The 278,067-nt window shown below is 48.0% G+C and overlaps 8 protein-coding genes, 2 long non-coding RNA genes and 2 pseudogenes across 16 annotated transcripts; 6 read left to right on the top strand and 6 right to left on the bottom strand.

Annotated features, from left to right (window-relative positions):
* Window positions 1-5,604: 5,604 nt before the first annotated feature.
* MRPS5 (mitochondrial ribosomal protein S5) lies at window positions 5,605-31,660 on the bottom strand. The gene is made up of 12 exons (XM_069494331.1): window positions 31,441-31,660; window positions 27,892-27,972; window positions 23,466-23,603; window positions 19,631-19,756; window positions 17,702-17,935; window positions 15,955-15,989; window positions 14,198-14,288; window positions 11,797-11,843; window positions 11,268-11,325; window positions 10,905-10,967; window positions 7,360-7,496; window positions 5,605-5,991 (listed from the first exon to the last, which is right to left on the bottom strand). The coding sequence occupies exons 1-12, from the start codon at window positions 31,496-31,498 to the stop codon at window positions 5,767-5,769; spliced, it is 1,293 nt and encodes a 430-aa protein (XP_069350432.1). The 5' UTR covers window positions 31,499-31,660; the 3' UTR covers window positions 5,605-5,766.
* Window positions 31,661-51,212: 19,552 nt separating this feature from the next.
* On the bottom strand, window positions 51,213-62,876 carry ZNF514 (zinc finger protein 514). The gene is given in 7 exon segments (XM_069494438.1): window positions 51,213-52,245; window positions 54,678-54,773; window positions 55,445-55,571; window positions 60,732-60,820; window positions 61,254-61,255; window positions 62,226-62,287; window positions 62,289-62,876. Coding segments are annotated over 7 exon segments (1,425 nt in total). The 5' UTR covers window positions 62,355-62,876; the 3' UTR covers window positions 51,213-51,262.
* A 7,287-nt stretch (window positions 62,877-70,163) lies between these two features.
* Window positions 70,164-79,094, top strand: ZNF2 (zinc finger protein 2). The gene is made up of 5 exons (XM_069494325.1): window positions 70,164-70,194; window positions 73,338-73,409; window positions 74,589-74,715; window positions 76,703-76,816; window positions 77,345-79,094. Exons 1-5 carry the CDS (start codon window positions 70,186-70,188, stop codon window positions 78,349-78,351), a joined length of 1,329 nt encoding a protein of 442 aa, XP_069350426.1. The 5' UTR covers window positions 70,164-70,185; the 3' UTR covers window positions 78,352-79,094.
* An 11,330-nt stretch (window positions 79,095-90,424) lies between these two features.
* Window positions 90,425-98,559, top strand: ZNF892 (zinc finger protein 892). Its single transcript, XM_069494725.1, has 5 exons — window positions 90,425-90,443; window positions 91,229-91,317; window positions 94,586-94,688; window positions 95,174-95,260; window positions 97,289-98,559. The coding sequence occupies exons 1-5, from the start codon at window positions 90,425-90,427 to the stop codon at window positions 98,557-98,559; spliced, it is 1,569 nt and encodes a 522-aa protein (XP_069350826.1).
* Window positions 98,560-106,916: 8,357 nt separating this feature from the next.
* Window positions 106,917-110,970, top strand: LOC138399446 (SNRPN upstream reading frame protein-like; annotated as a pseudogene).
* Window positions 110,971-127,393: 16,423 nt separating this feature from the next.
* PROM2 (prominin 2) lies at window positions 127,394-140,344 on the top strand. Its single transcript, XM_069494749.1, has 23 exons — window positions 127,394-127,637; window positions 128,318-128,367; window positions 128,720-128,922; window positions 129,020-129,140; window positions 129,370-129,433; window positions 129,716-129,805; window positions 130,113-130,315; window positions 130,716-130,790; window positions 131,474-131,537; window positions 131,769-131,928; window positions 132,272-132,424; window positions 133,403-133,526; window positions 134,036-134,127; window positions 134,269-134,353; window positions 136,441-136,587; window positions 137,111-137,182; window positions 137,950-138,042; window positions 138,181-138,234; window positions 138,495-138,575; window positions 138,748-138,816; window positions 139,584-139,673; window positions 139,820-139,926; window positions 140,281-140,344. Exons 1-23 carry the CDS (start codon window positions 127,394-127,396, stop codon window positions 140,342-140,344), a joined length of 2,505 nt encoding a protein of 834 aa, XP_069350850.1.
* Window positions 140,345-160,324: 19,980 nt separating this feature from the next.
* On the top strand, window positions 160,325-232,175 carry KCNIP3 (potassium voltage-gated channel interacting protein 3). 2 transcript variants are annotated; one of them, XM_069494205.1, is made up of 8 exons: window positions 160,325-160,499; window positions 224,820-224,944; window positions 225,399-225,468; window positions 225,683-225,753; window positions 229,819-229,926; window positions 230,454-230,558; window positions 231,281-231,343; window positions 232,089-232,175. In XM_069494205.1, the coding sequence occupies exons 1-8, from the start codon at window positions 160,340-160,342 to the stop codon at window positions 232,134-232,136; spliced, it is 750 nt and encodes a 249-aa protein (XP_069350306.1). In that variant the 5' UTR covers window positions 160,325-160,339; the 3' UTR covers window positions 232,137-232,175. The 2 variants fall into 2 exon arrangements, with proteins under 2 accessions (XP_069350306.1, XP_069350305.1); XM_069494204.1 differs by lacking the exon at window positions 160,325-160,499 and adding an exon at window positions 198,117-198,219.
* LOC138400090 (fatty acid-binding protein, brain pseudogene) lies at window positions 217,634-218,032 on the bottom strand (annotated as a pseudogene).
* LOC138399657 (uncharacterized) lies at window positions 227,906-230,468 on the bottom strand. Its single transcript, XR_011236174.1, has 3 exons — window positions 229,972-230,468; window positions 229,705-229,889; window positions 227,906-228,230 (listed from the first exon to the last, which is right to left on the bottom strand). It is a non-coding gene; the product is annotated as an uncharacterized lncRNA (long non-coding RNA).
* LOC138399656 (uncharacterized) lies at window positions 230,509-240,265 on the bottom strand. The gene is made up of 4 exons (XR_011236172.1): window positions 240,188-240,265; window positions 239,239-239,378; window positions 231,258-231,333; window positions 230,509-230,852 (listed from the first exon to the last, which is right to left on the bottom strand). It is a non-coding gene; the product is annotated as an uncharacterized lncRNA (long non-coding RNA).
* A 10,927-nt stretch (window positions 240,266-251,192) lies between these two features.
* Window positions 251,193-259,992, top strand: LOC138399596 (oxaloacetate tautomerase FAHD2A, mitochondrial). 2 transcript variants are annotated; one of them, XM_069494083.1, is made up of 8 exons: window positions 251,193-251,340; window positions 253,168-253,418; window positions 254,588-254,804; window positions 257,677-257,736; window positions 258,016-258,178; window positions 259,293-259,401; window positions 259,536-259,623; window positions 259,751-259,992. In XM_069494083.1, the coding sequence occupies exons 2-8, from the start codon at window positions 253,174-253,176 to the stop codon at window positions 259,811-259,813; spliced, it is 945 nt and encodes a 314-aa protein (XP_069350184.1). In that variant the 5' UTR covers window positions 251,193-251,340; window positions 253,168-253,173; the 3' UTR covers window positions 259,814-259,992. The 2 variants fall into 2 exon arrangements, with proteins under 2 accessions (XP_069350184.1, XP_069350185.1); XM_069494084.1 differs by lacking the exon at window positions 251,193-251,340 and adding an exon at window positions 251,351-251,475.
* Window positions 259,993-260,094: 102 nt separating this feature from the next.
* Window positions 260,095-270,041, bottom strand: LOC138399626 (glycerol-3-phosphate acyltransferase 2, mitochondrial). 5 transcript variants are annotated; one of them, XM_069494152.1, is made up of 21 exons: window positions 269,920-270,041; window positions 269,670-269,783; window positions 268,907-268,980; window positions 268,392-268,496; window positions 268,031-268,159; window positions 265,963-266,062; window positions 265,439-265,572; window positions 265,057-265,156; window positions 264,746-264,958; window positions 264,221-264,343; window positions 263,978-264,060; window positions 263,536-263,654; window positions 262,852-262,922; window positions 262,520-262,778; window positions 262,281-262,429; window positions 262,027-262,104; window positions 261,456-261,587; window positions 261,252-261,372; window positions 261,103-261,168; window positions 260,817-260,872; window positions 260,095-260,416 (listed from the first exon to the last, which is right to left on the bottom strand). In XM_069494152.1, exons 1-21 carry the CDS (start codon window positions 269,971-269,973, stop codon window positions 260,300-260,302), a joined length of 2,397 nt encoding a protein of 798 aa, XP_069350253.1. In that variant the 5' UTR covers window positions 269,974-270,041; the 3' UTR covers window positions 260,095-260,299. The 5 variants fall into 5 exon arrangements, with proteins under 5 accessions (XP_069350253.1, XP_069350254.1, XP_069350255.1 ...); XM_069494153.1 differs by having other exon boundaries at window positions 261,466-261,587; window positions 269,920-270,028; XM_069494157.1 differs by having other exon boundaries at window positions 260,300-260,416; window positions 262,520-262,760; window positions 269,920-269,976.
* Between the last annotated feature and the right edge of the window lie 8,026 nt (window positions 270,042-278,067).

Genomic DNA, 278,067 nt, shown 5'->3' with positions numbered 1-278,067 from the left:
CAATTTGTCTATCCATTCACCTGTTGATATACATTTGTATTGTTCTCAGTTTTTGCTATTACAAATACAGCCTCTATGAACATTTATATACAAGTCGTGGTATAGGGCAGATGCTTTTGTTTCCCTTGGATCCATACCTAGGAAGGGAAAGACCAGATTATATGGTAAGTGTATCTTTAACATTTTAAGAAACTGCCAAAGTATTTTCCAAAGTGGCTGTACCATTTTACATTCCCACTAGCAATCTATGGGTTTTGGTTGTTCCATATCTTCATCAGCATTTGTTATTAGGATTTTTAATTTTAGACATTTTAATAGGTGTGTAGTGGTATCTCTTAGTGGTTTTAATTGCATTTCCCTAATGATTGATAAGCATCTTCTCACGTGCTTCTATGCCATCTCTACATCTTCTTTGGGGAAGTGTCCAAATCTTTTTCCCATTTTTATTGGGTTGTTTATTTTCTAATTACAAGTTTTGAGAATTCTGCATGTATTCTGAATACAAGTCCTTTATTAGATACATGTTTTGCAGATATTTTCTCCAGTGTGTGACTTATCTAGTTTCTGGAAAAGACTTTTTCACACACTTAACAGTCTTTTGAAAAGAAGAAATTCTTAATTTTGATAAAGTCCAATTTATCAACATTTTATGGATTGTGCCTTTGATATTGTAGCTATGAAATCTTTGCCTAACCAAAGATCACAAAGATCACTTCTGTTTTCTTTTAGAAATTTAGTTTTGCGTTTTATATGTAGGCCTAGAAGACATCATCAGTTAGTATTTGTATATGGTGTGACAAATGGTTCAAAGCTCATTTCTGCATGTGGATATCCATCTATTCCAGCACCATTTCTTCTATCTTGTCTTCATTGAATTTCCTTTGCATCTTTGTTGAAACTGAGTTGACCATATCCTTCCCTTTCATTGATCTGTGTCTTTCTATCTTGCTGCCAGCACCACCAGGTCAGTCACTGTAGCTTTAAAGTCTGTTCAGAGCAAAACAGTTTTTAACTCCCTTTTGCTCTTTATCATGGTTACTTAGAAGTATGTCATTTTGTTTCCAAATATTTGGATTTTCCAGATGCTATTGATTTCTAATTTAAACCCATGATGATCAGGAAATATACTCTATATGACTTGAATCCTTTTAAATTTTTCGAGACTTGTTTTATGGCCCAAAAACACAGCCCATCTTGGCAAATGTCCTGTATGCCCTTGAAAACAATATTTATTTTGCTGTCAGTGGTGGAGTGTTCTATAAAAGTCAATGAGGTCAAGTCAGTTGATACTATTTTTTGTGGCTTCTATATTCTTAACAATTTTCTGTTAATTTGCACCAATTATTGAGAGAGGTGTTAAAAATCTCTATTAATTGTGGCTCTATTTTTCATTGCATTCCTGTAAGATTTTGCTTCATATATTTGAAGCTCTATTTTTAGATACCTAAATGTTTAGGACTGCTATGCTGTCTCAATAAATTAACCCTTTATTATTGTAAAATGGCCCTTCATCCCTAGTAATATTCCTTGCTCTGAAACCTACATTGCCTAAAATTAACATGCCATCAGCTTTCTATAGATGGTTAGCATGTTTTTTTTTCTATCCTCTTACTTTTAACCTACTAGTCTTTATATCTAAAGTTGGTTTCTTGTAGGCAGCATATGGTTGGGTTTTTCTTTTTGAAAAATGAAATCTGGCGATCTCTACCATTTAAGTGATTTGTTTAGACTTCTGGTTTCTGGCCCAGTGTGTAAGGAGCTTGGAGGTCATCCCACCAAGTAAAAAGTTAAGCTGAAAAACCAACTCTTCTTAGATCCATCAAAGAAGTAAGGTCACAGGGCAAACTGCTGCCCCCCAAATTGACAGACAGGCTAAATACAGAGAATCACAATTTATCAGAGCAGAAACCTGCTGAGGCAAAAACTGATAAAACTTCAAGGAGAAATAAATGAATCCACTATTGTAGTTGGAGACATCAACACTCCTCTCAGAGATGGATATATGCAGCACTTCGGAAGAAAATCAGTAAGGACACAGTTGAAAGCAACAGTACCATTAATCAGCTGGGTATAATAGACACATTTAAACCATTTATACTTGAGGTGATTATGAATATGGTTGGGTTTAAATACCATCTTGTGTCTTGTTTTCTATTTGGCCCATCTATTCATTGTTCCCCTTTTCCTCTTTTTCTGCCTTATTTTGGACTGAGTTCTTTTTAAGATTGCATTTTATCCCCATTGGCTCAATAATTACAACTCTTCCGTTACTTTCCTTTACAGTGGGTTTTTAGTGCACAACTTTAACTTAACCAATCTACCTTCAAATAATACTATATTACTTCATATATATATAAGAACCATATAACAGCAAGTTTCCATTTCTCCTCTCCCGGACTTTATGCTATTGTTATCACGTATTTTACTTCTGTGTTAAAAACCACACAATACATTGTTAGTATTTTTGCTTTAAATCATCAATTATGTTTTAGAGATATTTAAGTAAGAAAAAAGGATATATGCAGTCCTTTATGCATGTAATGGTAACCTACCCACTTACCATTTCCAGTGTTCATCTTTGTGTGTAGATCCAGGTTTGCATCTGTTAACAGCTTTCCTCTGCTTGAAGAACTTCCTGTAACAATTCTCATAGAGGTCTGCTGATTAATTCTTTCAGATTTTGTTATGTCTAGAAAACCCCTCCTTTTGGCTTCACTTTGGAAACATTTTCATTAGGAAAAGAATTCTAGGTTGGCAATTTCTTTCTTTCAGTACTTTAAAGACATTGGTCCCCTTTTTGCTTGCACTGTTTCTAACAAGAAAGTTGTTGTCATCTTTATCTTTGCTCCGCTATACCCAGTTTGTCTTTTTCTCTTGCTTTTAAGATTTCTTCTTTATCACTGGTTTCAAGAAATTTGATTGATATAGTTCATTGTACTTTTTGAGTCTGTGAGTTTATAGTTGTCAATTTGGCAAAGAATTCAGCCATTATTTCTTCAAATATTTTGTTATACCTCCCTCAACTAGAGACTGTAATTATACTCGTATTTGGCTCTTGACGTTGTCCCATAGTTCTCTAAGGCCCAATTCCTCCCCCACCTCCTTTCTTCAGTCTTTTCCTCTGTTTATTATTTTTTTACTGCTGTCTTCAAGTTCACTCATCTCTTCTTCAGCAATGTCCAATGTGCTGTTAACCCCAGCCAGTGTGTTTTTCATCTCAGATATTATAGTTTTCATCTCTAGAAGTTCAATTTGCCTGTTTTATATCTTTCTTGCCTCTACTTAACATGTAACTTTTCTCTCTAGCTTTTTGAACATATAGAATACAGTCACAATATCTGTTTTAATGTCCTGATTCTTTCATTGCACCATTTCTGGGTCAGTTTTGATCAATTTTTCCATTCATTGTGAGCTTTATTTTCATGCTTCTTTGCATGTCTAGTGATTTATTAGATGCCAGGTATTGTGAATTTTACCTTATTGGGTATTAGTTATTTTTTGTATTTCTATATTCTAGGGCTTTGTTTTGGAACACAGTTAAGTTTTTTGGAAACAGTTGTGTTCCATTTTGGTCTTTTTATGCTTTGGGAGGTGGGACCAGAGAGAGATTTATTACAGAATTAATTTTTCCACTACTGAGGCAAAAATTCTTATTAGTACTCTTCCAATGACACTTGGATTACAAAGTTTTCCACAGTGGCTGTTGAAAACAAGCACTATTTTCAGCTCCACACCTGTTCCCTCTAATCATTTTGGGTGGGTCTTTCTTTGGTCTTGAGTAGTTTCCTCACAGGAATGCACTGTTTAGTGTGAAACTGAATATTTGATGGAAACCCTCTGTAGATCTGTTCTCTCGTTGTGCAGCTCTCTCCTCTGAGGCATTCTCTCCTGTGAACTCTAGCCACCTTGACTGCCCTCAATTCCCAACTCTACCACCTCAACTCAAGGAGGCCACCAGGTCCTGAAGCCATGGACTTTCTCCATAGATAAGTAGGCAAAATTTTGTTTCCCATCTTTAAAGGATAATTGTCCTCTGTTGCCTAAAGTTCAATGTCTTGATATGTTAGATAAATTTATGGACAGAGGGTTAACTAGCAAGACAAAAAACCTTTAGACAATAACTGCCTTGCTGGAGCCAAATATCACCAGAAAAAAAAAAATGCAGCCCCACCGTCATCTGCTGACATCACGGGCTTAGAATCTTCACCATCATCTAGCCTAATATGGCCTTCTCCCTATCGTGGTGTCACTGGGGGTGTCCTGTTATTTCTAGACAGAGTGGTATCAGCAAAGGTCTAGAGGAGAGCCACAGTAGGGGACCTGGCCTTCTACCTGCACGTGGCAGTAATGAGGCAGCGCGCCCCTTCCACCACCACTGCAGTCAAAGGCCTAAAAGAGATTTACATAATGCCTAGAGTTTCATAACATGATAATGAAGCTGTCCAGGATGCAGCCAAAATCACTCATCATACCTATCATACCTAAAACAAAGAAATTTTAAACTTGAATGAGATAAATCAATCAAAGGGTGTCAACACTAAGATGACACAAATGTTGAAACTTTATGACAAGGATTTTAAAGCAGCCATCATAAAAATGCTTCAGCAAGCAATTACATACATACTCTTGAAACATAAAAAAATATAAAATCTCAGCAAACAAACAGAAAACCTCACCAAAGAAACAGAAGGTCTAAAGAACAATCAAATAGAAATTTTAGAACTGAAATATACAAATAGTCAAAATAAAAATACTGCATGGATGGCTTACAAGTAGAATGGAGAAGAAAGAGGAAATAATCAGTGAACCTAAAGATAAAACAATAGAAATTATCCAAACTGAACAACAGAGAGAAAACAGACTAGAGAAAACAGAGCCTCAGGGACTTGTGGGACTATAATATAAAAGATTTAACATTTGTGTCATCAGTGTTCCAGAAGGAGAATGTGGGTGGAGCTGAAAAGCTATTCAAAGAAATAAGAAAATAATAATGTATTTCACGGAATGGGAGAAAACTTTTACAAATCATGTATCTGATAGGGGGCTTGTATCTAGAACATATAAACAACTACCTCAATACAAATAACCCAATTTTTAAAATGTGCAAAGAATCTGAGTAGACATTTTTCCAGAAAACATATACAAATGGCCAATAAGCGCATGAAAAGATGTTTAACATCATTAGCCAGTAGGGAAATGCTAGTCAAAACCACAATGAAGTACTACTTCATACTTTCATACCCACTAGGATGGCTATAATCAAAAGACAGAACAAGTACTGGCAAGCACGTGGAGAAACCTTGTGCACTACTAATGGGAATGTAAAATGGTGCAGCCACTGTGGAAAATGGTTTGGCAGTTCCTCAGTGTAGTCAAGTTACTTAACTGCTCTGTAAAATGAAGTTAATAATGTTCATTTTGGATGAATGAGTAAATACGTATTAGCTATAATTATTATAGCAATTATTATTATGCATGTTATTTTTGACTGGGTCAGACTATTAGCTGTACTTTTGCTAGTTTAAATGAATATTTAAAGTAGTCTTGAACTGAGATATGTATGTAAAGTTCTTATCATATTGACTGGCATATACCATGTGCGCAATAAATGAAAGCTATAATTATTTATTTGTAAACAGAGGAGATAAGGTTTTATACCCCACCCCCACCCTCCCAAAAAAGGGCAACATCCCAAGGTGTGAGGGGTTGAGTCTCTCTCCTAGGTGCTGAAGCGCACCAGGGACTGGCTGTACAAAGCCAGAGAGGTTACGTGGCGGCTCTCTTTAAACCTGCCCACACAGAGTGCTTCATGCCCTGTGCAGCCTTCACTTCTTCCCAGTCCAGTTTGACGTCTGGAACCTCATCCTCCGGCTCTGGATCCTTTCTCAAGGCTCCCTGGGGGGAGGCAACCACAATGGGCAGAGGACCACATTCCTCCCGGAATTCTACAACATGGAGACCCTTCTTATCAGCCAGCTGTTGATGGGTTTCCTGGGCAAGATCAAATTGAGAAGAACAGGTTAGGTCTATGAAGTACATCTGAACTTAAAGAGCAGGAACTTCTATAAGCCAGAGGGAAGTCATGTAAAAACATGTACAGCAGCGTGAGGGAACTGAAATACCATTTCAGTTGATCCTGGGTAATGTGTTTTATGGCTAAACTACGGTGACCTGTCATTGGTGGAGCCATCTCAGCCCATCTCCCCACCCCAAACTGGGATGGAGGGAAGGGCCCTGGCCTCTTGCTTTCCAAACCCTCCTAATTACTTGCCAAACTATGCCAAAAATTGAACTAGAATCTCATCAAGCCCTTAGATCTAACTGCCAATTCACAGGAAATACAGGGGATAGAAGACATTAAGGACCCCACAGGTTTTAAGTTAGGACCAGACTGGGAAACAATGTAAGATAAACAAACTGGTTTCTTAAACAAAAAAATCACAAGAAAACAAAAAAAGAAAGAGGGGAACCTACAGATTAAGAGACTTAAAAGACACAAAAACTTACAATGTATTGACCTTTTTTGCAACCTGATTCAAATTGTGTAAAAAAATAATTTTTAAAAAATCTGACAGATACATTTGTATGAACACTGGATATCTGATAATATGAGTTACTAATTTTTTAGTTATGATAATAGTATTATAGGGTATTTTTTAGTCCTTATCTTTTAGAACTACATACTGAAAGATTTATGGATGAAACAAATAAAGTCTGAGATTTGGTTTAAAACAACTGGGGCTGGGTGGGGGTGATACTGACAAGACTGGTCATGAGCTAGGGAGAGGGCTGTGGGGATTGATGATAGAGGGTGGCCATGGAGGTCTACAAACAGGCAAATAAATTTAGTAGATGGTTTATTTATAGTGTATTAAAATACCTGGAATGTCCAACCCCATGATCCCAGACTTCATGGCTGCCTTGTACTATTGTAATTCTATATATGTTTGGAATTAGAAAAGAGATGAGCTGTTTCATAAACAAAGAAAATAATTTAAATAGGTTTATCTTATAATCAAAGCTGTGTCACTTAAATTGGTGATTTTTTTTCTTTTTGAGTGGCACACTAAATAATGTATTCTTTTCATAATAAAACATGGGCTGTAATTACTGGCTTATTAAAATACTGAATTTTGAAACTTAAAAAAATCCATGAAGTACTTTTTTAAAAGGTAATTTTCATTAACTAACTCTTCAGTGGATTTGACTAACCTGATGCAGCCAGAGATAGCAAAGAATGCCCGAGTCCTCGGGTGGCCCCGGGAGAGCATCTCCAGCAGGCCCCATGGCATCGTGGTGTCAATGCACACAACGAAATACAAACTAGAACTTCTGTTGCAGACCCTGGGGAAGGGTTACCTGCTGGGAGAGCCCACGGAAGAGGCCCTTGGTGAGGTTGACCATGTTGACGGACCCAGAGACCTTGGCATACATGTCTTTGATGCCAATGAGCCGGCAGATGGTGATGATGGCCCTGTGGCAGTGGAGGCCATAACCTAGAAAAGGGGGAAAACCAAGTGAAACAAGCCTGCTGCAGCCACCCTGCCGGCTTTCCCATGGCTTTGGCATGGGTTTGGGGGAACTGGTTGGCTTCTGGCTTCACCACTTCCCAGTCGGGTGACCCTTGACAACTTAACTTCCATGATGACACTTATTTAAATGGGATGCTATAAGGGATTAAAGAGATTTATATGTATATAAATCTCTTAAACGCAGTGGAGGAAAAAACCCAGGGCTGCTATGAAGATTAACAGAGATGCCTGAAAATTCTTGGCACCCCCACACCCTTGTTAACTAGGGCCAAGGGACACATCTGTTTTCACCCTCCTTGGAGCAGAGGGTCCACTCCCTCCTCCTGGGAAAACTCTTCTCTGGCTTTGGTCCTGGATTTCCCTCTGGCTACTGGCCCGTCCATCTCTCTCCTTGCTGGCCTCTAAATCTTGGATGGTGTCCCCTTCAGCCACTTGCCCTACTCTTGTCCACCTGTAATCCATTCTCCAGAAGAGTTTTAAAAACATAAACCAAACACATCGCTCCCCATTTAAAGCCCTTCATTTCCCACTGTTCTCTGAATTAAAATAAAATAAATAATAAACACCTCCACACCCTACAAAGCCCCTCATGCCTGAACCCTGCCCTCATCTGGAGATGCACCCTCCTCGCGTTGGCTTTCCCACCTCAAGGACTTTGCATGTGGGGTTTCCCTCAGCTTGGAATGTTCTCCCAGCTCTGTCCCCTTGTCTCCTTCTCATCTTCAGAGTCCTTCTTTGACCACACTATTCAAGGTGGCATTGTCCCTTCCACCTCCTCCCCGACTCTAATGCAGCCTCCTGATTATGGCACTCGGGCAATCGATGAAACCTGTTTATTCTATGTTTCCCCTCAGTAGAATATGGGCTCCATGAAAGGCAGGATACTGTTTGTTCACTACTATGTTCCCAGAACCTAGATCAGTACCTGGCAAATGCTAGTGGGCACGAGGGAGAGTTAAAGGCCCCTAGTTTACATTCTAACATTTTTATTTGCCAGACATGAAATTCCACACACACCTCTTCTGCTTTAAGGCAGAAGATCTACTCAATAAGGTGGACATTACTGGCTTTCTAGCTTCTGATTTCTCATGGTAAAGAACTATCCCTTCTACCTGAAAGAACCAATTAACTGTAGACTCCATAACTATGCCAGATCATGCAAGAAGCACAGACTTGAGAGGGTAGCTAACAACAGGTAACAATGGGGTTCTTTGCTTTTCTGTGTGGACTTATCCACACATAGAACTTGTGTTCATGTGTGAACATAAAGCATCCACGTATAGATGTGTCCAGATGCATATACACCTAGACAGGTACACACGAAAGGGGGTGGAAGGCAGATTTTGGAAGGACCTGGGGGGTAGACTCTAGTGTGCCAATGCTCACTGGATGACCCTCGGCAAGACTCTCTCCCTACAGTACCTACTTAGTAGTGCTGTTGGTGAGCACCAGGGGAAGGTGCATATAAGACACAGCACTTGGACCACAGGAAACACTCCATGAATGGCAGTCATTGTTTTGCACATACATAAAAATCTATATACTAGCAGTCACAGTTCTATGGTAATTATTAATATTTAACAGTACTTTGCTTGTGAACACTTCCAGGCAGAGAATATGTCAAAAAACACTTGTCTGATAAAAGTTAAATTAACGTGTGTATATTTTGGGGGGAAACCCTTTGCAGCAGTGTCTATGGAACTGACTACTAGCCTGCAGCCCAAGTAGAAGTGTGCCACGGTTAAATGAGTTTGGGAACGTTGCATTCTCTATTTCCCTTGGGAGATTCATATTGCATAGCAGTAAATTAAAGACCACAACATTCATAAAGATGCACTTTTTTTTTGCCTTTCCCTAATCCAGTTCTGCCACTTGGCATCCTTTCTGGAGTAACACCTATTACTACCTCCTATGCATTACTATCATAGAAAGAGTAATACATAGGAACATAGTTTAAGAAATGCCTATTTGTACATGTATTTAGGAAATAGCTATAGAGTATCACACTGTTTTAACTTCAAAATCAGAGTATTTAACTCCAATACACAGGTAATGGTCTAGACTACACAGAAGCCTGAAAAATGCAGCTTTGATTGGAAGACAGGGAAGATTTAAAAAAAAAAAGGTAACTTCTGAAATTAAATTAAAATTATAGCAGTCATTCAAAAATCATTCAGATATCAATGTGTCTAAACCAACACTATCCAATGTAAATATGCAAGCCACGAATGGAAACCATACATGTAATTTTAAATGTTCTCATAGATGCATTTTTACAAGTTGGAAAAAAGTTAATTTTAGTAATATATTTTATTAAGCCAGTATGTCCAAACATTATCATTTCAAAATATAATCAGTACAATAATATTTTTGAGACAGTTTACATTCTTTTTGTTTTCGTGCTAAGTCTTTGAAATCTGGTGTGTATCTGACACTTGGAGCAGATCTCAATACCCACATTTTAAGTGCTCCATAGCTAGGCTGGCTAGTAGCTACCACATGGGACAGCACAGGTCTAAACCTTGATGTCCAAGTGTTCAACTCTTTTTCAAATGACAAAATACGTGTTTTTTTATCAGGCATATGAATGATTAGTTATGGCTTTAAAGCAGAAGGTATGTTCTGGTGCATTAACACAATTAGTACTGCATTTGATTTCTTTTTCTTATTTCCAAGCCATAGGTCTTGCAGAGTGGCATGAGTATTTTGATACAAAATTTTAAATATAATGTTTTGTCTCTTATGACCCAAAGGTTTTGAGATTTATTTACCTAGAGTCATAGAAAACCATTTTTTACTGTAGAACTATAGGCAAAATGCAAATTAGAATGTTTAAGAATCCTACACCCAGAGTCCACCAGGCATGACTGCCATAGCCTACGACCCTGAACCCGCCTTCCTGCCTGCTTGTCCACGAGACAGGAAGGGCCACCACTGCATCCCTAGTGCTTAGCATAGCATCTGGCTCACAGAAGATAGTCCCTCGATACTTGATAACAAGTAATAAATGACTAGAACTAAATAAGCTATAAGAATAGAAACATTTAACAGCATCAGTGAATTTTGTAGAAGGATCTAATGTTCTTACTCATACAAACCCTATTACTCACTCAATTGCTATTTCCTATTCACAATGTATTCTCTGCACCTAAAATTACTCCTAGAACATGCCTGTGCTCCCAGGAACCTGTGTGGCTTGATTATTTCTTTATTTCCCCAGGAGCCTCATCCTTCTTAAGTCTAACTGAGGCCTTTCCATTTTGGTGCTTTCAAGATGAGTTCAAATAAAGATGGGCAAAAATAGATGAGAGAATGGAATTGTTATAATTTCTCTGCTTTATCCTCTACAAATTTTAAGAGTATTTTAGTTACCTCTGGGTTGTTTCTTCATCTTGATAAATGTCCTTTTATATCTTAAAGAAATATCATGGAATACTGGAGGGTAAAAACATAAACACAAGAATTAGATGTGTGGCTTTAATGTGACCTTGCAAATATCACAAAGCCACCCATACTACCCTAAACAGGCAGCATACGTTGACCAAGAATGAATGACAAACTCTGATTTCAATCATTTTACTAACCTTCTCAGGAGATTAGGTTTGTTTTCATATTTTATATATTTGTAAGAATGTAGTAACACACAGAAACATAAAAATACTCATGGAGATATATTGCCACACATATTTTAAGTAGTGTAATACTGCAAATTTTAAAAGAAAGATTAATACTCACTCGTATGGTCTTCATATCGTTCTATGTAATGCAAATAGTGAATTGCTTTATTCTTTGCCTAAAAGAAAGAAAAATATTTCTCTCAAATTTATTATTGAAATTTACATTTTCTCAAGGATTTCAAAAATACTTTTTATAAAATGATTTATTATAAAAAATTTCATTTATGCAAAAATTTTAGTATATGCTTCTAAAAAATAAGGACTTATTAAAAAAAACCCACAACCACAACAACACTATCACATCTAAAAAGAGATTAACAATAATTTCTTACTATCGTCAAACATTCTATCAGTGTTCAAACTTCTACAGCTGTCTGATAATTTTGGTAAGCAATCATAAATCTGATAAAAATGATGAAGAACACAAGTACTTCTGAAACTGCTTTTTATGATATAAGTAACCTTTGACAACAGAACTCAGGGGAAGATTCTGGAACAAATTATTATTGTTTTATGGTTCCCACAGTGTCTAACACAAAGCTTATTGATCTTTTACTGAGTGTCAACAAAGAAAAAACTGTACGTACTTTTCTGAAAGCATCTATCCGTTCAGTGGCTTTCCCAAGGGCAAAACCTTTAAATAAAAAAGCAAAAATATGAAAAGGGATATAAATTTGGCACATAATGTGGCTTTTACCACATTTCAAGTTTCATCTCCTACTATTTCATAGTACTTCATCTTTCTACCACCCACAAAAAACCTGCTATCCAAAATTAATGACAAAGCATGAAGCTACAGAGATTTGCTTATCTGTTCTGAGGCATTCCAGAAATACTACATGTGGACATATTTATGAAATCTAAGGTTAGATGTATAACGTTACCTTTTATAAATCTCTAGATAAAACTAAATATCCTGAGTTTTTTTAAAAAAACTATGCTGTAAATTAATATGGCAAATGATTTGGGATGTTTTTGAAAACAGGCAAAAATGACCAAAAAGGGTAAAAAAAACTATACATTGCTATAAACAAAAACCATGATTTCACTGGAACCTCAAATGGAATTCAGATTTCAATTAATCAGGAAATAAAATGAATGATGCTTTGGTTTGTGAATGCTTAACCCCATCAAATGAGGTTTATCACAAGTTACAGAAATGCTCCCCTCATTTGTTGCCACTATTAATTATTTAGCCTGAGGAATGTATTTTGTTTTTAAATTATACACAGGGAAGTAATATAAGACAATACTGCTCCATGAGCTACATAAGACTTCTGAGACCTGAGACAAAAGGAGCTATAGATTCTAATTCCTACTTTAAACAAACAAATTACACCATGGAAGTCCTAGAGGAAAATATGGATTAATTTATTAATAATCTTCAAATGAAGGCTTTCTAAGAAGACACAAAACCGTGAGAAAAGACTGATAAATTTGCTATAGAAAGGTTTAAAACGTCTGTCAATTTATAACTGTGTGGAAAAAAATTAAAAACGAAGTCAAAATATCCGATAGACAAAGGGCTTATGTCCTTAACTTATAAAGAGCTTGTACCAATCAATAAAGAAAGGAATAATTACCCAGTTGAAAAATGGGCAAAGCACATGAACTGACAGATCTCAAAAAGGAAATAACAATTGCCAATAAATGTAAAATGGCACCCAAAATCTCATAATTAAAGAAATGCAAACCAAAATTGAAAAATATGTTTCATACTGACAATCAACAAAGTTTGATAATAACCAGGGCTGGCTGGCAAACATGATGGTACAGATGAACATAAACTGATGCAATCTTTTGGCAGCACAATCTGGTAATACTTATCAACATTTAAAAATGCATGTCACTTTAAGGTAGCAATTTCTCCTTTTTATATACTTGTAAAAAATTTCCCCTATTTATTTATATACTTAAAAAAGTACAACAAATTACATGCAAAAGAAGCTCATTGTTTTTTATAAATAGCAAAAAATTGGAAACAACATAAATATTCAGCAATAGGCAAAAGGTTACAAAAATCATCCATACAATGGAACACTATGCAACCAGCACAGACAATGAGGGGGAATCTGCTTATTTTAATAGAAGATCTTTGCTTATAATACTAAGCAAGAAAAGGAAGGTGTAAAATTATGGCTGTAATATGATCCCTTTGTGTAGACATTTTTAAAGATTTATGGTGATAATATGAATACAGAATTTCTGGAAAGATACAAAAGTAATATTAAATATGATTTCCTTTGACAACATACTATTCATATGGATTACTTTGGTTTTGAAAGTGTCAGTATGGGCTAACTAGGCAGTTTTCCAGTTTTCTTTTCCTTCAGCATGCATGTATACATTTCAAAACCAGAGGTCCACTCTTGAAACTTTAAAGAAAAGTATGAGGAAAAAAATTTAAATAATCAGCAAACCTACTAATTAGAGTAAACACTATTAACGTTTTCAGTGTATAGTCTTCCAGTCTTTTGTTTGCATATAAACGTATTTTTTTAAAAAATCATAATGGATTAGAGCCTATTGGGAAAAAAACTCAAAAATGAATATATTATACAGTCTTATATGCAGTTTTTTTTAAAAACTTAGCATTATTTTCTAAGTAATTTTCCATAATTCTTTAATGGCTACAGAATATTACCATTGTATGGCTACATTGTTTTTATAACCATGGCCCTGCTGAACCAGTGTTTTTGTTACTACTGCTGAACTACTAATGTTTTTTCCTCTTAATTTTTCTCTATTATATATAATACAATAATGTCTTAAGTCTTTCAAAATATCCTGAGGAAAAAGTAGATGCAGAAAAATCTATCTTTCTTTTTTCTCTAAGGGCTTTCATGGGTTTACAGAGTTTATGAGCCCACATCACTTAAAGTTTTAATGAGCAGAAAAGGTCTGGCCAGCAGCGTGAACTCCTGGCCTCCACGGCACAGCCTGGCCTCCGCCACCACCCCCCTGCAGGCATCCCTGTGTCCCATTCACCTGCCGCTCCTTTTCCATTCCCCACAGCAACCAGGACACGGACTGATTTCTTTCTTCCCTCTTTTGCTGTCATATTGAAAACATTTCTTACCTAAAAGGCAAAATGTCTCATAAATATTACACCTTAAGAAAACTCTGACGTAGGGAACTGGAGGGACCTGCCTTCCTTAAACATGCACATGTGGTGAAAAAGGCACATTATCCTCCAACTCTGTGAGCACAAGCAACAAATTTCAAATGAAACCTCCCTCTGGACTGTTTCTTCAGGAATAAAATGGAAGTAAGATTTTCTCTTCCTATTCACAGGGTTATTAGAAGGTTCAACTGATAACCTTTAAAGGAATTTGAAACTATACAACTCAATATATCTTATCTTTATTTTGTTTATTTATTTTGTTTTTTTAGAGACAGGGTCTTGCCCTGTTTCCCAGGCTGGAGTACAGTGGCCCAATCATAGCTCGCTGTAATCTAGAATTCCTGGGCTTAAACGATCCTCCCATCTCAGCCTCCTGAGTAGCTGAGACTATCAGCGCACCATGCCTGGCTAATTTTTTTATTATTTTTTGTAGAGACGGGATCTAACTATGTTGCCCAGGCTGGTCTTGAACTCCTGGCCTCAATCCTCCTGCCTTGGCCTCCCAAAGTGCTGGGATTACCAGTGTGAGCCACTGCACCCAACCACAATATACTCTATCTTAATGAATGTACCACAGAAAGAAAAAAAGAGATGTTAAAATAGGAAAAAATGTGCACCTTAGAAATGATGAAATGCATAGAAATAATTAGCATAGGGCTCAATCTCTATGCCAAGGATTAGGCTCAGGTAAGAACAGACAATTTGGAAATAGCTACTTACTCTGAACTATAGGAAAATCTATTTTTTTTTTTGGTGGGGGCATAATTAAAAGGCCAGGAACTATGTACTGTTGACACAACTCCTTATGTGGCAGCTGGCTCTGTGGTTCATAGTGGCCCCTTTCCCATAAAATGGGGTTAAAATAAAAGCGAGCTTGAGTCCACTCCCATGGATAATCTTACAGAAAATCACCCACATGTATAAGAATTCAAAGGGATTAAATTTCAAAAGCTATAAGCTGGTATACCAAAGACATAATACTTATAAACAAATTCTAAGTTCTATTAATGCAATTGATATTGAAGAAACAATATACATATTCAGAGAGGCTCAATCACAAACTCAATAAATGATTATTCCATACGGTGCTTAACACTGATTAAGTATGCAGTGCAAGCTCAAAAGCAAGTTGACTATTTTAGAGAATGCTCTGGAAAGTGACTGCAGTTTACTTGATACGGGCTTCAGTTTTAAGAACAGGATATTCACTGCACCTCTAAGCTTTCTACCCCTGCCCCATGGCTCCTCCCAATCTCAGCTTCCTGAAATGAGTGCTATATACAGCTCATTTATAATTTAAGGATAGATTGCTAGCACTACTTTAGTTTTAGAAAGGAGGAAATTTAAACCTAATCTCCAAATTCTGTAATTAACAATACTACCGAAGTTGCCTCGTCATGAGATCTCGATCTGGTACCCCCCGAAAAGGGCAGCAGTCAGGAGACCCAACAAGAAGTAACTGAAATTAAAGCTGCACTATTTCCTTACCCAAATCAGCTCTGCGTCTCAGAAACAGCCGTGCATCAAAGGCTTTTCCTCACAGTTCTGCTTGCCCTATCCCTGCCCCACCCACCCCAACCTATCCAAAGGCTTAATTGAGTATTTAATTCAGCGAGCCTACCTCAAGTATCCTGGTATCAAAATCCTCATATGTTTCTGTAGGGAGAAAATAACAGATGTACAGATTAAATGTGTCTATATAATCAACACATGAAAACATTTTTCAACACAAGCACCATCACAGACTTTTAAGTGAGAAAGAATCTCGGATCTTTTGGTGCCACTCTCAAGGCCACACCCCAGCCCCCCATCACTAGAGACTGCTCTGCCCCTGATTCATAAACTCGGTCACTTATCTCCTCAACTGCATCCTCCGCCCCCTCCAGCGCTCTCACTTACTGGCTCCTTAGCACCTCCAGACCCTCAGTCACTGCTGTCCCTTCCAGTCCCCTCCAATCTTCACGGCCCCTCCCACTCCATCAAGACACCACAGTCCATCATTTCCACCAGATCTTTTCAATGTCCCCAACTTCCTCACCCTTTTCTTGCTCTGCCCCCCTATCCTGGCCTGAATCAACGCAGCAATGCAGCCGCACTTGGCCTGCTGGATGTAGCTGGAGAGAAGCCCAAGCAAAGCACACACAGAAGCCACTAAAAAGTCATGGTTTCCAATTCAATCAAGTTCTACCTCCGCCTGTCGGCCTTTTATGTTTTTTTAGTTAGGTCTCTCTCCGCTCACTAAGCAGCCAATTCAAAGTCTTTATGTTCTTTTATTCTTTTTAAACCTTAAATATAAAAATTTTCAATCATATAAAAATATTATAGCACAGCAGAATGAAAGCTTATGTATTCATCAGTCAGCTTTAGTAACTCATAGCCAATCTTATTTCCTCTAAATTCTGCCCAATTCCCACTCCACTGGGTAATTTTGAAGCCAGTCCCAGATATGCTACCATTTCATAAAGAAATATTCTGGTGGCCAATGCTCATCAATGCCCTCATCTCATTTTCAGATGACTCCACCTCTTCCTTACACATGAACTGCAGCCACCAGACACCATACAACACCCTCACCTGTCCACTACCAACAATATAGGCTCACCTGAATCTATACCCTGCCCTTCCTTCTGTCAGCAAGTTAGCCCATTTATCTAGACTCTGGATCTGGGCCCTCATTAGGGACTTGAATTTTGTTCTCTCCATCCCATACCTGCATCCCTCAACTAAAGCATTTTGCTCAGTTCTAAGCATGTTTGCCTGAATCGCTCCATCTCAACCTCTCCCCTCCTCTTTAAGTCAAAATTCTTAAGAAAGCAACCAAACTTTTGCCTATTTCCTCTTCTCCCAGTCATTGGCAAGAACAAGTTTTTCCGATGATTTTTACTTCTTTACATGTTCAGGAGAGGGGGAAAAATTTTGTTTTCTAATTTGGCCTAAGTATTATTAACTTTTGTTTCGTGTGTGCTTTTATGAGGTTTAATGACAACTATTTGATTTGTTGACTTCTACTGTTGAAACAGCATCCCCAAGCCGTAATGCTCTATACGTACTCCTGCAGCCAACTGTGTTTGGGAAACACTGCATCCTATAAGCAGATCCTATAGATTCACAATGCACATCACATTTAAGGCTTTGAGAAGCCACCTAATAAAGACACTAGGAACCCAGTGCTTTCCAGCCTATTGGAATACTTCTTCATTATTATGGACCTCTAACATTCCATAAAATACAGTTGGGATAATAATGTGATGCTCAACCTTTTGTGGAAAAAGGCAGTCTAAACAAAGAAATAAATATCCTTTTAAGGAAATTCTAAACTACAAGTATTCTCTCTGTCACAAAGGTAAGCAAAACTAGGACTCTGCTACCTCCGTTGGGACCAGGGTCAGGAGGGCCAAGACTGATGCCGCCCCACGAATTCCCGCTCCATCCTCGCTCCCGTTTAACCTTCATCTTCCTCTTCCGGTCCCACTCTTCTCTCTGCTGGATCAAGTCAGCCTCTATCTTCTCCTGCTCTTCCTTGCTTCTTTGGGCAATGGTCTGCACTGCTCCATTTTTCATAAGAGGGACATTCAGACCAGGCCACAGGAAACCAGAACGCCCTGAAGGTTTAACAATATAAACAAGTAAGAATTTTAAGAAAGCATTCATTTTTCAAGTGTTAAAATGCCAGGCAATGTGTGTACAGGTGACGACACACTGTTAGTGGGAATTTAAGCTAATATCATCACTTGGGCAGGTCACTTGCCACTATCAAAATCTTAAATGTACTTACATACCCGGATAGCTAGTAATTCCACTTCATGGTATTGCCTAGAGAAACACTCACAGACAGGTACAAAGCACATGTGTGCTTGGATAAGGATGTCCACTGAAATGTTATTTGTAAAGGCAAAAACTGCAAGTAATCCAAATGTCCAGCAGTAGTGGAATGGTTAAATGCACTATGGCACATCCAACATATAAAACATTCTGCACTAAACTGAAAGAACAAGGTAGCTCTCTAGCTTCTGATATAGAATGATTTCCAAGATCTATTACTGAGTGACAAAAGCAAATTATAAGACAGCATGGACCCTATGATATGAGACTAGTAGTTTCCTCAGGAAGACAATGGCACTAGGGGAGACAGAAGGGGGGCATCAAGGGGGACTTTAGGTTTCTCTAGAATCTTTGCATTTTTTTACTGAGAAGGTATTCATTCATATGTGATTCTTATTTAAAAAGTGTTAAAAAATAAACTAAGATACAAGGTAAGTTTAAAGAAAAACATGCAAGTACACATATGATGCTAGAAGTGCGGTGCAAGGTGTTTTCTTTATTCCTGAAAGGTTATTACTATCAAAAATGATCTGTCAGCAACCACAGTACAAAATGGACTAATTTAAGTACACTGCACTATTTATATTCTTCAAAAAGCATGAGTATAGGCCGGGCGCGGTGGCTCACGCCTGTAATCCTAGCACTCTGGGAGGCCGAGGTGGGCGGATCCTTTGAGCTCAGGAGTTCGAGACCAGCCTGAGCAAGAGCGAGACCCCACCTCTACTAAAAATAGAAAGAAATTATATGGACAGCTAAAAATATATATAGAAAAAATTAGCCGGGCATGGTAGCGCATGCCTGTAGTCCCAGCTACTCGGGAGGCTGAGACAGGAGGATCGCTTGAGCTCAGGAGTTTGAGGTTGCTGTGAGCTAGGCTGATGCCACGGCACTCACTCTAGCCTGGCCAACAGAGTGAGACTCTGTCTCAAAAAAAAAAAAAAAAAAAAAGCATGAGTATAAACAATCATGTGTTCTAGGGGTCAGCAAACTAAGGCCCACAGGCCAAATCTAGCCCACCAATGTTTTTGTAAATAAGGTTTTACTGGAACACAATTATGCCCATTCAATTATGTATTGTCTATGGCTGTTTTTGTGCTACAACGTTAGAGTTGATTAGCTGCAAAACAGACCACTTAACTTGCAAAGCTGAAAATATTTACTATCTTCCCTTTGCAAAGAAAATTTGCCAACTCTCCATTTATTTTATCTTCTTTCACTGAATTGTAAGCTCTTTGAGGGCAGGGACTGTTATAAGAGATGCCACACAGGGATATTCAGTGATTGTTGAATGAATAACTGAATGAACGAATCCCTTTCTATGGGATTTTCCTCCCCTTGAATTCTGGAGCAATGAGGAAGTTACTTGGTTAAATTCTAAAACCATATGTTTTGATCCTTCCAGTTTGTAAAATACCTATAAAACCTGGGGGGAAAAGTTTAAAAAGCATTTTAGCTGTTTTTTTAAATAAGTTTACCTTCACCAATGATCTGACCCCTGTTCAAATCCTTTCTTCTCCTTTTCTTAGTTCTTTTGCCTCTTCCTTTTCTTGCTCCAGCACCACTCTCTGCTAGAGCACCTTTCCATAGCTCATCTGCTGTCACTGTAATGAAACAGGGTTTTTATTTTTTTAACTCTGTAGTTTTCAAGTAATGATCTACGGTCTCCTATTGAATAAGAAGTCCAGAAGCAGCCAGGTTTACTCATATCACTATGGTAATAAAAGCAAAATTAAATCATTCTTTGTATATATCACATAGGTACATTTAGAAAGCCAAAAAGGAGACAATTCTGTTACTTTCCCCCACAAAAGACAGCCAACATTTAAATCCCAGTTATTTACTAGGAGGTTTTTTCCCTTGACATTTATCAATTATGACATAGATCTCTTCCCTGTCCTCTTGCCTCCACTATAACCAGTAAGATAATCAACTATCCTTCCTAAATGCAAGTTTCTTAGTCCAAATAAGAATCAACACTTCAGTCCAGGTGCGATGGCTCACACCTGTAATCCTAGCACTCTGGGAGGCCGAAGCGGGTGGATCGTTTGAGCTCAGGAGTTCGAGACCAGCCTGAGCAAGAGCGAGATCCCGTCTCTACTAAAAAAATATAGAAAGAAATTAGCTGGACAACTAAAAATATATATAGAAAAAATTAGCCGAGCATGGTGGCGCATGCCTGTAGTTCCAGCTACTCGGGAGGCTGAGGTAGGTGGATTGCTTGAGCCCAGGAGTTTGAGGTTGCTGTGAGCTAGGCTGACGCCACGGCACTCACTCTAGCCTGGGCAACAGAGCGAGACTCTGTCTCAAAAAAAAAAAAAAAAAATCAACACTTCAATCTGAACCCATATATCTGGAACAGAATCTATGGTTATAAAATCAATTGTTCCTTATAAATTTATTTAATAAAGAATCAGAGTGACACAAATACTGTATTAGTCAAAAATCTAAGATACATATATATCTACATGCCTGAATTACTAAACATATTTAAGAAGACAAATGAGTACCTTCATTCTCTTCTTATGAACCTTAAGGGGTTAAAAATTCTACATTGTTGCTTCCTAAAAGACCTTACCTTGATCCTCCAGGTAGATAAAATAAAAAGGGAAAATTTTTAGATTTATAGTATTTTTAAATGCTTTATATTCACTTTTTCAAAACACACATATTACAGCTGGTCTTCATAAGTGGAGCTCAGAAAAGTAAGATTCTACATCACATGCTGCTTTGTACAGCCCTGATCAGAACAAAGGATTAAGTTCAAATTTTAGGCCAACATCAATTCACTTAAAAGGACCACAGTTTCAAAATAAAAGTAACAACCTCAAACTACACTCTCATTAAAGATTTGATTGCCTCAAAACTGCTTTGGTACGTATAAATGCCACTGAAAACTTGAAAGTTCACTTGTAATGGAGGCATACTAAAAGGTCATCAATTACTGTTTCCTTCACTTAGGATCAGAAGTAAATTACTCATTAAGACTAAAAGGGATCCTAGACCAAGGCAGGAGGATCGCTTGAGGTTGGGAGTTTGAGACCAGCCTGAGCAAGAGCAAGACCTTGTCTCTACTAAAAATAGAAGAAATCAGCCAGGCATGGTAGTGCAAACCTACTAGCTGGTGGTCCCAGCTACTCAGGAGGCTGAGGCAGGAGGATCATTTGAGCCCAGGAGTTTGAGGTTGCTGTAAGCTAGGTTGACACCATGGCACTCTAGCCTAGGTGACAGAACAAGACCCTATCTCAAAAAAAAAAAAAAAAAAAAAACTAAGAGACTCAATTTTAAAAAGAACCTGACATTGAGACAAAACTGTAAAAGACTGAATTAAGAGTTTAGCTCTTTTTTTTTTTTTACATATTATAAGAGGAAAATAAAATTTCTAACTACATTTGAAAAAGACAGCAAGTTATTGGCCAACTTTTGAATACCATTATGCAATTTAAAATGTTTTAATCCATTTTCAGATTATAAAAGTTATCTTTAAAAATCTGGGAAATAGAATATAATTATACTCCCATTACCACTATTAGATCAGAACGTATATTCTGCCTTTTTCCTTATACATGCATGCATACAGGAGTACATATGTTTGTTTTAAACTGTTTCACTGAAATTATATAAATGTACAATATTGTATCTTATCTTTTTATTTAATATTACATTGTGAGCCTTTTCCCATATTCTTAAATGTTATTCATGAACGTGATTTCTGAATGACGGCAAGTTGAATTAAGTTTTTAACAGAGATTTTACTATTTTTACATCAGGTCTAAGATTCTAATAAACCAAAAAAGGCTAGTTAGAATAGATTTACTGTTTCAACTCTTTCTGTTATTTTCTGGAAGAGTGTAAGTAACAGGTAGGCTAATATATACACCTGTCAACTATCATAGTTTTAAAAAATAAGGTTCATCTTTTACATATATGCACACAACATACACATAAAATCCATAGTGTCCAGTTTGGTGTACTGAGTTATTACCACTCTCTTAATCATGCTAAGGAACACTAAATTTGAATAGAAGGGATTTAAATGGTAGACCCTCTATAGCAAAGAGATAAGTTTACAAGTACAATGTTAAATATTCTCAGGAAATCTTAATGAGTTTTGAAAAATTGTGTCTTTTTATTTCTTAGAGATTTAGAAAATAAAAGACTATTTCCTACTAAAGCAGCAAAAACTAGCCCCAGTCTAGTTTCAACTGAGTTCGCCCCATTGGAGCTAATCTCAATATGACTTGGGAGCAATAAACTCACAAGGGAACTGAGTCATATAATTGAAGATGAACATAGGCTAATGGAGAGAGTCAGAGGCAGGTGTGGGACATCCATGAAGGGAGGGGTCTCAGAGGATAAGGGGCACCTCTAGAACAAGAAAAGTTAGAGGAAAGGCTTTTTAGAACAGGGAAAGAACTGTTAAAAAATAAAAATCCCCAAGACCTGTAAATTTAGTATGGCCTCTAAAATATATTTTATATTTTTGGAATACAAAACTCTTAGAAAAAATTGGGGCTATGGGCACTGAGGGAAGAGACTCTTCAGGCCCCAACTCTATCCACCTCTCTTTTCACTGCACCTAAATCTGCAGGCATAACTAAGCCTACGTTACTTAATCCCCCATCACCTGATCCTCTTTTCTGCATTGCTACACAAATGGCCTAGTTACTCCAAATTCAAGTGATTTGTCTCCACGCAAAGAAGTACTCTAGGGTCATAACCTTGCACTGGAGAAGCCTAGGGGAAAATGTGCAATATACTGTTGCATGAAAAAGTCAGCAAACCTAGTTTTTCATAGTAGGAGGAATGCAGGTGATTTTCTCCTTTTTGAGTTTCCTATATTTACTTAATATTCTAAACTAATCATTAATTACCTTTATAATCCTAATTTCTTTTAATCTGCCTAATGCTGAATTGTGAATTCAATTGCCATTTATCATCTGAGGAGCTAATTTCAGTTCAGATTAAACTCTTCCAAACACCATGACAAATAAGAATAGCACTGGAGAATAATAATTCCTTAAAATTAACTTTTCCTGATTAGATATTCTAAATCCTCAACTGAGGCACAACTGAAAACGTGTGTATTCTTGGTATAAACCTAGAATACAGCAGGGGATCTAAGCCATGAATCAACACCCTTTAGGCCTTAGATGCCCTAAATGAGGGGATTAAAGTAAAGTAGTGCTCCCTAAAGTATAAGTACAACTGGTACCATGTGAGATAATTCTAGGAGACACATTAAGGAACATTTTTATTTTAATATACATCATAACTCATCACTAAAGTGTTAACTGTGGTCATTCAACGTACATTTAGTGAAGAAACTATACAGTCTATACTGCTGGCCCACGAAGTTACTGGGAGAAGAAACACAGCACTGTGTCTGCAGCGCGTGGCTCAAGCTGGTGTACCGACGGTTGTCTCTGGTTGCCAACGATGACAAAGGGCCTGTAGGCAGATAGGTAGGAATAAAAGTTTGAGTTAGATGCTTCCTGGCTGTGGACAAACACTGCCACCGCCAAATAATCGTTACTAATAAAAATGTCACTTTTAAGAATCAGACTTTGAAAAGAGTCTTTCTTTAGAAAATGAAACAAAATTTTTGATCGATAACAACTTAAATGCCCGCCCTAGTTGGAGAAGTTATAGTTGATCCACACAATGGACACAGCTGTCTAAAGAAGTAGATCTGTCCAAACCAGGGTTTCTGTGCTGCATCTTCCAGCCTGAGTTCAGCAGTCTACTCTGGGCAAATGGTGCCCTCTGCTGTACGCAGCCAGGCAATGGACTGATCTAGAAAGACCTGTAACTAACCCAGTCAGAGCAGGTACGGGACAGCATGTAGATTAGCCTACTCTTCATGTTTCAAAAACAAGGAGGGGGCTGTGAATATATTTATTGTATAGACTAACTCCAGAAGTATATGCAAGAAACTGCTAATAACGGCGTCTTTAGGAAGAAAACTGACACATTGAATATTGGATACGAGGGATTTACTTTTCTATATTTTTTGGAATTTTTTTCACCATATGAAAACGTTTTTAAACAGACATGTCTTAGAGGCAGCCATTTGATCAATCCCACGGGATGGTGGTGTCTGGGAGAGGGCAGGGTGAGAAGAATCAGCGGATGAGAGGAAATGGGAATACTGCTGACAAAAACAGGGCAAACACTCTTGAGCTTTGCATTTCAATCGAGAGGCTAATGACTACAGGACAAGTGATGAAGGGAATTAATTAAAACAGCCTTTGAAAGAAAAAAGGTTATTTAAGGGCATTGGGCTTGAAAAATGGAAAACCAAAGAGTGAAAACAGCCATTTTCAAGTCTATGCAAAGTTATGAAGACAATAGTAACAGCTGCTTCATCACCACACAGGGCCACACACTAGAAATGACCCCAAATGGCAATAAGAATTTGGTTAAGCACAAGTGAGAAAAGCAATATTAAATGGTTGCAGTAACCTATTAAAGTATCTCCACTGCACACAGACACTAAAAAATAAAGGAGTAATCTCCTTTTAATCACTAAAGATCACTTAATCCAAACTTTTCATTTTACAAAATAAGAAACTTAGGCCTACGAGGTTCGGGACTTGCCAAAAGTCACAAGACTAGTTAGAAGATGGGATTTAAACACCAATTCCAATTCCATATTAATTACTCAACTGCATGGAGGCCAACCTCAGGTGACAAACTGAGGCTACTCTAGACCCATGAGCTCACATAAAGAATCAGTCAATAAAAAGTAGATAGAAAATACTGGCTTTTCATTTTAAATATATTCAGGACTTCCACTGTCATTCCAAATCCCCTTATCTAGGACACATTTTAGCTTTTCTTGTATGCTCCTTAATTTTGAACAAAATATCTTATTTGATACTAATTTAATCTTGCATTGTTTAACATTATAATCTTTGATATACTTCAAGAAGTATAAAAATCACTATCAGATTTAGAATTCTTTAATCTTTTTCAAAAGACTGAAATACTATTCACAGATAATACTGTACTTAACCTAAAAAGGTCCAATTATCAAAAGTAGAAAGAAACTGACTTCAGAGTTTAGAAATAGTTACTTTTAATACACTGTTGCTACAACTGACTTTAAAATGTGATTTTTAAAAGAGGAGATGGCAGCAGCTTGTGTTAAATCACTCAGTTACAGATTATCACCCATCCATGAACAACTATCATTTTTGCTCTGAGCCTTTGAATTATTAATGTCAGACCATGAAGTCTCTGGCTCCTTGAGTTCAAATCGGGCTAAGCCCAGGAAGACCCCTCATGTGGGTTTCTTCAAAGACACAAAGTCTGCCCTCAAGGGTTTCATTTCAGGTTTTAACAGTTTTCACCATGAACTTCTTCCTTCTAATTTAAGTTTCTTCTATTAAATCAAACCAGTAACCAGTGATGTGTATGAGAGGTTTTATAACAATTATTGCTATGTTTCTAACCAACCTGTTGCAGCATTTAGAAAAATATAGTAATAGGTACTAAGGAAACTAAGCAGTATTTTAAAAACAAGGCAATTATTAATTCTGGGAAAAAGAAAATATTGTAGGAAAATGTAATGATAGAATACTACCTAACTCAGCTGTGAATATATATATAACCTTAATAATGAAAACACTGCCCAGAGATTCAAACAAAATTGTGCTTGTAACTGTATCAGGAGAACATAGGGACAACGGAGTAAGAGTTAACTTTTTAATTAGATAACAATGCTAATAAAAGAAAATATATACAACATATTTGGAAATACAACCAGAAGAAAACTGAAAGAATTGAAAGTGTCACTGGATGATGGGGAGGGGCAGGAAAGAGAATTGGTTTTAAGATATAAACCTTTTTTTTAGGCCAGGCGCAGTGGCTCACACCTGTAATCCTAGCACTCTGGGAGGCCGAGGCGGGCAGATCGTTTGAGCTCAGGAGTCTGAGACCAGCCTGAGCCTGAGCAAGAGCGAGACTCTGTCTCTACTATAAATAGAAAGAAATGAGCCAAACAACTAAAAATAGAAAAAATTAGCCGGGCATGGTGGCACATGCCTGTAGTCCCAGCTACCCGGGAGGCTGAGGCAGGAGGATCGCTTGAGCCCAGGAGTTTGAGGTTGCTGTGAGCTAGGCTGATGCCACGGCACTCTAGCCCGGGCAACAGAGCAAGACACTGTCTCAAAAAAAAAAAAAAAAGATATAAACCATTTTGTATTCTTCAGAAGTTCAATATTTTAAAAAACAATACAACAATTCAAAGTAAAGACTACTATCCCTAATCTATAGATGAGGAAACCAAGGCTCCAAGGAGTGATGTTTGTACCTGGCTGCAAAGACAGGAAGTGGCAGAGCAGAGAATTCTGCTGTCATTCCAGCAGTCCGCTCTGTGCTCTCCCCACCCAGGGCCTTCTCCGGGGCTACTCCCTCAGCCAAGAGTGCTCCTCTCTGGCTTTCCTCACAGAAGCCTTCTCCAGGCCCCACATCAGCTCAGGTAAGGGACACTGCCTGGCTCACAGGTAAGGGCAAAGGAAGTAGTTTATGAATGAATGAATCAACCAATCAACAAGCGAACAGATAAGTAAAGGGAAGAGCCCAGGTCTGCCAGATTCCTCTGCAGGACCTCTCAACCAAGGTGGAAAGTATCTCATAGGTGCAGTTAAGACAAGGAAAGGGAATAAGACTAAAAGTAAAGCCTCGCACTCAATACGAGATTTCAATTCTGTCCTAACCATAGTCCCTGTGGGAAAAGCAAGATTCAACAGATCACAAGTACAACATGGGCTCAGCCTGGATTGGCTTCCTTCCTAGACAGTGACTAAAGAGATGGCCTGTCCTATGGCAGTGAAAGGCCTGTGTTACATACAAGAAGACACCGCGGTATCCAGACAGCTCAGGTCCCAGCCCTGCCATTTACAGGCTGTGTGATCTTGAACAAGTCACTTAGCCTCTCAGAGACTCTCTCTACCATGTATAAAATAGAAATAATAACTCCTTCATAAAAACTGGTGTGAAGAGCCAGGTGTGGTGGCTCACACTTGTAATCCCAACACTTTGGGAGGGCGATGCAGCAGGATCACTTGAGGCCAGGAGTTCAAGACCTGTCTGGGCAACACAGTGAAACCCTGTCTATACCAAAAAAAAATTAGCTGGGTGTGGTGGAACATACCCAGGAGCTCAAGACTGCAGTGAGGTATGATCACGCCACTGTACTCCAGCCTAGGTGACAGAAAGAGAACCTGTCTCCAAAAAAAAAAAAAACCAAAAACTGGTATGAGGATTAACCACTATAATATGCTTGAAGCCTAATTAATACACAGTAATCACTCAATAATAATTATTTAGCTATTACTTTTTAAAGTCTTGAGCTATAACAATTGCAATCATAAAAAATTCAAAAAATACTCTTGAGACCTTATGAATTTCCATTATAAAGAATGTGCTTCATTCATTTACATTGTTAAAAACTACAGAAACTAGTCAGGCATGGTGGCACATGCCTATAACCCAGCTACTTGGGAGGCTAAGGCAGGAGGATCCCTAGCCCAGGATCCCTGGGCTAAAACCCAGGAGTTCAAAGCTGTAGAGGCTTGTAGTGAGCTATGATCGTGCCACCACACCCCAGCCTGGGTGACAGAGGGAGACCCCCTCTCTAAAAAAATAAAAAATTAAAAAAAAAAAAAAAACTACAGAAACTACTCTAACATTAAATCTTATGAGAAAAGGTAGTTAGATAAATGAATCTTACCATTACTGAGAGCAGTCTTCAATGCCAAAATGGAAGCTGCTGGAAAGGCATTTAGGGAAAGCTGCCTGGACCATAAATGAACTGCAAAAAAAAAAAAAAAAAGATACATTTCTACATGAAAAGGAACATTTTAAACAGGAACACCTACAGAATATTTACATCTATAGAATAAAAGAACTAAGACAAGTGAATGAGTAATTTCTGGGCTCCATGACCACTTGCCACGTAGATGACATCACATCACACCTCACCTCCCTTCACCCTCACATCCAACCAGTTAGCAGGCCCTACAGAGTCTCCTCAAAAATTGATCCACTATCAGCTGTACCCTCTCCTATGGCCTCACTGCCCCTTCTCTGTTCAGGCCTTATTGTCACTCAGCCCCAGGTAACAAGTCTCCAAATAGGTCCCCACGTTCAATCTCTCCCCCTCTAATTCACCTCCTTTCTAAAATAACAGGTCTGGTCACTTCGCAGTCCTGATGTATTATTCTTTGCCTCCCTATTGCCTGCAGAACAAAGTCAAAACTACTCAGCACAGCCTACAGGGCTGCCCCAAGGTTCCACACCGGCCTCATGCCCACCTCTCTCTCTCCTGTCCACCCTCCCTCTGGCCATGCCAGACCTACAGTTGGTCTTGAACCCACTCTGCTCTTGCACACTTCGGTGTCCCTACCAGGCTCTCCTGGTTTGTCTGAAACATTAACTCTCAGTGAAGCCTCTCTGATTTCACAGTGCTCCCCCTTTCCTCTGGAGCCCTCACAGCACCAGGCTCTGCCTGTACTGTGTACCCCTTCACACAATGAACAGGTTCTGACAGCATTTATGGGCAAGTGATTTTTGACAGGGGCACCAAGACCACTCAATGGGGAAGTAATAACATTGTCAATAAATGGTGCTAGGATGGTACTGGACAACTGGATATCAACACACAAAAGAAAGAAGTTGGAGCCCTACCTCACACTATATATAAAAATTAATGTGAAATGGAACAAAGATATAAAGGTAAGAGCTAAAACTATAAAACTCTTAGAAGAAAACATAGGGGTAAATCATCCTGACCTTGGATTTAGCAATGGTTTCTTAGATAAGGTACCAAAATCCACAGAAACAAAAAGAAAAAACATTAAGTCAGACTTCATCAAAATTTAAAACTTGTGCACTTCAAAAAACACCATCAAGAAAGTGAAAAGAGGGCCGGGCGTGGTGGCTCACGCCTGTAATCCTAGCACTCTGGGAGGCCGAGGTGGGCGGATCGTTTGAGCTCAGGAGTTCGAGACCAGCCTGAGCAAGAGCGAGACCCCATCTCTACTAAAAATAGAAACAAATTATATGGACAGCTAAAAATATATATAGAAAAAATTAGCCTGGCATGGTGGTGCATGCCTGTAGTCCCAGCTACTCGGGAGGCTGAGACAGGAGGATCGCTTGAGCTCAGGAGTTTGAGGTTGCTGTGAGCTAGGCTGACGCCACGGCACTCACTCTAGCCTGGGCAACAGAGTGAGACTCTGTCTCAAAAAAAAAAAAAGAAAGTGAAAAGATAACACATAGGACAAAACAAAATTTTTGCAAATCATGTATCTGATAAGGGACTTGTATTTTGAAAATATAAAGAATGCTTACAATTCAACAGTAAGGACAACCCAACTTAAAAATGGGCAAAAGATTTGAATACACATTTCTCCAAAGAACATAGATAAATAAATGGCCAATAAGCATGTGAGAACACGCTTATTATCTATAAGGGAAATGCAAATCAAAACCACAAATTGATACCATTTCACATCCACTAGGATGGCTATAATCAAAAGGACAGATAATAACAACCGTTAGCAAGGATATGTAGAAATCAGAGCCCTCATACACTGTTGGTAGCAATGTAAAATGTTACTTTAGGAAACAGTTCAAAAGTTAAACGTGGAGTTCCACTTGATCCAGTAATTCCATTCCCAGGTATATACACAGAGAAAAGAAAATGTATGTACACCCAAAAACACTGCATACAAATGTTTATGGCAACATTAAACATAAGAGCCGAAAGGTGGAAGCAAGCCAAACCATGAATGGATAAACAAAATGTGGTGTAGTCATTCAATTGAATATTATTCAGCCATAAGGAAAGAAGTACTGATACAGACTACAACATAGATGAACTCTGACAACATTATGCTAAGTAAAAGAAGCCAGTCACAAAAGACAACATATTACATTATTCTATTTCACCAGAATGTCCATAACAGGCAAGCTATAGTGATAGGAAGTAGAGGAGTGGTTGCCTAGGGCTGGGGGCTCAGGGGGAGCATGGAGGGTGGGGTCAGGTGGTGATAGCTTAAAGGTACAGGTTTGCTTTTTGGAGTGAAGAAAATGTTCTAAAATTCATTGTGGTGATGTATGCACAGCTCTGTGAATATACTAAAAACCACTGAACTGTACACTTAAAATGGGTGAACTGTATGGTATGTGAATTATATCTCAATAATGCTGTTTACAAACAAACAAAAAGCAGGCTTTGGAGCCAGGCAGAATGAGTGAAAAATACGAAAAGTCCTGCTAGTCTAACCTTGAGCAAGTTTCTCAATCTGTGTGCCTTCGTTCCCTCATCTATAAAATGGGAATAACAACATCTACCTCATAGAGGCATTGTTAATGAACGGACGAAAATACTTTAAAAAGGCCCTAGATATAGTAAGAGCTCATGAAGGAAAGCTACAACAGCTAGGTGCTATTTGAGTGGGGCCTTGAAGAAGGAGGAGATGGTCACAAACCTGGACAAAAGACTGTTCACATCAGATTTTCCGCCAAATGATTTCAGGTCAAATTTTGCAGCAAAATGAGTTACAAAACAGAAAATTTCGGTTTTTAGGGGGTCTTTGGACTTCGGAATTACAAATGCCAGATTGTGGACTTAACAGCAAAATACTGCAAATAGAAAAGGCAAAGGCAAAGGAACGAAGCGGTTCCTAAAGGCAAACGTTAGGCTAGAGGACAGCCGGTAAGCCATTTCTCGGGTTGCACACAACCAACAAGGGGAGAGAGGAAGGGCCATAACAGCAAAAGTAGACAGTCCAGCCCTCCGTCTTTTTAAATAAGGCCACCGATTTGCCGGGAATCTAAAATGATCGTGGCTGATCCTATTGGTCTCAAACAGGAGGGCCGCTCTTTCCTTTTCCAGCTTCTCGCTGGCGGCCCTCTCCCTTGAACCCCATGCCGACATCACTAATGAACCTGTGGGTCGCTCTCCTCGGTTAAGCGATGCCAGCCAATTCCCGCCCCTCTTAGCCGAGCACGTAGGAGCGGTTTCGCAAGCTGAAAGGAACCTTGGTAAATGGTGTACAGTTCACCCTCACTTTACAGACAAGAGCTCCCTAACCCAGAGAGGGAGAGGACGCGCGCAAGGTCACACAGCAGGCTCGGGCAGGACAGGAGCCCGGCGTGCTGAGCCAGTGGCTGCGGCTCCTCGCTTCCCTCCGTCCGGGCAGCTGCAGACCCCGGGCGAGCCCCCCGCTGCCGCCCGGCTCAGAGCCCCAGCTCCCGGCATCCTGGCTCTCACCCGCCGGCCCGCCGCACAACGCAGGGAAGCGGCCCGCAGCTCGCACTGCCGCCGCCATGCTGGAGCGCGAGCAGTGTCTCGGCAATCTGACCGGGGCCGCCTTCCCCACCGCCTACCGCGACTGCTTCTGGTCAAACTGCGGGCATGGGCCTGCGGTTGAATTCTCGAGACCCGAGGGCCACACCGCACGCCAGGCCGGGGTAGGGGTTGCCGGAACAGGCCACAAGGTAGGTTGAGTCCGGCGCAGCTGCGGACAGCCCCGCGGGGGTCCTCGCGTTAGGACCCGGGGGCGGGGCTAGCTCCCGAGGTTTTCGCCCGAGAGCGGAGCGGGGAACCGGCCATATCAACCTGGAGGCTGGCGTGGGGCATCGAGGAGGTCCTTGGGAGGGGTGACCTCGGAGTTACCTGAGCTGACGCTGCGGACCCTTGCGACGTGCAGACGTGCGCGGAAAGGGACCCAGTGCAATGAGGATCCAAGGGGTGAATAAGACAGACAAGGAGGGTAGAGGAGTTTCTTGTACCCAACTCCAGTAAAGCTCTGAGGTTTATTAGATAAAGCACTTAAATTATCTTGGATTTCACACGCATTTGTGGGTTCATTCAGATTCTGTCGTTTGGTCACACATGCGTATCTCAGGCCTAGGCCATGGTTTTTTATTCATTTATTTTTTTTAACTCACCTCGGGCTTGGGTTCATACCATCTCTGCCTGTCCAGATGAACCATATACCTGCAACAGAGAAGGAGGAACAACAGGGCTGTCTTGTAAGAGGATATGGAGCTTGCTAAAGCAGGTGTCCAGTTTTTAAGTTTAGTAAAAAAATTTTCAAGCATACAGAAGAATAAAAATAGTTGACAACCTAGAGTCAAAGATGCCTCTTTTTCCCTATTTCACTCCTACCTATTTTTGATGCATCTGGTTTTCAATAGACTTTTTACATCTCAAATTGGCTAAATTAAGAGGAAAGTGATTGAGTACACCCACATGTCAAGCCGGATGATTGGGAACATGGTAAGACCAGTTAATGCCATGAGCAGGGGCCCACCCATTGCCACACTCCATTTCCTGTGGAGTGAGTTCCTAAGTCAGAAGCAATGTGTTAGATCCGGTTCCCCTTGGCCCCAGGAACAGAGAAGCAGAGTCACTGAGGCTGCAAAAAGGCAAAGGAGTTTATTAACTAGCCCCGGGCCAGGGTCCAAATTCCAGAGCACCAACGCAGTGGCCTCTCCAGGAACTAGGACCCCGCCCTGGGGTAAAGATTAGGCTTTTATACTTTTCTGTATGCTAGTTTTCACACGACACGTTATTCTGCACATAACACGTTAGTCTGCACATGCCATACTGGTCTACACGACACACTAGTCTGCACTTTATGCCCCTTCAGTTTATTTGTTCTTTTTTTAGAAGTGGCTGATCGCATTGGCTTCAGGTTTGTTGACTCTAAGTTTTGGGCTTTTTGCACTGGCGCCAGTTGTAGTTAACATCATCCAGGGGAAGAGGAGGGTCTCCGATGGGGGAGGGGGGGCTGTTGTTGCATACCTTCTAGTTTTTGGTTACAAGTGATACTGGGAACACACGCCCTGCACAAGCCGTTCATGCGCTGATCATGTCTTGCCCTTCTTATCTACTTAGTTGGTTGGAAGGCACCTGGACTCTCCAGCCCTTTATCAGGAAGTAATTTGCAGTTACCTCCCCGGGGCTTTGTTTTCCTTTACTTTAGTGAAGCCTGCCATGGCTCCACTTACGCTAAGCACCAAGCCAGCAAGCCATATGTACAGAAGTAGAACTAGGCTTCTCACATCCAGGAAGCCTAGCCTATCATGGAGTTACCTTTGTTCTTATCTCTGTTTTTCATTCTGATTAACTATATTTATTAAACAACTAAAAGCAAGCATAGTCACAGAAGCAAATAGCATCAGTTAGAATCAAAGAGAGCACACATTTTCCTACTATCAATTCCTGTTCTTCAAATGCTGTAAGAAATACTGTAGCAGTGAATAAAGCACTCTGTAAGTCCATGGATAGTTGTTTTGGCAGAAGTGGGTAAATCCATATGCAAAGTATCTATTCCAGCAAGGACAAAGTGCTGCACCTTCCATAATAGAACTGGTCCAGTGTAATCAACCTACAACCAGATGGCTGGCTGAGCCTCCTGGAGTGGTGCCATATCAGGGGCTCAATGTTGGTCTCTGCTGTTGGAATATGGGGCACTCAGCAGTGACTGTAGCCAGATTGGCCTGGTCAGTGAAAGTCCACGTTGAGCCCCTACATAACCTTCATCCCTGACTTTATTCAGGAGTCCATTTGGCCGGGGGAAGGAGGCTGACTGGCATCTACAGAATGGGTTATTCTACCCACTTCATTAAAATCCTCCTTTGTGGAGGTCATCCTTTTGAGAAGCACTCATATGGGAGACAATAATCTTCATGTTCTGTGCCCAGTCATTGAAGTCTGTCCACGAACCTCTTCTCCAGATTTCCTGGTCACCAACTTTCTAATTATGTTCCTTTCAAGTATCTGACCACTCAGCCAAGCCATTAGACACAGCCTATGAAAAAGTATAGATTTGTACTTCTGACTAGGCAAAATGAACAACTGGGTGTGCTGCTCTAACTTCTTCCCACTGGGAGGATTTCCCTGCACCACTGTCCTTCAGAGTCATCCCAGCATGGGAGTATAGTACTGCAGCTGTCCACTTTCATATCATGCAGAACCATGTGTAAACCAAGCCCAAGAGTTTTCTTCTTCTGGAATCTGATGAGTCAATTGCTCATGAAGCTATGGGTAGGGGTTGAGAGAGAGAAGATAATGTAGCAGAAGTTGGGGCCATGGGCATGGGAAATCCCACAATTAATTACTTGTTCCTTCAGGACCTGCGCAAGTCCAGTTTTGTATTCATGTCCACTTCCATTTGATGGTGGAGTATTGCTGTGCATCCTCAACTTTATTGCTTTATAGATCGGACAACAGCCAGATCATGATGGGCAGCTCAGATCACATGGTAACTTGCTGGCCAGTGGTTTCAAACATTCAGACTCTATTAAGGTCCACAGCAATTTTAATTTTTGTTTGGTTAGTTTGTTGTTTGTTTCTGACTTTTAACTTTGAAATAATTATAGATTTGTAGGAAGTTGTAAAAATAGCACTGAGAGGTCACACACACCCTTTGTGCAGTTTCCCCCAATCATAACATCTTACATAACTATAGCACAAAATCAAAACCAGGAAATCGATATTGGTACAATCCATGGAGCATATCAGATTTTTTCAGTTTCACATGCACTCACTTGTGTGTGTGTGTGTGTGTGTGTGTCTGTGTGTTCTGTTCAATTATGTCCCATGTGTAGTGTCATAAAACCACTACCACGTTCAAGATACAGAACTGTTCTAACTCCACAAAGATCCCTTGTGCTTCTCCCTTAGTGTCACACCCATACCTCTTCTCTCCTCTCCCCAACCATCCGTAATCCTTAGCAACCACTAATCTGTTTCCCATCTCTATAATTTTATAATTTTGAGAACATTATATCAGTGGAATTATACAGTATGTAAACCTTTGAGGTTGGCTTTTTTCACTCAACATGATACCCTTGATGTCTACCCAAGTTGTTGCACGTACCAATAATTTCTTCCTTTTAACTGCTGAATAACATTCCATGATACCACCATTTGTTTAACCATTCACCCGTTGTAGGATATTTAATTTGTCTCTAATTTTTGGCTCTTTCAAACAAAGCTGCCATCCACATTTGTGTACATGTTTTTTAATATTTAAAAATTTTTGAATTGTGGTAAAATACACATATCATCTTAATCATTTTTAAGTGTACAATTCAGTGGCATTACGTACATTCATATTGTTGTGTACTGTCATTACCATCCATCCACAGAATTCTTTTCATCTTGCAAAACTGAAACTCCATACCTATTAAACAATAACTCTCCATACCCATCTTCCCCAACCCCTGGCAACCACAATTCAACCTTCTGTCTCTATGAGTTTGACTACTTTGGGTACCTCATATAAGTGCATTCATATAGCATTGTTCTTTTGTGACTGGCTCATTTCACTTAGCATAATGTCCTCAAGGTTCTTTCATGTGTATCATTTGTCAGAATTTCCTTCCTTTTTAAGTCTGAGAAATAGTCCATTGTATGTCTATACCACATTTTGTTTATCCACTCAGATGGACACTTGGATTACTTCCACCTTTTGGCTATTGTGAATAATGCTGCTATGAACATGGGTGTACAAATATTTCTTTCAGTCCTTGCTTCCAATTCTTTTGGGTATATGCCCATTGTGTACATGATTTTATGTGAGAATAAGTTTTAATTTGGGGGGGATAAATTTCAAGCATTGAGATTGCTAGATTGTATGGTAAGTACAGTATATGTTTGGTTTTGTAAGAAACTGACAAACTGTTTTCCAAACTGGCCATACCATTTTATATTCCACCAAAAATATGTGAGAGATCTAGTTTTTCTGCATCCTCACTAGCATTTGTATTGTCAACATTTTTTTGCTGTTCTAATAAGTATGTTCTAATAAGTATGTAATGTAATTTAAAACCGAGATAATCGGTTTTAAATTACATTTCCCTAATAGCTATGATGTTGAACTTCTTTTCATGTGCTTCTTTGCCATCTGTATGTCCTACTTGGTGAAATGTCTGTTGCTCATTTTCTAGTTGGATTGACTGGTTTCTTTTACTGTTGATCTTTGAGAGTTCTTTATATATTCTAGATGTGAGTCCATTTTCAAATAGGTTGTTTGAAAATATTTTCTCCCAGTCTATCGCTTGGCTTTTCATTCTTTGAACAGGGCCTTTCACCAAGAAAAAGTTTTACATTTTTATGAAGTACAATTTATCACCTTGATGAAGGCTCCGTTCTAGGCAGGTGTGATGAAGGTACGGTTCGAATTGGTTTACATGTATTAAGTCATATATTCATCCCAATAATCTTATGAGATGGAACTATTGCTAACACTATTATACACTTTAAAAAAAATTGAGGCCGAGTGGTACCAACTAAGAGGCCGTTGTAGCACTGCAGCCTTGAGATGCTGATGTCTTTGGGGAGTGTTGAGCAAGGTAAAATGGTCTAAGCTATGTTTTGTAGAACAGCAAATCAAACCTGAAGGATTAGATGTGGGGGGAGGTTAAGGAAAGCCAGCATGTAGTTAATGTAGGCTGACAGCTATAACAAATGGATAAATGGACCTCAAAATACATAATGTGTCAAATGCACAGAGGGTTTAATGTGCGGTGGCACCTTCTTCCTATTTCATCTACTGAGTCTAAGTCTCCTGTAGGAACAGAGATCACACGCAGGAAAACCACTTGCAAAGAAGCCCTGACATCTACATTGCTGAAACTGGACATGTGAGCACACGATTCCTCCCAATTTAGGAAGACTATCTAATATCGCAGTTATCTAAAAGGAGCAAAATTGAACAATGAAGATGCATTTTCCTTGAAGAAATTAGGTTGGACAATCTAGGCACAAAGCAAAGCTGTGGAATGTGAAGATGAAAACCTGTGAAAGAACATTTTTGGGGGACAACACAACATAGTTTGCTGGGTGGGACTTGAGTGTGCGTGGAAGAAATGTCTTGAAAGGGGTCAATAGAGGCCAGGTGGCTGGGCTTCCCCGTGACACAGAACTGTTCAGGCTGACCCGGAGTGAGGAGGTGGCCAGGGACCCACAGTGGACACTGAGCAAGGGAGGAAGGGCAGGGTTTTAACGCTCCCCATTGGAGAGGGAGAACTGATGGGAAGGAGATGGGTATGAAGAGACGCTGCACTCCAGGACACAAGTTCTGAGCAGCTGCACTGGGGCCACGGCAGCGGATCAGATGGAGGAGGGGACAGTCTGCAAGGCGGGATGCTGGCTGTGCAGCGTGAACAGGAGAGGAAGGAGGGCCAAGGATGAAAGGGTGCTTTTCATTTGGAAAACTACACAAAAAGTAGTGTGTTAATAAAAACAGGGCAGCAAGAGGAGCAGGGTTTGGAAAGAAGATGATCAGGTATGATGAAGAAAACAGGGCTCCCTGTCCCTTCAGCAAATCAAGGTGAGCTGGGAAGGAGGGTGCTGAGGGAGGGAGTAGATTGTGGCTCAAGTGCCACAGACTCTTTTGTTCTTATTGAGATTTAGTAGCTCTTCTTGAATAAATGTTTCTCCATTTGCTGTATGTCCTAGGACAACTTCAAGAGATTTTAAGTGTTTTGTTTTGTTTTGTTTTGTTTTGTTTTTTACAGTTACAAGCAATTATGCTTATTTTGCTGGCGAATAGGTCTGCATAGCTCCTCACCATACCATCCTGGAAGGAAAACTCCTCCCTAAGCAAAACATGTGGAGTCAGTGTTTCCCGGTATCTCACTGGGAAGGGCGGGCTATAGCATTTCTTATCTCCTCCCACTCCTAATTGAAGGGGCTAAATTCATGCTATGTGCTATGTGAAGCTGAGAGGTCGGAGGCTTCCTTCTTCCATATGGCTCCCACTTATAGGATGAAGGCTGGACCCCTGATGCAGCAGGTTCAGGATATGGAGGTTCTAACTGCCCTCACCTCAGCTCATTCGTAAGACAGGGGTTCCACACCAGGAGATTCAAACCAAGAAGACCAGAGGCTACCACCCCCACCTAGCACTCAGGAGTGGTGAGTCAGAGGTTTCTCCCAGTGGGAGAGACAGTCCACAAGAATAGAGAGCTCCAAAGCTATCTAAAGAAATGAACTTTATCTGAAGCATAGTTTGGGGAAGTTCAAACCTAAGGGCACTCTCAAAAACAGTGGAGATTTTTGTAGGTCAGCAAATATGAGAAGTCTGCCAACACTATTAAATTAAGCACAAAAAACTAAACCATAGGTCAGCTGGTTCACTAAGGCCAATCATGGAAAGAGCTAAGAAGAGTCCTCCAGGGGTCGGATAATAGCTACAGTGATCAAGAATATGTGGTTTTGGAGGAGCAATAGACAAAATAAATTGATGGAACAGATTAGAGAACCCAGAAATAGATATACACAAATATGCCTGTTGTGTAAGGCCTAAAATTAAGGCCCAATAGTATGTACCCCTGCCTTGACATCTGGTGAAATCAGGAAGGCTTCTAATGGCCTAACTGTGAGATCTAGTCCCCACTCTTCCTCATGAATAAGGGCCAAACTATGCTCTTCAACAAGGGGATCAGGCCCAGTTCCTGCTTATTTCAGAGTAACAGGGTTCAGTTCCCTGCCAGCTCACAGAATTATTCAAACAGGCCAGTCACATCCTCTCATGGGAAACGGGTCACCTCATCCTCTTGTTACCACAAAGCCTGCCTCCCACAGCCCCTGCTGGTTCACCCTGTTTCCAAATGCAACCCCCCTGTGTTGCTCAGTGTGGCATGTGGCGTCCTCCTCTCAGTGTATGTGACTCATAGACTGCTGTTGGGCTCATCTGTCCAGTATCAAATGTCGAGTGTTCAGCCATCCTCAAACCCCAGAGAGGAATCCTTCCCTCAGAGTGGATGGGAGGGGATTAAAACAATGCCCAGCTGATTTTTTACAAAGATGCAAAAGCAATTCAATGGAGCAATTCAATGCAATCCAATTCAATAGTTTTTTTCAACAAATGGTGCAGGAAGAATTGAACAACCACAGGCAAAAATAAATACATAAGCCACAATTTGAAACTTACACCTTGTTTTAAAAAATTAGACTTCAGGCCGGGCGCGGTGGCTCACGCCTGTAATCCTAGCACTCTGGGAGGCCGAGGTGGGCGGATCGTTTGAGCTCAGGAGTTCGAGACCAGCCTGAGCAAGAGCGAGACCCCATCTCTACTAAAAATAGAAAGAAATTATATGGACAGCTAAAAATATATATAGAAAAAATTAGCCGGGCATGGTGGTGCATGCCTGTAGTCCCAGCTACTCGGGAGGCTGAGACAGGAGGATCGCTTGAGCTCAGGAGTTTGAGGTTGCTGTGAGCTAGGCTAACGCCACGGCACTCACTCTAGCCTGGGCAACAGAGTGAGACTCTGTCTCAAAAAAAAAAAAAAAAAAAAAAATTAGACTTCAAAATAAAAATAAAACGTTTGCTCAATGAAAAACTCTGCTAAGAGAATGAAAAGACAAGCTATAAACTGGGAGAAAATACCTGTGAGCCATATATCTGATAAAGGACTAGTATTTAGAATTTATAAAGAATTCTCAAAACTCAACAGTAAAAAAGCAAGCAAAACCAAACAATACAGTAGAAAATGAAGAAAAGATATTTCACCAAAAACGTTATACAGAAGGCAAAGACACACATGAAAAGATGCCCAACATCATTAACCATTAGAGGAATGCATATCAGAACCACAGTGAGGTATCACTACACACCTATCAAAATGGCTAAAGCAAAAATAATTGCAACACCATAAGCTGATGAGGATATGAGAAATCGGATCACTCATATATTGCTGGTGGGAATGTAAAATGGTACCACTTTTCTGGAAAAGAGTTTGGCAGTTTCTTAAAAAGCTAAACATGCAATGCAATTGCCCTACTTACTCCCTAGCAATTGCATTCCTGGAAATTTATCTCAGAGAATTGAAAACTTCTGTTTACACAAAAACCCGTTTATGAATGTTTATGGCAGCTTTATTTGTAATACCCTCCAAACTGGGAACATCCCAGATGTCCTTCAGTGCGTGACTGGTTAAACACACGCTGGTAAATCCATACATAGAACACTACTCAGCAATAAAATGGAACAAGTCATTGATACTTGGATGACTCTCCAGAGAATTATGCTGAATGAAAAAAGCCAATCTCAAAAGGCCACATACTGTATGATTCCATTTATACAATAGACTTGAAATGACAAAGTTATAGAAATGGAGAGTGGATGAGTGGTTGTCCAGAATTAGGAAGGGAGTGGGGGCAGGAGGGCAGTGATGTGGCTATAAAAGGGCAACACGAGGGCTCCTCAGGGTGATGGAAGCACAGTCAGCCCTCCACGTCCATGGGTTCCCTGTCTATGGATTCAACTAATTACAAATCAAAAATATTTGGGGGGAAAAATGGAGGGTTGTGTCTGTACTGAACATGTACAGACTTCTTTCTTGTCATTATTCCCTAAACAATACACAATAACAACTAGTACATAGCATTTACATTGTATCAGGTATTATAAGCCATCTGGAGATGATTTAAAGCATACAGGAGGATGTGCATAGGTTATATACAAATAATATGCCATTTTATATCAGGGACTTGAGTATTCTCAGATTCTGGTATCCACCAGGGGTCCTGGAATCAATCCCCCCAGACACAAAGGGAAGATTGTATTCTGTATCTTGACTGTATCAATGGCAATATGCTGGTTGTTATATTGTTATTGTTTTGCAAGGTGTTACCACTGTGGAAACTGGATATGGGTACATGGGATTTCTCTGTATTATTTCTCATAACTGCATGAGAATATACATTTATCTCCAAGTAAAAATTTTAATTTAATAAATATATGAATTCAAGGCTGGGCCCGGTGGCTCACGCCTGTAATCCTAGCACTCTGGGAGGCCGAGGTGGGCGGATCGTTTGAGCTCAGCAGTTCGAGACCAGCCTGAGCAAGAGCGAGACCCCATCTCTACTAAAAATAGAAAGAAATTAGCTGGACAACTAAAAATATATAGAAAAAATTAGCTGGGCATGGTAGCACATGCCTGTAGTCCCAGCTACTCGGGAGGCTGAACCAGAAGGATTGCTTGAGCCCAGGAGTTTGAGGTTGCTGTGAGCTAGGCTGACGCCACGGCACTCTAGCCCAGGCAACAGAGTGAGACTCTGTCTCAAAAAATAAATAAATAAATAAATATATGAACTTAAAAAAATTCAGCTGACCATGAGAATGCATATCGTATACCAAGGACTAAAGGAATCTTTTCCCATACCAAGAATCTTGGCCAAATTTTTACATTAGGAGTTTATACCTTCTCCAACATCACAAACTTTGTGATTTTTACAAAGGTTCTTTCTGGTTGTCCCTGGCTGTCCAAGCCATATCTCATCACCCTTACTCATTTGCTGAAACCAGGTCAGCAAATTAGGCCTCAGTCTTGGAGATCACCCCATTTCTGGGCCCAGGTTATTTGAGCCACTTGTTAAGGCCTCCCTCCCAGGCATTTCCCTGAAGGACTAATAACCATGCTCGGGAGAACTAGATTCAAGCAGTTCCCCCATTTAAAGTGTACAACTCAGTGGTTTTTAGTATATTCACAGAGCTGTGCAACCATCACCACAGTTTTAGAACATTTATTATTACATCAAAAAGAAACCTCATACCCTTCAGCTGTTACTCCACCATACTCCCATCTGCCACCCTAGCCTTAAGCAGCCACTAATCTACTTTCTGGCTCTACAGATTTGCCTATTCTGGGAATTTCATATAAATGGAATCATATAATATTATATGTGTTCCTTTTTGACTGACTTCTTTCACTAAGCATAATGTTGTCAATGTTCATCCATGTTGTAGCATGTATTGTAGCTTCATTACATTTTAGGGCTGCATAATATTACATTGCATAGATATACTATATTTTAGTTATCCATTCGTCAGTTATGGAAATTTGGGTTGTTTACACCTTTTGGCTATTATGAATAATGCTGCTATGAACATTCACGTACAAGTTTTTGTGTGAATATGTTTTTGTTTCTTTTAGATATATACCCAACAGCAAAATGCTGGGTTGTACGATAACTCTATGTTTAACCATGTGAAGAACTGCCAGAGTGTTTTCAAAAGTGGCTACAAAATTTTACAATCCTATGAGCAGTGTTAAAAGGTTCTGATTTCTCACTAACATTTATTATCTGTCCTTTTGATTCTAGCCATCCTAGTAGCTGTGAAGTACTATCTCATTGTGGTTTTGATTTGCATGTTCTGATAGCAAATGCTATTAAACATCTTTTCAAGTGCTTATTGGCCATTTGTATATATCTTCTTCTTCTTTTTTCAGAGACAGGGTCTCTCTGCTGGCCAGGCTGAAGAGCAGTAGTATGATCATAGCTCACTGCAGCCTCCAACTCCTGGGCTCAGGCAATCCTTCTGCCTTAGCCTCCTGCATAGCTAGGACTACAGGTGCATGCCACCATGCCCAGCTAATTTTTAAATATTTTTTGGTCTTGCTATGTTGCCCAGGCTGGTCTCAAACTCCTGGCCTCAAGTGATCCTTCTGCCTTGGCCTCCCAAAATGCTGGGATTACAGGTGTATACCAGCACACCTGACTTGCATATCTTCTTTGAAAAAGTGCCTATGTAGATCTTTTGCCCATTTTAAAATTTGAGGTTTTTTTTTAAATTATTTAGTTTTATGAGTTCTTTGAATATTCTAGTTACAACTCCCTTACCAGATATGTAATTTGCAATCATTTGCTCCCATTCTACAGGCTGCATTTTTACTTCCTTAATAGTGTCCTTTGAAGCATAAAAGATTTAAATTTTGATGACATTTATCTGTTTATTCCTAAGTATTTTATCTTTCTGATGCCATTATACATGAAATTGTTTTTTAATTTCATTTTGGGATTGTTCATTGCACATGTATAGAACTATTGATTTTTGTAGATTGATCTTGTATCCAGCAACGCTGCTAAATTCATTTATTCAAATTGGTTTTTAGTGGATTCCTTAGGATTTTCTCTATACAAGATCATGTCACCTGTGAATATATTCAGCCAGTTAATTAACCTCTTATGATATTCTATTATTCTCTCCATATTAAATTTCTGTTCACCACTACAGCACTCTCAATCTTGCCATTTTCCTGCTCCTAACAGAATAAAGATCACCTCACAATTGTCTTACCTCAGGGAACTTTCTGTACCTCACTCAGATTTATTAGAGACTCCAATTGAGAACATCGGACTAATATTTTTTGTTGATGGATCATACCTCAAACCTGAAACTGGAAGTTAATGGGAAGGATAAGCAGTCACTAATTTATGTTTTCTTTGTTATAGTCCTCTACCTGAGGTAAAATCAGCCCAGATGGCAGAATTTATTTCACTTACCATATAAAGCTTGTCAACTAGCCAAATACCGGAAAGTAAACATATATACAGATAGCAGGCATGCTTAGGAGCACTACATGGCTTTAGGATGCTTTGAAAACCAAGAGGGTTTCCTAACCTCTGCTATAACTCCCTTCAAAAATGGACAAGTTAAGGAACTTAAAGATGTACTCCTACTTCTTAGAGAGGTACCTATTATAAAAGCTAAGGCCCATGCAAAGATAGTATGAGAAGTGATAATATGGAAAAAATAACGTGGAAGTGAAAGGAAATGCTCTAGCAGCTTATTACACCAAACAAGAAGGCTTAACCAAGGTTATGTTCCTAACTGAGCCCTCAAAGGATAAATCTCTGGAGGAATTCAAAGAAATCATTACAAAATGTCAACATTAAGCCCCTGATTCTAAAAAAAAAAAAAAAGGAATGTTAAAAATTATAACCTTCACTCAGATAATCCCTATGCTCCCAAAATGGCCACTTGGTTGTGCCAGATTATTTCAAATGGAGATTCATTAGCTAAATTTCTCCATGAAATTACCCATTGTGGTACAGACAAATTGGTTACTACCTTAAATGACCATTGGTGAAGAAACTTTTAAAGGATAGCTTTATAACAGGTCATATTCAGGTCATACGTCACTTGTCAACATACTCCTGGAAAAACTGTAAAAGTCGGACAAGGCCAGGAACCAAAGCCTCAAGGGCCCTCTGGACTCCTTCAGATGGATTTTATCCAGCTTTTGCCCTTCCTGAGATCTGAATATGTTTTAGTTATTGTACGTCTGTTTACAGGATGGGTTGAAGCATTTCTTTGCTGAAAATTTACAGTCCTTACAATCATTAAAACTTGCTTGATTTTGTGTTTCCAATCTGGGGCATCCCAACTTTTATATCAAGAGATCAAAGTACACACTTTAGGGGAAACATTATATAATAATAAGGCATTACCCCTGCTCAAAACCTGCACTGCCCTTACCATCCACAATCCTGGAAAGCTTGAAAGAACAAATGGCATCCTTAAATTAAAATTAGCAGAACTTTCAGAAACCCTTGAGCTCCCTAGCCAAAGGTATTCCCTGAATCCCTTATAACCGTATGATTCACTCCCGTAGGGACACATCAGTTCTCCCCCTAAGAACTGGTAACTGGAAGGCCCACTGACATAGGGATTTCACTTCCAATACTAGAATCTACCCAGCTTTATGCAGGCATGGTGAAATATTGTGAAGAACTCTTGTGCTATCCCCAGTCTTATCACCAACAAGTTAAGGCCACCTTCCCACAATATCTTCCTAAACATCCTTTTTATTATGTTAAACCATGAGATTTTTGTCAACTGGAAGAGACATCAAAGAAAAATTCTTCTTGAATCTCATTGCAAGGGACTTTATCAGGCACCCTTAGCAATAAATACAGCAGTGAAACTCCAGGGAGTCAATCCTTGGCTATACATTTCACAACTGAAGGAGCAATTAAGAATTGATGCAACTGGAAGGCAACTCCAATAGAAAACCACAAACTGGGGATTCTCCAGGATATTATGTATGCAGCTGATCCCAGAACTATACTGGGGACCCAAGTCTTCAGAACAAATGAACTTGGATAGTGGATAGCATCTGCCCAAGATGTCAGGCAAAGACCTCTGTAGAAATCCTGTTTTGTTTTTCATCTGCTTGCTTATAGCCATTTGTATTCTCATTTTCTATTGACCCCTCAGTGTCATCCACCCACAATGGCCCTTTTTCTCTTTTCTTTCATCTTCATTATAATTGTTAGGTCAGAACATATTCATTCTAATGCCATTCTTGGGTTATCCCTAACAGTAGCCACTACCCTCAATCTTAGCAATATTGAATATGCTATCCAGCACCGGACCACCATGATAAATACATCTGAGTAATTCTGGTCTCATTAGATGAAACTATAGGGAATTATAGCTAATGGCTTTTCCACTTGCACCTACAGGGACAAATGACCTCAAACAAATTAACCTGTGACTTTACTAGTGTCCCTGTCTCCTACAAAAAGGACCAATTATTGCAATCTGTTTATCAGACTCCAGGAAATTCCAAATTTGAATTCAGCAGCCTTTATGGGATGATGGGTTAGTTACTTGTCACCTGGAAGAAACTAATAGAGATCCAAATATGTAACACAGCTAATATAAGGCCTTGGTTCCAATCTTGACTTAAGAGCAGTTCCTTTTTTTTTAACGGATCTCTATCCTCCTACTGAGGATCTACCCTCCTACTGAGTTCACTTCCTTTGCAGCCAGGACACTTGATTTTGTTTTCTTCAGACTAAAACCTCACACATTTTAGGAAGAGTATTCCAAGACTTGCCTGTGTACAGAAATGCTAACTCTGTAAGTCAACAGTGTTGGAAATTCCAGTTCAGGCATGAGCTTGAAAATGAGGTTACCCTTGATTGTTCAGGCACTCTACCTTGGAGGAATTGATGACTCATTGTTTGTGTGAACAATCAGAGCAGTATTCCAATGGTGGGAAATAAAAAGACTGTAAGAAACCTATCACTAACTCTGGCCAAAGTAATTAATGACACCGCCTCTACCCTAGATGGAATACAGATCTGTCTCAATTCATTGGCACAAGTGGTGATGGGCAAATGCATTGCTCTGGATTTCTTGTTGGCTAATCATGGTAGCGTCTGTGCCATTGCTATTACTTCTTTCTGTACTCGGATCACTGAAACAGGCTTGATAAAATAGACTATACACCACCTTAAGAAAAACACTTCTCTGCTCAATGCTTCTGCATAGCTTCTCTCTCATCAGGTGATGCCATGACAATACAATAAAAAGATCAAGAAGATTTTGTGATACAGTTTACTATGGAAACAACTGGACAATCCCCAAGTAATGAAGATCTGGCTTCCTAGCCTTCCCTAAATTGATCAACCTCTCTCAAGCAAGAGAATGACCAAAAGGGGAACCTGAAGGACTAAATATACAAATACACCATATATGACAATAGAATTCTGACCCATACTTCTGCAGCAACCATCCTGGAAGCCAAACCACAACCTCTACAGCAATTGGCTCAGAACAGTCTGAGTGTGGTCAATAATGTTGCCCCCATTTCCAACTCAGAACCAACTGTAGAAAACCAAATATGCTCCCCAAACCAATCACATAAGATGTCCTGCTTCTTTTTATTCCACCTCCAGCTTTTCCATGCCAGTAACCTCCAGTCAGGGAATAATTGAAGCTTCCCCCTGCCCAATATAAAGCTTTCTCACTCTCTGCAAGGATTTGAGTCACTGCCAAATGCATGTGATTGTGGGTAACAACTTTGTTATAGAACTCTCTGAATAAACAGCCTCTGATTGTACTCATTTGGATGGACTCCATTTATTTCCACAAGTGCAAAGCCTTCATCTTATAGAGGAGAAAACTGAGACCCAAAGAGTGTCATAGATGTGCCTTCATTCCCACATGGCCTTGGAGTATTTAGGTCTTGTGGCACAGATTCCTGGTCTCCAGCAATATCCATCTTCTTCTTCTTCCTTAGTAATAGAATCCCCAGATTTCAGGTGGGCCTATTGCTGCCCAGGAAAAAGACAATTTCCAGCCTGCCTTGCCATTAGCAATGGCCCTGAAACTAAGTTTTTGCCAGTGGTCTATAAGCACAAGTGATGTATTGCAATTGTTTGTTGAGGAATATCTAAAGTAGAGTTTTAATGTTTGTGGCTTGTTTATTTGAATAATGATTGAATCATTTTTATATTGATTTGAGGGTATGTGCTTGTATAATAAAGAACTTGAACTTCTTGATGGATAGGAGTGCCTTTGTTATTCATGGTGGGCCTCTTGCACACCTGATAGTTTATGCTAATTAGGTGACTCATAGTTGGCTTCTAGTTTATGCTAATGAATACAAGATGGTAGCTGGCTGTGCCAGAAATACCAACAATATGTAGTTGGTACCATGTACTGTGCGCTCATTTCTGAGAGGAAGTATGAGATGTGACTTGAAGCTGATAGTCTGGTTTAGGAGACAATTTAGGAGAAGATTGGGGCTTTGAACCATGTGGTATCAGCTCAACTTCTAGGGAAGGGAGAGGGAGCTGATCATTGAGTTCAGCTGTGTGGTCAATGATTCAATCATTCATGCCTATGTAAAGAAACCCCCATAAAAACTCTGAACACCAAAGCTCAAATGACCTTCTCTGGTGGACATCACTCTGTGTACTGTCACACACAATGTGCTAGGAGGGTAACGTGTTTCTTGGAATAACAGGAGCTTTGTGCTTGGGACACTCCCAGACTTTGCCCTATGCATGTCTTCCTTAGGCTGGTTCTGATGTGTATCTTTTTACTGTAATAAAATTGTCATCATAAATACAGCACTTTCCTGAGTTCTGAGAATCATTCTAGTGAGTTATCCAACTACGGGGTTAGTGGGAACCCCTGAATTAGTAGCCAGCTGGTCAGAAGTGAAGGTGGCCTAGGAATATCTGAATTTGTGACTCAAGTCTGAAGTGAGGGCAGTCTTGTGGGCCACTATGTCCTTACCCTGTGAAGTTTGGCCTACCTCTGTGTAGTTGGTACCAGAAGTCATTATAGTTCTACAAAATAAAATAGCACTGAATTCCTATGTAAACACACACATACACCTCAACTCACCCCTAAAAGATGGAACAATGCTAATCTATATAAGAAATTTGAAAAATAACTATAGGAAGCAACATCACATTTTTCTAAGGAAACATTTAATTGATAGATGTCTAAAGGAAAAGCTCTGTATCTAATATAAAAAAATGTGAAGTCAGTTGGAAGCACTGAGAAAACCTGGGCAATACAAGTTATTTTTCAAATTAACACATGGCTACTGACCATCTACTGTGTGCTCATTTCTGAGAGGAAATATGAGACGTGACTTGAAGCAGCTGATAGTCTGGTTTAGGAAGCAAGAAAGTGGTGAGATAATAAACAAAAAATTATTTAAATAGACCAAGACAGTGATAAGAGTTATCATAAATCCAGATAGCCTATGCAAACAAAAAGTGCCTTTACAATTGCAAATGAGTAAGATATGACTTCACATCAGTGTTCAACAGAACAATTCCCCAAGGAGGGGGCATCTGCACAGGGTTCTGACTCATTATGTAGGCTGAGTGGAGAAGGTAGGTGGAGAAGGCATCTCAGACTAGTGGAACAGCTAAGGTAAAGGCATGCAGACTGGGAAGCATAGATAGAGGTGTGGCTGAGGATGTCAACAGAGCTAGTTCATCTGTAATAGAGGCTCTTATCCAGAGCAGCAGGAGGTTGGGGTAGACTGAAGATGGCATTAAACGCCAAACGGAGGCATGGGGATTTCTCTTGTAGGCAGTGCAAAGGATTTTGGGAGGGGGGCAATGGGTTCAAACGGATGAGAATGGTTAACGTGGCAGTGATACACAAGAGGAAGAAACAGATTTGGGGCAAGGACCAGTTACAAAATTATGGCAAGCATCCAGGTATAAAGTGACTTGGATGGGTGTTAGAGAAAAGTGCCAGGGGAGAAAAGGAGAGATGGAGCAAACCAAGCTATTACTAGTGTAAAATATTTGCAATTTCTGCTCCTGTGAACTTTGGCTCTCTGGGAAGAAATTCCTGTATGATTTTTGGGCTCTAAGACTGGCATCCTGACCTCAGCTGTGTAGGTGCCTCCAGTTTGAGCTGGAGCTCAACCACTTTGAGCTGGTTCCCTGAATTCCAGGCTCAGCTTGCTCCTCTGAACTTTGAATGTTTGAAGGACTGTCCCACTATGAGCTAATCCTCATTAGGCAAGACTCCTCTGGTCTATACCAACTCTTGGTCTTGGCTTCTCCACTTAAGATGTACAGCCAAGATAGTATGGACTTAAAGAAGAGCCTGACAAGGTTCTGAGACCTAGTAAATTTGGGGGTAACTATTTAATATTACAGAAAATAAAAAGTAATACCAAAGATGCACAGATGGCTTGAAGTAACAAACAAGATAATTAGTTTTGCAAACGTTGGTATAGCTGTATATTTGATGTTTTAAATGATTTTATTGAGGTATAATTTACATACCATCAAATTCACCATTTTAAGTGTACAATTCAATGATTTTTAGTGAATTTACCAAACTGTTCACCCATCACCACCATCCAGTTTTAGAACATTTCCATCATCCCAAAGATTCCTCATAACATTTGCAGTTGCTCCCAGTTGCCACTCCCAGGCCACCACTAATCTACTTTGTCTCTGAAGATCTGCCTTTTTGGACACTTCCGATAGTGGAATCATGTAATATGTGGTCTCTGGCACCTGCCTTCTTTCACTTATAATGTTTTTGAGGTTTTGATTTTTTTTTAATAATACCAATATTTTAGTGATTTTTATGTATAAACAAACACTGTTTTCATTTCCTTTCAAGAAATTCTAAACCCAGCCAGGTATGGTGGTGCACACCTGTAGTCCCAACTAATAAGGAGGCTGAGGTGGGAAGATCACTTGAGCCCACAAGTTCCAATCCAACCTGGGCAACATAGAAAGACCTCATCTCTAAAAAAAAAATATTTAAAAAATTTTCCAAATCCAGCAGCATAAATACATATGGAAAATTGCTTTCTGTTCAAACATAGACTACTCCATTGCCTCACAGAGAAAAGTAACATGTGTTAAAGAGAAGCAAGTACAGGTGGGTATTGTACAGGGAAGGCCTTCAGTGTCTCAATCCCCAAACTGCAACTGTCTATAGGCAAGGACATGGCACTTCCTGAACATCAGCTTCCTTAGCTCTAAAACATGGCTGGGCTAGATCACTGATTGCTCTCTACCTTTCTCAGCCTCCATCCTCCTCACCCAGGCAGTAACACTGTGTCCTATCAGTAACAGGATGGGAGTCACTGCACAAGTGCACTTATACAAATGCCTCCCACCAGGTAGAACATCACCAGATAAGGTGATTTCTCAGCTTCCTATCAGCTCTAGTTTTATGAATCTCAAGTCTGAAAGGAAGTTTCATTAATCTCCCAGAGTTTCTCTTGGAGGTTAAGACTTAATGTATGCTGAGGCCTGACTATACTAGTGGGTTTTTCGAGTTTCACTAAATTCAAAGAGTTGCTGTAGCACAACTTCTCTGGTGTGCAAAAGCGTGGAACATCCACAGAGGCTTTCCCACTGCATCACATTACCAGTTTTCTACCTAGTAGGGAGAGTTCTCTGAGGTTTATAAAGCAATGAGATTTGCCTGAAGGCATTCTCACATTCACCACTTTATAGGGTTTTTCTTAAGTATGAATTTTCTGAACCTTAATAAGGGATGAGCTCTGACTAAAGACCTTCCCCCATTTCCTGTTTTCATAGAGCTTCTCTCTAATATGTGTTCTTGACTTACCACACTTGTAGAATTTCTCTCCAGTATGAGCTATCTGATTTTTTAAAGGAACAGTATGTGACTGAAGGCTTGCCATACTCACATTGATAAGTCTCTTCCCAAGTATAAATTGTCTGATGTTGAATGACATACATCCTCTGACTGAAGCTTTCCACATTCATTACATTCACATGGTTTCTCATTAGTATGGATTCTCCAGTGTTTGGTGAGAGAGGGGGTGTGTCTGAAATCCCACCTTCTCTCTTGAAATCAATAGGGCTTCTCTTTAGTATGTACTGTCTGATGTGGAACAAGACATGCGCTCTGACCAAAGGCATTCCCACATACATTACACTTTTAGCATCTCTGGCCAATATGAATTCTCTGAGGTTTGGTAATGTGTCTACTCCAGCTGAAAGCCCTTCTACATTCACTGAATTCATAGGAGTTTTTTTCCAGCATGACTTTTCTGATGCTTAATAAGGGATGCAGTGTGAGCAAAGGCCCTTCCACATTCATTACATTTATAGGGTTTCTCTCCAGTATGAAATCTGTAATGTTGGGTGAGAGATGAACTCTGACTGAAGGCTCTCCCACATTTATTACATTTGTAAGGTTTCTCTCCAGTATGAAATCTATAATGCACAATGAGAGAAGAGCTCTGGCTAAAGGTTCTCCCACATTCCTTACATTCATACGGCTTTTCTCCAGTATGAGTCCTCTGATGTTTAATAAGGGATGAAGTATGACCAAAGGCTCGTCCACATTCATTACATTTGTAGGGTTTCTCTCCAGTGTGAAATCTATAATGTAGAACAAGAGATGAACTCTGACTGAAGGCTCTCCCACATTCACTGCATTCATAGGGCTTTTCTCCAGTATGAGTTCTCTGATGTTTAATAAGGGATGAAATATGACCAAAAGCTCTTCCACATTCACTGCATTCATAGGGCTTTTCTCCAGTGTGACATCGCTGATGGCGCCGAAGTTCTGATTGGAAATGGAAGGACTTCCCACATTCATTACATTTACAAGATTTCTTCTCTGGATGGGTTCTCTCAGAGTTATTACCCCCTGAAGTCTGTATGAATTCTGTATCACATTTATAGGATCCTTCTCCCATGGGAACACTGTGTTGCTTAACAAAGATGGATCTTAAGCCTAAACTTCTCCCAAATTCACTCCACTCATTTCTCCTAAGATTAGTAGAAGATTTGTGAGTGGTTAACATTTTTTTCAGGGGTCTTTCCTGTTTTATCTGCTGCATCTCTAACTGGGCGTCACAACCACACATTGCTTTCAGTTTGGAGGACCAGAGCTCATCTTGAGTGTGTTTTTCGACTGATGCTACCTGATATAATTCTTCTTTGGAAACTCCCTGATTTGGAATTGATTCTTTGGCTTTAGGCCTCCTCTTTAAGTCTGTTAAAAAAAAAAAAAAAAAAAAAAAGACATTCTAGTATTACCTGTTCTATGTGCCAAGAGGAAATTAAACTCTTATAATGGATGTAAGATAATTAAGCTTAAAAATAATATCTAAAAGAGGTATACAGATTCTTTCAAGAATGGTTTATGTCTGAAGAAGATTTTGGAACTGTCAAGAACAAGTGATGAAGGAGTGACTGAAGATTAGGAAAACCTGAGAGAACTGTGTTTGGACTCCAGTACACAAGGTAAGTCCAAGGACTATAATGATGAGAGGAGGGAAGGAAGGGTGACAAGGGAAAGACTAAATTTAAGGGATAGGGATAAAAAGAAATAGACAAAGTGTGGGATTGTAAGTCACCTTGTGATCTCCTCAGGCCTAGATTATTGTAGCAGACTTCTATCCAGTCCTCCTACCTTCAGTATTTCCTGAAACCCCTCATCATGTTCTTCTTCCCAAAATTCTTCTTTCCTTGTGTTTTTTTTCCCAGTCTTAATCCTCCAAAGGCTCTCCTGTGCCTACAGGATAAACTCTGACTTTCTCACTCCAGCCCTACAATACTTAACCAAGATCCCGCCCTTTTCTTCGGCAGGTGCCTTCAGCACAGAAGCTGGCTGGGTCCCTGTTTCCCATATATCCACATCCACTCTCACCACCCTCTTTCTTTAATGCTTTGCACACCTTTCAGGGACAAGCTGATGTCCTCCACAAAGTCTTCCCTCAACATCTCAGTCTGTATGCCATATATCATTATGCATTATGTACATATACATATGTGTCATATTACTGTATTATATAATTGTGAGAGGTGAATAATTCTCCCCCAAAGATGTCCATGCCCTAAATCCCAAGAACGTGTGAATAGGTAGGTTATCTTACATGGCAAAAGGGACTTTGCAGATGTCATTAAGGGCACAGACCTTGAGATGGGGAGATTATCTGGGATTATTTAAGTAGGCCCAATCTAATCACATGAGTCCTTAAAATTGGAGAACATTTCCTGGCTGGGCAGAGATGCAGTGCAAGGAAGACTCCACCCAACAATGCTGGCTTTGAAGGTGGAGGAAGGACATCAGAGCCAAGGCACGTGACAGTCTCTAGAAGCTGGGAACACCCCTTGGTTTACAGCCAGCAAGAAAATGAAAACTTCAGTTTTACAAATGCAAGGAATTGGTACTGCCAATGATCCAGATGAACAGGAAACAGGTTCTCCCCTAGATACTCCAGAAAGGGACGCAACCCTGTGGACACCTTGGCTCTAACCATGTGAGACCCATGCCAGACTTCTGATCTATAAACTGTGAGATAATAAGTTTGTGTTGCTTAAAGCTACAAAGTTTGTGGTAATAGAAATAACAGAAGACTAATACAATAATAACAAAGACACTTCTGAAGAGAGAAATGGCTAGCCACACATAACCAGTAGTCTCAGAGGTCAGACTTCAGAGAGATTCTGAGTCAATAGGTCTTATGTGCCTCTGGAGAGTCTGAATGTTTAACAAGCTCCTTGGGACATTCTGAAACACAGCCACGCTGTGGACCACTGTAAATAAACAGATATTGATCATGAGACTAGATCTGGATGTCAGACCCTTGATCTCATTCAGGAAGGAAGTAAGAGCAAGTACCAACACAGAGAAGTTCTGCATCTTCCCTCTCGGTCTTATACTCTAGGCTCCTATGATGAGGCCCAGCCTATCCTCTCAGGATTTAAGCACCTCTTTTCTAAGCTTCAGCCCTAGCCTGAGCCTATGATTCTGCCTCAGAGATGAACACTGACTGGCACAGACTGTCACCTGCCTCTGGTATTCCTGGGCTACACACAGCAGTCAGGAGAGCTTTGAGTCCAAAATTCTGCTCCAAGGAATTGAGCCTTCCAGGTACTCTCAAATCACCTTTAGATGACTTGAGATACCATCAACAGCTGGCAAGGAGTAGTCCTTGTTCCTGGAACCACTTCTGTTGAGGTTCAGCCTAATCAAGCTTGAAGTATTCTCATCTTGATCTTCCTGATATCCTCTGTCTGTCCCTGCCCATAACCCTTTTGTTTCTGGGCTGCTCAACTGTTCTGCTTGACTCCTTGCTAACTCCCTTAACCCTGCTGATATGGTAATTACCTGGCCATATATTACTTTTGATCCATCTAACATAGACTGTAAGACATCTAGTGATGCCGTATGGCACCAATAACCCAGAAGGCATAGGCAGAAATGGATACCAAAGGAAGGGTAAACACTAGAAAAGAAAATGAACGTCTCCTCTTCTGACACCAGAAATAATTACAAAATTTAAAATACTGGAGTTGAGGACTCAAGCCAAGTGGCCTCACCTACTGAAAAGACAGCTCCCTGACCAAGGGTTCAGGAAAACTTTACACCCTGAGAGGGGCCTTATAATGTACAATGCTGTTTAGCTCTCACTCACTCACCTGACTGGGCACCTACTGAGATTTCTCTCTCCAATATGCAGGGCTCTTCCCCTTCCTCCAGCTGGCAGATCACATATGGTTTGGACATTGGAAGCCCTGATGGTAAAGAAAGAAAAGTCACTCTGGGAGGCCGAGGTGGGCGGATCGTTTGAGCTCAGGAGTTCGAGACCAGCCTGAGCAAGAGCGAGACCCCATCTCTACTAAAAATAGAAAGAAATTATATGGACAGCTAAAAATATATATAGAAAAAATTAGCCGGGCATGGTGGTGCATGCCTGTAGTCCCAGCTACTCGGGAGGCTGAGACAGGAGGATCGCTTGAGCTCAGGAGTTTGAGGTTGCTGTGAGCTAGGCTGATGCCACGGCACTCACTCTAGCCTGGGCAACAAAGTGAGACTCTGTCTCAAAAAAAAAAAAAAAAGAAAGAAAAGGATTGTGGCTATGTGTGCTGGCAGCCAAGTCCTTGAACTTCGATCATCATGGTGGAAAAATACTGTAGGTGTTGAAAGCCTCCAGAGAATAGGCATTGTGAAATGTCAGGAGCAGAGTCAGGAAATTTGCTATTTCAACTCTGCAAGAAACAGGACTTTTCCTAGAACTAGGAGCAGAAATACTGTATCTCTGGGCCCCACAGAGAATATAAATGTCTGATTCCAGAACCCCAGGGCAAAACTCAGCAATAGGCCTACACGCCCTTAACATTTAAACACCAAGGAAATCAAGAAGGCCTGCTGGGAAGGCTTTGGGCTTTGGAGGTACAGCGCTCACCCAGGGAGGCCAGGTTCCTGAAGTTCTCCAGCATCACCTCCCTGTATAGGTCCTTCTGAGCAGGGTCCAGCTGCCCCCACTCCCACTGGGTAAATTCCACAGTCACATCCTCGAATGTCATCAGGTCCTGAAACAGAAGACACTCCTGTACCCTCAAGGAGCACACTCATGGCCCTGGGCAGAAGAGTGGATAGGCATCTGAGGAGAACCTCAGGATGTGTAAGAAGTGATTTCAAGAGTTCCTAGCTACCCCAGTGCCCACAGAGTTGTAGGTTTCATCATCACAAAAATATTTTCAACTGCTCCAGGGATTGTATCATCCTAACTACTTGGTATCCCACCCATTGCCCACTTACATACCTATCCACATCAAGCCACCAGGAAATATCATCAGGATCTCAGGAGAATCAGGCCTACAGAGACATTCTGCTTAGGTAGGGGAGGTGAATATAATATGTTTCCTCATTTGTCAAGAGGTTTTATTCTCAATTTAGTTGCATTTAATTGGAATCAATTAGAATTAACAGACTAATATGCTTTGCATTCTAAAATGCATAAGTATCAGTAGTCTTCGAATAAGATATTTTTGAAACTTATGACCTATAATTTTAAGGACAATTTTTACTAAAGCCCAATCAAATAATTTGGGGCTTATAATAATTGATCCCCCTACCTGCCTGTCAGCACACATTTATATTGAATCAATAGGTTTGTACGGGCCACAAGTGGTGGCTTATGCCTGTAATCCTAGCACGTTGGGAGGCTGAGGCAGGAGCACTGCTTGAGGCTAGGAGTTCAAAACCAGCCTAGGCAATAGCAAGACCCCGTCTCTACAGAAAATTAAAAAAAAAAAAAATTAGCAGGGCATGGTGGCGTGCCTGTCGTCCCAGCTACTAGGAAAGCTGAGGTAGGAGGATCATTTGAACCTATTGGGGTAGCTTAGAAATGTTGGGGTGACCTAGGGAGATTGCTGGTGTAGAAACCTCTGTGGATATGACAGTCTGCATAGGTGTGGCTGCATAGGTGTTTTCCAAATGATAAGGACATTCCAAGGGCAGGAGGAACTGAAAACAGTTCCTCTCCCGGGGCAGAAAACTCTCCAGGACTGCTATCAGGAACATCCAACTGCTGTAAAACTGGCCTGGCCACAATCCCAAGATTTTTGTTCTTATTTTGTTTTATGCTAGAAATAGCTTTGCTGAGGTTAATGTGCACCTGGATATCTTAATCTTTATCAGTGATCTTTAAAGCTTACCTGAATGACGTTTACCTGTTATTGTAATCTTTTTGGAAATCTTTAGAATTTGTTTGCCTGTGGGATAGCTATAGAGAATTGTTTGCTTGTATGATTTAGGATGATCTTTTTTCTTAGAATGAATAAATACAAGTGAGGAATTACTCTCAGGACTCTTGGTCCGGAAAGCCTTGAGTCCCCTGACCCCACTCTTTCTCTTCTATTGTCTCATTTCTTATTCCTGCGTGATGCCCTGTTTTCAACCCTGTTGGCTGGGGAATCTCCTGGCATGAACCCAAGAGTTGGAGGTTGCAGTGAGCTATGATGATGCCACTGCCTTCATACCCAGGCAACAGAGACTTTGTCTCAGGAAAAAAAAAAAACAAAAAGTTTTGTAAGTTTGATCACCCTGAATCCTTTCCCCCAAAACCTAATCATTATTCAGTCTCTGAGTCTACAAAGGTGAGCATGAGACCCAGGACCCCAGGTCACCACTATAGGGTATAACCATTCTATAGGTCCTAGCCAGAACTACCCTGTCGCCCTCAATCTCATCGATTAGAATACTTACCATTTGACTTATATTGTATGGTAATCCATATATGAACTAAAAAGCAGAATAAGTGACAGTACTGTAAACTCCTATCATTACTCCAGAGTATTTAAAAATCAAATCTCATTTAGACACTGATTCCACAGAATGATAAGCTGAAATAATCTTACATTAGCATAAAAGTCAGCCAAAATAATCAAATGTGGAAAACTCACTACTACAGTAACCTCTTGTGATAGATTATAGTATTTGTCCAAAATATACACTGGCCCTCCGGACATGATTGAGCTGCCTGCCCCCTGACCCAGGTATAGCCATGTAATCAGCTTTCTCAAATGAAATGTGAAGGCAGAGACATGAGCTACAGGTGAGCAAAAGATTTCAGAGCCAGTGGGCGTTCTGCAGTTGCTCTTTTCCCTCTGCCTTGAGAATGGCACATGATCTGAGTGAAGATGTGGGCAAAGCCACAGCAGGCATGTAATAATAAACCTTTTTTGGTGTATGTCTCTGAGGGTTTGCTGTTGTTATCATGGTATAAATAACCTAAACTGACTCATTAAAAAACTGGTACTCAAAGTGAGATTCTACCGTAACTAAACAGCCAAAAATAACTTTCTTTTTTGAAAGGACATCAGCTTCAAGGGCAGGCAATGAGGAAATTTATTGGCAAGGTGACAACCTATGTAATTTGGTGGTGAACTGTTTGGTAAAACTATTGCCTTCAGTAAGTTGAAATATGAACAATGTAAGCATGAGCTTCTGATGTAACGAGAAGAGGCTAGAAACATAACATTAATAGTGTGAGTTGGTTGTTATTGGCTGCATTAGACAAAGTATTACACGAAGAAAAATATGCTCAAGAGTTTGCTGATTTGCAAAACAAAAGGCAATAGGAAGCATCCAGAAATGCCAGGACTTCCAGGGTTGGAGACTTAACCAATTCTCACTTCCAACTGGAAAAGACAATATACATAAGGCTTTTGTATGACAAAAGATGATTTAAAGCCAGACTATTATCAAGGACTAAATCATGAATCTGGTTTTCAAATGGCTCCCAGTAAATCCTTTCAGTGGGACCAAACTGTTCGGAGTGGAAAAAAAGTATGGCCATCCCAAGGATGGCCAAAAAGCTACAGAAAGCTCCACAATTAAGTCTAAAGAGAAGGGTACATTTCAAAAAGAACTATGGGGTACAGCTATTGACACATGGAGCCAGCTGGAAGCAAATACATAAAAAACTGATATAGTTTTTGAGAGTTACACATAAAACAATCTTAGGCCATCAACCTGCTCTGGCAGGATGAGAAAGCTGCTTTGCCCCTGAGAGAGCTTATTCTTCAATACCATCTTTATATGTGACCAAGAAGGATACTGTGAAAGGAAGGAACTTCCCGAGGGCAGAGCCAACAGCCCAGAACACTAAGCTGGGGAGCTCCACCCAGGGAGCACAACCAAGGCATAGCCCAGGATTTTCTGACTCCCAAGATCAAGGGTCCTCACAGTATCTGCCCAGTGGAATTTCATAACTGTTATGGACCTGGGAGTGCTGGGCTCCTCCCATGCTTTCCCTTTCTGAATAGGAGTTTTTATTGTGGTCATCCTGTCCCTACTGTTCACTGTATGTTGGATATTTGGATTCAGGTTAACTGCCCTTTTAGTTCATAAGTCTCCAGATCCCAAGGATCTACATCCAGGCCCAATGTAGATATTATCATACCATCCGAGACTTTGATCATGATGCTCTGACTGAATGGGGGTTATCTCTATCGGGAAGGCATTTTGTGTGCAGGAGAGAGGGAAGTGAACATCTATGAGTAAGAAAATACACAGTGGTAAACTAATTTTTTCTTTAAAATAATCACGATCCCTCTCTTTGGGCCCCTCATTCTAGGAGGCTTATACTTCCCACTTTATTGACATTAAGCTTGGCCACGTGACCTGCTTCATCCAGTGGGTTGTGAGCAGAAGCAACACCTGCCACTTCTGAGCAGGAGCTTGAGGAGCCAAAGTGCTGACATTGCTCTTTCCCTCTGCCATGAGAACAGCATATCCCAGAGCAGGGTTGATCCTTCAGCCTGAATCCCAGAGTGAAGAGGGTGTGCAGGAGAGTTACAGTCAGCCTGCTACTGATAAACGCAGCAGGAAGAAGACATACACCTTTGTGACTGGGAAGCTTTGAGATCTGGGGGCTGTACCACACAGAAGTAGCCTAAGCTCTTGGCTATACCCTGAATGACATACATCAAGGCCAAAGAGGTTTAAACTCTATTTATGACTCTACTATTAATAATTACCTGGAAGAACTCCTTATTGATGGGGGTTTCCCTTTTTGGCTTGAAAATGAAATGTCGATGTCTATCATCAAGCCAGAATCCCACTAAAATACCATCTTTGATACTGGGAAACTCACAGGCTGGCATCACAGCCCTCCACCTGGTTCTTCCTCCACATCCAGCTCACTACAGCCAAACCTGAATCCACCACTGGAATCAGTCACCATGATCCCCAAAGCAGACAAGGATCAAACAATTGCCATTTGCAAGAAGACTCCAACATATGAGATTGAGGTTTTATCACTAAGTGGTTAAGATCTTGGACCCAGAGAGCCTGTGTTTGAAACTGGGCTCCCTTTCTTACCACCTAGATAGCCATGATGAACAAGTTACTTTATCTCTCTGTTCTTTGATTTCCTCAGTTTACTTTTCTGTGCTTTGGTTGCTATTCTTCAAAATGGTAACCATTTTATGGGAATGTTCTAAAGATGAAATGAGTTAATATATGTAAATTGTGTAGAATATTTCCTGATACATATTTGGTTTTCAGTAAATAATAACCATTATTGTTTTCATCATAATTAACACTATCATCCTCATTTTACAGGTAGCAAACCAATGCATAGCAAGGTTACATGATTCATCCAAGGTCACACAGCCTGCATACAGTGAAGTTAAGTCTGTCTCCTCACTAATCCAGGAAGACAACATCTGAACAGGGATCCAGTCACAAATGGTCTCCCCACCTGTCCATATCCTCAGAACCTTCTTGTCCCCCCTTCTCCATGAGTGTTCACAGTCTTTCCAATGCAGGCCGATTCTCCTGTTCCCGAACATCAATGGAAAGGCCTATCTGTGCCCGTTTGCCATCAAACTATACACATCCTAGCCTGCTGCATCCTGGATGTCAGAATCCTCTCCCCACTGTGGCTGTGACACTCCTTCAAGGCAAGGGCTCTGGCATATTACCTAGTAGTCACCACAGTGCCCATTACAGAAATAAGCCAAAATGAGCCCAAATAATCCCAGTGAGTGAGTGCACACCAAGAAGAGAAGAGAGGGCCCTATGCAAGGGCAGAGTGGCCATAATCCACCTTGACAGGCTCAGCTCCTGCACAGCAGGGACAGGGGTCTTTGTTCTCTAGAACAAAAAAGTTCTAGAGAAAAGGAGGCAGAGCTATTCATAGTTCAGGCATTTGAGGAAAAATTAAGAAAACCTCAACTCACCTGGGGCCTGGCTTTCAGGAATAAACTGGTTGTTCCCTTTTCTCCTGGGAATCTCTCTGGAGGAAGAGCAGGGTCCTGAGAAGGGAGAGCTGGGAAGGTAAAAGGAGCCATAAGGGAGGCTAACCCTTACAGCATGTGCAGCTCCCAAACTGGAGACCCCTATACAGCTCTGCGTGTCACCTCCATGGTTATGGAGACACAGGTGGGTCAAAGGGAGCTAGGAGACAGCTTCTAGCCTGCCCATATAAGAGAAAAGTGCTCCTGCACACAGCAATGTGAGGCTCCTACCTGTCCTCAGGCCCACAGCAGGCTACAGGTATGTGAAGTGTGACCACAGTCTGGCCCTACCACTGGAGAATAATTTACTGGGCCTACTAAATGCAGGTCCTCTCTTGGGCATTTTGGAAATACAAACATGGAGACCTTCAAGGAATTTTAAATCTAGCCTGCAGGTTAACAACTACACAAGGCCCAAGACAAGGCCATGGAAGGATATGAGGCTTAAAGGGGAAGAAATCAGACCTCTCTCCTGATTCTTGGGAACCCAGCTCGGATGCTAGCTCTTCCTGAGAAGCTGCCCTTGGTGTTTCCAAGCACTGTTGGGTCTCTGCAGCACACTTTGAGAGCCCCTCTATTAAACAGCTTTGCATCATACTGTTTGTAAAGTCTTAAAACAAACAAACCCAAATCATGCCAGTGAAGTGGAAAGGCTTACAGTAGAAACACTGAAGTAGGCAAGCAGCCTAGCATAGTACAGGTCAGCACTTCTCAAACTTCACGTGCATATGGATCCCCGAGGATCTTGTTAAACTCTGATTCAAGACTTGTTAAGACCCTGGCTCCAGTGAGTGTGGGCTAGGGCCCAAGAATCTGCATTTCTAGAGAGCTTCCAGGTGATGCCTCTGCTGGTCTATGGGTCACACTGGGTAGTAAGGACATAAAGGAAAAAAAGAGGTGGTAGTAGGCCCAGGGATTTGGTCCAGTTTTTCCACTGGTCAGTTTTGTTTCCTTGAGCATGTGCGCTGAAAAATAAACAAATTCAAATGCTCACCTGGTGAAGGATGGGACATTATAAACTTAGAAAGTAATGGCTTAAAACCTCCTGAGTCTCCTGGATTGCATTACCCGCCCCGGCCCCATTGTTGGGGGAAGAGGCTCACAGGAGGCACCCACCATGTACACTGCTGACCTTGTACACAGCTGAGCTAGAAGAGCTGGAAAAACTCTATTAATGAAGTGATTAAGCAGATGAGAGACAAAGCTCAGATGGCCCTACTGTCCTCTCATTCCTGGCCAACGGCCACTCCTTCTCGGGTTTGTTTGCCCTCTCCCTGCCACAGCAGGAAAACATCAGATCCTCTCCTGTGCTGCTTGCTCTCCTTGTGCAGTTCGGCTCCCCCCCTCTCCTCTGGCCATTGGGACAAGTCATCCGTGGCCATCCCCTCCACCTTGCCAGTCATCCAGAGACCCATTCTGGACCTAGGAAGCTGGGACTTCAGTGGGATTCCCCAGCCTCTTCCTAGGGTCCTCCTCCTACTGGGCCTGGTACTATTAAATAACTCCGCAGGAGGGTTTGGGGCCCTCTGCACGCTTGAGAGCCAAACCTGATGCTGTGGAATCCATAGCTAGGGCAAAGGGGCGGCGTCCTTTCACTAGGTCCAAATCACAGTCTTTCGGCCACAGCCCTGCGGTCCTCCCGAGGGTTCAGGGAGCGGGGAGCAGGCTAGGGCAGCCTGGCTGACGCGGGGCATTCCCACTCAGCACAGCGAGACCCAGGAGACCTGCAGGGCCCAGAGCGGGGCTGTCAAACCTGGAAAGACGCCCAGGCGCGCAGCGCTGCTGCCCAGGGCCGTGCTCTTCTCCCGCCCTGGGACACACTCTCAGACCCCTCAGAAGCCCGGCCTCCTACTGGCTCCGCTCCGCCGCCCTTCTCAAGACCAGGCCCTGGGACCTAGTTCCCACGCGGATCCACACCCGCAGTGGCTCACACCACCAGGAGACGCGGCCGCCGCCACACCTACGACCCAGGTGCCCAGCGCTCCTCAGCTGTCCGGAGACAGAAGAGATTCCGGTAAGAGCCGCTCTGCCAAGTCTACCCCTACTCCTCAGTCCTTCCTGCCCAGCTCCACTCTCCACAGTCCCTCGCAGGCGGGCACACGGAGGGTCACCGCCAGCTCTGTCATCTGCTCTAGACGCGGTGCTCGCCGCGGCCCGCGCGCGGGGAACCGCAGAGCCCACAAAAGGCAAGGCCACGCCCCCACGCCGGCCCCGCCTCCTAAGACCATCCTGAGCCTGCGCAGACGCGGCCACCACAAAACCCATCCGAGCAAGCCCGCGGAGCGGTACGAAAGGCGCCTGCGCCCTGGCCTCCGAGAGCGGGCGTGGGCGGGGTTTGCAGAGCCCGGATGCCCCTGGGAGGGGTCGTGCGCGCCAGCTAACCGAGGACTTTTTCCCATCCCTCCCTTGGGCTGGGAACTGGGAGCATTGACCATCTTGCAAGTGCTTTTGGTAGCTGTGCTTCATAGGCTGATTTAGGGCTGCCCAGCAGAAGCCACTGGAAATTTGTTAAAAAGACAGAAATCCGGGTTCCACAGTGAATCTGCCGAATGAGGATTTCCAGGAGGCACTTCTGGTGTATCTGTTTCTAACAAGGTGCCCAGGAGATACTGGTGGCTCAAAACTAGATACTACTGGTCTATAGGTCTTTCCATGCCTCTTTGCCTTTCTCCCACTGCCCCTTGAGTTCAGCAGAGTGATAGAGAAGGGAGGACTTTGGGCTCTCTCCTGCTCCAGAAACGAGTATCACTTAAGACACAAAATATATGGGGAAACGGTCTGCTGTGGTGTGAATGTATGTGTCGTCTCCCCCCTTGCCAATTCATGTTGAAAACTAACCCCTAGAGTCATATTAGGAAATGGGGCCTTTAGGTGGTGAGCCCTTATGACCTAAGAGGCCTGAGGGAGCTTGTCAGCCCCTTTGCCCCTTCTGCCACGTGAGAACACAGAAGGCACCATCTATGAGGAACCGGCCCTTACCAGCCCTTGAATCTGATGGCACCTTGATCTTGGATTTCCCAACCTCCAGAACTGAGCAACGAATTTCTATTTTTTATAAATTAACCAGTCTAAGGTATTTTGTTATAGCAGCACCAACAGCCTAAGACACAGTCTGAGTATTAAAACAGTGGTTTTCTGGGGGCAGTCTTCAGAGAGGGGAGACTTGTGAGGACTGAGAGGTTGGTTTATCAACCTTAGTTAGGGGGTTAGGAACAAGTAATTCGAAATCAAGGCAAAAAGTCCATTCTCCTTTCTTGCTTTTTCAGGTTCTGTTTCAGTTTTCTGTCAGTACTTCCAGTGGTACAGATGGCCAGAATGGCACAGCAAGTTCCTAGCAAGCAAGCAAGCAGGCCCTATTCCTCCCAAGCAGGAGACACTGCCTGGGAACCAGGGTTGGCACAGGAGTTTGCATTCCCATCTTCCGTGCTCTCAACCAAAAAGGTGAAGGGATGGACAAATGAGAAAAGATTTTCATTTCATTGATGGCTGAATATTACTAGAGATGGAACTGTTTCAGACAAACTTGAGAGGCACTGCCTGTCCATGATACCTTTCCCGTTGGCCTGCTGCAATGTCTGAATTCTCCACTCTTAAATTCCATCCTTTGGGACTGATCTTGACCTAGAGGCCCTTGTTACAATGCACATTTTACCCAGAAGTTAATCAATAGCTTAACAGGAATGTTCCCTCTCCTGCTTAGTGCTCAAGTGTGCCATTTGATCTCTAAGTACTGTCAGGGGAGCTCCAGTCCTATAGGCTTCCCCATTACCCCCAGAATTCCTTTTGCTGCTTTTTTTGTTTTTTTTCGAGACAGAGTCTCACTCTGTTGCCCAGGCTAGAGTGCCATGGCGTCAGCCTAGCTCACAGCAACCTCAAACTCCTGGGCTCAAGCGATCCTCCTGCCTCAGCCTCCCTAGTAGCTGGGACTACAGGCATGCGCCACCGTGCCTGGCTAATTTTTCTATATATAGTTTTAGCTGTCCATATAATTTCTTTCTATTTTTAGTAGAGATGGGGTCTCGCTCTTGCTCAGGCTGGTCTCAAACTCCTGAGCTCAAACAATCTGCCCGCCTCGGCCTCCCACAGTGCTAGGATTACAGGCTTGAGCCACTGCGCCTGGCCTGCTGCTCCTTTTAGTCAAACATTTCTATACCCCCCAACCCCTTGTGACCACTGCCCTTTTATCTATCTGTATAATTTTGCCTTGCCCAGAACATCATATAAATGAAATTATACAGTATGTAACCTTTTGAGACTGGCTTCTTTCATTCAGCATAAAGCCTTTGAGATCCATCTAAAAATATGTTGTCATGTGTATGAATAGTTCGTTCCTTTTTATTCTGAGTCCAGCTGTCTTTTAAGGAAGGTTGTTAGAAGGTGCTGTACAATGCATCCACTTATAACCTATTTACCAGAACACATGGCCACATCTAGCTGCAAGGAAATGTAGTGTTTACTCTTGTGCCCAGCTAAAAATTCTATTACCATGGAAGATGGAGAGAAAGAATAATGAGAGACATCAGATTTTAAGAACAATATTGATAAACTAGTTTATTGAAAGGAAGAGCAGATAGCAAGAGCATCTCTCTAAATCAAACTAGCCTGGGCTGGGTATGGTGGCTCACACCTGTAATTCCAGCACTTTGCAAGGGCAAGGCAGGAGGATCACTTGAGGCCAGGGGTTCCAGACCAGCCCAGCCTAGCAAGACCCTGTCCCTATTAAAAAAAAAAAAAAAATTAGCCTGAAGAAGATGGCTTATTCTAAAAAGCTAAAGGAACTTTAAGAACTAATTACAAGATACAAAAATTTGAATGTTCAGCTGGTCTTTTTGTAAGGCAGAACTGAAGTACAGAAACTCCTAGACATCCTGTGTGTGCTGTGGCAGACTGAACCTCCTTAACTAATGTGGGATATTAGGGCACCACCACTCTAACTTATCTGAGTAAAGTGCCCCATGGTAAAAGTAGGAATCTATACACAATTAGGGCTTAGGCATCCACAGTCATTTTTTTTTTTTTTTGGACTAAAGATGCCCAGTGGTAGCCATTTTGCAAAAAGATATTAAACAAACAAAAACATAGAAGTAAAGAGTCAGTATGGAGGAAGAGATGGAGCAAGATGGCCAAATAGAACCCTCCAGCAATCATTCCCCCATGCAGAAACACGAAATTGAAGACTCTCCATGCAAGAAAGCACCTTCATAAGAATAAAAAATCAGGTGAGTGATCACAGTGCCTGGTTCTAACATTATAGCAAGGAAAGAGGCACTGAAGAGATAGAAAAGACAGTCTTACATTTCCTATGCCACCCCTCTGCCATCCCCTCTGCAGCACTGTGCCAGTGAGTGGAGAGAGAATTGGTGTGCTTGAGGGAGAGGGCAAGACTGTATTGGCTTCAGGTGTGATATAGTTAGTTTGATAGAATGAACAATATTTGATAGCACAACAAAGCGACTGTAGTCTATAATCAGTTATGGTATACTTTAAAATAACTAAAAGAGTAAAATTGGAATGTTCCTAACACAAAGAAATGATAAATGCTTGAGGCAATGTGTACCCCAATTACCCTGATTTGATTATTATACATTGTATGCCTGTATCAAATAATCACATGTACCCTATAAATATATACCACTACTATGTACCAACAATAATTAAAAATTAAAAAAATTTTAAAGAGTCTGTCTGACCTGGAATCAGACCTAGACGCCAGAAGAAGCAATGTTTTTTAGGTATAGTGTGAAATTGTGCCTGAATATTTCCCTTCCACCCCTCCCACCAGCTTCCAGATGATACACATGTACCTCAGGAAGGAAAGTTGGTAGTATAAAATAACAAATATTACCACTAAGTACCCAAACACCTTTGCCATCACCTCCCTCATAGACCAAGCAGTAAAACTGAAAATATTTATCACTAAGGGCTCAGGCCATTCTGCTAAGATACCACCTCTAAAAAGGCCACCTGCTGTAAAATGAAGACACTTTCATCAGAGAGAGAGAAAGAGAAAGGGAGAGAGAGAGATTGGAGAGAGATTGGGTAGCAGCAGCAAAGAGAAAGATGCTCTGATGAAAACTAACCTTCTTGTTAGAAACAGGAAAAAAAAGAGAGAGAGAAAGATGCTCTGAGAGACAAAGTGAAGGGGTACCCAAGAAGATGGTCCTGGAACTGCAAGAAGCATCCAGGAAGCAGCAAAGATTGCTGGAAGAAGCAACCTGTAGCAATTCAGGTAGCAGTTCGGGAGGCGACACACAGGCAAGGAGAACAACATCAAGGCACAGCATATGTTATCAGTTGAAATACAGACACACCGCAAAGCTACCAGCAGACCCTCTAATGAGGCTGGGTGTGGTGGCTCACGCCTGTAATCTTAGCACTCTGGGAGGCCGAGGCAGGAGGATCGCTTGAGGTCAGCAGTTCAAGATCAGCCTCAGCAAGAGCGAGACCCCATCTCTACTAAAGATAGAAAGAAATTAGCCAGACAACTAAATAAAAATTAGCTGGGTGTGGCATCTCATGCTTGTAGACCCAGCTATTTGGGAGGCTGAGGCAGGAGGATCGCTTGAGCCCGGGAGTTTGAGGTTGCTATGAGCTAGGCTGATGCTATGGCACTCTAGCCCAGGCAACAGAGCAAGACTCTGTCTCAAAAAAAGGAAGAAAACCCCTCTAATTACAATTGACGCTTTCTTCTTTTGTACTCCACCTCTCTTATAAAGAAGCACTCATAAAGGGGAAGGTTGAAATGCTATGGGGCAATCCTTTTTTTTTAATGGCCACGTATAGTCAGCTCTCCATATCCACAGGTTCTGCATCCAAGGACTCAGCCAACTGTGGATCACAAAATTAAAAAGTAACACAAGGACAAAAAATAAAAAACAATAAAACATAACTATTTACCTGGCATTTACATTGCATTATATAAATAATCTAGAAATGATTTAAAACATATGGGAATATGTGCATAGGTTATATGCAAATACTGTGCCATTTTATATCAGGGACTTGAGCATTCATGGATTTTGCTATTTGCAAAGGGTCCTGGGACCAATCTACTGAGGACACCAAGTGAGATGTGGGCTCTAAGTTCCCTCCCCTTGGACTTGGGCAAGCTGGTAACTACTTTAACCAATAGAGTACAGCAGAAGTGACACTATTGATTTTTGAAGTTAGGTCATAAAAGGCTATACAGCTTCTGTCTTGTTCACAGGACACTCTCGGAGCCCTGAGCTGCCTTGTAAGAAGCCTGATTGCCCTGAGGTCACCATGTTGTGAGGAAGTCCAAGCACGACTAGAGTCTACATGTCAGGACTCTGGCCAACAGTCCCAGCTGAGCCCAGTTACAGGTGCCAGTCCAGACACGATCCTCCCAACTGAGGGTCCAGAAATCGTGAAGCAGAAACAAGCCATCTTTGTTGTGCCCCGTCCAAGTTCCTGACCCACACAATCCCCTGGCCTGATAAAATTGTTGTTTTAACCAACTAAGTTTTGAGTGGTTTGTTAACATTGCTGCAGATAGCCATAACATCCTGTAGTTTGGCAGAGCCCATAAGCTGGGGGACCTAGGAGACATCTGTTTTACTCTATACAAGATAATTGTCTGTTACTTCTTGGCTGCTTAGCTTCCGTATGCTCTTCCTAACTTTTTGAGAAAATTAGCTAAGATTCTCTTAATCTTCCTACTAACATGTCAGATCAGACAGCCTGAACAACCCTGCTAACTAAAAAAAAAAGTGCCAAATGATTACAAACATCTTTATAAATACACTGGCAAGCAGGCATGAAAGTGAAAACTTTGCAGAAATTTTTAAAAATAAAGTGAGAGCTAGAATCCAGAGCAGCAAGCCTAACTTTTACACTGCTAAAACCTGGAGAACATAAAATTTCATACTGACAGTTACCTGGGGCATTAAAGATAAGGCCTAGGATCTGCCAATGGGTGGGGAATTCTAGAAGGAAACCCAGTTAGGATCCCAAAGTATAAGACTAACTGAATAATAAAAACTACCACACAGAAGGAACAGCAAGAAAATATTAGTCTTGGATGTCATGACTTTAATCAAGTTCTAATCTTCTAGGATGGTCCAAACCCCTCAGAATAGCAGTCTGCCACAACCTCGCCTCAAGATATTGCTATTAGTCCCCAAATCTTATCCACCAGCCATTCATCTTGCTACTAATTCTTCCCACTTTTATCCTCTAGTCTATACCTTTGCATGTGCTATTCTCTCTTAATTGCACTTTCCTTTATTCTTAGGAAAGTAATTACTCATTCAAATGTACTAGTTATAGGAAGCCTTTTCCACCTTTCCCAGCCACAGTTAATAGTCTCCTCCGTTGTACTCTTAGTATGTTGAACATGACACAATTATATAGTGCATTGTATTATAATTTTACATTCTGATTTTCCATTGGACCATGAGTTTGTTTGGGGCAGTGACTGTATCGTGTTCATATTTTTAACAGTGCCTTGCTTATAGTAGGCAATTTGGGGTATTTTAAAAACTAAAGTGTAGACTTGTTTCTGAAATACGATTTTATCCTATTCTTAGTGTACTTTTCAGTCTTACCTGAGCTCTAGCTCAGTGGTTCTTAGCTTTAGCTGCACATTTGCATCACTTGCTGATCTTTTCAAACTCTTGTTTAAAAGTTTAAAACTCTCCAAGTAATTCCAGCCTGCAGCCAGGGTTGAGAATTCCTGCGATGTCTCCAGCTTGGGCCCTTCCAGCAGCTCCAAGGCAGGCGGGCTGTTGTGCGCTCAAACTGTCAGGAGACGGACCGGCTGCACAGTTAAATAATACATACGTATTCTGGGCTCGTCTCTTCTTTCGACACAGATATGCGTACAGACCCTGCTGCCTAGAGCCGCAGCCCCATCCTCAAAACCAAGCTCTTCACCTCTCCTTACAAAATTTCAGAATCAAATTCCTGAAAGTGGACCTGCAGAAGCAGAAACAAGCCCCTTCCAAAAGCCAGAAGACTCGATGTCGTCCTGGTTTTCCCCAGTGGCTAAGAGCGGGGCACAAAGAGCAAAGAGAAACATTTCCTTCGGACGGCCCTCCCATAGGGGGACTGGAGGGACGCAACCTCAGACGTAGGCCGTACTTCAGGGTGACTCTAAGTCTCCCAGGAACGCACAACGGCACCCTCTCCTCGATAAGGTAATCGCACCGCTAAGTGGGATCCCGTGCAGCACCACCAGTCCCATTCTCAGGAGCATGCGCTTACACAGCTTTAGCAGACGTCATATTAAAGCGCTCCGGCCGCGGAGAGCTCTGGGAGATGGAGTCCATGCGAAGGCAGCTCATTGATTGGGAATTGCGGACACCAGGACCGTTTGCGCAGGCGCGTCACTTTCCTGCCCTAGAGAGACGCCGTCTTCCCTGATCCCGAGCGTTCTATGCGGGAGGTGAGCGTTGCGTGTGTGTGTCTTCCAGGAGGGGAGTGAGCGCAGCGGCCAAGAGAAAGGGACACTGAGAACTTGGGGAAGGTGCTGTTGGAGCAGAACTGGGTGACGCGGGCGGAGCCAACGTGCAGAGTGTGTGTGTGGCGACGTTCCGGCCCCGAGGTGCGGACGGAAAGTTGTCCCCCGTGTCCCCTTGTGTGCGTTTGCTTCGTGGGGTGTGGGTACCCACTCTATGTCAGATCTTCCTCTGCCCCACCCATTCCTTCTTCCCATAATGAGTGCTTAATGAACGTGGGTAGAACTGACTCTAAGTCTGGGGTGTCGCCCGCTCCAGTCCCTACCTCTTTCCCAGGAAGCGCCTCAAATCGCCTCATTTAGCTCCCTTCCTTGGGCCTCTGCGCAAGTACTGGGGGTGCTTCATGGAGGGGGTAGGATTTGATGTGAAAAAAACACGAAAATACCAAAACATTAGGCAGATTTGGTAGTTTTTACTGCAGTGCAGAAACAGTGGGAGACTGATGAAGAAAAGTACTCTGGGGCCTAAAGGTCACATTCAGGACTAGAGAGAGGAAAGGAATAGTGGCAGGGAGCCAGTTAGGAATGTGTGATAATTCTGAGCAAGCTGTTTTGGACCTGAGTTAGGATGGTTTTAGTGGCTGGAAAACATACAAATGACATTGGAAAAGAAAAGTCAAAAGAACCTGGTGACTAGGTTTGGGAGGAAAGAGAGTGAGGTGTAAGAGTTTGAATTTGGGATACCTAGGAGAATAATGGAACATCTGATGGGAATGTAAAGCCAGGGAGAGGAGTTGATTTGGGAGTTTCCTAGAGGAAAAGGGTTTTCAGGTGATGGCAGAATGACTAATTCAAAATTTGTAGTCACTTGGAAATGCAAGATGAGTTTGAAGAAGATTTGGGACTGGACTTGGAAACCATCTCTGTAGAGGTGGAAAATGGAGACCTCAGTGTAGATGGGCTTTCTGAGGGATAGCAAATAAAAATAATCATAGAAAGACTAAGCTATGGGCAGCTCCATGTTTCCAGGGTCAAAGTAAGAAAGAGTCACAGGGAGACAACAGTTTTATTGGTTGGAGGAATTCGGCCTAGTGCAGTATCATAGCAGCTACAATAAGGAAAAAAACGACTGTTGAAATCAAATTAGAAATGGATTGTTAATTTTCAAGTATGCAGTTTCAGGTGTGTGAGGAGCAAGAGGAGAGTAACAGGGATCCAAAAAGAGTAAGTGGTGACAGTGTGGAAAAAGGAAAGCTTCGAAGAGAACTGTTTTGCTAGAGGTAGGTCATGGGGTTCAGTGAAGATAGCAGAGATATTGGATGATGCAGGGAGCAAATTGAGAGAAAACAATAGTGGAAGAAAGTAGGACACAGGATGTAGGACACAAAGGTAAAGTCCTGGAGACAGACATTTCTGTCTTGTTAATCTCACACATCTTGCTGCCTCACACATAATAGGTATGCAGCAAATATTTGTTGAATAGTGGGATGAATGAATGGGTGAATGGGTTGGCATTGGGCAATAGGAAGGAAGGAAACTTTCATTTGTTGAACAAACTGTATGATAAATGCTTTATGTTAATTGCCTCACTGTTTATAACTGCTCTGTGAGGTCAGGTATTAAACATCTTTTGTTGTTGTTTTTAGAGACAGGGTCTCATTCTGTTGCCTAGTCTAGAGTGCAGTGGCCCAATCATAGCTCACTGCAGCCTAAAACTTCTGGGCTCAAGTGATCCTCCTGCCTCAGCCTCCTGAGTAGCTGAGCACATGCTACCACACCCAGCTAATTTTTAAATTTTTTGTAGAGATGGGGTCTTGCTATGTTGCCCAGGCTGGTATTGTACTCCTGGCCTCAAGCAATCCTCTTGCTTCAGCCTCCCAGAGTGCTTAGGATTACAGGCATGAGCCACTGTGCCTGGCCTAAACAACTGTTTAACACTGTTTTATACAACTGTTGGCCTATGTAAGTCACCTGAGGCTTCATAGTTAGTAATTCCGTGCCTGTGGAATGCTTTCTACCACACAGTCCTGTCCCCCTTGAAACTCACTTCTCCCTGCCCGCCCCCAAATCCCAGAAATGCTGGATTTCACTATGTTGTTTTAATTAGACTCTTGATTGTAAGGAACTGAGACATTACTCAGCTGACTCAAGTAAAGGGAGTTAATGATAAGGATTTGCACAGAGCCCAGGAGGATTAGAGTCTTCTGGAAATCCCAGAATAAATAAGGCTTGTCTGCATGGAAATTGGAGCCCACGGGTGGTACTAGCTGAGGTGAGGGACTTCAGGGACAGGAATTCTTAGGTCTTTGCTCCAGCCTTCCCCACTAATGTGATAGAGCTGTTCCTCCCTCTGCCTGCTTATTGTCCCACCGTCTGTTTTGACCTTTTCTCTACATCAAACCTCCCATTTGCCCAGAGGTTCTGCTTCCTGATAACGTTGGTTCCCCTTATCCTGTGGCTACTTCAGCACCTCTGATATCCCTTCAGCTCCTCACTCACTTGTCCTGACTTTTCTTAGTTCCCATTCCTGAGGAAAGATGTCACCTTTTAAAGCCAAATCATATCTGAGTATACTGGTCACCTATGTATTGCCCACCTGTGGCCTAATCACTGTGGCTCCAGGAGTGACACACACTGTCACGTGGTACAAAACTTGGCTGCCCAAGGGATGGTCCTTTAGCAGGGGCTATGAATGGGGTACTTTTCCTTTGAAGAGGCTACAGGTTTTCCTTGACATGTCTCATTCATATAGTCATTTACAAAATTGCTTATAGTTTCTGTCCAGTAATCATTCAGGACAATACTGAATGTGAATTTATAAATACTGTATAAACCTTAATATGTGCTGACTCCCAGGAATAGAACTCTCTCTCTAGGATCATGGTAAAACAAGCACTGCATTGTGTTCTAACTCACAGTATCCAGAGCCATTAGCTCTAATTCTGGCGTGGGCTGGGGTTGCTCTGGGCCTTGCTTTATTTTGCCCCCCTTTTTGTAGGGTATTGGGAGTGAGAGTGGGGACATATCTCACTGGTGTATGGAGAGTTCTGGCTTCATGAGTCAGAAGACTACAAAACAGGACTGGTCTTTCTCATGCCTTCTTACTCATCCCACGCCTCTGCCTCATTTAGGACTCTGCACTTTTCTACAAAGAGAGCACACAGGAGGGAATGGCTGCTGTGTCTCCGACAGCCAGATGCCAGGTGAGGTGGAGTTTGGGTTTCTGAAATACTCCAGAATGTAACCACTTCTCCTTCTCTGTCCTGGAACTGCTTTGATCAGACCCAGCCAGGCAGATGAATAAGTCCATAGGGAGCACTTCCTTTCCATTTGACTTGAAGTGTCCTTCATGACCTTCGCTTGCCTTGAGCATGTGCCCAATAGCCTGTCACCAGGCAGACAACCCCTGGAGCTTTTGCTCTGGGTGATTTTGCCTAAAAGTCGATGGTATGGGTCTGATTGGAAGGTCTGGGGGACAGTGGGCTGGTTCTGGTCCTGACTGGCCCTTCAGTATGTCCAGTATGGACTGAAAGTAGGCCCCAGTGTTCCAGCGAGTGTTGGATTAGGTGAGGGAGTGTGATAACACATTGTAGAGCAGCTCAGTGAGGTTGGAAGACTCTTGTGTGGGTAGAGACATGTGGCTTGCTCCTTTCCTGCCCAAGGGCAGTCTTAAATTTTGTGCTCTGGCCTAGAAATTCTGCAGACACATGGAGACTCATCTGAGGTTTTAGAATTAGGGGTAAAGATGCAATCTTGTAGAATCACAGAGCATCAGAGTGAACTGAGAAGGATCCTAAAGATCTCATCAACACCATTATTCTAAGGATTTGTAAAAAAAAATTGGCAAAATTTCAATAGGTTGTAGATTAAATAATAATATAATATCAATGCTATTTTCTCCATTTTTATTATTATACTGTGATTATAACAATAACATGTCCTTGTTTTTACAAAATATACTTGAAATATGTAGGAATAAAGGCACACGATGTTTGCAAGAGGTTCAGGAAAAAGGAGAATGTATATATCCAGAAAGACAGGAAGATAAAGCAAATGTGCAGAATGTTAACATTTGGAGAAGCTAGGTGAAGGGTACATGGGAATTTTTTGTTCTATTCTTGCAAGTTTTCTGTAAATCTGAAAAAGAGTCTCTGATATTTAGAGGCTCAGCTATGAGTATAGTGGTATAGGAGTATGACCAAGAACTTTGTGTCTTGGGTGATTATGCCACTTTCCCCAGATGCTTCAAAGCCCTACTTGGTTAGAACCATTTCCCTTCTACCACTTCCATGTCCTCAAGGGTTATCATCTTTATGACATTTTGATCTGGTCCAAGTAAAGAGAAGGGTTAAGAGTAAGGGAGAATGTGATTGTGTTTTCAGGAATTGGTGACATTTGAGGACGTGGCTGTGGTTTTCACAGATGAAGAGTGGCAGCATTTGGTCCCTGTTCAGAGGGACCTCTATGAGGAGGTGATGCTGGAGAACTATAAGAGTGTCGTCTCACTGGGTAAGGAGAGTTCAAATCTGTACTGTGCTAATGTGGGGTAGAGGGGCTGAGAAATTGATACCTCTTTTCCACCCACCTGGGTTCTGAGCCACCCAAGAGACAAGGTAAAAGAGTCGAAAGACATGGTATAAAGGTATAGCAATAGTTGGCTCCTTCATACTGAACCCCAGCATTGGACAGACATGCTCCCCCAGCTGTGAGCAGTGCTGGGCAACCAGAGAGTCTCTTGCTCAGCAGCCTGCCCCTGCAGAATGGAGGGAGAACCAGGGAGGGCTGAGGGATAAAGTGGAATGTATGCCTGAGGCAGGGAGCTTCAGGCAAACAGAAGAGGCTGAGTTCCCTATACCCAGTGTTCCTCCCAGCTCACCAGTCATGTAACTTACTCAGCTCCATCCGGAGGACTGAGCTCTGAGCCGAGGGGCTATAGTGTTGATAGGGAAATTTCTCATGGAAGCCAGAGGAGGGGGAAAGAAGTGTTTTCCTGTAAAAAGAGGAAGGTGTGGGGGTAGGAATACAGGGTTGTGTCTCTGAGTAGATTGCCAGAGATGTGCTTGATTTTGAATATTTGTCTTATGTACAGCCTTAGATGCTCACAGAGACACTTTGCAACTATAGAGACTTGTGTGACAAAAGAGAAAGTTAAGAGCTACTGCTGATGTCAGGTATTAGTGAGAAGTGAAGCTGGGCTCCTGTAGGTAATAAGAACCTCTCTCAGGAGCTTCAAGTACTAGGCTGATAGAGTCCACAGATTGAGAAGCAGGCTTAAAATGACCAGCAGATGGCAGTAAAACGAGTCACACTGCAGATTTCATACAAGGCAGGTCAAAAAAGCAAGTGTTAGCACCCCCAGATTAAGCTAATCAGGCCACATAGTTTCCCAAACAGAGTAGAATGTTTGGGAGGCATCAAGGGAGACTGCTGAGCCTTTGTCACTGGCTTTGGCCAGGATGAAATATTGAGGAAAATGGAATTCTAAGCTCAGAGACAGGAAGCCCCAGGGAGGCGATGGGTATGGTCTTCTGTCAGCAGAGAATCAGCATACAACCCGAGAGATGATCCTTGGGCCCAGTAAGAATGTGCCTCTCTTTCCCAAGCCGGGGCCCCAGTGCAAGGGAAGTTTAGAGCTCAAGTCTGTTTCCAGGAGGGAATCTGTTTTTTTATATAACCAAAATGGATAGGTTCATTTCTAGTAATTTATCCTAAGGAAATAATAGGATTAGCAGTCCATGGTATATGAGAATGTTCATCATGCCATTGTTTGTTAATAGCAAAACATTAAAAACTTATTAGCAGAGAATTCATTAAATAATGTTATTCGATATAATGTAATATCATATGACCTTTAAACGATGAGGTAGATCTGTGTTAATTGAAATAAAATAATATTTTAAATTTATTATGTTAAAAAAATCAATTTTACAAATCAGTATTATTTTATTAGCCAGTTTTTAACAGACTGTATCTATAGGTATTTTTTGGTACCAAAATGAATAGAGAAAAAAAATGAATACAAAGTATGAAAGGTGATTTTTCTTTTTACTTGTACATACCTCTAATTTTCCTACAATGAACACGATTGACTTGTCCCAATAAAAGGACAATGCTTAAGGTAAACAAACAAACAAAAATGAGTACCTTTGTTATACTTTTTTAGTCAAAGTGATCTTTTTTCATTCTTACCTCTCCTGAGCCAAGGCCCTCATCCTACCATAGCTTCCCATTCACTTCATGGGGAAGAATTAACACATTAATTCAAATGGATTTTGCCAGTCTTCTGACCAAGTGCCACTTGTTCCTTTTTATTAATAGAACCTCAGGCCTGGCCTCCATTCAGAGGTTCCTCTGCCTCGTATTCTAAATTCTTGGCCTGACCATTCTGCCTTTTGTAATTTCTCTCTGAAAGATCAGAGGCTAGGACTAAGGTTTAGAATAGTGATGTATTTTCATCACATACTGCCACCTGGCTTCTTTCTTTCTTCCTGAGCAGGACTTCCAGTTCCTCGACCTGATGTGATTTTTCGGTTGAAGAGAGAGGACTGGCCATGGATAGTAGATCTTCATGAATCTGAGGAGAGAGAATGTCTCAAAAGTGTCTCTCTAGGTAACTGAGTATGAACAGGGTGGGGAAGAGTTGTTTTGTCTTTGTTTTGTCTTTGTTTTTTGGCTGTGTGCAGGGCAGTATTGGGTGTCATCTTTTTCTCAAATGCAGGTCTTCTTTATTATTAATTTTATATCACCCACTAGCTTTCATTTTTTTCATCTATACCTCAAAGTAGTATTCATCTATATTCACCAAATGTTTATTTTCTCGGATCTTTCATGTTGCCCACTCACACTTTGATATTCCTATTGATTGCCATCCTCTCCACTCAGCATACTCTCCTAATTGTCCTGGCCATGTTCCCAATGGACATTCTCCTGTTTTCTGAGAAGTCCACCATCAATTCTGTTCCCTGCCGCCTTCTTCCTTCCTAAGTCTGTCTCTCCCTAGAATGTAAGACTATTTGTAGAAGCAAGCAATGCAGTGACCATGCATTACTTTCAAATTCATCATAGTATCTCTTCTTTCTGCTGTGCTATTTTCCTAGCACTGGAAAAAAACTACATCTGTGTTTTCTATTTGTTCCAGACAGGGAGACTAAGCCTGAGATTCAGGATGCTTCAGAAGAAAAATCAGAAGGAGCATTGAGGGAAAGCCTAGGAAGGCAAGGTCTTCTGTGTCCTAAATTTGAAGATTATGCACCAGAGGGTGGGTTGGAAACAGAGAAGGAAAGCCCTGCAGTAGAGACTTGTAAGAAATCCCTTTCCCAGGAGAAAAGCTTTTTACAGCAAGGGTCAGCCTCACCCAAGAAAATTCTCACTAAAGAGAAAGACCAGGAATGCAGTGACTGTGGGAAGACCTTTTTTGACCATTCATCCCTTATCCGCCATCAGAGGGCTCACACCGGAGAGAAGCCCTATGACTGTCATGAGTGTGGGAAAGCGTTCAGTCACAAGAGCAGTCTCAGCAGACATCTGATGTGTCACACTGGGGAAAGCCCCTACGAATGCAGCGCATGTGGGAAGGCCTTCTTTGACCGTTCGTCCCTAACTGTGCATCAGCGAATTCATACTGGAGAGAAGCCCTTTAAATGCAATGAGTGTGGAAAAGCCTTCTTTGACCGTTCATCCCTTACTCGACATGAGAGAATTCACACTGGAGAAAGTCCTTATGAATGCCATCAATGCGGGAAAGCCTTTAGCCAGAAAAGTATTCTTACTCGCCATCAGCTAATTCATACCGGCAGGAAGCCCTATGAATGTAAGGAGTGCGGGAAAGCCTTCTATGGCGTCTCCTCACTGAACAGACATCAGAAAGCTCATGCTGGGGAGCCTCGCTACCGGTGCATTGTGTGCGGGAAAGCTTTCTTTGACCGCTCGTCCCTCACACAACATCAGAAGATCCATAGTGGAGAGAAGCCATATGAATGCAGCGAATGTGGAAAAGCCTTTAGCCAGAGATGCCGGCTTACACGGCATCAGAGAGTTCATACAGGAGAGAAGCCCTTTCAGTGCAGTGTGTGTGAGAAAGTTTTCAGTTCCAAATCATCAATTATCCAACATCAACGGCGCTATGCCAAACAAGGAATAGACTGAGTTGGGTGAAAACTTCAGTCAGACAAAAGACCTCCATAAAAATTTGAGATAGGTCTCCCTATATTAAACAAACTCACCATTTGCTCATTCTACCCATTCTGGCTACTGTTCTCTCGTCCTGCCTTTGCTCCAGAGTGTTTAATAAGCTCTCTATTCCTACTGTGTTATAGAACTGATGGGAGTGGGCGGAAACTAAGAAATAACTAAAGATTCAAAATTTCGGAAAGGTGTGTCAGACAGTAGGGTAGATGTTTGGAGGAGATCCAGAGATACACCTCTTGTCTGAGAACGTAGGCCCCAGGTATCACCGCACTTTAAATAATCAGAGGCTGAAACAGGAAGGAAAAGCCAAAATTATATCAGAGCAGCACTGGTGTTTTAAGAACAGTTGTTTAGATAGCTAGTAGTCCCTCTCTCTTGGAGCTTTTTGGGCATGAACCTTGTTCTCTTGTGTCCCAGCTTTTAGATCTCTTACTACCATACTGCTAATAGCACTTAAAGAGTGCTTATTATGGGGTAAACATTCAGCTAAGAGTTTTACAGGGAATAGATTCATTGATCCTCTCACTAACCTTGTGAAGTAGGTACTGTTACTGTCCACATTTTACAGATGAGCACACTGAAGTTTAGAGAGATTAAATCACTTGCCCAAGGTGACACAGCTGGTGAAAGGTGATGCCAGGTCTTGAATGCAGGTCTACCTTCAAAGTCTATTCTCTTTACCATTATGCTTTAAGGTTGGTTTGTGTTATAATTTATGTACATATATTGTCTCAACTAGATTGTAAGCACTTGGAGATGTGACTTAGACGTTTTTGTATCTCACACAGTGCCTTACAGATGATAAGTGCTCAGTTAATATTTATCTGACTGAATGACTTTTCTACTTACCAGGTTCTCTCCATTCAAAACACATCTTGGATTCACATCCTTTGAATTTTCACAGCCCAGCTTGTACCTTTATCATCCCCGCTCCCGTTACTACGGTAGTCACTTCTTAATTCCAGTTCTTTCCTCCTTCCTTCATTACTGAAGAGGGATATGCTAAGCTATGGTACAGTAACAAGCCCCCAAATAAACAAAGCTTTATGTCTCACATAAAACCTGACGTGAGCAATTCTGTGTTACTTCATCTTCTTCAATAACATTTGGTGTCCAAAATCACCATGAAGGAGGAAGAGGTAGCTAGAGGGATTTGTGGGATATTTTTAAGGGCCAGGCTTACATCCCTTCTGTCTACATCCAATAAGCCAGAGCCCAGCACCTGGAGGCTAGGAAAGCAAACAAGCACTAAGAGCCTCTGCCATAGTGACATTTTGCATATTACTGTTAGGCCAGTCTTTCCATATGACCCCTTGCTGCCCATCATTGCCTTCCTCAAGCCCTAAAACAGCTCCCTATTTAATGAAAACTCTGAATATTTAAGGTCTGCCTTAATGTAATCCCCATTGCTGAACTTAACATCCTGACTCCCAAAACTCTTATTACCTGGACCCTGGCCTATATTTGTATTAAAAAACAGGCACTAGGTGACTGTGACTGCAGGCATCTGCATTCCTTTTCTATTTGCTTAAGTTGAAGTCCAGAAAAGGATTTGGTTCTTAGTTCTGAAAGGCTGTCTGAAATTAGATTACCCTATGTGAATCCCATTGGGTCAAGATGAATTTCCCTCAGAAGCTAAAAGTCAAATTTGAGAAGCTGAATTGCCAAACAGACCCCTCCCCAACATACTAACAACCCATTATTCTTGGTCCACCTTAGAGCAGATAAGCAGCAGGGAAGACTTTATGTGTGGACTTTTGAAGCTGCTTGAGGGAAAACATGGCACAGAATCCATGGGTGTGGATAATATATGATATTGTTTAATAATGTGAATTAGAAAATAAAAGGAACTATTGACAAACTGTTGGCTATGGCTGTCTCAGAGTTCTGAGTCTTTAATTTACTGCCTTGTTAAAAATAGAGAGTCAAGTATTTCCTTAAGACATTCACAATTGTCAGCAAGATGAGATTGGAACAAATTCAGAATTCTAATCATTTTTTAAATCTATTATCCTTAGAAAAGATAATAATGGACTTTTTGAGTACAGTGATAATTGAAACAGTGAGGATGTAAATTTGATAGTTTTCCCTTTGTTCCCATTTTAAATTTGGTGATCTGCAGAGCATTTTTTAAAATGTGGAATACTATTCCATTTCCCGCTAAAAACTCTGAAGAAAGGGCCATTTTACCTTTTAATTGATATGTCCCAATATGGCATGCAGCAGTGGAGGCCTTAAATTTTGAGGTTGTAGCTTCACCTAATGACCATTAGTAGGATCAAATCTAAGGTATAAGGCAAAAAAGACTGGGTAGTGCTTCTAAGGTTTGAGCCTAAGACTTTAAAAGAGGTTTCAAAGGGGGTGCTGTGGCTTGCACCTGTAATCCCAGTTACTGGGGAGGCTGAGGCAGAAGGATTGCTTCAGCCCAGGTGTTCCAGGCTGTAGTGAGCTATGACTGCACCACTGGACTCCAACCTGGGTGACAGAGCAAGACCCCATCTCTAAAATTATTAATTAAAAAAAGGAGTTCCAAAGGAATGAAATAATCTCTGTGGTCCCAAATAAGTCCAATCTAAATTTTAAGAGAGAGTTGAGTACTTATACAAATGAACAGAAGCACTTCATGAGTCAGCTCTTTAAAGTGACAGGTCAGCAATGCTAGAGAACCTTCTGGTGAAGAGAATGTGGCAGATGGAGGCAATCTGGACACTGCAGCTTGGCACAGATGGTTGGCAGGACCACCAATCACAGAAATGTATCTGGGATGTCAGGATGCCAGGGTGGCCAGCAGGAGGGTTGGCCAGCTTTGGAGCTCAGCTCCACCCACTCCCTCACTTCTCCCCAGGCCTGCGCTTCCAAGAATAACCCCCTCTGCAAGTCTTACATGATAAATAGCACAGAGCTGAAGAAGGGGGCCTCAGGAACAAGGATAACAAGTTAGACAACATCAATATGTTCATTTTCAATAAAAAGCCAGAACCATGATTCCTCAGGAAGTCTAAGAAAATGACTGCAATGGATGTCCAGTTATGAAGTAGTCTACTGTGTAGTCCCCAACCCCTGGGCCATGGACTGGTACTAGTCCGTGGCCTGTTAGGAACCAGGGCACATCAGGAGGCTCTCAGATCACTGCCTGAGCTCTGCCCCCCACCCCCATAGAAAAATTGTCTTCCATGAAACTGCACAGCAGGAGGTGAGCAGCAGGTCAAGTCAGCTAAGCTTCATCTATATTTATAGCCGCTCCCCATTGCTGGTATCACCACCTGAGCTCCACCACTCCCCATCCTCCCTCGCACCCTGTTTTCGGAAAAATTGTCTTCCATGAAACCAGTCCCTGGTACCAAAAAGGTTGGGGACTGCTGGTGAGGCAAGGCTCCTGTGGTAAAAAGGTAAAAAAGAAGTCAATGGGCCATGTTGAGTTAGAGTGATAGGAATCCTGGTGAGGGTGTCCCTGAAATGCATTTACAAGAGTTTGAATGTACTGGGGAAATGTATATACTAGATTGCATTGATGGTAGAAGCATGGAGATCATGAAACACCAACGTGAGGACTATATAGATACAGTCCTGGCCCTGGAAAACTGTGGCACCTTTTCCCTCCAGCACTACGAAACACCAGACCAGTTTAAAGAGACCCTAATACTTATGCCTGAGTGCAGGTATTTTAAATCAGTGCTATCCAATAGGTACATAACGTTAGGCCATGTTTTAAAAAGTGAAAATAGTTGAAATTATTTTTAATGTTTCAAATATTTCAAAAGTTTCATTTAAATATCATTCTAACATGTAGTCAATATGAAAATTATTGAGATATCCTACATTTTTTTTTTAAAGAAACCTAAGTCTTCAAAATCTGGTGAGTATTTTACACTTACAGCGCATCTCAAATTTGGGCTAGCCACATTTCAACTGCTCAATAGCCACATGTGGCTAGTGGCAACTATACTAGATGGCACAGTGTTGCACTCATTCTCCTTTCAGACATCTGAAACCATGTGAATGGAGAGAAATTGCTCAAGAAAAGGGATAGTGTAGGAAGAGAAAAGGGTTTAGAACAGGTCCTTGAGGAACATCGTGATTTAAATGGCTGAAGAGCCATCAGAGGAGAATGAGTAGGAGATACAGAGGTAAGAGAAATACTAGGTGAGAGCAGTGTCACAAAATCAAGAGAAAAGACATTCAAGAAAGAGGGAATGGTCAAAAAGCACTCAAAGTTGCCAAGTAGTCCAGGGAGACAAAGCCTGAGAACTGTCCACTGGGGTTTATCAGTGACATGGATGGTGCAACCAAAGTCATACTGGAATGAATTTAATTAATACAAGTGAGAAGTAGAGGGTAGAAATGGTGAGTGCGTACCATGCTGTGCAGTTTGGCTTTGATGGGAAGGAGAGGGAGATAGATGGAGGGGGATGTGAGGGAGTTTAAAAATGTTTAAATTTCTTTAAAAATGGAAGAGATATGTAGACCAAAGGGAATAGAATAGAAAGCCCAGAAATAAATTCTCCTTATATGGTCAAATTAATTTTGACAAGGGTGCCAAGACCATTCAAAGGGGAAAGGACAGTCTTTGTAATAAATGATGTTGGGACAACTGGATATCTAATGCAAAAGTATGAAATTGGACCCTTACCTTATATCATATGCAAAAATGAACTCAAAATGGATCAAAGACCTAAATGTAAAAGATAAAACTAGAAAGGTCTTAGAAGAAGACATAGGTGAAAAGTTTCATGACATTGCATTTGGCAATGATTTCTTGAATATGACACCAAAAGCACAGTCAATAAGAAAAATAAATAAATTGAACTACATCAAAATTAAAACTTCTGTTCATCAAAGGACACTTGCCAGAGTGAAAAGGCAACCCATGGAATGGGAGAAAATATCTGCAAATCATATATACAATAAAGGGTTAATATATGGAATACAGAAAGAATGCTTACAACTCAATAACAAAATAACCTAATTGGAAAATATGCAAAGGACTTGAATAGACATTTCTCCAAAAAGATATACAAATGGCCAAGAAGCACATGAAAAGATGCCCAACACCACTAATCATTTAGAGAATGCAAATCAAACCCACCGTGAGATGCTATTTCACATCCATAAGGATGACTATTATAAAAAACAAAAATAAAATAACTGGTGTTAATGAGGATGTGGAGAAATTGAAACTCTTGTACACTGTTGGTGGGAATGTAAAATGGAGCCATCAATATGGAAAACAGTATGGTGGTACTTCAGAAAATTAAAAATGGAATTACCACATGATCCAGCAATTCCACTTCTAGGTTTATGCCCAAAAGACGTGAAAGCAGGGACTGAACAGATATTTCACAGAAGCATTATTCACAAGAGCCAAAAGGTGGAAGCAACATAAGTGCCCACTGTTGGATGAATGGATAAAGAAAATATAGCACAGACGTATAATGGAATAGTACTTGGCCTTAAAAAGGAAAGAAATTCTAACACATGCTACAACATGCATGAAACTCAATATTATTTTCAGTGAAATAAGCCAGTCACAAAAGAATAAATGCTGTATATATGAGGTACCAAGAATAGTCAAATTCATAGAGAGAAAGTAGAATGGCGATTTTCAGCATCTGGAGAAAAGGGGGAATGGGGAGGTATTATTATTTAATGGGTACAGAGTTTCAGTTTTGCAAGATGAAAAGATGGAGGTGGATGGTGGATGGTTGCAAAACAATATAAATGTACTTAGTGCCACTAAATCATACACTTTAAGATGGTTAAAATAGTAAATTTTATGTATATTTTACCACAATAAAAAAAGATATTAACATTTGTATTAGGACACTTTCATGTGCAGAAGATAGAAAATGCCATCTTAACTTGCTTAAGCCTAAAGGGACCTACTGACTCATATAATTGCAAAGCCCAAGTAAGCGGGGAGTGAGATAAAAGAAGTAGGAGGTGTATAAGACCAGAGAAAGTTTTAAAATATCCTCCCAGAGAACTGGATCGAAAGCTGCCTAGGAAACGGAGGCATCCAAGGTAGGGTGGCGGATCCAGCTGGGCCAGGTGAGCATGGCTGTGAGTCAGCTTCGGTTCTTCACTTGTGGGCTTTCCACCACTTTTATCTAAATGTGGCCATTATCTAAATGTAGGGGAGTGAGGGGGTGACAGGGGTGGGTGGGAAGAGAGGGTTGAGACATACCTTTATTTCAACTCTGATAACACTTTCTCATCTTTCCTGCTTATCCTTTACCATTATCTCCTTTCTCTTCCTTCTAGATCCATTCAGTAGTCAGTGATAGTTCACTTTTTCAAGTGCTAGCCTGTCTCCCTACTTATTCCCTGCTGCATATGATCCTAGACATGTAACAAACTGCCTTCATCATTCCCATGCTTCTAATGTATGTCTCCTATTTTTCTGCATATATCTCTCCTTAAAATGCTCTTCTTTTGGCTATTCACAGGGCTAACTACTTTCCCTCAGATCTCAGCTTACATGTCACTTCTAGATGACCACTCTTAATGATCCCTCCAAGGAAGCTCCCACTCATTATTTCCTTCACTATACTCATCACTATCTGTTATATTTTATTTAATTATTCATTGTCATCTGCCTAGTACTAACAGACTATAAGCATCACGAGGGCAGGGATTGTGGCTGTCTTGTTCATTAGCATCCCAATGGCTTACTATGCCTAGCACTTAATAGGCACCTTAGATGATAAAGATGTAATGTATGAAAAACTGAAACTTATTTAGTGCGCTAAATCCCCACCTTCCACTTCTAATCTCTTTTGTTCTGCCATTTTTCATGCTCTCCCTGTTGTTTTTCTTTTTAAGGAGCTACCAATAAATCAGGTAATATTTTGTATTCATTTTTTTCTTAACATATACAATGTTTTATTTTTTGTTAGCACTAAAAGCCAGCTATATTTATTTTCTATTTGTTTTAGACCAGAAGGCTAGACCGGAGAGCCAGGACTCAACATGAAGGCAGGATGTTTCTAAAAAAGCAAAGTCACAAATAACATTAATGGAAAAACCCAGAAAAGAAGGTCCTCTAGGTCCTGCACTTGAATCTGAAAAACCTGAGGGCAGAAAGAAGGAAAATCCTTCAGGGGAAACTCTGAAGAAATCTTCCCCCAAGGAGAAATACTCAAGGCAAGGATCCAGTCCTGCCAAGAAAACCAATAGTAAAGGGAGAAATTTTGAGCGCAGCATATGTGGGAAGACTTATATAACCACATATCCCTCACCTGCCAGCAGAGGACTCATACTGGAGAGAAACCTTATGACTGTCAATAATGTGGGAAAGCCTTCTGCTAGAGGAGTAGCCTTAAGAAATACCTGATGTCTAATATTGGGAAGAGCCCCTTTGAATGCAATGAATGAACTTCTGTGATCAATTAACCCTCATTGAACATCAGCAAACTCATACTGGAGAGAAGCCCTTTCAATGTAATGAATGTGGCAAGGCCTTCTTTGTCCCTTCATTGTTTACTCAACATCAGGGAATTCATACTGGAGAAAGTCCTCATGAATGTACAGAATGTGGGAAATCCTTTCACCAGAAAGTATTTTTGCTCACCATCAGCTCACTCACACTGGAAAGCATCCCTATGAATGCAAAGGGTATGGCAAAGCTCTGTCTGATTGTTCACCCCTCATTTGCCACAGGAGAGTGCATACTGGACAGACATCTTTTGAATGTAGTAAGTGTGGGCAGGTTTTCTTTGACCACTCATCCCTTAATCAGCATCACAGAATTCACAATGGAGACAAGCCCTATAAATGCATGGAATTGGGGAAAGCCTTCCTCCAGAAGACAGCTTGTTGAACATCAGAGAATGCACACTGGAGAGAAGCCCTACAAATGCAGCATGTGGAAAAGTTTTCAGTTGCAAGTCCTGTATTATCCAATATCAGTGAGGTTATGCCAAACAGGACTCAGAATAGCAGGGAGGTGCTTCAGCAAGACAAGTGATCCCCATAAAGACTTAAGATGCTTTTGCTCAAGATAATGAGGATTTATGTTTGAGCACCTTCTAACTACTACTTATTCTTATGCCTCCATTTGGTACCACAATCTCAATAAAAAGTCTCAATGGGCCATGCTGTGGACTTCCCCTGGGATGCCTCAAATTTGAGATAATACTCTGAGGTCCCCAAACTGGTCAGAAGCTCTCTCCAATCAACATGCTTTGTAGGTGTTTGAAGGGGACTCTATTGCTAGACTGAATGCTCCATGAGAACAGGAATTATTTCTTATAGGTGCATTGTATCCTCAGTGTGGTGCCTGGAACTTATCACATATGTTCTGAATGAATGAATACCTGTCTAGTCATGAGAACTTGAGTCCCAAATCAAGTGCACTTTGTAGAACTAGAAACTTCAGTAAGAAAATAAACATATAGCTTATATCTATTTAGGACTTCAAATGCCTTCACTATAGTTATGCTATTAGCTCTTAATCCGCTCCTCTTATAGTTTCCTGGAGCTTTGATTTTGGTGACATGTTCTTGTTCTTCACTTCAGAACTCAGGATCCTTAGTTTCCCTGAACTTTGGCTCTTCTGTCCCATAACCTGACTTCTGGGCCCTGGCAGACTAGCCCATCACCAGATATTCTTGTTTCTAGGGTAGTTGTTGTTTTTTATCTTTGTTTAATCTCATTGATGACCAAGATTCCTTGGTCTGGCTCTGCCAGTCCATAGACACCCTGGACACACCACCTTCCCTTTCTAATCCTGTATTTACTTGTAGCTGCTGAAGGAGAAAATATTAGTACCAAAAAGTTCAAAGTCCAAGCAACAACAAAATAAATAAGTGGGACTTGATTAAAAATTAAATTTAAAAAACTTCTTCACAGGTAAGGAAATAATCAACAGAGCAAATAGACAACCTACAGAATGGGAGAAAATATTTGCAATCTACACATCAGATAAAGGACTAATATCCGGAATCTACAAAGAACTCAAACAAATCAACAAGGAAAAAAACAAACAACCCCATTCAAAAGTGGACAAAAGGCATGAACAGAAATTTTTCAAAAGAAGATAGACAAATAGCCAATAAACATATGAAAAAATGCTCAACATCACTAATCATCAGGGAATTGCAAATTAAAACCACAATGAGATATCACCTTACTCTTGTTAGAATGGCTTTTTTAAAAAGTACAAAAACAATAGATGCTGGCATGGATACAGAGAGAAAGGAACGCCTATACACTGTTGGTGGGACTGCAAATTAGTACAACCCCTGTGGAAAACAGCATGGATATTTCTTAAAGAAGTAAAAGTATGCTTACAATTTGATGAGCAATCCCACTACTGGGTTCCTACCCAAAGGAAAATAAGTCCTTGGGCCACACTGGCACTCTTGTGGATGAAGGAGGCCAGTGTGGCTGTAGCAGAACAAATTAGGGGAAAGTCCTAGATGTTGAGATCAGAGGGCTGTTGGGGGTGGATGGTGCAGATTATGAAGGACCTGTGGGCCATTCTAAGGACTTTGGCTCTTATTCAGAGATGAGGGAGGCACCGTGCTGGGAACAGAGTGTGCAGGACAGGAGTAGAGGCAGTGGGACTAATAAGCAAGCATTTGCAGTGATTTAGGCAAAACACGATGGAGACTTGGATCAGGGTGGTAGTGGCCTGGTGTTGATAAGTGGTCAGATTCTGCATATATTCTGAGAGTATAGCCAACAGGATTTCCTGAGAAACTGTATGAGGGTGTGAGATAAAGAGAAAAATGATGACTCTAAGGTGTCTGAACTGAGCACTAGAAGGATGGAGTTGCCATTTATTGAGGTGGGGAAAACAGCAGGGGGAAGAGGTGTGGCAGTGGTGGGGCGCCGGGCAGCAGAGGTTCAGTTTTGAACATGCTACATTAGAGACATTTATTACACATAAAGAAAAGAGGTAGAGGAGACAGCTCAAGGTCAGGGGAAAAGCCCAGGCTGGAGATATACAATGGGGGCTGACCATATTTTGAGGGCATTTTGAGCATCTAGCCTGAACAAGATTGCCTGAGGAGTGCTGATAGAAAATAAAGAGAGGCCCAAGGTTTGAGCTCTGGGCATTCCAACATTTAGTTGATTCCCAGATGAACAGCTTCACCGTCACCTGGGAACTTGTTACAAATGCAAATTCTCAGGTGCCACCCCAGAATGCCTGAATGGGGGTGGAGCCCAGCACTGTTTTAACAAGGCTTTCAGATGATTCTGATCCCAATATAGTCATGTGCCACACAACAATGTTTCAGTCAACAATGGACCACTGGTTTAGAGACAGGGGAGAAGAAGAAGAAATAACCACCAAGACTGAGAAGGAATGACCTGAAAGGAAGAAGAAAACCAGAGAGTGTTTCCAGGAGCAGGGAGTAGTCAAGTTTTATCAAGTGCTGTCCATAGGTAAAGTGAGATGAAGACTAATAACTGATGATTGCTTTGGTAACAAAAGAAGGGATTTCTGTGGTGGGGATGGTTAGCAACAAGAAGAAAGGTATTCTCTGGTGCTTCAGACACATCAGCTGGTGGTGCCTTTCATGCACACCATCTTCTAAAGGAAACTGCACATCCCATATTTCCTGCTGATGGAAAGATAGGGAGACTCCCTCCGACTGTTGTTGGAGCTGGCAGGGCTGTGTCTCTACATGTCCCTTTATCCCTCCAGCCCCAACTGACTGAACCCCAAACAGCCAATCGATAGGCCAGTTGGAGATAAGTGTGGCTATCTGTGTAGAAGAAATAATAGTGGCTTATACAAAATAGAAGTTTACATCTCTCACGTTAAAGTCCAAGCTCTGTCCCAACAAATTGTCAGGGGCTCAGTTCCTTCTATCTCATTGGTTTGCCCTTCCTAGGGTGTTTTAACCTAGTCCATGATGACTTGTTGTCTGTGTTCCAGCCAGCACGGCGGGGGATAGGAGGGTGGGGGGAAGTTTGGGGGTTGTGTGCAAAAGGCAGGAATGATGAGAAATGGAATCTTTACTCTGGGAAGCCTTAGGCATAGCTAAAAGTTGGGGATTCTATCAGAGAAAGGACAATTGGACATTGTGGTTTGTATCCAAACAGGAACAGTTAAGCTAATTTGATTTTCTCTTGGAAGTCTGAACTGGATAGACACTGGCACTTTACTGTGGAAAGATAAGTGAAAACACTCACTAGCCTGAAGATTCACCAACTCCTAGGGCCCGTGGGGAATCTGAAAAACTTTCAGGATCCAGTCACCTTGGGTTAGTAGTACCAGTTACCGGTTCTTCTTAGGGACCTGGCTATTTCTAGGCTGAGGTGATTGAAATTCCACTTTTCTTTCTTGGAGGTGCAGTCTGGAACACAAAGATCCCTGGTTCCTTGAGGTAAACTGAGATAATCTCTGTGCTGGCCACGTGGAGGCGCAGCAGGGAGAAAATGATGAGGGTGGAGGAAGCACCCTTCGGAAGGCCAGCGCGTCCGCTCTGAGGGAGCACACGCAGCCAAGGGGGGAATCCTGGGTGGGTCAGGGGCGCCGCCCTCTGCGGTTACAGTTGCAGGGATGCGAAAGTCCCACGCCCACGCGAGGCAGGGTTTGGCGTGACTGGCGCCCAGAGTCAGAACCTAGGGACCGGTCCGCCGGAGGCAGCAAGCTGGGCGCTTGCGCGAGCCGTCGCAAATTAGGCTGACAGACTGCCCCGGGCGCGGAAGGCCTGGCGCCGCTGGGTCCTCTGGGAAGCTGCGCGCGGAGGATTCTGGGAGTTGTAGTTCGGCCTCTTAGTTGACCGGCGCGGCTCGGCCCGGCTGGCTCTTAGATACCTTCCTTTGTCGCCTGGCTCAAGCTTCCTCCGTGTCCCGCGTGAGGTCAGGCCTCGGGTGGAGGCGGCCTGAGCGCATGCCCTTCTAAATCTGAGAGCTCGGAAGGAGGACGACGGGAGGGCCCCGGGGTAGGGGGCGCTGGGCCGCTGGCGAGGGTCGCGCGTGCTTTCCCCGGGCGCCTGGGTGGACCGGAGTGGCGGACCCTCAGGCCCTTCCCCCGAGGCGGTCGTCTCCGGCACGGGCGGAGGAGGTAGTAGCCATGGAGCCTGGGGGCAGAGGTGAGAATTTGGGAGTGAAGCGACCGCGGTGCCCGCTGGAGAGAAAGGAAAGGAGAGAAGCTGCCCTCTAGCTGGGGCAGGCTCAGGAAGGAGGAGCATCACGTCCGCTGTGTGAGAGAGTCCCGTCCTACTAGTTGATTTCACATTGGGGTTTTGAGGGAGAGCCCGCCGGCCACCTTCATTGCGCTCCTGGTCTGTAGGGTGATGGTTGCCTTCCTTGTCCCAAAAGTGAACATACCTGACAGTTTGGCTTTTGATAACGACTTCCTTTTGTCCTTAGAGGAACCATTTGATCCATTTGGCAGATGGGGAAGGCTGGGTCACAGGATTTGTTTACAATACAGCTGTTTTTTGTTTGTTTGTTTTTCCACAAGACCCATCGCTTTTCTGAGACAGCCAGTATTGTATCTGAAAAGCCAATGTTCAAAAAGAATTTCACTACTCTTCCTTCATCCTGTGAGCCTGGAATACGACAGAGATGAATCATTAAGTGAGGCATGGATTGACACACAGAGACTTTGAGTATTATTTTGACTAATCAGCAGACGAGAGGTAGAAATATGTATTTAATTTATGTGTGCAGAGTTTCAAACCAGATTTCTACTGGAGTTTAAGGGCAGAGGAGGACAGGAGGAACCTGAGGCAGCAATGATTAAAGGATATTGTGGGATTGTCCTTTGGTTCCCTGTGTTGACTCCTCTTAGACATGTAGCTAATAGGTGGCTGTTTCTGTGAGTTTACTGCAAGGACAGAGTAATCATCCTGGCTCCTGGCTTCACTTCTAGGATCACTTTCTGAGGACTCACACTTTCTCTGTGCTGGAAACCCAAAAGAAAATGGCATGACTGCTATGCTGCTAACCTCTGGGTCGCAGGTAAGTTTAGAATTTTTTTTCCTTCTGTTCTCAGAGCATGGGTATGTTTTCTTTCCTTATTATGGAATTGCTCAGCACTGATTCCTAGACCACTAGGTTCATTTTGATAAACTGATGACTGATGAACTTCACAGGACATGCTTCTCACTTATGCAGAACTTTCCTTCCCACCATTGCTTTTTCTTTACCCACTAAGTGCTTTCTGCACGCTTTCCAGCCATTCAGTACTATAATTGGCCTCGTGGTGAGATGCAAAGTAATAAAAGCCACTTGCCCTTGCCTCATGGAGTTTACTGAGACAGTAGGATATCGGTGAATAAAATAGTTAAACAGCATGATGAAATATATATATTTTTTAAATAGAGAAATGACTGGTACAGGCAAGTCATAAAAGGCCTTGGAAGAGGTTTTCTGTCATCTACTTGGGAGAGGCTTGGGATAAAAGCTGCACTTTGAAAAACAAGAGAAAGTGGGTAGTTGGAGAGTAGAATACAGGAATATTACAAGAGAGAGACAACAACTTTGGCAAAAAAAAAAAAAAGTCTTCAAGTGATGAGGTAGTTGTAGATCTTCAGTGGGTGTGTGAGTCACTGTGGGGTGGGCTGGAGTGTGGTGAGGGAGGTTTGGGTGTCTTGTAGCCAGATCACTGGATAGTCTACAACTAGGTAGACAAGTGTTCAAAGGTAAGAGGACCAGCAACGTGAAACATGCCATAACTGATTGAAGAGAGATGATTAGAAAGGATGCTTCTATAAGATCTGGCTAGGACAATAGGAAATTGTCAGGTCCTTTGGTTCAGGTTCTGGGACTACTGGTCTGTGTCACACCAAGCCTCACCGCATATGGGTGCCGATGATCCTTATGAAACATGGGAGAAAATGCCAGTATTGATTTTGATCTGTGAATTTGTAGATCACTTTCAGAGAGAAAGAGCAGAAAGTAGCACCTGCTGGACAGTGTCTGATTGGCCTGCCGGTATCTTCCAGCCCCAGTACATGCACACTTAAATGAATTGGATTGCTGAGGTTTTCTCAGGGAACTTAAGTCCAAAAGAAACTGCCAATTAGTCTGTTAGTGTTAGCATTGTTTATAAAGAAAGAAGACTGTACAAATTATATTACTTGTGTTGATCGCTCCTGAGGCCTATGGCCTTAAGGGACCATAAACTTAGATAAAAAGTGTAATGATTTCATACTTCAAGCCTTACAATGAATAGTTTATTTTGAGCAGGAGATTTTCAAAGCAGGTAGCTCTTTTAATTTTATTTTGTTATGTGCATTGTTTTTGGAGAACTGTGTAATATGCATTAGAATGCTGAACATAAACAAAATTAACTATTATATTCATATATATGTGCAGGGGGCTGTAGCAAAAGTGGTAGTTCAAAGATGGGTAAGACTGATTCATTTGCTGGCAACCCAGGACTGGTCTATTTTAATGTGTTTCAATTATAGTTGTATAGCAATTTTTTTAAAAATAGAATTAGAGGGCCGGGCACGGTGGCTCACGCCTGTAATCCTAGCACTCTGGGAGGCTGAGGTGGGAGGATCATTTGAGCTCAGGAGATAAGAGACCAGCCTGAGCAAAAGCGAGACCCCATCTCTACTAAAAATAGAAAGAAACTAGCTGGACAACTAAAAATATATAGAAAAAATTAGCTGGGTATGTTGGCGCATGCCTGTAGTCCCAGCTACTTGAGAGGCTAAGGCAGGAGGATTGCTTGAGCCCAGGAGTTTGAGATTGCTGTGAGCTAGGCTGACACCACGGCACTCTAGCCCGGGCAACAGAGTGAGACTCTGTCTCAAAAAAAAAAAAAAAATAGAATTAGAAAAATTATTAGACATTTGTCTTATAAGCAGTAAATAGATTCAAAGGAGCATTACCTGCCCTTCTCCCTCCCTCTACATTTTAGTAGACAAACTAAACTTTGTGCCTGTCATCTAGATTAGAGTTAGGCTAAAGCAAACACTCCTACAATGTTTTCAATATTTGATCCACTTCTGTTCCCCTCCCAACTCTGTTCTCTGCACATTTTTGTAGAATACCCTGTTTAAACTTGTTTTTACTAATTCTTGTTCATTCCTTCCTTCATTCAACTATTCAACTAAATATTTACAGAGTTCCTATTCTGTGCCAGGTACTAGGGCTGCTTCAGTGAGCAGAAACAGACCTGGCTTCTGCTCTCATGGAGCTTACAGTCCAATGGGACAGACAGTTGTTAATCACAACATCCCCTCAATGTATGTAACCCAAGAGAAGTAAAAGGACATGGTGTCACAAAAGGCTTTCCTTGAGGAAGTAACACCTGAGCTGAGATCTGAAGTGTGAATAGGATTCAAATAGCTGAGAGGGGCCAGGGGAGAGAACATTCAGGAACAGGAAACAGCATGTATAAAGGGGCAAAAGGGAATGGAGCATACATTTTAAGCACCTGAAACACAGCCACCAACCAGTGCTCAGGGAGAGCGGGAGTAATAATATATGATGGGGAAGAAAGTATAATAGATTGGGGACCAGACAGACCAGGGCCATTGTGAGAAATGACAAGAACACTTTGAGAACATTCGTAAATTTGGGCTTGAGATACTGTTTTATAAATACATCTATATTCTGTGACAAATGTAGGAAACATCTTGTTTTTCTCCATGAGATACTATTTTATAAATAAATCTATATTCTGTGACAAATGTAGGAAATGTCTTTTTTTTCTCTTTGAGATACTGTTTTACAAATAAGTCTATATTCTATGACAAATGTAGGAAACATCTTTTTTTCTCTAAAGTGGTAGAAAACATAAATTTTTAATATATCTTATTAGGACTGATTTTATTGTGAAAGGAAAACTAGAGAGAAAAATACTTCATATTTCTTGGACCCCTTAATTTTTAAAAGCCATACCATAGAGAAAATATTTAATTTATAACTATATTTTCTCACTTTTTCCATGTATAAATAGTAAGGAATTCTATAGTTCTATAATATAATTTATTGATATATAAATTAAGAACTTTATACCTTCAGTTGTACATTGAAGGTACTTTCCTTCCTGCTTGCAAGTAATATGCAATTCTGATGTGTTGAGGCAAAGAGTGAGTCTGTGAACTACAAATTTGCCAGAGAATCTTAGTGTTGGAAACGATGTTAGAGGTCATTTTTCTGACCTTCCTATCCTTCCTGTCTTCCTTCTTCCATGCTGTCAGTTTTAATCCTTTTCAAGGGCCTCTGGAAGGAGGCCTGTTGGTGAGCACCACTGTGTTTGGTTTTTCAGGAATCGATGATCAGGGATATGGCTGAGGCTCTTACCCAGTGGGGGCAGCTGAACTCTCCTCAGGGAGATGTGCCTGAGAAGCGTAGGAATCTGGTCTTGCTGGGTAAGGATGGCTCCCCTGACCCCTGTGAATTTACCCAGTATGGTGTCTTTGCTTCCTCAGTTCCTAGGGGCTCTGAGGTCCTTAAGATGCAAAGATTTTTAATTCCTGTAAGGCCCGAGACAGGAAATTTTGCTTTTTGCTTCTGGATATAGTTTTAACGCTTCTGGAGTTAGAAATGAACACCTTTGTTATATGGACCTGTAGCATCCTCCTTTTTTACTCCTTGACCAAGGATGTCAAGACAAAGTGCCAGTGAAAGCAACTATTAAGAAAATAGATGCTTATTCTTTTAACAGATAGAGGTAAAAAACAGTGACTTAATTGTTCTAAACTCAAGCCCTTATCAGTCTTCCTACCCTCTGAGCATTGTTGAGAAGGAAATCCAGAACTGACCTCATTCTCTCACTCTCATACTGTCTTCCCTAACGACTAAGGAACTAACACTGAACTCTTTACCAGACTCCTTTTTCTTTCCCTATGACCAGGGCTTCCAATTTCCAAGCCTAATGTAATCTCTCAGTTGGAGCATGGGGACGAGCTGGAGAGAGATAGCTCAAAAGCAGCCAGTGCAGGTGAGTGACTTAGAAACAGTGAAAATAAAACCCAGATGGTCGATAGAAATGCTTGTAGAGGAGCCTTTCCAGATTTTGCTAGAACCATGGAAAGGTTGAAGTGAAGTCCCTATCTCCCCTGTGCCATACTCCAGCTCTGTGGATGATGATCTATAAAGTTTATAAAGTTATAATTTCATTTTTTAGAAGGTAAATACTTTCCACTCTTTTAAACCTATGCTTTTTCCCAGATAAGGTGAAATGAAGCCAATACTTTAATATTGTTAATAACTTGCTTGGGTTCAGGGCCCTAAACCAGGCTTTTTCACATATGCTATTTTCTCTCTGCAGGGTAATGCCATTTTTTGAGTCTCAGACCAATGACTATAAATTGATCTCTGGGTTTTCCCTTGCCTTCCTCTGTATCTAAGCAGAGGCAGCATAGCACAGTGGTTAAAAGTGCAGACTTTGGAACCAGTCTTCTGGATTCAAAGTTGATGTCAGCTATTCATTAGCTTTGTGAACTTTAACAAGTGACTTATCCTTTCTGTGACTCAAAGTCCCCTCCTGTAGAATGGGGATAATGATAGCACTTAGCTCATAAGTGGTGAGGATCAAATGAAATAATATGAGAGAAATGTTTAGAACAGTACCTGACTATATGCTAAGCAAATGATAACTATTCATTAAGTCCTAGTAAGTTTTTTTGAAGGATATCATGGATTTGACCCTGTTACTTCTGTCACTAGATTACTGCAACAGACTACCATCTAATTATACTTTCTTTAGATCTTATCCTTGTAAAATTAAGGCAGCATAATACTGCTAGATTACAGTGAGTCAGTTACTCTGCCAGTTCTGTATTCCTCTACCTGCTTTAGAGGCCTTTTTTTTGTCTATCTACCTAAGCTTTTTGCCTTCTTTGTTTTTCTACTTGAAACTTTAACACCAAGCAAACAAGTCCCTTATTATCCTCCAGTAACCATGTCTTCTCCATGAACATTTGGAGCTTTGATTTTTCCACTCCCCTTAGCTGGAAGTTCATTTGCCTTTTTCTACATATTTATCCTTTAAAACCCCAGGCACTTCCCTGAGTATGATATGTAGTTGAGCACATAGTATTGTATTTATTTATCTCATGTAGAGGCATGATTGGAATGGATATTAAAGACCATCTAAGCTTGAAAGTATTTAAACATTTTTAGCAATGAAGCTCCCCACTCCCCACCTCCCAAAATCTCACTAGGAAGCCTAGGAACTTGGGGCAGATGTCCTGACAGGTTGGGGACCAAACTTAGCACATGAAGCTTTGAACTTCCCCTCCGCACACTGTTCTTTTTTTTTTAACTTGGTTCTATCTTACTATTTCCAGTTTATTTGGTATGGATTGATGGTAAGCAATCAGAGATAATCACTTGCTTCCTAGTTACTAAGCTTTGTGAAAATTTGAGTTTGTGGATCCTGGACCACATTGAATGCTAGCTTGTAGAATTTGTGTCTCATCTTGAATCTGTGGAACCAACAGAGATTTTTGTTTAAGAGTGATGTTTTTGAAAGCTTTGTCTTTTAGCAGTAATTAGGACATATTGGAGTGGGAAAAGATTTGTGGCAAGGAGATCGTCTAAAGATGATCATTCTCCAGGCATGAAATGATGAGGCTCTAGTGAGATGAGTACAGTGAGTCATTTCTGGGAGACCATCTTTCTCTGATCCCAGCCCTGTCTCCTGCAGGTCTTGTTTTTTTGTCTGCCATTTCCCCACATCACCTCTGCTTAATATTGTTCTGTTATTCTTTCCCATTTCCTACCCTGCTGCATAGAGGAATAGTGGGTACCTGTGCACCTCTCCTTCAATGCAAATATACTTATTTGCCCAGTCATCTTCCTTTTCTTGCATTCTCTCAAGATTGTAAGACTATTTTTGAGAGCTTTCAAGTTCATGTATTCCCTGAAAGCATTTTTTATTTGTTTGTTTCATTATTTTCCTACTACAGCAGTTATTTTTCTCTCAGTGTAGGAAATGATACATGTGTATTTTTGCTTCTTTCAGACTGGGAGACAGTACCAGAAAGCAAGGCGTTAACTCCAGAGAAGGACACTTCTGAAGAGGAATCAGCCCCTGGGGTGTTAATAGAAAGATTTCCAGAGGAAGATTCTAGTGAATGTGAGAATTCTTTAGAGAGTCAGCAAGAAAATCATGAGAAACATTTAATGCAAGAGGTCATCACTCAGAAGAAATCATCTGGAGAGAGAAGTTACCACTGTGATGAATTTAGAAGAAATTTTAGTCGGAGGTCATTACTTGTTCAACAACAAGGAGAGAGACTACATCCCTGTGATTCATTTAAAAAGAACTTAAAACAAAATTCACATATAATTAGGCATGAGAAAATTTGTGCAGGAAAAAAACCTTGGAAGTGTAATGAGTGTGAGAAAGCCTTCAGTTACTATTCAGCTTTTGTCTTGCATCAGAGAATTCACACAGGAGAAAAACCCTATGAATGTATTGAATGTGGTAAAGCCTTTAGCCAGAGCATACACCTTACTCTACACCAGAGGATTCATACTGGAGAGAAACCCTACGAATGTCATGAATGTGGGAAAGCCTTCAGTCACCGCTCAGCCCTTATTCGGCATCATATAATTCATACTGGAGAAAAACCCTATGAATGCAATGAATGTGGGAAGGCCTTTAATCAAAGTTCATACCTCACTCAGCATCAGCGAATTCATACTGGAGAGAAACCTTACGAGTGTAATGAATGTGGGAAGGCCTTCAGCCAAAGCACATTTCTTACCCAACATCAGGTCATTCACACTGGAGAGAAACCTTATAAGTGTAATGAATGTGGCAAAGCCTTTAGTGATCGGTCAGGCCTTATTCAGCACCAGAGAACTCATACAGGGGAGCGGCCTTATGAGTGTAATGAATGTGGGAAAGCCTTTGGCTACTGCTCAGCCCTGACTCAGCACCAGAGAACTCACACTGGGGAGAAACCTTATAAATGCAATGATTGCACCAAAGCCTTCAGTGACCGCTCAGCCCTTATTCGTCATCAGAGAACGCACACTGGAGAAAAACCTTACAAGTGTAAGGATTGTGGAAAGGCATTCAGTCAGAGCTCATCTCTTACAAAACATCAGAAAACTCACACTGGAGAAAAGCCCTATAAGTGTAAGGAATGTGGGAAAGCCTTCAGCCAGAGTTCATCCCTTTCTCAACACCAGAAAACTCATGCTGTAGGGAAATCCAAGGAATATGTACAAGCCTTTAGTGAACATATAGCCTTTGGCCAACAAAAGAGAATTCATACTGGATAAAGACTATGTAAATGTGGTACATTCAGAACATATGTATTGAGCATTCACCATACCTACTGTGGGGGCTACAAAGAAATTTAAGACTCTGTTACAAAAAAGTTACTGAGAAGTCATTGCTGATGGGGAATATAGCTTACTTAGACTGTGAAAGAGCAGTTTTACATTTTTAAAATGTCCTAGTGGAGGACACTCTGAATTTTCTTGGGGAAAGAGGAAAATTATTTCTAAAACCCTAATATGTATATAAGCTACCAAATCCTTGAGAGAGAAATAGGGTGTGCCATGGCAGAAAGAGGACATCTTAACTGGGGCAGGTAGTTTCATAATGCTAAGGACATAAGTTTTAAAGAGAAAAGTAATCCTCTTAGGGAAATTGCAGGCATAGAAATAAGAGATTGAGAATTCAGTGAGTTTGTCTAGGATCAGGAATGGTGGTTAGAAGAGAAGTTGTCCTTAATTCTTAAGTACAAAGGAGGTAGATGGGAAAGGTAGAAAAAAAGAGCTGAGGAAATGAACCCAAGAAATGTTGATTGAAATAACTACTCAACTGAATATTCACAATCAGGAAAAGTATTAGACTTGTTAGTTGGTCAATTACAAAGTTTCTGTGAGGGCAGCTTTACCCTGAGGCTAAGGAATGTTGGCCTGGGAGTCTGCTTTTGTCGCCTACTAAGAATCATGTTAATTCTGAGAGTCAAGACCTACAACTTAGAAAGGGAAAGTATAGAAGAGACCTTTGATGTGTTCAGCATGTTTTAAGCTGACTGAGTTACCTGAGAATATGCTTATTTATAAAAATTTACCTCAGTTGTGTCTAGTTTTACCTTAAATTTTTTCATGCCATACAGTGAAATTTAGTTGTGGACCTGCACTGACACTGCATATTAGATTGTGAAAAACTTGAAAAAACTTTGAAATACTTACCTTTCACCATTTTGCTCTTAGGTAGAGGCAGATGACATCTTTGTGTGTGTGTGTGTGTGTGTGTATATATATATATATATATATGTATATATATATTTTTCATTGAAACCTTGAAGGTTACTACTAGAAACATTTTGAGTGCAGTGTTTTTAATTTTCAGAAGTTTCACTATGATGTGTCTTGGTGTGGATTTCTTTTAGTTTATCCTTTGGGGGGTTTGCTGAGCTGCTTCAATATGTAGGTTTTAGCAAATATGGGAACATTTCAGCCATCATTTCTTCAAATACATTTTTAGCCCCCACTGTCCACCCTTTCTCTCCTTCTAGACTCTAATGACAGAAATACTAGATCTTTGGTTGTGGTCCCAGAAGTTCCTAAGGCTCTGTTCATTTTTCTATTTTTGTCTTAGGCTGCTTAATCTGCCATAGACTTGGTGACTCAAAAAAATTATTTCTCACAGTTCTGGAGGCTAGGAAGACCAAGATCAATGTGCCAGCTGACTCTCCTGCTACTGAGGGTTCTCTTCCTGGCTTACAGATGGCTACCTTCTCACTGTCTTCCCACCCTTTCCTTAGGGAGGGACAGAGAGAGAAAGAAAAGGAGCAGGGGAGAGAGATCTCCTTCTTACAGGGCCACCAATTCTGTCAGATTAGGCCCCTACCTATATTACCTCATTTATCCTTAATTACCTCCTAAAAACCCTGTCTTCAAATACAGTCACATTAGAGGTTAGTGTTTCAACATAATGAATTGGGGGTGGGAGGGACACATTTTGTCCATAGCATTCCACCCCTGGACCTGCACTAAATTTGTGTCCTTGTATGCACAGTACATTCATTCCATTCTGACAACCCCCAAAGTCTTAACTCATTCTAGCATCAACTCTAAAGTCCAAAGTTTCATCTAAATATCGCCTAAATTAAATAGAGATGAGATTGAAGGTATGACTCATCCTGAGGCAGAATTCTTCTCCAGCTATGAACCTGTGAAACCAAACAAAATTTTGTGTTTCCAAAATACAATTATGGGACAGACATAATGTAGATATTTCCTTCCAAAGGGGAGAAATAGGAAAGAAGGAAGGAGTGATGGGTCCCAAGCAAGTCTGAAACCTAACGTAGTGGTCCTGCCTCTCTGGTTGTGCCAAGGCTCTGTAGGGCAGTCTGCCCTAAGGCTTCAGTTGGAGGCTGTCTGGCCTGTAGAAGCCAACGTGATGGCTCCACCTTTTGAAACAGGAAGCAATCTTGACAGTCTCTAATTGCTTTCAAGGTCATTCTTCCCTTTTCTTGAAGAATAGCACATGTTCACAGCCAGATAGCTTTATTGTCTGGTCCTATAGGATCTAAGAAATCCTATGGCCTTCATTTTGTTTTGTTATTTGTTGTTTTGTTTTGTTTTTTTGGTTGTTTTTTTTTTTTGTTTGTTTGTTTGTTTGTTTTTCCTGACCCCTTTAGTCCCATCTGACTGTTTCTCCCATTTCTATTCCTGGCTTGTGCTGAGAGGGCTGATGAAGTTCATTAGTCACATCCGTGATCTCTTTTATCAAATGGTTGTTCAGCCACACTCTTTGTGTTTTCTTCATAACAAACTCTCTCATATTTTTGTGACATAGATAGACAGAGTGTTCCAAATCTCTTAAATTCTGGTTCCTTTTTTGCTTAACAATTCCTTCTTCAATTCATGTCTCCTCTCACAATTTACTATAAGCAGTAAGGAGGAACCAAGCTGTATCTTCAATACTTTCTTTAGAAATCTCCTCTGCTAAATATTCAATTTCATCACTCCCAAGTTCTACCTTCCACAAAATACTAGAACAGTTCAGACAAGTTCTTTGCCACTTTATAACAAGGATCATCTTTCCTTCAGTTCCAGTAATAGGTAGCTCATTGCCATCTGAGACCTTGTCAGAGTGGCCTTTACTATCTGTATTTCTAACAATGCACCTCAAAACTCTTCCAGCCTCTACCCGTTACCCAGTTTCAAAGTTGCTTCTGCATTTTTAGGTGTTTGTTACAGCAGCATCCCTCTTCTTGGTACGAAAATCTTAGTCTACTTGATCTGTCATAAAACAAATACCATATATTGGGTGGCTCAAACAACAGACATTTCTCACAGTCTTAGAGGCTGGAAATCTAAAATCAAGGTCCAGCAGGGTTCAGTTCCTAGCTCTTAGATGGTTGCCTTCTCACTGTGTCCTCACATGGCCTTTCCCCAATGCATGTGTGCAGAGGGAGAGCTCTCTCTTCCTCTCATAGGGCCACCAGTCCTATCAGATTAGGATCCCACTTTTGTGACCTCTTTTAGTCTTAATTACTTCTTAAGAGCCTATCTCCAAATACAGTCACAATGGGGGTTAGGATCTCAACATAATGAATTTTGGGGGACACAATTCAGTCCATAGCAATTTTCTCTATGTTCAGATTATCTTCTATTGTTCTATCTTCAAGTTCACTAGTTCTTCCTTCTATCCCTTTGATTCTACTGTTGAGCTTGTAATTGAGTTTTATTCCAGGTATTGTATTTTTCAGTTCTGTTTGGTTCTTTATTATTATCATTATTATTATTATTTTTTGCTGAGACTTTTATTGTTGTCAAGCATGTTTGTAATTATTCACTGAGGCATTTTTATGATGGCTGCTTTAAAGTCTTTTGTCAGTTTAGGTTATTTTAACATCTGTGTTGTCTCAGTGTTGGTATCTGTGGATTATCTTCTCACTTAAATTGATTTTTTTTTTTTTTTGGCTCCTGGTTTGATGACTGATTTTCAATTGAATCTGAACATTTTAAGTATTATGAGACTTAGTATCCTGTGTAAATCATATGTTTTGGCAGGCCTCCTCTGACACCACTCTAGTGTAGAAAGGGTTGGGGGGTGCTGTGTCATTAAGTTGGTATTAAAAATCGAGGTTCATCATTGGCCTGTGATGACAACTGGGGCAGAGGTCCTCAATACTGTTGGGCAGGGGTGGGACTTACAGTTCCCCACTGGTCCTCCACTGGTGACACACTGGCTGGAAGGGCCACGAATGTCTCATTACTGCTTCTCACATGGCCTCTACTGTCCTCATGGGGTGGGGTGGGGTGAAGTGACCTCATTACTATTGGGCATTGATAAAAGTCCTGACCCTCCACTAGGCCTCCATTGACACCACAGCATTAAGGAATGGGATGTCTTGTCTCTGGGTAGGGTTGGATGCTTAGTCTCCCCACATGGTCTTCACTGACACTGCCAGGGTGATGTGGGGGAAGCGGTGGGTTTGGGAAATCTGTTGATCCACTTGGCCTTCTCTGATACTACACCAGGGAGAAGATGGAGGGTTGAGGAGCCTTGTTACAGCCTGGTGAGGGTGGAATTGTAGGCTCCTCATGCAGCCTTTGTTGCTGGGGATAGGTCTGCAGCTTTCTTCTGTGGTGTCTGGCTGGAATAGGATGATTATGATTATTGTCTTAAAAAGTGTTCTGTCTTGCTAGGTTGCTCCATTCGCAGTCTTTTGGCTAGAAGACCAGACTTTGGGGGGGCCTTTTTCAGTCTGGGCCCATACTGAAAAAAGCTTGGTTGCCAGCTTCTCCAAAGTCCAATCTGGGACAGATGAGGCAAAAAGAAACTCAAGAAACTCACTGTTGTGTTGTTCCTACAGGTTCTGAGGTCCCTAACTAGTCCATTCTCTATCCACGTTATAGAACTATCTTATGTTTGTTTTATACATAGTATCCAGGATTTTTAGCTGTACTCAGTGATAGGAATAGGGGAAAGTAGTATTCCATCCTTCCCATGACATCCTTGCATTTGACACATCAAGTTGTGTCAAGTACAACCCAAAGGTTCATGGCATATATAGGTCATTTGTAACCAGTTAGGACTAAGTACCAAAAGGAATGTTCACAGGTTTCCCAAAGATAAGTTGCCAACTCTCAACCCTTCTATTCACCTCAATTCTAGGCAACCACTGATATATTAATACTTGCTATGTCTATAGATTTGCCTATACTGGACATTTCATATAAATGGAATCATACAATATATGGTCTGATATGGTTTGAATGTGTCCCCCAAAATTCATGTGTTGGAAACTTTTTTTACATTGAGGAGACACCATTGTTTAATTATAGATTGCAAAGATGAGAAGGAGATAGATATGACTAACAATATAAACTATAGGGTTAAAATTTTTTATTTGTATCTTTATTCCAAGAGCATATGAGAACCCCTGGAAAAATGGATTCAGAATTTTGGATTTTTTTCCAATTATGTATTATCTGTATGTGGCTATCTATTCATTTTAATTTAATAACATATAGAGAAACAACAAAATACAGAATAAAAATAATTGGTATTTTGGACAAGTTATTTCATCTTTTTAAATCAGTTTCCATATTTTTTTTTATTAATGTAATACCCACTTGGGAATAATTAGAATTAGGTAGAAACTGGACACTGTGATTTGTAAGCTATCAAGTGCTACATAACTATTATGTATCATTGATGTGGTCATTTATATGACCTGTCCATCATGTATGCTTAATGATGGTGTAGCCCAATAAAAATGACTGGGAATGTAAAGAAGTGAGGCTTTTTATCTTTTAAAATAAGTTTTCTTGAACAGTACTAATATATGCATCTTTTGAGATGATCATATGTTTTCTTTATTAATGTGGTAAATTACATTGACAAATTTTCTAAAGTTAAAAAATCCCTGCATTGCTTGGATTTACCAAATTCAGTGATTTTCCTTCTTTCTGGAAGAGTTTGTGTCCCTTGAATGTTAAGTTGCATACACCTGTTAAACTAGGATTATTGTATTTGTAGTGTGTGGTTTGATTGGTTTTAAGGGCTATTCAAATCTTCTGTTCAAAAACTTCTTGTAAGTTTTTGTTAGGTTTTTCTAAAAATTTATATTTTTTGGTCAATAATTTCAAAATATTTTTATTTTAAGTTCCTGTTTTCTTTTCTTTTTTTTTTCTTTAGCACTCTTATATACACTACCTGTATGCTATACTTAAGTCCCTGTTTTATCTGTGCTTATGTCTCCTTTTTCTTTCGTAATATTGCTTATTTGTATCCCCTTTTTTTCTCTTGATTGTGTTTCTGAAGATTTTTCAATTTTACTAGTCTTAAAATAACTGACTTCTGGAATTTTATAAAATCAACTTTATTGAAGTATACTTTACATATAATAAAGTTTACATACTTAACATATTTGATAAATTTGACAAAGGTATCACCCTTGTAACTACCACTGTAATTGTGTGTGTGGTTATAATAGTTCCTTCTCCTCCTCCCACACTCCTCCCTCCTTCCCTCTCCCTCTCCCTCCTTTCTTCCTTCCACAGTTCTGTGAGTTTTAAGACCTCTGTAGACTCATGTAATCATCATGAGAATCAGGGTACAGAACAGTGCTATTATAACAAAAAATTCCCCTTTTCTTCTTTTTAGACTGGCTTTTTTCCTTCTCACTGAATATAATGTCTTTGAGATTCATTTATGTTGTGTGTATTATTTATTCCATTTTATTGCTGAGTACTTTTCTATTTTATGTACCACAATATTTTTATACATTCACCCATTGAAGGATATTTGAATTGTTTCTAATTTTTGGTGATTACAAATAAAACTACTATAAACATTAATTATATATGGGTTTTTGTATGAGCATAACTTTTCATTTTGCTAGGGTAAATATCTGGAGTGAAATGGCTGGGCCATATGGTGAGTATATGTTTACCTTTGTAAGACAGGGCCAAACTGTTTTCCAGAGTGACTGTATAATTTTGTATTCCCATCCGCAATGTATGAGACATATGGTTGCTCCATATCTTTGCTAGCACATGGTCTTGTCAACTTTTTTGTTTTGCCCATTCTAATAGATGTATAGTGGTATCTCATCGTGACTTTGCTTTGCATTTACTTGATGTTTAGCATCTTTTCATATGCTTATTATCCATGTGTATATCTGTTTTGATGAAGTGTCTGTTCAAATCTTTTGCCATATTTAAAGAATTCTATAGTTTGTTTTTCTAGGTTAGTTTTGTAGTTTGTGGCTTGTCTTTTTATAATTTTTTATTTCCTTTCTCTTTCAGTGTCTTTGGTAGAGCAAAGGTTTTAACTTTTAATGAAGTCCCAGTTTGTCAGGTTTTCCTTTTATGGACCATACTTTTGGTGTCATATCTAAGAATTATATCACTAACTAAAGTTTAGGAAGTTTTTCTTTTACTGGCTTAATAATATGTTTTACATTTACATCTATGAGTCATTTTTAGCTAATTTTTTTATGAGGTATGAAATATAGGCCTAGGTTCATTGGGACAGGGTGCTTAACCAATTGTTCCAGCATCATTTGTGGAAAAATGTCCTTTCTCTATTGAATTACTTCTGCCCCTTTGTCAACAATCAATTGATCGTATTTGACTGGGTCTATTTCTGGGTTTTTTATTCTGTTCCATGGATTTATGTGTCCATACCTTTGCCAAAACCACACATTGTCTTGATTACTGTAGCTTTATAGTAAATACTAAACTCAAGTAATGTAAGTCTTCCAAATTTATTCTTGTTCTGATTTATATGCTTTCCCTATCATTATATATTTATATGTCATGTCAAGTTTTACTTTATATATTTTGACACAGTTGTTATCTGAATACAAGTTAAGAATTGTCATCTCTCTGGTGACTTGAATATTTTATCATCATATAGTGACTTCCTTTAAACATAAGAATACTTTGTAACAGATTTATTGAGATTATAATTTACATACCATAAAATCTACCCATTTAAAATGTACAATTCAGTGATTTTTGTGTATTCACAGACTTGTGCAAGCATCACCACTTATTTAAAACATCTTTATCACCTCCAAGAGAAATCTTTTAGCTATGACCTCTGCTGTGGTGTGAATGTTTATGTACCACTAAAATTCATATGTTGAAATCCTAATCCCCAAGGTGATGGTATTAGCAGGTGGGGCATTTGGGAGGTGATTAGGTCATAAGGGCATAGCCCTCATAAATGAGATCAGTGCTCTTATGAAAGAAGCTCCAGAGAAATCTCTCACCACTTCCATCATGTGAGGGCACAGTGAAAAGACATCTATTACTAGAAGTGAGCTCCCAACAGAATCCAACCATTCTGGTGCCTTGGTCTTGGACTTCCCAGCTCCAGAAATAAATTTTTGTTGTTTGTAAGCTACTCAGTCTATGGTCTTTTTGTTCTGGCAACTATAACAGACTAAGACAACCTCTCAGTGCTTCTATTCACCTCAACACGAGGCAACCACTAATATGTTAATACTTACTATGTCTATAGATTTGCCTATACTGGACATTTCATATAAATGGAATCATACAATATATGGTCTGATATGGTTTGAATGTGTCCCCCAAAGTTCATGTGTTGGAAACTTGATCCCCAATGAGGTGGTGTTGTGAGGTGGGGCCTAATGGGAGGTGAGTAGGTCATAGGGGCATTGCCCTCATGAATTGATTAATGCTGTTGTCATGGGAGTGGGTTTGTTATTATAGGAGTGGGTTCCGTACAAAAGGAAATCCTCTCTTGCTCTGTCTTTCTTTCTCTTTCTCTCTCTTGCCCTTCTACCATAGAATGATACGGCAATAAAGCCTTTACCAGTTGCTGGCCCCTTGATCTTGGACTTCCCAGCCTCCAGAACCATGACAAAATAAGTTTCTGTTCATCATAAATTACCCAGACTGTAGTATTCTGCCAAACCAGCACATAACAGGTTAAGGCATGGTCTCTGTGATTGGCTTCTTTCACTTAGCAAAATGTTTTCATAATGTTCATCTGTGTTATAGAATATATCAGTATTTTCTTTTTTAAAAATCTATCTTTTCTTTTTATTGTGGTAAAAACACATAACATAAAATTTACCATCTTAACCATCATCTTAGTCTGTTTTGTGCTCCTATAACAGAATATCACAGATGGCAATTTATAATGAAGAGAAATGTATTGGCTCACAGTTCTGGAGGCCAGGAAGTGAGGGCCTTCTTGCAGTGCCATCCCATGGTGGAAGGCAGAAAGGTAAGAGAGAGCAAGAGAGGGCCAAAGGCACCCTTTCATAATGGCACTAATACCACCCATGAGGGTTGGAGCCCTCATGGTTTAATCACTTCTTAAAGATCCCATCTCTTTAAACTGTTAAACTGGCAAATTAAATTTCAACATGAGTTTTGGAGGGAGTAAACCTTCAAACCATAGCATTCTACCCCTGGGCCCCCCAAATTCGTGTTCTTATAAAAAATACATTCATACCATCCCAATATCTCCCAAATCTTAACTCATTCCAGTATCAACTCCAAAGTCCAGATCCTAAGCGAGTAACAGATCCTCACCAACAGGGTGGGCAATACTAAATCTTTAGAATAATCCTCTTTGACTTCATTCTTGTGATTTAGATGCTTCCATATAAATGGTCTAGGATTGCCCCTAACTAGGATGGCTCTGCCGTCCTTCCTCCCATTTATCTAGCAGGCTAGCTCAGACATGCTTTTCTGGTGGCAGGGGTGCAAGAGACTGGAAACATGCAAGCCCTTTTGAGGCTTCAGCTCAAAACTAGCACACTGCAACTTTTATCAAATTCTATTACCCAAAGCAAGTCACAAGGCCAGCCTAGATGGGGAGAAAATAGACTCAGCTCCTGATTAAAGGAGCTGTAAAATCACATTGCAAAGGGTGTGGATACAGGCAGGGATGAAGAATTGGGCCAGTCTTTGCAAGCAATATACCACAATCACCCTCCCATCTTAAGTATTAATTTTATTTTATTGACATTGTCATTGTTTTATATAGTTAACATTTGTTTAGATTTGCCCATATGTTTTTCACTGCTCCTTCTTACACTCCAGAAGGCTTTCCTGAAGGAATATTTTTAAAAGTTACTCTGGTTAGGATCTGTTGATGGTAAATTGTCAGTTTTTGTTGACTGATTTTTAAATGTTTGCCCCAGTTCTTTATGTGTATTTTCACTGAATGTGGAGTTCTAGGCTGACTGTTATTTTTCTCTCGTTTCTTTAAAGATGGCATTCTACTTTGGTCTGGCATAGTTTCTCATATTTTCAGAATCATGAACTGTGAGCTTACATTCTACTGGTCTTAATATGTAGGGATTCTGGGAGATTTGTGTTGTGGGTGTTTCTCCAGAGAAAAATTACATAAATCTATTTTTTGAATTGAGATTTCCTGGACCAAGCAGGAGGAAACATTATCTCAAATGCAAACCCTCCTGGGGACAGGTCTGTAATTGTGATTTACCAGGGGAAGATCACCCCATTTCCAACACCCATCACCAAGAGTGAGGGGTTCTTAGACAGTCAAGTGTCCCTGTGGATTCCCACTTTTAGTGGTGTTGGTAGAAATATATCTATGTTTTCTACCACCTGTTTCACTGAGCATCTCAATCCTACAAAGTGTCCTAACTCACTACCCTGCTCAGGCCCAAGTCCTGATCTCCTGGCTCAAGCAGCTCTTAAATCCCGAAGTTCCAGGTTGTTAATATTGGCATACGAGGCAGGAAATTTCTGGTTTCTTTTGTCCTTAGAAATGTAGTATTTTATTAACCTAATTGTTTTTACAGACAATGAAACTGTTAATGGTAAAACCAAACTCTGAAAAATATTTAGAGGTTTATCCTGAGCCAGACTGAGTGACCAAGGCCTGAGGAAATACAATCTCAAGGAGTCCTGAGAATGTGTAATCCAAGGCAGCTGGATTACAGCTTGGTTTTATACCTTTCAGGGAGGTAGGAGGTATGGACATAAATCAATGCATGGAAAGTATACATTGGTTTGGCCCAAAAGGTGGGCTATCTTAAAGTGGTTCTTTAAAGTCATAGGTGGATTGAGATTCTTTAATTTGTAACTTGGAATTTGGAATAAAGCATTGTCTAAAAGCTTGGAGTCAGAAGAAAGGAATATTCAAGTTAAGATAAGGAAGTCTGCTAATCATAGAGCAAGCCACACTATACTGGGTCCAAGTGACCTGTTAAGCAAATTCATGGCCAGCAGGTGTGACTTAACCCTCGTCTTGCATGGCCTTAGGTCTTGTTTTTAATTTGATATCTTATTGCCACAAAGAGTCTGTTTTGTCAGTTCTATAATCTCTGTTTTAAAATTAATGCTGGTTAGCTATCAGCGCCTAAACTCCAAAAGAGAGGTGGTATAACAAGGCATGTCCAACCTCCTGTCCTGTCATGGCCAGGAACTCAGTTTTTAAGATTTCTCCAGGGTCCTCTTGGCCAAAATGTGGTCCATTCAGTTAGTGGTGGTGGGGCTTGGGGCTTAGGATTTTATTTTTAGTTTACAGAACAATTGCTGCCACAATTTTTTGATATGGCCTAAGGAGGAAGGGAGCTGAGGCTCCTCTCTCCTCTTTCCCTCCCCCCTTCATACCTCCCTCTCTCCCTTCCTCCCTTCCTTTTCCTTGTTTTTCTTTTCTGTCCACCACTTTTGCTTTACCTTTGTCTATGTATGGTTTTCTTTGCTGAACTATTTGAAACAGAATTGCTGACATCATGACATTTTACCCCAATGTCTTGTGTCTTATAAGAGCATGTACCAGCATGTGTCTTTTTGAGCAAGTACATTCTCCGACATAATCACAAGACTGTTATTCAACCCAAGCAACCTAAGAGTGATACGAGAATACTATCTAACACACAGCCAGTTTAGTTTACCCACAGTATCCCAAAATGTCATTTACAGTTTTCCATCCAGTTCCCAATCAATGACGACACTGAAGTTTATTTATCCTGCTTCTTTAGTTTCCTTCAGTTTAGAATGATCTTTCTATCTCTTTTTGTCTTTCATGACATTAATATTTTGAGAAATCCATGTCAGTTATTTTCTAGAATGTCTCACCACCTATATTTTCTCATGATTAGATATAGCTTAAGCATTTTTGGCAAGAAATCTACATAGATGTGTGATTCTCACTAAATCACATCAAGAAACTCAAGATGTCAATTTATCCTATTCCTAATGCAAAATTTGATTACTTTGTTCACATGTCCAAATTCTCTCATTGTAATTAATAACTTCTTCCTTTGTACTTAGTAAGTAATCTCTGAATATCTTGGTTCCCAACAACTTTTCTCTTAGGATTTTTGGTCTCCATAGATGATCCTTGCCTAGATCAATTATGACAGTGCTTACTAAACGGCGGTGTTGGTGCGGCTGGCGCACATGCGCCGGTGGGGACAAGGGCTAACTCTGCCTCCGCGACAGTGAGTCCTGCGCTGACCGGGGTGGCTGCTGGAGATGACGCGACGGAGCGAGCAAGGGATCGCTCACACCAGAGACGGGCTGCAGAACAGCGCGTGCCAGAGGTGGAAGTCCCAGTCAAACGCAGGAGGACACCCTCGAGAGCAAGCGAGAGTGTCAGTTGTACCCGAGGCGTTCTCAGCAGCAGCAAGCCCCTGTGGCGGATTCCAGGCTGAATTGAGACAGGCGTTCTTAGCTGAGACAAGAGGTGGTTAAAGCAGTGTTGGAACAGCGAGGCAAAAACCCGCAACGTAATAAAGATACTATCCAAAATAAAGCAAAAACAAAAGCAAAAAAACCAAAAATGGTTTTGTTAAAATTCTGTTCTTCCTTCTACATTTAGTAGCTGGCATTCTTTCGAAAAGAAGAGCTTCCCCACTCCACTTCCTGCCAGGTTTTTTCGGTATTTCTACGGGTTCATGGATTCCTTTTTGAAAAAACTTTTTAATTGGGGTTTGACTTTCCTAACATGTACAGTTCTTCAGTATACAGCTTGATGAATTTTTAGATGTGTATAAACCCGTGTAATGACCAACCAGCTTAAGGTCAAGATACAGACCCTGTCCATTCTGCTGGAAGCCTCCTCCATGCCATTCCCAGTCGGTCTACCCCACCCACCTCATCGTCCCAGCCCCTCACCTCCCTGCCTCGCTAGGTAACCATGTTCTGGTTTCTATCTTCTCTACTAGTTTTACCTGTTCTTGAACATCATTTAAATAAAATCACATAGTAGGTACTCCTTTGTATCTGGCTTCCTCACTCCACATTTTGTGTGATTCAAGTCGTTCTGCACGTATCAGTTATTTGTTCTTTTTCACTGATGGTGTGGTATTATTCTATTGTATGATTATACTACAGTTTGTTTATCCACTTTACTGTTGATGAATGTATTAGTTTATTTTGCACTGCTATAAAGGAATACCTGAGGCTGGGTAATTAATGAAGAAAAGAGGTTTATTTGGCTCACAGTTCTGCAGACTGTACAAGCATAATGCCAGCATCTGCTTCTGGTGAGGGATTCAGGGAGGTTCCAGTCAAGGCAGGTGAAGGAGGAGCAGGCATGCCACATGGCGAAAGAAGGAGCAAGATAGAGAGGAGGAGGTGCCTGGATCTTTTAAACAACCAGCTCTCAAGTGAACTAATAAAGTGAGAATTCACTTATTATCACGGGAGGACACCAAACCATTCCTGAGGGATCTGCCCCCATGACCCAAACGTCTCCCACTCAGCCCCACCTCCAACACTGGGGATCACATTTCAACATGAGATTTGGAGGGGCCAAACATCCAAACCATATCAATGGATAATTTAGTTACTTCCAGTTTGGGGTTCTTATGAATATAACTGCTATAAACATTCCTAGTAAACATATGTATTTCTCTTGAGTATATCTACCTAGAAATACAATTCCTGGGTCATAGAGCAGACATATGTTTAGCTTCGGAAGATAATGTCAAACAGTTTTGACTTTACCAATTGACAACATCTCCATTAGCAAAGCATGAGAGTTCCAGTTTGCCAACACTTTGCAGTTTTAGTCTTTTATATTTTAACCATCTTGTTCATGTGCAATGATCTCTCATGATGGTTTTAATTTTCATTTTTCTGATAACTATTAATATCAGTCACTTTTTTTAATGTTGATTGGACATTTGTATATCTTCTTTTTAAAAGTGATTGAGTCTTTTGTCTATTTTTAAAAATTCTGTTTTTTAAATTCATTTGGGGAAGTTCTTTATATATATTTTTAATACAAATCCTTTGGTAGATATCTGTATTGGCAATATGATCTCCCATCATTCCGTTATAAGATACAGAAAGTAGGAGTCCTTCAGGCTGGCTCCTCCATTGTTTTCTTGGAGAACCTCCTTGTTTTCTGATACAGCGGTGGTTCCAGGCTCACTTTGTTCTTTCCTTGCACCAAATCTGGAATCGTCCATTCTCCAAGGACACTGGTTCCTTTCAGTGAGGAATGACTTTTTATTTTAAACTTCTGGGGTAGCTCTTATGTTTTCATGAGCTGATTTATTATGTTTTAACCCAGCGTTTCCATTTTAAAGTGTGGGGAGTTTTAGAGAATATCTGCTTCCCTAATGCTGACACAATGGTTTATGTGAATGCTTATTTTGCTACTTATGTAGACTTGGACTCCTCTCAACTTTAAAAATGAAAGGCAAGTCTCGCACACTACTGGTGAGAAGATAAAAATGCTACTGCCACTTTGGAAAATGGCTTGGTAGTTTCTTATAAAGATATCTATTGACCCAGCAATCTGACACTTGGCTGTTTGCCCAAGAGAAATGAAAACATATGGTCACAAAAAGACTTACTCAAGCATGTTCCTAGTAGTGCAATTCATAGTAGCCCAAACTGGAAACAGTCCAAATGTCCATCAGCAGTACAATAGAAAAACAGATTATGGTATATTCACACAATGAACTACTACTCAACAATAAAAAGATACTTGGATGAATTTCAAAACATCATGTTGACTGAAAGAAGTACAATATTATATGATTCCATTTATGTGACGCTCCAAAAAGACAAAACTATAGTGACAGAAAGTAGAAGTGTCACTGCTTCTTAGAGGAAAACTGGGAAGGGGCAGAAGGAACTTTCTAGAGCAATGACAATGTTATCCTGATGGGGGTATGGATACAAGTGTGTATCTGTTTGGCAAAATTGTACAATTAAGATTTATTATGTAGGCAGTGTATATACAATTTTCCTAAAATGTGTATAAATATACATGAGTGTGTGGGTACAACTTCTGTCTTTGAGTTTTAAAAAAAATTGAAAAGAAAGGATGGAAATGTTAACTGCCTAGCAGAAGCTTGAAGTTAGCTGAGCGGATCAAATTAACTTAACTTCAGGAGAACATTTTGGTGAAAGGGGGAAGCAGGAGCTCTCTGCAGTGTTAACTGGATTTCAGGGTTGCCATCAGGGGTTCAGCTTTGATTTTGCTTTTTCTAGGGGTTTATTTGCCCTGGAAGAACTGTCCTGTGCTTCCCTTCCGCCTCGCCAGGTGGCAGTGTCGTATCAGTCAGTAGGGGGCCTGCGAGGCGTCAGCTCGCAGATCCTCCTGCTCTCCGGAGCCGCTAAAGAGAACGGGTTTCATTATGTCATCATCAGTCACTTTCCAGCAGACAGTATTACTCATCTCGATTACCTATTTAATTCACCAGGCTTAGCTGGAAACGACTTTTATCTGTTTCCAAAAATTCTATCTAGGGCGCAAATGTGTCGCCATTGCAGGTATTCGGGAGACTGTGCTGAAGGTCCTTTGGCAGACAGCTGGGCGGAAGAAGAGTCCCAAATACTGAACTGCAATCTCCTCCCAAAACGGTCTCCTGTGGAGCGTTTGGCAAAGTGGAGATGACTTCCCTTCATGGTTCCTTCTCCACAGGGACACACCTCTGTCACTTCCCCCTTCAATCTTACTGGCGAGCCCAGGCTTCCCTGATAATAACTAACTTGTGTGGAGGGTTTGCCACGCGACAGGCACTGTTTTACTTGTTGAACATACGTGGTGCCATTTGTGCTTTAGGAGGTCGGGTCTATGAATATCCCAATTTTTCAGGCGAAGAAAGACAAGAGGCTCTTGATGACCTAGTGCTGGCAGAAGGCAGTTGGCCCGACCTGGTAGGGGACCCCAGGCTGCAATCCAGGCAGGAGCACCAGGGACTTTCCTAGTCCAGTGACTGACCAAAACAATAGGCTAGAGATTTTGGCAAACATTTCCATTACAGTATTTTGCTTTGCATGCCTTGTGTGGGTTCGTCAGTTCCCTGTTTGTCTTTCTCTGTCGGTCTCATGTCCTTGCTGACGTTTGAGCTAGGACTTCCTGCCTGCCTGCTTCAAGAGCCATCAGGTGGTTGGTCTCTTTCAAAGCCTTGTCTACAAAATCGTTTTCTTGTCATTACTTGGCACGTCTTTTTACCCTGATCCCGTTACTGGCTCCTGCTAATTTAGGCTGCTTTAAAATATGCATAAATATATATGTGTGTGTGTATATATATGTATTTTTTTAAGGGAATACAGTTCCAGAAATATTTCTCCATTCATCCATGCTTGTAGCATGGTGGTGGATATATAATGGGTACTAAATGCAGGTTTGTGAACTTAATGGCCTGTTGAATTCTTGGCTCAACACACCTGGAATTATTTTTAGTTCTCTAATTCTAGTTTGCCTCATTATGTGGGATGTCCTGTTCTCTGTTGGACTAATTGATTTTGAAAGACACACTTTCCTGAGGAATGATTTCAAGTCACATTCTTGAAGTACACTGCAGGACTGATGCTTGCTTATTGGTGGGGAACCCCCCACTCCCCACATTTGGTTACAGAAGTCTTCTGTGATTGTTGTTGTGTGAGAGAATAGGAAAAAGTGCTTCAAGGGTTTTTTTTTTCCACATTCATGTAAAGGTTAACAGTTGGACTCGGGTTTTATTTTTTGGAAGCACACCTTTGTCCAGGGTTTCTTCTAAGGACTCCAAATTGTAGCTCTTTATTTTCACTTTACACACACACATACACGCACACCATGCATACACACACAGAAGACTTAAATATTTCTTTTCTTTCTCAATACACACATTTGCTCGTCTCAGGGCAGGCTGTTCCTGGCTGGCGGCGGCTGCACCCCTTAGCCTGAGCCTGGGCAGGACCAGCGGCCTGAACGCCTGCTCAGCACCCAGTTTCCCATTGCGTCAAGTATGTAAAAATGTTGGGAGGCAGATCAGGGCCTGCGGTGGGGAGATGGTATCTGCGGTTGCTGCTTATCAGACAGGAAGAAGGAACACCTCATGGAAGGAGCCCTGGGGAAGGGGCTGAAGGAGTCCTTGGGCCCCCCAAAGTGAGAGGCTTTTGAGTTGAAGCTCCTTAGGTTGGACAAAGAGAGGCAATTGTGGAAAAGTAACTAAATTAGGTAGGTAGGCTAAAGGAAGGTAAGAATTATTTTAACAAGGCATCTTTTTAGAGAATTCTCTCAGCTATGACTCTCCATCAAAGAATGTTCCTTTTCTCCCAGTACAGGGAGGGCATCTTTCACATGGGAGTTTTTATCTCCTGTTTTCAGGGAGAAAGGGGGAGATAAGAGTGCGCTTCTTGCATCTGCTGGTTTTCAAGGCGCCTTTAGCTGGAGGTAATCCTTATGTCACCCTTCATTTTCCCCCATTTAAAACTTCCCCAAGAAGTTTCATTGCCCAGAAGCTGAGTTGGTATACCCTTTCACACCTCATTGGACCAGTTTCTCAGTCCTGAGAATAGGTGGGTTTCATGAAACAGCTGTGCCTTGCTCCAGGAGGCAGGGGTGCAGGAGGGAGCAGTGTCCACTGAAATTAGTTCTCTCTACGGTGCCAGCAGTCCGGCATTCAAGGAGGAGAATTTCTGTGGAAACAAAAGAGAAACCAAAGTGGATATTATGACACATATATTAACATATATGTTTTTGTCCATGCTTCCTGGCCCATAACTCCCTTGTTACTGTCTTTGTTAAAATATTGGGGTGACTTAGCCCTCAGGAGCAGGCCTCAGGAAACAGAATCTCTCTCTCTGACCTTTTCCTATCTTTCTTTCACCTGCCCGAGGCAGGATTCTAATCTGATTGTGGGTCATAAGACTCTCATGTCAGAGAGGATCCTGCCCACTGCCTGGAGGAAGGAATGCTGCACGGAGAGACCACGAAGAATCTGAACAGAGGGGCCTTGCTGGGTTCCCCAACTCAGGCAATTAGTGTGAGATCAAACCCTTTTGGTCCAATTACATCTCCAGTCACATGATTGTTCATACTTCAATCCTGTCTAGCCAATGAAGTCTCCATAAAAGTCTCCATAGCTGAATATGTGGAGGCTTCCAGGAAAGAGGAGAAGAACTAACACACGTGATGGGAGGGTGGCGCACCCGTACTCCATGGGGACAGAAGCTCCTGTGCGTGGAAGACTTCCAGACCTCGCCCTATATATCTCTTCATCTGGCTGTTTATTTGTACCCTTTAAAGTATCCTTTATAACAAATCGGTAAACATAAGTGTTTCCCTGAGTTCTGTGAGCCACCCTAGCAAATTAATTGGCCCCAAAGAGTAGGTCGTAGAAACCCCAACTTGAAGCCAGTTGGTCAAACAGTTCAGAGGCCTGGACTTGGGACCAGTGGAAAGGAGGGGGCAGCCCTGCAGGACTGAGCTCTCACCCTGCGGTTTCTGAGGCGGTCTCCAGGTAGACAGTGTCAGAATTGAACTGAATTGGAGGACACCTCACTGGTGTCCACTGCAGGACTGATTGCTTGCTCATTGGTGGGGAACCCCTCCCCCGACATTTGGTTACAGAAGTCATCTGTGTTGATTGTTGTTGTGTGGGAGAATAGGAAAAAGCACATTGAAAGTTGTTTCTTCCAGATTCACGTAAAGATTAATAGTTGGAAACCTAGTTTCTGAGTCCAAAGGACAAAATTACCTTCTTTTCCCTTCATAAAGGCATACCCTTTGTACCTCATACTTTTTTAAAAATCAAAAATACATCCTATTTTCTTGACATACTTCTATTTATGTATTTATTTATTTATTTATTTTGACATAGGATCCTGCTATGTTGCCCAGGCTGGATTTGAACTCCTGGGCTCAAGTGATCCTCCCACTTCAGCCTCCTGAGTAGCTGAGACTACAGGAGTGTGCCACTGCAACCAACTGCACACTTTTTATATAAAAACACATCCCAATTTTCTCCCATACTTTGCACACAAAATTTTTAACCTTCACCTTTTCAGTTTCTGGTAGTTTCATTTACATACATTGACTATAATTTTAAATCATTGATAGCCTTTCTTTTACAGAGAAAACTAAGAAGTGGACAATATTTGAATTGTCTCAAATATTAACATCCTGTAACATATTGGCAAATTTTATGAATATGCCATCTCATAATTTTACAGATATGTTCTTTTTCATGATAAAATTTTCAATGTGACAAAAAGAACATGTTTATTAATAGACTGAAATATCCTTTGTCTCTCTACAAAAATTAAGAAGCCAAAAAGCAAATAAACATAAACTCATATTAAATAATTGTTTCAGTATTTTATCTTATTAGAAAATGTTCTAGACATTCAATGAATATCCATCTTTTAACTTCGTATAACCTTAAGATTTCAAGTTTCCAAGATTTTGGAACTTATTTTTGCGTATACATATAAAACATAACTATTGTTGAAAAGTTCATTTATAAGTTTTTATCTTACTTTATTTAATGTGCTTGGTTTTAACAATTGTTTTGAATTGTTTGTGAAAATTTCATGAGACATTAAGCAAAGCTAGTAATCATCATAAATTATTTTTCTTGTTGATAAATCAGGCAAGTACCAAAAAAATCACAGAAGCAAATAATCTAAAAGTTAAAACATATGGCTCTTTCCAACTTTTTCTTATTTTCATCTTTTTATGTAGTGTTTGACATACACCAAGAAATTTATTTTTATAGTATATTTTGTTCTAGGTTGAATTTGTAATTTTATTATCTTAAACATTTAGTAGAGATAACATAAACTTATTTGACTAGCAAACCCATGTAGGAGAAGTTGTATACAACTTTCAAGACATGCCTGCTTTATAACCCAACAAACTTAAACTAGCTTTTATTTACAGAACGTTATTCCAGATCATGTCAACTTTAAAACACTTAGATTAGACTCTATATTTCTGAGAGTTTTAAGAATACTTAATTTAGGCCGGGCGCGGTGGCTCACGCCTGTAATCCTAGCACTCTGGGAGGCCGAGGCGGGTGGATCGCTCAAGGTCAGGAGTTCGAGACCAGCCTGAGCAAGAGCGAGACCCCGTCTCTACTAAAAATAGAAAGACATTATATGGACAACTAAAATATATAGAAAAAATTAGCCGGGCATGGTGGCGCGTGCCTGTAGTCCCAGCTACTCGGGAGGCTGAGGCAGTAGGATCGCTTGAGCTCAGGAGTTTGAGGTTGCTGTGAGCTAGGCTGATGCCACGGCACTCACTCTAGCCTGGGCAACGAAGTGAGACTCTGTCTCAAAAAAAAAAAAAAAAAAAAAGAATACTTAATTTATATGAGTGCTTAAGCCAATTAAGTAGAGCTCTTTTATAAATTAATTTTAGTAATATCATTTGGAGGTAGACAAATATCACCTATACATGACATACATACATATATAAGAACATACAAATACAAACAGGTATCTTATCATTTTCATTTTAAATCTTAGCCATGAGTTAGGTATGAATACAGGAACACAGACTTACTAATTTATACAAGCATTGATTCTCATCATTGCCTTATTAATTTTTTCTTTTCAATCTGATCTTCCCATAGGTAGTTATAGGACATTTGTTTAGGATGAGAGCTCTTTAAAACAATCCTTTCAGATATAAAGTTCCAAATCTTCAAAGGTACACCCATTTTAATTGTGGCTCAAAGCCAATAAGTCTTTTTATGACTTCAAATCAGTTAGCCTTTTGTGACTTAACCACAGGGACAAGAGGCATCCCCGAAGAGGGTGTGAGGACTGAACCCTGATCTTTTTCTTTGCCCCAAAAAATTTCTTTCTAAGGGAGCCTGGTGAGTAACACCTACAAAAATGATAAAATCTCAGTAAACAGATTTTTATGATGCGGTTTACTTCCCAACCTGATTCTAATATAGCATCACATAAAGGATAGAAGACCCTTATCTTAGCTCAAGCATTCCTTTCCTCTAATTCCTGGTCTTTTGGACAAAACCTAACTCTTTCAGCCAATTGTCAACTAAAGAATCCCTAGACCCACCTATGACCTGTAAGCCCCCGCTTTGAGATGTCCCACCTTTGGGGCCAAACCAATGTACGTCTTCCATGTATTGATTTACGACTTTACCTGTAATTCCTGTCTCTCAGAAACATATAAAACCAAACTGTAACCCAGCCACAGCAAGTCCACTTGCTCAAGCCTTCTTGGGTGTGGCTTCAGGCCATGGTCCTCAAATTTGGCTCAGAATAAACCTGCTTAAATTATTTTACAGAGTTTGTCTTCTTTTCCATTGATAGGTGCAAAGGATGTGGTTCCCCTCAAGATCCAAAGCCTCTCCCGATGATAGCCTAGTAACAAGGCAATGAAGGTCGAGACAGCAATGGCCCCCAGGGATTGGGACTCCTTAGTAAGACAAGTTTCCCTGAGAGCTGGCATGGTTGGACAAGAAGACGCTTCATGTTTTGGACTCCTAGCCAGCTGGCTAGCTGCCTGGTGGAAGTCTGACCACTTGGGCCCCCATCTGGCAGGGACCAGAGAGAATATCTTCACTGGTCACAAAGCCAAGCTCTCAGGACAGGAAACAAGATGAAAGGAGAATCTCATCATATAATTTTCCTCCTTATGACCACACGAAAGACAGAGACAAGGAAAACAAGGACTATTCCTGGGAGGCTGTGGGTCAATATGCAGTGGGTACCCAGGCCAAATTTACAAGAGTCACAATTCAGAGAACTAATTCTTCCAAAAGTTTTTCTCCCGCCAATCCAAATTTGGAAGGGATGGGACAAGGAAAAATCTCTGTATCAACCCCTTAACGAGGCACCTCAAACAGAAATCTGGACCTGACTTTGGTCAGAATTCCTACCTTCCATGCTTCTGTCATTCTCCTGGGATCCCGTCCACAGGCTCTGGAGCAGGTGGGGCTGCCCAGCCCGGTAGGGTCCCATCCTCGTCACCAGAAACTGTAGGGAAGTCAAAACTTCCTCTCTCCCCTCTTAGGATCCTGACTGGGCCTGGGAATGAGATTGACATAAGGCAGATTAGCAGGAGAAATGCACACACTTTGACATAAGCTTTACATGACACAGATTCCTCACAAGGAAACAAAGGCCTAAAGAAGAGGCAAAACCTACATGCATTTGTACTGTGTTGAACAGAGGCAATTGCAGAAAAGTAACTAAATTGTGTGGGGAAGCTAAAGGAAGATAAGAATTATTTTAACCAGGTCTGTTTGTAGAGAATTCTCTTGACTATGACTCCCTGTCCAAGAATGTTCCTTTCTCCTGGTCCAGGGAGGCATCTTCCCCATGGGAGTTTTTATCTCCTGTTTTCAGGAAGAAAGGGGGAGCTTAGAGTGCCTTTCTTGCATCTGCTGGTTTTCGAAGTGCTTTTATCTCGAGGCAATCTTTACGTCAAAGTGGCATATTTTGGGGTGGCATGTTTTGCCAACCTTCACTGGGATTGTGTGTGTGTGTGTGTGTGTGTGTGTGTATGTGTTGGGGCAGGGAAGGTATTGAGTTTGGCAGCTCTGCCAAGACCCAGGGATCCAGGCTGATGGAGGTGCCATCATGTAATGTCACCATCCCAGCATGCAGCTTCAGGGTCTCCCCCACCGGGAAGGGAAGCCAGGGGACCTCACACCTGCTTTGGTGTGCTTTAGCCAGGAAGTAACACACTGTCCTTTTACTTATAGCCTGTTCGTCAGAATTAGTCACATGGCCCCAACTCAACCACAGAGGAGGCTGAGCAGTCTTCCCCCGTATCCAGAAGGGGAAAAGGAACGTGGAGTGTTGTCTTGGTCATAGCAGTCAACGAACATTTGGGACAAAACTTTACTGTGGGGGCACTGAGTCACCCTGGCATATTTTCAGTAGGGGAGTGTTATCATCAGATGGCTTCACCTGTGTGCCACTCTTCGTGATGATGTGGGCAAAGCTCGGACACTGAGCTGGGACACGCAGTCCCCGGCCTTTGGCCAACTTGGAAGTGCAGAGGCCCAGGGCTGCTGAATCTCCAGCTTTTCCACCAGAGAGGGTCATGAGAGGGAGGCCAGCTGTGCCCCCCCCCCCAGGCAAAGGCCATTTCTCTCGGAAAGGGGTGCCCCTGGGGAGCCTGACATCCACCAGGAGGAGCCACCTTTGACCCTGGGGCTTAGGTTTGGTAGAACCTGGAATCCTTGAGCTGACTTGGGGAGCTTCTGTCTCTGAGGTTTATGCCCAGACCCTGCTGTTGCTGGCCTCCCAACACGCCGCAGGGCTGAGGCCTCCTTCTCCCCGCTGCCTGTTGAGTGTGTCATTCCTTCCTTTGCTCCTGGTGCTTCCTGCAGCCTGCTGCCTGCTGCAACTTGCGTCCACTTGCCTGTGCTTCCCCGGCATCCGCACTCACCTGCTCACCCAGTTGCTGCTGTGCTCAGACCACTGCAGCCCTTTCGTGCCAGATTTCTGTCCCTCCGTGGGTCCTGCAGGGGATTCCAGGGCGCCAGGTGGAGGCCCCGCCCTCCCTGGGCGGTGTGGGAAGCCTGCTCTGCTCTGCCCTGTCCTAACCACTGGCTGAGCAGCAAGGTTCCTGCTCAGGCGACAGCTCCCTTACAGCCCCACAAAACACCAGTCCTCTGAGCCACAGACATGGGGGACTTGCATGTCATCAGGGAGGGAAGGTGTCTGGGGAATGAAGGTTACCATTGGCCCAGTTTCTCAACAGCCGGTATTTCTGTGGGGAAGGGGATGTGGTTTGCAGCTTTATGTTGCTCCCCTACTTTTTGGGGACACAGATTGTTGTGCAATTCTCATCCCTACATTGTCACTCACAGAGAAACATGCCCGTTTTGTGTTTTGTGATACATGGGTTTCTATGAGGCATACTTATGTGTCAGATAAGTGCACAGCATGGCAGCTGTCACAATGAGACCCTCCCTGTTGAGTTGGCCTTCTCTAATGAAACTGGGAGGAGAGGGGAGCTCTCTTTGCAGCTCCCCTGGAAAGCAAAGGCCTTCCCTTTCAAAGAAGCTCTGAAAAGCAACTGTCTAATTCCTTCCTCCAAAGAGTGTCCTGCCTCCTGGGGGATGCCACTGTGGATAAACTTCTGAGGGATCGGCTGCGGTGGCTGCAGGAGCACCTGGGACCTCTTGGGTGTCAGGGGTCCTGTGTCCTCTCCCACGGCCTGCGAAGCACCTAACACAGCCAGCCCCATCCCCGGCCTGCAGAGAGCACCAGGTGCACAGAAAAGGGAGAGCTGCTGGGAGGGGCGGACTAGGCCATCTTCATCCTTCCATGGCCAAGAACCAGGCGTAGATGGCAGGGTCTGTAACAGGACAGAGAACGTAGGTGAGAAGTGGCTGGGAGGAGGCAGGGTGGGCTCAGATCTCTTGGCTCCTTCCAGCATGAAAGACCAGAAGCCAATGCCGTCTTTTCCCTGACTGTCCTGTGACTCACTGACCCTTGGGGTAGCTCCTGTCCTCAGCACAGGTGGCCTCTCATGGCTCGGTGCCCCCAGCCCTGCCTCATCTAGCCGTGGCTGCCTCTAGAGAGAGGCCAAGCTGTAGAGCAGGGCTGAGCAGCACAGGACGATGGCACCAGGCCCTGGCTGGCAGACCTGTGACCTCTCAGGCCATCTAGCATTATGAAGCCATCTTGAGTGTCTCACCACATTATTGACTCATGCTAACTTGTGGTCAGCTAATCCATTATTTTTTGTTTCCACACACAGTTCTGCATCCAGGAATCTGTGAATTGGCCAGTACATTTCTCCCGCCTCCTTGCCTGCTGCGAGTTTGAACCCCCACCCCCCATTCCAGTCTGTTGAGATTCCTTAGAGGCCCGTGCACCTTTCCTCCAGGGCCTGTGTGGTCAGCGGTTTTGATAAGACTGATTTCTAGGTGCGGAGGAGAGATGTGCTCTGGTCCCAGAGCAGGTGACGTCACATTAGAAACTTCCCTTCAATTTTGGGTCTCATTGCTCAACCTGTGTGGCATCACCCACCTCAGTCTCCTGGCTGTGGTCGGGTGGGCTCTTCTGCAGGCCCAACCCCCTTTCCAGGCCCCCACAGGAGAGGAGCCTCTGAGCCTACATCCTGTGTCTTCCCAGAACTGGCTCAAGGGACAAAGGGTGGGGCCCCTTTTGCCTAGCTGCTGTATAGTCTGAGAAGTGGTGAGAGGAGGCAGCGTGGGTTCAGATCTCTTGGCTCCTTTCAGTGTGGAAAGACCCAGAAGCCGTTAGCTGCAGTCTGCAATAGTCTGTCTGTTTAAGACTGTTGGTGTGGTGCCCCTGAGCATCTGGGCAGGACACGCCTGGGAGGGGACTTGGGGTCAGACAGAACTCCTGAGAGTCTGACAGATGGTGCTGCTGTGAGCCCCCAAGAGGAAGAAACAGATCCATGGCACCTCCAAACAGGGAACATCAACAACCTTTCCTCCCACTTCCTGTGGTGGGAAGAGACTGGATCGGAGAAGGTGTCAGAATAGGGCTGGGTATCCCTGGGGAGATGCGGTTCAGGCTGGAAGATGCTGTCCTCCCCCTTGACACAGAGACCAGCAAGTCTCGAGGACATGCTGGCCCAGGGGACTCACCTGGCCATGTCGAGGGTGCAGAGCCTACCCAGTGGGCCTGGGCTGCAGGGACTGAAATTTTTATTTGACCCAAAGGAGTCTACAGCAAGTCTTTCTGGAGGATCTATTCAGTGCTGGGCTGCTGCTTCTAGAAGCTCACCCTGCCACAGGAAACCCGAGCGCAGCCATCTCTGCCTGCCTGGGCCCCTGCCCTCCCAACTCTGACCACTTCTGAAGTCCCAACATGCCTGTGGCTTTCCTGTCCATGCCCAGGTAGCCACGTTGAAGCCTCACCTGGCCTGTAGTCATTGTCACTGGAACTCTCCAGCACTTTGCTAAAACCCTCACATGCTTCCAAGCTCGGGTGGCCTGTCTTTGGGCTGCACCCCGTCCTTTCTACCTGGTAAGGCCCATGAGGATGTTCCCAGGGACATGCTGCTCCCCAAAGGGCCCCCTCCCTCTCCCAGCCCCCCACCCCACACCTTCCTCGCTGGGTTCTCTCGCCACAGCACGCACAGAAGTTTAGTTTGGGGACTCTCCCTCCTGTTCAGGACTCATATTCACTTTCAGACCCTCTGGCATTGAGAAAATGTCTTATCTTTAAATGTACTGAAATGTGCTTTCCCAAAGTCTAGGGAAACATTTCTGGGGAACATGCCATGTTCCAGGTTCCATGCTCAGGGCTGAGGAGGGTGTTTTCTAGGGGACAGGGTCCCTCCCCTTGCTCAGGTCTCTGTCTTTACCCCATCCTCCCCCACCACAGGGCTGTGGGGTTCAGGGAACATCAACCTTCTGGGGCTGTGTGAGTCGGGGTGAGAACATGGCCCCAGGAGGTGCTCCTAGGGGACCAGGGGCTGCTTATCCCAGGTCATCCAAAGAACTCCCCGTGGAGGGCAGAGGGCCCCAGAGGCTCACCTGGAGGAAGGGAAGTGCAAGTGTGCCCAGAAAGGTGTGCACCCCCTTCCCCACTTCCAGAAGCCCACCAGCCCTGCTGCCTCCCTGCTCCCCAGGGCATCCCTGCTGGTGAGCTGGCCCCACACCGCCTGGTTTGTCGCCCCCTCCGAGGAGTTCAATTATAGCAGCAGCTTCATGGCCTCCTCTGCCCGGTGCCCAGGGCTGGGCCCTGAACCCCACCTGCTCTCCTGGGTGGGCTGGGGTGGGAGGAGGTGGTGGCTGAGCAGTCGGTCTGATGACAGATTGTTCCACCAGGAGCCTGCTGGGGAAAGAGACCTGTGGTAGTGACTCCTGGCTTGGCCGCTGACTCGGGCAAGTCCCTTCTTCCAAGCTTCAGTTTCCACACCTGTCAAATTGGTGGCTTCAGTACCTTCGTCAACTCTCCTGGCCCAGGCTGTGAAAGAGGCTTTGGTATGTTTTTGTTTTCTCTTGGGGGAAAAATCTTACCTTCAAAGTACAGTGTTGTTAAAGGCACTTTACGAAAACAATAGCAGTGGCCAATGATTGACTTGATTACAGTAACTGAGCGGAGAGAGTGGTAGGACGATTATTTCCCAAGACTCCAAGGTTTCTAGTCCTCCTCGTGTCAGAAAATACAAAAACACCTAAATGGCCCTTGCTAATTGCACGCTAGGGGGATTATCTCAAGCCGGGCTAAGGCTATGTGGTCCTGCTGGTGATGGGGCTGCTTAGAAAGTGATCACAGCAGGAGTCACTCTGACAGTTTGAACTGGAGAAGGAGTAGGGAGGCCCTGGAGTGACCAGCCCTTCCTGATGGCAGCTTCCAGGGGCCAGGAGCTCCCAGCCCAGGTGCCCGGCTCAGGTGAGTCAGGTGGAAGGGCCATGGGTCAGGGGGCGGGGCACAGCCTGAATTTAGCTTCCAGCACAGCCATGGGCAGAGTGGGCAGGGGCCTCCCTTCTCACAGAGGGGGTGGCCCTTCAGGGGAAGAGGCCACAGCCTGCTCCCACTGGACCTGTCTGCCATGGCACCCCCCAGCCCTGATCCTCACTGCAGCCCTGATCCTCATCTGAGTCACCCTTTGATGAGGTGCCGTTTCCTGTCTGCACCCCGTTATTAACTGGACTGTGCCTTCTCCCACTGCGTATGCCCCTGCCTGGCTCTGAGAAAACTGCAGGGGCAGCAATGGGGAGCGTAAGAACTCTGCTGCCAGCCCAGCCCTCACTCCAACTTAGGTCCGTTCTTCACTGCTAACCCCACCACGGGCAGCGGAACATCCCGTGGCCTCTCACCCACCCCACAGACCAGTCCTGAGCTCTTGCCCTGGGCTGAGCTTGAGGTCCCAAGAGCCACACACCCAGCCCCTCCCTCCAGGGCTCCCAACCAGGGGGCGGGGGCTGCCGTGGACTCTCACAAACTTACTACTTCTTTAAACAAGAGTCACGCATGTTTGATGCATGGAAATTAGGAAGTGCAGGTGAACAAAAGGGAATTAAAACTTGCTGAGGATTCTCCTGGAGATGATCACTGTCTTACACCTTCAATCCGAGTACTGTCTGCTGTCTGCACTTAGTAATGCATCATGAGCACCTTTCAGGTCAAAAGAGACATTTCCACATCATTTTCTTCGATGACTGCCCAGTGTGGCATGGGTGATGCTCATGTCACCAACTCCTCAAGGGTGGACTTCAGGACAGTTTCTGGTACTATGACTAATGCTGCCAGGACACCCTCCAATACTTCCTGATGACCCGCTTGGCTACAGGCAACTTTCTGGGCATACCCCTGATCACTTCTCTCAGCTGAGGACCGGACGGGGTATGGCTAGGCCAAAGGGCGAAACTCCGCAGGGATCTGCCCTCCCAAAGGACTGAGCCTGTCAGACAGTGCCTGTGTGCCAGGTCAGCCAGGCCGTGGGTGCTAGGTGTGGCCCGTGGAGACAGAGCAGCTCCAGAGGGAAAGAACCTAGTTCCTGGGCCTGTGGGTCTTATGACCCCTTGGGCCAGGGCTTCACAAGGTGACTGTGTTTTCCCATGCCCCGGATTGGGCTGTTGGGGCTGGGCATGGGGTATAATCTTTGACATTGGGCCCTCCTAGGTAATCCAGAGCCCCTGAGCTGCCTGCCTCCTGGACCCAGCTTGGGGGAGGCAGCTCTTGCCTGGGAGGATCTGGGGAGGGAAGAGGGAGCCCAGGCTTCCACCCCAGGCCACCAAGGGCGGTCCAGCCTGGCCCTGCCCCCCTACCCCAGGCCTCCGCCCCTGCCCTTCCTACGCTATGGGCCGGCGCCCAGGTAGCTCTGGAGCCCAAACCTGTCAGGCCGGTTTCAGAGCTGTGGAGTGGAGACGCAGGGAAAAGGCTGGTGAAGGATGCACGGCCTGCCCCGCGCTTGCCCGCTCCCTCCTGAGCCCGAGCTTGTCCTGCTGCCTACTCGTCGGACACCATGAGGCACGCACCTGGCCTCCTGGCACCCCTGCTGGGCCTGGGCCTGGGGCTGGCCCTGAGTCTGCCAGGGGCAGCAGCTGCAGACTGCGGGCCCATCGGACCGGCTGAGCACCTGGCGTTCACCCCGGTGGCCAGAGCCCGGTGGCTGGCCCCTCGTGTCCGTGCCCCAGGGCCCCTGGACCCTCTCTATGGCACCGTGCGCCGCTTCCTCTCTGTCGTGCAGCCCAATCCCTTCCCTTCAGGTGAGTGTGCCCCTCGCCCCAGGTGGGCCTCGGCTGGTGTTGGGTCCTTAGCCAGCTCCCTGTCCCCCTTCCACCATGAGTGGAAGGTGAGTGTGCCCACCCTGTCAACAGACACTTGGGGAGGGCAGGGGCCCAGCATTCCCCACCACCATCTTCCTTTGCAGTAGTCTTGGGGCACAAGGGGCAGCATCTGGAGAGGGCTCCAAAACCTTCCCGTGTGACCTTGGGCAGGTCCCTTTCCCTCTCTGAGCCTCAGTTGCTCTGTCTATAAAGTAGAGGAGTTTGCATTAGAACTACGTCACATTAGACATTCTGAGTCCAGTGGTGTTAGGGGTTGGAGGGCCAGGAGGGGCTGAAGGACCCCTCCCAGGCCTGTCCCTTGCCACTTGAGGGGAAGGACTGCTAGGCTAGGCCCCTCTTCTGCCTCTGCCCAGGCTGCAGAGGGTCCTGTAGGGTCCAGGACGGGAGTCTGCCGGCCTCCCCTCGGCTGCTCCCTCCTGCAGCAGCACTGAGGCCTGGGCAGGTGGCACAGGGTGCAGTGACACTACTTTCTCCAAGGGTGTCATGTTGGTGGGAGTGCCCTATCCCAGAGCCCACCTTGGCCTGGCATTGGGGAGAGGGTGGACACAGGGGCAGGGTGGTGGCTGCCTCCAAAACCCCCACTTGGCTCTTCCCGGTAGAGCTGGTGAAGGCCCTGCTGAATGAGCCGGCCTCCGTGAAGGTGGATGAGGTGAGAACTGAGGAGGGGCTGGGAGGGAGTTCAGCAGGGGGTGGGGGTGCAGAAAAACCTCCACTCAGGGCCCACAGGGTGTGGGGCTCGGGCATCCTTCCCTCTCTTCCATGGGCACTGCAGTCCCCAGACCTGTGTGCAAACCATGGCTCTGCCGTTTCCTGGCAGTGGGGTTTGCTGTGAGCTCGAACCTCCTTGAACTTCAGTTTCCTCCTTTATAAGATGGTAATTGACAGTGGGGACAGGGCCTACCACCTTTGCACTCCCCCCCTTTGGGTTTCCCTCTGGACTCGGGTGGGAGCCGTGGCTGGGATGGAGGGGACAGCCCCTCATGCCCGGCTGCTCTGCCCAGGTGGTGCGGTACGAGGCGGGCTACGTGCTGTGTGCTGTGATCGCAGGCTTCTACCTCCTGGCAGTGCCCACCGCCGGGCTCTGTTTCTGTTGTTGCTGCTGCCGCCGGCGCTGCGGGGGCCGCGTGAAGACAGAGCACAAGGCGATGGCCTGTGAGCGCGGCACCCTCATGGCCTTCCTGCTGCTGACCACCCTCGTGCTGCTGTGAGGGGCTGCCCAGGGCAGGCGGGAGGGCTGGGCCGTGGCCCGAGGCTCCCATGGGTACCCAACAAGCCCCTTTCTCCCCACTCCATGCCTGCAGGGTTGGCGTCGTCTGTGCCTTTGTCACCAACCAGCGCATACATGAGCAGACGGGCCCCAGTGTCCAGGCTGTGCCTGAGACCCTGCTCAGCCTCCGGGGCCTGGTCTCCGATGTCCCACAGGTGAGCACTGAGTAGCCCCCTCACGCCTGTGTGCCCCTGTGAGCACCAGGCTCGGGCAGGACAGAGCAGAGGGGGTCCTCTATGGCCATAACCTGCAGCTGGCTGCCCCCTGCTGGGGCACCCATGGTGTCCCCAGGTTGGATGCCCAGTCCTGGGGTCAGGGAAGGGATGGGAGTCGGGACTGTCGGGTGACAGGGAAGGGCAACCTCATGCCCCCATGTTTGCCCAGGAGCTGCAAGGCGTGGCACGGCAGTTCTCCCTGCCCCAGGAGCGAGTCTCGGAGGAGCTGGACGGTGAGGATCACAGCTGGCTGGCAGGGCCCCTACTCAGGCCAGCTGGTGATGGGAGTGCGGGAGGCTGTCACTGCCTTATCCCACTCTCCACCTGGGACCACCCTGGCAGGGGTGGGAATTGAGCGCAGCTAGAAAGCAGGCACAGTAGCCTCTGCACAGAGGGCGGAGAAGCCAGTGCCCACTCTGCGGAGCCCAGTGCCTGGGCCCGGGGAGGCGGCATGGAGGGGTGGGAGGCCCTCCAACCTTGGGGGCCATCCCTGCAGACTGCCCTGTGCTCTGCAGGTTTCGGCATGATTATCGGGAGCACGATCCACACCCAGCTCAAGAGCACCGTGTACCCATTGCTGGCCTCAGTGCACAGCCTGGGCCAGGGTGAGCTGGACCAGCGGGCTGTGTGGGTGTGGGGCCAGCAGGCGTCCTGGGGCAAGCCCACCCTCACCCAGCCTTGGATTTCTTGTGCTGCCTCAGCTCCACCCATGATTTCCCCTTCATATTATCCCAGGATCCACTGTCCTGGCTTAATGTGCCTTAATAGCTTAATGTGCCTGGGGCGATTTCCATTGTAACCACAGAGGTCAAGGACTGCAGGTCCTTTAGCTGGGGGGCAGGGGGTGGTCTGCCTCCCGCAAAGCCTCTGAGGATGCATAGGTGGTGCTCAGCCCACTTGTGGGTCTGTCAGCCCTGCAGGTCTCCGTGGACCACCTCCGAGCCCTCAACGACACCACTGCAGAGCTGCGGGCGGTGCAGGAGGACCTGGAGCCGGCTGTCCATGAGCGCAGGGAACGCCTCCTCGCCCTGCTGCAGGAGCCCGAGTGCCAGGGGGACTGCTCAGGGGCCCTGAGCCATGTCCGCGCCCTAGAGCTGGGTGCTGACTTCAGCCAGGTGCAGGCCCAGGGCAGAGGCCCCTTAGAGCTAAGCAGGGCAGCTCTGCCCCTGCCCTCAGATCCCTGGGCATCTGATGGCCCAAGGGCTTCCAGAGGCAGATTCCTGATCCCCTCCGAGGGCTGCCTCTCCCTTTCTCCATGCACCCAGGGCTAGTGACGGTCATCCTGGCCGTGTGTCACCAGCTCTCCTTGAGCCATGCTCTGTGCCATAAGCTGCGCCTGTATTAGCTCCTTTGAGTTCTTGCTGCCCCCACCCCAGGGTGATAGGGGCTGTGGTGGTCCTGATTTTATACTTGAGGACATGAAGGGTTCAAAGGCTTCTGTCCCCCTGTCCTCCTCCAGGGGTCTGCCTGAGGCCTTTCCATGAACTTTGTCATAATCCCCCACTCCCATTTCAGGTGCCCTCTGTGGACGATGTCCTGCATCGGCTGAAGGGTGTCCCAGAGGCCAACTTCTCCAGCATGGTCCAGGAGGTGAGTGCCCACCTGACTCCTCCCCCACCTGGGGACTCACAGATGAGGGCCTCAGCCTCCCCCTTTTGGGGCAGGAACCCAGTTGAACCTTAGACTTGGGGCCTCACATCCCATATGGCACCTGGGGTGGAGGCATGTGCACAGTCTGGTCTCAGAAGGAAGAGCTAGGACCCTCAGAGTGGTGGGGGCTGGGGTGGCAAAAGAGTGAGTGCTGGGAGGGCAGGCAGGCTCTCCCAGGTGGAGATGGCCGTGGGGGAGGGTGCAGTGTGAGTCAGTGCCTGTGACCTGGGACCTGGAACTAGGGAAATGGTGAGTCAGCCACGCTGGGTGGCTGGAGCGGAAGGTTCTGGGAGGAAGGAAGCAGGAGCTGGGGCTGGAAGGGTAGGTTGGAGCTGGGCTTTTGGGAGATAGACTCGGCAGTTGTGTGCCGGGTGGCTGAGGATTGACTGCAGTAGTCTAGGAAGAGGGGTGGGGTTAGGAAGGAGGGGTCTGCAAGGAGAACGTTTGGCTGGGCAGAGGGAGCGGGGAGGAAGACAGTCACCAAGAGAGCAAAGGGAAGCCTGTTTCCTGAGCTGGGAGCTCTAAGGAGGGATGCCCTCCCTCTGGGCCTGGTGACTTCAGGGTCCCCCAAGAGGAGACACTGGGCAGAGTGTGGAAGGCACAGCCCTACTTGGTTCCCACAGGAGAACAGCACCTTCAATGCCCTCCCGGTCCTGGCTGCCATGCAGATGGCCAACATGGTCACAGGTGAGGCCCAACCAGGGGCCAGGACAGCTGCCTAGGTGCCACCCCTACCAAGGGTGCTTGTTGGGAGAGGAGTTGGGTGGGGGGCAGGGAAAGCCATCATTCTTGGCTGGGCCCCGGCAGAGAGTAGCCCCTCTGTGTGTCCCAGATGTTCTTCCTGCCTGGGCCCTGCCATCTTGTCCCTGGGCCCCTGTGTGCCCTCCTCATCCCACAAGTCCTTGCTGCTTTGAGCAGAGCTGAAGAAGGCAGTGGCGCAGCAGCCCAAAGGGTTGAGGACACTGGCTGAAGGGTTCCCAGGCTCGGAGGCAGCTTCCCGCTGGAGCCAGGCACTGGAGGAGCTGGAACAGAGCAGCCGCCCCTACCTGCAGGAGGTGCAGAGATATGAGACATACAGGTGCCCGAGATCCCGTGGCTGGGGGTGAGATGGGCAGCCCAGCCTCTCCTCTGCCCTGAGCGCATCCCTAGCCCGCATCAACCCCCGGCCGTACTGAGCCTCTGCCTCCTTTAAGTCAAGACCCCTGACTCCCCAGGCCTCCATGTCCTGGCCTGGCTGTTTGCCCTGGGGACCTGAGCCTGGGGACCCCATAGGAGCAGCGTCCACTCCTGCACACCTCAGGAAGTGTCCACTCCTGCACTTCTAAAACCTCAGCCTTGGGGTTAGCGGCCCCCCAGCCACTAGGTCCAATTGGTGCCAGCTGCCTCCCTCTTCAGTGACACCCGCACCCTCTCTGCGGCAGGTGGATCGTGGGCTGCGTGCTGTGCTCTGTAGTCCTGCTTGTGGTGGTCTGTAACCTGCTGGGCCTCAACCTGGGCATCTGGGGGCTGTCTGCCAGGAAGGACCCCAGCCACTCGGAAGCCAAGGGCGAGGCTGGAGCACGCTTCCTCATGGCGTAAGCAAGGGCTGGGGAGAGGGGAAGGGTCTCTTCCCACTGGCTGGCCAGATTCCTGCCACACCCCAGCTCCTGGTGTGGGCATAGGAGCCGAGGCCTAGGCATCTGGAGACTGAGCTTTAATGCTGCCTCTAGCGCTGATGTACTGGGTGACCCTCAGTGTCCTCATCTGTACAAAGGGGTTGGACCGGAGCAGGAATGACAAATAAGAAGCACTTCCCCCTCCCCCACCAGTGGCAACTGTGGCACTCAGTGGGCACTCTTTCCCACTGAGTCTAGACACAGCCTCGGGATCCTTCTTAACCCTGCTCCCAGGCAGCCACCACCACTAATAGGAGGCAGCACCAGAGGTAGAATCTGTTTGCCATCCTAGGATAGATGGTCTTTAAGACCAGGGCTGCCACATACAGCTGTGCAGGCTGTTCACTACACAAGGGTACCTGGCCAAAGTGAGTAGGTGAGTAGGGGCTGAAATCCACCCCATGTTTCATTCTCCAAGCTTTGCAGCCTGGCATGGGGCTGTGGCCACCTCACAAAGAAGCCCTGCAAGTCAGTGGCACCATGGACTTCAGTGGTCTAGGAGCTTTACCACTCAGACCCACTGGGGTGCTACCCCAGCTGATGGGTCATGCCTGCCCATGCCAGGTGACCCTTTTGAGGGCTGGATTCTGGAGCAGGTCACCTCCATGGGCCCTAGACCCAGAAGTGAGCAGTCCTGGCTCTTCAAACAAAACAGCTGTTCTCTCCTCTAGGCTGCCAGGGATCACCACGGTACCAGCGACAGAATGGGGTGGGGCAGGGAGGAAGGGACAGTCAGGACTTCTGCGAGCACCCTCCTGCCTCTGAGCTCCTCTTCCCTAAAGGCTCCTCCTGGGGCCACCTGGCTGACCATGCAGGCCTGGGATGCGGGTGGGGCAGAGGTAGTGGTCCAGGACAGCCGGTCTCCACCCTCCCTCAGCCTGTCTCTCTCTCCCCCAGAGGTGTGGGCTTCAGCTTCCTCTTTGCTCCCCCACTCATCCTGCTCGTCTTCGCCACCTTCTTGGTGGGTGGCAACATGCAGACGCTGGTGTGCCGGAGCTGGCAGAGCGGAGAGCTCTATGAGGTGGGCCTGTCCCCGCTCCAGGGAGGCGTGGGCAGAGCAAGAGGGCTGGGAGAATGTGCGAGTCAGAGGGGGTTGGGGGGAGAGGGGGCCTGAAAATCACCAGTGGATAGTGGGGAGAGAGAGAGAATCCTTGAGTCCCGGGGATGCTGCCCAGGCCCCAGGTCAGAGACCCTGAGGGATTACACCCAGACTGAGCCCCTCTCCTCTCCTGACACTGAGTCTGGGAACGGCGAACCTTGGTGCCAGGTATGCTTCCAGCAGGTGAGCCAGAGTTGCTGGCCCAGGTTCTCTGCCGGCCACCCTTCCTGGAGACCCACGGGAGAGTCCCTGTAAGGAGTTAGGGCCCAGGGGTAATTGGAGTTAGAGGTCAGGTTTGGGCTGGAGTCGTGGGGTGTTTCCCATCCCTGGTCTCTGCTGTGCCAGTGTGGCAGGGGGCTAGGCCCTGGGGGACCTGGGGGGCCTTGCACCTGCCCCACTCTGAGCCCCATTTCTCTCTGCCCCATCCCCAGTTTGCAGATACCCCGGGGAACTTGCCCCCGTCCATGAACCTGTCTCACCTTCTTGGTCTGAAGAAAAACATCAGCATCCACCTGGCCTATCAGTGAGTGGGTATTCCGGGCTGGGGCTGGGAAGTGAGGAGGGGCCGAGGGAGGGCACAGGTGGTGTCCCTGCCATTAGGGTGATGCTGACCCCACCTGCCATCCCTCGTTGCCCATCCTTGATGCCCATCATGCCTCCGCAGGCAGTGCAAGGAAGGGGCTGCGCTCTGGAGAGTCCTGCAGCTCAATGATTCCTACGACCTGGAGAAGCACCTGGACATCAGCCAGGTAAGAGAATCTTCCAGAAGGCAGTGAGGAGCCCTCCTGCACACTCCTCTCCTTTGCTCTTGCCTCTGCAGAGGCACCATCTCTTTGAACCCAAGAAGTCCGCATGAGCAATTAAGGTGCCTCAGGGCAGAGGCCCAGCTACCAGCCCAGGGGAAGTTGTGGGCATGGGTGTGTGAGTACCTGGAGGCTACGGCCAGCTCTGAGCACAGCTGAGGTGGTGGCAGGACAGGATGGTGGCAGTGAGCAAGTAGACTCGGGAGTGCATGTTCTCTGAGGACAGGCATTGGTTGGGATGCCCCAGTTGGGAGGGGCAGGCTGGGGAGGGGGCTGCAATGGAAGGTCGTGATGAGGCTGGGTGACCCTGCTGGAGGGGTCACCACAGGCCTTTTGCCCAGCTCACACAGCAGTAGGTGGCAGGAGCCCACCCCAAGCCCCACTCCTGAGCCTCTTCTTGTAACCACTGGGCTTTCCTGGAACTAGGTGTGTAGAACAGGAGACACTTGCTGATGCTGGCAAGAGACAGTTCTAGAACATAAGAAAGGAAGGGCTACTTCACCACAGGGACATACTTTGAGAATGTGGTTCTCCTAGAGGTGTACAGAAGCTGTAAAACATGCCCTCCTTTCCTCTCCCCACGCAGAAGTGAGGTGGGACGAGAGGTGCCTTGAGGGAGCCATTGCTAAGCACATCCTGGGGAAACCCATCACCCACACTCCCTGACACACACAGAGCATGCCCGCTCCTGATTCTGCCCTGTCCCCCAAGCCCCTCCAACTCCTCTGGGATCCACGACCCAGTCTCAGCCCACAGAGTAGCACAGCCAAGTGGGCCAGTTCCCAATCCCAGCCTTAAACTGCGAACCCTGGGGCAGCTGGCTTAATGCCTCAGCTCACTCCTCCCTCAGTGTCTTCAACCAGACGGGAAGTCCAGGGAGCTGGCGATATCTCAGTGCTAGGCCAGAGACACCACCCCTGGATGAAGCTGGCCAGGGAGGGCTGCAGCAGAGGCCCAGGCAGAGCACCCCATGTCCCACTGGCTGGAAGTCCCAGCTCGCAGGTGAAGGGGTCTCTGCCCTGGTCCTGGGAGGGGTTCAGATGGACTGGGCAGTCCTCAGGGCCATCTGGCAGCATACCAAATGTGACCTTAAGGATTTTCATCCTCATTCCTAGGAATTCCTTAGAATGTGTTGTTAAAAAAAAAAAAAAAAAAAGGAACCAAAAAAAATAATAAGAAAGAATCTTCATTCTCAAGGGAGACAGTAATGAGCAGATTATGCAGAGATAAACAAGACAAGGTGCGCTTCCCGGGGCACCACGAGGGCACTGCCCCCTTCACACATCTCCCATACCTGTCTGTCGCTGATGCCTGAAATGCGGTGCTAAGACCCCGCCCCTGAGAGGGTTAGGCCTTTCTCCCCCTGGGGAAGGCGGCCTGCCGGGAAGGGGAGAAGTGGACAGAGCGGGGCTCTGGTCTCTACTTGCCGTATAACCTCAGGCAAGTGGACACTCCTCTGTGACCTCAGTTTCTCAGCTGTGAAACGCTGGGGCTTAATTTTGTGGCTCCAAATCTCTTCCAGCAATGGTAGGAAAATGCCAAGGGTCTTTCCTTGCGTCCATTCATGCATTCATTCACACAACCAAATGTGTACCTCCCCCACCATGTGAGCCTCTGCTCCAAGCTGGGGACTTGGGGCAGAGTAGGCAGACAAGGCCTGCTCTCATGGAGCTGACGGCCATGAGCAAGCACCCAAACAGATAAGGCAATGCCAGAGCAGCAGGTGCTATGAAGGCCTTGACGCAGGTGACACGATAAAGAGGGCCCGGGAAAGCTGTTCTGTGTCAGGTGGCCAGGGAAGGTCTGTGTAGCAGCCCAGAAGCCAGATAGGTGCTGGAGGAAGGCTGGGTCTTGGCGGTTTGGGGTGGGGGGAGACGGGCCTTCTGGGGGCCTGTCTGGGCCTGGGGCTGTGTCCAGGTTAGGAGCCTGGATATCCAGGAGGAGGGCCCTGCGGACCCGGTGACCCCTCCCTAGGGGAGTGTCTCTGGGGTCTGGGCTCAGCACTGGGTGTGACCCCACCCCTACCCTCCCAGTACACCAACAAGCAGCGGCAGGAGCTGCGGAGCCTCAAAATGGACATGCAGAACCTGGACCTGCTGAGCCCAGCCGCCCACCAGGACCTGGAGGCCCTGCAGAGCAGTGGGCTGGAGCACGTCCGCTACCCCGACTTCCTCGCTCAGGTCAGCAGCAGCGCACCTCAGGTGCCCCAGACAGATGGTGACAGAACAGGGCCCACAGAGGGGCTGGGCAGGTGTCTCGCCTTGTCCCAGCTCTTGACCTTCCCTCATCTCCTCCACATGTGCCCTGGGGCCCCTTCCTGTGGGGAGTGTTCCCAGACCGTGTGTCCATCCTGGTGCCACCACCCCAGGCCACACGGGAATGAATGCCCTTTCCCTTGCCCCATCGGCGTGTGTCGCTGTTCATGGTCCTGAACCCACTGCTGTGAACGCTGGTGGGAAGTCGCCTCTTGCTTGGGTTACAGCAGAGGGCACCTCATTTGTTGTTGTCAGTTCTATGTCATTGGGAAAATGTCTGAAATACTTCACAGTTCCAGGTCAAGCCCACTATGACTGGTGTGTCACAGTAGACTTCGTTAGTGCAGGTTACCTTTGACAAGACTGGGAATCTGGAGGCTGCAGGCAGGCAGCGGGGGTGCCGGGTGGGCGCGGGGTCAGCTCTCTCCGCCTCTCCTGTCTGCCGCAGATCCAGAAGCCGGTGGTGAAGACCGACTTGGAGCAGCTGGCTCAGGAACTGGAAGGGCTGGCCAAGGCCCAAGTGAGAAGGGAGAGAAACCCCCTGGGCAGTGGGAGTCAGAGGGACGCCCGGGAGGTAGGAGAGGGTGGCAGTGCTTGGATTGGGGAGGAGGTCAGAGCAAAGGCAGGGGCTTGAGGACCCCACCAGTGAAGGCTTAGTCTCCTAACCCCCTGGCTGGGCCTGAGGGTTGTGCAGCATTAGTTCTGACTCGAGCCCGGCCACCAGTTGGCTGTGTGGCCTTGGGCAAGTCTCTTCATCTGCAAAGGGAACTGTTCTCTGCGTCAATCAGATGAATAACTGGCCTGACCTCACGCAGTTGGGCAAGGGTTTCTAAGTACATGCCGCCGGCAGAATTTGCTGGGACAAGTGCTGTGAAGACATTGCGATCAATCAGATTTCATGACAATTGCCCTCCAAGGGAAAAAATAGCATTTTGTATCTATAAATATTTAGAGTTTCAGAAGTTCTTTTGGAGACATCTCAGATCTACAACCCCGCCTGGTGGGTGGAGCAAGGAACATTCTTCCGCTTCAGCAGATGCCACTGTGGCTCAGACGGGCTCTGCGGTTGACTTAGGGGCACCCAGCAAACTAGGACAGACTGAGAACTTGGGCTTGGGCCCCTCAAACCCAGGGCAGGCCCTGGAGCTTAAGGAGCCTCGGTTTTCTGCCTCTGAGGCCAGCTTGCCACCTCCTCCCGCTGTGTCAGGTTGAAAGGCTGGGTGAAGGGTACGCTGCCCAGCCCGTCGTGTCCTGGGCACGGGCCATTCTGATCCCTGTCTCCCCCAGGGCAATCCTGCGCTGGGGCAGCAGCTGCAGGAGGAGGCCCACAGGCTCAGAAACCTCCACCAGGAGAAGGTCGTCCCCCAGCAGAGCCTCGTGGTAAGTTGAGAAGTGCAGGGGGCCTGGGGTCTGGGAGAAGCGGGGGTTGGGGAGAGGGCAGTGAAAGAAGAGGGGGGCGTTGGGAGCCACTCCCCACCCCACCCCTTTCCTCCACCAGCCGTGATCTCTTCTCCACAGGCGAAGCTCAACCTCAGTGTCAGGGCCCTGGAGTCCTCTGCCCCAGCTCTCCAGGTGGCTGCCGGGGGTGGAGCGGGTGGGCCCAGAGGGAGGGAGGAAGTGCCCGGGACCTCACCATCTCTGCCCGGTCCCAGTGGAGTTTGAGGGCGGGATGGGTGGGCAGAGCCTTGAGGACCACCACCTTTGGCCTACCCCTCTGCCCCACGAAGGTGAGTGTGTTGTGTGTTCTATGCTGAATTAATGAATGGATGAATGAATGAGTGGCCATTCCCCAGCTCAGCAGGGCCTTGAGTTGAGGCTCTCCTCCCCTGCAGCTAGAGACGTCAGATATCCTAGGCAATGTCACTTACCTAAAAGGAGAGCTGCCTGCCTGGGCCACCCGGATCCTGAGGAATGTGAGTGGGGGCAGGGGCAGGGGGCTTCCACCCCAGGCTTCTCCTCAGCCCCATCCCCTCACTGTGGCTCCTTGGGAAGATTGGCCTGTCCTCATGTTGCCAAGAATGGTGAGGGGCAGGGGGCTGCCGGCTCGTGGTACCCCTGCAGCCCAGGCTCCCCTCTTTCCTGCAGGTGAGTGACTGTTTCCTGACCCGGGAGATGGGCTACTTCTCCCAGTACGTGGCCTGGGTGAGAGAGGAGGTGAGTGGGGCCTCAGAGCATGACCCATCACCACCCCCATGGACCAGCTGTTCACCCCGCCCTGCCCACAGAGTCCCCTGGAGGTGTCCCAGGCCTTCAGGATTGAACCCAAACTCCCAAACCTGGTGTCTGTGCCCCTGCTTGCTGGCTGGGCTCTGCCGGCCCCACCCCTGCCGTAGCCCTTCCTGAGGCCTGAGTACGAGCAAGGCTGGTGTGGCTCTCCAGAACGTGCCACCACACCTGGCCTCCATGCCTCCCTGCCCAGCTTGTCAACGGCCAGCCCGCAAAGCCCACCTCCTGCTGTGGACCCGTGCTGACCACAGCCTGTGCCAGCTGTCTGGACCCCACACTGGGTCAGCAGAGGGTCTGGCTTAACCCGGAGTGTGTCTGTGAGTGCGTGTGTACGTGTGTGCATGTGCACGTGTATGCATATGAGCATGTGAGGACACGCACACGTGTCACCTCCCCAGTGACAGTGTGACTTAAAGCACAGCACTGGGCACACAGTACAGCTTTAGTCCAGGATGGCACGTAGATGCAAAGGGAAGGCACTGAGCAAGGAGCCCACATGAGTGTCCCCAACTCTCTGTGACCTGCATCCATGTGTGTGTATATGTAGCTGCCTGTCTGTGTCTATGTACAAGTGTGTGGTGGGCCCAGCTGGGCCCTGGGCCTGTCTGTGTCCCTGTTAATCTCTCTCTCTGAACATGGGTGCACACCTGTGGGTCTGGGTGTTTCCACGTGCACCTCCTCATGTTGGCCCACAGGTCACCCAGCACATCGCCACCTGCCAGCCCCTCTCCGGAGCCCTGGACAATGGCCGTGTGATCCTGTGTGACATGATGGCTGACCCCTGGGTGAGTGTCCCCTGCTCATCAGGGCCCGTGGACGTTGGGACCCATGGGAGGACCCTGCTGACACAGCGTGAGGCATGGCCCCCGCCCAGGCCTGCGCTCGGCCCTTCCCCTCAGCTGGGCGTGAGCTGGCCTCTCACCCACTCCAGAATGCCTTCTGGTTCTGCCTGGCGTGGTGCACCTTCTTCCTGATCCCCAGCATCATCTTTGCTGTCAAGACCGCCAAATACTTTCGTCCCATCCGGAAACGCCTCAGGTGAGGGGCTGCCAGGACTTCAGGGGGCATCAGAGGCCCAGAAAGGCGTCCTCTCTGCTGCTCGGCCCTAGCCGCCTGTCACACACACCACCTCCTGTGTCCTCCCAGGCAGAGGAGGCTCATGGCCTAGCCCTGGAGAGCCACACACTCTGAGGAGCTCCAAGGCTGGAAGTTCTCCCATATGTCTGCCCCATATCCTGCTTGCTGCAATACATCCACCCAGGCTCAGCTTCTTGAGACTCTTCCCATCCCCTGGAGGGCTCCTGAGGAAGGAACATCAGGGCTCTGGGTTTGTCCCTGTGTCAGGGCTGAGGGTCTATGCTGGGGGCTCACTCTCTTTCTGCAACGCTGCAGCTCCACCAGCTCTGAGGAGACTCAGCTCTTCCACATCCCCCGGGTCACCTCCCTGAAGCTGTAGGACCCAGTGGGTGAGTTTCCCCACCCCCCTTTCATTCCTCAGTGCCGGGGGCTGAAGGGGTGAGGAAGGGAGGGGCTGGGATCTGGGGTCTCCAGGGCCTAGGAGGGCAGGAAGGTTTGGGGACTTGGCGGGGTCTAGGTATTGAGTGTGGCCCATCCAGCAGCAGCACTGACAGCTCTGCTCTCCTTCCCTCCCCCTCACCTGTTTCCTTCTTAATCCATAACAGGGCGAGGTGATCCCTGGGGCTGCCTGTCCCCCTCTGACTTGGGGGGGGACCAGAGGACTTCTGCAGCGCTTGCCCCAGCCCCAGGCATCCAGACCTGGACCGTCCCCAACTCCAGCTTACCTGGCCCCTTCTTGCCTGTTCCTTTCCTGCCCCCTTTCTGCTTGTGACCCTCCTTCCTTCATTCTCAAAATCACACTTGACTTCTGTTGAGCTACAGAGCCAGCAGGTTCTTCCAGGTGTCCACCCCTTACCCTCCTTGCTGAGATATGTCATTGCCAGAAAGAGCCTGCCCTTCACCTATTGGAACCCCTTCCTCCCATTGTGCCCCCTCCCCCACCGCATGCCTCCCTTGGCCCCTCTCTAGCTCCCTGCCCCTGTTCCTCATCTGGCCTCCCCACTGCCCCGACTGCCCTCCTATGCCCTCCCCAGCCCTTGCTTCCTACTTCCAGGGAAGTCCTTTCCCCACTCTGTCCCCACTTTACCTTATCCCCACTACTGCCTGCTAGTCCCAGGGACCCCTCCTGCCTAACCAAACTAATCAATTGAAACTACCAAGCAGGCAGGGGCCACTATGGTGAAGTCTGGGCTGGCTGCAGGCTGCGTCTCATGGCCAGCCAAGCCTTCCGCTGCCCCAGGGCCTTGGACCCTCTGCAGGGCCCAGCCTGGATTTGTTGGCCTCCAGTGAGGCTTGTCTGAAGGCTAAGCTTCCCTGCCTGCACTCCAGGTTAAAAATGGTAGTCCTGGCACTTAGCTTCTCTCTGAGCACTGGCCCCCAAGGAAGGGACCTGGGACCTGAGCCAGAGTGAGGGTTTCTGCTTATTTCCCCAGAAGGTAGCATTTTCCCTGCCCACACCCAGCTTTCCCAGGAGGGATCTGGTGGCCAGAGGAGGATTTTTCACTGTCCCTTCTATTGTGTGCATGTGGCCTGGGGTCAACCCTAGCCCATCCCCAGGTCATCCCTGCACGCTGGACCCTGAATTCCAGCAATGAGGAAGAGGAAGAGGAGAGAGAAAAGGAGATGGACAGATGTCAGATCCATTGACGTATTCTTACCTACCTAAGCCTTGGTTTTGGGTCCTTAAAACCAGGTCTCCCAGGCTGGGTGCCTGTACAAGGCCTCCTCTGACTATAGGCATCCAGGGAATATTCTAGCAATCAACAGATGGGGAGTGGCGCCTAGACTAGCAGCACACTGTCAGGAGCAGACAGATCTGGATTCACAACCTGGCTCTGATGCCTGTTAGCTGGGACATCTTGAACGTGTTACAAAGGTCCCCTAAACCATTTATAAGATAGGAGAATAGTCACAGCCTTCTCACAGGGCTGTGAAAATTAAACGTGATAATGCATGGAAAGCCATCATAAGGGGCCTGGCACAAAACAAATGCTCAGTACATGGGAGCTGCTTTTTTTTTTTTTTTTTTTTTTTTTTCCTCACCATGACTGCTTTGGGCCAGAGCAGAGATAGGGTTTGGGAAGATACCAGGGAAGAGGGAGACAGGTTCCTGTTCAAAGGCAAAAAGCCCTTTAAGATTGTGGTCTGCTGGGTTTCAGGGAGTGTCTATGTTTAATTGCATCTTATAAACCAACAACAAATTTTCTACTAGAAATTAGGATGGTGTATACATAATGAATTGTCACTACTGCAAGGACATTCTCAAACAACCATCCTTGCATGTGCCACAGTTGCCTCTTTTTGGCCTTTCCCAGAGGTTTTTTGCTTGTTACTCATCTGTTGACCTGTGTGGGGGAAGTAGCACTCTGTATTTTGAAAAATGCAATTGATGAGATTAAAACAAATGAAATAGGAACAATTAAAAATTAATTTCCAGTTCTCTATCAAAATTAATTGCCTTATCTTTTATATATTTGAGCATGTTAAGCATAATTATTTTAAAGTTCAATTATTCCCTTATATCGAGCCTCCATGAGTCTGTTTCTAGTGTCTCTTGTTTCTCTTGGTTTTTTTTAGTTTTGTTTTGTCTCCTCACATACTTGGTGATTTTTGATTGAGTACAGCACATTGTATCTGAAAATCTATAGTTCAGGCCTAGGATGAAGTTATCTTCCTCCATGAGGATTATGTTAATATCTGACAAGTGACTTGGGATCTAGCATACTAAGATTACTTTAATCCACTTGCAGGGATGAGATGATTTGCAGTCACTTGGAGAGTTGATCGACTTTCAATTCATTTCATTCATATTCCAACGGTAAAGCCCTCTGGGGACCCAACCCAAAGCATGAAAGATTTACCAGGCATGGCTTCCTCTTGGCGGGCTCTGCTCAGCATCTTTGCAGTGTCTTCTGGAACCAGCAGACCCCCTAGGGAGAAAGTAGCCCCAGATGCCAGACATATATCTTTGGGTTTCTTTCTTTTCCCAGACATTGGCCCTGTGATTCTTCACTGCCTTGTTTGCTCCCCGATACCCTCAATCAGACTTAAATATATATACATATACATGTATCAAATATATGTATAGCTTTAAGAGCTGCTCAAAATGGTACACAGACACAGACATAGATTTTGAAAAGATTTTAAGTAGTCCTCAGCTGGAAATTTGGTCCAAATTATCTAATCCACTGATATCAGAAATTATGGTCCTAAAAAACTGACTTTGATGTTCCCCCTGTAAATTAGGACAAGGCTGCCACTATTTGAATTTTTTGTCCAGAAACCATCAAGCTAATTGAACATTGGCTTTTGCAAAGGAGCTTTGTTTAGAGAGCATCACCATAGACACTGGTCACCTAGGGGTGGGGGTGGCACTCGGTAGTTGGGAGAGATAGACATAGCCACAGAGAAAAATAGATTGCCTATTTTCCTGGGTTTTAAAATGCTAGGATCCTAAGGTGCTAATGCCACTTTATATGTGAAATGAGGCCCCTTCAAGGCCACAATCTCATCTGTCATGACGACAGTCTCTGAAGAGGGCGAATCATCATCTGTGGTTGAGTAGATGAGGCTCCAGGAAGTTACATGGCTGGTTCAAGGGCTCTTAAGTTGAAGCCCAGCCAGGCTTTGGATTCATGTCCTCTGGTCCTGGTGGCCTTGGAGGTTTCTTCCTGGATGTGCTGCCAGTCCCCATTCCCTGTGGGCATGTGGGAAGGAGGCCCTGTCTCCAAGGAGATTTGAACCAAATGTCCTTGTGTCCCTGTGGCAGGAGGGATGACAGATTGGGGGCCCTGGGAGTTCTGCCAGACACTCCAGTCTGGCCACCCAGCAAAAGGCCCCATGGCAGATTCTGCCAAAGGAATGCCAGATGGGCCCGGGCGTCTGAGGTCCCAGGTGACTGGTCAGGGCAGCTCCAGCTGGCTCGAGGTATGCAAAGGGAAGGCCACGTGGCTGGGGCAAGAGCCTGCCCAGGCTACCTAAAGGGACAAACAATGTGAGTTAACATTTATTTACTGAGCTTTGAGCATAAACCAGGAAGTGTGCTCAGCACTCTACATGAATCAGCTAAGAGGCAGGCATTGTTATTTACCTGTTTGATGGTTGACAAAACTAAGGCAGAGAATGGATGTGGGCTGAGGAGAAACGGTGACACTTACCCAAAGAACCAACTGATAATAGTGGAATTCAGGCCGTATCCCGAATTCTCTAGAATCAGCCTGAAGCCCTGCTCTGGGCGGTTGTGGACAGGGTCCCTCTTCCCCATCCCCCCCCCCCCCCCAGAGCCAGGGCTTCCACGTCTCACCTCCTAGGGCCCTGTCTGTCCAAGCCTGAATGCCAGAGGCAGAGCCTGGAGGCTGGTGGCCAGCCTGGTCCATACACCGCATGCTTCTGGAACGAAGCCCCTTCTTGGTGGTCCCCGACTGTTCCTTGCACATGCTAGGTGTGCCACTCCTGGAGCAGGTCACATTCACCCGTCAAAGAAACATTGACTGAGGACTGCAGCACCAGGGGAGAAGGGAGGCAGGGTGTGTACAGGGTAGGACGACCCACCGCAGCCCCAGAGCTCTGTCCACGAGTGATGCAGAATCGAGGAAGAGGTGGCCGGAACCCTCAGCCACCCTGAGGGAACCAGGGAGTCAGGTGTTGGGGTCAGAGGAGGGGGATTTTGCGGAGGTGAGCTGAGCCCAAGGGGTGAGGTGAGGTGCCCTGCCTTCACTTTAAGCCAGAAGGAATGGGGCTTTAGAGAGAGCCCCCAGAGAGCTTCAGGGTGTCCCCTGCAGTTAGAGAAATCCAGTGGACGGATGCCTCGCCTCCTATGAAGTTTAGAGGGGAAGAGACAGGCCGGCTGCTTTGATGGCAGAGCTAAGAAGAGAACTGATAGTCAGATCACAGTCAGCATGGGGTCTCCCGGGCCCAGTCCCAAGAGGCCACCTGGAGAGCGTACAGACCTCAGCCAAGGGAAGGTAGAGCTGCCACTAGGTGTCGGGGGCTCCTTGGTCTCCTGAGGCCCACGTGAAATACCCTAGTCAGGGGGACTGTGGGGGGTTCCCACCAACGGCCAAGCTCTGAGGGCCCTTGGCGGTGGCCACAAAGAGGGATAGCTTTAACCCCTGCTGAACCCAGAGCCCAGTTCAGCTGGAGGCTGATCACTTGCACCGCCCAACCCCGGCCCCCACCCCACCAGGCCTGAGCCCGGCCAGGGGTGGTCTTGACTTCAGAGCAGGCGTATTGACGATGACACAGGCCCTGAGGAATAGACACAAGGGCTGGAGGCTCCACAGAGCTGGGGCCTGGGGAGGAGGGCTTTGAACTTGGGCCTGGAGCAGAGAGATCATGAATAACAATTGAGGAAAGTCCAGAAGACCCCAAGACTTGTGGCAGGTGGGGGGGCAGCCTGAGCCCTCACCTGGATAGGCTGAGAGTAAGGGCCCCTAGTTGGCTGAAACAGCTCCCACTGCCACCTCAGACATTGTGACATGAGGAGACTCAACCGCATCCAGGCCTGGAGTCATCCCTTCCTTTTCCACTCCCAAACTCCCCACCCCCCAGTGTGGGGAAAACCACAGTAGAGTGTCCCTTGCTGATAAGACAGGGTCCTCCTGCAGACTCCCTTAGCCTTTCATGGTCCGATGGATGGCCAAAGGGTCTTGGGAAACGCCAAGACTCCCTGGGAGAAAGTCTGTGGATGCCACGTGCCCACAGCAGGGAGGCCCACAGGAGGAGCCCCGGGCAGCGTCCTGGCCTCCCCTCCCCCTGCCCTTTCCCCACAGGCCCCATGGAGGGACCCAGCTGGAGGTACCTGAGGGTGCCCGGGGAGGCAGGGGGATGGCATGGCGCAAGGACCACGGCAGGGCACACGCCTACATCTGTGTTTATGAGGGGCACCCACCTGGGTGGCAGCTGCAGAGGGAGGCTCCCAAGGCCCGAGGGCCTGGGGAGCCCAGCAGGGCAGGGCAGCTGTCCAAGGCCTGCTTTGTCGAAGCCTGTTAATTCCGGAGAAAGCATCTCTGAGTAATGGAATGTCCTCGGAGTGTGCCAAGCAGATAGGGGCTGGCTCTCCAGAGGGTGGCACTGGTTTGGGGGTGGCTTCTCTGGTCCTGCCTCTTCAGGCCTTGCCACACGGAAGACCAGGCTCATCCTGGGCAGTGTGATCGGAAGGTTTAAAGCTGATGTATGGAACCTGGGCACATAACCAGTTGGTTGGGGTCTTAGCCACAGTTCTCACTGCAGGATGAAAGCAACAGGCTTTATCACTTTCCAGCCTACAACTTGGGCAAATCCTTTATCTTTCCTGGGTCTGACCGTTATCATCTGTAGAGTGAGACAATGACACTTTCCTCCCAAGGCCACTGTGAAGACTCAACACACTCAAGTGTCCCTGCTTGTGAATGCTGGCTTGGAGCCAGAGGAGCGAGGCTGTCCCGGGTGGTGAAAAGCCCAGGGGCTCCCAGGGAGCTCGGCCCTGAGCTGACAGCCACCAAGGAGCTTGCCCTCCCTTCCTCCCCAGGGTGCGGCCATGGGCTGCGAGTCTAGGCTCTGCTGAGCCGCTTGCCCAGAGTGAGGCCCAGCCTGTCCTGACGTCCCTCAGGGACAGAGACCGGGGCTGCCGCCTTCCCTCTGGAAAGGTCCTTCTTGCCTCAATGGGGCAGCTCCGGGCTCTTTCCTTCCCCCAGGATCTGAAAGTTGCAGCTAATTGGATGGCAGGGAAGGGTGTGCAAGTGCTGGGTGCGTGCTGCAAAGGAGGGGAAGAGGGGGTGGCTCCGGGCTCCGTTTCCATGGGAACCACTGGCACAGGCTGGCTCCTCAGGGCGCCAAAAAGGGAAACTTGGCGAAGGTTTCAGCACCTGGCTCCTGGTTGGTTTCCCTGGGGGCTGAGCAAATGCCCAGGAGCCTGCAGGAGCCCCCCTCTCCCAGAGAGGCCAGGAGCCCTCATCCCCTTCCTCCAACCCTCACCTCCCTGGAGATCCGGTGAGGTCCTTCAGCCACCCTGAATGCTGTCCCAACCTCGGACCCAGGTGGGGACTGAGGATACTTGGGGAGTATAAGGAGCTTATGCTCTGGGGAAGACTCTCATACTGCAAGGCCTTGTGAGGTGTCAAAGGGAGATAATGGGGCAGGGGACAGATGAATGAGGCAGGAGGACCCCTGAATGTCACCCTGCTGAAGCTGCCCTGGTGGCTGTCACTCTCTCTGGGTGGTGAGCCCGTATCTGCAAGGCCCCTGCAGACCAGCACCTCCAGTGAGGTCCCTGAGGGGAGGATGCTTCAGATGCAGGGGCTGGCACCTCTATGGCGGTGGGGCAGCAGCTCCAGCTGTCCTGGGGCCCTTCAGGATGAGCTCACCACAAGGGTCCCACCACCTTGTGTCTGTGAGGGGTGGGCAGGACAGGGGAGGGGCTGGCTTGCTCTGGAATATGTCTGGGGAGGCTCTCTGGGCTCCATGGCTGCCCCTCCTCCCCCCTTGGGGCAGGAGCTCCCCTCCCCCCAGCGCCTGCCCTCCCCCACCCCGCCCCCTCCCTTCTCTGAGCCCAAGAAGAGTGGGGAGCAGAAAGAGAGTGTTAGAGAAAGAGACAGATGCTTGCCGGTGACAGGGGTAGGGGAGAGGCCAGGATTAGGGACCATGTGTAGAGATGAGAGAGAGAGAGAGAGAGAGAGAGAGAGAGGGAAGGCAGGGGGTGGAGCGGTAGAAGCCGGCAGGCAGGAAGGGAGGGAGGGAGGGGTGGGCAGGGGGCGGGCGAGAAGCCGCCGGTGACAATTATGTGTGGGTCCAAGCAAACATGAGGCAGCTGCCAGCCGGCTGGGGCAGAGTCCCGTCTGCCGGGGCTGGGAGGTGGCGAGGCCGGCAACAGTTTCCTCCCTCCCGCGCCCAGCATGCAGCAGGCTAAGGTAGGCGCTGGCGGCTGCGGGCTTGCCCTGGGGTGGGGAGCGGGGGCTTCTGGGGCTTGCTCTGCACCGGGGAGCCTTGTTGTGCCTCCTTCTTTCACTTTCACTCTTTCTTTCATCCCCGGCTGTCCCCTATAAGGTCGCTTTTGGGCAAGTGAGTGTTGGGGTGTCCTGGCTGGGAGGCTGGAGTCCTGGGGCCGCTTTTGGATGGGAGACGCTTTAGAGTTTGTGGAAGAGAAGCTGGACAGAGGAGGAGCGTGCGACAGGGCCTGTTGAAAAGGTGCTTTCCTTTCTGTCTCCTCTCAGGTCAGCCCACGGCTGGTCCTGCTCAGATAGGTCCCTGGGGCAGGTGCCAGGACAGCGACCCTGCGCCTGGCCCCACAGCACTTAGGGCTGGGGGAGGGGTGCCTACGGGGAGGGGGCCGCTTGTGCTTGGAGGCCAGCCAGTGAATGCATCTTTTAATTAATCATTCAGGCAATTAATGAGTGCCTTCTTCTTCTAAAAGTGCTATGAGACCCCTAACGGGGACACTTGCTAATAGTTCTCTCTCAGTGGGGCTGGCGGGAGGTTGGAGAAAGAGAACACGAGGAAAATGCCTGGCATAGGGTTCAAGAAACAGTGGTGAGGAGCAGGGAAAAACGAAGAAAGGTTAAATGAGGAAGAAAGGAAAATAAGCTGGCTCCTCCCAGCCCCCAGGAGACAGTTTACCCTCAGAAAGTCTGGCCTGATGCCCTGTGCTCACATGCTGGGGACAGTCTTGCTTGGGAAGAAGGAAGAAGCACCGGCATTAGGTCTCACAACAGAACTCCCCAAATGACAGTGGTTGGGGCAGGGCTGGCTGTATTTCTCTCTCATGCAGAAGTCATCCGGGGCAGGCAATAGAGGGCTGGCAGGGGGCCCCCTGGTCAGCAGGAACCCAGGCTCTATCTGTCTCATCCTTGAGGTTACCTTAAGGTCCAACATGGCTGCTGGAGCTCCGGCCAGCAAATGCAGGTGGCAGGAAGGAGAAAGATGGACGGGCAAAAGGACCCAAACAAAATCTGGGTCCTGTGAGCAGGAAAGAATGAATATTGAGTTGACATCCCACAGTCTCTCCCCCAGAAAAGATGGCTTCTTGCCTCTCTTTCACCAGTGAGGACAAGCAGCCCTGAGCAGATTTGTGGCTGGCTTCAGGCCACACTGTCTGCAAACCCCAGGTGCCCCTGCCCCCGGTTCATCTCTGGTTCATCTCCCAGGAATGCCAAGAGGATCGGCAGAGGTGATGACATGAAGCCTTTTGCGCACGGCGACACGGCTCATTGGAAAGGTGCTTTCTCTCCCATCACCTCATCTCCCTAGCAACTGCCAGGCAAGGCAGGGCAGAGCAGAGAGACTTCATGCCTTGTCCCAGGCTCACACATATGTGCTCGCTGCACATACATGCCACATGCAGCACAGGTCTTGTGCATCCCCAGGGATCAGTATGAGCATGTGCATGCACCCCCATGTGCCCTGCGACCCTGCTCACAGGCAGAGACAAGTCGTGTGACCCTGCATGTCCACAGAGACAGGGATTTCTACAGAGTCAGGCTGCACACAGATGTGCACACGGCCAACTCTGTCCACCAGCAGAGGACAAGCCCCTTCCCTTGCTTTTCCTCTGCTGGCCCTGACTGCCAGCAGTCACTCTGGGAGCTTGGCCACCCCTGCCCCTGCTAGACAGGCAGAGCGAGGGGTCCAAGTCCTGCAGGGGCATCTGGCCCTCCCCTGGGCCATTGTGCCCCCACACTGCCCTCTGTCCTCCCCACAGCCTGCTCCTGGATGCAGTGGATCTCTCTGGCCTTCCTGTGGCTGGCTTGGCCTGAGACAGGAGCAGGTCCCTTCTGGGGCTGGGCCAGGCAGGCTAGGGGAAGCCGCCATTGGGTCCCTCACCAAGGTCAGCAGAAGATTATGAAAAATAACCTTCCTCTCTAGTGGCAGCAGGGACAATCAGAGCACAGGCCGGGAGCTGGCCTGACTCGTCACTGTCGTGGTCAGTGGCTGCCCCCAGTAACACCCCATGACTGTCTGTCCCCTCAGCCTTCTCCCTGCACTCCCAAGCCATCCGCTAATCCTCACCTCATCCCCGGGGGGCAGGCACTGCTGCTCCCATTCTACAGACACTGAGAGTCAGAGAGGGGAACCAGCTAGTCACAGCCTCAGGGCTCCATGAGCTGGAATCCATGGGCTCTTAGGAAAGAGGAGCCGGCAGAACCGCAGGCTCCACTGTGGTGGACATGGCTGCCGTCCTGGGTCTCCGGGGTGTGATCTCCTTGTAGCCCAGCGCATGCACCGGGAACCTCCTGCCTGGCTTTCAGCCTTCTTGCAGGGCACCCGTGGGAGATGGACCTGAATTTGCTCCCCCATTTCCAAAGACAATAACTGAGGCCCCAGGTTGCACTGGGGGAGGAAGATGGCTCTGCCTCTGCTCTCCAGGTGGAGTCTAAAAGGTCCGGGCTGAGGGGCAGGAGCCCTGAAGTGGCCTCCCCTTGCTCCAGGCCATTGTCTCCTGCATTATCTCCCTGCACCCTCATGCAGCCCATGAAGCAGCCCTTGGTACTGTCCCCACTTTACAGATGAGGAAACAGAGGCCTGCCCTAGACTGCAAGCTACAAAGTGTTATAGTTGGGATTTGAACTTTGTCTGTCTTATTCCAAAGCTCAGGTCCCTACAGCTAGGGGGTCACGGGGAAGACCACATGGGGGAAGGGGCACGCCTTTAACCAGGCAGCTGAGGAGGTGCCCCATCCAGCCATGGGCCTGGCTCCCTGGACTGTGGCCCATTTCACCCTCTGAACCCCCTAGTGAGTGCTGCAAGGGAGACCTCACCCTGGCCACGTCCCCTGTGACCTTGAACCAGCTACCCTGCCCCCTTTTGGGGACTGTGGATCCAGCTGTGAAGGAAAGGACCCCAACGTTTTAAATTCAGGTTCTCTTTTTTCATCAGAATCCTCTGCAAAGGTAGAGAGCTGCTTTGCTGATTCAGGGGCTGGGGCTTAGAGCCCACCTGCTCCCTGCAGCCTGCCTCTTGGCATCTCTGGTGACTTCTGGGAGCAGCTGCAGGGACCCAAATGTGGCCTCTGAGAGGGAGAAGACACTCTTGGCTCCCAACACAAAGAAAGAAGAGGGGAGAGAAGTTGGCACACCTTCCTTAGCTGGGGCCCCAGCCCCGGGGCAGGAAAGAGACAGAGCAGGAGGGAGGGCGCAGGGTGGGGCGAGTCACTGTGCTGCTCCCTGCCTGCGGCTCCCCAGCCCCAGCTGGCTGATGGTCCCCTCGAACAGGTGCATCTGTCAGCTGTGATCAGCCCATGTCCTAGAAGGCCACAGAGCGGCCATGTGACAGGGAGAAAGCCAAGGGGACCTGCAGGCCCCAGAGTTGGAGCAGCTGAGCTGAGGCAGGAGGGCCTGTCCCGTGCCTCAGTTGGCCCAGCCTCCCCCTCTGATCTGCTGCCTCAGCTCCCTGCCCAGCCGGCCCCCGCAGCAGGCCAACCTGTGCCTGAGCCGTGCTCAGCGGGGCAAAGCAGCTGCTGGTCTTCGCTGGCCTGTCTCCTGCTCTGCCCGCTGCTGTCTACCCTCCCCCACCTCGGGGCAGGCAAGGGGCAGATCCTGGGCCCCCTGCTGCTGGCGCCACCTGCCCCTGTGCCCAGCCCTGTTTTAAGATCCTCTCTCAAGATGAGCACTCTGGGAAGTGGCCCCAGAAAATGAAATTCTAATCCCAACTTGGCCCATTGACTCTGGGCAGTGCCTGTCTCCTCTCTGGGTCTTCCCGTCTGGGCCTGAGATACACTCCTAGTCTCTGCCAGGCCTCACCAAGGCTTGGGGCCCTGTGTGGACCAGTGAGGGGCTGGGAGGACACAGGCCTGGTGGACTCAGCCACCAAAAAAGTACCATGGCGCAGTTCTCTCCCAAGCCTCATGAGCACACACAAGTGCCACAGGCCTATCACAGAGCCCCGATCATCACCTTTTGGTGTTGAAGGGCCCTGGCCAGCAGAGGGAGGTGGCTTGGAGAGGTGTCACAGCTGTACTTTGTCAGCTGGTGGCCTTGGCTTCACATCAGACAGACCTGGGCCCAGTCCCAGTCCCTTCCCACATTGGCTGTGTGTCCTCAGACAAGTTGTTTAGCCCCTATGCCATCGTCTCCTCATTTTCCTGGGGAATCATGTCTGACCTCCGGACAAATGAGAGCCTATACCAACTAGGTTGGCCAGGCCCTGGGCACAGGGTGAAAGCTGCATAAGTGACAGGAATGTCAATGTCATTATTTTCTGGCTGCTGAGTAGAGCCTGGGAAGGCACCCCAACAGCAAACATTGCCATGAGCAGCTCAAGTCAACCCCTGTGTTAATGAGACACCCTCATTGCTGGGCAGTGGGTGGAGCTTGTGTCAAGCTGGCAGCCATCAGAGGCAGGGCCGGGACAACCCAGTGCTCCAGTGCTCTGAGAGGGGCAGGGCCCAGGGCCCTGTGTGTGTGTGCGTGTGTGCACACATGCCTGTAGGGGTGTGTGTATGCAGGTGTGCCTGTAGGCATGTGTATGTGTATGTGTGCATGCATACACATAGGTATGTGTGCAGGTGTGTATGTGTATGTGTGTGTGAGTGTGTGCATGCATCTGCGGGGACTCAAGACAATCTTGGCTGCTCCCTCACAAGATGAGCTGCTTGGCCCACATCTGCCTGTGCCCAGGGGTGGGTGGAGAATCCAGGCTTCCAAAAGCCTCCTCATTCCAAATCCTGGGGGCCCGCACGACACAACACCCACCACTGCTTCCTGCCATCTGTCCCAAGTGATGGAAATAGAGCTAGCGACGACACGCGGCTGCTGGGTGGGCCCATCCGCGCTGCAGCAGCCCTGTGCACGGGGGAGGGCAAGGCAGCCCCATGCCCAGCAGTCCTGTGTCCCCTGCTGGCCCAGCCCTGGCCTTAGGGCAGCCCTCCTGGGAGGGAAGGGGGTTGAAAATCTGGAGACCTCTGCCTGCCTCAGACAAGGCCCAGAATTTTCTGTCTGGTAGGACACTCTAAGCCTTAGCTTCATTTTCAAGTCTACTGAGGAGCTTTATAAAAACAGCAGCCCAGGCCACTGTGAATCAAATAACCCTGCCCTGGGCGGGCGGACTGCAGTGACGTTGCTGGGCGTGGGCTGGGTGGAGCATTGTGGTATTCACCTGAAGGAGCTTTGCTCCATCACCTCACGTGACCTTCCCCGCAGCCCTGGGAGGGCAGGTGGGGAAACTGAGGCCCAGAACAGTCAAGTGCTTTGTCCAGGTTTGCCCAGCTAGGGAGTGAGGGCCAGGATTCGAGTCCCTGTCTGCTGACCGCAGACCTCTTCCCTCTGTGCTCAGCTGCCTGAGATCTCCCCCCTCCCACCCCCAGCTACCTGTGTCCTCTGGACTGGGGTCCAGGGGGTCCTGGTGGCTCTTTTGAAGCCATTGGTTGCTGTCTCCCATCCTTAAGTCTGTAAACGTTTCACATACGCATTCACTCACAGACCATTGCCTCTGGAGAATGTGGCTGGGTATCCTGGGTCTGCCAGGGCTCTCCCCGGCCTCCAGTCATGCACCCCCATCCCCCAACAGGCTGCCATGTGTCCATGGGTCACCTTTGCTGAGCCTTCTCTGGGTTGCTTTCTGGGGGTTCTCTGGAGCCCAGCTGACAAGAACCGCAGAGACTAAACTAGCTGCTTAGGGTTTTGCCTTGGTGCCCCCCTAATGGTCTGCCTCCATCTTCTCAGCCAGATGGGCCCCCACAGGACAAAGTTGTGTCCTGTTTCATGGGGCAGTGAGCAGGGCAGCTGCCCCAAGGGCCACTTGGCCTTCTGGGGCACCTGCAGGTGTGGGTGGGGAGCCACAAGGTGGAATGTCCTGGTCCAGGTCCTGGTGGTTTGTTTCAAGTGATCCCGCCTCTCTCCATGGTGTGGTGAGTGCTCAGGGGACGGCGCTGCTGCCGGAAGAGTCCAGCTATGCTCAGGGGAAGGTGGGAGGCAGGGGGACAGTTCTGCTCCCTACATCTCCGTGGAGACAGTTTTCTCAGTAGCTGAGGAGTCACTCCGACCCCTCCATCACTGCCCGCATCTGAAATGGATCCTGAATACCCGCCACAGTAGCATCCCCACCGCCCATCCCACCACCTCCGCCTGGCTCTCCCTCCCTCCCTCTCCTGGACTTGCTCGCAGCGCCCCCCCCTCCCCGGCCTCCTGCCTCATTGTACCCTAGCCTGTCCTCCACGCTCCACAGGGCCACCTTTCTGAGACAGCTGACACTGAGCTAGCACTAGGCAGGGAGAGAACAACTGGGGGCAGGTGTGGCCCGCCAGGAGGAGCAGGTCTGAGAACCATCTAGAACAGTGCTGTCCAATGGAGACATGACATGAGTCACAGATGTCATTTAAAATATTCCAGAAAGCACATCCGAGAAAGTAAAAAAAAAAGTGAAATTATTTTAATACTATTTTATTAAACCCAGTGTAAATTATTATTTCAATGTGTAATCAATATAAAAATTATTAATGAGCAATTTTACACTCTAGTAAGTAATGATTTGAAACCCAGTGTATTTTTACATGGATGGCACAGCCCAGTTTGGACCAGCCACACGTCAAGCCCTCAGCGCCACATGTGGCGAGTGGTCGCGACACTCGGGCCTGGAGAGGTGGGACTGGCTGAGTGGAGCAGGTCCCCAGCCATAGCCAGAGGGGAGGCAGGCTTCCTAGGCTCTCTGCGCCCCGCCGTTACTGGTGTCGCCTTGTCTGTCGTGAGCAGTGCTATTGTTTCTTATTTTTTCTTTACGTTAACTCCCATTTTAAGTTTTAATAAACTCATTTAAAGGAGAATCTTTAAATCGATATTGCGAATGGAAAGCCGGTAGCAGAGAAGGTAACCACAGCAGCGCCACGAAACCAAACCAGAGGCTGCCTGCTGAGGCGCTGACGGAGGCCACGCCCTCTCTCTGTAAAAGAGGACACTTACCGGCCTTAGAGGGGCACCGTGGATCTCAATGACCTCCCAGACTGTGTAGCAGCATCTTCTCAGGGTCAGCGACCACAGACCAAAGCCCCCCGGGACACGGCTGCTGTTGAGCAAGGGAGAACTTCACGCACTGCGGAGACCCTGGCGGGCTCCATAAGACGTGAGAGGGAATCTATTACAGGATGTGGCTTTGGCTGGGTGGTTTGGGTAATTTTGGGGTTTTAGGGAACCTCCAAAGGTTGGTGCGAGCATTAAATAAGATAACCTTTCCGACACCTAACCCAGCACCTGCATCGCCGATGCCATCCCTTTTCTGTCCCTCCCCACCTCCCCAGGCCAGGCGGGCTTGGAAGGAAGTTGAGGCCTGCCCTTGGCCCACCTGGCCTGGCAGGAGCTGCAAGTCTTGGCCCCCAGGTGACTGGCAGTGATTGGCCCGGCCCACCAGCAGCCTCTGGCCTTGAGGGAACTGTGAGCCTCAGAGGAGGCTGTAGTTCCCAGGGCCTGCCCAGGGCCATTTCTGGGACATGGCCCCAAACGCCCACACTGCCAGGTGTGCCACCCAGGCCTCTGTGTGACCCCAGGGCCCAGAGCTTGTGGCTTCACTGGTCTCTGCCACTCAACCCTGGCCATCCCCTGGGGCCGGTGAATGACGATTGGTTCTGTCACCCGTTAAAATAAGGCCAGCATGAAGCAGGAGCAGGAGCAGAGAAATTCTCAGGTGAATTGTGGACAGCATCAGGCACTTTCACCCGATCATGCATGAATATTTATTGAGGCCCTTGTGTGTTTGTATTTTTTAATACTTCTTTGTGTGTGTGAGAGTATGTTGGATTAAAATTTTTATTGAGCCAGTTGTAGATTCACATGCATTTGTAAGAACTAACACGGAGAGATCCCATGTACTTTTACTCGGTTTCCCCAATGGTGGCATCTTACAAAACTACAGTGCAATATCACAGCTGGGATGCAGTGATGCAATCCACCAATCTGATCCAGATTTCCCCAGCTTTACAGGCACTCATCGGCGTGTGTGTGTGTGTGTGTGTGTGTGCATTTAGTGCTATTCAATTTTATAACATATGTCGGCTCCTGTACCCAGCACAGTCAAGATGCAGAACAGCTCTGGCCTTTTAATCTGGTCTCCAGTCCTAAAACTCTGTCATTTCCAAATGTTATATAAATAGAATCACACAGTCTGTGACCTTTGGAGATTGGCTTTTTTTTCATCCAGCATGATTCTCTAGAGACTCATCCAGGTTGTTGTGTGTGTCAATAATTTGTTTCTTTTCACTGTTTAGAATTCCATGGTAGGTATATACCACAGTTTGTTTAATCATTCACCCATTAAAGGATATCTGGGATGTTTCCATTTTGGGGCTATTAAAAATAAAGCTGCTCTGAGCATCTGTGTACAGTTTTGTTTGAACATAAATTTTCATTTATCTAGGATAAATGCCCAAGAGTGCAATTGCCGGGTTGTGTGGCAATTGCATGTTTAGTTTTATAAGAAGCTGCCAGACTGTTCTCCAGAGCAGCTTAAGCATTTTCCTTTTCCACCAGCAATGTAGGAGTTTCTCCACATGCTCCCCAGCATTTGGTGTTGTCACTATTTTTTATTTTAGCAGTTTGGATAGGCACATAGTGGCATCCGACGGAGGTTTGCCTTTCCCTGATGGCCAATGACGTTGAGCATCTTTTCACGTGCTTATTTGCCACCCATATGTCCTCTCTGGTGGAATGTCTGTGCATGTCTTTTGCCCACTGTCTAACTGGTTGGTTTGCTCTTTTACTGTTGGGTTTAGGAGTGGGGTCTCTCGGGTGCTGGGCTCTGTGATGGGGAGGAGCAGTTTACCTGCCGGCCAGGGCCGCTCTCACAGAGGGAGGAGACGGAAGATGTATCAGAAAACAAAATAATAGGATCGGTTGTGAGGAGGTGCTGGGAAGTGCTGAGATGTAGACGCAGAGGGGAGGGTGGCCCTGGGGCCTGACACCCAGGGAGCCTTGAGTGTCGAGGGGGAGCAGCGTTGGGTGCAGGGGCAGTGGGGAGCGGCAGGGGACAGGGCAGCCATGTGGGAGCAAGTGAGGCTGGTGTGAGGGGCAGAGAGCCCAGGCTGGCAGATGAGCTGAGGCACAGGGGCTCCCGGAAGGAGTGAGAGGGCATTTAATTCCTGTTCCAGGCTCATCAGGGCCCCAGCCCTCCTGGCGCACTCACACAGAGGCACTGCAGGGTGAGGGCCAAGGGGGCCGCCTCTCAGGGCTCCCTCCTTCCGTGTCCAACAGCCTCCCAAAGTGACTATTTAACATTCCCTGACAGCTCAGTCAGACCCTCTCCCAGACAGACAAGTGTCAAATATTCATTAGGATGACCCAGCGGTCACTCTTCCCTCCCCCACGGTGTGATGGGCCCAGTCCACAGGCCTCGGCTCCGGGTGGTTGTGAGCTTGGTTGCTGGACCCCCTCCCCTCCCCTCCCCGAGGCCCCTTCCCACCACCCACCCCATAAAGGGAGGCTGTCCCAGGCAGGATCCTGGCCCATCAACCAGATGGGGGACCTGGCCCCAGGCTCCCACCACCACCCTACCCTGGCTCTCCACCAGGGAAAAAACACACTGGGACTCCTTAGCCTGGGAGGGCGACACGACATTTCTAAATAGTTACTCTTGGAAGCCTGCCGATGCAGCTGGGGGCTTGGGAAGCACACTCCCAACTTCTGAGCTCTCTCCAGGGACCTGGCACTAGGAGCAGCCACGGAGGAGAAGCCTCTGGCCAAGACCACCTGAAATGTGGAGTCAGAACCCTACACATAGAGTGTGGCTCCGGCAGCCCCAAGACTTCTCAGGGACTTAGTTTCCTCATCTGTAAAATGGGGGTGGTGTTGGCAACCTCATGCAGTTGTCACGGCAATGCCATGACTTGGGGCTCAGATAGACATGCACTATGGGGACTCTCAGCCTGTACCAGGAGGACAGGGCCACTGTCAGATGGAACCCAGGGACACCCAGGGGGTCTCCCACAGCAGCCCCAGCCCAGGGCTGTGAGACAGAATCCCCGTGACTAACCGACAATGTCCTGAGGTGGGTGGTGATGCGAGGCTCCCAAAGATAGGTGGGCCCACCTCAGCTTCTCCTGGTGTTCTCTGCTCGCCCCACGTGCAGAGCCGTCAGCAGAGAATTCATGAAATAATGAAGCACCCGCACCAGCTGCCCATCTCTCCCCCACTCACCTCCTGACTGAAATAAAGACCTCATTCATTGAGGCCATTTCTCTCTTGAATAAGATTTTTAATAATGAAAAAGATCCTCTGTGACCCAGCCTGAGCAGGACATATGTGTGTGCGTGTGCGTGTATGTGCACCTGTGCACATGTGTGCATATGAGCGTGTGTGCATAGTGTGTGCGTGTAGGGAACCTCTGTTGGCATCCCAGGCCTCCCCGCCCACCCCCCGCTGTCCCCCTCTTTCTGCCCCATTGAGACTGCCAGTGTCCCCGCTTGCTGCAGCTCTGGCACCACTGACCCCCTCATTGCCAGGCGAGCCTTGGAGAAGGGGATGATGTGGGGGGCGTTGCCTAGGGTATTGGGGGCACACAAGGGTGACATCTGCAAGCCAGGGGATTGGCAGCTGGGACCTGGCTAGGGAAGGCCTGGAAGCCAGCAGAAGGGGTCTGGGCATCGCCCTGACTAGGTGGCCACTTCACCAAAAGCTGACCAGGAGACCCACTGCCTGGCCCAGCTGTGGACGGGCCTCACGGGGCCACAAGCCAATGAAGCCCCTGGAGGTGTGTCCCCCCTGACTGGAGCCTGCAAGATGCAGCAGACCAGTGGGGTCCCAGGCCCTGGGCCCTGGGATGGGGTCAGTGTTTTCAGCAGCAGCAAGGTGCTCTCACTGGTCTCTGTCGTGGCTGACGTGGCTGAGGTCTGGCTGCCTGGCCCTGCCCTTTGATCTGGTCTGTCTTCCGGGCCCGGCTCCCTGTCCTTCCTGGGAGGCTGTGGCTGGCCTGGATCCCTGCACCAAATCTTGTGGTGAGAATCAGCCTGGGTCGGTCTCTGTCCCTTGCCCCTGAGAGCAGGGCCAGTGCAGGGGCTACCTTGGGGGCCACGTCCACAGAACCCACCGATGACACTTCTGTCTGTTTCACTTTGAACAACCAAATACTTTTCAGCACTGTGCAAAGGTAACACACAGGAGACCCCATGACCCTGGAAGGGCATTGCTACTCCACCACCCCAGTAGCCTCTTTGCCAGGCAAACAACCCCACCTCTCAGAGCCGGGATCCACGCGGGGTGCAACCCCTCTCTCAACTGGAACTCGGGCAGCACGTCACAGGCAGAATGAGCATGAGGGCCACCCCACCGGTGGGCCATGACCCAATTGCTAAGCCTCACCTGTACTCCCGCTGTCCCAAGGCAGCAGCCAGACCCGACAGATGCCCCGAGGGGCCACTGTGGCCGACTGCAGCCTGCTATGCCCAATCCCCGCCCTGAGCCTCACTGGCCACTCTGCTGCCAGCGTGGGAACTGAGGGTGGTGGGCAGTTTGGGAGCCAGGATTGAGGGGCTCAAAATACATAGTAGGAAAACATATCTTGCTGCTCTGGGGACAAGCTCACGTCCCACTGTCTTTTTTTTTTGAGATAAGTTTTTACTTTACTGGCCAGGCTGCAGTGCAGTGGTGTGATCATAGCTCACAGCAGCCTCAGATTCCTGGGCTCAAGCGAGCCTCCTGCCTCAGCCTCCCAAGTAGGTAGAACTACACGCATGCGCCACCCCACCCAGCTTGCTTATTTATTTATTTATTTATTTATATTTTTTTAAGATGGGGTCTTGCTATGTTGCCTGGACTGGCCTCAAACTCCTGGCTTCAAATAGTCCTCCCGCCTCAGCCTCCCAAAATGCTGGGATTACAGGCATGAACCACCATCTCTTAATAACCCACCATGGCTCCCTCTCTCCTCCAAGACACCCCCAGTCAGTAGCTTGAGCTGTTTCTTCAGTTCATTGCACAGCCTAGGCGGTGGGTCCCCTCCACGTGCCCCTCCTGGAGTGGTCCCCCTGCGTTTCACTCATTCTCAGCTTGCCTCAAGGTGAAACTGAGGCAGCAAAGGGCCCCGGAGGGGACTGAGGGAGCCCAGCTTCACTGTGTGACCCTGTGCAGACCTGCTCCCCGCTCTGGGCTTCAGTCAAGTGAGGGATCTGGACTGTGGTCTCTAAGGGCCCATCCAGCCAGGGTAGGGGGTTCGATGAGCAAGTCCGGGCTCACTGCTGACATCCCCTCTCTGGACTCCTCACAGGGGCCCATCAGGCAGGGTGCAGAGTGGAGGAGACCCGTAGAGGCCTGGCAGGAATAGGGGCAATAGGCGGGTGCTCGGGGAATGGGCTCCTGGCCTGTCAAGCCCCTGGGTGGGGTGAAGGCTGGCCTCCCCTAGGACAGCAGGGTGGCCTGGGGGTGATCTGGAAGTCCCCTCGGTGAGCAAGGGCTCAGGGCTGCTCTGTCTGTTCCTGCTGCAGGAAGGGATGAAGGCATCGGACGGCAGCCTCCTGGGGGACCCTGGGCACACACCGCTCAGCAAGAAGGAGGACATCAAATGGCAGAGGCCACGGTTCACCCGCCAGGCCCTGATGAGATGCTGCCTGGTCAAGTGGATCCTGTCAAGTGCTGCCCCGCAGGGCTCAGGTAGGGCTGGGTGGGGTGGGGCGAGGGTGGCAGTGGGGACTCTGTTTTGAACTCTGTCCTTTCTGAGGGCTCAGAGACCACCCTGGCACCCCACCCTGGGCCACATCACCTCTGCCTCTGTTGGGAGGTATTTCCATTCATTTGTATCCTTCCCCATTCGAGGAGTGTCTGCTCCACGCAGGGCACTGGCTCCAGGCAGGACCCATGGAGGGCAGGGACAGAGGGCTGGGACTGTACTGGGGGTTCCAGCTGGGTAGCTGGGAGGACAGAGCCAGGCCACAGCCTAACAGGCCAGGCTCCAACCCAGCCTCAACTAATCTGCTGGGTCACCTTGGACATCTCACTCATCCTCTGTAAGAAAGGGACCGACACCCACCCACAGGGCACTTGGAAGAGGGAGATAAGGAGGTTCTGCCCCCAGCTCCTCCTGGGTGCTGCCCCAGGCACCCCAGGGCTGGGGCTGGCTCTTCGCCCCAGGCTGCATCTGGGGTGTTTGTGGGGGAACCGGCAGAAATGGCTGCCTGTGCGTGCTGTTGGTGATGTCTGGTGTTAGCTGAGTATGACAGAGCAGGAGAGGCAGAAGTGGCCTCATGTAGCACCCACGGTCTCGTGCACCTGTGCACACATCTCACACTCACACCTGTGCATCTATCACACACAAACTTGCACACCCACCCTCCATGCACATGCAGGTACGCACAGGTGGGTACACACGCCACGCGTGCTTACACACACCATGCACACTTACGTGCTCACATGAACACTCACCACATGCAGGCACACGCACATGCACGGGGTCACACACAGGGCGTTTCTGAGAGCCTTCCTCCTTGGCTTCGGGGAGCTGCGTCTTGCTTGCTGTCTGGGACGCTCTCTAGCTGTGTGATTTCCAGGGAGCCTCAGTCCCCCCACCTGGAGAAGGGGCATAATAGCCTCCCAGGCTGGATGGGTGTCGTGCACGGAGGGGATGGCCTGAGGGGCCCAGGGCAGACAGTAGACACAGTGGCTGGTGGCCATCCCCAGCTGTCCATGAGCGTGCTAGAGGGGACAGGGCTGCTACATACTGGGGCCCCATCTCTCATCAGCAAACCCACTCCAGGACATTCCCGGCACAGCTCCCACATCCTCCCTTCCACCTCTGTCACCTCCACTTCCCCATGGAACCCATCCGTGATGCTCGGTCACCCTTGGCATTTGTCCCCGACCCTCTCCCACAGAAGCACCAGCACTTGTGAATACCTGTGTGAGGTCCACATGCACCTCCAAGTTCTCAGGGGGTGTTGGGTTTTGCAGGTGGCAGAAACATGATGAGGTCACTAAAAACTCCACTAAAAGCTCATGCAAATAGTTCAACTGGGAAGGAGGCATCTTCACAGCGCTGCTTGTTCTGCATCAGGGTAAAAAAAGTCCCTTCTCCATCAGGGTGGGAACCGAGACAGTGCTGAGCCGTGGGGCTCTGGCGTGGCTGCCACAGGTGCCCAGGGAATTCAGGTCCACTCTGACTGGCACAGCCTCACATTGCTCAAGGGTCAGATTCCTTCCTGGCCTCAGTCCTCCAGGGTTTTCTTGGTGGCAGCCAGTACTGGAGGTGTGGCTGCTGCAGAACCCTCCTTTTCATCCCCTAGATCCTGCAGATGCTCGACTGTACCTCCCGTCACTGCCACGTCTCTCTGGCAGGCAGAGGTGGCTTGGGAGGGGCTGGGGCTGCTGTGCCTCCCTTGCCAAGGTTTTCTCACACCCGTGACAGCAGCAGCCATGCTGAGTGGCAGTGACAGGGAGAAAAGCCGGCCAGGGAGCAGGCATGGCAAGTTCAAGGTCACAAGAAGACAGGCTGAGGGGTCCCCACCCCAGCTCAGGGCCTTTTCACATTCAGCTCCTACACCCAACTGTCAAGACACGTTTGCTGACCGACCTGTCAAAGGCACACAGTAGAAGGGGCCAGGGCGGGGCCAGGGCACCGTGGAAGGGTGCGTTCCCCAAGTGGACGTGTTTACCAGCCCCTGTGCTGGGCGCTGAGAGCAAGTGTCAAGGACAAAACTGAGGTCCGATTTGATGGTGTGAGGTAGGCAGAGTGGCTGTCATCGCCCTGTTTTGCTGAGGCGTCCGCTGGAGCACAGGGAGGTCATGCGACTCAGCAGGTGGCACAAGGGGTGGGGTGGGCATGGGGGAGGGCTCGGACCTGCAGCTCCCTCCATAAGCTCCAGGCGGGGCGTCCACCCTGATGTGTGTCTTCCGTGGGAGCTGAAGGGAGGAACAGCAGGGGACCTCGCAGACGGAGGAGCCAAGACCCCGACGGGCCCTTCGTGTCCCTTGGGCACAGCTCCTGGGCCTCCTCTCCTCAGTCCCAACATGTCCCTTGCATGTCCCTCTAGGAGGATTCGCCTGGTGTGGCCACACTGAGGGCTTTGTGTGCGTGTGAAATGCTACCCAGTGCACGGATGCGTTGCCTCGGCTCCCTGGGTGCCTGCAAGGCTCTGGGTACAGAGAACAATGGGTGCCATTCAGCGCAGTCCCATTGCGTGCCCCGCAAGGCCCAGCGCACAGTCCTGAGTCCTCGGGAGCCTGTGGGAGTCAGTCAGCCCAGACACTGTGCCCTTGTCCTTGGGGTTTTTCCATTCAGTAGGAGTGAGGCCAGAGAGACACGTCTGGGACGGCTGGGAGCGGAAGTCACAGTCCAGCATGGGTGTCCCTGAGGCTTGGGCAACGTGGAACTTCGGCAAGGAATGGGCAGGACTCAGGGGCCCGGGACCAGCTGCGGCTGTGCCCCGGGTGCTCACTCCTGGGCTGTGAAGGCCCGAGATGGAGTCAGGAGGTGGGCGGGCCCAGGAGATGGGGAGTGCAGGGCAAGTGGCATGGCCGCACCTGACCCAGGACGAACACCCCATCCTCAGCCTAGAAGCTCAGGGACCCCTCCTCATTGACCCAGAGCTGTGACTCTGACCTGCCCAGCACGTCTCCCCCAGCATCTAAAGTCCCTCCTGGCAGGACGCCTCTCCAGGGGTGTGGCTGATGCCACAACACGACAGACCTGCTTCTCAAGTCTGGCTCCCCACTAGGGCCGTGGGACTTGGGTTTCTTCAACTGTTGGACTGGAATAATATTAATAATACCACCCACAAAATGGCCTGGGGTCTTGGCTGCAGACAATTCTATCCAGGCTGGCTGGATTAAGCAGAGAGACATCTGCTCCAGGCCTAGGGAAGTCCAGAGAATGAGGCCTGGACGTGACAAAGCCAGGGGCCTGCCTGCCACTAGGGGAAATGCCTCACATCGTGGGCAGCTCCGGCAGGAACACTGGAGCAGTGGCCACATGCTTCTGTGTGACACAGCCCAACCATTCCTCAGGCAAAAAGACACACTCCTACCCCTCCCCCAAAGGGGAGACCCACATCCTCTGCCCACCACATCCGTCTCTGGGAGATGCTCACTCCTCCCTGGGATCCATCACAACCCATGTAAAATCATAAAGTCACCACGCCAGGGCTCCTGACAGAAAGCACTAGCAGAAAGGTACGGGGACAAAAAGTTGAATTAACTTGTCTCTAATATTTTGGGTCATTAAATATGAAATGTCCAATTTCTAATCAAAAGTTTAGTTTATTATATCTCATACAAGAAGCAGTACAATCAATCGAAGTATTCGCCTTTGACACAGTTTTGCCATCATAATGGTAGCCTGTTTAGGCTAGCAGCGAAGAAGCCTGGAGAGACAATGGTGATGAAATCGCCAAAGGCATTTTCCACAGCTTGTTGAGAATTCAATATTTTTTCTTGCAAGAAGTGGTCCAAAGCCTGGAAGAAGTGGTAGTCAGTTGGTACAAGGTCTGGTGATTACGGTGGATGACAGAAAGTGTCCAAGTCCAGCCTCTGTAGTTTGAGCAATGTTGTTTGTGCGACACGTGGTCAAGCGTTGTCTTGCAACAGGATTGGCCTGTCTCTGTTGACAAATCTTGGCTGCTTAATCACAAACATCCTCATTATTTCATCCAATTGGTTGCAGTAGACATCCGCTGTAATCAATTGACCAGGTTTCATGAAGCTGTAGTGGATAATACCAGCGCTGGACCACCAAACAGACACCATTAGCTTTTTGTGATGAATATTTTGTTTTGAACTGTGTTTCAGCACTTCATCTTTATCCAACCATTGTGCTGAACACTTGCGATTGTCAAAAAGAATCCATTTTTCATCACACATAATAATACAATGTAAAAATGGTTCACCTTTATGTCATGACAGCAAAGAAAGACAAGCTTTGAGATGATTTCTCTTCTGACGATCATTGAATTCATGCAGTACCCAGGTTGAGGGAGGGTTGCTTTCGTTACCTTTTGTTACCTAACAAAATACCCCAATATGTAGTGTCTTAAAATAACAATTATTTTGTTTGCTCTCAGTTTTGTGGGTCAGGAATTTGGGCAGGCCTCACCTGGCTCATTCTTCTATTCTGCATGGCATCAGTTATGATCATTCATTTGCCCTCATTTAGCTGGTGGCTGGGCTGGGTTGAGAGACCCAAGAAGGTTCTACTCACATGTTTGCTGCCTCAGTGCCTGTCTCCCTCCACATGTCTGCTTGGGCTTCCTCACAGCATGGTAGTCTCAGGGTACTCAGACTTCTTACATGATGGCTGGCTTCCAAAAGGAAAATTAAGGGAGTAGTCGCAAGGGCTCTTGAGGCCTGGGCTCCGGAACTAGTACAACATCATTTCTACTGCATTCCGTTGGTCAAACAAGTCATCAGGGCCAGGCTGGTGGTTCATGCCTGCAATCCTACCACTTTGGGAGGCCAAGGGGAGAGAATTGCTTGAGGCCAGGAGTTCAAGACCTGCTTGGATAACACAGTGAGACCCCATCTCTACAAAAAAAAAAAAAAATTAGCTGAGCATGGATGGCGGTGCACGCCTGTAGTCCTGGCTACATGAGAGGCTAAGGCAGGAGGATTCCTTGAGCCCAGTTCAAGATTACTGTGAGCTATGATGATGCCACTGCACTCCAGCCTGGGTGACAGAGCAAAACTCTGTCTCAAAGAAAAAAATCAAATCATCAGGTCAGATAAGGGGAAGTGAAATGGACTGTGTATTTCCCAGAGTTGTGGTATAAAATTTGTGGCCATCTTTAATCCATCACAAGGGCCTTGGCTGGATCCGTGGTGGAGTGATACAAACCCTCCCTCCTGAGGGATCCGAGTCCTGGCTGGTCCTGCCTCAGTGAGGTCGCTATAATCCCTGACTGACTTTCATCCCTGTATTCGGCAGTGTCACTCAGCTCCCTGGAGAACTCACTGGATTTGAGATACATCCTCCCTGCCGCCCACCGTGTGGCTGCAATGCCTTCTCCCCACGGTAACCAGGATCCTGCACGCGGCCGACACCCTCTCATGCCAGTTGCTCTGAGTGGTCTGAGGAGCCCAAAATGGCCAGGCGCTGTCTCAGCTTCCAGTTCAGTAGTCACTGGTGTCTCCCCTTGGGGTTGTGTTCTTCCTTTGGGATCTGACCCTCTAATCCAGAGCCCAGAGCACTGGAGAGAGGAGGCAAAGATGCCAGGAGAGGGTGCCGGGGGCAGGGGACAGGGGGCTCTGCCGCCACCTCAGTTCCTGGACCCTCTCCTGGCCAAGGAGAAGCAGCATATTCGTGGTGGATCCGGCATCTGACTGGACAGCCCCTGAATCTGGCAGCTGGCACCAGAACCAGCCTTCGGCAGGCCTGGCCACTGCTCTGTAGGGACAGGGCAAGGACAGCAGGGCTTGTAAGCACTGACTGTTGGCCAGACTTCTTTGTTGTGAAGTGAGTCCCTTGGTCAGCCGGGCGGGCAGGCAGGAAGGTCCTGAGCAGACTGAGTGTCAATTCCAGTGAGGACACATGGTGGCCCCCTCGGTGAAGGAAAGGATACAGTGTGGCTGACCTGCCACCTGGTGGCTGGCTGGGCACCCTGCCGGCAGGCTGGGCACTACAACAGCTGTGGCCCGATCAGCCCAGTGAAGGGAAGTTCTTTCATTGAACCCTTGGCATTTTGTTCCTGAGCAAGCGCCACTCAGAGTTGGTGCCAACATTTCTTGCAGTTCTGTCTATAAACCAAACGTGAATGTTGTTCTTCCTCAGATGGCCTGAGGGACTCCCCGCGGGGCCGCAGGGGTGGGCTGAGGGAAGGTGGCCATGCAGCAGGTGCCGTGGGGCCTGTGCCTGCTTACACACCCCAGCCCCGCCGTGCTGCCAGTCTCGCCCCCGACTCTGACTTCACGGGCAGCACCTGCGAGTGGTGACAGAGCTCTGCGCACACACTCGCCTGAAGGGCTGGGGTGAGAGGCTGATACCTAGTTCCCGGTGGGCAGCTCGGCCCTGGTGGCCGCGTGGCATCCCATGGTCATTCCACCTCGATGACAGCCCAGTGTTGAGCAACTAGCTGTATGTCAAGAGGAGAAAAGATCTTTGCTGAAGTAACATGGCTTTGCTCAAAACCCAAGAGATCACAGAATTCTCCTGTTGGGCCTGCCGTGGGCCCCACAGAGTGTCCCAACTTGCCTTAGACACACTGTGTGCCACTGAATGTGCTGGGTCGAGCCCAAGGGGCAGAGCTGCCTGTCCTGGGCCTGGACCTGCCGTGCAGCCTTTGCCGGGCCTCCGTGGACAGCATAGGGCTGCACGCAAACTGTGGCACACAGAAGGCCCACCAAGCCCCACACCGTCCTTTGCTGGCCGAGGCTGCAAGGTGCGGCCGTTCATCCTCCCCTTGCCTGCACTTGCATGTAACAGAAGCCCCAGGTAACAGTGGCTAAATGAAGACAGCGGTATGCTTGTGCTTGTCTCCTATCAGAGAAATTGGGGCTACGCAGCGGTGGGCACTGATTTGGCAGCCTGGGGACGTCAGAGTCAAGGTCTTGGTTCTTTTGCCCTTTCCCTCACAGGGTGGTTGCTTTGGCTCCAGCCATTATAGCTGGTTTCAGGCAAGGGGAAGAAGAAATCAGGTGGAAGGGGCAAGTAGTGATACCTATGTCAGGAAAGCTACACTCACAGAAATCTCTGGAAGACTGGTGCTTATGTTTCATTGGCCGGAACGAAGCCACCCTGACTGCAAGGAAAGGAGGGGAATGGGAGTGCGAGTGTTTTCAGCGGACACATTTCCACCTCCAACAGAATCTGAATTCTTTTGGTGAAAGAGCAGGGAAGATGAACACAGAATTGGCGTTCTCAGCCACGTGTGGGCGGCAGGGTTGTGCTGATGACTGAAGGCACTCGCTGGCGCCCAGTGGACCTTTGCAAGCTGCCTGGCTCGACTGCTTTTATTCACTGCTAGGTGCTCAGAAACTGGGGGACAGCGGGTGGTCAGCAGGTCACCTATTTGGCTTTCCATTATCCTCCTCACCGGAGGGACCCCTTCCCGCCTCCCCTTCTCCCCTCTAGAGAGGTGCCAGAAGGGCTGTGGGATGGGGCCAGTGAGGAGAGGTCAGGGGTCAAGAGACAGCCCAAGGCTCTGTCCAGGCAGGGGGCTGGGTGGGAGCAGGCTGCCCCCTTTCTGGCTGCAGAGAAGCCCTGGGGCCTGGGTGAGTCCCCTCTGCAGTGAGATCACACCCATAGCTGAAAATCACACCAGTGGCACCTCCTCGGTTGGTGCTGGGAGCTCAGGAGCAATGCCCACCCCCATCCCCACCCCTCCCAGCCCAGGAAGCTGAAGGAGCCCTTCCGCCTCCGGGAACAGTGAGCTCCGGGGTCCTGGAGGCTAAAGAGCCAGGTGCAAGGTGCAGGGGCCGGCCATGGGGCAGGCGTAGGGGCCACCTGAGGAGGCAGACCTGGGCAGGGGGACTACAGGGCTCTAGCTGCCACTGGGGCCTGGACAGGGGGCCGAGGGGCAGGCAGTCCCTGGAAAGGCCGAGAGAGCAGGAGGCAGGGACAGAGAACAGAGGAGAGAAGGCTAGGCCCTAAGAGGCCAAGACACTGACGGGCAGGCTGGGGCCAAGAGGAGAGACACTGGGTTTGAGAGACAGAGAGACAGACCTGAAGGGTGGGGAGAGTTCTAGAAAAAGAAAGGCGCTGAGTGTCAGGTTGGGGAGAGGCAGGCAGAGGGGGTGAGGAGCAGGGAGGGGGCGGCCTGCACTGTAGCAGGCGGGGCAGGGCTGAGGGCAGGAGCTGGCGGGATCGGCGTGGCCCTGGGATGGCAAGGCGCTGGGAGGCCGGGGCCCCGAGGCTGCAGAAGTGCCAGCATGGCTGCAAGAGGCACCTGGGCGACATCATTAGCTTCTTCTTCCGTTTCATCTCTGGGAACCTGGCTCGAGGTGAGGGCTGCTTTGGTGGGACCGGGGATGGGGGTGAAGAAGAGGCAGCTTTGGGGCTGAGGACCGTGCCTGCCTCGTCTGGGGCAGGGATGAGCAGGGGGCAGTGGCCCTGGGAGCAGGACTGGAAAGGACCCCAGTCTCTGCACCACCACCTCCTGTTGGGACCTGTGGGCGGTAAGTGCCGGAGCAGGGCTCCCCCAGCTCATGGGCCTGGCTGGGGAGGGGGGGGCGGGTGGAGGCATCTCTACAGTGTGCACAGACTCCGGGGGGCTCCCAGTCCAGCCCTCCCACCCTGCACACACTGACTCCATGTCCCTGGCCCTTCCCAGTCTCCCTCTCTCACTGCAGACCCCTCTCCTCTTCCATCAAAGACAGATGTGGCATCTGTGACAAGGATTAAAGCAAATGATCAAGTGTAAGTTAAGAACTGTATATAGAAAGTAGTCAATTAACAGTCTCCACCTTTCAAATCTACAAAACCCACCAGCCTGGCGTGTGTGGCAGGGATATCAGGGGCTCCCCGAGTCTGTGCTCACAGCCTGGAATGGGGTGACTCCGAGCAGGCCAGCTCCACTCCCCACTAGCTTCCTCTGCCCCTTGCCCGGGGCCGAGCTCTGCCATGGGGCCACGAGGCTGGCACAGAGAGGAGTCCTGGAGTACTGCGCGTGGGGACCTGGCATTTCCTGGGCGGGACACCTGGGGACAGGTGGTGTCAGGAGCTTCAGACCCTGAAAGGGGTGACCACCAGCAGCTTGGAGCACTGAGCAAGGGATGCTGGGCTCTTCTGTCCTATCCTGTTACTGGAGGGATGCGGAGGGAAGTAGGCTAAAGAAGTCACATGATTCTCTAAACAGATATAAAATTAAATCCCTAAAACAAAGATGAGTCAGCGTAGACATGTGACATGTAAATCCCAAAAGCCAGAGCTACAAGCTGCTTATGCTGCCTGGAGATGCTCACTGATGCTGAGAGGCGATCTGACCTTCATCCCCTCTCTGCGGGCGGGGGCCTTGTCCCCCCTTCCCCAACTTGTTCCCCACCCTTTCCTGAGCACCTACCACAGGGTCTGGCACATTAAGTACTTGTCAAGTTAATGAATAACATTTTAAGAAGAATAAAAACTTAACAATTGTGCATAGAATCAATCTTTCAAATCCAGTTTAAAACACTGGAATGCAACACGCAGTCTCTGGAGTAGGAAGACAGGATCTGCTGTAACGAGAGTGGGCACAGGGACGTTTGCAGAGGGGGTCTGAGTCCAGCCCCGCGAGGCAGCTCAGGTGGCTCTCGGTGGGGACTCAGGAGCCCGGGATGCCCAGGCCTTCCAGTTTGTCAGATGCAAGGACAACGCTGTGGCTACTCATGGTGTCGCTTAGCCCTGCCTCCAGCTGCTGAGCCGTCCCCTCCAGGAGGGCTTTCTGGGGAGGACGGAACTTTGCAGGTGGTGTGTGACAGCCCAGGCCCTTGGGCTCTCTAGGCAGTGGAAACTATGAATAACAAGGTGCTGAGCAGGAGTCACAGCTGGCTTTACGGGGCAGTTGGATCCGGATGGGTCTGGTTCTCTGGCAGCCAGGTGCCGTACCGGCCTGTGTCAGTGTCTTGCTTCGGTAGCCCTGAAGGTCGTCACTCACAAGGTTGTGCTGTCCCGTGTTGTCTCCTTTGGTCAGAGGGGAGGCCGAGTCCTGTCCCTATGCTGTCTCAGTGGGCCCTGGGCTGCTTCTCTGTGAGGAGGACACTGGGGGGCCAGGCCCAGTGGCAGAGGGATGTGCCCGGGATCGGGTCACTGAGCCACTGGCCATGGCCCTACTAGCTGGGCCCACTTGCTGCTACTAGCTAGTGACCTTGAGCATCTCTCCCGACCACACTTGGCCGGCTCCTCCTTTGTGGGATGGGATATAGGTGTTAGCGACTCCTCCAAAGGGTGGCTGGGAGGGTCAGTTTATTGCCGTGGTGTCGCAATGAACAGGAGTCCCTATCATACCTCCTACCCGCCTGAGATGCATGCAGGTCACAGCGCTCTCCCGTTCCCTCTGGACGGCTGTCTCAGTCTCTCTCTCCCTTCCTTAGGGGACGGAGACAAAGCTCGTACCTGATTAAGAGGCCAGTAGGGCTGTTCCCGAGGTGGACACTGAGCACCTGCTCAAAACAAGGGAAGGAGGGTAACAATGGCAGGTTTGCGTCACCTGAGTGCAGCCTGCTGCCCCAGGCCTCCGTCCCTCGCCTGAAGCCTGGAGGCTTGGCTTGTGGGGCTACCTGCAGGCTCCTTCCAGTCCTGGGATTCCCAGCAGGTGGGGAGGAGCCATCTGGGACCGGGGAGGACGAGGCTGAGAGCAGGAGGGTGTGGCCCCCTAAGGCGCAGCTGAGAATGAGGAGGGCGCCCGCCAAACACACCAATGCCCATCACCAATGTATGGAACCACATGCGGGAAACCGGGTGCACTGCCGCCTCCTTCAGTCCACTCTAGGGGGCTGCTCTTCCCTGCTGGTGGATGGAATTCTGTGCAGACCCTGTGGTTGTTTTTTAGGAGCTAGCAGGTATTCAGGGAATCCGTTCCAGCTCCATACCAGAAGTCCAGACTCTCGTTCACTTCGGGACCCCCTCCTGGCCATCCGTCTCAGGCCTGGTAGGGTGGGAAGGAGGAGGGGGGCAGGGTGTGGGTGGGGGCCTGGGCATCTCCACACGCTCTTCATGCGGGTCTCATGCATGCAGGGCCAAGGCGGGCCCCTGCCAACCACCAGAGGCTGCTAGTGATGCCCATAGCCCCGTCTCCCAGGTGCTGAGTGACCCCTCTCCGGGTGGTTTTTCGGGGGGAGGATGGAACTGTGAAGATGGGCTCCCCTGCTCTCTTCCCCAGGGTCCACAGGGAGCTCTGCAGGAACGCCCCCGCTAGCTCCATGCTGGCTGCTGGGTGGGTGTCCAGTTCACTCCTTACCCTGGCTGCTCCGGGCCAGGGTAGCCACGGCCGCCACCTTGACCTCCTCCAAGGGTGGGTCAGACCCTCCAGGCCCTGCATCCCCCAAACTCCAGGGACACATTCAGATCACTATAGACTTCTCAGAAGTCCCTCAGTTGGATGCAAGTGGGGACTGAAGCCCCGCTGGGTGGGAGAAGGAGGGAAAACACCCAACATACCTACCAGACTTTCCAAAGACGTTCTCTTCCTCCGCCTCACTGGCCTTCCCCTACGCCGCCTTCTGGAGGTGAGAAAGGGCGAGTCACAGACCGGTTTCCCAGTCCCTTGCTTGGTGTGACCTGCATAACTGGTCTGGCATCTCTTGTGCTGTTCTTGGCTGTTGAGACTTCTGCCCAGACTCAACAGGAAAAGTCACGTTTGGCACCCAGATATGAGACGTGGGGCGCACATCAAGAGAGGGGAGCCCTGTGCTCTGGGCAGCTCCCCCCACCACAGAGCAGGTGCTCAGCCCTCGGCTCTGAAGGACTAAGCAGGTGTGGGGCAGAGGCAGGAAGGGGTCCAGGTGGGGCTGGGTGGAGAACTGAGGAAGCAGAAACCAGAGGGTACCAACAAAGCTGGGCACATCTGGCTTGAGTTGCAGATGTGCAACGTGTTAAAAATATCATTCTCCTACAGATAGACACTAAGCCTGTGTCAAGGTTCTATCGAACCTACGGAGGCGACTGCAGAGTGACAAAGCTGATTCAAAAGAGAAACACAGGGATTTTTAGAGAGGGAGGAAGAAAAGGAACACAGAGACAGGACTGCTCAGTTAAACAAACATGGAACAAGACGGAAAAAGATCCAGAGGGTGAAGCCACTGCCACGAGGTTATCCTCCCTGCCAGGGAGAAGAGGAAATCTTATCTGTGTCATGGCTTGTAAAACATCTGGGCCCTAATCCATTGTACCGCTTAGTTCTGTCCCCTGGACGGTCAATGCCCTGACAGTCATGCTAGACAGCGCCCTGGTAGGACTTCAAAGGTCCTCAAAGCTCTTTAGGCTTCATTTCCACAATTTTTAAACAGAATCTTATCCATGCCATTCACAGGTCTGTGTAAAGCGAATTGCTTCTAACCTCTCTGAGCCTCAATTTCTCCATCTGTAAAATGGCCATAAGAATGATGAGGTCATTGCAAAGGTCGTTGTCAGATGCACGTGAAGAGCCCTGCCCTGTGGGGAGGCCTCTGGGCTTCTCCTCCTTGCTGCTGTGGAGGGCTCCTGTGTCGGCTCTGCTCCGTGGCTGGTGTGTGGCCTGGGCGAGTTACTCGGTCTCCCTGAGTCTCAGTTTCTTCGTCCATCAAATGGGCACAATAGAAGGTGTTTTACAGGATTCTACCATAATGTGTAAAGGGCTAGAGCAGTGGCAGGGCCGGTGATAATGGGGACTGGGTTTGTGGCCCTGAGCTGGGGTTTCTCCCTTTCTGGGCCTCGATTTCCTTGTTTGTAAAATGAAGCCTGGAGAGGAGAATTTTCAAGGTCAAGGACCAGCTGTGTAGCCTGTGATTCCTCCCCACCCCGCTTACCCAGGCGCAAGGGCCAGGGAGCGCGGAGATTGTCTATGGCTTCACAGCCGCTGTCTCTTGGTAGCCCTCTCCCTAGCTGCTCCTTCCCCCCCAGCCCTTCCCTGCTCACAGGCCTCCCAGACTTCTCCCCAGGGCCTTGCTAATGAGGCAGAGCTCATTAAAAGCCAATTGTGAGCAGCTTGATGCTGTTCCTTAGCCAGGAGGTTGGGCTTCTCCAGACAGAATGGGCTGCTGTGGTCCCAGCCCCTGCTCCGGCCTCCACCCACCCAGCCTCTCCCATTGCCTGCCTCCACGTGGCCAGATAGAGTGGGAGGAGAGGGGTGGATGGGGACACAGTGGGAGGGTCAGCAGGAAGGACGCTGGGCACTGACTGGCCAGATGGGCAGGAGCTGCCTGATCAGACGGGGCCCCTCAGCCCCGGGGCCACCATCCCCTCCCCCAGCATGGTGTGCTTGTGGGTGGTGAACCGAGGAAGCAGAGACCAGAGGGTACCAACAAAGCTGGGCACATCTGGCTTGAGTTGCAGATGTGCAACGGGCAGGTCCCTGCTGCCTTAGAGTCCACGTCCCTACCCTCTGGGGTGGAAGGGGTTGGGGGTTCTTTGGGAAGCTGGGGAAAGGAGAGAGGAACATCTTCCAGATGCTCCGGGGTGGGAGGAAACCTCTGTGCGCTTGGGGCTGCTCAAGGGAAAGGCAGAACTGTGGTGGGAGAGGGGGCACTGAATGCTTGGGGCTGCCAGGAATATGCTCCTAGGCCGAGGAGCTTGGTGCCCACAGGCCTGGCCACCGGGTCCCAGAAAGGGACCTCCCTCCCTCCCTGCCAAGAGCTCTCTTGACTGGCATTCCCCCATCTGCCCACCAGGGGGCAGCAGGCGCCAAGGCGGCTACCCCACCATGCTCATCTTTCAAGTCACCGGCCCAGCGTTTCCTAGCCCCGCCTTTCCACACCTTTGAGGGTAAGGACTCCAGGGTCCAGCGTTCCTGGGCTGCCCCTGTCTTCCAGGACGCATCCTGGCTCCCGACACCCTGAGTTAATCCCAGGACAGGCTGGGAGCCTCTCCCTAGCAGGTGCCCTTCCCTCCCCTCTGCTGCTGCCCATCAAGTCCCTGACCAGTCACTAGGGCTCCTGTGCCTTGGGAGTGGGTGGCAGTGGCCTCTCCCTCTGTCACCCCCAGAGGCCTCAAGAGGGCGGTGAGTCCTGGGGTGTCACCTAGGAAGGACTTATTTTGCTGTTGTCCTCGCGTATGGATGAGGGAACAGGCTCAGGTGGGGAAGGGAGGCTGCCCAGGGCCACACTGCCAGCACCTCCGGACTGTGTGGGGCCACCTAGCGTCTACGCCCTGCGCCTGCCGCTGACAGGCCGGGGGTCAGACGGGAGCCCGTCATTATCTCGTACAAATACTCCGGGGACAGATAGGCCGGGGCTCCCGACCTCCGTCCATGGGCCGGAGTGGGTCTCCAAGGAGAAATGAGGAAAGACTGGCAATGAACTGGCGTGGTCGGTAAAATAAACGTATTTCCTGTCAAAGGTTCGGATCTTCATTCTCCTTTGAAATAATGTTGAAGATAGTGAGTAGTTAGGGTTTTTTTTAAATTTTGGTTTTAATGCCCTTCCATAGCAAAATAAAAGATGATGGTTTTATGGCCTGTTTCAATTTGGGAGGGAAATATGAGGGCCCAATAAAAGCCTGAGGACCACAGTGGCAGACCCTGCCTGGCTGAGGCCGGGCTTGAAGGTCAAAGGGGGCTCTGGTCACTTGCTGGCTAAGTGATGGGTGGAGGCCAGGGACAGCACAGAGGGACAGGTGTCCTGGCTGGGCCCCGGCCTCCCTTCAGAGTGGGGTGCAGCCACACTGGTGGGGTCCACAGGCCTGGGCCCCCACCCAGGTGGCTGAGAGCTGGCCCTCCCGGAGAGGCTTGGGCCCCAGCAGTGCTCAGAACCCTGGGAGCCGAGTGCGGAGTGGCAGGGACGGCACAGCAGCTCACGCAGGAGCAGAGGAGCGAGCGAGTGAGCGAAAGGAAGACAGGAGCAACGAGGAGGCTGTCATCAGGAGTGCTGACCACGGCTCAGTCCGGCAGGAGGGGAAAGCGCGTGGTACCTGTGCACCGCCTCAAAGTCTTAAGAGAGAAAACAAGAAGAAAGCAGCGAGAGGAAGTGTTCACAGAAACTCAGGAGCCAAAGGCATCCTGGGGTCTTGCTGAGAGCCAGGGATTGCATGTGGGGGGTCCCCCCGGCCAGGTGGGAGGCTCAGGGGGCCAAGGCAGCCATTGTCCCCTACTCCCCCAAGCAAAGGGTTTGCCCCGGAGCAGAGCGAGAAGCCCGGGTAGGGCTCGGGTCAGTGGAGCAGAGGGGAGGGCCTCGTGCACCAGGCTCTGGGAGGGTGATGCCCGGCCTGCCAGCTCTGCCCATCAGCGGGGACCCTGGCAGGTCACCTCACCATTGAGCCCCGCCAGCCTCACGTGTAAATGGTGGCGGGAAGGCACCAGAGGGTAGTTGCTCTTCCTCGCTTCATTTTTCTATTTCTTTTTTCATGTGCTCCTCTCCTGTCCGAGGGCTCCCCCTGGCCAGGGAGGGACCTCCTCCTGCCACGCTAGCCATTCCCCGCCTGCCGGGGGAAGCTTTGAAAACATAAATTGGAGCCTGCCACTCTCCTGCCAAAAAACGCTTCAGTGGTTTCCCGTTGAACCTTGAATAAATTCCAAACGCCCCACCATGGCTTTCCGGGCCCTGTGGGATCTGGCCCTGCCCACACGGCCGAGCCCCTCCACCCCACTAGGCCGCCACTCAGAGCTCCCTTCGCCCTGCCTTTCCTGGGCAGGACATTATGCACGTGGACCTTCCTGCTCCAAGCACCTGCACCACTGGGTCCTTCTCCCTTGCCGGGCCCCTGTTTAAACGTCACCTCCTCAGAGGACTTGCCCCGTCATATCACTGCAGCGCCCGGCACATGTTAGGTGCCTGGTCAACTGCACTTGACAAATCACTCTCTTTCAGGGATTCAAGGCAAACTCTTTTCACTATTCCTAGACCATTCTACAGCTGCAGAGCAAGTAGGACTTTAGTAGGCCACCCACCTGGTTCCGTGCTAGGGGCCCCTGGCCAGTCAGCCAACGCCCAAGGTCTCTGCAAGTCAGGCTGCCCTGATGGCGGTGCCTTACGCTAACCATGCCCACCTCGTCTTTAGTAAGTGCTACCCCGTGGCCCCCGCCTCCCCAGAGTCTCATGGTCCCCACTGCGCTTCGGGATCCCAGTCCATTGGCTCTGAGGCCACATACAGGGCTCCTGCCTGCTTTTCAAGGACATCACAGGTGCACCTGGAAGCAGTGGGCATTGTTTTCATTTACAGCCTCAGTTTATGTGGCTTCTGAGCACCTCCTGTGGTCGGAGCAAGGGTGAGGAGGGACCTGGAGCGAGCAGAGTGCGTTCCCTGTCTCAGGCAGGTGCGTGCCACACCTCTGCCCCAGCTAGTCCTCATGCTAATTCTGCAAGGTGGGTGTCACTACCATCCCCACCCTCCAGGGGGAGAAGTTGAGGCTTAGAGAAGGAGTGGTTTGTCTGTCCATCTGTCTGTCCATCCATCCATCCATCCTATACACACTATGAAGCACCTACTGAGCCTGGCACAGGGCAGGACTTGAGTCCAGTGGGGATGGAAGGAGGAGCAGAGGGAGCTTCCCCCTCTGTCTCCCCCACCTTGCAGGGCCCCTTCTGACCCCCTCACCCCCAACACACCTGAGAACCAGCTGTGGTTGGGCTGTCAGGGCCAGGCCTGAGCTGGGGATACTTGCAGACCTGCTGCCAGACTGTACAGGACAGGCCTGGGGCTCTACAGCCCCTGTACCCTCTCAGGGGAGGGGAGCAGAGGCAGGGCCTGGGCGCGGCTTCTCCCCGTCCCACACCCCACGGGGATCTCACACACACATGCCCCTCCGCTTTCCTGGGGCTGGGAAAATGGGCCAAATGTAATGGCAGACCCCAAGCCTCCCCTGCCCTCTCTAGCCTTAATCTTAGACCTGCTGAGTTCTCACGGCACAGCTGGGGAAACTGAGGCCTGGAAAGAGAATGTGAGCTGTCCGAGGTCATATAAGTCTGGGAACTCCTAGGACAGTGCTCCTGCTGCTGCTCCACAGCTGTCTGAGCCTCAGGACCCCAGCCTGGGAAATAGGAGGGCCCAGACAGAGAGGCTGGGGGCTCGGTCTCAGCGTGCAGAGGAAGGTGGTGGGAGACGCAGTGGGCGGCTGAGCTGTTTCCAAGCACGGATCTCACCAGGGAAGTGTTTGAGGCGAGTCTGTGGGGGGGGGCTGGACACCACTGTGTGTGAGCTTAGCTGTGTGAGTGCATGTGTGTATGCACCGCGTGTGTGTGTATGCGTGGGAGCATGTGCATACCACCCATATGTGTGTGCATACATGTGTGCATGCATGTGTGTGTGTCCTCTATGACCAATATGCCTGTGTTTGGGGGAGGAGACCAGGTGCTGTTCTCAGTCCCCAGTCAAAGCGTCCTTAGTGATCTGCCCACTGACCACTGGGGCAGCCAGGGCTGTGCAGGCTCCTCCCCACATACCAGAATCTCCGGGTGGAGCGGCTGCTGGGCAGAGGGTGCCCTGGCCTTTGCCAGCCTTAGATACACCCTTGGGTATGTGGCTGCTGGCCGGGGCCAGGGGCACCTCTGAGTGGCCCCATGGAGGGAAGAGGGGAGCTACGGAGGGCAGAGGATAGGAGGGCCTCAGTGTAGCCCTGGGGTTTCTAGAAAGGGTGGGAGGGGCCTGGACTTCAGTCCTGCCTCTGCCACTTGACCACCGTGTGACGTCTGCACTTCTCTGAACCTCAGTTTCCTAATCCTTAAAATGGGGCGCGATGATAGAAGAAATTATTTCTCTGGGCTGCTGTCAAAATTAAACAGGACACAGCAATTGGCTCAGCCGTTCTCGGCACACAGTGAGTGCCTAGTAAATGCTGTGGCTCCCAGTGCAGGGCTGAGCCTCAGAGCGGCCCCACACCAGCCATAGCATACTTCAGGGCTCCTGCAGAGAGTGCTCTGCCCCTGAGACTCCAGCTGAACCTGTATTTCAACTAAGCCAAGGGGCGGGGTAAGAGCAGAGCCCAGGAGTCTGCCTCTACCTGCGACCCTCTGGACCCACCGGCCCAGGCCGCTGCGCATTGACCTCCCTGGACACTGCACCGGGCCTGCTCACGTGCGCTGCGGCGGCATCGCCAGCCCATTTCACAGGGAGGGTAAGCAGCGCGCCTGGTGTGACCAAGCTGGTAGGGCCCAGCGGAGTCTGACTCCAGGGCTCCCTCACCGCTGGTCTCACTCAGTGCCAGCCTGGCTGCAGGGAGCAGGGGGACACAGGGAGGGGCTGAACCACGCCCCTCTGGTTGTCCTGACCGGGCACTGGGCATGGACCCCGTGTCAAGTGCGTGGCTGGCGCACACATTCACAATTAAGCCGGGTAAATATTTACGGCCATTATGGCGATTGATCGCCTTCGATCCTGCGCGCGGCTGTGAGGTAGCCCTGCTTACTCATGCTTTCTTAAAAACAGCCTCTTCCCTCCAGCGTCTTTAATAATTCAGCTCCTAATTGTCTCCAAACACAAACCTGAAAATGCCAACTCAGGGCGATCGTCCCCAAGCTGGTCCTCCTCTTGCCCTCCCTGCTGGGGGCCCCTCTCCCCTCTTCTGCTGCAGACCCTGCTTCCCTGCCCCACCTGTGACTACTGGTGGGGGGGCCAGGACGTCCCTCACCTCTGGCCGCAGCCACTGCTGGCTGCTGTGGCCGAGGAGGACAGTCTGGTGATGGAGTTGCAGGGCTGAGGCCGAGGAGGCAGGAGCAGGAAGGTCCAGCCGCCGCTCCCCAGGGCACCCTGAGGTGCTACCGGGGAGGCAGGGAAGGACCTGGGGACATCTCCAGGTGACAGGGAAGGCCCGTCCTGAATGGGTCCCAGGACGGGCCTCAGGCCAGAGACCGCCCCTGCCACAGCTGGGAGTGGAGGTGAAGCCAGAGCAGTGTGCGCAGTGTCCCCTGGGCGCCAGGTCTCCCGTGCCCGCTCTCATGGCTGGTGACGCTCCCTAGTGCCCTCTGAGGCCCTCCCTGTGTGGGGTGGAGTTGGGGGGACTGTGTTGGGTCCTGGCCTTGGCCTCATGGCCATATGACCAGGACTACTAATAGCTCCACTTTGGGCTCCCATCCTTCTCCCTTGAGGCCCAGCCAGGGTGACACGGGAGGTGCAGGGCAGAATCAACTCTCTCCCCCAACCCCTCGCCCTGCAGAGCACCTGCCCAGTGTGAAATCCAAAATCCTCACAGCATGGGGTCAGCAAGGATGGGGCCAGCACACAGCGCTGGAACCCGAGCCCATCCTGAGCCAGTGGCCACCAGTGCACAGGGACCTCTGGGCAGGACACGGGGTCGTGGTTCCCAGGCCCAGTGGGACTGGGGGGCACTAGGCCCTCCTCCACCCTCCCACCTGAGCGTATCCAGCTGTGCACTCACTCAACAAGTGGTGGGCTCCTCGTCTGTCGGCAGGTGCTGTCCTGGGCCCTGGGGACACAGCAGCTAGCCAGACAGATTAACATCCCTCTGGAGTTTATAGGCTGTACAATGAAATTGATAAATAAATGATATATTAGAAGGGGATAAGGCCACAGAAATTACACAGGACAGGGAAGAAGGCAGGCGTGCCCAGGGAAGGGAACAAGACATTTGAATAGAGACCTGAGGGGGCGAGAGAAGAGCAAGGGGGACAGCAAGGGGCAAAGGGACAGCAAGGGGCAAACCCCAGGGGGTGCCGGGAGAGAGTGAGGAGAAGCCCCTCCCGCTGCTATGAGATGGGAGGGGCATCTCGGGCGAGGGGGTGGCAGGGTTCTGCCCAGTGCAGGGCAGGTGGCAAGAAGCAGGTGGGTTTGGAGGTATTTTGAGGATGGGACTGAAAGGGTTTGCTGATGCGCAGGGTGCAGGCTGTGCGAGAAAGAGAGGAGGCAGGCCCAGGTTTTGTCCTGAGCAGCGGAAGAACCGAGCTGCTGTTTACCGTGGTGGGCAAAACAGGGCAGGCCCGGCATGGGGGGCGGGAGCTCAGCATCAGCTTGCTAAGTCTGAGACATCTTAAGACATTCTAGTGGAGGTTTCGAGGTGGCAGGAGGGTTAAGTGAGAGGTTGGGACAGGAGTGATAAAATTGGGAGTGGTCAGCACATAGCGGGATTTGAACTGAAAGACGGGACAGAGGTGGCCCGGGGCCAAGCACACAATGCTTAAAGGCCTCCCCCATCCCACTGCCTGCACCCGTCCCTGGGCTTGGCCTGGATGTCCATAGAAGGCTTCTATTGTTCATTCTATCCAGGAAAGCACGTACGCATGGTCCCAAAAGTGACCCTCATCCAATGGTAAATCAGTAGCCACGAGGGCTCCCAGCTTCTCGCCTGACCAGCTGGGCCAACTGTGACAGAAATGCTCACTGCCCAGGTAGGTACCTGGGCCAGGCTGGGCCAATGAGATCCTTTCCCAGATCTTTGACGGAGAGTAGCCCTTTGTCTGGGACAGGGAGGCTGTGACATGCAGGCCTGGAGACTTCCCTTAGCTAAGCATCAAGCCACATGGAAGAAGCGTTTGGGAAGGGTGAAGCTGACGTGCAGAGTCGGCAGGTAAGAGGTGGAGCGCACAGCGTGGGCCTGCCTTTATGGCCAGCCCGGCCCCCTTCTCCTCCTGTGGTTTGGTTTCCGGGCTAATAAGTCCCTTTGCCTGAGCAAGTTCAATCAAGGGAGCCCTAACACAGCGGCTCAGCATTTGATGGAGAGAGGAGGCCCAGAGCCAGGCCTGGGGTGGCCACCTGACACACAGAGGTCCCTGCATCCAGGGCCAGATGCGCAACTGACTGGAGAACATGTTGGTGATCTGATTCTGTTGTGAGTCCATTATTTAAAATATACGTATAAGGCCTATTTTGATTCCTTTGGGTTCCCGATGGAGGTTTCCCTGTTTGTTTCCTTGTTCATTGATTTCCTCACCGAGAACCTCAGATTTGGTCCATGCTTCAGGGGAACCATGAATGTATGGGTTAGGTTCATGCCGCAGCCAGGGGCGGGTTTGGGGGTGGCGCAGGGTCTCTCCCTTCCCATTCTATTCTGGGCTCAGGCCTCTATGAGGTCCCTTGGCCGGTGCTGAGTAGCATCGCCACCACCGGTGGGTAAACGAGACTGCATGTGCCTGCGGGCATCTCAGCTCAGGGACCCCCACGGGGCTCGCCACATGTCACCTGCATGAGTATTTACTGGACACCTACTGAGAGAGGGGAACTAGCGAGACTGGGCTCCTCCTGGGACGTGTGTTAGGTAAAGGGGATTGGTCCAGACAGAGCAGCGCACCTGCTTCCACCTCTCCCAGGAAGGATGGAAAAGATAACTAGAAAAGAATGAAGAAGGGGTGCCCACAGCGGGATGGAAATTATGAGCAACCCCCAAAAGGCAGTGGCAGACGGGATCCCATTGAAAGAAGAAACTAAGGAAACCGCAGTGCAAAGGCGCAGAGAGAGCCACAGCCTATGGACTCGGGCGGGTGACAACAAAACACAGAGGGAAACAGGGAAAAGGAAGTAGAAGCACGTGGGCAAGAGGCCTCCCTGCCTCTGTCTTTGCCAGTCCCGGGAGAACCATGGGTGCACCCCTGCATCACCCATCCCGCCCGCCTCATCCCTCCGCCAGGATAGATCCACACAGCACTGCCCATGTAGACACTGACACATGCCCGAGAGCCACCCAGCACTTAAAGAAGACCAACACTGAGAGGCATTACACTGGAAAAAATGAAGAAATAACACACAGAGTTACTAAGACAAACAAAAGGATAAGAATAGAATAGATATAATTAATATTCTCAGAGATCTGAGAGGACATTACAGGCATATAAAAGAGTCAAAATCTTGGAAGTGAAACTATAATTGTTGAAGTGTAGAAAATTTCACAGATGGGTTGAATTACAGAATGATCACCCTAAAAGGCAAATTAATGAGCTTGACTATGTAGCCAAAAAATTCTATCAGATTCTATACTAAAAGATAGAGATGAAAATATGAAAAAGAATTTGAGAGCCATAGAGGAGAGTTCAGCAGTTTCAACTTTCATCTAAAAAGAGTTCCAGAAAACAAGAGAGGGAACAGAGAGCAGGAGATACTCATTAATAGAAAAAAAATATGTCATTTCCTGTAGACCTCCCAGAAATGCAGTGAGGAAGCCACGCTTTATAGAGAAGAAAAATCAAGGTGGAAAAACAAATGGGATTTTCCAGGGCCCCACAGCTAGGAGGAGCATCTGCTCTGCCCGACACCAGAGCTTGGGTTGTTTTCATGGGGTCACTCTAAGATGTGCTGTATGTTCCCTAAAAACATACACAGTAGAGCAGTGTTTCTCCGAGCGGGCCATGGGATATTAATATATGTCATATGAAAAGGGATTCTATGGGCAAACACATTTAGGGAGTGCTTGTCAAATGAGGTTACACAAATTCTCTTACTGCAGGACTTCTCAGAGCCTTTAATAGGAACCCTTTGTACTTTTAAGACAATGTGGTGGTTAAGAACCCTGGCTTTGGAATCGTTCAGACCTGGGTTCTCAAGCCGTCTCTGCCTCTTTTGTCTTTGTGACTTTTGGGAACACTTCTTGCCCTTCTGGGCCTGAATTTTCTAGTCTGTTAAATAGGAATCATAATTACATCCTTGGCTGTCTTCTAGGCTCAGGGACAAAAGGATAAGATAGATGTGCAAATACTGTGTCAGGTGTAAGAGTGTATGACTATGAAATGCCCTGTCTGGTGTGGATTCTGTCACTAGGTCCTCTGTCTACCTGCTGCTTCATGCTACAGTGGGCAGCTGTACAGGCTCAACTTTTTGTACATGATTTACAAATTTAGATTCCGGAGGCTGTTCCTTTGGTGTATATGTGAGTGGTGAGAAGAGACGAGGAGGCTCACACCAGGAAAAGCCCTGGGCGTCGCCGTGTGCCTGTCCTTGTGCCCTCGGTCTGGTATAGCATATGGCAGCCAGAAGCCCCCTGCCTCCTGCCGCGGGGCTAGGCGGGGCTCTGTGCGCTCCTCCCACCGCCTTGGGCCGCTGCCAGGTGAGCTTTAGGTGTTCAAGTCAGGGCAAGGTGAGGGCTGAGGAAAGTGTCCTGCCAACGTGTCAGGAGGACTGGGCTCCTGTCCCCGCCATGTGACTTAGCCTCTGGCTTGGCCTCACTTGTCTCATCTGTGAAATGGGAATTGGGAGAAAGTCATGCAGCCTTCCCCACCCCTCCTCTGGCCATGCTGCAGGTAGAGTGGTTGTTATAAAAAAAACAAAAACAGGGATGGGTAAATTCACACCTAAGGGTACAATGCACCCTATCTGGGTGATGGGCACCCTTGTAACTTTGACTCAAACAGTACAAATGCAATTTATGTAACCAAAATGTTTGTACCCCTATAATATTCTGAAATTAAAAAAAAAGATACCTGCAGAAAAATTTCAAAAAAAATAAAGGAAAAGAAAACAAAAACAAAACGAATGCTCCATTGCCCCCGGGGACCTCTATGGACCTCTTGACTTGGTGTCCTGGTCCGGCCTGGCCTGACTCCCCTTTGTTCCCAGTGGCCAGCCGTACTGGCACCTCCAGTCCCCCACCCCACCCCACCTGCCTGCTCACACCCTTCTCGACCTCCAGGTCTTGGCATGGAAACATCCAGGCTCTCTCTGGTAAACTTTCTCTGGCCCCCAAGTTTGGGATGGGAGCTCCTCTGGTGTATTTCTCTTATCACAGGGTGCCGCGCCCTATGACAACTGTTTGTCGGCCTCCCCTCTAGAACTCGAGCCCCTCCAGGCCGGGCCACACCCGGTATGTGTGATATTATCTCCGGCAAGCACAGAGTAGACTCAGTAAAGATATGTTGAATGAGTAAATGCATGCTTAGGCCTCCTCTAACTCTGAAATCTTACGTCTCTCTGGATTGAGAGAAGAATCAAAACCCATTTCCCCCGAGCCTAGCTAACAGACTCTGGGCCTCACCCCTCCTCCATGATGGCCTCACCAGGACCCGCCCTCAGCCAATCTGGCCCCAGAGGAGAGGACGTGAGGGTGTCTCCAAGGGGCTTCTGAGAGCACGTGCTTAGGTTGGAGTCAGATGCTGCCGGAGGCTGTATGGGCAAGTCCTGTCACCTCCGTTACCTGCAATTGTGATACCTCACAGGAGTGCTGTGAGGATAAAATGATATCAAGTATGTGAGTGCCCAGGACAGTGCCTGGTACATAGTAAGCGCTCACTAAATGAAGCCACTGTTGTTATTACTACCCAATTCGCTGGATTTACTGAGCCCAGAGGGAACGATGGGCAGCCTGAGGTCTCAGCTTCCCCAAGGCAAAGGTGGGACTTGCACCCAAGTCTTCCCACCCCTAGCCCAGGCTCCAGCTGCTCCCCTGCTGTTTTCCGTCTCAGACCCCGAGGGCTTGATTCCCAAGTCACTCATCTGCATTCAGCTGACGCAGGGCATCTGCAATACACACAACTCTCTGAGCTGTCGGAGGACTCCGCAGAAGCCGAGATACTGGCACTGAGCATCCCAGATGGAAATTCCCCAGGACACCCTGGGGCCCTCGGCTCGAGTTCAAACAAAGAAATGCTTATGTCCAGACATCTTCACAGATCAGCAGCAAGGATGTGACTTGAGAGCACTTTGCGTCAGTGTCATAAAACATGAGGATTGATGACCCGGTGTGACTGGGGCGAATGCCAGGGGAGTGAGCAGACTCGGAGTTGGCCAAGGAGGCTTCCTGTGTACACTTTGTGCGCAGGGCTCCAGCCTGGATTCAGTGGGGGTCAGAATAACACTGCACTGGTTAGCATGTGCACGGACCCCTTGGTTTGCGACACACTCACACAGACTTGGGTGTGCCTGGCTCTCGTGACCACAATACAAGGGGGCAGGGGGAGGTTAAGGAAAGCTTCCCCTACTTTGGAGATGAGGAAACTGAGGCTCAAGGAAGTGTGAAGTAGTACGGCTTAGGTCACATAGCCTTGGGTCTCCTGACTCATCATTACCCTGTCCTCTTGTCAAGAGTGGTAGGAAAGCCAAGTTCAGCCAAGAAACAGAAATTTATCCAGAGAAACTCACAAACCGACATGATGGGCATTGTAAAAACTCTAAGGCTCTGAAGTGAAGCTGCTGAGAAGAGCTACAGTTGGTCTTATCCAGTCTTGTTACGCTGAGGCTGGTTAGCTCCCCTGAACTGGACCTGAGCAGGGGCGAGAAGACACCAGGTGGGGTGAGAAGTCCTCCAACTGAGAGAGGGAATGGGAATCTTCCATCACAGGGGACCAGGGGCAGGACGAGGGGCTCAGAAGGCAAGCAGCCCTCAAGTATCTCTTCTTCCATTGCCTGTTCAGCGTTACTGGACTCTTACAAACTCCCGGGAGAATAGAAGGGGATTTGGATATGCCTTGTACGAGGATGGGGGTATGAACAGAGATCCTCTCCTCCTGACCAAGGGGGAATCAAACAGGTCACAGGGCAATCAAAGGAGAATTTTCTCATAGGTAGGCCGTGAGGGGCTTACTACCACAGTGACACTTGGGGATGTGCCCACATGGCCAAGTAGCTTGGTCCTCTCATGCCCTCCATGTCTTTTCTGACTGTGAGAATCATGGGAACCAGAACCACTCAATTAAGGAGCATGAAGTTTCTTTCCTTTCAGACCACGGGCCCTGATTCCAGCCCAGGGTGCTGAGAGATCCCACAACTCCTGTGACGGGCAAAGACTTATTCCCAGAATCTGATTCCCACATGGGAAATTTCTTCTTTTTATTGCTTCTTGTGGAATGTGTCTTCTGATGATATAGTCTCTTGTTTTATTTGTTTAACTCAGAGTGTCTTAATTTGCCCTTCATTTTTGAAAGACATTTTTGCTGGGTATAGAATTCTAGGTTAGCCAGTTATTTTTCTTTGAACACTTTGAAAAATGTTAATCTCTTGAATTCTGGCTTCTGTGATTTTTGTTGCAACGTCTACCATTATTTGTATTGTTATTTCCCTGAATGTAATGTGCCCTTTTTCCTCTGGATACTTTTAAGGTTTTCTCTTTACCTCTGGTTTCTATTTAATAGCAGTTTGACTATAACATGCCTAGCTATGGTTTTCTTTGTTATATGTACCCTGCCTGGGATTTGCTGAGCTTATTGAATCTGTAGTTTGATATATTGGAAAATTCTTCAAATTCTATTATTATTTCTTCAAATTATTTTTCTAATTTTTATCAGAATTTGTTCAATTTTAATTATTTCTTTAAATTCTAATTCTATCCTTTTCTCTCTCCTCTTCTGGGACTCCAATTACATATTTTTTAGGTTTTTTTACTTTGTCCCACATCTTCCTTATATTATTTTCTGTTTTTTCTTCCATTCACTTTTACTCCATTGACATTTAATATAATTATTGATACAGGTGGATTTGTGTCTGCCATTTTGCTATTTGTTTTCTTTTTGTCTCACATCTTTTTGTTCTTCCATTCTTTCTTTACTGCCATCTGTTGTGTTTGCACTTTCTTGTTTCTTGGCATGTCTTATAATTTTTTTATTGAATACTAGGTCAGGCACATGTACAGCTCTTTGGCAGATGGTGTCAGCTTCCTCTGCAGGCCACCTGTGTTGTCAGGGTTGGAGGCAGTGAGAGACAGATGTGGATTCCAGATTGTCCTTCTGAGCTCTAGTTTGTTCTCACTTTCTCTTACTTCATGTCCAGCCTTTCTTCTCATCTTCTGGTCCTGCTGACCTATAATAACTTCAGGCAGATGCAGAGACAACAGCCTTTAATAGATTTTTTCCCCAGTTTCCACAATTATATAAGATCTCGTTCTTATAATAAAGCCCAGATCCGGTATCTTTCATAGTGGTTCTACTTCCCTGATCAAATATTATCTGCTACAAGATCCCAATTCTCTGTTAAAATTTAAACTCCATCTTTTCATTCATTTTGTCAATTTATTTTTCTATTTTTAAAAACATATTAATTATAGTCATTTTGAACTATGTCCTAACTTCAACATCTGACTCATCTCTGGATTTTATTTCTATTGACTTCATGATCAACCACTTTTTCCTTTTTCTCATGCCTAACAATTTTTTGGTGCATGCAGGAAATTGTGAATGATACATTGTAGAGGCTCTGGATTAGCTTATTTCCCTGTAAAGAGTGTTGAGTTTTCTTTTGGCAGGCAGTTAAATTCCTGGAAAATCACACTAATCCTGTCAACGTTTGCTTTTAGCCTTTGTTAAGGCAGGTCTGTTTCAGCTTTTTCCTTTATTCATAGAGCGTAGCTCTTCTCTTACGTCATGATCTTAATCCTAACAAATGGCCTGTCTGGAGTCTCAGCAGAAATCCCAGGTGTGCTCTGTTTTGGCTGGGCCTGCACCTCAACATTCTCTCAGAGCCAGAGCTTTTGGCCTTTGAAATCTATGCTCAAATCTTAGCTCCTAGCAGCTACTCCCAGAGGCTCTCCCTGCTCATGCACAGCTTGGGAATTGACCAAGGACCCAAACTTCTTTTCTGTGGTCCTCTCCTTTCCAGACCCCTGACCCCTCATATCATAGCCCCCTTAGCAGGCCTGACCTCTGATCTCTATTTCCTCCATCCATTATGACCACTTGTGCTAGGAGGTTTTGATGCCCAGCATTCTGGAAAATATGCTCAGGGGTAAAGACAAAATGAGTGTGGGTTCATGTAGTGTGACTCCCTTCTCTCAGGGAGCACTGCCCTATGTTAACTGCTGTCCAGTGCCCTCCTATAGTTGCCTCACATACTCTGTCCAGGTTTTATAGTTGTTTTCAATGGTAAGATAAGTCTGATGCCAGCTACTCTATCAGGACTGGAACCTTCCTTTCCTGGATTCAAGGGGATGGTGGAGGGAATGGTGTTTGTATGGTTAAAAATACAGATTTATTCAAACTCATCCATAGTCCTGCTTGGTCTGTAAGTGTGTCATTAGGATGCACAATGAATCCTTTCTCTTTAGCAACGATAGAGGCCACGACCTTATTGAGTACTTCAGATGTGTCAACGTGCTTTACATAAACTAATTTATTTCAGCTTCATACTCACTTTGTGACATAGGCACTAGTATCATTCCCATTTTACAGTTGCAGAAACTGAGTCATGGGAAGGCAAAGTTACTTGCCCAAGGTCACATGGCTAATAAGTGGAAAAGCCAACAGTTGAACCCAGGTGTTCCAACTGCCAAGCCTGCTCTACAAACAACAACACTACATTGCCATTTTAAAAGATCTCAGTCTTTTTACAATTTTGTTATAAGTTATGAGAAAATCACTGTGTCAGCAGAGCCTGGAAAGCTGCAGCTCTTCTTCCCAGGCTGCATTTGGGAAGCTCAGGATCTGTCGGCTTCATTAACTGGCCTTGATGACGTCCCCACCTCTCCAGTCCTTCTGCCTCCACTGCAGTCCAGGCCACCCCATCTTTCATCCACACTCTTCCCTGGCCTCATCGTGGGCTTTGCTGCCTCCAGACTTCTCTGAGCAGCAGGGCCAGAGAGGAAAGCCAGGCAGCCGGGCTGGGGGTGCGGATGAGGACAAGGCCAAGAAAGCCCAGCCCAACCTTTGGGCTGCAGCACGGGGAGCTTGGGGGTGGTGAGGACAGCAGCAAGGCGATGGCTGGAGCCCTCAGCTGGGGACTGAACCTGTGCAAGGATGCTCCCCGCCCCAAGACTGGTGACTGGCAAGGAACAGACAGACATCGAGCAAGACAGAGGCCCTAAGGAGTCAACCAGTGCAGGAGGTGGACAGGAGACAGGGGCCATGGGCCACACTAGCTGGCTGTCTCTCTGTGGCACTGCCTCCAGGGTGAATTCACACCCGCTCTGCCTCCAGCTGTGGGCACTTGGGCACATCTCTTAAGCCTCAGTTTCTCTACCTTTGTGCCATTTGAGAGTGACTTCAGCTTCACGGAATAGAAAACCTAAGTAATGGGGACTTAAACAAGACAGGGGTTTAGCTTTCTCAAGCAGTGAGAAACCCAGAGGTGGGTAGCTGTTGGGTTTAGCTTGGCAGCCCAAGTCGTCAGAGCCCAGGAACCTGTGTCTTTCACAGCACCAGGTGCAGCCACCATAACCCCATCCCAGCAAGGAGAAGGGACAATGGTAAACGGTGTATGCGGCTGAGTCTGCCCCCCTCCCTTAAAGACGGTTTCCTAGAAGCCCCACCCCGTGGCTTTTGTTTATGTCCCATTGGCCCAAACTACACGACATGGCCATCTCTAGCCACAAAGGACACTTGGAAATGTAGTTTTATGGCGGAGCACAGTGTTGCCCTCAACAAAATAAGGATTCTGTTAGGGAGAAAGAAGGGAAGAAGAGATACTAAGTCTAAGCAACCAGAAGCCTCGCCACAGAGTAAATGGTGTCATTTTTGTCACCGTTAGCGTTGGCATGAGAATGAAGTCAGGTGATTCTTGTAAAGCAGCTAGCAGATACCTAGTTCAGTAAATGGCAGCAAGTACTGTCAAATTTGAGGAACTTTTCTAATGATCCATCTAAACCATGCTTTAGGAGAGGCCGACTGCTCTGTGGGGTGCTCACCAGGACCCCCGCTGGAGTAGGGGCTTCGTAAGTACCTGCAGCGTTGGCTTGTCCAGGACACAGCCAAGGAGAGACCCCTCAGCAGAGGCGGATGGGACACAGCCTGAAGACTTTCAAAGCCCTGCCTTGGAGGGAGCTGACTCTCCCTGGTATCTGTGCCCTGTGGGTAGAGGAATGAGGCTCTGGGCTTGCGCCTCGACCCCATAAGGAGCAAGGTATTGGTGCAGACATTGTTGCTTGTCTACCCCAGTTGTTTTCTCTCTTTAGAGAGCTCCAGTTTCAAGTGTCTCCCTTCCTCCTTCAGCCACAAGAGGAGCCAGCCCTGCCTAATCTGACCATCATGCTTGCATTAATTAGGCTAAACCAGGAGCTGTCGCAATGAGACCCTCAAAACCAGGTGGCTTAAGGGCAGAGAGGTTTATTTCTCTTTTCTACGACCATCTTGAGGAGAGTGTTCAGGCAGGTGGGCAGCTCTGCCACACGCAGACGTTCAGGGTCCAGGTGCCTTCCCCTGGTGGCTCTGCCAACCTCCAGGGCTGTGTCACTGTGGCTACACAATTAAGGCTGGTCACCACCATGCCTGGGCATGGGCAGCAGCTGTGGGGATGGGGGGCGAGGCCATGCCCCATGCCTAAGGGCTCCGCCTGGAAGTGCCACACGTGGCCTCGCTCACATTCTGCTGGAGGCAACTTAGTCACATTCCCAGGCCACGGGGCTTTTGGAAATGTGGTTCTGGGCTACATGTATTCAGGAACAACTCTGTCACCACAAAAGGCTAGAATGGATTTTCATGGACAACTGGTGGTTTCTATCACTGGCCACCAGCAAACACCTGTGCACATTGTTCTTCCATGTACATGAGACACTTCCTCCCTCCTGAAGGGAGATAAGGTAAGAATGGAAACACACAGGAGACAGCGGCCCAGAGCAGTTACTAAATCCTGCTGGGCAGAAATTGCAAATACACATATAGTTGCTATCAGAACTCTCCCTGGCCAAACTCAGGAACTGAGCGGATTCAGATAACTTTTTGAGATACCTTTCCTTCATGAACTCTCACTGCTTGCTATCTAAAACTCAGAAATCCATAGATTTGAGTAATGTATTACACTACTCATGACCCAAGCTCACTAAAATAACTCCAACAGTCTGGATTCAGGAAATGCATGGATTTGGATAGTGAGGATTCTTTAGACACCTGGCGGTGGTATGGGACAGCTCGGCAGCCACCTCTGTTCTGCTCTCTCGAAGCACCCCCTTGTCCCCTGCCCTCCACCGTCCCAGCCTTGCCCTCGGGAGGTCCACCCTCATCCCCTACCCACTTGGCCACATTTGAAGCAGGTGTTGAGAAGCATGTCCTCCTTTGGGGCTGCAGAGCTCTCTCAGTTTTCTGTAAGTGCAAGTTTGGAGGTCGAAGTGTTATTTTAAGTCTTGAATAGCCACAGGCTTTTTTATGCCAGGCTTCTGGTTTCTACCACAACGGGACTCCCTCAAAGACTTGGCTGGTTTCTGGTCTATTTGCTTCCAGTCAGTTCCGTGTCCTGTAACCACTAACAAAGTCCTTTTCTAGATATAAAAGTCCTGCTTTATTTCTTGGTTTCTTTGTTCTATCCATCACTCTCTCTCACTTGAGGCCAACCTTGGTTTGATTTAATGTTTGGTTGAGAAATCTTAAAGGATCTTTGCAAAATGCTTTTTACAACAGTTTTATCTCTTCTGGTTGGTCTAAAAGCAATTTGTTTTTCCAACAGTGGAAAGAAGCCTTCGATATCTGGTATCTCCATCTCCTCTTCTACCTCTATTTTCAAAATAGATAGTTCTCACCTGATCTCATCTCTTTCCTTAAGGCATAAAAATTCAGTATTTCTTTCTCCTTTAACAGCTCAAGGTGAATGTTCCAGGTTGGTGGGAGGCCATTCAGGGACCCTGTGGTTCCATTTTCTCCCCGCCCCCAGGATCTGCATGGCCGAGGCTGGTCATTAATAGTCTGGGTTCCAGCCAGTGAGAAAGGAGAAGAGAGAGCAAGGGGAAGACTCGCCCACTGTCTTAAGGACTCTGTCCCCAAAGCAGCACACATCGCTGCCATTGGCAACAACACAGGGCCACACTCAATTACAAGGAGGTCTGGGAAATGCAGCCCCCACCGGGCAGCCGCGTGCCCAGCTAAGACCTCTTTCCTGTAGAAGAGAGCAGAATGGGCATTGGTGGAGAGGTAGCAGTCTCTGCCACAGTGGTGGCCTCATGTCCCTCGCCAGCAATTGGTTTAACTATGGCATATGGCACAATTCTAGCCAATGAAACATGAGGGGATTTGTGTGTGAGAGAGAGAGAGAAGCTTAATGGGAAAGTATTTCTCACAGAAAGAAGCACAAGAAGAGATTCTTCTTTCCCTGGACATGGGCATGTGAGGATGTGATGTCTGGAATTCGGCTCCACCTTGTGGTCACGAGGGAGCAGGCCGTGGATAAGGCGGCCGATCTGAGGCTGGCGGTGTAGGCAGGCGCAAGAATCCAGGTCCTCGATGACACCACTGCACCTAAGCTGGCTGCCCCTGGAGCCGCCCTCCTGCTGGACGTCTTGTGTGTGCCATAGTACATTTCCTCCTGGTTTAAGCCAAGGAGAGGGGGTTTTCTGTTACCTGTAGCCATAAGCCTCCTGGATTTCACCTGAAGTTGGGCCAGAGCAGAGATTTCTGTGGGCTGGTCTGTGTGGCCCCTGGGGCCTGTTTGATTGGAGGGCCCAGGCAATACCACAAGGTCAAGAAGGCTGGACTCCACTGGTGCTGCTTCCTAGGTGGTCCTGGCTCTGAGGAAACAGGCTTCTCCAGGAACAAGGTCCCTCGTGTGTGTCTTGAGACACTTTCATATCCGTAACCCACTGTGCAACAGGCAGGTGAATGTCACTGAGTGACTCCATTTTACAAGAAGGAAAGGAAGGCTCAGAGAGGTGGTGTCCCGTGGCCAAGTCCACCAGCAGGTAAGGGTTGGGACTAGAGAATCAGCTCTGTTTCTCCCGGCCCCCCAGCCCCATGCTGTTACGAGTGACATCATGGCAGCCTCTGCAGAAACAACTGTGGAAAAGGCATCATCTGACACCCCATCAATTATAATAAATATTTATACAAGGCAGGCAATGCCCATCCGTTCAGGAAGCTTACAGTCTAGCGGGAGAGCAGAAATAAACGCACACACAGCAAAGATCTAAGTTCCCACCATGCTGACTGCACAGAGAAAAGGAGGAGGGCGTGGCGGAGACTGATAAGGGGAGGAGGTCCGGGAAGGCACCTCTGCACAAGTGACAGGGAAGCAGATACCCAAGGGACTAGCAGGCATAAGCTGGGTGAAAGGAGGGGGAGGAGAAGCGTGCACGGCTCAGGGAAAATCTGAGTTGGGAGAGTGCCGGGCTCACTCAGGCAGCTGCAAGGAGAGGAGAAGGGCCCAGACCACGCAGGGCACTGCTGAATTGAAATCACAGGCTCGGAGCTAGACTGCCTGGGTTCAAAACCCCGCTCTGTGGTTTATCCGCTGTGTGCCCTTAAGCAAAGCATGAACCACTCTGTGCTTCCTCTTATCCAGTGCCTATCTTATCAGGAGCTGTGAGGAATGAATGAGATGTGTCGAAATGCCTGGTACACAGTAAGTGCTTACTAGATGTCAGCTGCTCTTACTAGGAATCTTTTTAGGATATTGGTCTTTGTTCTATGAGTAACAGAGAATGCATTAATTAGGACTCTCCTGGTTCAAGAGACAGCAACCCGACTCACATTGGCTTAAGCAATAATAAGGGTATTTATTGGCTCATATAACTGAAAGGTGGAGGTTTAGACGTGTCATCAGGCACACAGGGCTGCCAGCTGGACTCCGTCTCTTTCTCTCTACTGTTTGCTGTTTTCTCTTGAGGTGACTACATTCTCAGGCTTGCTCACTGTTTCCACCTGGCGGCAGGGTGGCCACTTAGCTACCGTAGTCTCCTGCTGGTCCCAGGGCCAGGCTCACGGAGAGCTCTCATTGTCCCCGCTCCCACCCAGTGCCTATCCCTGAGCCAGCAGGGCGGTGCTATGAAGTGGAAGGAGGAACTGATACTGATTGACCAGTTATAGTCCCAAACCTCCAAAATCACTGCCCTGAGGCTGGCAGGGCTAGGGGCCTCTACAGAGGAAATCAGGGTGTGGTCACTGAATCAGGGACGGGGACTGCTGAGCAGGCAAACACAGCCAATGGCGAGGCAGAGAGCCACCAGAGGTTTCACAGGGAGGGACGGCATCTGATGTTTGTCTTGAGATGATCACTCTGGTGGCTGGACAAAGAGGGGGGGGGTAACAGCGGAGGTGGGGAGAGGTGTTGGGGATGGACGGCAGAATTCCCGGAGAGAGAAACAATGGCATGGCTTGGCTGGTGGCAGTGGGGCAGAGATGGAGGAGGAGGCACAGTGCCAGAGCATGGTGGCAGACTGGGCAGGGGTGGGGACAGACGAATTCCAGGGTAAGAGCCAGGGTTTTGGCCTGAGCAGCTGAGGTGGGAAGCCTGGGGGAGGGACAGGTTGGGAGAGATGAGAGGTGCTGAGTCTGAAGAGCCTTGGGACATGAGGGGGGAGGGGTCCTAGGGACATTTCTTTGGGGTGTGGAATTCCACTCCTGAGCATTCTTGTCTGGTTTCTATAAAATATGAGAAGGATAAATAAATTGAATAATGCTGGCTTTGCCCAGTGGAACACACTAGAACTAAGAGAAACTCCCCTCCCCGCCTCCCGGAGAGTTAGGATTGGACCAGCTTACTGAGCTGTTTTCAGGGAGTGAGTCCCTCAAACTGCACCTGTCCACGCAATCCCTCCCTTAGGAGTCAGAGCCTCTCGAAATCCTCAGGCAGCTAGGTGGTCGGGAACCGTGGCATCCGGCCCGGCAGGAACGGTAGCATGGGGGCATCCGGTGAATGTCCGTCAGACCGACAGGGTCCCAGCCTCCGGGAACTCACAGTAGCTGTGCTGAGAAGTAAGAGGAGTGTGGGATGACATGGAAGACGCCGGGACAGCCAGCCAAAATGCAGGGAGGAATAGTGTGGCCCAGGCAGAGGCCATGGGAGTTCAGAGGAGAAGGCAGCCAAGACTGGGCTGCTGTAATCTGGGTTGGCTTCCTGGAGGCAGAACTGGAGTGGCCGCTTCAATATTCCAGGCGAAAACGAGACCATGAAATCAGGTGTGGGGTGCCAGCCTAGGTGTGGAGTGCTGGCCCACCCCAAAGCAGTTTCCTCTGAAAATTTTCTAAACTAGACCAGGATACAAGGCATGTCTGGGTCTCCCAGGCTCCCAGCCCCAGCCTTTGCGGTTCCCCCTACATTGCCCCTCAACTTGTCCCCACCTCTGTGGCAGCCCTTAACACCCTTCCCTGAAGAGATTTCTCTGTATTCATTCACCCCACCCCCCAGACTGTCCCTTCCTCCAAGGCAATGAGTGCCACCAACACTGCCACACATGCACACCGGGGGATGATGGGGAGGGGGTGAACGCATACCAGGGAGGGGGGCGCACGGGGCTTGTCTGCCAGCTTCCCTCTCCAGGTCCTGGGGAAGGGGAGTGTGACAAGACCATCAGCCCAGCCTCAGTGGACCCGGGTTGGCCCAGAGCTGACAGGCCCCAGGCTAGTGCGTGAGCGGGGAGTCAGCTTCCCATCCATTAGGCCCGTGGCCTGGGCTGCTAATGCCGAGCGGACTTTCTGCTCTCAGGCCTGGTATCCACTTAGGCATCGTTAATATTTTACGCCGCACAGCCAGGGGATCGATGTCTTGTTTATAGCTCAGTGTTTATGGGCAGTCATTGAAGTTTTCACTGGGAACTGGGATGATGCTCAGGAGCGCTGGGGGAAACTGAGGCAGGGAGCAGGGGTAGGTGCCAGCCTCTGGAGGACTCCTGAGATGACTTCCTCTGCTTGCTCAGTTCTCCGACTCACCAGGCACATCTGTCACCCTGTACAACTGGGCACACTCAGCTTTGAGGGTACACCATACGTGCCATCAGAGCCCCTGTCTGATGCCAGTCCTTTGTCTCATTACATCCTTTACAAGCCCCTAGAGAGGTCGGATTATCTCCCCATTTTATGGATGAGGAGACTGAGGCTTAAAGAGGTTATGTCCTAGTAGGCTTTCAACCAAGCCATTGATTTGGGGGTCAGTGGTAACTAGCTGGGACACAGGCTAGATTTCCCACAGCACTAAGTGTGTCAATTAGAGGCTCTTTAGCCTTTCTAGACTTTTAAACTCTTATCAACTCCAGTCCTCCAACAGAGCCCTTTTCTCTGGGGATTATTAGCCTCTCTGCTTAAAACTCTTGCCTTTGGTCAGTGCAGACTCACCGCATCCCAATCAACTAGAATTGAAAGCTGTGAATTTATAGTTCTTTAAAAATATCACCAACGACTCAGACTTTTAACTAGGAGTGTGAAACTGTGAGGGTGGACTGCGCAGCCCCTCTGCCGTGACCGCAAACAGTCTGGTGTCCCAGGAAAGCACCCGCTCCAGAGCCCCTCGCGTACTTCACGCTCTGGGTCTCGGGGTCCTCACCTGTAAAGTGGGGGAAGAGGAACGCCCACTGGGGGAGCCCTGCAAGAACTACACGTCGGCCCGAATGCTTGGCCCGCGCATGCGAGCTCCGGGAGAGCCACACACTGCGGCTCCCGCCCCACCCGGGCACCGAGCTCTGTGCCTGGCACGGAGTACTGTGCCTGCTCCCTGTTTGCCGAATGAATGGCAGACTGGGTCACAGGCTGCGTAAGCGGAAGCTGCAACTGTCCAGGCCGTAGGTGACAGGGCTCACGCTCACGAGCGTGGAGCGCACCGGATTTCTCCCTGTGCTACAACCGCGGGAAGGCTTTGGTGCTCTCAACATCCCGCGCCGGCCGCCCTCGAACTCCGCCCCGCGGGGACACCCGCGGCGCGCGGCGCCCACTGGAGGGCAGCAGAGAGTCACGGTTCCCACCCTCGAGTCCCCAAGACTCGCGGCCAGGAGGACCCGGGCTCCGCCCTGCCACGCCTCGTCCTCTGCTCCCTTCTCCTTCCCTTCGGCGGCTTCCCTTCCTCCACCCAGTGCGGCGGGCGGGCAGGGGGTCGTCCACAAACTGTCAGCATGCCCTTGCGCTGCCGGTGCGCGGCACCCGCATCCGCTTAGCTCCTTCCCCCCCGCCGGAAAGCAGGCTGCGGCCTCTTTACCGGGAAGGAGGCTGCGAGTCCGCGACTCGACCAAGGTCACGCAGCAAAGTCAGCACTTAACTCAGTTCGCAGACGCTACTGCCCACGCTCACACTTCCCCCTAAAGCGTCGAGCGCACGCAAGTTTCCAGAACTGGAGAACTTGGGTACCAACTTCTCCTTTTACAACGGGGCCAGACCAGGGCCGAGTTTAATCTCCCGCCTGAGGGCTGAGGGTTGCGGGAAATATCCCGGGACGAGAGAGATTCCCGGATCCTGCGCCCGCCAACTCCGCGCGGGCCGGCGGTGCCAGGCTCCGCACCCCTCCCGCAGGAGAGTGGAGCCCCGACTCCCTGCCGAGAGCGTCGCTGCGGCTCCCTCTTCTCGGGCGCCCGGCCCCTCCCCAGCCACTCGGCCTCTACCCTGAGCGGGCCGCACGGTGAAACCGCCGACCGCGCGGCCTCCCCGGGGCTGGCGGGGCGGCGGTGGCGACGCGCCAAGTTCCGTCCGGGGCTGGACCGTGCGGGGCGGGGCCGGCTCCCTCCGCCCCTTCCCGGGCTCGCGCGGGGGCGGGGGGGCGCAGGGACGCCTCCCCGAGTGGTCGCCGCGCCCAGGCCAATGAGCGCGCGGGGAGCCGCGATGGAGGCTGGGGAAGCCGGGAGCGCCCGGGACCCCCGCCGCCGCCGCGCCCCCGCGCCCCGGCGCCCGCGGGGCTGGAGAGGGGGCGACAGAGGCGCGGCGGCCGCGCCGGGCATGGGGGCGCCGCTGGCCCGCGCTGGCTGCCCGAGCTGCGTTCCGCGCCGCCGCCGCCGGCACCGCGCCTCGAAGTTTGCCGGCTGACTCGGAAAGTTGCGCGCCGGCTCGGCCGCCGCAGCGCGTCCAGCCTCCTTGCCTGCCCCGCTCGCCGCCGCCGCCCTCCGCGGTGCCCCGGCCCCGCCAACACCCGCAGCCCCCGGCCCCGCCTGCCGGGGGCATGTGAGCCGTGGCCGCCCCGAGAGGCCGTGCGGGCTGCACGGCCCCGGCGCCTCCCCGAGGCAGCGCGCGGGCGAGGGGCGCGTCCCGGCCCCAGGGCCCCAGGCAGCCTGGGTCGCCATGGGCTTCCAGGGCATGGAGCTGTGCGCCATGGCCGTGGTGGTGCTGCTGTTCATCGCGGTCCTCAAGCAGTTCGGCATCCTGGAGCCCATGTCCATGGAAGGTAACGTGTGGCCACCCGCCCCTCCTTGCCCTCCGCCAGGGGCCGGCGGTGTGTAGGGAGGGAGCAGCACCCGCACACTCTGGTGCGCTGGGCTGGGAAGGAGCGGGCGGCCCTCGGGCACGCTGCGGTTGGAGGCCCTGGCCGCCCTCTCCCGGCTCCGGAGGGTTGGACCTGGGTCTAAGGGGGCAGAGACAGCCCCAGAGAGGACCGAGCCTGGGCTCTTGGGGTGTGAGCGAGGTGCACGGTGACACCTTGAACAGGCATCTCTGGCCGTCCTAGGCCTGCAGTCCAGCTGCCCCTGGTGAGCACAGCCAGCTCGGGCTGCCTGGTGGCGGGAGGTGGCGCAGATTGAAGATGACAGGAAGGACCTTCAGCTCAGGGCACCTGGTGGTGGCAAGTGATTTGAAGCCTCTGCTGCGTGGTGGAACTGTCCCTTTTGCCCCCTACCCTGCAACCAGTTTCACCTCCCCAAGCAAGGCTCAGGCCCATGGCATCAGTAACCAAATCCGCAGGCCGCACATTTTGTCCTAATAAAATATTAACTGAGGAGACAGACCTACACTTAAATCAGACACTGATGGCCTCACTGGGACCCCTGACGGACGCCTGTGGAGGCGCTTCCCAAGCGGTTGGTACAGCCCCACAGCTTCACCTTGGGCAGGTTAGGAGGAGGGGCCCCTCCAGGGCACACCTGCTTCTGTAGGGGACCCCAACCACCGGGCGGGCGATGTAACTTCCCCTTCCCCCCTTTGCAAAGAGGCAGCTATAGTCCTGCACCTCTGGGCCCTGGGGAAGGGGCCAGCTTGTCCTGTTCCTGTCGCTTGCTGCCCTCTCAGAGGATAATGGGCATGCCACGGACCTAAGAACTTGGCTGACCTTGCCAGGCTGCAGCTCTTGGGACTGAAACCCAGAGGCCTTGGGAGGGGAGAGAGGGAGAACCTGCCCCTGCCTCTGAGCTGCCCAGCATCCCCTTGGGCATGAGGATGTGCCCCAAACCCCTGCAAAGGGCAGGAAGGGCCAGGGGCCAGGAAGGAAGGCCTCCCTCCATTCTGCCTTCAGAGCCCAGGGCTGGCGCTTTACCTGAAGTTCGTGGCCACATGCCCCTCAGAAGCCACTGGGCTCCATCACACCTTTTCTCTAGGAGAGTTCACGAGGCCCAGAGAGAAGAGACTTGTTCCAGGTGGTTCAGAAAGATGCCAGCTTGAGTTTTAGAGTTTAGCTGGGGAGGAAAATTGCACAAGCTGGGCCTGCACTTGGCTGGATACTGACCCTGGCAGGGGGCATCCGTGACAGGGAACTTCATGGAAATTACAGGTGCTTAGGATCAGGGCAGGGCTAGGAAGGGACGTGCATTCCGTGCTCCTGAAGGGGATCTCTGTGCCCTTTCCCTGCCTTTCCTTTCCCCATCTGGAACCTGGGGTGGGCATGGAGGGTGGCTGGTGCCCAGGGAAGCCACGGCCTCTCCATGCTCTTCCCTGTTTTCTGGGCCCTCCTGGGACCACGAGGGGCCAGGACACCAGCCAGCCTCACTCACTTAGTGCTGCAAAACCTTCCTTCCCGACTCACTCACAGGTCAGGAGCAGTCTAAAGTTTGTCTTTGTGATTCTAAGGAGAAGGGATTTCTTTACAAGGTGGATAGTAAGCACAGGACAACAGATGGCTTATTCTACCTTTTAAAAAACCCCTCAAGCTCTAAGGAGTTTCTCTTTTCTGGTATATGTGCCCACTTGTGCCTCCTGGAGCTCTGGGGTCTTGGTGCAACTGGGAGAGGAGCCTCAGCCAGCCAGGTCTGTGCTGGGATCCTGTCACCATCACAAACTGGCTATAAAAATCACTTTTCCATTCTGAGCCTCAGTTTCACCATCTGTGAAGTGGGGCTAATAACAATTCCTGCCCCAGAGGGCTGTGGCAGCCTTTAACCAGTCAGTGGTGATTTCGTGGCCCCCAGCACCATTCTTGGCATGTAATAAATGTGCAGACTTTGTGAGCCGTTATCAGCAATGCTGGCAATGAGTGATTACTGGTAAGAACAGAGCTGATTCGCCGGTTGAAACATCCTCTCACTGAGACAGCCCTCTCCCAGCCCCCTACTCCGTCAGAGGGGGGTGTCATAAGTTCTAGATACTCCCTCCTGGTGGGGAATGGTGCCAGCCGAGGGTCTGGAAGTGCCTGTTGGCCAGGCAGTGTCTACAGGACTGTCAGATGAGCTTTGAGGTGCCCAGGCTGCCCACCAGCCTAGATGTGGGCTATCCTGAGGGACACTGGGGGTGGGAAGGGGACCGGTGCCCCAGCTCCCCTCCAAGCATGTGCGTGTGCAGTTGGAAGTGTTTCTTGTCCTCTCTGAGCCTCCGTGGTTCTCATCTGTAAGAAACCTGAGTTATGACGCCCTGGGGATTGTTAGGAACTAATGGATCCTGGTTCTGGAGATACGGCTTTCTAGAAGTAGATCCAGAAGTGAAGGGCCTTCCTCTCTGCCTTGGGTCCCCTGTCAGTCTCTGTCTCTGGGTGACTCCAGGGATGGAGGCACCCCAGTCACTTTTCCTGGGCAGTAATTAAGCAGGAAGCCCGCCCCTTAATTCACACACGAGGGGGCTGAGCCAGGGTGGTGGCTTGGCTGTCGTGACCACCAGGGCAGATCAGTGGCAGCAGGGCACGGGCCTGGAAAGAAGCTAGGCCAACCTCAGTACGGCAGACTCCAGGTGGCAGGAAGGCAGGCCTCATCCTGCCTGCTTAATTGGGATTTCTCCTTCCCTGGTGACCTGTGGGGTCTCGGAGGTGAAGGAGCTGCTCAGTGTCTGCGAGCCTTGCTGTTTCAAGGGCATGGGAGCCTGGAGCTGTTGGACAGCCCAGAAGGCCGGGACAGGGATCTCCTCTCAACTTTAGGACCTGGACCCCACAGGAACTGGGCGGGGGAAGTGGGGGCTGTATCCCAAGGACTGTGGCTTTTCTGTGTGGCACTTGACACTTAGTGTTTAACAATGAGGTCTGGGCCCAGAAAGTCCATAAAGCCCCTGAAATTATGGGCAAGATTACATGTTTGATGCTTTTTCCTGGGGTGCTAAAGTATGATTCTTAAGGGTGTTTGTGTTCCCAAAAGGTTTGAAGGCTCACCTCTGAGACTCTCTGTTGAGCCTTGCTTGAGGCCATGGTGGAGGGTACTGGGCTCCGGTGGCATCTCTGATGTGCTGGGGACACGAAGGTCTTCCTCATCCCTTCGTGTCTCCCGGTGTGGCAGGCACTTTCCCTGCAGGAGCGGAGACCCCTTACACACTTGATTTCTCTTCACAGCCCCACCCCTACCGTCAGGCTCTGGAGAGCCTAGTTTCTTTATCAGTTTGTGGTCCGTCTCCACCAGACGTCAGCCGCACGAGGGCAGAGACTGTGTCCCGTTCACTGGAGTACCCCGTGCCTGGAACAGTGCCTGCACCAGGCAGCAGCTCCGCGAGGATCTGTTGAATTCATGAGGGAATCTTGCCAACAAGGAGGGAGGACTGGAGCCTTCTGTCCCTTCTGCCACAGCCCCAGCTTGTGAGCCTGAGGCCTGGTCCCACGACAGCTGCTGACTGCGTGGGCACGGAGCAGGGGGCTCGGAGCAGGGTGGGGTGGGGGTGAGGGTGTCTGCTGCCAAGAATGCGTAGGCTGGAGGTGGGGTGTGTTCCGTGTCATCAGGGACAAGTGCAGATGGAGCAGAGTGAGTGAGAGTGACTGGCCAGGTCGCGTGGGAAAGAGATTCTTACTGGGCTACAAGTCGTAACCAGCTTTAAAAAATACCTGCCGTGCCCACCTTGGGGCACTGAACCCTGGATGTCTGGGTTGAACCCAGGCACTGGGATTTTTAGAAGCTTCTCGGGAGGCTCATGTGCAGCCAGGGTTGAAAACGCCTTGCAAGGCCTTCAAGGACGGGGTTCTCAAAGTGTGCTCCCAGGCCAGCAGCCGCGGCACCCAGCAGCCTGTTAGAAATGTGCATCTGCAGGCCCCTCCCCAAACCTGCGACGTCCCCAAACTCAGTGCAGGCCCAGCGGCTTGTCTCCTAACCAGCTGCAGGCGTGACAGGGATGCACTTAAGCTTGAAGACCGCCGCTCTGTCTAGGGATGGGCCCCTGCCAGAGAAATCTGGAGCTGTTGGAAGGTTCGGAGCAGAGGAATGAGGTGGCCTTGAATTTCCGCAGGGTCCCCTGCCTGCTGTGTTGAGATAGCAGTGGAAGCAGGAGGTCCTGTGAGGGGCATTTGCAGACATCCAAGAGGGAGACAGCTGTGGGTTGGGGACAAGTGGGTGCGTTCGCCGTGGGTGTGAGAGGAGGGGAGGGGTCGGGAAGGTTGGCCTGAGCACCTGGCAGGGAGAGCTGCAATCTGCTGAGATGGGGAAGCTGCTGTGCGGGGAGGTCATGGGGAAGGTCACTAGTTCCATTTGGACCTGAGTTTTGGGGTGTATTAATTTTCTATCACTGCCATGACAGATTCCTACACGTGTAATGCCTTAAATCAACGCAAATGTGTTACCTTGCAGTTGTGCAGAGCAGAAGCCAGCACGGCTCTCCCTGGGCTAAGACCAAGCAGTGGTGTCAGGGCTCCCTCCTAGAGGCCCCCAGAAATCCTCCGTTCCTCGCCCCTCCAGCATCCAGAGGCCTTGCCTGGGCTCACGGCCCTTTCTCTGTCTGCACCGGCCGCCCATCAGGCTGCGCCGTCCTCTCGCTGCCATCCCTCACTTCTCTCTTCTGATTCCCTGTCCCACTTTTAAGGGCCCACCTGATTGCGTTGGGCCTACCTGGATGATCCAGAAAAAATTCCCTATTTTAAGGTCTGCTGAATGGCAACCTTAATTCCATGTATACAGTCTTACTACCTCTTTGCCATGGGACCAAACATTTTCCCAGGTTCCGGGGACTAAACATGAACATATTTGTGGACCCATTATTCTGCCTGGCACAATGTCTATTAAAAAATCCAAGTGGAGCCATCAAGGAGGTGGTGGGGAGGTGTATCAGGTATGCAGGGGAGAAGTTTACGTGCCATCAGCAAATGTTGGGATGTAACACTGTGAGACTAGGGGGTCAACAAGGGAGTGGGTAAGATAAAAAAAGGGACCAGGTTCAAGGGCCAAACCCTAGGACCCTCCAGCATTAACAGGTAAGGGAGAAGGAGCAGCCCCTGAGGTCAGGGATGCCAAGGGGAAGGAGGGTAGCCAGGGGGAGGGAGGGAGTGCCCCCCTGGTCAGAGGCTGCTGACCCCAAACATCTGAGGCTCCAAGTCACCTGAGAACAAGACCCACCACCAGACTTAGCAGGCCCTCCTGGAATCCCTGTGGCCCCCCCTGCCTTCCCTGCACTGCTGTCCAGTTCAGGGACATCCTCTTCCCAGTTAGGGGCTAGTCAGAAGCCTCTGAAGGCCCTGACCCGCTGGCAGATGTCAGGCCTCCCCTGGTCACTGCACGTCCAGGAGGGAGGCAGGAAGACAGACACTTTCTGGTCAGTACAGCCTGGTCACCCTGAAAAAGGTCCCCTGTCCAGTCTGAAAAGGACATACAGCCTATCAAGTCTTGCGTCTGTGACTTTTGGACTCCCAAGCAACTGTTCCTAAATGCGGAATTCTGTCCCAATATCTGGGATCCCACCATTGTCCTTGAGGGTTAGTGAGCACACAGTAGGGATGTGGGGGCTGGGAGGGCCTCCCAGCAGGCAGGATTGCCTTCTGCTGGGGCAGGGTTGTGTTCTAGGGGCAGAATTAAGCCCCAAGCACAAACTGAGTGTGTTGTCAAGGCCAAGAGGGAGGCAAAGCTACAAGCCCTAAAGAGGGATAGGGACGGGGGGAGGCTCTCTCCAGCACTCCAGGCAGAACGGGTCCCAGAGAAACAGCAGCTGACACCAGGCCCCTCACTGGGTGGGGCCATGTGGCCTGACTCAGCTCCCCGTGAAAGGGCCTTCTGGGACCAGATGTGGGCTCAGAGGCCCAGAGAGCGGAGGCAGCTTATGTTGGCCAGGCTACCACTGGAGCTGGGCACCCTGCCCTGCAGAGCCCAGCTGAGTTTGTCATCCCACTCTGTCAGTTCCAGCCTGGTTGCTATTGGCTTACTGGGTGACTCCTTGAGCCTCACTTTCCTCCTCTGCAAATGGGGATAATAACAATATCTTCCACTATCCATTTCACACTTTAGAAAAGTTGAAAGAGGAATTCAAATCTAAGGGACTCAGAAAGGTAGGGCCGAGCAAAAATTGGTCCCAGCCCGGTCAGCCTTGGCACCTGTTTGCAAGGTTGATGCAGCCCCGACTCCAGGACTTTCTGTCCACATCTGTGGCCCAAGGCTTGGCTTTGGCTGCTGCTTCTCTTGGCTGAGCTCAGATTTCCTCAGTTCTAGACTAGTGGCCCTCAACTGAGGGCAGTTTTACCCCCGACGGGACATTTGGCAATGTCTAGAGACGTTTGGATTGTCTCAGCTGGGAAGGTGCTACTGGCATCTAGTGGGTAGAGGCCAGGACACTGCTAAACATCCTGCAATGCACAGGACAGCCCCCACCACAAAGAATGACAGTAGTGCTGGGGTTGAGAACCCTATTCTAGAAGGTGTATTGGCCGAGGACGGGGAGCGCTGCTTCACTGGGCAAGTTGCCTTTCCTGTCTGAGCTGTTTCCTAATCTGTAAGTGAGGGGGGTGGATTAGAGGCACCATTTCCCCTGGGAGCTTCCCCTGACCTTTCCCCTTCCCTGCACCCTCAGGTTATGTTAGATGACTCTGCCCTCAGATTTTCTACGTCCCCATCCCTCCTGACCGTGGGCTCTCTGAGAGGACGTGCCTCTCTACACTGTATGGCCTCACAGCACACCCGGCACTGCCTGGCAAACAGCAGGTGCTGAGCAAATGTAAATGGCGTGCCACCGTCAGCACACACTTACTGGGCACCCATTGTATGCCAGGCAGAGTGAGTCCCCCCAGAGCACAGGTAATGCCGAGTCTTGGCCCTTGGTTTCAAGCAGCCCTGGGCAGATGCCCTCTGGGTTGGGGGGTCCCTGTGGCTGGGGCAGGGGTGGGGAGGCTGGGTTGTGGGGGCCTGAGTATAGATGGGCAAAGACAGCAGAGGTTTGAGGTGTGACAGGGAGGATGGGAGTGCCCAGAACCTGGCCTGCTGCCCCTGTGCCCCCTTCCTGGGAGGCAGCCCACATACTCTGCAATTGGTCTCTGTGCATCTGCCACCTACAGGGGCCTGGTCTTGCAAAGGTGACTTGGGGGCCCGGTGGGTTCACAGCTGCCTCTTGGCTTGGAGCAGGCCTGAGGGGCCGCTGTGATCTTTCCTACTCTTTCTCTTGCTCTCCTTCCCCCCAGCACCCACTCCCTCACTTGCTGGGGGCCTGGTGGTGATGCTCTGAGCATCCTGAGTGCCCTTCTCCCTGGCTGGGTCCACTGCCCTTTGTAAACTGCAAGTTCCTCAGGACTCCTGCAGCTCTGGGATGCTGGTGACAATGACAGAAGCCAGCATCCAATAACTGCTCTCTCTATGCCACACACTTTGTGTATATCCTTATTTTGTCCTCATCAGCAGGCCCATTTTATAGATGATGAAACTGAGAGTAAGGGAGGTCACTCAGACAGGGAGTGACAGAGCCAGGACCTTTCTGGACACTGGCACACCTGCCCTGACTACGTCTCTAAATGCAGGGCCAAGGAGACCACTGGAGATGGCTTTGTGTGTTCCAGCTTCTTACGGGACAGATATCAGGAGCCCGAAGTGGAGGTAGCTGCCTGGGTCCAAATCCAAAGTGAGAACAGTCTCCCTGCTAGAGCTGTTGTGAGGACTCAGCTCATAAAACAGTGCCCGGCAGAGTAAGCGCCTTGCAAGCGTAAGCTCTCTTCATTTCTTGCCAGAAATGTCCCACCCAGATTCCCCCAGGTCAAACGTCACGGACTGTGCACTAGAAGTTAGTGGGAAGGAAGATGCACTTGGCGGACACTCCATCCTTGATCATGTGCTGGGTGTCCTTCATCACGTGCCCCACGAGGTCAGGGGCCTGGGTGCTGCTGCCCTGGGGCCTGCTGGGCTGGGAGAGGGAAGGAGGCAGGCAGGAGCCTGAGGCCTGACGTTGCTCTAGGCTGGGGGACTTGGGCAGGACCCCTCCCTCCCCAGGTCAGTGGCTCCATGTCACAGACCTGGACACAGGCAGTAGTGTCAGAGCAGTTTAGTCAGGGATTCTCAAATGAAGTCTCACTTAGAAGTCCAGCACCCCTTGATGGGTAAAAACGGCAGCTCAGATTGCAAAGGAAGTCTTGCCCCCAGGCCACCCCTCACCCCACGGCAGTTCCTGGGACCCTCTGTGGGACCCTGGGGTCTAGAAGTCCCCTGACCAGCAGGCACTAGGCGAAGACTAGATCCTCCAGCCCAGGGCAGGGCTGGGGAGCCTGACTGCACCACGTGCTAGAGGCCCTGCCTCCCTGTCTTCCCCAAGCCCTCGTGGACTGTCAGCCAGAGGCGTCCGTGGGCAATTCCAGGCCCAGCTGTGTCTCTCAGAGGCTGATCCTGGGGTGGTGAAGAGGCTGGACTCCTGGGGTGGGTGGCTGGGGCTGCTTTCTCCCCTGGGCCCCAGAGCCCTCATTCGGATCATTTGAAATCACCAGCAGCCTTCCTCCTTAATGCACAGTCACCAAGGGGGGCATGATGATAAGTCACTAGTGTAGGGACCATTGTAAAGCCCTCATGGGCCCCAAGACTACAAGGATTCTGGGGCCTCCCGTCAGTAAATTAAATTAAGCTGAGTGTTGAGTATCTGTGTAAGGAAGTCCACAAGTTTCCCCTTGGTGACCACAGGGATGCTTTTTGAAATATCAAATTCAGTCACAACCAAGCCCGTGTCCCACCTCCCTGGCAGCTCAAGCTGGAGCTGGTCGTGTGTTGGCTCCACCAGCTCTGCCTGCCCCTGGTGTCTGTGAGTGTCAGCACTAGGCTGGGCACAGTCTCACACGGTGACTGCGGGGTGCATGAATGTGCTGCAGCGCACCAAGGCGACCTCGACCAGCAGCTCTGGGGAGTGGCTGGGGGGTGGGGAGCACTGAATGGGCTGGATTCAAGAGCAATTGGAGCCAGGGAGTGTGGACGGCACTTTGGAGTTTCGCTGCCAAGGGCAACAGGATGGGTGATGGCTGGCCGGGGGGTAGGTTTGAGAGAAGATTTTTAGAGAACCCACTCTCGTTTTTGCTTTCTCCCTGTGGGGCAAGCTGCAGGTGGCCTGCCGGGGAGAGTCGTGGAGGTGCTGAGGCAGCCCAGAGAGGCTTCACAGGGCTCAGCTGTTGGGGTGGGCCAGAGAGAGCCCCTTGCCGGTACCTGGTGCATCTCAGCTTGGTGAATTAAAGATTTGGCGCCACCTTTCCTGAGCTTTTGCACAGAGGGGGCTTCATGGCATACAGGACAAGAACCTGGACTGGGACTCTGTAATCTGTCAGGCTGCTGAACAACTGCGAATTGTCAGAAAGCCTCATGCTTTCACTGCTTTGGCAGAATGCTTGTTGGGTAGAGAAGTTAAAACGTTATTGCCAACCCTCTGGTTGATAGCAGTGTGTTAGCCTGTTTTCTGCTGCTGTGACAGAAGGCCAGAGGCCCGGTCATTTGTAATGAACAGAAATGTATTGGCTCATAGCTCTAGAGTCTGGGAAGTCCAAGACTGACGGGCCAGTGTCTGGCGAGGGCCTTCTCGCTGTGGCATCACATGGCAGAAAGCACCACATGGCAGAAGGGCAAAGAGAGAGAGAGGGGGCAACGGGGGCAAACCCACTCCTGCCATAACGAACCCGCTTCTGCAATAACGGCATTAGTGCATTCATGAGGGCAGGCCCTCGTGACCTAAACACCTCTTAACGAGCCCACCTCTTAATACTGTTACAATGGCAACTAAATTTCAACATGAGTTTTGAAGGGGACAAACATTGAAACCATAGCAAATGGACGGGTACATTGATGGGAGGGAGGTGGCCCAGGACTAGCCCATGGCGAAGGAGGAGGGGGCTGCGCCAGGAGCAGGCTCTGCCTGGAGACGGTACAGTTAAAGCCCACAGCAATAATCCAGAAACACACCCAAGGAAACAGCTGGGAGGCTCCGTCCCTCCCAGCGTGTGTTACGGAGCGCGTCCCACGTGCAACCCTGGTTCCAGGTTGGGTGCAGCGGTGGGCAGACCCAAGTCCCTGCTGAGGCCCCATGTAGAGGTAGAGACCTATGACAAACCAGTTGTCTTGGTGTGCTCAGGCTACCATAACAAATAACACTGACTGGAGGACTTAAACAACAGAAATTATTCTTTCACAGCTCTGGAGGTTGAAAGTCTGACATCAGGGTGCCTGTAGGGTCGGTTTCTGGCGAGCGTTCTCTTCCAGGTTTGCAGATGGCCCCCTTCTTACTCTTTCCTCACGTGGCCTTTCCTCGGTTCATGCACATGGAGACAGAGATCTTTCTCTTCCTCTTCTTATAAGACCACCAATCCTATAGGATTAAGGACCAAACCTTGTGAATTCGTTTAACCTTAATTACCTTCTAAAGACCCTATCTCCAAATATAGTCGCATTGTGGGGTTGGGGCTTCAACTACGAATTTGGGGGGACACAGTTCAGTTCATGGTAGTAGTAAATAGGGAAATATGCGTATGCCAGGGAGCGATAGCCAAATAAAGAAGAGTAAAACTGAGATGGGGTAGACAGAAATGAGGCGGGCCTCTGAGGAGGAGGTGACATTTAAGCAGAAGCCAGCAAGTGGGGTGGCTCTTCAGAACGAGTGTCCCTGGCAGGTTTGAGGGGCACCAACAGGCTAAAGTAGAGAGGTGAGGGGACAGACATGGGTAATGAGGTCAGAGCTGGGGAAGGTGGGGACACTTATTGGCCATTTAGGGACTTTGATTTTTATCCTCAGAGCTTGGAGGAGATCGTTGAGCAGCAGAGTATGTGATATGTTTTCAACAGCTTCCTCTGGCACTGCCTGAAGAACAAATTGATGGGGTCCCAGGCAGAAGAAAGGAGACCAGGAGGGGAGAAGCTGGAGCCTTGGGCAGGGGCAGTGGAGGTGGGAGAAGGGGTCAGAGGTGGGCTGGATGTTGAAAGTAGAGCTGGCAGGATTTGCACGTGGGCTGCACGTGGGGAGGAAGGCAGGTGCCCAGGGTTTTGGCCTGAGCGCCTGGCAGGATGGAGCTGCTGTCAGCTGAGCTGGGAAGGCTGTGGGTGGAGCAGGTTTGGGGAGAAGTTCAGGAGCCCAGTTGGGACGTGTTCCCTGAAACACCTCCCAGACATCCAGGTGCAGGTGACAAGGACGCAGGTAGGTCTGGGGCTCAGGGGAGAAGTTAGCCTGCATCTTCCAACCAAGACTTGACTTTACAAGCAGCTTTCAGATTTTGCAAGTTGAAGGAGTGTAATGTTTTTTCTCATTGATCTCATGTGCACCTTTGATACTGATGGTTTTGAACATCTTTATGTATGTTTATTAGCTTTTTTGACTTCCTCATCTATAAATTGCCTTTTCATATTCTTTGACCATTTCTCTCGGGATTGTTGTCCTCTTTTTGTTTTCCGGGCATCCGGTGTTTAATCCAGACCAGAGGTATGTGCTGGCTCCCCCACTCACCCCCTTCTCTCTCTCACTTTCTTTTGCTCTGAAAAAATGAAATTGTAAACATTTTGATTAACCTCTAATTAATATATATTTGATATGTGAATTACGGAGAATAAAGAACACAAGTGAACCCATCCTGTGATATCCCATCCCTGTTGAGGTTACCAGAGCCAAATCTGTGTTTGTCATTCCTTGATTTTGTTCTTATTTATGATTTTATCTCTTATGTATCCCTACAGATATATTATTGAGTTGTTCTTGGCTTTGAATTTGATAAATAGAATCATAGTGGTTTCCTAGGACTAGTTTTTCATTCAACAAAATATCTCTAAGACCCATCCACATTGCTGTGTGTTACAGTCAATTCATTTTTCACTGCTGTATAATATTTCATCAGGTGCATACCCCACAATAGAATTTATCTGCTCTGTTGTCTGTGGCCATTTGGTTGATTCAAGCTATTGTTATTGTAAAGAGTGCTCCGATGACTATTCTTGTACATGCCTCCTGGGCACTTGAGTTTAGCGTATATGCCTAGGAGAGGATTGCTAAACCCTACTCGGGTGGGGAACCTGCGGCCTTCTGATTTCAAGATTGTTCTTTTTTAGGTGCCAAAGGATGCAAGAAAACTTCATCCTTCTCTGCTGCACCCCTTATAATAAAAGGATTTGTTTTGTAAAATTTGGATTCAGTCAAAAGACTGCGCTTAAGGACCTAGAAGGTCACATGGGCCTCAAGGGCTCAGGTTCCCCACATTATTATCTTTTTTAAGAGATGGGATCTGGAACAGGGGAGTGGGTAAATTCACACCTAACGGGTACAATGCACACTATCTGGGAGATGGATACACTTATAACTTTGACTCAAATAGTACAAAAGCAATTTATGTAACCAAAACGTTTGTATCCCTGTAATATTCTGAAATAATAAATAAATAAATAAACAAGAGATGGAGTCTCACTCTGTCACCCAGGCTGGAGTGCAGTAGTGCGATCATAGCTCACTGCAGCTTCCAACTCTGGGCTCAAATGATCCCCCCACTTTAGCCTCCTTAATAGCTGGGACTGAAGGCATGCACCACTGTACCCTGCAAATTTTTTTTATGTTTTTATAGAGATGGGGTCTTGCTATGTTGCTCAGTCCACTCTTGAACTCCTGGCCTCAAGGGATCCTCCTGCCTCACCCTCCCACATTGTTGGGATTATAGGCGTTGTGCCTATAATTGTGCCTGGCCAGAATTATCATTGATCTACATCCTCTCCAGAATTTGGTATCATCAGACTTCTTTTTTCATTTTTTATTATTGTTATTTCTTGCCAATCCAGGAGGTGTTGCATTCTCATCATAATATACATTTTCCTGTTAACCATCTTTCATGTATTTATCCATCTTTCTGGTTTCCTTTTCTGATGATTGTCTGTTCTAGACATTCCCCTGTCATCGTTTGTAAACACAGCAGGGTAGCTTCCCCCATTCTGCTGAGTGTCTCTAACTCTTCCCTTGGTTAAACAGAAATCCATAATTTTGATGTAATCACATTCATCAGTTTTTTTCCTATGTGGTTTGAGCTTTTGAAGTTTTAAAAAAAATCTTTCCATACCCTTAGGTTAACAAAAGACTTTAACGTTTTGTTTTAACTATAATTTACCTTTCGTGTTTGGGACTTTAGTTCATCTGAGGCCACTTTTGTACGTGGTGTAAGGAAGGGATCCAGATTTATTTTCTTTATATGGTGATCCAGTTTTCCGAACGCCATCTACTCGACTAAACAATCTGACCTTTCCCCGTATCTTTCATGAAATTCCCTTCTATATCTCCGTCTCTTTTTGAGCTCTCTGGTCTGTTTGTTGGTGCACCTGCAGTTCTTGTACCAACCACACAATTTTTATAACAGTGACTGTGCAATATGTATTAGTATCTGATAGAGGAAACTGCTTCTTTATTCTTTATTTTTAGGTTTTTCTGGATTTTTAATTTCTCCATACACATTTCAGAGCAAGTTTATCAACGTTCTCAAAAAAAGTCCAAATGGATTTTTTTTTCAATTCAGATGAACATTCATTGGGCCCATATTAAATGGGACACAGCTATGAAATTCCCCTCCCCTGTCTGTGTACAATTCCATCCACCCAGGCAAGATCAATGCCTGTCACCCCTCAGCTGGGTACATGCTATGTTTCTCTAGTTTTCTCCAATTATGTAATCTTCTATGGTGTAGTGATAGGCTGGTTCAAAAGCTCAGAATCTTCTTAGAAAGCGGTGGATAGCACAGCGATAGTCACAGCTAATGGAGACTTTGCTTCATTTTAAGCACACACTGAGATGTGCTAATTGCTTCCTGCAGAGGTGCTGGGCCGATCTGGTGTCCCAGTCATGGGCTCTTCAGAATAAACAACAGTGACATCAAAATCCACATTCATGAAAGTCTCTGTCTGAACTGTATTGTAATCAGGTGTGGCCTCGGTGACTTCTTCCACAAAGGTGGAGGTGGCTGACTGCACGTTAGCAGAGAATCTGACGGCCTGCATGTTCTCCAGGTACACGTGCGTGGTCGAGTCTAGGTCCATCATTGATTCCAGTATGTCAGTGTTTGGTTCAGGAGGTAGTGAGAGCAAAGTCATGGCCAGGGCACACGAGGCAGAGGAGGTCACAGCCTTTCTGAACATGGTGCTGGCAAGGAGGCCAGGAGGCTGGGAAGGTGAGCAGGCAGGTAGGCGGGCCTTGGTGTGTCTCAGCTGCATTTTTTGATTGGTGGAGAAATGACATCTTTCTAATGTGTGGCTCTAAGATGGAAGGTCTCATTTATTCAGATTGTCTTTCTGTAATGAGGTCCTTTGAGTGTTGTTTACTACTTAGATACTTTTTAGTTTTGTTGCTATTATGAGTGTTGTTATTTTTAATTGTATTTTCTAGGTAGTTATTACTAGTGTAGAAAATTGCTGTGGATTTTCATATTGATTAATCTTGTATCTGGCAACCTTACTGAACTCTCACGTCTGTTGATTGTTTTTGGTCCTTGTAGGGACCATATCATCTAAAATAATGTCAATTTTATCCTTTACTTCCCAATTTTTACACTATTTCTCCTTCTAAATTTCCTTAGAACAGCAGTCCCCACCCTTTTTGGCACCAGGGACTGGTTTCACGGAAGACAGTTTTTCCACAGATTGGGGCAGGTGATGGGGTGGTTTCTGAATGATTCAAGCACATTACATTTATTCTGCACTTTATTTCTATTTTTATATTGTAATATATAACGAAATAATTGTACAACTCACCATAATGCAGAATCAGTGGGAGCCCTGAGTTTGTTTTCCTGCAACTAGACGTTCCCATCTGGGGGTGATGGGAGATAGTGACACCTGAAGTGTGTTGCTTGTATCCAGTCTACTCTGTAATCTCGTTTGGTTGCTGTCACTGCAGAAAACCCTGCTTCACAAAGATAGGATGTTGGAAATGGAAGCAGGCTTTTCAGTGCTTTTGTGGCAATCTCAGGATATTCTGCCTTGACTTTAATCTAGAACATTTGGAGATTTGAAGTTGTCTCAAACATACTTTTAAGGCCACCATCATTTGCAATCTCAAACAGTTGACCCTCTTCTAGCATGGACAAAGTCCGTTCACCTGGCTTATTCACAAATGGCTCACGGTCCATTCCTTCCCAGTTCGGGGGTCTTTTGTGCTTGGGAAGTAATGCTCAACTCCATTGAAAGCTGAGATAGGTGCTCATGCACCAGTTGGGAGAAAGAAGGCCCTGGTTCAGTCTCTTTTAAAATCTCTGCTAATGTTTGAAGCATGTCGAAAGTCCCAGTGTTCACTTGTTGCCCCGATAATTCCAGTTTGGCTTTGAATGCAGCCACTTTATCTGCTGACCTGAACACAGTTGTCGTTCTCCCCTGAAGTGACAGATGGAGTTTGTTGAGCAGGTTGAATATCACACAAGTAAGCAAGTTTTGTGACCCATTCCGTGTGACTGACATGTGCTGCCAGTGGTGACTGTTTTTCTAAAAGAAATCTGTGGAGTGGTTATCGTAACTCAGAAACTCTGGCCAGTGATCTACCTTTAGAAAGCCACCTCACTTCTGTGTACAAGAAAAGACGTGTGTGCTCTGTGTCCATCTCCTCACAGAGCTGTGAGCACAGACGTGAGTTAAGGGCATGTACTTTAATGTGGTTGATAATATTAATCACATCCTGCAAAACATTGTTTAGTTCAGGTGACCTTTTTTGGCTAGCCAGCATTTCTCTATGGATGACACAGTACGTAGACTCACATTCAGAAGCGACCTCCTCGACCCGAGTAGTGAAACCAGAAAGCCGTCCAGTCATGGCAGCCTCTCTGTCCATGCATATACCTACACAAAGTGACCAGTTCAGTTTTCCTGCTTTGGTCATTCAAAGACTTGAATAGTTCCGCAGCTGTGGTGTTGGTTGGCAACAAAAATGCACACAACATAGCCGCATGCACAACCTCCTGAAAATGTATCGCACAAAAACAAGCATTGTTGCCTTGTTGTCAATATCAGTAGATGCGTCAACCTGTATTGCATACCATGGTGACTCACTAATCCTCCCTAACATTTGTGCCTCAGTATCTTCTGCTATTTCATCAATTCATCTAGTTATGGTGCTGGCCGAAAGAGAAACACGTGCCACCTTTTGAACTGCAGCCTCTCCTAAAAGTTCACGCCAAATGTCCTTAGCAGCAGGCAGGATCAACTCTTCACCAATAGTAAAGGGCTCCTGAGCTTTAGCAATGCTTCACTTGCTCACCTGCCCAGCACTGTGTGGCCCAGTTCCTAACAGGCCACTGACCGGTACCAATCCGTGGCCTGGGGTTTGGGGACCTCAGCCTTAGAGCGTCGGCAGGACATTGATTAGTGGTGATTGTGGCCAACTTTGTCTTGTCCAAAATCTTAAAGAGAATGTGCCTGAGCTTTTGCCATTAAATCTAATAGTTTCTGTAAATTGTTCTGTGAACATATGATTTGCAAATAAAAGCTTTATCATGTTAAGGAAGTTCCCTTTGACTCCTAGTTTGCTGAGAGTTTTTGTTGTTCATTTTAATTACAAATAGATGTGGAAGCTTATCAAATGCCTTTTCTGCGTTAAAATTTTCATATCGGCCGGGCGCGGTGGCTCACGCCTGTAATCCTAGCACTCTGGGAGGCCGAGGCGGGTGGATCGCTCAAGGTCAGGAGTTCGAGACCAGCCTGAGCGAGACACCGTCTCTACTAAAAATAGAAAAAAAATAAAAATTAAAATTAAAAAAAAATAAAATAAAATTTTCATATGGTTTTCCCTCCTTATACTCTTCCAGATAAAATCTTCTTGATCATGACATACTTTTTTAAATGTGCAGTTGGATTTGATTAGCTACTAACATTTGGTTTAGGGTTTTGAATCACAAGGGTTTTGTTCATAAGTGAGATCAGCATATGATTTTCACTCCTGTATTGCCCTTATGTGATTTGGGGATCAAATTTATTGTACTGATCACTGGATTAGCAATGTGGAGATCATTGAGGACCCTTCTAAGAGCAGTTTGCTTAGGGTAGAGTGAGTTCAAGGGAGAATAGGCAGAGAGGAAGTGAAGACAGGGAGTTAAGAAGGTTGAGAAAAGGCTTAGGGGAAGTAGGGTCAGGGAGTTTTGTTTTAAATGGAACAAACAGGAGTGGTTTTGGGATTTTTGTCTTATTTTGTTTTTTGACCCTTAGGAGTGTGGATTAAGTTAATCACATTCTTTAGCTGATGAGACATTATTAGCTTTGATCCAGTTAAAGACACTCTTGTTTATTTTTCCCCATTTGTTCCCCCATTTCCCTCCTCCCCTATAGGTGATTGTTGTAATTTTTATTTCATTTTAATTTTTTCTAATTTAAATTAATGTAAAATTCGCCTTTGAGGGTGTCCAGTTCTATGAATTTTGACAAGTGCACTGTCATGTAACCGCTACTACAGTTGAGACAGAGAACAACCCCAGCACCACAAACCCCTCACACTGCCTCTTCTGTGTCAGCCCCGCCTCGCCGCCCAGCGCCTGGCAGCCACTGCTCTGTTCTCCTTCCCTATAATGCTCTATAATTTTGTCTTTTCCAGAATGTCACGTAAATGGCATCATGCATTATTTAGTCTCTTGAGTCTGGATTCTTTCACTTAATTGCTGCATTTGAGATTTATTCATGTTGTTGAGTATATCAGTAGTTCTTTTTGTTGTTGTGTAGTATCCATTGTGTGGGTGTTTGTCCATTCAGTGGTTGGAGGACATTTGGGTTATTTCCAATTTGGGGCAATTAGGAATAGAGTTGCTCTAAACATTTACCTAAAGGTTATTGTGTGAATATAATAGGTTTCATTTCATTTGGGTAAATAACAAGGATTGCTCCATCTTATGGTAAGTGTATGTTCATAAGCAACTGCCAAGCTGATTTCCAGAGTGGCTGTACCATTTTTCATTCCTATTTGCAAAGTATAGCAGTGCCGGTTACTTGGCATCCTTACCAGCACTTGATGTTGTCAGTATTTGTTATTTAAGTAATTCTAATAGGTACATAGTAGTATTTCATTGTGGCTTTAATTTGTATTTCCCTAATGGAAAATGATATTAAGCATCTTTTATGTGTCTATTTGCCATCCATGTAGCCTCTATAGTGAAGTGTTTGATCAAGTCTTTTGCCCATTTATTAATTTGAGTTCTTTGCTTTCTTACTGCTGAGTTTTTGAGACTTCTTTATATAAGGATATCCCTTGTTAGATATGTGACTAGCAAATATTTTCCCCCCATCTATGTTTACCTTTTTATTTTAAAGTATCTGTATTCTTTTGTTGTTGTTGTTGTTGAGACAGAGTCTCATTTTGTTGCCCAGGCTAGAGTGAGTGCCGTGGCGTCAGCTTAGCTCACAGCAACCTCAGACTCCTCGGCTTAAGCGATCCTACTGCCTCAGCCTCCCGAGTAGCTGGGACTACAGGCATGCGCCACTATGCCCGGCTAATTTTTTTCTATATAGATTTTTAGTTTTCCATATAATGTCTTTCTATTTTTAGTACAGACGGGGTCTCGCTCTTGCTCAGGCTGGTCTCGAACTCCTGACCTCAAGCGATCCACCCGCCTCGGCCTCCCAGAGTGCTAGGATTACAGGCGTGAGCCACCGCGCCCGGCCCTGTATTCTTATTTTGCAAAATTGTTCTAGCTATTCTAGTTCTTCTGTCTTTCCATATAAATTGTAGAATACTCTGTCTATGGACAAAAAAAACCTTGCTGGGATTTTGATAGGAATTATTTTAAATCTGTTGATCATTGTGGAGATAATTGACATCTTTATAACATTGAATCTTCAAATCCATGAACATGGTATGTCTCTTCACTTATTTAAATCTTCTGTGATTTTTTCATCACTATTTTATATTTTTGGAGTACACATTATGTGCATGTTTTGCTAGATTGATACTTAAGTATTTCATTTATGAGGTAAATAATTGTACATAATATTGTTTTTTAAGTTTTGGTTTCTTTTTTTTCACTTTTAAGATTTTTATTCTACTTTGATTTGAATTCCAAAGGAAATTATAAAATGTATTCAATTCTTTGTATAAAAAGGTGACTTTAAATGTGAATGCAAATTATAAAACATAATAAATTTATAGATAAAATAAATTTATAGATCAAAATTGGGCCAGTTGCTTGTGAGTAACAAGTTTTTAAATCACCATTTTCCACCTCCTTACCAAGGATAACCTTCTAATTAATGATCAGCTGTGCTGTAATGGCAGGATAGCACTGAAATGTGAGTAAACAGAAAAACTGAAGCTTCTCCAGCTCTAGACTAGGAAGTTTTTTTTTCCCCCTATGCTTTCTCATAGTGGCAAACAGCAACCACATCACCAAAAGTAAGAGTCGTAACCATTTTGCCATCCTTAATTTCTCTTACAAAATTTGTTTCTTTGCCATCCCATTTCTGTACATGAATGAGTTTGTCTCCGTCCAGGCTAACAACAGATTTACAGTTTCTGTCATCTGCAGTGGTTTCATCAGACTCTTCTGCCAACTGGAAATTAATCTATGTGTTCTTGAATGTGCTTTGAGTCCCAGTCACCACTTTGTCTCCTTCCTGAGTGATAATCACTGTTGGTTTGGCCACATTTTCCATCTGCCTAGTGGCAAAGCCCACACCTAGAGCCTTCATGTACTCATCAAACTTCTGGCTGTCCTTCAGCTCCCAGGTAGCACAGAATTCCTCTGCCATCCTTGCCCTCCTCCCCTTTAGCTTCAAAACAGATAAAAGAGACAGGAACGAGGATCTTTGGTCTTACTGCCACTGCTCTTCCCCGTTGCCTGAATTTTGATTTCTAATTGTACAATGCTGGTCTGTAGAAATGTGATTTGGTTTTGTATATTGACTTTTTTTCTTGTGACTTTGCTAAACTCACTTATTAGAGGGTGCTTTTTTATTTTTGGTAGATTCCTTGGGATTATCTACATATTCAGTCATGTCTACGTAGATATCACCTATAAGTGGGAATGGTTTGGTTTTTTCTTTCTAATGCAGTCTGTTTACTTGCTTTTCCTTCCTTCCCTCTTTCCTTCCTTCCTCCCTCCCCTCCTTCCTTCCTTCCATTACCCATATTGCGCTGGCCAGGACTTTCAGTATGATGTTGTATAGGAGTGGAGAGGACAGATAATCCTGCTTTGTTCCTAATCTTAGCGAGAAAATATTCAGTCTTTCACCATTAAGTGTGATATTAACTAGAGATTTTTTTTTTTTGGTAGATTCACTTTATCAAGTTGAGGAAGTTCCCTTCCATTCCCAGTTTGCTGAGTTGTTGGTTTTTATTTTTTTCTTTTTCATGAATGGATATTGAATTTTATCGTATTCTTTTTCTGCATCAATTGATATGATGTGTTTTTTCTTCTTTAGACTATTAATATGGTAGATTACGTTGATTTATTTTCAAATATTGAATCAACCTCACATTCTTGGAACACCCCACATGGTGTAGTATATTATTCTTTTTAGACATTGAAGGATTTAATTTGTTAATATTTTATTGACCAGCCTGAGCAAGAGCGAGACCCCGTCTCTACTAAAAATAGAAAGAAATGATCTGGACAGCTAAAAATATATATATATAAAAATTAGCTGGGCATGGTGGCACATGCCTGTAGTCCCAGCTACTCTGGAGGCTGAGGCAGGTGGATCGCTTGAGCCCAGGAGTTTGAGGTTGCTGTGAGTGAGGCTGATGCCATGGCACTCTAGCCCAGGCAAGAGAGTGAGACTCTGTCTCAAAAAAAAAAAAAAAAATTTATTGAGAAATTTTACTCCTATGTTTATGAGAAATATTGCTTAGGACTATTCAAGTTATCTTTTTTTCATTTTGGATAGTTTGTGATTTGGGGGGAATTGGTCCATTTTATCAAAGTTGTTGAATTTTTGTGCAAAGGCTTGTTCATAAGCCTGGAGGGTCTGTACTTAATTCCTTTGTTTCATTCCTAATATTAGTAATTTGTATTTTCTCTCTTTTTTTGTCTTTTTTATTCTTGCTAGAGTTGTGTGGATGTTGTTGATGTTTTCAAAGAACCATATTTTGGTTTCATTGATGTTCTCTATTTTTTTAATTTTCAATTTTATTGATTTCTGTTCTCATATTTTCCTGTTTCCTTCTTTCTGCTTACTTTGTGTTTATTTTACTCTTCTATTTCCACTTCATTAAGGTGGAAGCATATACTATTTAAAACTTTTCTTCTTTTCTAAAGTAGGCATTTAATGCTTTAAATTTCCTATAAGTTCTGATTTAGCTGTATCCCCCAAATTTTGATATGTTATCTTTTCATATGTGTTCAGTTCCAAATTTTTCTGTTGGCTTCCTGTTATTTTCCCACACATCTGGATTTCCATTTGATAGCATTTCTCTTCATCCTGTAGTGCTTCCATTAGCATTTCTCATAGTGCCGTTCTGCTGGTGACATACTCTGTAGCATTCATTGATCTGAAAATCCCTTTATTTCGCTCTCATTTTTGAAGGCCATTATCACTGGATAAAGAACTCTAGGTTAATAGATTTCTTTTCTTTCAACAATTTAAAGATGTCTTTCCATTGTCCTTTGGTCTCCATCATTTTTTATAAGAAGTCAGCTATCTTTCTTATTGCTGTTTTCCTATATGGTTTCCCCCTCCTCTCTGGCTTCTTTTAAGATTGCCTCTTTATCTTTTATTTTCATCAGTTGGACCATGATGTTTCTAGATATTTTTTTTTTTAAGTTATCCTTCTTGGGGTTCACTGAGTTTCTTGAATCTATAGATTGATATTCTTCAACAAATTTGGGGAAACTTTGGCCATTATTTCTTCAGCTATTTTTTAGTCCTAGTTTCTTTTTCCTTTGCTTCTGGTATTTTAATTACATATATGTTAGGCTGCTTGATATTGTCATTAAGACTTTGTGCATGGTTTTGTGAATATTTTTTTTCTTTGTTTTTTAGTTTGGATAATTCCTGTTGACTTTCAGATTCACTGATCTATTCCTCTGTGGTGTCCAGTCTTCTCTGAAGCTCATCAAGTGAATTTTTAATTTTAGGTATTGTTTTGTTCAGGTTTAGAACTTCCATTTGGTTCTTTTTAATAGTTTTATTTTTCTACTAAGATTCCCATCTATTACTCTTTTCTTTCCTTTAATTCTTTCAACATGTTGATAATAGTTGTTTTAAAGTTCTTTTCTAATAATTCTAATGATAAAAATCTAATAATTCTGCTCACTCCTTTATCTCTTTATTATGGTCACATTTTCCTGCTTCTTCCCAAGTCTTTAAATCTTTTAGTTACATGTTGGATATTATATGTAAGGGATCTAGATTATATTGTCTTAATATAAATGCTGTTGAATTTTAGTTTTGTAGGCAGATAAATTACTGGCAGAGCCACTTGATCTTCACAGACTTTATTTTAGGCTTTGTTAGAGTAGGTTTGTTTTGACTTTGTTCTTAGAGCTAGAGCATGCCCTTACTCAAGGGCATGGTTCTTATTCCTAAAGCATGGCCTTTCTGGGGTTTCAGCACCTGAGGTGCTTAGGGAGATATCTCCATTTTGGCTTAGCCAATACTCCACTTTTTCCCATCACTGCATGAATTCTAATGTGTCCTTTCAGGTCTCTGTCTCCCTAGCCACCCTCTCCTCCCCAGCAGCTGCTCTCTTCTTAGATTTATAGTTTCATTCTAAACATGTGTAGCCCAGCCCTTGGCCAAGGCCCCAAGAGGACCCACACACAGACTTCTGGAGCCACTATTCTGTGCAGTTCCTTCCTCTCCAAGACTCTGCTCTGAAAATTCCACCTGCCTCAGCAGCCCCAAACTCTGATCTCTGCCTTATCAGCTCAGCAAGACTGCTGCTCCCTGGCTGATGTACCACGTCCCTGTGCCATGGTCTGGAAAGTGTCTCTAGGCAGATATCCAAGATGAATGTGGGGCTCACGTCAGTTTCCCTGCTCTCAAAAATTTTAGCCCTATGCCATAGTCCAAAGCCTGAACACACTTGCCTCACATATTTCCAGTTTTAAAGTCATTTGCACCAGGATGGTAAGTCTGCCACTCACTATCCTATCATGACTGAAAGCAGAAGTCTAATCAATGTGTTTTCTTTTTGTTAATTGGTGTATAATTTACATAAAACAAAATGCACTGATATTAAATGTTCAATACATTTTGATAGTTGTATACACCCTTGTAGCCACCACCCACTGTACTTTCTTTCACAATGCATTAATGCTGCCTGTTCTAGAACTTTGTATAAATGGAAACATACTGTATAAACTCTTTTATGTCTGGCTTTTTTGCTTAGCATACCATTTTTGAGATACATCCATGTTGTTGCATTTATCAGTAGTTTATTCCTTTTTTAAAATGGAGAATAGTATTCCATTATATAAACATGTCATAGTTCCATGTTTATTATTTTGGTAGTTTCCAGTTTTGGACTATTATGAATCAAGCTACTATGACTATTCTTGTACAAGTCTTTATTTGTCCTGCGTAAATAGATCATAAGGTTGATGTATGTTTTAACTTTATAAGAAATTGACAAGCAGCTCTCCAGAGTGGTTATACCATTTTACACTTACACCAATAATATATTAGAGTTCCAGTTGCTCCACATCCTTACCAACATTTGGCATTGTCAATCTTTCTGAAATGATAAATGATTGGGTATTTTGCATATTGCATTGAATTAGCTGCATTTCTTTCATGATTAGTGCTATTTCAAACACATTTTCCTGTACTTATTGACCATTTGTATGTCTTCTTTTGTGAAGTGGGCTAGTCTTTTGCCTATTTTGAAAATTGAGTTTTTGGTCTTATTATTGTTGATTTGTAGAGGTTTATTATATATTCTGGAAATAAGTCCTTTGTCAAATACATGCACTGAAGCTATGTTTTTCCCAGTCTATGACTTGCCTATTGAGCTTCTTAATGAGTTTATTTGTTTTTCTCTGTTTGTCTGTTTTCTTTTTCATTGACTTCTATTCTTATTTTTACTATGTGTTTTTTTTTTCTGCTTACTTGGAGCTTAATTTACTCTGTTTTTTTTAGATTCTGAAATACTTAGTTAGATCTAGGAGTTTATGTCATTGATTTTTACACCTATCTTCTTTTCTAATAAAGGAATTTAAAGTGTTAAGTTTCCCTCTAAGCACAGCTCTACCTGCGTCCAGCAAGGTTTGATATGCTGTGTTTTTCATTATCATTGAATTCAAAACTCGTCTTGTGATTTTTCTTCTCTGACCTATGGGCTAATTGGAAATGTGTTTGTTTATTTCTAAGTACTTGAGATTTTCTAAATATCTTGTTCTGAATTTTGACTTAATACCATTGTGGTCAGAATCTGTTCTAATGTTCCAGCATCTGGTATATCTTGGTAACCACAGAATGTGCTCTTGAATAAAATGTGTATTCTATAGTTATACAATGTCCTATAAAATATTAATTAGGTCAGATTGGTTGACAGTGTTTTTCAAATCTTTTATGTCTTTACTTGTTATACCATTTACTAGAAAAGGATGTTAAAATCTTCAGCTATGATTGTGGCTTATTTGTTTCTCCCTTTAGTTTTGAATTTTTTTGCCTTGGGTATTTTAAAGCTCTGTTACTAGGTGGTATATGTTCCAGATTATTCTGTCTTCTTGATGAATTATTCCTTGTATCTTTATGAAATGTCCAGCTTTCTTATCCTTTTCCCATCCTTTTACTTTAAATCTGTCCTTGTCTTTGTGTTAAGAGTGTCCTTTTTGTAACTAGTCTATGGCTGGGCCTTGCCTTTCCACCCTGCCTTAGTCAAGGCAGCACCTTATTTCTAACATCGTCCATGCTGCTATGTGTGCATCTGACCCACTGCATGTTCCCCCTGCTGTGCGTCCCCGGAGTGTGCCCACCCATCCTGCCAGTGATGGACCCCTGCTTTGCCTCCAACCCCTCCCCACCACCAAAAATACTGTTGCTATAAGCATCTTGTACGGGCCCCCTGAGCTGGGGAAGAGTTTACCTGGGATGTTACCCAGAGCGGGATTGCTGGCTTATAGAGTTTGCCTATCCTTAATTTCACTACGGATTGCCAGATTTATCAATATGTCTGCATGGTGATGGGAATGATCGAGAAGGGAGAGAAAAATGATGAGGAAAGAGTAGGGAGAATGGCTAAAGCCACATGCTTGAGTAGATGAGAGGGGTCAGGACTCACTGCACAGGAGGTTTGCCTTCACGGGGAACAGGGACAGTTTGTCAGCAGAGAAGGTGGGAAAGCCCTGTCTGGGCCAGGTGCAGGTGGATGGGTAGGTGTGGTGGAAAGAACTTGGGGAAATCTTCTGTGCCTTTGATCTTCTTAATGAAGTAGGAAGCAACCAGAGGGTAAGACTGGGGAAGGGGATTCTGGAAATTTAAAGAGAAGGAAGTTGGAAAATAGTTCTTTTGGAGATTGGGAGCGAGTGTGGACAAGGAAACAGCCTCATTGCTGGGCAGCTCTCCAGGTGCTCTCTCGGTTGGTGTTTCTCCGGCCAGGGTCGTGGGGGAGGCCCAGGTGTGGAGCAGGCTCAGCACGGGGCTCTGCCTGGCACCGGGCTAGACACCCGGGCACAGGAGGAGCAGTGCAGGACGGCTGCCCCTGCAGTGGAGAGGGGGCAGGAAGCTGCAGCCGCGCAGATAACCGCGGACTCCCCGTTCGGCTGCGGGAGGTGGCAGTGACAGTGCAGCGGGGCTCACGTGTCTGAGTCAGTGGGAAGGTGACACTCTCCAGCTATGTGAGCTTGCTCCTTGGCAAGGTGTGGGTACTGAATGCTGCTTTGTCCATAGGTTTATTTTGTACTGTAAAGGTGATGCATTTCATACTAAAAGAAATTAGGAAAATGTGAAAAAAAAATCATAAATAAAAAAGTAAAGATCATTTGAAATCCCCTGTCCCCGCAAAGATAGCCATGGTTAGCATTTTGGTGTGTTATTTTTAAAAGAAAGGTCTGATCCCTGCTCTACGGGCTTTGGAGGTCTGACTTCCTACCCAAACGTGGATAACACCCCCATCCCAAATGTAGCTGGACAGCATCGTGCTAGGCTTTGATGGGCCAAGAGAGGAGCTCTCCCCATTCCTGGGGGAAGTTAAGGAGGGCCACACAGAGGAGGTGGTCTAGGAATTTGGTCATTCGGTCGTGAAGTTCAGAGGTCTCTCGTGCCTGTCTTGCTGTCTTTTTCCCTCCTGTCTCTCCTTATTCGGTGTTTCTCTAGGACAAAAACAGCTCCCACTCCGTCCCACCACGTGGCTGGGCAGGGGGCACTCCTGGGGTGAGGCGAGTGGGGAGGGCCCCCTCAGTGGGGAACAGGGAAGCAGAAGCCCTGAGGCAGGACCCCGAAAGTGCCATTCAGTCACAGCGCCTCCATTTGTTTAGTGCAAGGAGGGTCACTCCACCCCGTCCCAGCCCGTGCCCCGGCACTGCCCACAGCAGAGCAGGCTGGAGGAGCAGGGCCACAGGCCTCACCCCCTTGGGTCTGTGTCCCCCTCCAGACAGCAGCGACAGTGAGCTGGAGCTGTCCACGGTGCGCCACCAGCCGGAGGGGCTGGACCAGCTGCAAGCACAGACCAAGTTCACCAAGAAGGAGCTGCAGTCCCTCTACAGGGGCTTCAAGAATGTAAGCGCCTCCCCACTCCCCCCGGGAGAGGCCCTGAGACCCTGACCCACTCAGCCCTCCCTGTTCCTGACTCCAGGCAGGAGGGACTCAGGCCCAGGGAGACCTTCTAGAAACTTCTCCATTGCACAGTAAATATCCCAGGGGCCTTTATAGGGCTTATATTCTGTGGGAGAATTCTGTCTGGGGGCTGGAGCGGGCCCCAGAATCAGAATTGTGAGGTCCACTGTGCTCCCTTCTCTGTCTCTGATGCTGGTACAGGGAAGGGGCGCGGCTCGGCACAAGGCAGCAGCCACCCCCTTCCTACCTCCCTCCTTCCTCTCGCCCACCCCACCCAGGCTTTCCCCAGCCCAGGCACCCCCCAAGATGGGGAGAGAGGCCAGGCCCTGTGGAGTCAGAGTCGGGGCGTGGATCTGGGGGTGGCCGAGGTAGCTGAGGGGGTGACTTCCTGCTGCAGGAGTGTCCCACGGGCCTGGTGGATGAAGACACCTTCAAACTCATCTACTCACAGTTCTTCCCTCAGGGAGGTGAGTCCACGGCCAGGGCCCCTGGCTCCTCTGAAGCCCCCGCTGCATCCCTGTGTGGAGGGAGGGGACCCTCCCACCCTCCTGCCACCCCTTGCGTTCCAGAGGCCTGGTGCTGCCTCTGTCCAGCTGGAAGAGGGGACTCGGCTGGAACCCCCAGGCGGGGCTGCCTGGCTGGGGACCCAACACACCCCAGCCCCCGCCTTGCTCTCCACAGACGCTACCACCTACGCACACTTCCTCTTCAACGCCTTCGATGCCGACGGGAACGGGGCCATCCGCTTCGAGGTAGGCCCCACGACCCCTCCCATGTGCCCTGCCCCTGAGGCCTGTGGGGGGATCCCCCAGCCCCGGTGGCACCCTCTCAGGGCTGTCGGGAGGGTCAGACACAATCCTGGGTGGGAGCGGTCCAGCATGTCACCCCGGGAATGAGTGGGCAGCACATAGCTGGCCCTGGGCCAGTGAGGTCAGGGGCATTTGACCTTGCTGTCCTGTCACCCTGTGTCTTCCTTTCAAGGAGCTCCCATCCAGCTCTGCCCCGCCAAGGGAGCTACACAAACGCACACTGTGGCAGTCGAGACCCAGTGAATTTGCATTTTCAAAGGGGCCAAGGTTTAGCTAATGAATGCTGGGATTTCAGCCCCCAGCCCCAGAATTTCCCCCTTGTGACCCAGAAAACAGGCCAGAAACATCCAGAGAACATCCCAGCTGGGCACTGTGAGTGAAGCCCGGTGCCCCCACCGTGAGGAAGCAGAAGTCCATCCCCCTGGCCTGGCTGGGGCTCTCTGTGTGGGAGCCTCACGGGCTCGTCCCAGGCCTGGCCACACAGGATCATTTGCTAGAGGCCCCATCTGTGGAGCCCAAGCCCCTAAAAATAGCTGCAGGCGAAAAGCTGAAACCTCTATGGAGAGGAAAACCTTGCTGAGAGCCAGCCTGATCGATATGCTGGGCTCAGCTTCCAGGGCCAAGGGTGGCTGACAGGAAAGCACGGAGCAAGCCCCTGCACGCGCCAGGGTAATAATAGCTTGTCGATAATGCTGCTCGGGTTATTTCTGTGCCACGAGCCCGCCGAGCACACTCACACACACCCACCTTGCCCTGTGACCACAGGACCCCCCACTCTGCACCTCCCTGCCAGGGCCTTGCTTGTGCAAGCACGCGGTGTTCTCTTCATTTTCAGCAATACCTGGATTACTAATACCATTGCACATGGGAAAAATCCAACCTGGGAATATTCACTGTCCTCCCCAGCGCCCTCCTATGTGACCAGTTTCTGGTGTCCCTTTTAAGAGGCACCTGAGACTTTGGACAGTAAAGTGTGAGGAGGATCCCGAGTAATGGGCCCACGCAGGGCTTGGTGGGACAGATTTTCTTGTTCAGAAATGAGACGATCGGCCAGGCGCAGTGGCTCACGCCTGTAATCCCAGCACTCTGGGAGGCCGAGGAGGGAGGATCGCTCAAGGTCAGGAGTTCAAGAGGAGCCTGAGCAAGAAATAAACCTGAGCAAGAGCGAGACCCCGTCTCTACTAAAAATGGAAAAAATTAGCGGAGCAACTAAAAATAGAAACAAGCAAACAAAAAAAATTAGCTGGGCGCGGTGGCTCACACCTGTAATCCTAGCACCCTGGGACACCAAGGCAGGAGGATCACTTGAGGTCAGGAGTTCAAGACCAGCCTAAGCAAGAGCGAGACCCCATCTCTGCTAAAAATAGAAAAAACTGGCTGGGCGTCATGGCACACTCCTGTAGTCCCAGCTACTCGGGAGGCTGAGGCAGGAGGATCACTTGAGCCCAGGTGTTTGAGGTTGCTGTGAGCTATGACGACGCCACTTCACTCTACCCAGGGCAACAGAGTGAGACTCTGTCTCAAAAAAAAAAAAAAAAAGAGAGAGAGAGAGATGATGAACAGCCCCTGAGCTTGGTGGGTATTCAAGAAGGCTGCTGTCATCCTCCTCAGCCTCCTCTCACTCCCCTAGAGGGAGGCGTCCTGTGGTCCTATAAGGTGGTAGGTGGCGGGTCTGCAGGGGAGGGGTCTGGCAGTGGCTGAGCGGGGGGCGATGGTGTCGAAGCTCCTCTACTGGGCACCTTCTCAGAAGGTCTTTCATCACTGGCATCTTCCTGGGCCTTCTGCGTGCTTCTCTGCTTTCACGCTGGTGTGTTTACCTTGAGGAACTTCTTGATTTCAAAGTGTTCTGCTCTGGGAAGGAGGAGGGAAGGAGGAAGGCACATATCCCCACGGCCCCATCCTTGGAGCACCACAGGTGGGATCCCAGTGGTCACAAAAGCTCCTGCCAGGGGCAGGGGGTGCAGAATCTGACCTGGAGGACACTCAGCCCTCCTCACTGCCAGGCCTCAGAACCTTCCAACATACCCTTAAAATGCAAAGTCAGATCGGCTTACCGATGTTTGCAATAACCCCAATCTTTTTTTTAATATTCATAGAGACAAGACACATAGTAATTACCATGAACCATCATTATGTTTTCCTGTCCTTTGCCTACAGTTAACGTTTGTCCTGAATTTTCATTTGCCTAGTTTTCTATGACCTCATCATTCATGTAAGCTGGGTCCTTCTCCAGTCGTCTGAACCTCCTGTCTGTTGTCTCCCTGGGGACACCTCCCCAGCCCCCCATGGCTCCATCCTCTGTCGGGCCTGGGTGCCCTCAGGGGCCTCTTCCTCCCTCTCCTGGGCTAGGGCCCCTGGTTCTGGAGCCCCTCATCTTCCGCTCTTGCTCTCTGTCCAGGGGCACGCCTTCCAGCAGCGTCCTATGAAAGAGTACGTGGGATGTAACTTTTGAGCCTTTGGGTATCTGGAAGTATCTTTATTGTGTTCTTACTCTTGCTTGATGCACTGTAGGGACCAGAACTCCCTTGGGAAGTTGTTCTCCTGCAGAGTGACGGTGGCACCGTTCCCTTGGCTTCCTGCCCCCAGCGTCACTGCAGAACGGGTACAGCTGCTGCTTCTGACTTTGTGAATGGGACCTGCTTTTGCTTTTTCTGTTTGGCCTTGCTTTTCTCTCTGGAAGCTTGTAGGAGCCTCTCTTTGCACCCAGTTTTTCTGAAATTGCACCATGATCTGTGCCCTTGGGCTAAACTACAGCTGTTTTCATGCGTCATGCCTGGCCGGTGGTAAACCCTGGAATCTTGGCCTCCCACTCTGGGCAATCTTCTTTCACAGTTTCTTCAGCCTGCCTTCCACTGTCGTCCCAGGGTCCTCCTGGAACTCCTGCGTCATGCCAGTCCCCTGAGGAGCGTGCCCGTTGCTGTCCTCTCCTCTCTCCTATTCTACAGCTCTTTGCCCTCTCGTTCCACCCCGTGGAAGATTCCGTCTGCTCTCCCAACCCTTCTAAGTCTGTCATTTTGCTTCCTTATTTTTAACTCCCCAGAGCTCTTTCCTGTTTCCAATGACTCCTTTTTTCTAATGGTATCCTATTCTTATTTTAAGGATACAAGATCTCTAACCTGTGAATCTGATAGTTTTCGTTAAGTTTTTTCTCCTGGAATAATTTTTGTTTCTTCCAGATAGCTTTTCTCTGTTTCCCTTTGTCTCCCTGTCCCATGGGACAGGCTTCCTCAGATCCAGAAAATCCACCACTTGAGGGAGACTCGGCCCCTCTGCAGCCCGGCCATGCTCCACCCACGGCTGGGGACAGCTTTTCCGCTGCCTTCCCCGTGGGGCAGGGGGGCTCAGCCTTCACATCTTTGGGACGTGCGGGAAGGAGCTGCTTTCCAGCAACCACTATAACAAAACGGTTGAAGTTTTCACATGGAAACCATTTGGACAGTCCTGTTTTGTCGCATTAGTAATAAATTAGTCACAGGCCAGAGGTGATGGCCACACACAGCATGTCGTGACTCAGGAGTTGAGCACTGTTAGTCTAGCTTTTCAAGCCGAAAGTTTTCAAGCACCTCTGACACACAGGCGCTTGGTAAACTAAAAGGAGACCCCGTTTGTTAAAAGAGCAGGCTCAGGCCTCTGTCAGCAGCAATGCATTAAATGAGGCTAAGCCACCATGTATTTCAATATCTTTGTCTGAGATCAGTATCAGCTCCCACGCCACCCCTGCCACGCACGCACACACGCACACCCCCAGGCACATCCGCACACACGCAGGCACACAACTCACACACACACACGCACACACAGACACGTAGGTACACACCCGTGCATGCATACATGTGCACTCACACACCCATGCACACGCTCACCTCATACTGACCTGAATGGACATCCGCCTACCTGGTACGGAGGCTCCACCTGTGGAGGTGTGAATTTCAGTGGAAGCCACACAGCGACCTGGAAATTGAATCTGGGCACTGGGTTGACACTCCTCCCCCGCCCTTTCCTCCCTAGGACTTTGTGGTCGGGCTCTCCATCCTGCTGCGAGGAACAGTCCACGAGAAGCTCAAGTGGGCCTTTAATCTCTACGACATTAACAAAGATGGCTACATCACCAAAGAGGTACCCCTCCTCCCCTCCCTGTCCAGAGACGCGACTCAGCCTGGCCCTGGGGCAGCAGCCGGCAGGCTCTCCTCCCCTGTGCTCTCGGTCCTGGACGCCTGGGTATCGAGCATGGGCTCGTGTGCCCCACACCACACATCTCGGTCCAGCCAGCAAGTGTTCTCTGGCCGTCCTTTCTCACGGAGAGGGCCTGGGGAGACCCGAGTGGACAAGCCGGGGTCCTGGCCGCAGCCCCCACCAAGTGAGGGAGGCCAGTGTTGTCCCTTAAGGCAGGGGGCAGATGGGCACCCTCGCCATACTGGCCCACAAACAGGTTTTGTTTGTCCCAGGCATTTTTTTGTATTTGAAGTACTTGTTACAGTTTCAAATTTTGAAGATTAGCACATAAAAATCTATCTCGAGCCTGTTTTGGAGATAAACTTAGAGAGTCGGAAGCTCCCCTCTCCAGCTCGCTCGGCCCCTCTCGCTCACTCAACCCCTGCCCTGGCGGTGGCCTTCCGCCCCGTCATGCGGCTCCCTCCCCCCAGGAAATGCTGGCCATCATGAAGTCCATCTACGACATGATGGGCCGCCACACCTACCCCATCCTGCGGGAGGACGCGCCCATGGAGCACGTGGAGCGGTTCTTCCAGGTGAGCGAGCTCAGCCCCTGCCGTGGGGAAGGGGAGCCCTGCGGAGGAAGGGGCCCCTGCCCCTGGGGCAACCCTGGGCAAGCCCCTTGCCCTCCCTGAGCCTCCGCCTCCCACGAGGGGGTCAGCCTGCCTCTCCAACCTGGCAGGTTGTCAGAGCTGCCGGAGAAGCGAGTTAAACCACCGCCCTGCTCCGCTGAAGCTCGGCTCAGGGCAGGCTGGGGCTGGTGATTTCCAGGCAGCCCACACCGGATTGGGGCCTCCAGAGGGTGTCCCCAGCTCTTCCAGGGCAACGCTCTGCGGGAACAGCAGGGTTGGGTTGCCTTTGCCCTGGGGCTGTGGGGACTAGAGGGGCTGAGGCTCTGCCTCCCACTTGCTGGGGGCCCCCCTAGACTTGTGGCCATCCTGTGACTCAGTTGCTCCATCTGCCCTCCTGTCGGGGAGATGAGGGGTCAGGTGAGCATGGGGACAGATTCTGGGAAGCATAAGCCCAGGTAGGCTCAGGGAAGTGGCTGAGGGGGGCAGACTGGGGAGATGCTAGAGGGGCCAACCAGGGGGTGGGAGGTGCTAGGGAAGGCACTTTATGTGGCCTGGATCCAAGGCAGGGGCAGAGGGGACGAGTCAGGTGGAGGGAGCCCATCCATCCACTGCCACATCCTCAGGCCAGGGGCGGGGGCCATCCCTGGTGGGGCACAGACTCACCTTGGGTGTGGCTTGGGTTACAGAAAATGGACCGGAATCAGGACGGGGTGGTGACCATTGACGAGTTCCTGGAGACCTGTCAGAAGGTAGGTGGCTCCAGGAGGCTGGGCACACAGTCCTCTCAGGCTCTGCGAGGAGGAGGGTGGTTGACGCGTCCCACCCCGCCCCCTGCCCACTCCTGCCCCTGCAGCTGTCCTTGGGCCCACCCCACCTCCTGGGCACTGCATCCAAGCTCTGGCCTCACTCTTTTGTCTGAGTCCATCCCCTCTCTGCTCTCGCCCACTCCTGCCAGCCCACAGCCACCCCCTCTCCCCACAGACCCTCCCTCAGCCCCGCCCTGTAGCACCTCGAGTCAGAAAGGGTCAGACGTGGGGCCAGAGGGAGGGTGATTGAGGAGGGGTCACTCTGGGGAAAGGCACCCAGAGCCTCCCCAACATTGCTGCTGGCCTGCTCTGTGGAGCACCCTTGGGGGACAGGACGCAGGGCCGCCATGGGCCCTACCTCTGCCTCACTCCCAGGGCAGCCTCAGTACCCCCGGCCTCCACTGGGTGCCCAGCCAGGGAGGCCTTTGTCCATCAGACAGTCACCAGGGGGGCTTGCAGTCAGGTGTGGGGAGAAGACAGGCCGTGCCTTACCAGCTGGGGCCCCAGACCAGCTGCCCAACTTCTCTGCTCCCCCATCTACCCAGTGAGACAGACAGAGCTGTCACTGCAGGGTCCAAGTCCCTGTGGGGTGGATTTGGAGACCCCAAGTGGGGGTGGATTTGGAGACCATCCCCCACCCCTGTCCCCCAGCACTCGACAGGCCTCTCCTCCTTCTCTCTCCATGCAGGATGAGAACATCATGAGCTCCATGCAGCTGTTCGAGAATGTCATCTAGGACATGAGCAGGGGGCTGGGGGCCACTGCCACCTCACCCCCAAGTAACCTCAATCCTGCCAGGAGCAGCCTCCATGAGAAACATTTTTTAAAATGTATTTGAAAGTGAACAGTTTGCTCCAGACACATACACACACACACACACACACACACACACACATTCCTCTGGTCTGACAGAGGGGAACAGAGGTCCGGGAGGGGCTGAGTCTGGCTAGGAGCTGAGTCCACGTGACCAGAGCTGCACGGCCCCAGCCAGCCCTCCCCAGGCCAGCGGGGCAAGGCTGCCTCTGGGTGGGCAGCTGAAAGAACAGGCCTGCAGGCCACTGGCCACTAGATGTCACCAGGAGGGGCTCAAGTGTCCCTGCAGGGGAGGGTCCAGCCTCCAAAGCAAAGCCCCCTCCTGTGGGCCCACCTCACCCTTCCTCCTCCACCCTGCTTTCCCCACAGTGGGGTGGCTCTGGGACTCTCTAGCCTCTCCCCCTAGCCACTTCCTGCCGACTGACCTACGCTTCTAGAAATCCCCTCACCACAGGACCCTGGAAGGGCCAGCTGGGGTCAGGGGAGTTCTGACCAGGAAAGGGGTGTGATGGAGGCTGAGCCTGCTGCTTTCTGGAGATGCTTCCCTGGGGGCCCGGGTCCCTTGACCCCTGACCTGGGAGAGCCGGGGCCTGTCCCAGGCCATTCACTATGGGCAAGCCTGGGTGGTGAGGGGCCACTGAGCTCCATTCTCCCTCTGTCCAGGAAGGGAGGGCCTTTCAAGCTCAGGGTTTGGGTTTCTTGATGGTGAATCTGAGGTGACTTCTTGCCAACCCCACAGAGGCGAGGAGGGGTGGAGAAGCCTTCCCTTGCCCCAATCCTGGCTCAGTAGGAACGGTGGGTGGGGCTGTCCACACTCTCTAGCACCAGACTGTTCTCCCCAAGGTCCTCCTAGGTCCTAGGAGGTCACATGGCTCAGGGACTGGCAGCCAGGGAGCCCGGGGGCAATGCTCTGAGGGGCCTGGGAAGGGGCTCCTCCCTCCTCCTTCCCCTCCCCGCTCCTGTCTTGCTTGGCTGGGCGCCTCTCCTGAAGCAGTGTGGTCATCCCTCTGCCTGGGCTCACCCCAATCCTGGAAAAAAAGCACAAGCATCCCCAGCAACTCAGGCTACAGCCCAAAGGGAGCCAGGGACACTCCACTTTGCAGAGGCCACGCCCTCCTGGTAGGCTGATGCCTGGGTCCCAGCAGCCCCGATATAGGTGGCCCTGGGGAAGAAGCCTGAGGGTTCCATTCTGTGCCTCAGAGCAGTGGGGACTTGAAGGCCAGCCCAGCACAGCCCAGCCTACCAACATTCAAAAGCACAAACCCCAGGGACTCTGCTTGGCTGGGTTCAGCTCTGGGAATGGACTCCGACGCCAGCCCGAAGCCGGAACCAACAGTGAGGGCTGGGGGGGAGGGGTCTGTGGCTGGGCTGCGGGCCAACAGAAACTTCCAGGAGAGAGATGCTGCTCCCACCTGCCCAGGCCTCGCAGAGAAGGAACCCAGTCCCCGGCAGCACGGGCCCTCCCAGGAACATTCCCACATGATACATTCCATCAGTGGCCACCCCAGCTCTGCTCAGGACTGGCCCCAGGAGTCCCTGGGCACCCCAAGGAGGCTAGCCCCCCGGGTGAGCAGAGCCCTTGGAGGAACGGTGGGATGACAGAGGCTGTGTGGGCCCCTTGGCACCCACACGCAGGTGGGCCTCCCCCTCGGAGCTGCACTGACACCCATCTCCCCTCCTCCAGGAGGGCATCAGCTTTCCCTGGCTCAGGGATCATCTCCCCGTCCCCTCACCCGCCGCCCAGCCCTCCCAGCTGGTGTCACTCTGCTTCTAAGGGGCCAGGGCCGCAGAGTCAGACTGGCTGTACAGCCAACCAGGAGGGGTCTGCCTCCCATGCTGGGACGAGGACTGGCCGCATGTCTGCATGGCAGAAGCGTCTCCCCTGGCCATGGCCTGGGAGGGTGGTTCCTGTTCTCAGTGCCCACCAATATTCAGTCCTGTATATTTTAATAAAACAAACTTGACAAAGGAGAGGGACTCCTGTTGGCTTTATCCTGACTCTGAACTTCCAGCCTTTCCCATCCCTGCTGCTATTAGCCGTGGCTCCTGCCCAGTGCTATGCTGGTAAATGCTTGACAGCTGGCTCTGGGGGGAGGGACTGCCCTTGAAATTCTCAGGCTCCCAGTGTGATCTCACTGAGGCTGAGCCAGGAAGAAATGCACACAGTCACCCTCAGGAGCCTTTATGAGAAGCTCCAGTCCTGGAGGAGACTGTATGTAAAGCCAGTGGGGCGGGGTGATTTCTTGAGGTGCCATGTGTACTTCATCCTCGGATAATTTTTCCTTCCCAGTTCCAGGTCATTCTGGGTTGTCCCCTTCGCTGAAGGGTGAGGGTCACAGGACACAGGGAAGCAGAATTTGCCTGAACATATCATCCTTTCTCAGTGTTTATTATCAAAATTATAAACTTTGTGAGGATTATGCCAGAGGAGGGGCAAGAAATGACAGCCTGGGGGGAGGGAAGAGGAGAGTTCCCTTCCCTCACCAGTTCACGGAGTTAAGAAATTCAAACAAGTTCTAAGCAGGCAAGATAAAGAAAACTCTCCCCTAGACATAGTACAGTGAAATTGCAGAACACCGCAGATACCACCAAAGACAGATCACAAAGGCAGCTGGAGAGAAAAGAGCAGCAACACATTGGCAGCTGACATCTCATCAGTTACAATGACGCTAAAAGACAGTGGAATGATATCTTCGATTTGTTGAAAGAAAATAACTGCCAACCTAGAATTTTATACCAAGCAAAGTAAAAAAGTTTTCAGACAAAAATAACTTTAGATCTAGAGTTTGCTACCAATACATACTCACTAAAGAAAATTCCAAAGGATTTACTTCAGTGGAAGCCAGGCAATCTGTCAGCTGAAAGGTCTGAGATGCATGAAGAATGAAGAGTATAGACAGCAGTAACTATGAAGTAAGTCTAAACATAAACACTGATTGTATGAAAATCCCTTGTGGGATTAAATAAATTAGAAACAAAAGATAAAATGCATGGAAACAGTAGTATTTAAGTTAGGGGTATGTGTGTTACTTGGAAGGAGGAAAGAAACTGATAAGATTTAGCCTTTTTAAGGTAAAATTTTAAAGAAATGCAATGTTGCTCGCAAAAACAGTAAAAAAGAAAAACCAGTATTATCTCCAATAGTAGCCACTGCAGTATTTCTAGCCCGACTTATCACTCCCTCATCAAGAGATGGAGTCTCGTTCCCCCTACCCCTGCAACTCAGTAGGACTCTGTGTAACCATCTGGATGCATAGAATGTGGCGGAAGTGATGCTGCTTGGCTTCTGAGGCTAGGTCATCAAAGGCGGTGTGGCTTCTGCCTGGTTCTCTCTTAGGACATTTGCCTTTGGGAACCCAGCCACCATATTGTGAGGAAGCCCACATGAAGAGACCACATGTAAGTGTTCCTGCCAACAGTCCCCACTGATGTGCCAGCTTATAGCCAGCAGCATCAACTATCAGGCGTGTGATCACTCTTCAGTGATTCCAGTGCTCTGGCTTTGAGCCGTTCCAGCTGACGCTGAGCGCGCAGAGTCAAGCTGTCCCTGCTGAACCATGCCCCAACTGCAGAATGATCACCCAGTAAATGTCACATGAAGCCACTCCATTTTGGTGAGGTTTTTATACAGAAGTAGATACTGGAACAACAAATTAAATGAAAAAAACCTTATGATCATCACATTAGATACAGAGAAAGCACTGAAAACATTAAACACCCATTTATGATAAAAATTAGAAGTAGAAGAGAACTTCCTTATGCTGATGATAGGTCTCCAAAGCAAACGTAAGACATAAGTGTGAAAGCTGGAAGCTTCCCCTTTAAAGTCAGGCAGTAGTCAGCGGACATCAGAACTGTGCCTGTAGGTGTAGGGTACCTTGACCAAGCCTGAGCTCTTTCTGCATCAGGTGGGCTGGTGGTGGGGGTCTCAGAGTGAGAAATGACTGGGATAGAACAGACTATCATGTCTCCTTTAAACATTGTAAGTAGAGCACAGAAGAGGGAGGATTCACTTCAGCCTGGGGAAGTAGGGGCTTGAAGAACAGTCGGCAGGGGCTTGTTTGTGGCTGAAAACTCAGCCTAAGCAGATTCCCGGGGCAAGAAGGTGACAAGTATGCTTGACACCTTGCAAGTGGTCCTACTAGACAGAAGAGAGATGAATGGGATCTAAAATGAGGACTATGAGGTGATCCTAAAGGACCCTGAATCGGCCTCAAGCACCCAGGATAGCTAGCAGCTCCCCACGTGCCCTTGTGACATAGTCACAAGGCTCAGAAGCCAGTCTGCGGGAACTCAAACCCCAGCTCACCATTCACCAGCTCTACAGTCTTGGGCAAGTTACACAGATTTCTCTGTGTCTCAGTTTGCTCATCTGTAAAACAGGCACAAGGAGAGTCTGCATTACAGAACAAGGCTGAAATGAGCACAGAACGTTCAGGTACCAAACCCAGTTCCAACAACAGGCTTGGGCCATCTTTTTGGGCTGGTGTAGGGGAGCAGAGCATTCCCTGCCCCAAGCACTGCTTCTGTGAAACATGGCTGCTCGCGCTCTCTCTCTCTCTCTCTCTCTCTCTCTCTCTCTGCTTCTCTGTCACGTGCAGTGTCTTCCTGCTACCAGTGCTCCTCTTTCTCTGGAGGGAACACTCTCATTGCCCCTAGAGGAACCCGTGGGGTGTGAAGACTGCCCTTTCTACTGGGTGTGGCTTCTCCCCTGCCAAGCTCTGGCCAGCCTATGGATTGGCTGCCCTTGGGATAGATGTCAGAGCTGGTCCAATCAGCTCTGGGTGCCAGGGTCATGTCACTCCCACACAGAAGTCTGGGCAAGAAGGGACCAAGGGCTGCACAGGGTGGTGGGTGGGGTTGAGTGAGTCCTTCTCCCTTCCACCCTGCCCTGAGGGTACAGAACAGCTATGTCCCCAGTACACATCCCCAACAACTGGTTAACACATGCCATGCCTCTAAGGCCTTGTGACATGTAGGGTGTAGGGCCCATGCTTCTAATGTGGAACTTTCTGTGTCATCTTGAGCATGTCAGTTTACCTTGCTGAGCTTCAGTTTCCTTTACCTGTAAAATAAGCAAAAAAAAAAAAAAAAAAAAAAATCCCCCGATAGCACTGTTATGATGACTCAATATGCATATTTACTAGCCTCTTAATAAACGTGAGCATCCTTCCTTCCGATCCACTGACGTTTTCCTGTGTATTTCCCCTTTCCATAGAAGGGTGACGGACAGCAATAAGCCATCAGAGAAAGGACAGATATTTCAGAAGGCGTTTCCAGGTCTTGGAGATAAATCCGCGACGGTCCTCACTTTTGCTGGTGACCGCAAGGCCCACTTGGCGCCCAGCTGGCGGAGGAGGGGCGGGCGGTCCCTGCTAGTCAGGCCCCGCGGGCAACTGGCCCTGCGCGGAGCTGACCTGCCCCAGACGGAAGAGAGGGCCCGGCCTCACACGTTCACCTCTCGAGGGCCCTATTCAGGAGGCCCCTTGGCACCAGATAGCACAGAATGGGCAGAGCGAGGGCCAGAGACGTTGGCTAACGTGCCCACACCCCCTCCCATTGTGCCCTGTGGCACTTTCCAGGGAAACAGCCACTGATTTAGAAGATCCCGCGTTTGTCTTCTCGTCCACATGAGGCTTTACTGTGGTTCCAAATGCTGTGCCCCTGCCTGACCACCAGGGGGCGACTCCCCACACACGGGCCCCGTCACCTCTTTGCTGCATTCGGGTCCCAGAGGAGGCTCCTCGGCAGAGAAGCTGCTTCTCTTTGTCGTTTCCTTCGTAGCCCCAGAGGCACTTCCCTGTTTCTGCCTCATTCCCCATATGGTTTGCCCCCAAAAACTAAATGTACCCAGTAGCAATTCCACAAGCGCACCCAGAGGGCGCCGAGCCGGGTGCCGGGGAGAAGGGCGCAGTGAGTGCCCTCCTGCTTTGTTAACTAGGGCACACGTAACCACTCAGCCACATAGCCCATTAGACTCCGCTAAATCCTGAACACAGCTTGAGAACCCCACGTACACCCTTCACAGGCCACGGGTCCAGGAGGCCAGAGGGAGACAGTGGTCTGTCAGGACCCCGGGAACGAGGCATGCTGCACGGCAGGTTTCAAACAGCTGAGGGTGCGATTCTCACAGAGATGAACTTTGAAACAGCCGGACCCTGCCCCTCCTCCCTTGGAGGTGGAGATTTTCTTGCAATATCTCGGTACTCTCGTATCTCTAACCTTTGCTCGGTGGCCTGGAGCCCTCAGGAGCACCAACAGTGTCCTTCAAGTTCACTGCCTCGGAGGCTCGCGAGGTTGCAGGGGCATTTGCCCTCCGTGAGCTTCTAATCACTGCACGTCTGCTTTGCGTGGGGTTTCTGTCTTCTCCACACCAGGTGGTACCCTACTGTAATCCCCTTTCCTGCTCCAAGTGCCTAGGTCTAAACTAAGAGAGCACCGTTCTACACTTATGGAACACTTTCCACCCACCGGCCATGGCTGCGTCATGAGGAGACCACAGTGAATAAGCCACAGTCTCCGCTGTACAGAAATTCAAGTCTTGTGGGGATACCAGAAGGCAAGAAGAAAAGTCCCAGGTGGTAATTCAGGCGACAAGGGAAGTTACCATGGGGCACAGGTTAGGGGTGCCATGCTTGGCGGGGATAATTGCTAGAGGACTTGGACTTCCCATAGAACTGTGATTGGAACAAGAGTGAGCCTGCTCAAAGTTAGGAATGAAGGAGCCTTCCTTAGTGTACGGAGTGTTTATGGTGTGTATCTGGATTGCTGGGAGCCCTGTTCCCCTTCACCTGTCCTGCCTTCCCTTGGACATGTCCCAGGGAGGAGCCAGGTACCGAGTGAGTAAGGCTTGAGTCCTCCTGCTGAGGACCTCCTCACCCTGGGTCTGGCATCCTGGATGTGGCCCCTTGTTCCTTCCATTGCCTTCAGCAACTTTCTCCATCCCAGACAATCCCCCAAGCCCATGGGCACTGCTGTCAGCCCAGAGCAAGTACTGAGCCCTCCCTCGGCCCCTGCCCACTCACCTGGGCCCTAGCAGCTTGGGTTGGGGGAGTACCAAGGGCCAGCCACCCTGGGAAGGAAATCACTGTCTCGCATGGGCCAGCTACGATCATCTGGACTTTGTCCGAGCCGGCTGGTAAAGGGAACGTGCAGAGTCCAGCTCCTGCAAAGTGAGCCCTGCAGGGGTCAGAGATTGGGAGAGTGGGGGACAGGTGGGGGAAGGGGGGACCCAGTGCGCACCAGGAAGGGGCCTGTGGGCTATGCCAGAGCCAGTGTGGCCAGGAGTAACCCCGTGCCTGAGCAGGCCTGAGATGAGGTCATCTGGAAGAAACTCTCCCCGCCCCACCCGCACGGCCCCCCACTCACATGGGAACATCTCTTATATCTACGAGAGGTTACAGGTCTAGTTAGCCCCTGGCCAGAGCTGAGCAGTCCCCAAGAAGAGGTAGTGTCCTGGCAGTGGGCCTGCCAGGAAGGCCCCGGAAGGCCCTGGAAGGGAGTCAGGCTCCTCCGGAGTGGCACCTGAGCGCACACTCTCCTGGACAGCAGTAGCACCAGTCAGAGGACCGTCCAAGCCACCAAGCTGTCCTGACTACCACGAACCACTGAGGGCCATCACTCTTAGCACTGGGCTCCCTGCCGACTGCTGTGTACCTTTCTGTTCTCTGCTCCCGGCCCCGGCCACACCTGCCTTTGCTCCCGCCCCTGACCCGTGCACAGAGTCCCCTCGGTTCAGCTCTCTTGGCTGGCTTCGAATATTATGGAACCTTCTCAGGGATGCAGGATGTGTGTCCACGCATCCCTCCGCCTGAGATGGCCCCTCCATTCCCCTTTCAATGAAAGGCCTCCAGGAACTTCTCTCTCGCCGATGTCCTCAGGCACCATGAAAGTAAAGAGGAAGGCCACCTGACTGGACCGCAGCCTTCTGCTTCGCAGCCCCTGCCCTCTCCTGGCAGCAGCCCCCAGCCTCGCCTGGGCATCCTTCCTCCGCTCTCCATCTGAGAGGCCTTGAGCTCGCCCTCGCCACCGACGGAAAAGAGCAAGGCCAGGTCCAAGCCAAGAGCTGCACTGCCTCTCCCGGGCCGTAGTGATTGGTTGAGGGTGGGCACAACCAACTGTGACCTGATCACAGCCAGTGAGGCCCATGGGGACATATGCTGGGAATGCTGGGAAGAGATGCTCTCTCCTCTGCGCTCCCTGGAGCTGAGGGAGTGTGAGTGCTACAGCTGTTGCTGCCATTGTGTCGCTGCCACTGTGTCACTTCAAGGAGCCAGGGCAGTGAAGCCAGCACAGAGGAAGTCCCCACTGAGGGATGGAGAGAGTACACAGATGCGGGGGGGGGGGTACGGGGGGGGTGCTGTCGGCCGTCCAACTGCACCTTTAGCAACCCCCTCCCAAACTCTGGACTTTTCACTTATTCCAGCCACTGACAGTATCTCCACCCGTCCCACCTGTTAAGCCAGTTGGAACCAGATGTTCAGCACTTTTAGCTGGGAAAGTCTCAACTGCTGTGGGCCCCAGTGTCCAGGTCAGCTGTAGGGCGATGAATGTGCCTTCCAGACTCCCGCAGGCCCTGAAGGAAGGGGCCAGGGGCCAACACGCCCAGTGCTGTCTCCGCTGCCAGAGTGTGGGCGCCTTGCATGCGGGAGCCACGGCCTTCAGCCCTGGGTCCCTGGGACTGGCAGGGTGGCTGGCACACACGGAGGAAGGGAGTGTTCAGTAAATGCTGCTGAAGTGAAGGTCACAGGGAGGGAGGCCCGGGCAGGGTTCCCAGGGTGGGGTAAGGCCACAGGGCCCTGAGCCTGCTGGGTCATGGGGCCAGCTCTCAGGCAGCACCAGGGTCAAAGTCCCTTTGAAACATCTCTGGGGGCTGCCTGCACTGTAGGGGGCCTGGGCCTGAGCAGCACCCCACACACTCCCACCCCCAGCCTGGCCCCTCCTCCATCCACTTTCCTCTCCGGGCTCTTCTGGCTGTGTCTGGCAGCACTTCTTCCCAGTTTTTAAAAATCACCAAATACAGTAAAACATCCAGAAACTAAAAATAAGGCCCCAAGGAGCAGATCATCAGCCAGTCCCTGACAGCCAACTGGGACTGCGAAATCCGCAAATGCCTTGCTTTATTGACAAACTTTCCCAGCCCCAGCAGCAGTTTGTCACGCACAAAGGGGGCCAAAAGGGAGGCATCACTGGTCTCGTTCTTGTCCCCATCCCAAACCTTCTCCTCCTGCTGCCCCTGTGTATGTGGAAAAAAGCAACAAGAAAGAAAGGAGGGGCATCCCACCCCCACCTGCCCATTGCTTCATTCATTAATTCATTAAAACAAAACAAACAAACAACAAAAACAACAATAAAAAAAAAAAAAAAACATGTGCACTCAACACCATGCTAGGGAATGGAGATAAAAAGATAAAATAGCAAAAAAATTGCAAACTCTTCCCTTGTGGAGCCTATAATTTCTTAGAGATGAGACATTAATAAATTGAGTCATACAAAAGAGTATATAAATTTACACCCAATGTCATGACCATGAAGATGAAGCTCGTGGTTCCTTGAGATCTTTGGGCAGGGCCAGGGGCTGAGGATGGATTGAGGTGGCTGAAACCCAGAGTACTGAGGCACAAATGCTGGTGAAATGGGAGCAGTCGGCAGCGCAGAGTGAGGCAGAGCCCTGAATGCTTTGGCCTCCGCCTTCAAGCAGCAGGAAGCCACTGGGGAGTGTTGCTGGTGTTTTGGAAACAGCAATCTGTCACCAGATGGAAATGGTGGACAAGAGACCGAGCTTGGGCAGGGGTGGAAGGTACAGCTAAGTTGCCAGAGCAGGTGGCTCAGATTCCTTTGACACCAGATCCAGTTGCATTGCTTCCTCTCCCCCGGTCCATGCCTGTGGCTTCCTGGTATGCTCGTTAGGGTCAGTTTGCTGAGGAAGGAGAAGCTCAAGCATGATTTACAGACGAGTCTGCATGATATGCTGACACCACCCAAACGTTACAAGCTGTAGCATGGCAGCCCCACACAAGGATGACTCTGATGGTCAGCGGGGAAGAAAAAACTTCCCAGTGGGTAGAATTTTGAGCAGCATGTTTGGTTGTCTGGAATGAGAGATGGCCAAAATTATGGTGGCAAGAAGGGGATCTCTGCATGGTCTCAACAACGTGGACTTCCCCTTCCCAAGGCTGACCTGGCTAACACCACTGCTGAGGGCCCAATCTGCCAACAGCAGAGATCAATGCTGAGCCCCTGATACGGCACCAGGCCCCATGGGGACCACTGGTGGCAGGTCGATTACATTGAACCTCCTCCATCATGGAAGGGGCAGAGATTTTCCCTGACTGGACATATATCCTGGATATGGATTTGCCTTCCCTGCCCAGAATGCTCTGCCAGCATCATTATCTGTGGACTCATGGAACACCTGAGCCACCGTCCTGGCATTCTGCACTGCATGGTTTCTCATCACGGAGCTCATTGCACAGCAGGGAAGTGCAGCCATAGGCTCGTTCCCATGTAAGTGACTGTCTTACCACTTGCTCCATCGTCTGGAAGCATCTGACCTAACTGGAAGTTGGAATACCTTACTGGAGACTCAGCTATGGTGCTAGTTGGAAGACAACATCTTGAAGGGTGGGGTTATGTCTCACAGAATGCAGTATATGCTGTGAATCAGAGGCCACTATGTGGTGCCGTGTCCCCCATGGCCAGAATACATGGATCCAGGAGTCAAGGGACAGAAGAGAAGAGTGGCTTCTCTCATTCTTACATTTAATAACCCACTCACAGAATTTTTGCTTCCTGTCCCGGCCACTTTGAGTTCTACTGGTTTGAGATATTAGCACTCAAAGTACCAGGCGACACAGAATAGTTGCACTGCATTGGAAGGTAAGACTGAGTGAACAGGCACAAGAAAGGGCCGGTCTACTGGCTAAAGTGATTGATCCTGATTACCAAGGGAAAATTTGGGTCCCAAGGGGAATACGGTTGCTGCCATAGAGGCAAGAATGACCATGCCTGGAGCCGAGGGCTTCATTCCCAGGGGCACTGCCTAGCATCGCCATGCCCAATAGTAAAAGTTAATGAAAAACCGCAGCAACCACAAAAGGCAAGAGAGTAAGGGCTCAACCTTTTGGGAATGAAAGGTTAGGTCGCCCCTCTAGGTAAAGAACTCCAACCAGCTGAGGCTCTTTGGAAGACAGGGGAAATACGGAATGTAGAGTAAAAGAAAGAAGCCATCAATATCAATTATAGCGCTGTGATTAATTACAGAAATGAAAGCTGTAGTAGCTTTGCATATTTTCTGTTTGATTATATCTATGTTTATTTGGATATGCTTCATCTGCTGCTTTTCTCTCCTTCCCATTTTTATTTTATATACAAGTTGTTGGGACTTAGCTTTACATTTTAGGCAAGAGAATATCCAGGAGGGGCTTTTACTGAACTTGAGAAGTAATTAATATGCCAGTGATGGATACAGTGACTCTTGGGGAAAGGGTAGGAGTTCTTCACTTGTAAGAAGGATGACCCCATGTGGTCAGATAGGAACAGAGAGTTGTTCTGCTGTGCACGGGAGGTCAACTGTGTGTGAAAGGCCCATATGAAAGCAGAGCAAAGGGGTGGACTGTGCCTGATTCTTTCTGAGGCCTCTGTCTTTGGCTTAGAGATAGCCGTCTTCTCCCTGTGTCTTCCCTCGGTGTGTGTCTGTCATAAATCCCCTCTTTTTATAAAGATACCAGTCAGGTTAGATTAGGGCTCACCCTAACGATATCAGTTTACCTTAATTACCTCCTTAAAGGCCCTGTCTCCAAATACAGGCATATCCAAAGGATCTGGGGATTGGGACTTCACTTGATGAATTTGGGGGCAGGGGACACAATTTAGCCCATAACAGACTATTACCTATTTATTGCCTCAACTCCAAATTCACCTTTTTTGCCTACTCTGTGAAAATGGTCCGGGGCCTTTAAAATAATTTTTCCTTGCCAGCTGGCACTGGAGCTTTGTCTGTAGAGGACAGTGAAGGGGCATTGCAGGAGGAAAGGATTTTGCTTCCTGGTCTCGAATTCCTCACGAGGCAGACCCCAGCATTCTGTGCAGCCTCCCCAGTGCCCACCTCCTGCAGTGCCTGGCACTGGCAGCGCCCCCGGCACCCTCCCCCCCAGGCCAGGCGGTTTTATAGCAGAGCACTTCCAGCAGAACACTCCCTGTGAAGAGCGTTCCCAGGACCCTGGAGGGTGGGTACCAAGTGAGCCCCAGAGGGCAGGCTGCAGCATCCTCTCTGCCATCTCCAGCAAGGTCTGGGGCTCACCATGGGGGCTTCTCCCTTGGGTGCTTCCCAATCTTGGGGGTTTGGCTGCTCCTTATATCTGACATTTCTTTATTCTTTAGCGTTCTCTTTACTTCTTACTGGCAATGTCTCATAATTCCAATCCCCTGTTAGAGTTAATACTTCCTCTATTAAACTTAGTCTGTTCACATCACCATGTGATTTCTCCCTCCTGGTTGTTCCCAGACTGATATGCTGTCCCAAAAGAGCCAGGAAGCAGCTGTATCACCTTATTACCTAGCTGCTATAAGCTGAATTGTCCCCCAACCAAAAAAAATGTATATGCTGAAGTCCTAACTCCCAGTATCTCAGAATGTGACCCTATTTGGAGACAGGGTAATTTAAAGAGGTAATTAAGTTAAAATGAGGCCATTAGGGTGGGCCCTAATCCAATCTGACTGGCATCCTTATAAGAAGAAATTAGGACACCCCAGGGGCACGTGCGCACAGAGGGACAACCACGTGAAGAGGCAGCAAGAGGGTGGCCCTCTACAAGCCAAGGAGAGAAGCCTCAAGAGAACTCAACCTTCCCACACCACGATCTCAGACTTCTGGCATCCAGAACTGGCAGAAAATAAATTTCTGTTTTTTAAGCCCCTTCAGTCAGTGGTACTTGTTATGGCAGCCCAAGCAGAATAACACATTAGCTTTGGAGATAATGCAAAGTCATTCCACCGTACTCTATTCATTAGACGTGAATCGCTGAGTTCAGCCCACAATAAAGGGTGGAAATTAGACACCAGTGATTGATGGAAGGAATGTCAAAGCATTTGTGGACATGTTTTAAAATCAACACAGAGGCCATAGTGGGAGTGCAACCAGGCAGGATATAATAATGTCTTGGCCTGGGATGGAAAGAAGTCTAATGATTCAGAAGAATTGGGGACGTAAGGTTGCCAGCACGTGAAGGTCAGTTGAAAATGGGAGTGAGAATGGGGAAAGAGCAAAGACTGGATTCTGGTCTGGGAGCTCTCCAGCTGGGTGCACGGTCACGACATCCTCTGAGACAGAGAAGGCCACATTTGATGTGGAAAAACCATGAGTTCAGTCTCAAACATGTTGAGTTTACTGTGCTTTTGGGACAACAAAATGGAGATGTCCAATAGACAGTTTGGGTTTTGGAGAGGTACACCTGTGAGTCTTCTTTCTGTAGGTGATAAGTAAACCACCAAGCACAAAAACTGTTGCTTGGGGGATCTTACTGAATAAGAAGAGACGTAGGAAACATGCCTCAAGAGATATCAACATTTGTAGGTTGGATAGACGTGGGTGAGTCTGAAAAAAGAGACTGAGATAGAGGAAGAAATCCACGAGAGTGTTGTGTGACAGAAGACTTATCAGTTCAGACTATGTTTGGCTACAAGTAACAGGGATCCAAAATAACAGTGTCTTAAAAAAATAGAATTTTTTCTCTCTCTTGCATAAAAGACCAAAAAAAGCACTGCATAGAGTTGATTTGGCAGCTCAACAATCATCAGGAATCTAGCTAGCCCCTGGCATCTTTAGCCTGTCACCGCAAGGTCTAATATGGCTGCTCATGCTCCAGCCATCGCATTCACATTCCAGCCAGCAGGAGGGAGGAAAGAGGAGCCTGCTGATTCTTTTAAAATAATTCCTTTAATTCCCAAATCTTTCTGTTTAGATCTTGTTAACCAGACTTAGTCTCAGGGCTGCATGTAGCTGCAAGGGCAGCTGAGAAATGAGTCTCTATTCTAGGCAGCCAAGTATCTAGCTAACTGCTAAGGAAAAGTGGGAGAAGGGATATTGGAGGGCAACCAGTCATCTCTGTTACAAAAGCTGTGGGGAGAGAGTGTTTAAAGCAAGAGGAAATGACCCAGAGAGGCCAATATTGCTGAGAGGTGAGGATAAAAAATGTCCTTTGGTCTGAGCACCATGGAAGTCATTGGCGACTGAGCAAGACTTGTTTCAGTGGAAAGATGGGGGCAAAAATCAAGTTAGGAAAGGATGAGGAGTGGGTGGGAGATAAGGAAGCTAAGAGTCATGCAGGAACTAAGCTCATGTGGGAGACTTTGCAAGGAAGATTGACAAGAGACCTGGGAAGGGCCACTAGAGGGAGGTGGGGCCAAAGAAGAGTTTGCTTGGTTTTGTTTAAAATGGAGAGATCTGCATGGTGGTGTGCATCTGTAGTCCCAGCTACTCAGCAGGCTGAGACAGGAGCGTCGCCTGAGCCCAGGAGTTTGAGGTTGCAGTGAGCTATGACCATGCCACTGCACTCTAGCCGAGGTGACAGAGCAAGATTCTGTCTCAAAAAACAAAACAAAAAAAAAAACAGAGAGATCTGAGTGTGGGGGAAAGGACCTGATGGAGAAGCGGAGCCCTGCTCACAAGGAATAAGAGGTAATTTCCAGTGTATGGTGACTTGGGGACTCAAGGCCTGGGCTGGGGGACAGTCCCTATCAGCAGGGCAGGCACACAGCAGGTGCAGGTGTGGAGGATCTGAGGGTCTGGAGGTAGGAACTTAAGGGCATTCCCAAATGAAGACTTCGGTTTTCTCTGTGAAACATGCGAGTCACCAGCTAGAGCGAGAGCAGGGGGAGGAGCAAGCTGCCTGCAGGGCCATGCCAGGGACCTTGAGGTGGTAACGCCGAAGTGCATTGAGAGGGCAGCCATGGGGAAAGCAGGGGTCAGAATCATTTATTTTCTCTCTGGCTATTCTTCCACACCCTGGATCAGTCCAGCTCTCCACCATCTCTGGTCCTGCGTGCAAGCAGTTTCTGGAAGGAGAGGTTCACACCTCCACTCCAAGCAACCACTGGTTTGTTTTCTGTCACCACAGATTCATTTGCATTTCTAGGGAACAGTAGTTCCCTTTATCTGTGGTTTTGCTTTCTGCAATTTCAGTTACTCAAGATCATCTGTGATCCAAAAATATTAAATGGAAAATTCCAGAAATAAACAATTCATAAGTTTTAAATTGCATCCCATTCTAAGTAGCATGATGAACTCCAGCACCGTCCTACCTGGGATGTGAATCCTCCCTTTGTCCAGTGGATCCACGCTGTCTACGCCGCCTGCCCCTTGGTCACTTAGCCATCTCAGTGATCAGATTGACTGTCACAGCATCACAGTGCTTGTGTTCATATCACCCTATCTGACTTCATAATGGCCCCAAAGCACAAGAGTAGTGATGTTGGCAACTGGGACATGCCAAAGAGAAGCTGTAGAGTGCTTCCTGCAAGTGAAAATGCGAAGGTTCTAGACGTAACAAAAAAAAAAAAAATCCTATGATGAGGTTGCTAAAATCTAAAAGAATGGATCTATCTGTGAAATTGTGAAGAAGGAAAAAGAAATTCGTGCCAGTTTTGCTGTCACACCTCAACTGCAAAAGTTATGGCCCCAGTGTGTGATAAGTGCTTAGTGAAGACGGGAAAGGCATTACATTTGTGGATAGAAAACATGAAAAGTAATGTAATCTGACTGACAGCAGCATATTGTGCCAGATTAACTTAATCTTAATTAAACTTTATCATAGGTATGTATGTATAGGAAAAAACAGTATATATAGGGTTTGGTACTATCTGAGGTTTCAGGCATCCCCCAGGGGTCTTGGAACATATCCCCCTTAGATAAGGGGGGACTACAGTTTACAAATGGAATCATACCATATGTACTCTTTTTTAATCTACCCTTTTTGCACTCAGAATAATTATTTTGATATACATCCATGTTGTATCAACAATTTGTCCCATTTTATTGCTGAGTGGTATTCCCTAGTGTGGATATACTGAAATTTGTTTATTCATTTATCTGTTCATGGAAAATTGGGTTGTTTCCAGTTTGGAGATCTTACAAAAAAGAGTGCTGTGAATGTTTGTGTATAAGCCTTTGCATGGGCATATTCTTTTATTTCTCGGGTAAATACTGCCAAATAAAAAAACAAACCTGGATTTCTCAAGGAGAGACTTTATTTGAAAGGATTGTTGTGTGGGTGGTAGGGGGAGGACCACAGCAACGGGGAAATGCTCTGACCACATGATCTGCAAGTGTCCAAGGGGTTAGGCAAAAGGTTTACCCGGTACAGGGAGGTGTGAACTTGGCTAGAAAGAACCATATGGGGAAATGGGCTGAGCAGGGTCACGATCAGACAATGGATGGAGCGTGTCTTACCCTGCAGCCAGGGTAAGCCAGTCTCAGGAGGCACCTTCAGGAAGGCTGTGTGCTGGCTCCAGCTGAGGGTGGCCAAAGCTCAGGGACCAGGGGAAGGAGAGAATCCGAACCAAAGTTTGGTTAACAAGCATTTTGTTCCCATTGATCTGTAGGGACAAGCAGTTCAGTTAATCATTTATGAGGCAAAGAATGGAAATTTAGAGGGTCTGTGTCTGGCCTTGTCATGGGTAAACAAGGGGTCCTCCTCGGGAGTCTTAGCCAAGGCATATGGAAAGTCACCGGTTCTTTCCAGTGAATTGTTTACTGGATCACAAAGGGTGGAAGGATTTCTTAACCTTCGTTATTTTTAGGAGCACGAGACTACGGGACTATTCAATACTGTCAATACCCAGGAGTGAAATGTCTAGATCATACGGTAGGTGTATGTTTAACTTTTCTTAAAAACTGCCAAATGGCTTTCAAAACTGGCTGTACTGTGTTACAATCCCACCAGCAGTGTTTGAGTGTTCCAGTTGCTCCACATCTCTGCCAGTACTTGGTATATTCAGTCTTTTTTGTCCATTCTAGTAGGTGTGCAGTGGTGTCACACTGGACTTATCATTTGCATTTCCTTAATTACTAATGATGTTGAGCATCTTTTTATGTTCTAATATTCTATCTGTATATCTTCTTTGGTGAAGTGTCTACAAATCTTTTGTCCATTTTAAAAATGAAATTGTTTGACTGCATATATTGACTTTTTTTGCATCTGTTGACTTTTGAGAGTTCTTTATATATTCTGGATACAAGTCTTTTATCAGATATATTCTTTGCAAGTATTTTCTTCCAGTCTGTAGCTTATATTTTCAGAAAATCTTTGGGACCTATGGCTTAGTGAAACACTTGTGTCAGTTTCTCTTCAGCACATTCCCCTGAACTCAGCCACCCCCACGGGTTCCATTTCTATCTCTACACTGACCTCCTTCTTCAAGCCAGACTAAAGTCCCAAGCTCCAGACCCATGTCTCCAACCACCCACCTTACAGTGCTCCTTGGATGTCCCACAGGCATATTAATGCAACCCACGGAAAACTGAGCTCACTATCCTCTCCCCAGACCTGCTGCCCTGCAGAACCTCTGTCTCCATGAATCTACCAGGCTACAGAACTAGGAGTCTGCCTTGTACCTCCTTCCCTCTCACTTCCACCTCCTGTCATCATTGAGGGCTGTCAGTTCTACCGCCTGACACTCATCATCACCTCCACACACCAAACCACCATTGCTGTCACCTGCACCATTCTTACCCAGACACCTATCCTTGGAGGAGTGGCCAGAGAAAAACTTCTGCAAGTCTGGCCATGGCACCCCCAGCAAGGACCTTCTAATGGTCTCCTGTGTATTCAGATAAGGTCCAAACTCCTTCGTGTGACAAGTAAAGCCCTTTTTTTTTTTTTTTTTTTTTTTTTTTTTGAGACAGAGTCTGGCTTTGTTGCCCTGGCTAGAGCGAGTGCCGTGGCGTCAGCCTAGCTCACAGCAACCTCAAACTCCTGAGCTCAAGCGATCCTCCTGTCTCAGCCTCCCGAGTAGCTGGGACTACAGGCATGCACCACCATGCCCGGCTAATTTTTTCTCTATATATTTTTAGCTGTCCATATAATTTCTTTCTATTTTTAGTAGAGATGGGGTCTCGCTCTTGCTCAGGCTGGTCTCGAACTCCTGAGCTCAAACGATCCGCCCACCTCGGCCTCCCAGAGTACTAGGATTACAGGCGTGAGCCACCGAGCCCGGCCAGTAAAGCCCTTGATGATCTGGTCCTTGATTAATTTGGGGGCCTCTTGCCTTGAACCCCTCATATGTCTTCATATGCCAGAGGCCTGGAGAACTGGGTTCTGTCTAACTAAACTGCTTCTCCACTGGAATGCCTGCTCTCTGCTGGAGATTATGCCTCATTTCCCCACTTCCCCACCCTGCGCCGGCACAGTGCATGTGAAGACAGGGTTGCAGAGAGTGCGTGGGAAAAGCTAGACTTGGGGGTCAAGAATCCCGGCTCCACTACTCACTGAATGGGGTCATCTTGGGCAAAACATGTCTGGCCTCAGGTTCCCCATCAGTAAAATAGATGCAATCATCCCTCCCCTCCTCAATGATGTGTTGGAATCAGAAGTCAAAAATATTTGTCTTTGTCACCAGCACGCTATGACTTGGTCTCCACCACTTTTGCCCAACCACCAGAACAGCGCCTGAACCAGAAACTGGGCCCAGCACTGGGGTGAGGCCAGCGAAGCGTCTAGGGGCAAAATTTCAGGCAGCGCTCACTCTCAGGTTCCTGCAAGCCCAGGGTCTCCCGCAGAGTGACTTTCGGAGCGCCCCGGCAAAGCCCAGAGGCCAGCAAGTACGTCCCGGAGACGACCTACCACCCAGCGCTGGGCCCGCGCTCCGGGATGTAGCTTTGTGTTCGAAACGAGGCGCCCTTGTATCGGCCGCCGCTGCGTGACGTCACCAGGGCGCGCCCGCTCCTCTTGCGCCTTAGCTGCAGGAGCTGCGCGGATTCGCTGCTGCTGTGGTGCCCTGGGCTGGCCGCGGTCCGCGGCGCCGGTAGTCACTCGTGCCAGTGCCCAGGCGCCCGCCGGCCTTGGCCTCTGGCCCCGCGAGCCCTATCCCTATAGTACAGGGCGCCTGGCAGGACCGGCCGCCGCGGCCAGGTAGGTTGGATCTCGGTCAGGCCAGGAAGGGGCCTCCCGCGGAGGACAGGACTGGACCCAGGTCCCCGGCTGCTTCCAACCACACAGACGAGGCGGACCCTTGTGAGCGCCCGCCGACTGCAGGCGACAGAGCGGGTATATAGGGAAACTGAGGGACTGGATTAGGTTCCAGACGAGTGGACAGTAGGTTGGGAACCCACGTGCAAACTACGTCTCGGGCTGCGAAACTTGTGCTGTTTCCACCGCATGCCACTGCCTCTTTGCGTACGGACTCTTGCAGAGTTGGATTGAGCTCGGGCTGTGCGGTCTAGTGGTTACTGCAGAGGTGCCATTTTCTGAGTGGTACCTTGGACTTCACCTCTTTAAGTCTCAGCGTCCCCTTTTGTAACGTGGGGGCGCTCCACCTGAGGGGATTGCTGTAAGGGTGGAATGAATCTGCATGTGCCTGTTACATGGGAAGGGCACAGTCAGTGGGGCCTGGGGTTATTTTGGAGATCAGGTGACCAGCCTTATCCCTGAGGCAGCGGCTAGAGGGCGCCCAGTTTCCACAGGCATGGCGGACAGCAGTTAGGGCCTCTGGAGGATCTCCTGTTGGAGGTTCCTGCTTCTTAACAGAACCTTCTGGGCTAAAGTGCTCTTGGTGGTGGAAGTGCATGTGTAAGACAGTAGGGCAGAGGACTCAAGCCCCCAGTTCTGGTCAAACTTGTGGGCCAGGACAGTGGTGACCTAAGTCTAATGAGTCTTTAACTGAACAAGGCAAATTGACTCATCCAGGTGAGGACCCAGAGTCTGGGGCTCAGAGACCTATCTCTACATTTCTAAGCATAAAAGGCTATTTTTAAAACATGGAACCATGCAGGGAGGGACTGTGTAGTAAGAAATGGAGGCCAGACTTAGATTAAGAACAAAATAAGAGAATGGGTTTGTCTTTAAATGGAGCATTGGACTCAAAACAGGACCTGAGCCCTGTTGATATAATAGTTTCTGTCACATCTCCTGAGGTTGACAATCATTAAGCTTTCCCAAGTAGTGAAAAGTCAAGCCTCTGCTTCTGTCATTTGTTCATTTCAATAAAGAGTCACCGAGAGCCTTCTGTGCACTAGGCACAGTGCTGGGTAGTAAAAGACAGGCATGGCCCCTGAACCCAGGCTGGGACAGCCTGGTAGAGGTTCTGGCTGGATCATTTGATCAGTGGAAAGCATTTTAAGTAGGAGAATAACAGATCTAATTAGCATTTTAAAAATTGTTTATGAGAGCTGTGAAGCCAGTTTCACCAGTGGTCACTTGCCCATGTTTGGCTGCCACTCTTAGCTAATTCCTAACCCTGCTTAGTTCACATCACTTCCTCAAGGAATTAGACAAGGGCAGGGCCCTGATCATTGTCACAGCCCTAGTCCCAAGAGCTAAATCTTACATGAGTTATTAATACCTGTCTTCCCTGCAAGCAGGGTGGCAGGGCTGAGTTTGTCTGACCTACACTGTTTCCCCAATGCCCACAGTGGTGGCAAGCAGTGTAAACTTTCTGAAAAAATTTCAGAAAGTTTACACTGCGTTGAACTGTAACACTTCCTCCAGTGTTGAAAGAACACTGGAATTCCTGGGACTGGCTTAGTGCTTGGCATGAAGTAGTTGTTTCTCTATAAATATTTCACCTTATGAAGTGAAATAGCAGGGTAAGATAACTTACAAGCGTGGACCACTGCCCATGTTGTGTGCCAGGAAAGGTTGATGGAGCAAAGGGACTTGGGCTACAGCTTGAGGAATTTCATAGGTTCTGATGATGGTTCTGGGATCCTCTGCCCCTGGGTCCTGCTTTTTTCTCTGTAGGCTCTGATGCTGGTCCCTGGTAGAAGGCAGCTACTCACAGCTCTTCTGCAGGCTCAGAAGTGGCCCTTTCAGCCCTCCAGAGACATGAGACTGGTGCAGTTCCAGGCACCCCACCTGGCGGGGCCTCACCTGGGCCTGGAGTCAGGGAATGGTGGAGGGGTTATCGACCTCAATGCCTTTGACCCCACACTCCCCAAGACAATGACGCAGTTCTTGGAGCAGGGAGAGGCCGCCCTCTCAGTGGCAAGAAGGTAAATCAGTGGGCAGCATCATCCTGCAGCAGCTGCCCTGGTCGCCCTCTCCCTCCTCCCTCCCCCATCCCTGCCCTGGGACACAGCACCAGCAGGTAGCTCTCTTGCAAGGGAGCAGGGTAACCCCTCTTTCCTCTCTCACCTGTTCTGTTAGTGAAGAGCCTCAGAAATCTTACATACCAACATCCTCAATTTACAGAGGGAAAAATGGAGGCCTAGGGAGGGTGATTAACTATCCCAAGGCCATACATTTGGTTCTGGAGCCGGGACTCTACTTCATCATACTGCCTTCCCTGGGGATTAAGCCCCTGCCTGTCTGAAGAGTCTGGGACCAGGGTCCTAAAAGCCATCTTGGGAAGCTGAGGGAGGGATTTAGATTTCCAGCTCCTCAGGGGAGAAAGGACTACAAAGAGATTTTCTCTAAGATTTCGTTCCTGGGTTTGGGCTAGATTAGGTGGGGGTGTCCCTAAAGTTGGGAGCCCTACGGAATATAGTCTAAGGGGATGAAGGACAATAAATTAAGACCACTTTAAGAAGTCATTTTCACCTATTAAACTGGCAAAAATACAAATGTTTCACAACTCTTGGTATCATTGACAGTATGTCCTCATACTGGCATATTGTTGAAAGATTGGAAACAACTTCCATGTCCCTCATTAGGGAATTAGGTATATCTCTATAGTGCAGTAATATGCAGCCATAAGAAAAAAGAGGAAGCTATCTATTGAGGAAGCTATGTATTGTCATACATTGTTATGGAGAGATCTCTGGAATATATTAAGGAAAAAAAGGTGTAAACAATGTGCTATCATTTGCATACAAAAGGGTACGAGAAGAGTATCCATAGAATAGTTGTGTAGTCTAGGGAAATGGGGTGACCAGAAGGAGAGAGACCTTTCCATTTATTCTCATTTGTATCTTTTGAATTCCCTTACATGGATATGAATTACCTAAGGCAGAAAGGAAATCACTGGATAAATAACAAGCAGTGCTCCGACATCAAAGGACAATAGCTGGGCTTGTTTTCACACCGACTCAGGTGGTTGATAGAGCTAGAAAATATATTTTAGAAAAGCAAAACTTGGAGCTGCTGCAGGATCTCCCCAGCCTGCCACAGGATTGCCAACCTGCTCCCAGCCAGCCCCTCTCTCCTGCTCTGGTCTCTGTAGAGCCCTGGCTGCCCAGTTGCCAGTCCTACCACGGTCCGAGGTGACCTTCCTGGCCCCAGTCACGCGGCCAGACAAGGTGGTGTGTGTGGGCATGAATTATGTGGACCATTGCAAAGAACAGAACGTGCCTGTGCCCAAGGAACCCATCATCTTCAGCAAGTTTGCCAGCTCCATCGTGGGGCCTTACGATGAGGTCGTCCTCCCACCCGAGAGCCAGGTTGGTGCCTCCCCTCTGCCCTCCCCACTGGGGCCCATCACAGGGGTGCTCCAAGCTCAGCATTCAGCCTACAGGAGCCACCTCTCATTCAATAGTTCATTAAATAGGAGCTGCAGGGGATTATATGTACAGTAATAACACAGGCCTTGGAGAAAAAGAAATTTACATCTTTTCCTGATTACAAATGTAATACACCTTCATTATAGAAAAGTAATAAAATATAGATAAACATAACAAAATTAAAAGTCACCCATATTCCCACTGCCGAGGGCTTATAATATTAATGTTTTGCTATATCTCTTCCCAGTATTTTTCTATTCCTGTATATATTTACACTGTGCATATATTTGCCTTTTACTTAAGACCCCATTATTTTTCATACCATTAAACATTCTAGGGTTACCGTGTAGTTTTCTGTTGTACCGGTGGCCGTAGTTTATTCTCTAGCCCCTTATTTCTGGATACTTGTTTTCAGTTTTGGGCTTCTATAAATAAATGTTGCAGTGAACATCCTTATATAGAAAGACTTTACACATCCATGAATACATGATTGTTTCCTTTGATAAACTCTTAGAATTTGAATGATGTGTTAAAGTACAGGCAGTATTTCAAAACTTTTGAAAAATTCTGCCAAACTGACCTTCAAAAAAATTGTGAAAGCAATTTACACCTCCACCAGCAGCATATGTACCCTTACTAACACTGGTTAGTTTTTCTCTCAAATTTTTATTTTAGAAATGCCTTGTAAATTATAGGAAAATTGAAAAACTGCTACAGTGAACACTCATACTGTTCACTTGATTTCACTGTTAACATTTTGCCATATTTGCTTTCTCTCCTCCCCAGGCCAGCCCTTCTCTCTTTTTTTTTTTTGAGACAGGGTGTTATTCTGTTGCCCAGGCTGAACTCCTAGCCTCAAGCAATGCTCCTGCCTTGGCCTCCCAAAGTGTTGGGATTACACGCGTGAGCCATGGCACCCAGCATTCCCCTCTCTTTACACATGTACCCTTACACTTGCGGTGGGGGGTGAGGAGACAACGTTTGAAAGTAAGTTGCAGACATTAAGACACTTCACTCATAAAACTTAATATGTGTCTCCTAAGAATAAGGACAATGGCCTTCATGACAATAACACCATTATCACGACTAAGAAAATTAATATGATTAATATCTAATGTATAGTCCGACTGTCCCAATTCCCAATTGGGAATACTCCCAATTAGCCCAAAGATGACTTTTTAAATTTGGTTATTTTTTTGATGCAGGATCAATCAAAACCACACATTATATTATATTCAGTTATGTCTCTTTAGTGGTTTTAATCCAGAACAGAGGTCCCCAGACTTTTTCTTGAAGAGCCAGTTAGTAAATATTAGGCTGTGAGTGCCATATGGTCTCTTTTGCAACGATTCAGCTCTGCTGTCATAGTGTGAAAGCTGCCAGGGACAATATATAAATGAATAAACATGGCAGGGTGCCAGTAAAACCTTAGTAAAAACAGGTTTGCCAACCCCTGATCTCAAACGAATCCCCTGCCCTTTTCTTAAAGAATCCAGTCAAGTTTTCTCATAGCATGCTCTATGCTATGGATTTATCTGGTTGTTTCTTCATGATTAGATTCAGGCTAAGCAATTTTGTCCAGAGAGCTCCACAGGAGATGTGCACTTCCCACTGCATCCCACTGGGAGCCTCATGTCAGGCAGTCCCAGAGTTTGGCCGCTTGGTTTACTTGATGTTCACTAGATCTCTCCATTGTGAAGATGTATTTCCATTGTTGTTATTATTAACAATAAGCAATCTATGGGTGTAGTCTGAGACCATTCGACCATCTTATTGCCCTACAGCTCCTCATGCAGGGATCCTGTGGCCATTCTTACCTGAATCCCATTATTGCACTGGGGGTTCGAGAAGAATGACTTTTCTATAATGCTTTCTATTTTTATTAGCTGGCATACTTCTATGAAGAGCTTCCTTCCTCCCATTTTTCACTCCTGTGCCATTAGTATCTCTGTGAATTCCTAAATTCTATTTTTATTCAGTTAGTTGTAATCCATCATTTACATTCTTTTTGATACTCAGTTGACCTCAATTTGGCCAGCAAGGGGCCTTCAAGTTGGTTCCCATTCCTATCACTTTGAGCACTTCCTTGCTTTCTGGCTAAGACATTCCAGGCTCATCTTGCACTCTCTGTCTTGGACCTGGAATGAGCCATTTCCCCAGGGAACCCAGTTCTTTTTAGTGGGGAATGGTATTAGAGACCAACATCTGGATGTCTGGTGTACTTATACCAACTTTGGTCATTACCATTAAAAAGAGCAGCCAGTTTGAAAGGCTAAATTTTATCTCCTTTGTAGTTGCACTTTGCTGATTATGGGAGAGGCTGAGCATTTTTTCATGTTTTTGTGGCCATGTGTATTTCTTCCTTTTTGTGAATTGCTTATTCAAGCCCTTTGCCCACATTTGTTTTGGGATGTTGATCTTTTCCTTATCATTTAAGTGAGTTAATACATTAAAGCACTTAGAATAGTCCCTGGCACAGAGTAGGGTTACATATTGCTAGCTGTTGTTATTACTCAGTATTCATCCTTTGTTGCAAGTATCCAGAGTGGCTTTTAAACTCAATCCCCTAGACAGGTGTTGCTTTTCTACAGTCACGGTGTGGGAACTGGGCCTTACCCAGTGATGCTGCCTCCCACTGCCCAAAATGTACAGGCCTGCAAGTTGGGCCTCTCGTCATTCACATTGCTCTGGTTTATGGTGACTGCAAATGCAGGCTGGCAGCTGAGCCCTGCTGTCAGAGGCCCAGGCCCTGAGGCATGGTGTGCAGCCTCTCAGCCTGAGCCACTGCAGCTCACTGTTCCTCTCCTTACAGGAGGTGGACTGGGAGGTGGAGCTGGCCGTGGTCATTGGGAAGAAGGGCAAGCACATCAAGGTAATGTGGAAGGGGTGGGCTCCCAGGCCAGAGTGGAGCAGAGGCCCCAGTGTCTGCCTCTCCCAGTGCTGACCTTGTCACTAGCACTGGGCTGCCAGCTGTCCCTGGTACTGGGAAATGGTCTGCCTACCTGCTCCCTGACACTGCCTTGTCCCTTGCCCACCACCTTTGGCTAGCTCTGGCTACTAACATGGGATAAAGGCTTTGAGATCCTTTGTCATGGGGGTTGGTATCACCTGTGATCTAATTTCCTACATGGCCAAATCCCCTCCCTCATAGGCCACAGATGCCATGGCTCATGTGGCCGGCTTCACTGTGGCTCATGATGTGAGTGCTCGTGACTGGCAAATGAGACGCAATGGGAAGCAGTGGCTGCTGGGAAAAACCTTCGACACCTTCTGCCCCCTGGGCCCTGCCTTGGTGACCAAGGACAGTGTAGCAGGTAGGTCCCTGGTCTTTGCCACCTACACCTGCCCTTGCACAGATAAGGAGCACTCCCAGGAGTGCAGGTGCAGCTACACACTACCCACCCTCCCTACTATGTGTCTCCCTGGCTGCCCTTTTGCTGCTGAATCCATTAAAGGGCAAGTCTCTAAGCCTCAGCCATTAGCTCCCCACGGGCTCCCTCCCTGCGCACCCCCAGAGGGAGCACACTCACAGAGGATGTGAAACTCCATTCATGAAGTAAATCAGAACATCTCTCAACTGATAGGTGGGTCAGGCTTCTAGCTGCCACCATGTGGAAATAGCCTTTAAGTTGAAGGGGAGCAAAGCCGGCCCTGAGCATCGTGGAGAATGGCTGTTACACTGTTACAGACCTGGGCATGTTCCACAATAAGGGAGATGAGAGAGCACCAATGAGACCTCGCCCAGCCACTGTGTAAACAACAGCACCAACTCCAAGCAGCAAAGACCCAGTGAAAGTCACCAGGGAGGCAGTGGCTAAGAGGGGAGAGAACAGCCAGTCACAGCCACTGGGGAGATGTTCACATGGGTGGGCCACACCGAGGGCCCCGGGGCCTCACAGCAGAGTCCTCAGTGAAGTTAAATTGTGTGTCAGCTGCTTTACCTAAAGGGGGTGTAGAACACAAAGACTGCCACTAAAAAACGTTAAAAATGTGCTGGTTAGCCAGGACACTTATGGACACTGCTTGTGCTGTCACCCTGTTGCTTTGTAGATGCTGAGTCTTTTTTTTTTTTTTTTTTAATCTATAGGTGTCAGCCTCTGCTGTGGACAGACATCTTTTTTTTTTTTTTTTTTTTTTAAGATAAAACCCCTAGCCATTTTTCTTTCCCCCTTCAGAGTCTGGGACATCCCCTCCTTAACTCATCCAAGTGACTACTGCCTGGTGCTGTGCTGGGGCTGCAGGGAGGCCCAAGAAGGCCAATGTCCATACAGAAAGTTCTAGGATACAGTGCTGAGTCAACATGGGCACAAACAAAGCCCTTTTACCTAGCAAATCACAAAGCCTCCCTACAGTTTTATTTTTGTAAATACGGGGAGGGGTTTGAAGGGGAAAAAGCGATAACCCAAAGGTGTTGATTTTGCATTTCAGATCCACACAACCTAAAGATCTGCTGCCGAGTGAATGGGGAGGTGGTCCAGAGCAGCAACACCAACCAGATGGTGTTTAAGACAGAAGCGCTGATAGCCTGGGTCTCCCAGTAAGTGGGATGCAGCCTGCCTTGGCCAGCCCCACCCTGCCTGCCCACACACCTGGAGGCTGAGCCGAGCCCTCCACCCCTGGCTGTGGCTGCCTCAGCCCCTGGTCTCACCAGGTTCTTTTGCTTTGCCCCAGGTTTGTCACTTTTTACCCAGGGGACATCATCCTGACTGGGACCCCTCCAGGAGTTGGTGTATTCAGGAAACCCCCTGTCTTTCTCAAGGTAGGTTAGCTAAAAGGAAAGGGAGCAGGGACCCAGAAGGCCTTGCAGACTTGAGAAATTCCAGCCTATGTGTGTGTACGTGTGTCAAGACTGTAGGGCTGAAACCTCACGGCCTGCTCTGTTGCAGAAGGGAGATGAAGTCCAGTGTGAGATCGAAGAACTAGGCGTCATTGTCAATAAAGTGGTGTGATGGCTCCTGCACAGGCCCTGGACTTAGGACAAGATGGGGGCATCCACTCCCACTCAGCCCAGCACAGGGAAAGGCCCAATGCTAGGCGTGGGCAGGTGCCAGCCCCCTCAAGGCTCCTCTTCTAAGTAGAAAGGAGAAAGAGTTCTCAATAAATTTGTCAAGCTAGAGCAGCAGCTTGATTTCTGCTACTGTTTTGTCATCTTTTGGTTTTGTGGGATGAGGTGGGGCACTTTCATGGGGCTGGAAAAGGAGAGAACAGATAGACACAGACACCAAAAAGATGCTGCTGGGCTTGGAAAAAAGAACTCATCCAGTCCCCTTGTTTATCACCCCAAAGAATGAAGAAGGAAGAGACAGCAAGGGACAATCAAACCTCAGAGATTTTATAGTCCAGCTGAGGGTTTACAGTTTCTTCTATCTTCTGGCTGTAGGCCACAGCTGTGGTCTGGGGCTAAGGAGTCTCAGCACAGGCTCCACCCTGCAGTTCTAGTTACAAATGAACTGTCGGATGAACTGTTCCAGCTTGTCCTGATTGTCCCGGATAGCAAAAGTAGGGGACAGGTGGAGCCTGGGGCCTGCAGGGCTGGGTGTCTGCTGCAGAACCTGGGCCATGGAGATGGGCCATGGGTGCCCTCGCCACAGGGACTGTGCCCAGGGTCCAGGGACCAAGCCTTTCCCCTCAAAACCTGCCTTGAGACCTCGGGCCCCTCAGGTCTCAGTGTTTGAGTGCAAATGCCACCTCATCTCAAACCACCCCTGGTAACCCACACCTGGGAGAAGGATAAGCCCGTGATTTAGGAGACCAAGAGGGGCAGGAAAACCATCCAGCCTTCTCTAACCCTTTGTCACCACACCTGGCAGACACCAGGCAGGTCCAGGGTTTTGGTGACATATCATCAGGGCCAGCCCTGTGGGGTGGTGGGGACACAGCTGGGTTCCCCTGGGCAACTCCATCAGGGGGTGGGAATGGGGACAGGAGGATGGTGACAGTGGCACTCCTCACCCCTAGGTCTCTGAAGGTCCAGATAGCACTGATGGCGAGGTATGAGTCCGCACACTCTAGAGGGAGGAGAGAAGTGAAGGCTCTAGGGAGGGAAGGCAAGGAGCCATGGGGCATGGCTTCTCTCCTCTAGAGAAGGAACCCAGAGACAGGCTCAGATTGGACCGAAAACCCTCTGGTCTGCAGCCTTCCTTCCCGGAGTTGGGCTGTCAGTGCCCAGTAGGGGGCAGCAGCCACCAGCTAAAACCAACCCATCTCCAGGAGCCTGGGATGGCTGCTTGACACTCACCAAAGGTCCCTTCTTCCTGGGCAGTGGCCTGCAAGAACTGGAATAGCTGCTCCGTGTAGCCTGACTCTGTGGGAGAGAGAAGACCTAGACCCAGGGCCCTGCTCAGGCAGAGCCTGACCTGAGGACTGCAAGGGAGGTGAGGGCCTCACCGGTATCAGGCAGCTGGCCCTGATGGAGGAAGGAGGCAGCCTGCGCAAAGGCCTTGAGCAGCGGGCCGAGCAGGCGGCAGAGGAAGAGGAAGAAGTCTGGGCAGCGTGACTGTTGGCTGAGCTGAAGGAGACAGGCCAGAGTGAGGGCAGCTCCCCAACGCCCTCCCTCCCATCTCCCTCCGGGGGTAGCTTCTCCCAACACACCCTGAAGTACCGGCCCTCAGCCTCCTCAAAGTCATCGCTGTCACTATCAGTAAAGTCCCCACTTGGTTTCCACAGCAGCTTTGCACTCAAACGCTGTCGCCCTGTGTCGCAGGCTGTCCGGGAGCTGGGGGTCTGGGGACCGTAGGAGCCATTGGTCCCTGACAGGCTGGCCAGGGATCAACCATACAGCCCAGACTAGGTACATGGAGGCAAAACCAGTAAGAGCCAAGAGGATGCCCAGAGCCAGGCCAGACCATAGCACCTGCTGGGCCGACTTGCAGGGAGAGGAGGTGAGCACCAGCCCTCAAGAACAAGAAATGTGGGGGCAGGAATTGTGCAGAGAACCTCATAGGCACACATATCAATCCTGTCTAGGGAGATGTGCATGGCCCTAGGGCAGATGTGGTCACAACCTGCGGCACACAGCTTTGACTCAGGCTTCCCTGCAACCAGGCCAGGGGGGTGCCCATCCCCACAGGGCAGAGGAGCCTGGAACAGCTGGCACTCAGGGTACGAGGCTGGAGGAGGTCAGGCCCTACGTGGGGGCTTTGTCTCCGACAGCCCTGCCTACCTCCTCAGCAACCAGGAGCCCGCACTGGATGAGACGGTCCAGCACCTCCTGACAGTAGCAGTAGGAAGACTGACAGGGCTGGGGAAAAAGAGGCACCGGTGTGGCCTCAGAGAGCCAGGCACATAGCGGGGGCCTGGCCAGAGGCAGGGCAAGGCCAGAGGTCTTAGGGGTAGGACTCAGGCAGGGATGGGCCACCTCCTGCCACAAAGAGGGGAATGCCCAGGACCAAACTGGCTGTTGGGGGGAGGCCTGACCTGCAGCAGCAGCAGGTCTTGTGGCAGCAAATGCAGCAGCAGCAGAATCTGGCGGTACAGCTCATTCTGGCTCAGCAGCTCTACGCCTTGCTGCTCCCAGGGCCCCTCTGGCGGCACTCTGCCTGCGAGCAGCCCCCGCACAGCACAGGCTGGGGTCGGTGGGGGCCACGCATTAGAAAGGAGCCATTCCCTTCACCCCTGCACACACATCCCACCCACCCTGAGCCCTCAGGACTCACCGCCCACAGCCTCACTTAGGAAGGCAGGCAGCAGCTCAGCACTCAGGCGTGCCAGGTGAGTGAGGCCTGGGCCAGGCCGCGGCACCACCAGCAAGTCCCCGTGGTGGACACGCAGCAAGGCCACGTGTGCCCGCAGCAGGGTCAGTGTATGCTGCACCAGACACCGCAGCTGTCCCGAGAAGCCTACATCAAAGCCACGCAGCAGAATCTCCTCTGTCAGCCAGGAGAACTCCCCCAGGAGCTTCGACAGGAACACGCCCTGGGTGGGCAGAGCAGGGCTGAGCAGGAGGGCAGCAACCCCTCACCCAGGTCCCCACCACACTGCATCCTACCTTCTGGTGCTTGAACAGCAGCAGTGCCGCCGTAATGGCCGTGCTCATCACCGCTGAGCTTGCCACGCTGGCTGGGGTGGGAGTGGGGGGTGCTGGTCAGGGGTGGAGGCTTCCAGGTTCCCCCATCATCTGGCAAGTCTTCCCAGCCACACGGCCTCAACTCCACCCCAGGGAGGGGGAAAGCAGCCCCAGAGAAGTAGAATTTATCACATGTATGCAGAGAGCCAGGCCACGAGCTCAGGGACCTTCCCTGGATCTTGTAGGGCCCACCCATTAACCCACAGCCTCCAGCACAAAAGGGGCACTGGGGAAGATACTGAGAGAATCCTGCAAGCCCGCTCTGTGCAGGCACGGTGTTAAGCCCCTGGCAGGCATTACCCATTCAGTTAACATCATCCTCACTCACAGGTAAGGAGACTGGGCTCAGGGAGGTGCCACGATGAGCATGAGGTGGGGCTGGGTGTGGCCTGGGCTCAAAGTGTACTCACTTAGCTGCTCCCTCATGCCCTCCCTGGCTGCCCCGCTCCTCAGAGTTCCATACTTCAGATGTCCCAAGTGTGCCACAGAGGGAGGGTGGCTCAGGTTAGACACCCACTTGGAAGGGAGGGCCCTAATGACTGGCTGGCCCAGAGAAGGCACATTCAGGGACCCACCCTCAAAGGCCCAGATCTAGTTCCCCCTCACCATTCAGGACGTGACGGCTCAGTCTCCTGACCAGTAACTGGTCCTCCGCCCTGAGGGCCAGGAGGGGCCCAGTTACAGGGGTCCACTCCTGCTCCTTCTCAGTGTCTGGGACAGCAGTACTAGGATAGAAACACAGATCTCAGGATGAACAGATCAAACCTAAAAATACAAACCTAAAAGCCCAGGGCTTTCTCAAAGGTGAGGGTATTTCCCTGATCCCAGCCCCAGGGCAGGGGATGGCTCCCTTCCCTGTGTGCCATACCCCACACTCAGACTGTTGGCCAGGTGAGTGCCTGGTGCTACTCTAGATGACCCAAGGATATGTGGTGAGGGAAGGCTGCTGATATGTTTGAGTATATTGGGGGAGGAAGCGTTAGCTACACAAGCTGGTGCTGAAGGGCTACCTGCTTTGCCTGAGACCCGCACCCTTCCCTACCCCTACCATTGGCCCAGCACGACGGGCTGCAGCAGCTGCTCCAGAGTCTGCCTGCTGCCCCAGCAGCTCCTGGCGTTGATGGTGTATTCCTGCCCAGGACAAGGCTCTTAGGTGGCCTGCTCTGGCCCACCAGGAAACTTGCACACAACCCATATGAGGTATGCAAGGCTATCCCTGCAGTGGCTTTGAGGGCCAGACTGCCAGAAGCCCCTTGACAGACCCCCATGGACTCCCAGGCTGGCTCCATACCTGCAGAGAGAAGGGCTGGGCTAGGTGCACCCGGACACAGACCCGGCGACTGCAGCCCCAACAGCTGTGCAGGCTCCGCAGGACAGCCAGGGCTCCTGTCCACAGCCCCAGGGGGACTGAGGCCTGCAAGGAGGGAGAGGCTGAGTGCATCAGCTCACCGTGGGCACTGCCCTCAGGCAGGCCTCAGGGCTGGCTGCCCCATCCTGCTCTCCAGAGGTTTCCTCTGGTCCCAGCCTGCTCAACTTTATCTCAGGCCCATCCTGATGCATGACCTGGCCCTCTCCAAGCTCCTGTTTTCTCATCCATGAAAAAGGAAAAATCCCTCTGTAGCAGAGTCTTTTGAGGTTTAAATGAGATGATGGTGGTAATGGCCTTGGCAGGTGCCACAGGATAACTGTAGGGAGAATTCCTTTGTACCACCCCCGCGCCCAGCCCTAAAGGAGGACTCAGCCATAGGACTTAATATTGTGCTTCCTTTTTGGAGCTGGTGTCCAGCTGGGGTCCCAAGGGGCAGGAGGGTCTCACATGGTGTATTTCACGTGGTGCATCTGGAACCAGGTCATAGGTGATGGCCACTGGCACCAACATAGCATCTGGGACAGTGGCCCCCTGGACCGCCTGTACCACCAGTCCCAGCCAGGCCTGGCCCAGGGCTGATAGCCGTGGTCCCTGGGCCCCAGGGGGCTCCTCCAGGAAGATGAGCAGAGGCTGCCCACTGACCAGCAGCTGCTCCATGACCTGGAATGGGGGGGGGGAGGGGTGGATGTCAAGGCCAGAGCAGAACAAACCCCTGTACCCTTGACCTGGCCCCACACATAATCACTAGGGGCACTCACCGCATGGACCACAGTCCTTGCAAGGACCCCCTCAGAGCTGTCCAGGGAGAGGTTGGCCTCTGGAGGCATGAAAAGCCCCCCAAGGTTCCTCAGCAGAGTTCTGTGGGGCACAGGTAGAGCCTGATTAGGGAAGGGGCTCTGGAGATGAGACTGAGCAGGCGGCTAGTGAGTGCCTTGCCCACCCCCACCCCAAGGCCAGCCATGGCCCTGGGACCTGTGGCTGACCCTCCATCTGAGCCCCAAAGCCCCAGCTGGCATACGGCCAGGAACAGAGAGGTGAGGAAGAGGGCCTTTGGGGAGCTGCTGCCAGCACACCCCCATACACACCCCTGCCCCAGCCTGAGACTTCTCCCTTGTATGTCTGGGGGCACAAGGGTTTTACCTGAGGGCAGGGGAGCAGGCGTGGGGGTCCCAAGCCACACGGAGCACGCCTAGGCCCTGGGAGAGCAGCACAAAAGGCAGCAGGATCCCGTCCAATCGGGACTTGTGAGTAGAGAGGAGGACAAGCGGCAAGCCCTGCTCCGGGGAGAGCCAGAGGAAAGTGTCAACTTGCCCCACCCTGAAGCCACAGGAAGCCAAAACCCAGCACCTCCAGATGCAGGGCAATCCCAGAGGGAGGAAGAAGGGGAAGGTTCAGCTGAAGAGTTCTTCCTCTGAGCACATTTCCCAAAAGTAGAGGAGCCTTTTGACAACTTTTAAGGTAAGGAGAATTGACGTAATGGTTGTTAAGACCATGATGAAAAGATGTTAGAGGAAGCCCCATGGGAGCAGGACCGTGAGACATAAAGAGAAGGTCGGCAAAGAGCAGTGGATTTTTCCCACCAGCTGATGGGGCCAGTCCTGACTTAAGTGCTTGGCCCAGCCTCTGCTCCCGCCATTCCCATCCCAAAGGAGGGCAGGCCTTACCTCCTGGGCAGCCTTGTGGACCATCTTCAACTGACCCTTGTGGAGCTGAACATTCAGGAAGAGGCAGTTCAGGAACCGCAGCAGCGCCCAGCTGAACAGCCTGGGGAGCAACGCCTGGCCTGAGGTGTGGCGGAGGCACAGGCCACCAGCCCACGAGGCTCAGCCCCACAGCCCCTCAGAGCGGCACCCAGCGCTCCTCTAGGGCAGGCACTATTGTCCTCATTTTATAGAAGAGGAAAGTGAAGCTCAGGGAGGCTACAGAACTGCTTAATAGAGAAAGCAAAGAAGTGGTGGTGCTGGGACTAGAAGAGGGGCCTGACACCAGAGCCCACGCCTGTGTGGCACTGATACTCTCCCAAGACCTCCTGGTGCAGCTGCCTCACGTCAGGTTCAGAGCAACTGCTGTTTACCCCAAAGGACTAAAAGACCAAGCCTTTCTCCAGGCAGAACCCAGCCTGGTCTTTGTAAACTGCTGGGAAAGGTGGGATGAAAGGGAAGGATTAGTGGTACAAGAAGAAAAGGGGGTAACTGCAGGGGCAAAGTCCCTGGCAGGTGGATGCATTGTCCAGAGGCCCAAAGTGGGGCCAGCTTTAACTGAGGACAGACATGCAGACGCAGGTAGCAAGAGATGTGGTGGACAAGCAGCAAGTCCCCATCTGATGGCTTCTATTTCTTCCTTTATCTGCACTTACAAGTAAACCAGTCCACCACTGGGTGCTTCTCCAGCACCATTTGGCTGCTCAGGTGCACAGAGAAGGCAGCAGCCGGGGTCGTGCCCAGTGACCCCTTCACAAGAGCACTATTATCATCATGAACCATGGAATCTGAGCTAGGCCAGGAGGCAAGACAGGAGGGGCTGATGGCTGGTATAAAGGTGGGCAGGTCAAAGGACCACTAGTCTCAACAAAGCTGAGGAACTGTCATAGCACAGGGATGGTCAAGGTCACCAACAATCTCTACTTTCTGTCCTTGCTCAGTTGAACTCTCAGCACTTTCAGGACAGCTGAGCCTGACACACACAGCCCTGAGCTCTCCTTTCTTCAGCAACTCATTCATCCCTTTGGCTTTAAATCTGTGCTAAAGCTGTGCAAACTCTTCCCGGCCCCAGCCTCTCTTCTGAGCTCCAGACTCACATATGCAACTGCCTCCTGTTGCCACAATGTCAGGTACCAAAACTCTCTATCCAAAACATCCTTCTGGGGCCAACTCACTTCTCCCCAAGTCTGTCCCCCTCTGTATGTACCACCAGGTACTAGGCTAGCAAGAGGGCTCTCCTATGACTTCTCCCTTTTGCCCTTACCCCACCATCCAATCCATCAGGGAGTCCTGGTAGTATCACCTTGATCTCTCAATCTGCTTTTTCCAGCCTCTACTGTCCATTGTCATGTCTCACCTGGACTAAGAGAACAGCCTTCCAGATGGTTTTCTGGTCTCTACTCTTGACCCTAATTCATCATGTTGTCACTCCCTGCTTAGAACCTTTCAACTGATTTTCAGTGCACTTAAAGATCCAGTCCAAACTTCCCGCATGGCCCTGCGTGATCTCAGCCCTTCTGCCTCTCAATTTTACCTCCAGCAGCTCTCTCCCCTTCACTTGCCAGCTTCCAACCACATCAACTACTTGAGCAAACCCAGCCCTTTCCTGCCCAGGGCCATAGGTCAGCCAGCTATTCCCTCTAGTAAGACTGATCCCCCCATTCCTGTACCCACAAGGCTGGCTCCTTTTTCCCCTTTTGGCCCTGCTTTACAATCTCTTCCTCCCCCTCCAGGTATTCTGAGTCTCAGCCCATGTTCCTTCCTTCTTGCAGGCATGTATATCTCTGTCCACCCCTTGGTGCCCTGCATCTAACAGGAGCTCAGACTTGTGCAGAAGGCACGTAGGGAGGGGAGGCAGCGGGTAAGAGCAGGCTGCAGCCCATTCTGGCAAACATCATCCAGCCCATTCTGGCAAACATCATCCAGCTCCCCAGGAAGGCAGTCCAGCTATTCCCTGAGCGCAGCTGACATTCCTTCTCCACAAGGGCAGAGGCCCTAGCCCAAGGGCAGGTGCCCCTCAGCACAGAGTTACCTGAGCAGGAAGGGGCGGGGTGGGGCCTGGATGTGACCCAGGATGCGCTGCACCTCTTTCTTCACATGGTCAGACATCTGGCCTTCTCCAGCCCCTCCTGGGGCCTTCCCTGAGAGAATTTTCTGCACCCTGTACAGGGGGGAGTGGTGTCGGACTGGGGCAGGCCTACAGTCTCTCAGGTCACATCCCCAGGGCACAGCTTCCAGTCTTCACCCTCCTTCTTTAAGGAAGGGTCCCAGGCAAAGCTAATGCTCTGAAGCCTTACCCCAGCCAGTCCTCTCCACCACCCCTGCCTGGAGCCTTCGTCATCCCTTTCAGTACCCCAGAAATGCCAGCCAGACCCCAGTCCCTGTCTCCTCACCCAGTGCTTTCCACAATCTTCTGTGGGGCATCCTGGCGGGGGGGTATGCGCTGCTCCAGGGACCACAGAAAATAGCAGAGCCTCCGAACCAGCCAGCCCCGGAACCTGGGCACAACCCCCAGAGCAGAGAAGAAGATCGTTCAGAGAGCTCCATCCCCATTCAGGCCCACTGCAGGCTATTGGATCAGAAAGGGATCACACCCAAACCCAGGTGCCAGGAACACCTGAGCAGGATGACGAATCACCTGCCCATCTGTGTCCCATTCCCACCCCTCTCCCCACTGAGTTGGGTACAGGTTGAGGGCCTGACACAGTGGGCAGTCCATATACGCTCACAGAGGGAACTGGAGGGGAACACCACGCTTGCCTCTCCCCATAGGCTTGGGTATGGAGCAGAAGATAGGGGCCCTTCTTTTTCCATGGGAGGAAGAAAATGGCATCACCAAGCAGGGCCCTAGCAGCCCTTCACCCAAGGGGCCCTACCCACCATCCTGCCCTCCCCCAGCGCTGACTACCTGGTGTTCTCCTCCTTCACCAGGATCACGCTGCAGAAGCCTAGATCCATTATGCTTCTGTGGAAGAGGGACTCCTGCCGGATTGGGGGCAGGGACAGCATGTCCTGGGAGGCCTTTGCAAACTGGCAAAGAAATGCCCTTGCCCTGCCCCTCTGGTCTGTCCTGATGGCCTACTGAGTCTTCCAGGAGAAAGGATTACAGCACAGCATTTCCCAAAACATGTTTGACCCCAGATCCTCATGCTGGCTCAAGATAAAGGGGTTCATGCTCAAAATGGAAGTGCTGTATCTGTATAGAATCGCCCTCTTTGAGAGTGGCATATTAAGTCTCCAAGAAGTTCTCTCCTCAACAGCAGAGAACTAGCCTGGATCTCCATCAGAAATCTGGGGCCCCTCAGCACCAGTATATGGCATAGATGAAGAAGAGGTCTTCAAGCATGTGCTGAGTACTGGGGAAGTCTGAGTGGGCAGTGTCCCCAAAACTGAACAACAGGACTCATGCAGGCACAGTCAGACCTCAGCCTCTGGGCACACCCTACTGCCCCTTAGGTCCCTCTGCACTACCCCCACCCAACTCTCCCAAGCCACAGCCCAACACCACATAACACAACCTATAATAGTGCATCCATTCCCCTGAAAGACAAAAGCAGAGGCACGGGGCAGTGTAGGGCCAAGCGTGGAAGGACATAAAGGAAGCAGCTTCCCCGAGCTGTGGCTCTCAGAACCAAGTTTTCCAGGGTGGTCTCGGCCCTACCATCACTCACCCAGCTCTTGGGGGTGCAGGTCTGGCAGCAGCGACCCACAAAGGGGCGATACTTCCCCAGGAATGGGGTGACAGCCTCCAGTTTCATCCCAAAGCCTGAGGACAACAGGCTGGTCTGGAAAAGGGCCACCAGGAGAGGTAAGAAGACTCAAAGTCCTTGGCAGAAGGAGAGAGGCTGCAGGAGTGAGGGGCACAAGAAGGAGGGCAGGGGAGCGTAGAGGGTGTTCTAGGAATGGGAGGGGCCACACTACCTCCCGGCCATTGCAGCTGCTCCTCTGCTGGGTTTGGAGTCTGCCTTCCAACATGGTGGCTATGAGAGCCTGTAAGATCTGGGAACCAGTCACCTCTGCCTTTCTCCCTCTCTGTACAGGAAACTGACCTAGGAAAAGGTGGGAGGATGGAGCCATATGGAATCTGAGCCATGACCCAGGGGTTCCTGGGTTGACCTCAATCCCCCACCCCCAGTAGAGACAGAAAGCACCCATTAGCAGCAGTGAGCAGAACCTAGGCTGGAAGCTAGCAGCTGGCTCAGATCAAAGCCCCGCCCCATACCCAACTGGTCCCACCAAGGAGCCAGCTATCCTCAAAAGGTCTCACAGTGTCCAGGTCAGGTGCTCCCTCGGGCCAACATGAGGGGGATCAGTTGTCTTACCATCAACACCCACCCTGCCATCTCCCAGCACAGATGGGGGCTGTACTGGGCATTTATATCCCTTCTGTGCAGAGGGAAAGAACAAGGGCCGGATTGGCAGGAAGGAGGCATGAGACTGCCAAAGAGGAACAGGACCATCACCATGAGGACACCAGGTCCTACTCACCTGCTCTCCCTCTCCACCTCCCCACCAGAAGACAGCCCTTTATCCACTCAATCATTACAGGAATGTGGGCCAGTTACTAGATGGGGGTCAGAACACAGAGAAATACCAAACAGACCTATTCCCAAGGAATGCTCATCCAGCTGGGGAGAAGATAGACTTTTCCATAACTGATACCCTCTCATGTGACATTCTCCACAGAAGCCACCACGTGGTATCCCCTTAGTCCCCTCTTTCCCACCACAATACTGCCTCAAACTAACAAATATCTATGTTCTGTAAAACAGCACTTAACCCCTCTGGCCCAAAAATTGGGCCCTAAAAATCCTCTAGATTTCTCATCATGTCCCTGATGAATAGGTTGGTCTACTTATTTACATTTTCCCCAACCCCCACCACACTATGCACATGTCCACCTGGGAGTGCCTTCTTCCTTCCCAGCCACCCATCAAATTCTGCACATGGCTCTAAGTCCGTGATGACTCTGGAACACCCTCTAGATTCTCCCTCTCCTTCTTGGGATCCCTAGCCCAAGCTTGCTGGGCAAGAAGCCATGTGAAGCCATCCTTCAGGACTAAAGTTTCACCTCCCCACACTACCTGAATGTGTCCTGGAGGCAAGGGCTGCAACTGATTCATCTCTATGTCTAGCAATCTGGCCTACATGAAAAACAAACCAAGGAAGAGCTAGACGACTGACTGTAACTTCCTCTCCAAGAATCCCTTAGGCTCTCTCTTTCCTTTCCCCAGTAAACTCAGTTTAGAACCATGAAGCCAAGTAGTACCAGGATCACAATTCCTACAGTGCACGGGCTCTGCGGGACTCACTCCCAATTTTGAAAATGTTCTCACAGCCCCTTTCACAGACACATGGCACAGGGAAAGCAGCCTGTGGGGAGTCCTGCCTGCTTTGCAAGGCACTCCCAATCCCAAAACCTAACCCCACTAGATCTGTGCTGGCCCTAAAGGGGCAGAGTAAAAGATGGCAAGTGGTAACCCCTGTCTGCCAATTAAGTCAATACTCAGCTCACACAATTCAGAGATCAGTTCTGGGATATATCCTTCTAGCACCCAAGTCCCCAAAACAGTGTGTCAGTCTGTAGTTCCTGCCTGGATGACCCCTTCCCACAGGACACTTAAAGCACAGGCTGCAAACGGCCATCCCAAGGGCCAAATTTCAAATACATATTCACATACACATTTTCTTTGGTTGTACAATATGCTAAAACTTATGAATTAAAACCAACATTTAAAACTGGAGAGTTTGTTATATTAAAAAATCAGGTTTCCAGTTGCTGTTGTAAAGAAATCTGAGATCTAGCATCCCTGAGCATACACCCCACAGGGCCTTGGCTGGCAGGAGCCCAGCAGCCACTGTCTCTTCAGCTCGGCAGCATGAGCCCTCCCGTTCGCCACCACATTGATTATACTTGATGCCTGCCCCTGTGCACATCTGAACAGTGTGCAGTCCTTGATCAAGGGATAAAAATCTAAACTCGTTACCCCGTTTGTACTGTTTGTGCCCTACATAGAACCATAAGAGAACTTATCCTTTAAAACTCAGCTTGAACATGACCTCTTCCCCCACAGCCTCCATCCGGGGGGCCCCTCAGAACTCTGGTCCCTCGCCAGACCCATGGCGGGCATCACCCAAACTACCTCAAGAAGGACAAAAAGGCGCCTGCCCCACATCCCTCGTGGACGCTTCCCTATGGATCTAGGGTGAAGGGATGCGAGGACATTGCACACACGGGCTCTCCAATTCTATTCACCCCCGCCCCCACCATGGGTCCCTCAGAGAGACTCTTTTGCGCCACAAGCCTTGCATGGCCGGCGCTCTATCCTGTCCAACCCCCACCAGTCCTCAAAACACCGGCCGGCCCGGTTCCCGAAGTAGGAAAGTCCCAGGACGATTCCGGGCCTGGTCTGACCTGGCCCAGCCAGGAAGCTGCCCCACCAATCTCACCTCACACCCGTCACCAACTCCCGCTAAGGAAGCTGCACAGCGAGGCGGCCGGAAGGCGCAGACAGGGCGGCCTCAGCGCGCCTGATGCACAAGCAGCCCTGAGAGCCAATTGGGACAGGCGCTGGGCCCGAAGCTCCGCCCCCTGGCGCCGCGGCCCGCTCCGAGAGGCGTGGTATGCCTTGCTGCACGCGACGTGGCCACGTGACCCTCGCGCTGGGCAGGCCTTGGGGTCACGTGGGGACCCCTGAGGGGTTCACGAGACCCGGGGAGATCTTGGGTGCCCGAAGGTTGGACAAGGACTCCTGAGTAGCCAGGTTCTAATGAAAGAGGTTCCCAGGGTATACACTCTGCCAAGTTCAGGCTCCAGCAAAATTCTGAGTTGGGAACGATTAGAAAAGAGTCAGTTTGAGGTCATGGAAAACAAGTCAGGCCTCCCCAGTGTCATTTCCTTTGTTAATGAGAACTCTAGACATAGTCAGGGACCTGCTGCAGCCGCAAGGTGCCTAAGTTTCAGCTGGGCCTGTGACCATTGTATTCATTCGTGTGATTATTTGATTAATACCCGACTCCTGTGGCCCTAAGCTCCATGTGAACAAAGACCTTATGGGTTCATTCATCTTTTGACTGTGTTCCCAGCACCCAGCAGGAGACCAGCAAGTGGTAGGAAGCAATATAGAATAAGTGAAGCAGGGAATGACTGTGCTTTGTTCCTGCACTGCCCTACATGTAATGAGCCCACCTGATATGCTGGAGGATTCCATAGTTTCAGAACATGTGACACTGCAGGAGCAAAGCCACATGTGAGCCTGGGTGGGCCCAAGGCAGCAGAAAACGGTCTCACATCCATCCCTCCTCACTGACTCACCACCCCTGATGTAACTCCACCCTTCCCCTCCAGGATATATCCATCTCTCTCTCCCTTCTTTGTGCCTATCCAGGCTGTATGTATGTATCCACTAATTTTAATGCAGGTTTGCAGTGTCCTTCCAGTACCTGTGGAGTCCATTTTGTGCCCCATCTTACCTTTCTTGTGTATCAGGGTGTACTGGCCAGAACACCCTGAGATTTTGAGACTGAAAAAAGAAAAACACCTTTATTTAGAAGTTGTAAGTTGCCTCCTAAAAGTGTAGACTTGAACTTACCTGAGGGCTGACACCTCTTAGTTCTGGGAATACTGTTGGTATAGGTAGTTGAGTTTCGAAGTTGTGAACAGGTCCCCAGCTCTCCTTCTTAGGGAGATCTAATGCTGAGAAGTAGCCCCAAGGCAGAGGCTGGAAAGTTGCTTGGACTGTGATGGCAGAGACCGGGTCTGTCATCTAGCAGAGTTCTGTCCTCAGATGTGTTGCTTCTTTGGAAGAAATGTGTTTTTTGTGGTTGTTGTTGTTTGTTGCAATTTGGACGTTTGAAAAAGAGTATCACCTCTCAGACCTAGATCTTAGTTGGGATACAAAGGACTCAATGTGCCCTTCTTCAAGCAGTTTGAAGAAGATGCAGAGTTGCATTGCAGCAAGACTTACCGGCCAGCTGCGATGCAAACTGACTGTGACTGACCTGACCCTGAGAGAATCAGAAACTCTTTTGGGCTTGGCCCCACCCTGTCTCAGGCCAGAATGCATTACCCAGAATGTCCTGACATGTATAACTGACTCCCTGAACCCAGAGGTACAAAGGCCCTCCCTGTGGTTGGGGGGCAGGTGTTCCCTGAATGCAGTGGTAGGTCTTTCTGCTATATATCATCTGAAAAAAAGGACTTAGGCTGACATTAGACTGAACAGAGGGGCTCTTGTCCCTCTTTCTGGGTATCACTGGGGGGATGGGGAAAGGGAGACATGATGGTTGATTTTAGGTGTCAACTTGCCTGGCTTAAGGGATACCTAGATAGGTAGTAAAGCATTATTTCTGGGTATGTCTGTGAGGGTGTTCTTGAAGAGACTGGCATTTGAATCACTGGATTGAGTAATGAAGATTACCCTCACCCAGTGTGGGCAGGGTTGAGGGCCTGAATAGAACAAAATGGCAGAGAAAAAGTGAATTTGCTCTTTCTCTCTCCTGGAGCGTGGACACCCATCTTCTCCTGCCCTTGGACATCAGAACTCCACGTTCTCTGGCCTTCAGACTCCAGGACTTGTACCAGCAGGCTCCCAGGTCCTCAGGCCTTTGAACTTGAACTGAGCTATGCCACTGGCTTCCCTGGTTCTCCAGCTTGCAGAAGACATATGGTGGGACTTTTCAGCTTCCATGATTGCATGAGCAAATTCTTGTAATAAATCCCCTCTCACCTCTCTGTCTACCTCTCCTGTTGGTTCTGTTTCCCTGGAGACCTTGACTAATACAGGAGGCATGCACAAGGGCCTCTTTCTGAGACACCCCCCTCCCCTCCAAGCCTAGGAGCTCTGAGCACAGCCACCTTTAGAAGTAACCATTGGTTGTGCTCTATGTAGTAGATAGATCTCTTCCATTATTCCAGAACCTTCTATGAAGTCTTGTTAAACATTGCAGAAAACCACAGCTGAAAATGGAGAAATAGAATTTGGGTGCTGGTGGCAAGAGAGTGGGAAAATTGATGCTTGGAAGCTGCCAACAGATACTCATCACACAGGCCACTTTCTCCCTAGCCAAGATTAGCAGCTCTATAGACAAAAGCTTGAGCCCAGAGGCCAGGGGAGGGTGGATGGGGAACCTGAAGTCCTTTTATAACATTGGGAATCTGGGATTCTGTGAAGACCAGGGACAGTGTGAAAAATTAATGTGTTGATGGCCTGAGGGAAGAGAGTGTTTCATGCTACAGGACTCTGTCTTCCACCTTGACAACTTTATCAACAACTTGGGTGATGACCCAGAAGGCGGGTTTAGTGCTCTAGCAGATACCATAAAACAGTAAGGAAGAAAGGGTACTTGCTGACAAAATTAGGATTCAAAGACATTTTGAGAAAAGAGGAATTATGACCAAAATGAGCCCCAACCTAAGAGAGTCTGATGATAGCTGAGGGGCGACAGTTCAATAGAACGGGCAGAGAGCTGAACTTCTTGTTAGGGTCTCTGTCCAATGGCACTCTCTTGCTTTCCACTGATTCCAACTCAGATGAGCTTAAGCCAAAAATAAATAAATAAATAAATAAATGGATTGGCTTATATAACTAGAAAACGTAGTTGTGTTAACTTCAGGCATGGCTAGATCCAGGTGCTCAAACAAAGTTGTCAGGTCTCTGATTCTCTCTCATGAGTCTATACTGCTTGTCTCTGCTTGATTTGTTCTTCCTGAAGCCTCTTTGCTATAAAAAGATGACTGCCCAAAACTTACATTCACCCTCCCTTAGTAGCCTCAATAGAAACAAACTTCCCTCCCCCAACGTTCATAAGAAAACCCCAAGGAAGACTCTGATTGGTCCTGCAGGGATCATCTGTCCACTCTCTGGACCAATCACTGTGACTAGGTGGTGTGTTGTGTGGTGCCATATTGGGTTGGCCCAGATGGCTGCCCCCTTTGCTGTGTTTAGCAAGGGGAGGCACCATGATTAACCACTGCAGGAATGGAGTGTGGAGGGGTTGGTTCTCTCAGGGAAGGGTGCTGGATGACAAAAATAACATGTCCACTATGGTGTCTGATGCTGACTTTCCAACACTAGACTTGAACCATATGTCTGGTGTTTGCTATATCCCAGAGCCCAGCAGAGAAACAGCTGCACTGTGGACTCTTAATAAATGTTTGTCAGGTGATGAGTGTACTTCCTTCTCTGTGGATCTTAGTTCTCTTCTGTTGAATGGGCATGATAATCTGTCTACTTACTTCAGAAGGTTGAGTTGTGGCTCAGAAAGGTCATGGAGTGGACAGGCTTGGTTAGGCACTATACTCCAAATGTCAGGGATGAGGAGAAACCAGCCAGTGCCACCACGTGTTGCTGACCAGGAGGGTTGGGCCACCCTAGGGAAAGCTAGGAGTTATTCTGTTGCTCTGTTTCCCCTTGTCCCTTGCCCCTATCTCAGGGGGCCCAACTTACCACCATAACTGCTTCCTCCATCATACCTGGGTTTTGTCCACCCAGAAAACAGGTTCTGTAACAGGATGTTTTATTGATGTTGCCCAGCCTGGCTGAGAAAGGAGGGAATGGTGCTGAGGAACATTCTAGGCCAATTCTTTCTTACTCCTGGAGATTTCCTTCTAGCATTGATTTAGCAAACTCCATCCCTTGCCTGCTAATTGGTAGGTAGGAGCAGAGCAGGAGTATAGACACCCCCCCAAATAGAGCCAGCCCATTCATTTGGGAGGGGTGGCCTAATATATGGAGATGCCAGTTCTCCCTCACTTAACCCATAACGTCACTGTAATCCCAATACAAATCCCAGCTTTATAAACTTACTCTTAAATATGTGAGGAGTTTGGCTCTTTCTAAAGAGACCAAGAAAAAAAAAAAAAGAAGTATGTGAGGAGGAATAAAGGTCCACAGATGTGTAAGTAAAAGGAGTGTGGGCAGGAAGCTTGCTCTTCCGGGTGCTGATATACTATAAAGACATTTTTGTCATTTGTAAGCAGTGTGGCAATAGTGAAAGAGAAAACAGTTTGCTGGGACAGCGTGGAGAGTTGCAAGGTGGATCACTGGCTATAGGGGAACTTCTTATACCACAAAAGGTGCATCACTCGCCAGTGGGAAAGAGTTCTTGTTGGGAAAACACTGATTTACTATATGGAGAAAAATAATGTAATCCTATACAAGATGTATGCTTGGATGGTGGATCAGAGAGTCAGTGTGAACAAAGTATAGCATTGATACAAAAAAACACATAGGATAACATCTTTGAGACCCAGAAGGAGGAAAATATTTTTATACAAAATTTCGAACCACAAAGTTAAAAAAAAAAAAAAGCATAAGGTAAAAAAAAAAGGGGGTTGGGGATTGATTATGTTAAAATTAAAGATAACACATCCAAATGACACATGACAAAATGAGAGAAGATACATGCACAGTCCAAAATTGACAAGATCAGTAGTCAATATACAAGAAACTTCTGCAAATTAACAAGAAAACTTTTGGGAAGAGGAAAACCCAAAGACAAGACACATATGAAAAGGTGGTCAAAATCATTAGTAGAGAAATGCAGATTATAACAATAAGATGCATGAGCAAACATTTCTCCAAAGAAGATATACAAATGGCCAATAAGCATGAGAAAAGATGCTCAGTGTCACTAATCACAAGGGAAATGCAAATGAAAGCCACAATGAGATATCACTGCATGCCCACTAGGATGGCTACCATCAAGAAAATACCACGTACTGGTGAAGATGTGGAGAAATTAGACCCTGTGCGCTCCTGGTGGGTATGTAAAATGGTACAGCCCCTGTGGAAAACAATGTGGTGGTCCCTCAAAAAATTAAAAATAGAATTACCATATGACTAAGAAATTCTACTTCTGAGTATATGACCAAAAGAATTGAAAGCAGGGTGTCAGAGAGGTATTTGTATACCCAAGTTCATAGCAGCAGCATTCACAATAGCCAAAAGGTAGAAGCAACTCAAGTGTTCATAGATGAATGAATGGATAAACAAAATGTGCTATATACATACAGTGGAATATTATTGAGTCTTAAAAAGGGTAGAAATTCTGACACATGCTACAACC

This window comes from Eulemur rufifrons, chromosome 19 (assembly GCF_041146395.1).
Source record: "Eulemur rufifrons isolate Redbay chromosome 19, OSU_ERuf_1, whole genome shotgun sequence".
Taxonomy (NCBI): Eukaryota; Metazoa; Chordata; class Mammalia; order Primates; family Lemuridae; genus Eulemur; species Eulemur rufifrons.
The sequence above is the reverse complement of the archived record's forward strand: the minus strand, read 5'-3'. Positions and strand labels throughout refer to the sequence as shown.

What these genes read in the sequence shown, in the direction of transcription:
- MRPS5 (XM_069494331.1), bottom strand. Translation starts at nt 31,498, where the DNA reads ATGGCGGCGGCAGTGCGAGCTGCGGGCCGCTTCCCTGCGTTGTGCGGC. An exon ending in GAAGACTGCTCTCAGTAATG is followed by an intron (nt 23,604 to 27,891) that starts GTAAGATTCATT and finishes ATCTGCCTACAG; the next exon opens with GCCCTTTGTCATCGTTGGCA. An exon ending in GGATAGATGCTTTCAGAAAA is followed by an intron (nt 11,326 to 11,796) that starts GTACGTACAGTT and finishes TCTTTCTTTTAG; the next exon opens with GCAAAGAATAAAGCAATTCA.
- ZNF2 (XM_069494325.1), top strand. An exon ending in TAAGAGTGTCGTCTCACTGG is followed by an intron (nt 74,716 to 76,702) that starts GTAAGGAGAGTT and finishes CTTCCTGAGCAG; the next exon opens with GACTTCCAGTTCCTCGACCT. An exon ending in TCTCAAAAGTGTCTCTCTAG is followed by an intron (nt 76,817 to 77,344) that starts GTAACTGAGTAT and finishes TATTTGTTCCAG; the next exon opens with ACAGGGAGACTAAGCCTGAG.
- ZNF892 (XM_069494725.1), top strand. An exon ending in TAGGAATCTGGTCTTGCTGG is followed by an intron (nt 94,689 to 95,173) that starts GTAAGGATGGCT and finishes CCCTATGACCAG; the next exon opens with GGCTTCCAATTTCCAAGCCT. An exon ending in CTCAAAAGCAGCCAGTGCAG is followed by an intron (nt 95,261 to 97,288) that starts GTGAGTGACTTA and finishes TGCTTCTTTCAG; the next exon opens with ACTGGGAGACAGTACCAGAA.
- PROM2 (XM_069494749.1), top strand. Translation starts at nt 127,394, where the DNA reads ATGAGGCACGCACCTGGCCTCCTGGCACCCCTGCTGGGCCTGGGCCTG. An exon ending in GCCCAATCCCTTCCCTTCAG is followed by an intron (nt 127,638 to 128,317) that starts GTGAGTGTGCCC and finishes TCTTCCCGGTAG; the next exon opens with AGCTGGTGAAGGCCCTGCTG. An exon ending in TGGGTGCTGACTTCAGCCAG is followed by an intron (nt 130,316 to 130,715) that starts GTGCAGGCCCAG and finishes CTCCCATTTCAG; the next exon opens with GTGCCCTCTGTGGACGATGT.
- KCNIP3 (XM_069494205.1), top strand. Translation starts at nt 160,340, where the DNA reads ATGAAGGCATCGGACGGCAGCCTCCTGGGGGACCCTGGGCACACACCG. An exon ending in TCTACAGGGGCTTCAAGAAT is followed by an intron (nt 224,945 to 225,398) that starts GTAAGCGCCTCC and finishes TTCCTGCTGCAG; the next exon opens with GAGTGTCCCACGGGCCTGGT. An exon ending in ACGGGGCCATCCGCTTCGAG is followed by an intron (nt 225,754 to 229,818) that starts GTAGGCCCCACG and finishes TTTCCTCCCTAG; the next exon opens with GACTTTGTGGTCGGGCTCTC.
- LOC138399596 (XM_069494083.1), top strand. Translation starts at nt 253,174, where the DNA reads ATGCTGGTCCCTGGTAGAAGGCAGCTACTCACAGCTCTTCTGCAGGCT. An exon ending in AGAAGGGCAAGCACATCAAG is followed by an intron (nt 257,737 to 258,015) that starts GTAATGTGGAAG and finishes CCTCCCTCATAG; the next exon opens with GCCACAGATGCCATGGCTCA. An exon ending in AACCCCCTGTCTTTCTCAAG is followed by an intron (nt 259,624 to 259,750) that starts GTAGGTTAGCTA and finishes GCTCTGTTGCAG; the next exon opens with AAGGGAGATGAAGTCCAGTG.
- LOC138399626 (XM_069494152.1), bottom strand. Translation starts at nt 269,973, where the DNA reads ATGTTGGAAGGCAGACTCCAAACCCAGCAGAGGAGCAGCTGCAATGGC. An exon ending in GAGCCGTCACGTCCTGAATG is followed by an intron (nt 262,923 to 263,535) that starts GTGAGGGGGAAC and finishes CTCCCACCCCAG; the next exon opens with CCAGCGTGGCAAGCTCAGCG. An exon ending in GGACCTTCAGAGACCTAGGG is followed by an intron (nt 260,417 to 260,816) that starts GTGAGGAGTGCC and finishes TCCATGGCCCAG; the next exon opens with GTTCTGCAGCAGACACCCAG.